Source organism: Argopecten irradians, chromosome 3, assembly GCF_041381155.1.
Source record: "Argopecten irradians isolate NY chromosome 3, Ai_NY, whole genome shotgun sequence".
NCBI classification, from domain to species: Eukaryota; Metazoa; Mollusca; class Bivalvia; order Pectinida; family Pectinidae; genus Argopecten; species Argopecten irradians.
In genome coordinates this window covers 19,678,344-19,966,701 of record NC_091136.1, presented here as the reverse complement: position 1 = coordinate 19,966,701, position 288,358 = coordinate 19,678,344, and the positions used below count along the sequence as shown (strand labels likewise).

The 288,358-nt window shown below is 34.7% G+C and overlaps 12 protein-coding genes and 1 long non-coding RNA gene across 18 annotated transcripts in view; 6 read left to right on the top strand and 7 right to left on the bottom strand.

The window, feature by feature from the left end:
• Positions 1-83,120, top strand: part of LOC138317779 (uncharacterized) — a 95,127-nt gene extending 12,007 nt beyond the window's left edge. The window contains exons 2-5 of the mRNA XM_069259669.1: positions 75,864-76,244; positions 76,633-76,965; positions 77,530-77,607; positions 77,981-83,120. Coding sequence (XP_069115770.1) covers positions 75,864-76,244; positions 76,633-76,965; positions 77,530-77,607; positions 77,981-78,069 — 881 coding nt within the window. The 3' untranslated portion in view covers positions 78,070-83,120. The remainder of the gene's footprint in view (positions 1-75,863; positions 76,245-76,632; positions 76,966-77,529; positions 77,608-77,980) is intronic.
• LOC138319958 (uncharacterized) lies at positions 42,014-46,799 on the bottom strand. The gene is made up of 3 exons (XR_011208056.1): positions 46,708-46,799; positions 46,312-46,331; positions 42,014-42,774 (listed from the first exon to the last, which is right to left on the bottom strand). It is a non-coding gene; the product is annotated as an uncharacterized lncRNA (long non-coding RNA).
• Positions 83,121-93,640: 10,520 nt separating the features above from the next.
• On the top strand, positions 93,641-101,205 carry LOC138317778 (L-fucono-1,5-lactonase-like). The gene is made up of 8 exons (XM_069259668.1): positions 93,641-93,798; positions 94,258-94,419; positions 95,859-95,935; positions 96,216-96,373; positions 96,591-96,638; positions 98,729-98,845; positions 99,122-99,188; positions 99,756-101,205. The coding sequence occupies exons 1-8, from the start codon at positions 93,750-93,752 to the stop codon at positions 99,942-99,944; spliced, it is 867 nt and encodes a 288-aa protein (XP_069115769.1). The 5' UTR covers positions 93,641-93,749; the 3' UTR covers positions 99,945-101,205.
• Positions 101,206-103,341: 2,136 nt separating this feature from the next.
• Positions 103,342-104,580, bottom strand: LOC138319540 (acetylcholine receptor subunit beta-type acr-2-like). The gene has a single exon (XM_069262691.1). The coding sequence runs from the start codon at positions 104,578-104,580 to the stop codon at positions 103,342-103,344; it is 1,239 nt and encodes a 412-aa protein (XP_069118792.1).
• Positions 104,581-111,910: 7,330 nt separating this feature from the next.
• Positions 111,911-114,205, bottom strand: LOC138319957 (uncharacterized). The gene is made up of 4 exons (XM_069263064.1): positions 114,157-114,205; positions 113,486-113,713; positions 113,125-113,199; positions 111,911-112,480 (listed from the first exon to the last, which is right to left on the bottom strand). The coding sequence occupies exons 1-4, from the start codon at positions 114,188-114,190 to the stop codon at positions 112,005-112,007; spliced, it is 813 nt and encodes a 270-aa protein (XP_069119165.1). The 5' UTR covers positions 114,191-114,205; the 3' UTR covers positions 111,911-112,004.
• Positions 114,206-118,313: 4,108 nt separating this feature from the next.
• On the top strand, positions 118,314-122,891 carry LOC138317777 (riboflavin transporter 2-like). The gene is made up of 3 exons (XM_069259667.1): positions 118,314-118,387; positions 120,510-121,620; positions 121,886-122,891. The coding sequence occupies exons 2-3, from the start codon at positions 120,526-120,528 to the stop codon at positions 122,084-122,086; spliced, it is 1,296 nt and encodes a 431-aa protein (XP_069115768.1). The 5' UTR covers positions 118,314-118,387; positions 120,510-120,525; the 3' UTR covers positions 122,087-122,891.
• Positions 122,892-139,658: 16,767 nt separating this feature from the next.
• LOC138317775 (uncharacterized protein NKAPD1-like) lies at positions 139,659-148,072 on the top strand. Its single transcript, XM_069259665.1, has 6 exons — positions 139,659-139,732; positions 140,531-140,661; positions 140,866-141,176; positions 141,808-141,876; positions 144,069-144,176; positions 144,403-148,072. The coding sequence occupies exons 2-6, from the start codon at positions 140,596-140,598 to the stop codon at positions 145,064-145,066; spliced, it is 1,218 nt and encodes a 405-aa protein (XP_069115766.1). The 5' UTR covers positions 139,659-139,732; positions 140,531-140,595; the 3' UTR covers positions 145,067-148,072.
• Positions 147,390-155,227, bottom strand: LOC138317776 (radial spoke head 1 homolog). Its single transcript, XM_069259666.1, has 7 exons — positions 155,068-155,227; positions 153,927-154,051; positions 153,143-153,237; positions 152,622-152,848; positions 152,133-152,204; positions 151,505-151,646; positions 147,390-148,652 (listed from the first exon to the last, which is right to left on the bottom strand). Exons 1-7 carry the CDS (start codon positions 155,119-155,121, stop codon positions 148,363-148,365), a joined length of 1,005 nt encoding a protein of 334 aa, XP_069115767.1. The 5' UTR covers positions 155,122-155,227; the 3' UTR covers positions 147,390-148,362.
• Positions 155,228-158,218: 2,991 nt separating this feature from the next.
• LOC138317774 (sialin-like) lies at positions 158,219-207,461 on the bottom strand. Of its 2 annotated transcripts, none has more exons than XM_069259663.1 (13): positions 207,329-207,461; positions 175,649-175,853; positions 174,820-174,908; positions 174,097-174,190; positions 172,150-172,295; positions 171,794-171,881; positions 171,192-171,281; positions 169,251-169,384; positions 167,582-167,731; positions 165,415-165,547; positions 164,820-164,965; positions 164,480-164,572; positions 158,219-164,190 (listed from the first exon to the last, which is right to left on the bottom strand). In XM_069259663.1, the coding sequence occupies exons 2-13, from the start codon at positions 175,806-175,808 to the stop codon at positions 164,029-164,031; spliced, it is 1,485 nt and encodes a 494-aa protein (XP_069115764.1). In that variant the 5' UTR covers positions 175,809-175,853; positions 207,329-207,461; the 3' UTR covers positions 158,219-164,028. The 2 variants fall into 2 exon arrangements, with proteins under 2 accessions (XP_069115764.1, XP_069115765.1); XM_069259664.1 differs by lacking the exon at positions 207,329-207,461 and adding an exon at positions 178,374-178,437.
• On the bottom strand, positions 196,491-198,744 carry LOC138319539 (TATA-binding protein-associated factor 2N-like). Its single transcript, XM_069262689.1, has 2 exons — positions 198,436-198,744; positions 196,491-197,033 (listed from the first exon to the last, which is right to left on the bottom strand). Exons 1-2 carry the CDS (start codon positions 198,742-198,744, stop codon positions 196,491-196,493), a joined length of 852 nt encoding a protein of 283 aa, XP_069118790.1.
• A 286-nt stretch (positions 207,462-207,747) lies between the features above and the next one.
• Positions 207,748-247,392, top strand: LOC138317770 (amyloid-beta precursor-like protein). Of its 3 annotated transcripts, none has more exons than XM_069259655.1 (11): positions 207,748-207,889; positions 214,937-215,131; positions 216,815-216,938; positions 218,969-219,187; positions 235,552-235,763; positions 241,566-241,661; positions 242,190-242,348; positions 242,706-242,934; positions 243,304-243,429; positions 243,781-244,004; positions 244,470-247,392. In XM_069259655.1, exons 1-11 carry the CDS (start codon positions 207,836-207,838, stop codon positions 244,737-244,739), a joined length of 1,908 nt encoding a protein of 635 aa, XP_069115756.1. In that variant the 5' UTR covers positions 207,748-207,835; the 3' UTR covers positions 244,740-247,392. The 3 variants fall into 3 exon arrangements, with proteins under 3 accessions (XP_069115756.1, XP_069115755.1, XP_069115757.1); XM_069259654.1 differs by having other exon boundaries at positions 207,753-207,910; XM_069259656.1 differs by lacking the exons at positions 241,566-241,661; positions 242,190-242,348; positions 242,706-242,934; positions 243,304-243,429 and adding exons at positions 238,436-238,531; positions 239,066-239,224; positions 239,601-239,829; positions 240,201-240,326 and having other exon boundaries at positions 207,753-207,910.
• A 2-nt stretch (positions 247,393-247,394) lies between these two features.
• On the bottom strand, positions 247,395-260,837 carry LOC138317771 (large ribosomal subunit protein mL37-like). The gene is made up of 9 exons (XM_069259657.1): positions 260,685-260,837; positions 259,306-259,453; positions 257,984-258,127; positions 256,377-256,474; positions 254,633-254,769; positions 254,127-254,251; positions 253,262-253,438; positions 252,466-252,605; positions 247,395-250,324 (listed from the first exon to the last, which is right to left on the bottom strand). The coding sequence occupies exons 2-9, from the start codon at positions 259,424-259,426 to the stop codon at positions 250,043-250,045; spliced, it is 1,224 nt and encodes a 407-aa protein (XP_069115758.1). The 5' UTR covers positions 259,427-259,453; positions 260,685-260,837; the 3' UTR covers positions 247,395-250,042.
• LOC138317773 (transcription termination factor 4, mitochondrial-like) lies at positions 260,377-264,977 on the top strand. Of its 3 annotated transcripts, none has more exons than XM_069259660.1 (2): positions 260,377-260,653; positions 263,707-264,977. In XM_069259660.1, the coding sequence occupies exon 2, from the start codon at positions 263,737-263,739 to the stop codon at positions 264,910-264,912; it is 1,176 nt and encodes a 391-aa protein (XP_069115761.1). In that variant the 5' UTR covers positions 260,377-260,653; positions 263,707-263,736; the 3' UTR covers positions 264,913-264,977. The 3 variants fall into 3 exon arrangements, with proteins under 3 accessions (XP_069115761.1, XP_069115760.1, XP_069115762.1); XM_069259659.1 differs by lacking the exon at positions 260,377-260,653 and adding an exon at positions 260,933-261,036; XM_069259661.1 differs by lacking the exon at positions 260,377-260,653 and adding an exon at positions 261,165-261,279.
• Positions 264,978-288,358: the final 23,381 nt, after the last annotated feature.

Sequence of the window (288,358 nt, the reverse complement as noted above, 5' to 3'; positions counted from 1 at the left end):
TGACACAGTCTAGTATCCTATGGTATTTATATAGGAAGGTGATTCAGTTTTACTCTGCTTGATATCCCATTTTATTTGGAGTTAGATCAATGACTAAGGACGAGCAAAAGTCGCATTCTTTCGATTCTTTCGATAACTTAAGGTCCATAGGTGCATTGGTTATTGTGAACACTGTAAATACTGGAATGGGCCAGATATATATTGAATGATAAACCCCAGAGACTGAACAACCCGCCAACACTTTCCATCACTTGTTATAAAAACGCGTAAAATAAATGGGGCTCTTAATTCTAATTGAATCTTGTTATATATGGTAATATGTCTTGAGCTGGCATGATGCACGGACGCTATTACTTCGGGCTATTTATAGTAATGAAATGATTGATTTCAAATCAGCTTATTTCCCTAAACTGCCTGTCATGACAGTAGATGCTTTGTATGTTACGTAATAGGTATACATTGAAACTTGTGGTGTTCAATATATAAAGCAATAAAGGCCAACTCAAACGAAATGAGACCGTTTCAGTAAGCATTGCACGTTTATGTGATTTTAACCTAAATGTGATTGGTACCGTTCTAGTTACCAAATCACATGCTTTTGTTTAAATACGTACGAATTAAAAGTAAATAACGTATATTAGTAGTGCTATTGCTGATTAACTGTTTGCTTGGTCCTGCTGCCACTATTGCAAAATATCGTAAAAGGTGACTAAATTTAGGATATTATCTTTTCTTTCTTCCTTACTTAACGTCTCTCTTGACACCACCTCAGTTTCGGCCCTCGGTTGAGCGCTCTACCATGTGAGAAAGGCTCTGGTTTCTGTCCCCTGGGGTAGTTTCTGATTAGCGCTTAGCAATAAGGGGATGGGACGACTGGTTCGCCCGTTGTCACTAAATAATGTGACAGGGTGGAATGTTGCTTAGTGTCTTCGGTGACATGCTTAAGTGATAAAGCACTATCAAAAGGACAAGAGTTCCACTATACAAGAAGACACAACACGAATATACTGCAGTCTCCCTTAACACACACCACTGGCTATATACCCACTACACACCACATTCATTGGAGTTCGTCCTTAAATTACCCTGACTGTTAATATGACGTTATTCTAATCAAACATTCAGTACCACAAATCACTGGCAATAATAATACACAATTCCTCTTGCTGTTCCGTTACTGTTAATGGTTCCGTGTGACATCTATTTTCGCGATGGTTGGCAAAGACAGAATATTGCATTGTAAAATCACTCACAATAAGTATAGGAAAACAGAATTCCAGATGACGCCAATACTGCTTCTGTCGCCTTTGGCTTTTCTAAATAAACATTTGGTTCGTATTGAAAAACATTTACTTACAAAACAATTGTGAAAAATTCGGCTAGGTGATGGTAGGTGTGAGTTCCATATGTAACATTATTGTACACTGAATCGCCAAAAAGAAGTCATTACTATCTCATCATTCCATGCTGTTCGATAATTGCGATATATTGAGTAGATACGTATAGTATATTTACCAAATACATTACGCGATTGTTTGAATGACCACTTGAATCGAGATAATGCGGCCCATATATTCAAACATATTTTCTATATATCTATTCCTCTTTTTGGCATTATTTTGTTACATGTACTATTATTCTTTTTGGGGTTAATCACTTTTTCTGATGGATGAAAGCCTTCTACATAAAGACGGTTGGTACCGGATCTAGGGCCTGGTTCTGTCTGCCTTCGTGTTAACTATACGGGCACTGTCTCCATACTGAAGCCAATAAGATGCGCTCAGTCGTAAATGCACCAGAAATATAAGGCCGGCGGTTAAGTTACCGGTCATGAGATGGAGACGTAATTGTCCGAGGAGTCCCAAATGACCATTGACTAACAAACCAGAAATGGCTATTTCACCAATTTTATGTCGTCGGTAATTCTGATCGTTAAAGTTTTAAAGCCGGCATGTTAGAAGTTACTTCGTTCATTATGATCTCCGGAACATTTACAAGGCGACCGGTATAAAGGGTTCGATATCGACTGTTAAATCACGTGATTGGCGACCATTCGCAATATGGGGGATTTCATTTGTCATCGGTCATCTGTTTGATTGAACAAGCTATCCATAAACTGTCACTTCGATGCTACGTCGGTATTTCAATCAATGTTAATTTGGCGTTATCATTAAACGTTTTGCATGTCTGTTACATATCTTTGTACGAGGGTTTCGTAGAAATAACCTTACATCTGTAATTATAGTATGGACCTGATGCCAGATACATAACAATTATCGCTTATCGCACGATTTGTTGACACATGGATGCTACGGATATAAGATTAAACTCATGGCTTTCTATGTGAAAATGACATTATGTAAATGACATGTCAACCCTCTACGTTTTCATCCTGTCAAATTACTATAATGTCCATTCTTATCTCACGATAAAAGAAGAAATGACAATTAATACAAAGATAAACTGAAACACTCTTGCGATGTTAGAATGCCGTTTTCTCATGTTTGTTAGAAAAAAAGTGTGGCAAAACAAGTTCCCGTTAATGGCTAGTACATGTAAAATAATTCATTTAGAATCGGTGGCAAAACAAGTTCCCGTTAATGGCTAGTACATGTAAAATAATTCATTTAGAATCGGTTTCCGCCCAGGCATGCGCAATACATAGGTATTGCTACGTGGTTGAGCTTGAATTTTTTCCTTTTCCTCAATTGTGCAGATCTTGTTTATTGAAGCGACAATTTGGCATAAGGTCACAATCAATTTTATTGATATTGCTTTCCATTTAAAGATGCACTGATTATCTATCGTCCATACTAACATGCCAGCCATTATACACACAAGTAGCCAAACACAGAAGCATATTAAGGCAGATACGATGCGTGATATAATCTTTCATGAGATACTTATTAGAGTGGGTGTACGTTTACAGCTTTATGTGTGAGGGAGTGTTTGTTCCGGGAACTACGGACTGATCTCAGCCCTGTAACAGCTGAATCATTCAAGCACATTTTGCAGTACAAGTATATCAAGGATACCTAGAAGAGTACATGTGTGTGAAAGTGTCACACTACTGAAACACAATGCCAGGATAAGAGGTGAGCTAGTCATTTGTTCTAGTCTCAAAGTTCCAAAGAAAACAAACGTTACACTTTGTTATTTAAACAATGTTAATTAACAAAGAGTATCAACAGTATTGTTAAGACAATTTCTCTAAATTTTCATTAAATTCCCATTGAACGAGATGTTTTACATTGGATTAGAATTACGTAAGATGGCCCAGTTTTAAAAGCTAAAAGGATATCCTCATTATATTGTGTTATTGCAGTACGGCAGCAGTGTTAGGCCCGTCGCCATTGAGTGTTGACGGGGAATGGTGCACCGATCGATAAGCCGTTTCTTTTTGAGAAAGGTAATCCACGACTTTTGACGTATACCCACATATCACTAGAGCTTTAAGTCGGTCACATCTTATATATATATATATATATGTACCCTGGCAATTGATGCTAGCTAGAACGTCTAATTTGGATTCAATCGTAACAGCAATAAAGTTCCCTTCATTGGAACCACAAGCACTCTGGTGTAGCTCGTTAGGAAATAAGCACGTGCATCGAAGTTTAATGTCCTTTAATTGCAAATTGCGAGGCGTGTTCAAGTTTAGTCTGTTCTTTCAATATTTTATATATTGTATTGCCTTTTTGCTACCTCTACAGCCAAGCACATTGGATTAGTCAATGTGCTCGCTAGAACTTTATCTTCCTTAAATATATTTACGGTGATCAGATTGACGTACAGAACACCCAGATATAAACTTTATTAGGTGTGGGTAGGGAAACGGGAAATAACGACGGGGAGCTCTGGTTTTTTAATGGTGTATTTCACCATCAACATTACCAGTATGCCATTATAACCATCGATGATTCTAACCAACATTATATTGTCTTTTTTTATTCTTTTGAGTCCTCATATTTCGTTGTAAATGCATTTGGGGTAATACAATGTTTAGTGAATATTATTTATGTATGTATATATACATAAAAGAAACGTAAAGACATAAATCAAGTACAGAGACTAAACACGGTATACCATTATCTTTTTTACACTCTTTAAACGTGATAGTTCATTAATGTGAGCTAGTGACAAGGAAAGGTCACGAATCATATAACATGATGTAATGGGTATGTAGACATAAAAAGAATACCTCTCAATAACTATAGTATCAGAAGTTTGTACTAATCCTTGATGGATACATATGTTAGATGTACAAGTGTTGTGGCAAGCGTCTTTCAGAGACAAGCTAACAAAGATACGTCACTTTTTTTTTTATAAAATTAAAGGAAATATCTACTAATATCAATATCAAATGTTGGTATTTGATAAAACTAAGAGAGGAAATATATCTCCTGATATCAAAATTAAATGTTTGCATTTTATTAAAATAAGATAGTTGGTATTTGATAAAAAAAAATGAGAAAAGAAATAACTACTGATTTCAAAACTTTGGTATCTGCAACAAGTTCTTTTCTCTGATTTCTGTGTCCACTGATTCCAAGTGATTCTACAAACATGACGTTGTGCTCAGTCCTTCTCGTGTCTTCCCGACTGGACGTGAACGAATTATAACCGTAAAAATGAAGATACGACAACAATGATATAATTGCACACAGAGGCATCAAGATAGTGATGAAACATTCTGTGGCTTTCAAGATTTGACAGTTCTACATTGAAATAGATGGCGAGGCAAAGGAGGTGTTCCGGACGTAGAAACAATACTATATAATGCCAGACAGTATCTACGTTAATTCTCAAGGGACACTAGGAAATGCCCTGCTAGTTGTTTCCATTGTTTATTTTGGGTTTAATTCACATGTGTTGGATTCTGTCCAGACACACATCATGATGTATATGTCTATATTTACAGTAATGTACCTACAGAGCGGAATTCGTATCAATAAATTTCAAATCACCTACAGAGATGCTTGAAGGTTTTCCAGTAATAAACTAGTCAGCAATACTTACATTGCTTGTTTCATATGCGTCAAATAGAGATATTACACGAAAAAACTGTGAATAATATACCAACAAAGATCAATGTGCAATATTCAGCTAGTCATTAAAACATATATAGCACTAAACATTTCCCATCAATGTTCTGTGACTGAACATTGTACTCGTGTACAGACGATGATTTCCCTCCCGAGCTCAAGATTGTGTGATAATATATCGGTAATTCACCTCCTGTGATCCACGCGTTTTATATTGCCATGCAAGTAGATGTCGTTTATTTCATAGACTGATCCCAAATTACTAATTTGTAACTCGTGGCATCTGTCATGGAATCGTAAAAAATCTTGCATTCTACGATATCAAACAATTGAACGGCAAAGAACTCTATGAAATAAACAACTTCGTAAATCCTTCAAAGATGATGGCGGTTTTATGTGGGAAGCGTGTTACCGTTATGTGGCTGCTTTTACGATACGAATTACTATTCCTTAATCCTTAAATTCTCTAGATTCATTTTGGGGTAGGGACGTAATATCCTCACGATAAATATACCTGACGTTATTACACTTCAACATTCACACAATTCATATAAATAATGTCAACGACACCTGAGTTAACATTCATCAGCAACCTAGGCGTGACGTTCCTGATGTTTACTTCCTAGTTGTTTCAAGCCAACTAACGATTTAACGACAGCCATGAGATTTAAGTAACGTTCGTAATACAGTCTTTGATAACATAGTATCATCTTAAATTAAGTATTTCTGGCACGGGGAAATGAACGAATCCTCCCTTCCCCGATTAGCTCTTGGTAAAACCTCACTCGCTCACGAATTCCGGACACATGTCAAACGGGAGGTCATCTTTGCTATCTCCTTAGTGATTTATTATAGGATTCAATATCAACTTACAAATATGTTATTGACAAAACATTATTCATATATATATATATAATTGGGCACCAGGCATATCCGAATTTAGTCCTCTTCTTAATTATTAGAATTTATTAAAGGATGGTATTAAAGTGTCATTATTTTCAAAAAGTTAAAAATAATGATATTGTCTGCACAACAATGGAAATGCATCAAATGCCGAAAAAGGAGAAGTTTTATAAGATTAAGGAAATACATTACCTGATTCCAAAGGCAAATATCTTAGATCAGTAATTGCGATCGTGTATACAACAAATCGTACATGATATTGGGAAACTGCAGAAAAATCGATCAAGATGGTCGACAAAATGAAATGAATTCATGAAAAAAACAAAGAAGTAGCTTCAAACAATCGAAATACATTCAATCATTCTTGTATCATTGCTGTTGTAATTGACATTTCGTCGAAACGAAAAAGAAATTGGATTGAAAATTCCAAAAGCACACGAGAATCATAAGTATTGTGGGGCAAGCAGATTATTGGATCACAATAAATGTATACAGCATCGTTATTAGCGAGATTAGCAGTGAATTAGGCCTAAGGCGAAGGTGATGTGTTCAGTAAGCAGTCCACGATAGGTCAATGAGACCATTAAGTTATAATATCTATGAGGATTGAAACAAATACAATGTAGTGCGAGATATCAGATACAGAAGATTTTATCTGGAGTATGATTATTGCTTGTGTTGCAGCTCGTAATACATCAAATGTCAGGACATTTAGTATAATGTGATAGATCCTCTCTGACGGTCTTTGCTGTCGTGTTCATCATTGACGAATGATGACCATATCACAATACATTCTCGCTGTTACTGCTGGAAAAGAATCTCGGTCTGCTCTCTATGGTGTAATATAGGATTGCAGTGATAGCCCAACCAGATACTACAAGTTTTCTATACAAATGCTTGATTTTGTTTTTAGTATCATTATACTCAAGTCGCTGTGTAAGGATTTAGGAGACGGAGCCGAACAAAGTAAAACGTTGTTTAAAACTCTTCCAGAACTCCAAGGTCAGACGTCTTTCAATTTACGGTACGGCAGGGGCCAGTCTAAACCAGTTATTAAAGCACTTCATTGCCCAGAAAGTTGTCTAGCAATACCAGCTAACTAATTTATGGACCACTTATCTACCTTGATTACCTGTCCCTGATTGTCTGCCCTTGACTAAGCTGTCTTCATTGTCTCATATATTGCTGACTTTATGCGCCTGCTGAGATAATAGAGACTAAAGCTAGAGTATCATTTTCCTTGTAAGAGGACAATTAACTCGTGAATCGGATTATCGTTGGGATGGAATCCGAACCTTGAACGCATGGAACATGGAAAACGTCATTTTAGCAATCTTATTTCAGCTTAACGAAATGACGAGTCTAGTTCATAGTCGCTGCCTAAAGGAAGTTAATTACAATACAGAAGTTTATTCGTGCACAGCAAGATGTTGACTTATTTGTGAACTGAGGTATTGACTATTTATTATATTGTTGGCGTTCCAGACACGTACAAATAGGCAAGGCCCGTAATTGCTCATTGGTCATTCACTTCATCATGCTACATCTACATTAATGGGTTTCAAATGGTAACATCATTAGAGAAAACGTCCATTTTATAAGGGAAAATATCGTACAGATTATCTACATGCAATTTGATTTCCCAAAACATTTTTCATAACAACATACATTAATGAATTATTTTGTATCTTGAAAAGAGGGCAACCAACTTTCACAAATCAGACGTTTAGAAAAATTACTCTGTCTTTGTTTGACTAAGTGGCAAAAGCGAATACTTACTTCCGTATTAAAGACCTCCAGAAGCACTGACGCGGAGACATAAAGTCTTGTGTGATGAAGTCAAGCAAAACGACAGTAACATAACCGATACTCTCCGGGGCAAGGAAATATGATAATATAATATTAAATATTAAAATAAAGGTATCGTCTTCTGTAGGGTCGGCACGCTTTGTGTGGTAGATACGCACTACTGTCACCGAGAGCAAGATTCAACCAGTCGTTCTAGACCAACTGTAAATTGAGGAGAGGCATACATGTCTTGTTTTTATAGAAACAAAAAGGCTCCTGGCGATATCAAGGGTAGGCCCAATCAATTACATGGATGTCATGACTTCAGACTAAAACAATGCATTATAGCAGTCATGTCGTTAGTTATTGCAAATGTATCATAATAACCATATTTTACATTACAAGCTACATATTGATACGCATAGGTAATGTTTTCGTATTTCTGCACAAATAAAGGATAAATAATATTTCCTTTCAGAGTAGTCAAACAACTTTCCGCCGTCGACAGTATATGTATTACGTTGTCTTTATGCGATCTCGGAAGGGCATTGAAGACCAACCATATGATTTGTATATGTTTATAGAGACATTATATTCGTCGACATCTTGAGGCCATATCTATTCATATACAGATTTAAACCAGAATATGCAAAGTGTATCGAATGGAATTAACAATATATATAGAGGATGATTAGTCTCGAGATGTTCCGCAATAACGAATGGTGTCTGAGAGATTTCCCGGATGACCATTACAGACAATGACTTGTCTGTCCACTAGTCCCGACAGTCCGAGTCTTATGATTGGTTCTGGTCTATACGCCATGTAAACACGACATCTACATCCACTATGTATGTCCACACTATGTCCTACTGGGACATACTAAGATGTGTCGGCGACGTCGATTGGGTAATGAATGGTATCACGTGATTAGGCTTTCTCCCTTTTGAGATTTGATTACTTAGTAGTTTATATGTAGGGATGATATGATGTTTCTTGTTCTGATGACTTCACAAATAGTAAACCTGCCAGACGACCCAAGGGACCACGAAAATGGTCTTTACACCCGATAGTACACGGGTTATATTGTGTAGAAATTGACCATTTGGTACCTCTTTAAAGTGGCCTTATTAAGCAGGTGATCATTATACAGAGAAGGTCACTAAGGCAGGTTTATTAGACTAACGCCCTACTACCACCAAGAGTCATGTAAGGACAGCCTCCGATGTGTGCAATATGTTGAGGTGTGGGGATGTCTGTTTGTTTTTGACATACGTTTGTATATTCGTATTGTGTTCTAATAATGGAATTCACTGAAGCAAGCCGTCGAAGGCGCCGAACAAACACACCCTACCTATTACATTATACTGACAACGGGCAAAATTGTCGTCCCGTGTATGGAAAGTTTACGTTTCGTCAAATACTGTTATTATGAAATTATTACATAATAAAGCGTATGAAGGAAGTCCCGATTACTATACTTATATAAGAGAAATGCGTGATCATACCGGCTACAGACAAAACAAAACATAACCGGTATAGAAGGAAAGGATCCAGCAGCCTCTTATCGATGTTTGGTGGGTAAAAGTGACAAGATTTAGATATACCTGTAATATTACCTGACTTACGCGTAGGTACAAGTCTTTGATATTTGGTCGGATTACACAATATGCCGTTATAATTTAGAAATTGGTAAGATTTACCAGTGATTTATTCCGTAGTTGTCCTATCATGCTGTTACTGTGTTCACGATGAAGACACAAAGTAATTTCAGGCAGCAAAGATAAGACCGCTGACTTAGGTTTCCGTACCAAATCAAATTTAAAATGACTTTGACAGCTTGTCAAAGACTGAAACTTTCATAATGGCGTGGTTTGCTGGCACTGCGGATTGTTAGAGCGGTATGCACAGCTTCCCGATATAACGCGGATCTGTCGTGTGTAATAAAACGAGTCTTAAAGGCAATCAAACCTGAAAGATAATTTACATCTTCGTGTACTGACTGTACAAGACAGTAACGCCAGGTTTAAAAGTAATGAATATCAATGCATTGTCTTTTGGCCAGAGGTTGGGGATCTATGCGGTATTTAGCTCGACCTGTCTCATAGTCTCTTCTCTGACATCAGATGTCGCGATTCTGAAATGTCCCTCTGCATCCAAAGAATGATAATGTTTCCCTCAACACCATGGTTGTTTCATTGTACGACACGGCGAATAGCAGTCACAACTGTTGCATGTTAAGTATAAAGGCTTTATATCTGTCAGTAAAAGTGAAGATTTTGTATTTAGAGGCATGCGTCATCCTAAATCAAGCAAAATCTTTGTTATTAATCACCTGTTTCTTGAGCTGTCGTGTTCTGATAAAAATTGTCCACAAAAGAAGGAATTGACAGATCGGTTTGATTCCAGATTTAGACTGCATGTATCATTAGATTCTGACTCTTTAATGCTTCACTAAAGTCACCAAGAATTTAATTCAACATATAGTCATCTCGGTCTTAGTATTGGAATCCTTCCGTACCGCTTGTCGTTGAATATTTCGGTAAATGTTTGATATCACTGTGGCATTAACCATGTACTGTTTGATAGTTACTGATGTACTGCTCTCTGTGCAAGCAAAAGTCTGCGAAGTCACTAAAAAAACAGAATAAACATGTAAACTGAATTACTTAATTATCTAATCATTTTACAACTCTGTATCACACTACAACGTTTGTAATTAGACGAATTGACAAATTCAACACATTCATTCATTTATTATAAAACTTTATTATAAATAGCTGATTTCGTAATTAAAATCCGAAATTGATTCTGGGCTTTTGCAACCATTTTAAGTAAATGGTTCAATTGGTGTCAGGTTGTTTTGAAAGAAATCATCCGAAAACGTAATAGTATACGTCATTAGTATTGCCTTTTACACAAGCAATCGACTTCTGTTCTTTAAAATAAATATTATTATATATTCCGTTCCTATAAAACACTTTTAAATGGATTTGTGATTGTAAACCGTAAAACTAAATCACCGTGATCAGCGGAATTGTAAGATTAAAAATAGACCATTTTATCGAACTGACATTTTAATTGGTGCATTGACCATTCTGTTGTCCCAATTTACCACTGGATCATCCTACGTAGAAGTTTATGGGGAAGTTGGTAATATCAAAGATGTCAAATTACTTTCATCAAGTTCTCAACGTATTCATTTATGGGATTTTTATGGTCATTTTCTTCTGAAGGTGTTTTATGACAGCTTTCTCCAAACATAAATTTTCACAAAATGCTATTTTTTCTGGGACTACTGCGTTTTAAAAATAAAAGAAGAATATGAGTTTTCCCCTTTTATCAAGTTCATCGTCATAGAAACGACCTTACTTTTATTAATTTTGTTTTGTTTATGTTTAATGAACGTTCTACATGTGATAGTTTTATACAAAAATGTATACCCAAAATGCTTAAGTCTCCTTGTGATAGGGGCTGCGGTGGCCGAGTGGTTAAGATGTCCCGACATATTACCATTAGCCCTCCACCTCTGGGTCGCAAGTTCGAATCCCATGTTAATCAAATACAAAGTACTGACTGCTGGGGCGTTCTAAAATGACACTGAGTGATAAAAACGACGTTTAATTAATCAAACCATGCTCTTTGTGATCAGCTTGTAAACTTCATAGTGCTGCCTCACTGAAACTACTGATCCTTGTATGACAGGTCCCTCGGTCACGTGATACTGTTTTATATGTGGATTCATCAACATATTTTCTTTTTTTTTAAATCGAGATTCCGCCCTGACTTTTATTCCATGAATGCAACATGCTTAATTCTAGGACCTCTGCATGATCTGTTAAAAGTGAAAGACGTCGCAATTTATTTCGTTCAGCGTCTTTAAGTCATGCATCTGTTGATCTAATGGAACTAGTCCATATCCCTTCTGTTCTTCTTTTTTTATTACGGCATTTGAGTTTGAAACCTATATGTTGGCAATGTTAATTCAGCGACGCTGTATATCAGGAATAATTAAATATGGTCACTGGTTCATTAAATTAAAATGAAAACAAAATATTGCGTAATTTCTAGTATTTAATTGTTAACGATGTAGATCGCCTCCTGTTAATCAGGAGCATACGCCCCGACAAAAATAAAGATAAAACTGATCAATACTTAAACGAACATGGAACACTAAACCCATAGGTTCCAGTTTGCATGTTGCTTTGAGTGAAATTTGTTTCCAGAACAAATCAGTTTGGATAGCTCCACTTTCAGCATTGTTGCAAACATTTATCATTACGGTCTGCTGAGGGTAAATGACAAAAGTTCTGAGGAAGCAACAGCGCGTGTAATTGGTTTCAAAATCAATATCAAGTTTATCACGTTTAACTAGCCTCACAAACAAAGAAAACTTAATGCAAAACTGTCTGTTGTCATGTCACTTGTTTGCTAATGACCTTGAACTTATACTTCATGAACTTATACTATGAAATGTGTGCTTGTAATCCATACGGATACGTTTTGGAAGATTGTTGTAGGTAAAATTGTTTTACAAAACAAAACAATTTTGACCAAACCAGATCACTCCCCGCACGCCTATAGTATACTGACTACGGATAAAGCAGTCCTTCAGACCCCTTTGTGCAATTCAGCAGAGACAGCACGTTAGAGAATATGATGTGTATCGGGATCAGAATCAAGAGCCTTCCTCACAGTGGTAAACGCTCTCCCAAAACCACTATTGTAGTAATTTCATGGGAGACATTACGAAGAAGAAAGTCATTAAGTAATAATTAAATAGAAAAGATAATATCATAAATTTAGTCTCCATTTCCGATCATGCAGTGGTGCAGCAAGTACAATTCTAACCCCCTATTTTGCAGAATGTAGTTTATTATATACACGTAGTTAAATACTGGGACATATCTTTGATATGTTTAAAAACGACAATATCATAATACACATATAAACTATTTTGATGGGAAATGTGTCTTAACTAAACTATTTACATGTATATGAATAAAGTTAGCATTTAACATTCAAAATGGTTTTGACATTGCAGCGAGGTTTTCATTTAACTTAACTAATAAAGGGTGTTTCTTCGTTATTCGACAGATTCCATCTGGGATTGTGAGGTCATATTCAAACAATCAAATAGGACATTAAAACATCATTGATAATCGAATCTAAATTTAACTTGTGTTTTAATTAAATCAAGATTTCTTTATATAGAACAATGTATTATTTGCTTTGAAAACAGTAATTAGACTTTAATACGATTTCATGGTGAGAGTTCCGCTAATTCGCAATTAAAAATACAATAGAATCTGTTAATAATACAAACTAAACAAAGTCTGACATTCTATCACTCCGTTAAAGGATTTAAATCTTCAATGGTTTTTGCTCGAAATATTTAAATTTCCATGAGAATCCGTATATTACTCGCCGTGATTGTTACTGTGGAATCCATGCCTACTTCCACTGGGAAACGATTCTTCACTTTCTTACACGCATATGTCACAGAAGCTGTGAGAGATAGAAAGGATTCTGTTCGGAAATTTTGATTTAATGGTAGTTTTGAAATAATCGATGGTTTGATAATTGCAAGGTATGTATGATGATATCCATCTGTTGACTTAAATTGCTAGCTTTACATCACGTGACGGTGACATGAGGGCAATTTAGGGACTCGGAGGTTCTGCGTGTGAAGGGAGATAGGGAACACTTAAAAGCTGGGATTCTCATTTAAAGTCAACACCGAGGGCGTGTAAAAATCTCCTAATATTCCATCACTAAATTTTACGGTTAATATAATTCAATTATTCGGACTACTAAAAATGGTCTGGATCTAAAACTATGATGAATATTATCCCCATTGGGCCTTTCAATGAGCCACGGAAAGAGAGATATTGCTATGTAACATAGCATTAAATTGCATCGATCTCTTTCCGTCACTAGCTTAGAGATTAGAATACGTATGTTAATTTTTTTTCATCTCAGGAAGGATATTATATCTTAGTTTTATATCAAATCCGGGATGTTATAATGACTATTCTGCAAAGATTATCCTATATTATTATTGAATATTTTGTGGGAACTGCTTTGTGCTCAATGTCAATCAGAACATTTATTATGTGCTGTTAAAATTGTTACCATGGAAGACTAGTACGACTTCACGAGATTACGTGACCACCTAGCTCATTATCTCTGAACCGTAGTCGACACTACCCGTATTTTTTCTGTTTATTGAAAAGTTTATATCACTTAAAATAAATTTCGATAATGTTGAAGATAATTGATCTAGGGTAAATTGGGACACTGAATTTGGACGACTTTCATTTAACTTGTTAGCCATTATACCTCTTTGTAATGAACTTTTCTATAGACTTACGTTATCGATAGTGTACAGCACAAGTATATCATGTTGTCATAAACGCCATTAATAGTATATTTGAGATTCTCTAACTATGACATTGTAGCGTCTGGTCATGGTACACGAGTACTACCTATACACAGTATGGGGCCTGGCTGTTGTATTTCACGGATAGGAGAATGTCAATATTATTGTAATTTACCACCTCAATAACGATACAGACATTTTATTGACTTGACCGATAAGTTTGTCGGGTCGATAAGTATTACCGATATCCTCTTATCAATTTTTCTTTTGGTCACTATGTTATACATTAACGTTAGACGCGTATCGAGGTCTCACCACACTAACCTTAGACTTACTTAGTAATGTATGGCTTGTTATCAACAAGACAATATTTTTCCGACTTTTATTGGACGGATTAGATAAGTAGTCATTGTAAATTTATTATTAGCTATTGCCTTAAAGTTATATCGTCAACTTGACTTAAAATGATCTGTAACCTTTCTTAATTTGGAACCGCAACATTTCTTTCTTTTACCTAGTTTATCGTATAACTGAATATGTCAAATTACAGCACAAAAACACCAGGTGGTTTTCTTTAAATGGTCTCCCGCATCTAGCTAGAACTCCTCGACATGTAACCAATACGAAGCGTTCTCTCAGAGGATTTAAAACAGTAAAGTATTGCAATATGGTGCCAGACAGATATAGAAAATGACGATTATCAATGCTTATAAATAATTTTAATGAGTTCTTCTTAATGTTATTGCTCATACGTACGTATTTCAAAGTTTCATTTTAAGATGATGACCAAGTATTCAATTCTGAATTAATGTTGAAGTTTAACAGCCGACCTTCTGTATTATCGATTCTAATTTTAATGACATAATGACATGGAGTGCAACCATCATTTCTGATAGACTCGTTTTCTTTTGGAAATTACATTGTATGTCATTAATGCTTAGCGCTTTTTGTTATGACTATTCGAGCAACGCCACTTTAATTCAAATATTTTCATTGAAATAACGTCTGCAGCTACCGATTAAGAGTTTCCATAAAATAATGTTTATAATATGAAATATAAACAAAATAAATTATCCTGTGTGGAAATCTATGTTTATTTTATTGTTAATCTGGGTTGTTAGTACAGCGGTGACAGTAGTTTAAATAAGTTCTTATATAGGACGCTGGCTGACAATAGAGATATTACAGAAGAATTATGAGGACATTTTGATTACAAATAAAGATAACACAAATTAAAGGTTTTAAAATGACACGCAGCTATTTACTATATACCCTGAAGGATGACGAATCACACTAGAACAATAACAGAATGTCAACGGTTGTCTAAGAGGCCTAGTGAAATAACATACTAAATAGATGTCATTTATATTCACAGATAATTCTCCATATTTAAAGTTAAAAACATTAAAAAAAACTAGGATTCAAACACAAAAAATGTGAATTTTCAGCTTTTTCCGTTTAATTGACAAGACATGCCAACACACTCTCCAACGTTAACTTCAACATGCCTTATCACATCAAACTTTTGACCTTTTAAAAATACATTTTCTCCAAAAACAATTTGATTAATTTGTATAGTTAATTCAAACATTCTAAAATGAGTCCACAACTTTGTAAAGCCGTCTAGACCGGAAAGCTTGATGTACAGTAATACTATTTGCTCTTGGCAGGTAAGCAGGTAACATATCTAACAAAGTGAATGGACATTTCACTTATCCAATGTGTTGGCTTAAGTGTATGAACGCCAAGACTAATTCATCAATGTACGTGTCTAATTCAAATATGAGGAACAGAAAAAGAACTTTTCTACAGTGTACATGATTATGCAAAGTTTGTATCGGGTCAGTGGTCTGTACCGAACCGGATATGCACTTCTGTTACGTGGTATGAATTACACAGACAAAGCAGAACCGAACTTCAGCTGATATACTGGCAGAAAAAAACCTGCACAAGATTCTGTAAATCGGTTTTCTCTATGAATAATGTTCTGCACGAAATATGAATTTGTGCCACTGCGGGATGATATCCTGTTATTGTGAACCAAACGAATTATGTAAAATGTTATAAATGTCAGAAATAGCACATACCAATAAATAGAAATGGTGTTGCTAAGTAATCGTAACCTATGACCTTTCTGGTTACCTTTGACCCCTCACATTATATCATCTAGTGCCCTATGTATCACACAGTAACCCCTGGTCGTTATTCTTCTAACAGAAAGTACAGTTCAGTTTCATGCAAACTCACAAAGTCGTCATGATATTATACTTGTGTAATATTTTTCATTATAAATCATATATAAATGCCTTATAAATTAGTCTAAGTCTGTAATATTTCATAAACGTTATTAGGTATATGTGCGATCGATGCATGGTTTTACGCAGCACTAAATTACTTCGATATTTGATTGATCTTTAAATGATATCAGGACGAGTTTAATTTTTTAATGACTACACACACGTACAATGTACCTCTTGGAATGTGTTTTTACAATGTAAAGATGAAATAAAACGAAAGCCCTGACACCAATCGTTGTGAAGGTAGTATATAGTGGAAATTAGTAGATTGTTTGTTTGTTTGTTTGATTTATTAACGTCCTATTAACAGCTATGGTCATATAAGGACGGCCTCCCATGCATGCGGTGTGCTGCGTGCATGTTGTGCGAGGTGAGTGGACTGGGAGACTGCGGTATGTTCGTGTTGTGTCTTCTTGTATAGTGGAACTGTTGCCCTTTTTATAGTGCTATATCACTGAAGCATGCCGCCGAAGACACCAAGCAACACACCCCACCCGGTCACATTATACTGACAACGGGCGAACCAGTCGTCCCACTCCCTGTATGCTGAACGCCAAGCAGGAGCAGAAACTACCACTTTTGTAGACTTTGGTGTGTCTCGGCCAGGGGACAGAACCCAGAGCCTTCCTCACAGGGGCGAACGCTCAACTCAAGGCCAAAAGTGAGGCGGTGCCAAGGTAGGCATTAGGAAAGATAAAGTCAGTTAGGAAGAAGAGAAAAGATAAGATCCTAAATTTAGTCGCCTTTTACGATCATGCAATAGGGGCAGCAGGTACAATTCTAACGCCCTACCTGCAGATTGTCGAATTGTGATATGCTACAACTTACGTAAAACGAAATGCATGTTTTTCATCAAGTAATAATGCAATGTTATTGAAAAGCTTAATCTTCATTGTATTGTCTCTAATGATACCTTGTCCGTTTGCAAGTCCGTGTAAGAAGCGTCGAAGTCTATCAAAACAAAGATAGATTCATTGTGGATAACTCACCAACATGAAATAATAGTAACTGTTTAAAGCGGCATACTCATCCGAGGAATGCAGTGACAAGGCCTGTATGATGTATGTTTTCTACCTACACATACCATAAAACAAACCTCAAGTCAGAGCATAAAGCTAAAAATACCGGGGAATATTGTGCTAAAGTGTCAATATCGTGTATTAGTGTACATACCTCAGTGTATCAAATCTCGTCTGTGATTTATAGATAGGAAGCAGGAAGTACTGGTGAATATTTAACACTGTAAAAAGTACTAAGTACATATTTTTCGGCCTCTGAGGTGTTAAACAAGATTGCTGTATCTGCAAGAAATTGGTATTCGCATGCGTTGTTCTTTTCCGTATAAGGATTGATTTCTTACGAGGGTGGCAAAGAGCAATGGAATACTTTATGTCTATATCTCTTCTTATGTAGGCTTGTCATGTAAAGTAAAGTTACTGAAAAAAAAAGATTTCTAATAACAAGCCGACACATTGTTACTTGTGCAATTATGTAATTTTATTTCGATGTACCACCATATTGAAATGACCGATAATTCATAGCTGATAAATATTATATGCGTTACCCGTATGATATAATATTACATCGTAGATATCATGTTACAGTACTGTAGCTATCGCTAATGGTTTCTGATACAATGTACCTTCTTGTGACATTAACACATATGATATCTATGTAAAGACAATCGTTCCATTATATCCACGACGATTGTTTCTTTCTGTATTTTGGTGATATTCCCTGGAAGTTTATGACTAAATGTAATATCCTTAAGTGGTAAAATGGTAAAATCCCGCGATAGCAACACGCATTCCGTATCTGATGACCTTGATGACATCGTCTGAGCACCACCAGGCTTCCTTTCTCTCCCGTCTCTCTGTAATACTCTCCTAACAGGGATTACCTTGATAAAAACATGATCTAATCATCGAGATGTCAAGGTATGCTTACCAATGAGTTTAATGCTACAGGATATAATTTATTGGATTTCGATATTAGATGTCTTGGACACGTGAAGATGTTTTGAGACCAGGGTTTACCATGCTGTGTTACATTTATTTGAAAAATCCCGCAGGCATAGAAAGACCCTACTTGTATCTATCTTTATGTGGATTTTATTTCGCTATAACGCCAACCATATAGTACACATATGCTTTCTTAATAATAAAGTAAAATAGCCTTTAGTGCTATTTTTTCTATAGTTCTCATATCGAAATAAAACTCTTTGCTAATTTCCATAGCTTTTTAGTTTCACTTGATACAATGTTCGAAAAAATATGCGCCTTATTGGAACTTTTATACACTGGTGATAAGAGTATTATGGTATTTTACAGAACCAAAAAAATCGCAAAAATTTCATAACCGCTAAAATAATCAGCTACAAAGTATTTATTTTAGAAAAGTATTACAAGATTGATAACAGTGTGTGACTCAGCCCCGAGTTTAAGTCAATTCGAAACTGGTTTTTAATATAGTGCGAACTAATTTACCACAGTTATCGGAAGACGCATTGAATATCCCATAATCACTTTCAAATGCACGCGGGGCATGAAATGTGCAGTGAGGATAACACGTGCTGAAATCTATTTCCCCTGTGATTACGTAATAGATAAGATACCAGTGATAGATATACATGTGATAATGGTTTAAAGGCTTTCGTCAGTTGATAATTATCTCCGTAAGAAAGTTGTAAACCTAATCGTCAGCCCCTGTATCGAGATTTTTATACAGTCTAAATGTTGATACAAATGTAAAAGACATTAAATACACGCTTGTGGAATGTTCATTATAGAGGTTGTTTCTGCTGACTTAGTCATTTTCAAGATCAACTGAACACTGTACACTTTCCGTACTTTATATATTTTTTATTGATCGCAAAGTTGTGCAAAATTGAAATTCAACATATATGCGCCATGCTAAGTAATCCTGTAGATATATAAACGACATTCGCAACAAAATTCAATACAGGAACCTTTCATGAAAAGCGAAAAAAAATATTAAAAATAATTGCTACTTAAATAGATACATTTAAAACATCGATGTTCGTCACATGAAAAGTAAGTGGTGAATGTTTTTGAGTACCAGTAAGTACATTCAGTGCAATATATTAAACATTTGCATGAAAACATTTTTCTCTTCTACAGAAATGTGAGGACGACATCTTCCTCTGGGGACAAGTAATTTAGTTTTAATTTATTTTACTTTTACTTAACATTATGTCAAATGCTAAGGTATTTCGGTAGAATAAGTAACGTAGACCGACGGGTTCAATCGGTGTGTGTACTTTATGAGGTAAATTGTGATATATTGGTGACGTGTCTCCTTGCCTCCTTGAAACAGAAGGTACCTTTCTACTTTAAAGTGCTAACTTACTTTCCGATGATACCAAGCAGTAGTTTCCATTTAACCGTCGCATTACCAGTACATTCATGTATACATCTTTTAATGATGCTAGTGTTTTGTCTTGTCTAGTGGATGGAACCCAAAGCCTTCCCTAGAAGAGCGACAGTTTATTTAAATGGTAGAGGAGTAACCGTGCGTTCCATTTGATTCGTATCAGTTGAATTGTATCGATACGAATCTGCTGTATCTCAAATGGAACAAGCCGTACCAGCAGAACTGTACCACTTGGCGGAATCGAGATTTTTCGTTTGTCATCGAAATATTTTCTTTTTTGAAAACGAGAGAGAGAGAGAGAGAGTATTTATATCCGATAACATTACGTGGAATATTTGCTCCACTGTATGCAAGAACTATTTAGGTATTACCTTTATATTCTATTCATTATTAACACAGAAAATACTTGGCTTTTATATTCGATGCGTATCTTTCATATGGGTTCCGCCATCATGGAAAAGTCCAAACGCGCAGTACCGTATCACTTCAGTATAACTGGTACGAATCCGCAAATGGAACGCACTGGTTACTGGATTGTCGTCTACATGACTCTGCCTATTACTAGGCTCGTTAGGGGAGACAGTTGAGTGTAATACGTGTATGTTCTTACATTATCTTATCCTTAGATTCGGATATACAGATTCAGTAAATACTAACTACGCAAGATCTTTTGTAGTGGTTATGTTTGTCCAATGGGATCACATCGTCTTAAATACATAAATCACAGCAGTTTTAAACAAGTATTCGAATCAGTAAATAATTAATAATGAAACACAACTAGAATGACAATAAGAAGTATATAATACAACAGAATGTTTGCCCATACCTTTGTTTGAAGGTTAGAGTGTTGATGGTTGTGTAGTGATTGGTATTGGATGATGCGGGCCTTTACTGCAGTGTTATTGACATCTACTTTAGGTATAATAGACTGTCATTAGGGGAGTAATCGGAAACTTCTCGTGTGAGAAATGTTGCTTCCGAAAATAGGTAGTGTTAACAACGGTCCACAATAAGATATCAAATGTATAGAGATTGAACAATTGTCATTTATTGTTATTATTATCACATTGGGATTTTGTTAGTGTCGTACATGTTACTAGTATATATAGGAAAAAAAAGTGAAATTTGTGGATCAAACTATCATAACTAAAATCCGTTTTAAATCTCCCAGTAACCTGTTTTAACCTTCATTAAGATAGGACAGAGATGTGAATACCATCGGTCGTATATTCTATTGATAAATGTACCACAGAGGGATGCGACTTTTACCTCGTTCTACATACAGTACTGTAATTTGTTTTGTCCGTTTGATATGAAATTACCTCATACAGACTAAGAGTTTACTTCAGTACATATAAAAAGCTAGGGTTATTTAAACGGTCGACGTGCATCTAGAAAGACATTGCAAGGATTGCTGAACCGCAGTCTAAAATACACGATATTCAAACACAGTCTTGCTGTTTACTGTTGTGAACCCATTTTTACTGCCTGATCACTTACTATAAACGAGACCAATATGCAAACTACCGTGTCCTTCCGTTTTTGTTAGCAATATCATTCATCCTCGAATGAAAATAATCAACACACAGTAAAATATGGTTAATGTCACTTCCACAAAAGGAGGCTGTGTTTGACTTATAACTGACAATCACCCATCATATAAAATATTGGGATTCACCGACACCACGGACTATCAAACCGCTTTATATTGTAGACAATTTCGGCTTATATTCACATCATATGTGATCTTGAACACGAATGACTCTTTCAGTGTTGCCATTCCATAATGGTGTCTGTCTCACCCAAGGTTACAAGCACAGTGGGATGGCTAGCTCACGGCTAACACATTATAACAGGCAATAATGTTCCTCAAGAAAAATAAAATAAAGGTTGGAAGTGGCATGTTGAACGATAGAATGGTGGAAAATGACATGCATTAATTTAAATAAAAATGAAATAGGGATAAAATTGGTATTGAGGGTGAAATTTTGTTGCATGACATTTTATTTTATATACCATTTCGGGAGAAAATCTAATCATGGAAATTCGATTTAAACTCAATGTAAACATTGTTAAATCAAGCAAGCTGTCGTGAAATGTAATTTAACAGACTGTCTGAATTACATGTTTTCACACATTTTGGTGAATAAGATGAGATATCAAAAGAAATTATTTGAATCATTGTGTGGCGTGCTACTGTAAATACATTACAAAGAAGGACACTGGGACCCACTTTTTACTCAAGGCTACTGTAATACACATGTGTATATACGATATAAACCATGAATTCTTCATTCAAACTCCTATAAAACAATGTCTATATTCACGCGAGGTGATGAAATGCTCGCTAGGTGTGATACTAGGGCCAGAATCGAGTTTGTGATGCTTTTTTTACGACAAATGTCTGCGTATTTTTTCTATAGCCGGATTATTACCTCGTAATGATCACGTGGATCTTCTGTAACATACACAAAACAGTCGTTATGGCTGTAATGTCGCTCAAAACAAATACGGACAGGGCACGATCGATTATTTTGAAAGAAATGATAGAGATGTAGACAAGTTCTAAAATGAGTTATTTTTGCAATCTTTATTGTTTCGGTTCTTAAATGATATGTGTTATTTTGAAATATTGTTTCCAATATGCATTTTTCCAATAAAAGGATATATCCTCGCTTCAACAACAATTCTCCAGTTCACGGGAATTATACCAGTAGTTAAAACGGGTAAGAAAGTTAATTCTTCAATTCTGCAAGGCGTTTCTTTAGGAAGGGAAAGTAAATACCTGGGGCTCACACCAGGAGGTGGTATGTAATACCAATTGATTGCTATAGAAGAGTCATAAACATGTATATGAGTTTGCCATCATTGTGTTTCTGTAAAAACTTAGTGCATGAAGTAGTACCTACGACAAAACGATTGATCATAAATACAGTCACTCCAGAGAGGTGTTTCACGAACATAAATATATTAAAGTGACAAAATACCCATGATATATCATATAGTAATTTTTTTTTTAATGTGTCTACTTCATAAATCTGTTTGAGTTTTCTATCGATTAGAGTTGGTTGTTACGGGTGAGCGACCACGTCAGACAAATTTTATCTTAACAGCACTGATGCATGGTTAAACCATTAAAATTTAATCTAGTAATATTGATTCTTGACAATTATTTCAGCCATGATATCTGTTTTACAGCTGGTACAAATAAATACGCATACCAAAAAAATGTCAGATGATCCTTGTATTAGCGTGGCCAGCTAGTAATCGTCAAAAGAGTTCTAAATTTAGCGGCGAAATAAAAACTAAATAATGTAAGATAATTGATGTCAGCAGTCTGTCGACATAGATGACATATATACACACATACATAAATACAGCCCCAATAGCGAACAGCAGTTGTCTTTGACGATATTATTTAGAAAGATATTAAACATGGATGATTCACCGAAAACTGTACGTCGACATTTTGGAATTTGGCTTCATACTGCGGAGACCATCTTCCATTATAACCATCTTCCAAAATCATCTTACAAAGACAATCTTCCATAATCATTTTGCGGAGACTATCTTCCATAATCTTTTTGCGGAGACCATCTTCCATAATCTTTTTGTGAAGACTATCTTCCATAATCTTTTTGTGGAGACCATCTTCCATAATCTTTTTGTGGGACCATCTTCCATAATCTTTTTGTGTGAACCATCTTCCATAATCTTTTTGCGGAGACCACCTTCCATTATCATTTTGTGAAGACAATCATCCACCATCACTTTCCGGAGACCACCTTCCATCATCTTTTTGCGGAGACCATCTTCCATAATCTAATCAGAAGACAGCCACACAACAATTGTCTACCAAAGTTATGCGAGGTGATCATGTAAACATCACCTAAGTTTGATTTGATACTAATTGTGCTGTAACAGAGTATCATTCATATATTTAGTAGCATTAATGGTCTTATTTTTTTTAAATCAGCTGTTGTAGCACAGTCGCAAGCCATCTGACAACCCTGTTTACTATGGTAAATACTATTTACGGAAAGACTGCAATGTCGTCATTGTCAAACCTAAATGAATTATGGGTTTAACGGAGAAGTGTACTAATTACCGAGGAAGGATTTGTTCCATTATCGCATCATCACATATCACTGCTAAAGCGGTAGATTCTCCTCGAATTTGACTGTAAATAATCCATAGAACCATAGTACAATTGGCTCGCAATCAATCCTATTTTAGCTGATTTGGTGGGTAGTTCGATTGCTCTTAAAGCAACTGAACAGTTTATATGTTGTTCTCAGAATATCAGGTACTTATGTCGTCTGCAAGTCGGTTACGTCAGGTGGAGCATGGACACGATGCATTTTTGGTTTCATAATTTCTGAAATTTAATTAACTGTGTAGTCTTTGCTGTTGTGTTTGTTATGAGTGAATGTCTCTGTAAAGCATTTACTCGCTGCTGGAAGGATAAACTGCCTAGAATTGCTATAAACATATAGACAAACTGATGACGTGTCTACAAATGATGCTGAATCCAATGGCGTTGATGATTTTAACGAAATTGCGTTTTCCTGGCTTCCATCTTAATTCTACCGAAAATGTCATTCTTGTTGAAGGTTTTAATTGCTTCCTACGTCACGTTATTTCCGCACCAATTTCACTTGCCTTATAATCCCCCATGCTTTCAAACTTTAATTGTTACTGACAGCATACCAATTTTACGTTACATATCCTTTGCCAAGGGAGATGTTTTCGGTATATTAGAATCTTATCATCCCCAAACCGAATACGCTGCTTCATCATTTGCCGCCTTTATGCCGAGGAAGGTAATTTTAGTCGTTGCCGCTCTCTCATTTGTCACTCAAACAGATCGACCATGCTATATGGTATTGTAATGTAACGGCAACAATGCGACATGGGCGGCGAAATCCCCTTTCCAATGCGACAATGGGGCAGAAGGGGTAACGGTCTGTGGTGTCGCATCACCTCGTACGTATAATCAGTATATACAAAGACAAATAGAAATTGACAGCGCGACCGTCATACCTATAGGGAAAGTTATTCCTGTGTCCAGAAACTATAAGGATATGTTATTGTAGTGTAAGATCTGGCATCGAGGGACTGACGAGTGCCGTGGAAGACAGAAGTGTAGACGAATTGATAATAAAACTCAACAGAATACAGCTGGCTCTCACTCTGGTAACACCAGAGGAGGGTACTAACAAATATCACAAACTATAAAATGGCAGCATCTAGATATACAGTATTATTTAAAAGTGAGCAAAAATTGTATTTGATTTCTTTCAATATTTACTATTTCAACTGTTTGAAATATCACAAATGAATATTCTTTAATGCTATCACAAATGAATATTCTTTAATGCTACGCAGTGCGGAAGTTGAAGCAGTATTTCATATTTCCACACATTGCTTTATGGTTTTATATAAAAGATGGTTTTGATGTAATATATGGTTACAATTTTCCCCTCTGGTACGACATGCTGCAGTTACTTTTACAGCACATGATATTTTAGATTTACACAAATCGTGATTTCTCTTATGAAATAAACTCAGGGAAATAGATAGCGATTACAATAGTCGGAGACATTTACCGGATAACAGCCACGTGCAGACCTGTTGGTCTGAGAGTCGGGAAACACGAGATATGACATTTGGTCAATTATAATCTGATTGGCTGGAGACAATATCGGGCCACATTCCGTATAATCATCTGGTATTACACAGATCTCGTTTCATCTTCGATCGCCGAGTCAGCCACTAAACATTCCTTATGTAACCCATACTTGTCAGGGTTTCTGGATAATTCTATAATGAGTGCGGCACCAAAAGTAGTAGTAATGTAATTGTGTACATGCGTGTAATCTGTTCAAGTTTGTCTGAATGTCAGAACATTATAACAGCCCAGTAATAATCTTTATGATTGGCCATTTTAGAGATTGGCGAGTCTGTCTACCTGCAAGCTAAATATCACCTCCATCGTTATATCTTCCAGTAAATCGTTTTCTTAATATTCATAAATTTCACCTGTGTCAGAAAATCAGTTTTAAACATATTTGATTCAAATTCTTGTTCAATCCCGTTTTTATTGGAAATTCTTTAACGTTTAACTTATTATTTTATATAACATTTATTTCGGTCAAAAACCGTTAAAATTTGTGTCTTTTTGTCTGTTATCAAATCTGAACCTGACCAATATCCCGCTTTTCCCTGATTAAAAAAGCAAACTGTGACATACGAATCTTATCTGATAATACATAGGTCCATATGGTCTTGTTCGATATGTATAGTACGTAGTAATAGTATTCATAATGAAATGAATCGGGCGGGAAAACGTCTCCGTGTGACACGTCATTTATCTGTTCAAATGAATTCATTTATTGTAAACGTGTGGATACTCCACAAATTACTGGTTTGGTGGTGTGAGGAATGTCTGTGACACAATGTCGTCTAGCTGTGCTTATGTTGGAGGTGTTACGTACGATAGATAGTCATTTGTTAAGATTTCACGTCCATGAATGCTGCTATCGGAGTCGCGCCATTTAACCACACATCTAGATTTCCTCGACGCTTCACAGCAGAGTACACAGGACCTATAAGGCCCAAGCGTCATTGTGACGTAATTTTATCAATCGTGACAGGACATTAGAGCATTATCAGAAATACACAAATTACTAACCTTGGTCATAATTGGCAGACAATGATAAAGTGACCCCCTGACTTTGGCAGTTATCACACCCCACTATTGAAATATATTAGCCGTTACTCATTTAATCTATTTATTTGTTTATAGTGCCGTGAACAACATGTTGGAGACCCACTACACCCGCTTTATGGGATGTTAAGGGTTCTTCACACCCCCTTGGTGACCATTTGTGACGCGTTAAGTGGTGATTTATAGCCCATTCGCTGTGTAACTCTGACAGTTGATGGTCAACACACTCCAAAATGACCCGGATTTATCACAGGTTTATGAAAACCAATGTTGTATATCGCGTTCACAGATTTTCAGTTCTCGAGAAAAGATCAAATATGTTTTGATAAAGTGATATACGTCCATGATAATTGACTTGTTTATCCTCAACGGTTAGATCATGTTTGAGGAAGTGTACATTATTATCCAAGTTTCCTTTATCGTTTCTTGTTTTAAGTTTTATATATTGCATCATAAATTAAAAAGAAACATATTTAATTAATCAATTTAAAATAGATTTGGAAATGAATTGGAAATTCACAGTACATGTATTTACATGTATGAATAGGCTTGATGATATTGAGATAAGTTCTATAGACTTTCATATTAAACGATGGTAAGTTATACAAATATATTTTTTGAAAATGTTGTACAATTAAATTATACATATCATGTTGGTATTACATGTAGATACATAACTAATACACCATTATAAGCCAAAGAACGGCGATTTTCACTCGTACATAGCTAGTCTTCCCATACTGTTGTAAATGGACTGTGGGATGTCGAAGCCTTTTGTGAACTGTGGACACTTTTGTGCTGGAATTGTCGTAATTACGTCTAGGGGAAACATCCCGGGGGTAAAGATGTCACCTTCCTTAGTCTGGTCATTAGTGGAACCCTCGGGCGAAATCACGGTTGATCAACGGGACGGCATCAATTCTTGGTAATTCATTTGTATGAACTTCGATCTGCCATAACCCCTATCGAGCGGAAACAGTCACGTGAAATATTTCCGGTTGCTTGCTGACAGCTACTACTACTTACCCGAGTGTATACTAGACTCATTGGTTACTAAGCAGATCTATAGTTGCTCAACAAAATCTCCATATCTAAAGCATGTCTTCCACTCCAAAAACACAAACATGGCCAAATGTATCATTAATACGTTACCCTTTAGATTTGACTTCTTGTTACACACGTACAGTAAGTGTGTCAGGTTGTAATAATTAAAAGAGATGTGAAAAACTGAAGATCGATTTCAACTGAATATTGAGTCGTTACTGTTAACTATATTTAAAAAATGTCGACACCATGTGAACGAACCGTTGTGGACAGCATTTCAGAAACTACATGTTTATTGTAGCTGATACTTTAAAACATGTTTGTGTCAGTAAGGGTAAAACTAAATCAAGGTAGAATCATTTTGTCTGATCGTAGTCATCAAGAATCATTTTGTCTGATCGAAGTCAAACTATTTGTCCATATTTATGTTATAAAGTTTACACTGGCGTTATAATTTAAAACTCAGAACCAACACTGTTTGTTTTTTATGTACGGCATGTTAGGCAAAATCCACGTTGTATGATTAAAGGGGGTTAATCTCTTCGAAAACTGTTCAAACGACATGGTGGTAAAGGAAACCCTTGACGCAGTACTATCTCAGAGGAAAAATGGACAATGTAATATATCACTATAGTATTATATATCGTGCATCATGTCGAAGAGAAAAATGTTTTCCGTTGCATTATGAAGTTAGGGACATTGTGTTTTTAGTATATGCCAATTATAGATGTTGACGGATGTCAGAATTCGTATAGTGACTACCATAATACCTCAGACGTGCTATCCTGTCACGTGACTTTTACTGCTGATACTAGGAAGATCCCTGATTAACATTTGGGATTTTTTTCCCAATGAAAAGTAGTTGTTCAAATCTCGATTATTAATATAGTAAAATGTAATGTCATTAGACTTATATGACAATTTTAGCAACTAGTATGGGACAGTATCAGTTACCATATAACATTACATACATTGACTACATATCACTGTGAAATAACCGTCCTCTCAATAACCAATTCTGTGTTGGTATCATCATTAATCGTCATCTGGATGTAAACTCGTGTATTGTTCCACAACATATCGAATCTCACGCGTAGGCACAACATATTCTGTAAATAAGTATCATCATCCATGCCAATGAAATCAACGGATACATTTGTTTCAATTATTTGTAAAAATACAAGTTGTAAGTTTGACATTCGTTTACATTGAATTGCTTCGTCGGCCGCACGTAATTCAAATAGAGCAGCTAGCAATGGGATTTTGTGCAGAAAACTATCTATTTTGTCTGTGATTAGTAATTATATCTGACATGCGGGAAACCCAGTAATTATCCGTATACATTACGTACTGTCGGCTTAAAAGAAATGCTCCATCTTATTTATGTCTCCATTTTTTCATCTGACAATTTATTCACAAAATCGCATGAAAAAAGGATTGCTCAATATTCTTATAAATCAGGCTAGAGATAGAAATACTAGAGAAAAAACTTTCTGCTAGGGAAGTTCAAGAGAATCTTCAACTTCAACAGTCAGGGGCATATATGAGGACGTGTTTCCACAGTCATGAGAACAGTTGTCAAAGGAACACCAACGGATGGGGGTTATATGGGGATTAGTGCAAAGGGACACCAACAGTCAGGGTAATATGGGGAAAGGTGTCAAGGAAACACCAACAGTCAAGGTCATACGGTGATGGGTGTCAAGGGTCAAGGTGACACCAACAGTCAAGGTCATACGGTGATGGGTTTCAAGGGGACACCAACAGTCAAGGTCATACGGTGATGGGTGTCAAGGGTCAAGGTGACACCAACAGTCAAGGTCATACGGTGATGGGTGTCAAGGGTCAAGGTGACACCAACAGTCAAGGTCACACGGTGATGAGTGTCAAGGGTCAAGGTGACACCAACAGTCAAGGTCATACGGCGATGGGTGTCAAGGGTCGAGGGGACATCAACAGTCAAGGTCATACGGTGATTGGTTTCAAGGTGACACCAACAGTCAAGGTCATATGGGGATGAGTTTCAAGGGGACACCAACTGTATATTTGCGGTAGAAAAAAGATAGAGTTCGATTCTCAGTGAATTTCATCATTATTTTTAGTGTTGAATTTAATCAAAATTGCGTCATTTAAAGTCTGACCTAGGTATAGAATAATTTGAGTATCATCTACCATTTTTATGATAAAGGATGAATGACATTTTTTAACATTAATCCTATCCTATTGTATATATATTTTCATATGAAATATCCTGTTTAAAATCATTACCATTGACATACTGTCAGTCCCTTGTAAACTATCTAATGAGTATTTTAAACATAGATAATGCAGAGGTTGTGTACTACGCAAATTCGTATACCCTTCAGACACAGTGACCAAGAGTCGGATGGTGGTGGTGATGCGTCGGATTATTTTTTGTGTTTAATACTAAAAAGTAATTGAAAAAGTACTTATAGACAATGCAACACTACATATTGAAAGCATAAGGAATGTGCATCATATATCCATTGATTTAGGATTTCAAACAGCAGTTATATAAACGTCTGTTCGTGCAAACAGACATGAAAGAATACAGTATGGCAATGGTGGTAAAGTCTCGGCGCGTGGCTATAGCCAGATCGTTATCAATGGACCTCGTTTACCTATTTCCAAGTCTCGAGGGACTGTATGGCCTTGAATGGGATTGAATAAGATATTTTCGCCAAAAGCTTATACATCTTGGAGGGTATAAGCTGATTTTCTACAAATCATCCGAGTGCCGATCACACCTCAAGTAGGTCTCAGACAGTGAAGGGTGATCAGTCATACAGATGGTGGGAGGTAGTTACAGTGAAATCCCTTTCTCTGTGAATAATGGGATCGGGAATGTTTATTTTTACAAAATTCTTCATTAGAATTGATGGCAGTTGCTTTGAGAAATGACCTATGATCATTCCGTGTTATCCACGTCATTGAGTAATCCAGAAAGTTTAAAATTTCGATTCCTCAGTTCGATCTACAGGGATCTAGGAATTTGTTACAGTTTATATCAGTATGGATCCACCAGATTGCCCATATATCATTTCAGACGTTTTAGGGGACCAGATAAAAAACGGTAAAATTTGTATTCCACATAGTAATATACACGCAATAGATTATAAAAATCTAGACCCCTAAAACGTCAAAAAAGTCTATGATCACTCTGGTGGGTCCATATTGATATAAACTGTAACTTATTCTCAGATCCCTGTGGGTTGACCCTGTCGTACCGGCCCTGGTGATTGGCACACCACCACATGGGAATATCTTGATGATATTTACTCCTACGCAGTTTGTGACGAAGAGAACCATTATAACCATTATGCGGAAGCGTAAAATTTCCATTTCCTGTTTTTGAAACAGGGAATTCTGGGTAATTGTAGTGCTTTGTTTTAGCAAGTCGTTGATTTAGTTGGCCCCAGAAGGCAATCATAATGTTACGGCAGGCGATTGCATTTCTCAAATCGAAAATAAATTTTGCTCCGAGTTATTGAATTTCTTTGTTATTAAGAAGTCGTAATACAAAACTTACAACTAATTGCTTTTAATGTGGTATGAGGATTTCACTACAGTAAAACAGCTGCATTGCGAGCATTCATCAAAACTGCACTAAAAAACTTTAGCAGTGGATCTTGTGGATACTTCATGAATTTTGTTATGGGTGCAGTTTGAAGAGTTATTATTTAAATAATCTTGCAAAGCTTTCACTGTGGCACAGGCTTGTGAGTATTGAAGTCTAATATCTAACGAAGAACTGACGAAACATATCCTGTAAGATAGAGCTTCACGGCCTCCCTCACTCACCGAAAAATAACAAGCACTAGAAACAGGGGCGTAGTCAGGGTGGAAACAATGTGGATGCAATGTTATTCCCTGCCGAATCCCCTCCAAAGCAAAATGTCCCGAAACAGTTCAAACAATCCAGGAAACCGAATCAAACTTCTACGACTCAGCTTATACATTGTATTTTACAATGAAGCAGTATAAAATCCAAATAAATACTGAAAATCAGGGATTCCCGTCCCTGCGTTTCTGGACACCTTTGATTTAATTCGTGTCATTTGTAAGTATCCAATAACAATGATGAAAAATACAGTCATATTTTCAAAATAGTCTATACATGTAGATACATTACACATCGTACGATTGCATTTTTCTATTAATTTTATTTACCCTTCCTTCTCTCGTCCGTTTAACTGTCACCATTAGACAGCCTTTCGCTGGCTCATTCCATACCATTATACTCCCTAGCTCACTTACCGATTCTGCATTATCTATCATATTTCGAGCTCACTCGTCAGCTCACCGCCGAGTTGTTACTCATACCACTGCAAAAACGGGACAATCGCTGTTAGATGAATCCTATGAGAAGTCATCCACCCAACAACAAAGGAAATAAACAAATGTAAATGTATGTGTAATATTAGTACACGTAACACTCTACATTCATATGGGAAGGCCAATCAGGGTTTAGGGGGAGCTTTGATTACACCTTGGTACATTATGTACCTGTGTTTGAAAGAAGAAATAAACATACCAACAGGATTGGACTTCATAATATATAGCAACTAAAATCGATCTTTCTAAATATAAATATTTTTAATACATACATATTTGCATCTCTGACCAACCTTAAGGTTTAACTATTTAACAGAACACTTTTAAGTAAGTTTAGAATATTCATAAATTAACTTGGATTTACATCATCATTTACAAAGTGGAATTGGGATTTTTTTCATTTAATATAATATCTCTGTGAAGGCAATCCCGGTAACTCTGATTTCTTTCTATTATACCTGTATACCCTTGTGATACTAGTGATTACTACTACTAACCCCGGTAATTATCGCCGCCGATAGCGGTGACAGTGGATTAAACAGGTCCAGGATAGTTTGGCTTGTTATAATGATAACTTATGAAAACATTTTCTTGTACTTATATATGATGCATTGAGTGTTAATTCAAAAGTTTGATTCGCGTATAACATAAACTGTTTCAAGAGAAGAAAGCATCGAGGAGATAAATGTAGATCAAAAGCATTACATCTACCCTGTACAAACATGTAAAATCACACAGTAGTCTTTTAGTGAAAAATAAATCAGTGGAAGTCAAGATGATAAAACAATTAAATAATACACCAAAGACACCATTATACACCAGCAACAGGCATGACGAATGTGGTTGGTGTAATTTCTGGAGCGGTTTGTCAGAATCGGTCTTGAACGCAAAAACCACCAAAGACTTCGTTATCCGGCTAGAAAACCATCTAAAAGGCAATATGTATATAGTAATTACTGATACTAATACTTTTTAAACCTCAAGTGTACTTAACCATTCGCAACACATAATCTGCGTAATATGTCTTATGATATGGGCATTTTCAAGTAGATTAAATTAAATGTACAGTCGGTACCATATCGTATTCTTCTGCCGATTCCCTGTCGAACCCAGGTACCCCCTCCTGCAAATTATGAATAGTATTAATCCTTTCTCTATCGATTTCCTGGTATTCCGAGAGCGAAATCACTTGCTTTCGTATTTAAAACGTAAACTGTATAAATTTGGATTATTACAATTCCATTGCTTGATAATTTTAATTCACATTTCTATGGTTATCATGCATTAGGCCTTTATATATAAATCCACGAATCTCGAATGTTATAATACCAAATGTTGCAAAAAGGTTGCTTACAGTTGATTACTACATGTAGTTATTTTCATACACTACAGTTGGCTATACAGCTATAGAATGTCATCATAACGCTAACGTATACTATGCAACATTGAGCATTTTGGCATATCTATAATGAAGTCCAGAAATGAATCAGCGGGGAGTTATACACCTTGTACTCATCCTTTTGAGTCATTTTTACGATGTTATATAACATTTAGCGGATGAATTCAATTTGTTCTGTATGACTGCCTTTGATTTGATATACTTATAGTATATAACGAATTCTCAATACAATGGCACTGTAACTTGCAATGCAGGTAAACATTTAGTTCTCATAGATTTTGTGCATAAAGGTTATCTGATTAAGTTTTAACATGAAAAATATATGAATATTATGGCAACTATGATGTGGATGAATATTTGGATGGCTATGGTAGTTACAATGTACGCGCAGGCTGATAAAACGTGACATTTTTAAAAACTTAGTCAATAAAATACACATATTAGTTTATTATGTCAATCATGTCACAAATAAGCAGAAATCTTGTTCTATATCGGGTCATATAGTGGTAAATACATGTACAATTTTTTTTTCATCAAGCACTCATTGGAAAGAAAATTTATTTCTATCTAAGGTAAGATATGAGTCACGGATATATAAAAACTGTTTATTAAAAAAAACTCCCATTAAAAAAATATGTCAGGTTTTCATTAATGTAGAGTTCATACACTTGATAATGTACTATTGGTTAGAAATTCGTGCCAGGTCCCTGTGTTCTATATGTAGACAGTTGTGTTGTTTGAAGGACTTGGTATCGAATTTAAGTGTTTCAATTAAACCAATGTATCCATCCTCACTAACTGTAATCTGGAAAGGGAAGTTGGTTATGTGATTCGGAAAACCAAATTACTCTTTGATAATGCCTATACAAGTTTGGTCAGTCCACCAGATCATTGCTTGTACATGTACATGTATGGCATGACCTTTGATTACCAGGTACTTTGTGAGAGCTCTTCTGTCGGGTATGACCTCTACTGTTTTAATAACAAACATCCCATGAGAATTAAATTCGATTTCTGTTGTTGTTTTTATTCTTCAAAATGAATTATTTGTGTGTTCCAGCAACACGAACCCGTTATACATAGCTAGCATTTTGAGTCGGATCACTAGACTACCGTTGTGTAACCTTGAATCCGGATTTATTGCTATTTATTCATTCATTCGGACCCCATGTGGCCGACACGAACAGGACCAGAAACCTTTTATTATTTGTGTGCACGTGTACAGCTATTTATAATGCACAGTAGCGTGCACATGATATTCGTAAAATAGACGTTTCGGTTTTAGTCTATTAATCATTTAGTAAAATCTGAATAAAGGGAGAAAAATATCTAAGATATAAAAAAATGATCTTTGCTTCACGACAATATCAAATTACGACATAGATAAATCAAAGTTTTGTATACAAAATACACAATTACATATCCGAGAATAAGTACAATGTACTAGCCATAATCTATATACGGTTTCCACAAATCCTGATATGGTAGTTAATACTATAAGACTCTTTCATATGTGGATATGAAGGATAGGGATATTCTACCCGAGGGTCACAAAATGTAGTAAAATCCGAGGCTTGCAGAGGGTTTTGCAACATTTTGTGATCCCGAGGGTAGAATATCCTATCCTTCTTATCCACTTATGAAAGAGTATTTTTCTTTCATACCTTGACGTTTTATAGCAATTTTACAACTATAATATCCTGCCATTTTGAAATAAATTCGAAGAAATCCACGGCTGAAAGTCAATTTTTCATACATGGAAAATGACGTGATATTTTCAACAAAAATTCCATTGTTTGCATCTTTTATTATAAAACCAGTTGAGTTTGTGCAAAAAATGTTAAAAATTTTACCGAGGAAATTTTGTTGATGCCGTGACATCACGAGGCTTTATTGCATGGGTAGCAGTGCAATACAGCCTCAGGCGGCATGAGTGTGTTGCTCTAGACCAGCAGTGTTACACCCGTATGTATGACAGAAATAGGGCTCTGCAATTATGTCAACTCAAGTACTGGCTTCTTATGACAAATCTACAAAACATCCATTGAACTATCAAGCATTTGAATTCTCAGTACTATAAAACACAGCGAAAGTAACATATTATTCAGTTTTTGGAACACTTTGCATTGACTATCAATGCCTACTGGTCCTAATGGAGAATACGTCCTATGCACAGGGACCTGGCACGATTTTTTAAACTAACAGTATACATATATATATATATTATAGTATCAAGGGTATGAACTCGGCAGTAGAGAAAAACGGACCTATTTTTTTTAAACCGTGATTATTTTAATAAATGGTTAATATACAACATTGACTGATATCTTACCTTAAAGAGAAATAATTCATCTTTCCATTGAGTGCTTGATGAACAAAATTGGCCAAGTATTGACGAAGTTATGGCTTGATGAATCGGGAAATTTATGAAAAATATGCCAGGTAGACATATCCCTGTCCGGTCTAAATGTCGTCTCGGCTCTAATGGGCACCTCAAAAACCAAGCCAAAATCACAAAATCTACGCTTGTGGTGGTAAACAGTACCCATAACTGTGTTCATCCACAATCTCCTTTGGAGGTGTCATGACCTGTACTTTGTAGAAACTCCATTTAAACATCATGTAGCTCACTTACTTTAACCGTCACCGCCATGTTCATTTGTTTTTCGGAACGCTTCTCGAGTTTACCCACTAGCACAACATTACATAATTTGCATAATGTAGTCACGATATGTAAAGTCGAGAAGCGTCCCGAGAGAAAAAAGAACATGGCGGTGACGGTTAAAGTAAGTGAGCTACACGATGTTTAAATGGAGTTTCTACAAAGTACGGGTCATGACACCTCCAAAGGAGATTGTGGATGAACACAGTTATGGGTACTGTTTACCACCACAAGCGTAGATTTTGTGATTTTGGCTTGGTTTTTGAGGTACCCATTAGAGCCGAGACGACATTTCGACCGGACAGGGAAATGTCTACCTAGCATATTTTTCGTAAATTTCCCGATTCATCAAGCCATAACTTCGTCAATACTTGGCCAATTTTGTTCATCAAGCACTCACTGGAAAGATAAATTATTTCTCTTTAAGGTAAGATATGTGTCAATGATGTATATAGCCCATTTATTTAAATATCCACGGTTTTAAAAAAATAGGTCCGTTTTTCTCGACCGCCGAGTTCATACCCTCGATACTATAATACATATATGTATACTATTGAGTTAAAATTTTCGTGCCAGGTCCCTGTGGTCCTATGTTATATATCAGGACCAATCAACATTCAGAGAAATATCAACGTTTGGAACCAGGCTATTAAAGTGAATAGTCGGTAAAGGAAACCAGTCTAAATGCGTTCTTTGACCTTCCAAAAGTCATTGCATACCATAATGATAGTTAAGTTCTGTTTACGGTGTCCAGTTTTGACCATTGAAATTTTGGAGAAGCCCAATGTAGATTTAATGATATATAATTTTACAATTTAGGTATATCAGTCATTCATTGCATACGAGATTGATATTTTCTTTCTGCCTATCTACTTGTGGTAAAACAGAAGTGAGCGATTAAGTCATGGCCTGGAATCGTCTCTTTGGACAGGAGTTGACCATTAGGTGACTGGTCACCGATTTTAATTTACACCACAATTATTGATTACTCATTATGATGTTATATACTTCAACACGAATATATATAGATACAGTGAGACAGCCAACGACAGGCAGATAAGACAATTTAACATTGTGGAAAATCAATGAGAATGCGAGGAGGTATAAAAAGGTCAAAAAGTCCGAGAAAATAATTTTTTTTTAAAGTTTGTTTTTTGTTTCTCTTCTTTAATCGATAAAGTAATTGCTTAGTTATATCATGACGTCATGATTGAAAAGATGACTCATATGAACACATTATGTATATGTAATATGCCATTATCTATACACCGTTTCCATAGAAATATAACAGAGACGTATGCCCATATGTACGACAAGGCCAAAATAGTCACGCGATTTACCTGTTAACAAACTAAGTGTGCGCAAATAGTAAGACACATATCGACAATAAACGAATTAAGATGTCTGCATTGTGTTGCAAATGGCCATTTTATCATGACCATTCGAGAGTTATGTTACAAAATGAAGTTTTATACGTGCAGTAATTACATCGACAAATTTTACAGTTCTATCGAAGTTACCGATATCGGGAATTATGTCCTGCTAACAATGCTATCTTCAAAATAAAAGTAAACTTGCCGCCGAGGTTATCTTTGATAAGTGAAATAGGTCGGTTACAAGAGACGGACCAAGGGCACACTGGCCTTTATAATACCATATCATCATAATCATCTAATACGTTTGTTTGGGTTTTTTCATCTCGAAATTAAATTACGTTTAGTGATAATGAAACTTTTATTGTCAAAAGACTTTGTACAATCCAATAGATTGTCTGTACAAGCACGTGACAAAGTTTCACGCCAAGCGCCTTGCTACGTCTGAATAAACATTCTGAGTATAGATATGGTTAGCTTCAAAGATAGTTTGGATTTCATTCATAGCATGTACGTATAATGTTTAATAATCAATAACAATTGCCAGAAACACTCTGATTTATTATTAGAAGAAAAGAATGAAATAGAGGAAGGTATGTAAGAGGGAAAGAAACAAGTAAAGAAAGAAAAGAAGAAAGGTAGGAAAACAAGAGAGGGACAAAGTTTATGTACAATAAATATAAATGTAGTTTAACATTTGAACGGATGTAGTTCCCCCGTTTATGGTCGATATTCCATGAAAATCGTTTATTTTACTTTATATATGACCCCGATACCGTTGGCTAGTGTCTGACTCGGACCACAATCCACATTTCACCGACAAACCCAGAAATTGATTTTTGGTGTATTGTATAACTTCTTTTACTTTGAGATCTACACAGCTTGGCCATTTTTCCCCTGAGGGTGTTATATTCAATTAAGACACATGTCACGACTTAGTCCGCTAAACCTGCCTATATTATAGGGCTTTTCTTGCCTAATATAGGCAGGTTTGGCTGTCTAGTCACCATTAACACCATGAAGTGCTATAGGTATCCTGGTGATCGGCAGTTTGAGGCCGATTCTGGACAGATGACAGTACACACGTTTGACACAAGTTACTTCTACTATACAGTGTACAATGGTCTGAATCGTCCTTGGATGATTCCTTTAATTCAAACTACAAATGACTGAACGAACAACTCAGTAGTAAACAAATTCTGTAAAATAAAATGGGCCCAACCCACCTCCTTATTTTCTGCTTCACGCTACTCTAGTGTAATTATAACCCGATATATCAGCCCCCTCTCAACAATGCACTTTATCTTATAGAATTGTCTTAATTGGTTGTCCAATTCCTCGATCGAAATGCAAAAACCTGAACCATTTTATTACAATGCACCGTGTTTTGTATGCGTATATCGCCATTCCCGTAAAGGCAATTCGTAATCCTAACTCAACTATTTCTCCTGGCTTTATTTTCTGAAGGAAATAAGATACCACCTACTTCCAGCACCGTTCTTAATTGCATGTAATTTCCCTCTACAAATGTCTTGCAGAACTTCCCGTTGAGAATAAATTCCGTAAAAAAAGGTCCGCATCTGTACCGGTTTTTACAATAACCTGTCCGATTCAAGAATATTTTGTATGATGTCGGTTCTTAAATTATTCAACGGATTTTCTTCGTGTAACGTGTTATAGTCGATATAGATCCGGCTCCTGTCCATTAAAACAACACCGTTTCCTGCATTATTTATTAGCCTGTACCTCACTGTCACTACCAATGCTTTTATTCTCCCCATTTTCTCCAAATTCTCCTGTCTCGCTTCATTTAATTTGCTCCTTAGATTCAATTTTCAGACAAATTATTTAAATTTACTACCAAATTATGCGCTCTCGTGCGTAGTATATGTCTCTAAGATCTTCGATAACATCCTTATCAAATACGCTCCATATCAACTGTCAAATCGCGTGTACTAGTTCTGACTAAATCACAGTCCCTGCCCGTCTAACGCGTACGGAAAATCTACATGTGTTTGAGAAAATCTCCTCACAATTTGGCGTTATCATACCCGCGATAGTATAAATACCGCAAGATAGCTTAGAACAGCACACACAGCGACAGTAAAACATCGATTATGGGCAAATTCCAAATTAGATAAAAACTCTTTTATTTTACATGGTTTCAAACAGTGACTAGATAAGGCTTTTTGTCCACAATATTGAATGAAATGTCTGATCTGGGATTCAAAAGTAGAAAAAAACGTCGTAAATCTGAAACGTGGAACGTCCATGTTTTATCCGCTTTTCAAGTTTGAATGCTGATTTTAGCAGTCAGCTTTCCATTGCTACATTGGGACAACACTATTCAAAGGTGGACAATGGTCAGTTATGTCATAAAAGTTCAAGTGTCCAGTTCTACAGAGCAATGACCATAACAATAATGTCTTCATATTTTTTTCTATGCTGTATTTTTCTTGCAATTTAAATTGTTTTATACATAAAGATAATCCACAAACTTTCAAGGCTGTTCACCTACTTTCAGTTCCACAAAAGAGATTCTGAACCTGAACAGCGAACTGTAGCCAAATAACATTGTAGAACTTTTGACTGTGATGTTGATAATTTGTGTTGTTACCGACGTAGTGTGTTTATGATATCCATTTGCAGGTATTTGACGTACTAATATCCTTTTCAAATAAATGGTGCAATCGTGCCCCTTATCCTTGTATATAATGTGTCAGTAATTTGACAGTAGATCGGGAATACATCGCACAGCAACACGCACATCGCCATTATACTACCAAAATCACACAGGGTGTCTGAATAGAGAAGGAGATTTAAGGTAATGTTAGCATATTTCTTCAGTGTTCTCCATTATCTACACATAGACCTTGCCTTAAATCGACAATGCTGCTATCCCAGAGCTCTCAGACTGGTAGTAAAACTTCGATTATGGTTCAATCGGAATTAGATAAAGGAAGAAATATCGGTATATAATCGACTGCATTTTACTGCAGACACCCTCAATATAAAAGGTACTAATGACACCGAAGGGGTTCGAATGGTCCTCAAGAGATTCCAGAAGTTTGTGACTAAAACGACAGCCTCGTTCTCATTCATGTATATCAGAAACCGCAGATGGGAGAGATTGGCACCTGACGGGATTCGTGTCGTGCGCAAATCGGAAATTATGAACATTTGAATAGTTGTAGTTCCATAACAGCCAGTGGTTTATACAATAGTTCTTAACTTTCTGTAATCTCCGAAAAGATATCGGTTGGAATCAAAGCATCATACAAAGGGAGATAGGGCTTGTATATATTGCATGCAGTCGACAATCTAAACGTGATAACAATTCAATTGGTACAATATACCGAATGGCAATATGATGATTGTACATTTTAAAAACTTGATTTCTTTCCTTAGTTCTTGATACAATAAAAGTTTCAATAAAATATTTTTTTTCCTATTCCAGATACTTTAAAAACACCTCTCATCAACGCTTAAATCTTTGTTACTCTCTTAATGAAATGAACGATTTTATCTTGTATTGCTACAAAGAGTTATTTAGCCTGAATATGTAGAGTTATCTCCCCTGAATATGTAGAGTTATCTCCCAGATTTTATCACCTGCATTGTTTTCTCCCTTGAGTAAATTAATGATGTTACCACCCTTATACGTGTTGTTCCATTTTAACCAATACAGTGTTATCTCCCTTAATTACATTTTATATTATCTCCCTTGAATCGGCGTGTTATCTCCCTTGTCGACTTTCCTTTTCCAATAATGAAAATGAATGTGCGGGAAATATCGATTGCAAATTTTGCTTGTTCGACGTGAAAGCTACGCCAGCAACACAAAGCGCAATATTGATATTTCAGTAGGTTTTTTTTCATTTCAGAAAGCATTGGTATAAGATGCCATCAGCGACATGTAATGATGCGGTAAAAGTGACCGGTCAGATACCATTAAATTATATCTCTAACCTATCAGCTACAGACTATACGTCTTGTCCTACGATGGCGCGTTTACCGCCTAGGTCTAAACTGCCTCACTTCTGACAAAGGTGACATCATAAGTGCTCCCAAATCTGATATCATTCCCATGGTTTCACGTGACCGATTGTGATATCGGGCGCCTCATTATTTCACTGAGTAAAAAGTAGCCACATAATCTAAAGAAGGCTTTTTATTTAACACTTGTGTTTGTATATAATCAATAAAGTTGGCCTGAGTAGGTGGTATTCTACCCTATTTATTATGTGTACTTTATCTGTGAATATAGACGGTATGTATATTCCCACAGACGATTTACTAACTCTGTTTCAAAACACACTGATACGAAACATATTCAGATAAAAAACAATCTATCATAAAAACGTGTCAGACATATGAGTTGTGGAATTCAGCCGTTCATCTGTTGAATGTGTATTGTATCTGTTATTTTATAACAATACATGCGTAGTGCTTCACTGTAACAGACGTTGACATTGAACCTTCTTTTCCATGTCCATATTTATCAAGTTTGTCCATCTAGTAATTATTACTGTTGCAAGAAGGAAATGTCACAAATGCAATACTAATGCAATGCTTTGACGACGGAACGAAGATACGAGCACGTGCTATGTGTTTTACAAATATGTTTTTCATGTTCTAAAACTCTAAACAAATGAAAGACACCTCAGAGTCAGGTTCGTACGTCGTCCTACAGCAGGCAGGAAGACAATGTGGGACTGTGCTATGTATTAGCAGAGAGCATGTGTTGATGTTTACATATTGTAATAGCATGCCATCGATCTCTGGTATTTTTCTTTCTTTCTTTCTCCACCAATGTTTTAAACCAATAATATTTAAAACAAATTTCGATGCTGCTGTTTTTACCAAATTCAGATGATGAAGTTGGTGTTGATACCTATCATAAACACCGCCTTCCGAAGTATCTTTGAAAAGTCGAGCGTACATTTTTCTGTACTTAATTTTGTAAAAAGATTTCTGGTACATTAAATTGTAAATTAATTAATGGTAATATTTATTAAGAATGCTCGTATACAAACTTCAACTATGTGCCAATTCGTCGGAATCTGGTTCCGGTTTTGAAGTCTACGCACTACATAAGAAATTTTGGCGTTAATATAGAATTCAGGAAGTTATCAAGTCCAAATTGTGGTGTCTGTCGGAATGCAATACGTCTGTATAGAGTGTCATATCCTTGCTTGTGTCCAGACTTTGAACGTCAAAGACTTCACATGTTCCCATGACTATGTCTAACTGATATAAACTGTCGTCTGCTGGAAAGTTTGGTACATTATAGTCAGGTTCGTACATCGTGGTCGGCGTCCCTTCCGGTAACTACTTGTACCAATAGAATGGCAAGGATGAAGGACGTTCCCGGAATCTGCGATAGTTGTAACCATGGTAACCCCTGTAACAAAATACCAATACACTGTGTTACGGCAGTTTTCTAATATACATAAATTAGTTCAATAAAAAAAAAAGACTGTCAACCAGCCACTTTGGAAGAAGTGTATTAATGGCTATCAATGCGAGATTTTTCATTAATTTTAACACAGATAAGAAGTTATTAAAATTCTTACGGTAAATACATTATACAATATGAAACCGAAGAATTAAAGTTGTCAAAATTCACATACATGGTGGATTTGTATTGTTTCTGGTCGTCAATGATTTTAAACACAAATTATTAATAAATCATGTCCATATATTGTATTGATTGGTAAAACCACAATAACAGATAAAAATGAAATCTCGATTTAATTATTAATAAGTTGTGATCCGACACGACCCTGACTGATACAGAAACCTTTGTCCTGTACGAGGGCTCAGCTCGTGACCGACCATGACGGAACAACGTCACGTGCTTGACTGGATGACACTAGCTCGCCCGGGGGTCGAGCATGACGACGAATGTAAACACGTGGTATCAGAATCCCATAATTAATTGATTATAATATGAGTAAGGATTATCATCGAATCACGGGGGAGAACTTAAACGTCTAAAAGATTTACTGTTATATTTCCGAAGATTACCGGAAATTTCTTCAAGGGGATCCGATTGAAAATCATACGTGTAGCTGTAACACGGATGGACAGGCTCTATTGGCGCTGTGTGGTTTCTACATCAGTTGTAGTCACACGGAAGGACCCGTGAAGATGATTCATTTACTGTCAAACTAAATTAGGAACCCGCTTGTAAAAGTTTTCAAAAATGAGTGTAAAAAACAGGTAATTTCGGTTCATTTATTGCGAGAAAACTGTGTGTGGTTTTGAGGTCACACTGAATCAACAGCTATAGTGATTAGTGATAGGAGTAATGATTTTATCTGCACAACAAACATTTCTCAAAATTTAAATTAGGTTTCTGACTGGGACTGAAATGAAAACATGCTCCTGGTAGTTGTTATCAAAAACATTTTGCACGCTATCACTCCCTTGTTGTTATTTTTGGAACTCGAAACGATATTTTAGAATTTTGTTTCGTTAATTTGATTGGATTTAAATCGAGAGCGAAAATATGAGCTGAGCACGAGTGCTGAGAGAGTATCATTGTAAATAATACCCTTCAATTACATGTAGTGCATTGTTTTCAAATGCGATGTTGCTTTCATAATATGATGTTTTGAGTATGCAATCTTCTATCATCTGAATTATGAACTTTCTGGGAAAATGATTTCTAAAATAGTACTTTTTTAAATATAATGTATTTACTAAGATATAATCTTACTTCCCCTCACAAATGCCAAAATGCATCGGGCAAAAACAAAAGTTCCGCTGCAAGCCTGCAATCGTTACTTATTGTGTCGAAGCATTACTCCATAAAACATCGGAACTCCTCGTCATTTATCTTTATTGTCGTCGCCTTTCATGTATTCGATTGCCTATCTTTTTATACTGAAACACTTGATCATTCGTGTACTTTCGGATCGAGTGATTTAGTAGTGCACTGGAGTGGGGACTGTACATTCGAAAAAAAAACGATACAAAAATTAGGATTTTTCGTCAGTTTTAATGATTGTTTATTCACGTAAAATGCGCCACGTCTTTGTCCAAATGTCCATGGTATCATCCATGCAACTGTTGAAAAGTTGTTTTAACTTCATAATAAGAGAAAGCAGTTTAACATATAAAACAACGAAGGGATATAATTCATCTAAATACATCATTTTTTTCCAGTAAAAAAAAGAAACAGACAATCTGACGCATATGATATCCTAGGATTTTAAGCAATTTTAAAAAAAGAAACATTTGGAAGCACTGTATACTCCTGAACATTTATATCAATACCAATCCAGTTTGTATCTTTAATCAGAATAACTTGTGATCCCCTTGTGGATACATTGAACTTATCCGAACCCGACTGACTGTTTCGACTGATATGTTTTGATTTTAAAGTGCAGTGCCGGTATGGAGTATGACATGTCTGTATAAGAAACTAGGCTTCAATTGAAATGCATCAAATATATAGACATTAACGGAGGCCCTAACAACGCTCCCGAGGCTACGTGTGTAATTTAAACGAAAAGTAGCTGTCCCAATGACCTTATGTAATGAGACCTAGCCACTGGAAAAGAATTCCAAAACATGTCGATTTTACGTCTACCGTCCAAACAGATTTAATTTAGAAGTTTGAGAAACCTTAAGATCGTACGCCAGCCGCCTTGTCAGCCGTGTAGATTAGTCTAATACGGGCTAGTGACTATAGAAATGTTTGTTTCCTGGACGGGAAAATACACGTGTACATAATTGGTGTAAGGTGGTATTTTATTGACCAGCATAATGCATTATAGCGGTGTCTCCCTAAATTAGATAAAACAGATTGAATTGTCAGTCCTATGTTTAAAACATTAAGGGACTATTGTCTAATGTTTGAGGTTCATGTTTTCTGACATTTATTCTAAATATCCAAATTAAAAAAAAAAAAAGATGAGAAGATAGAAAATAAACTGAATAAAAAGATGTGTTTTATCGTACACATTAATGTAAATGGTTAACCTATGGTATCATGAAATGTATTTATATAATTTAGTGATTAAGTCACTCGCCTTTTTCTCCGGGCACCCAGGTTTCCTCCTACTGTTAGACCCCTCGCGCGCTTACTAAATGTACATATGGACCATCGAAACTGTTTTGCATAATCTGTATAACTTGTTTCGCAATCGATGAAAAATAAATAGTTTTTTCTTGCACTTAACATCAATACCAACATTAATCCTTTCATAATTTTAGCGGGAATTAATCTTTTCGGAGACTTCATTTATTCAATCTGCAAAATTTGTATTAGGTTGAATGAAATCTGTAAATTATAACGTCTTCGGATTCTATTATTGAAAGCATTCAAATCACTTAGTGCCTACACATTGAATGTCTTGAATGTCATGCCTTAAGCTAAAAACTTCGAAATACTTTTGAGACGGAAACATCATACACAATGCCTATATTAGGATAACATACTTCATATTATCAGGCCTTCCGCGTCGTAATTCGATTTTCAATATATATTCTTTAGTAAGGATTCCACAGAGTACAGCAGACCGTCTATAATTAAAGCAGGCTATGTAGATATGTTCCCAGACGTTTACGGAATTAATCTGACAGTACGGATACTTTATCACGTCGACAAGTTCAACAACGAAGGCAGATCGTTAAATAAGAATACTTCAGCACTGCGTTAGAAAGTTAATGTAAAGTCACGTGTACCCCTAAATCTATTTAACACCCCCTATACTGGCAGCTCTACTTTTGACATTATAAATAAGCAATTTCATACACAGGCACAAGTATTTACCTTCCGTCGTAAGAAGCTCCAATTTGCACGCGGAAGAATATTACCAAGGCGCATTGATCGATGTGTGCATTTATGCGTCCGCGTGCATTAAAATACTATTTGAAGCGAATGGAGGTAATGTAAATGTTGGTGCAATGTTTATATACATGTACTTACTCTCTGTTGCCCAAGTATACCTACAAACAAAGTGATAGACGTACATAATTGACGTCATACTAAGTATTGGTGATGTAAACTCCGTAACTCATTCTTATTTCATTTTGCCGGATCAGAGGTTGTTATTTTATATCGATCACCGTCGGGCAATTTAATGCTACATGTATCATTGTCATCGTCGGCTTCGGCGGAGTAAAACAAGGGGAAGTACCTCTGATAGAATATTTGATGACAAGGCGACAACGAAATGTTTTCATCTATAAATAATTCAATAATTTCTACATTCATTCAAATGAAATCTCATGATTTACATTGCTGCATTGCACAAATAATTATAATCTTAGAAAATAGTAATGCTGACATTCTTGGAGATTAAGACCACACATTAGAACTTACATGTTTACCGGGAGCTTCCAGACATTTTCTAAAATAACGCACGCCATGCGATACTGTCGAATCACATTACAGCATGTAAAACAACATGAGATAATTTACTGTCCTACATGCTCTTTACGATGTTTTACTTTCTGTACTTGTATCTACTTCATGCTAAATTAAATTCCGGACACGTAAGTCTTCTCCGCTTCTGACATTATATCATCCCTCGTGCCGGGACACGAAAATCCCTTACTTATTTCTTACATAGAAGTGATGATCTAAAACGTTAGTTCCGGAAAATAAATAGATCTATTTACATAACTCTCAAACCTGGAACTTTAAAGTCCAATTAGGTGTATCCACCGCCTGGCAGAGATTGAACGAAAGTAAATGCCATCCGGAAAATTTGTGTTCCGTAGATTTCTCTCTGTGGACAGATTTATGTTGTTTTTCCAATGTCTTTCTGGTTTATAACAGGGTTGTAGCGGATTTATTATCAGCAGACGTACGTTTTAAGAATACAGTTTTATTTGGCAAATTACCTTTGACGTTATTTTCCTGACTCACTACATCACGTGGTATAAATGGCGTTTTATCTATGTCGTTCTGCGAGATTTAATGTGATTGATTTAGTACCAAATTGGGATTCCACTGGCAAACTGTTGCTGCATGAAAAAACTTAAAGAAAAAAGCAATGGTAAAAATAAATAAAAGCATATAATCTCAAATTTGCTTCGGTAAATAGAAGAAATACTATTTTATTTTTTAGATAACGATTGATTAATTAAATATACATTAATCTATTTATAATAAATAAGTTAATGATATAATTGCTTAATTACGTGCGATACGTTAAAGAAGATTCCTTTTGTCACGGAGACACAGTTCAATCGCCTTTTACATTTTTTAATTAAGATTCGAAAAAAAACTTCGTAAGGCCGGAAGTAATTTATCTGCACATGCAGGTGACAAAAATCAAATTATGAAAATGTCAAAGTAGCTGGTAATCTCCTTCGGCAAATATTTCCTTTGAGTTTTAAAGTTCACTTCAAGGACAGATGCCTTAAGGAGTCTCGTTTTGACAACAACAATCATGATCGAGCGTCTACGTACTGTTCCTGGCCAGTCCAAGTAAAATTTTATTGGAATTTCGGAATCACAATACCATGATAGGATCTGGCTCTAGGTGATACCGCTGTAACATCCTCGTTTTTTTTGTTTTTGTTTTTGTTTTCTCATTTTTTTATGAAGACATATTATGATCGGTGCTAATTCTATTTTACTCACTATCCTGTTTCGTTTAAAACTATGCTATGGTTATGTTGTAGCATATCTACTGAATTAACATTCGGACTGTACACCATCTTTACACTACACTTACATAAAATAACACTATCATAAGTTTTGAATTCTTAATACATTGTATGTAAATTTTGTCTTTATCGAATACTTCTGTCATTGTAAAGATATGCCTAAGTTAAATCATTTAGCTTTCCCTATCTATGCAATAATTTACACACAAAAATTGTAGGCCTATAATGTTTAAATCAAAACAAATGTACTACGATTGGCGTAAGTTCGATTATGTCTGGATGCTTTGTGACCTATACATCTTCTTCACGTACGACCAACATCCCCATACCTAACACAGGGTTAAAGCGTCGTCCCCCGACACGCAGAAACGGCTCTCCATTACACCATTATTTAGTCCCATACCCGGTCCTACAACTTATTGTTCTGTCTGTATGGTTGGGATGATAAAGACTTAGATTGATGGACATCATGATGATAGTGATTCGTTTATTGTTTGATTCCGCTATCCTCTGTTACCTTCGCGTTATGTCCATAGATACCCTTGCTCCTATCTCACGGTCTGTGGTTGCCACGATAGCCAAAATGGATTTGCGTTCAACATTCTACCACTTATATCTTGTGCACAGCGGCCACGCTTGCCACGAAGCAAAGCCTTCCGATATTTTACCACCGATTCCTCAACCCTTGTGCCAAGATGACCAAGAAACAATACTTTCTGACATTGTACCACTTGTCCTCCATTTCTGGATCGCGACAGCCAAGTAGCAATGACGTCCAAATATTCTAGATGTACTCAACCTCTAGACCACGAATGTACAGATGCAACGACAAGCGATATAATACCACCTCTGGGCTGTGATGGCGATACAATCGGCATGTATTATCTTCATTTCTTTTGCATCATGCAGTCACCTTTTCTTACGTTTTAACTCCCGATTCTGTAATATAACTGTACGCGTACCAAACCACTGGGGAATATTTTTCAGCGGTAGTTTTGTCGCAAATGTACTGTTAAAGTTTCGCAAATGTACTGTTAAAGTTTCAAAAGTCAGGCGTTTCAAGCTTATCTCAACGCCAATTGTATAGAGAAGACACTTAAAAATTAAATATAAAAATAAAAAATAAAGTAAACTGTTTAATATATAGGCCTATTGACTGTCTCACTGCAGAAATTTATTTGATTGTGTTTAGATTGAGGAAATTATTACGATTTAAAGTGAAGAAATGGCTCATTGGTATCCATGCATTCGTATACATTTTCTTAGCTTTTCGACCATACTCTCAGACCTGTAATGTTTTCCTTGCTCTGTGTTATTTTCTTTGTTTTGTGTTGTTTTCCTTGCTTTGTGTAGTTTTCCTTGCTTTCTGTTGTTTTCCTTGCTTTGTGTTGTTTTCCTTGCTTTCTGTTGTTCTTTTTGTTTCATACTTTATGTTGTTTTTTTGCTTTGCTTTTGTTGTTTCCATACTTTATGTTGTTTTCGTTGCTTTGTTTTGTTTTCTTTTCTTAATTTGTGTTGTTTCCTTCCCTTATGTTGTTTTCCTTGCTTTGTGTTGTTTTCTTAATTTTTGTTGTTTTCCTTGCTTTGTGTTGTTTTCCTTGCTTTGTGTTGTTTTCTTTGCTTTGTGTTGTTTTCCTTGCTTTGTGTTGTTTTCCTTGCTTTGTGTTGTTTTCCTTGATTTGTGTTGTTTTCTTTGCTTTGTGTTTTGTTTTCCTTGCTTTGTGTGTTGTTTTCTTGATTTGTGTTGTTTTCCTTGCTTTGTGTTGTTTTTCTTGATTTGTGTTGTTTCCTTCCATTATGTTGTTTTCCTTGATTTGTGTTGTTTTACTTAATATGTGTTGTTTTCTTGTTTTGTGATGTTTTCCTTGCTTTGTGTTGTTTTCCTTAATTTGTGTTGTTTCCTTCCCTTATGTTGTTTTCCTTGCTTTGTGTTGTTTTCCTTGCTTTGTGTTGTTTTCTTTGCTTTTTGTAGTTTACTTTCTTTGTGTTTCTTGCTTTGCTTTGTTTCCTTGCTTTGTGTTGTTTCCCTTACTTTGTGTTTTGTCCCTTGCGTACCAGACTAATAAACCTAATAAATACCAAACCTACAATAATCATAGGGACCTTAAAGTTTTGTTCCCTTTCGACAAGGTAATGGTCTGACGTTATCCAGTGTTTATAACACAGTCATTGTTTTAAGTAGGAAACTACAGACGTTTTACCCATAAAGCTATGGCTTAGTAGATTGTCCAAGACAATTCATTAGCCGCAGTACAAAGGACACCGTGTCGAGTAGCATCAACAATATAAATACGGCGCGGACTCTGCCTTAATATACGATAAAACAAAGGGGGATGAAACCCGACGTTCGTTTACTGTGTCATAAATGTGGACTAATCCCACTGTTAAAAGGTCTGAGAATCCATCATGACGTTCAAAGTCACAAGGACGCTTAATTAATGCTGTGGCCTTGTAGAATGTAGTAATGCTGAACTTCACTGGGTCTGGAGGCAAAAACCCACGTGGAATGGTTGGCACGTGCTGACTTTAGGTAGGGAGATTTCGCTAAGTTCCGCGGCAATGTCACCTAGTTGTCTTTATAGGCAAACCGTATTACACATGTCGTTTATTACTTCACTTAGAACTCATCATCTATCCGATATGAAAATTCTCTGACGGTGATATGATTTTGTTGAGGGCACACTACTTATATACTGTTCTTGCGTTTGCAAAAGCTACAAGCAAATCAAGTTGCGGTCCTTTGACGAAACTTATATTTCCCCTAGCTTGGAGCATGGTACTTGAAGTATGAAGATGATGTAATGAAACTTAAGTTTGGTTTTACGGCTTAACGCCCCTCCGATAGCTGGGGTAATTTAAGATCAGTAAAAGAAAGATAAAGTTGATACCAGTGCCTTTCAGAGACAAATGTATCACTTACATGTATGGTTGGCAGTATTGCATGACACCACCCACATGGTATATTCTGGGAATGGACGGGTAATGCGAAGCGTTAACGGATTGTGCTGATGGTAGTTGCTCAATTAAACGTGTCAAATATATATGCATGACGAGAAGGTCAATTCATGCAGTTGTTGTTTCTATGAATTTGTAAATATTTACTGTTTGTTTGTTTCCTGGAAATGAAATCTATGAATACTTCTATTCGCTGCTTTTTTGTCAAGCGTCATATAATATTCAGGATTGTTTGAATATGTGACAAGATTAAAAAGTGGAGAAAAACCTACAGATCTAAAGTTAGTAACTTGTAAATGTCCCACATGTGAGGACCAGTAATAGACTATCAATACATGTTGACCACCATGTCACCCTCTGATTGTTTTATATAAATCAGTACCAATCTCCTGAGTAAAAAGACATACCGATGACCCATCTGCTTTGATGGAGGAGTAACGTTTTCTCATTACGATAAACAAGGTAATAGTCTGACTTTATAATACCACATAACAACTTGATTACGACAATCTCAACACGCTTCATAGGCTAATGGCCCGGTGTCTGTGCTTGAGGAAACGCAATTTTACGCTTAAAGAATTTCATTTTCAGCTGCACAACGGCAATTCAACTGCAGGCAGTTTATCTATATAGAACGACCGAAGCACACTCGAGTCGACAAATCTTATTTGGTTTATGATAAAAGATGATTCATCAAACTTCACCATATACAGAAAAATGATTTGTTTCGCAGAACAATAAACGCCGTCACCCCTCAGAAATATCTCTGAATTTCCATAGTCCGAGATGATGAGATAATAGAATGGTCTTATTTATATGATGTATGCCATCATGAGCTGCACCGACACAAGCTGAAGAATAATGGCATGATCGCAACCTGATAGCTCATTCATCACCAAGACGCATTACAACTCCAGTTTGTGGCAATACCATCGAGGACGCCATTTCTAAAACCCAGCAGGCTTTTAAGATCAAACAATGCTTTGACTGTTTAGGCCGCAACATGATATGCTTATGTTAAATGCATGGTTAGGACTATATAAGGTATCGATAATTCACCACGGGGAACGGAAATGCTAGTCATGGTAGTTGACATTGTTTAGAGGTTTTAGAGGTTTATTAGATAAACCTATCTGTTCGAGTCAATCTTTGAAAATGGTTTTCCTGTACATCGTTTCGTATTTGCCGTATCTCCCTGTGGACATTTCCCGTCAGGAGGCAAAGCCATTTAGGACCATTATTAGGCCATAAAATGGTATATACGTGAAGGTTTAAATTGTTTGCCCTGTATAGAGGAACTTTATGTATGTATCTAAAGAGACGCTGGATAATCAAAAATAGTTCCTCATCCTTAATAGTTCCTCATCCTTAAACAAAAACTTTCCACATATCGTGAAAGCATTGCTTGCATCTGCGTTCTTTTTATAGTCTTATTTATGCATTCTTTGCAATAGAAAAACATCTTGAAAGTTGATGGCGTATGTAGGAAAGCAAATACATCATACTACTTACCGTGATGATTTAAAACAAAAACAGAATTTCGATTTTGCATGTGTAGATAGCATTATATCTGTAATATTTACACTTTCCGAACCTCTGTGACGCCAGTCAATATGTTTTTAAACCTTAATTTCTTAAAACACGTGTTACAAATTTTACTAGTCAGGTTAAGGAAAAACCCATTATATGTTTTAATGTCAGGCGTATTATAATAATCTCTGTGACGCTGAAATTCGATTAACTTTTCTACCTATCTCTTTGAGTGAAATGACGACCACTCTCTTCTGTGGAAGATGTTTTTAGAATATTGGGTTGTCTTTCTAAGTAGATAAACAATCGCCAGGTTACTGTTACATTATATGTAACACACATGTTGATCATGATAGTCAGATACTAGTAAGCACATCTCCATGTGAAAGTGCTGGAACAACACAGCTCTATGTACAATTTAATACCATGTAATACTGGCTAATAATAGACCACATGCATCATAAAAAAATATAAAAAGTCTTCGAGATTATATTGCCATTGTTATTTTATTGGTTGTAATTCATTCATAGGAATCAAGTTGCTTAGAAATATTGACTAATTCGACATTTATATATTTACTCATGTTTGTTTTTCATTTTGTATCATTGCAGGTGAGTGATATTTTCTTCTACACTGATGTTGGAGTTGAACTTTGATCAGTCTGTCTGTAATGGTTGCCAACTGATACTGAGGTTGAACCTGATCAGTGTGTACAATGTATGTATTGTCCATCCCTGGAGTTTATGCCCACAGGTCAAGTTAGATTTTATACCAATTGTTCTGGATATTTTTTGACGTTTCTTGATATGATTTATTAGACAGGAAATGTATAGAATTTGAGCTGTAGCTATATTTAGAGGTCTATATGTGTATTTGATCTTGAGTATAAGGTTAGGGGTCATATAGGGATATTTTATTTTGGCCTTTTATTTCGGATTATTCATATACTAACTTTATACCGTTTTTACCTCATTATCATGTAGGCATATGTTTCACCAATGGCTAATTGTTTCAATATTTCAAAGACTAACTTGAAATATCAAAGTGAGATATTTTTAACTCACTAATCTCTAATGACAACGTTATTTGTAGATCAATGTGGCTGTTATATATCCGGGATCACTAACTAACCTTATTACAGCACTAGGTTACTGCTATAACATTACAGAAAGCATCGGGTAATAATCGAACCAACTGCAGCTACAAATAGGGTTACATTGGCAAAAAATAGGATCGCTAGGTAGGGATGTTTTTAGAGTATTTCACTCCAAAGTAATGGCCGTATCTGAAGTAGAAAAGTGGAAAAATAGGGTCGGGTGTATAAGAAATAGGGTCGGTCGGGTAACCCTAAACAGACATATTTTTTGGCCTAATCAAACTAAAATACTGACTGCAGCTTCGGGTAGTTATACAGTAGTATAAGTATGCATGTGTTCACATGACAGGTGTCCATATTTGGTGATATGTGTTGACTTTTCAGATAACTATATATATTTTAATGTCAAAAGCTAATTTACCTTCGCTAACAGTGGTTAGTTTGACATACATTTCAATCCTACGATACTTGTACACGTTAAAATTAATCGTAACAGAACCTGACCATTAATAATGAACTTGATTTCATTAATATAAACTCTAGGTATGGAAGTAAAATTAAGAATTATAAGAAAAATGTTACAAGGCTCAAAAAACGTGTTGTTCATGTTTAATTTCCTCGTTTTATTTCCAAGTCTTGGATCTATAAATTATATCTTTATAATCTTTTGTTTTGTTTGAAACCGAAATTTAAAAAAATATATATTCGAAAACTACAGCTTATCTATGAAGGCAATCTTTTGATGTGTTTTATTGAGGTTTCCTAAATTAGGTCGACGTACTTATTTCAATGGTAATTTTATTTTAACGGTAGTTTTGTTTTAGCGCCTTTTGTTCTGTCTTTATAACGCCAATTCATTACAGCGTATTTGTAAAAGAACATTTTTCGAATTGAATCACCGAGTTGCGCTAATTCATATCCCCAATAATAAATCATGATTTAAAGCTTTCCGCATCTACTCTAAAATTTGACTGCGCTAAAATATAAATACATGTTTAACAATAAATAATCTTATACTAATACTATAACACTTGTCCACCTTGTACTTAGATATATCCTGTCCATGACGAGTTTGTCTGACAGACTCTTTCCCGTCTACTGAACATTCCGTATTTGGAGACAGCAATGTGACATAACCACACACATCGCTTACTGAAGCAGTAGCACAGCGATCAAATGGATGTTTACACCGGCATCATACATGTACCACCATCATATCCAAACTAGATCAAAATACTTTTTATCATTAGTGGAAGAAACAATTGCTCTCGGAATGGTTCTACTTTTCAATTGTCTTTAGGTTTAATGTGAAGTGCTGAGAATTTCTCTTTCTGTAAGAAAGTACTTTTAAGTCAAAAGATCCTTTAGATCGCCTACGCTCACAATACCATGTCCTATTGTGTCTGATCTCCATAGTAGAGAAATTGCAACTGATAAATGTGCCACAGATGTCATTCTAGAAGACATGTACTGTCAAAATGCTATACAGACATTTGTCTTATCGCGAAAGAAATAGGGTAAGCATTGCCATCGTTCTGCCAAAGTAGAGGAAAACATATCAAAATAATTCTTTCAAACTGTCACCATGGAAATCTCGTATAAGTGTCTAATCGACAACTGATTTAATAATCCATGGATCCAATCATGACATTTACAAGCCCTCGTATGTAAGTGTGATAAAACAATCAACGTAAAGACAGACTTTTATGTGCGTGATGCCGATTGCCTGATCGCTGTCAAATGATACACAGGCCGATGACTGTCTGGGCTGTAACTTTGTATACCGAGAAAGGCACTCGTCTATAGGGATAGGTCCACCAACAAATAACTATTAGCCAATGACTTTATCATTATTTATTTACCAGCTGGGGGATGTCAACGGGTCGAACTACACGCTGTAAAACTGATGCTAATGACCATGTAGGATTTAACATCACCACGCACAACTCGGGACACATCAAATCGCACTCTACGCCAAACCTCACATTAACTCAGTCATCGAAACAAATAACGCCTTTTCAATATTGGGGCATGTGTATTCTTGGATCTCTGAAATCTGAATATGAATATGATACACACAAAAATTAGGATATCAATTAATATAGTTAAGATATGCTTTAAACTTATTTCCAAATATTTGACGCGGCTTATGTAAACAATTTTATATCATTATATATATGATGCATGTACATACTCATGATCATCCCACTTGATAATGAGTATTTGAACTGTCCTTTTGTTTTATACATCATTAAAGGGGGCATACGATACAGGACACATTTCGATTAACTTGACCATCTATAAACGTAATATCATCTATAACAAGTCGGTTTTAATGTGACTCGATGGTGAGGTATACATATGTTCCAAATATTAAGGATGTATTCTTTTGAGGTTTCAGTCCTGTTGAAGTCTCGTTTCGACAAAGATCAAAGAACCTATGAGATTTTCAAATACAATTTATCAATACCTGTAGCAAAAAAATTACATTTCTTTTTAGTAGATTTTTTTTATATTGGGATTTTAAGAAATGGCCATTTTGAAATTGTGTCTTTTTCGCTTTGAGTAGAGCCTCAGTTTTACCATTTTTTACTGAAATTGTTTTTACTTAAATCATCACTGCGCAAGCATTTTTATCTGTATCGAGCTAATTTTTGCTGTAAATCTTTATTAGGTTCGTGGCAATTAAAATATTGAGCATTAATGTGTAAAATGATACACTTTTGTTACTTTATTTTTACATTTAATGGTAATTTGAGCACTTTTATTTTTATGTTAAAATACTGAAAAATAACAAATATTCAAATAGGGCAAAATAGTAAGCACGCGGGCCCCCATTTGTCTGTCTGATTTAGAAAGAACAACCCTTTGCTTATTGATATACAAAATATTAAAAAAAGTTAATACCAGAACTTTTTCTGTAAAGTGTTAAATTTGGCAAAAATGGCTAAATATGGTGCATTCTGTAGCAAAAAAATTAAGGGGTAGGGGTAGTATATGTTGTTATTATCAGAAAAAAATATTAGTCTTATTAATCAAAACTGGTATATTTTTAAAGAAGACTACTGGAAAATAAATTCTACAAACATTCATACATATTAAACACCTCATTAGGAAATTATGGGTTTAATATCTTGTGTATATGGTCGAAACGGCAAAATTCTCATAAATTCCCAATATTTTGTCAACTAGGTATCTTTGAGTGACAATAGCTCAAAAACGAGCACACAGACATGTTTTTTCTTTCATTTCCTTTCTTGGTATGAACTCCTATTTCCAAAAATTCTAAAAATGTTTAATACAAGAAAATTTTGACTTCTCAGAGGAGTACATCCTTAATTATTCTCACAGAGGAGGAATAGTCACGTCCTGTCTGGATGTTCCCTCGGGTATTGTGTTCAGATAGAACGGATATATAATAACCTTCATCAATACTAATACAGTACTATTGTTGCTATTGATGTAATGAATGTCTAGGACAGGCCACATTGTCCAGTGTTCACTTATAACAGCCCATTCATTGTAAATATAGTAGACCAAATTGATAGATGATAATAGATACCGACACAACAAATGTTCTTTTTCTCTCTCGCTTAAACGACATTGACGAGATGCTATATTATTATGATTCATGAACAGCTACTTCACAGCAGAACTAACTTTCCATAATAACATTAATTTATATTAGTACATCACGTGACAGAGTGCTGAATTCTGATTGGCTGCGCACATGGCTACTATTTGCAATAATCCCCGGTCAAGCGGGCACTATTGAAGTGGCGCGAAATTGAACATGGGATCGGCTCGGGCACTATTTCATCCCTCGACAATACTATGAATGCAATAGCGCCCTCTCAACCAGGCCATACTAGATAATTATCATTGTTCCCTATATACGTTATCAAAATTCTGATACAAATCGCTGGTACCTTATTAAAGGGTATTGTGATCAGGCAAAACGCTGTGAATGTCAAATTGTCAGTCTTACAATATTTTTCTCGTCAAATGAGCTGCATCACTTAACCCACCAAAGCCTGTTTCACTAAAGGTTCTATCATAAGCATTTAAACTTTTACAGAATTCCTCTAGATGCAGCAAGCTTTATGAAATAGAAAGAGACGGATTCTCTCGCAGGAACGGAATATCGCTTACGGACGGCTCTAGTATCGCCGTTTACGAAAGGGTGTCTTCGATTGAACACAAGTTTAGTTTCGTATCTAATTTCCTCTGACATTTTGAGAAGTTGCAGATTTCGTTGCTACTCCATCTTGTTACGGTGATATGACGTGATCGATAATGGGAGGTGATTTAGAGGGGTTTACTGTTTGATTCCTGTGTGATGAATGAGGATCCCGTTTATAAACCCTCTCTATATAAACCATGGGGAATCGTGAGCTGGCCATTATTTAACGAGATCAGCCTGTCACCATAGGAATTACATTGACTTTATCGAGATAGATACGTCTGAAGTGAATGAACTATCAATCACTTTGGTTTGTACTTATTCCTTTTTCAAAAAAAGAATCGAGCAAATTGTTAATAAGGATGCAAGTTATTGATTACTTGTAAGTTACATACAGAACCTATTGTGAAAAGGAGGACTATTTCTAATAGATCACAAAAACGCCAACACGACCAGATAAACGGTTCGTATACACTACTATTCGATACTTCCTTTAATTCATCTCCAATTCAGGTGTTTAACACCAGTACATACAAAATCTAGGGATGATAATGAACATACGGGTACGGCAAACCATTGAATATGTAAGTTATCCTTACGTAATTGGATATTCGAGGTTGTACATTGATCTTAATTGTGTCCCTAAACAGGAGAACAACAGGGTTCATCAATAAAAGCGAGAGTTGATACTCCCGCTAGTATTCCGGATTCGGCGTGCAAATCCAAATGTGTTTGAGATTTACTTGTCTAATCGATTTTCGGCCTGCTAAATTGAGATTTTGTAATTGTCGGTATTTCTTATGTTTTTGTTTTCGTGTTTTCAAATAAAAGCGGACACTTATTACGATTTCATAGATTAATACTGTAAATTTCTCTACTGGTATCTTAATATAATCTGATGTTTTGTATTTGTCTGATAAAACTGAAAAGTTTTTTGTGGTGATTACGATTTCCTTTACCAGCAATCCGTTTGCTTCTTATCTAAAAACTGGAATTCTGTAGTTATTCACTGAATACCAAACGTCCTAGTCTAGCCAAACCGCCATGCAAACTTTACCTCGATACATGTACATTGATTTGTACTTTATAAACAATATTTTATTGTTTAACACTCGAGCTTTCGTTATCTTCATAACATAATTTTTATCTTATATAAAGACAATGTTATGTCGTCTGTATTCGTTAATCTTTATTTCCATGCATTCTCTCGTGGGATTGTGGACGTCTGCTCCGTCGCAGTTACGGCGAACCCTTCAGCCATCTTGTAAACAGGCTTTACGTAGGAGGCTATTGATGGATTGTGAATTAAGAACGAACGCACAATGTATAATAAAACGAAAATAATTCACCCCCATAATCAATAAATAGCTAATTACTAACGTCTTTATTGAGTTTTATCTTGTTTAGAGATGTTAAGTTAGTTAGAAATTTTGGCAGTGTTGTTTGTAGCAGTTAACGGGAGATATGTTAGATTTATTGTATTTTATAGCAATAGGAAGGTCATTGTGTTTTCTGGAACTGCTATGTAGTCATGGCGACGTCAACTTAAAGGAGGGAATCCAGAGAAGTAGATATCACATCATGTCGTGTAATGGTACTCTTTTTAATTTTCCGTATGACTTGTACTGCAGTTTATAGTCCGCCGACGTCCATTAGGCAAAATATTAAAATAACCAAACTCATTCTGAAACACCACTATGTGTGTCTTTTTTCTAAATTAACGTTCTTCTAACCTGATGGGAAACCTGAAAACCTGTAATATAATATTTTACTAGACTAAAGAAGATATTTTCGAGACCGTGTAACGTCATTTAATCAATATGAACCCTAGAATCTTGCCTAAAATGCGAAAACGTGATTCGCACATAAATTCATCTAAATAGTACATCTTTACCATACACTCGGTCCAGTTAACGAACAAGTCATCAGCCACCATGCCAATTTGTTTCCGGTCTGGCCAAGAGAACATCTCGGCTGTTCGATCCACTTCCACTTTCAGTATACAAAGCTCTAAACATTATCAAGTATGCACACCCCAAACCCTACATTATTATCTTAATGACCTCATTATTTTGTGATTAAACATTACTTCGTTATAACAATGACGTTACAATAATACATAATGACGTAACAATCAATACCATCTGCAGTGACAGATAACTTTAATATGCAAATACAGAATAATCGAGTCACTGTTAAAACCCATTCAAGAGGATCGTAATGTCATCTTACTAACCGACAAATTGTTTTTCAGTTGCAATCATGCACATCATTCTAGACTATTATCCACTTACTCTAACGTATTAGGTTATATTATTACATGTATACTTCCCCCTAAACAATTAGTGATGTAATCATTGTGTAAGGATTTAGAGTCTGAGTGGGTGGTTAGAGGTGGAATACGATAGTGTGCAGAATATCGTCCTGTTGGGCGTACTGATTGTTACTGGGCGGAGCCAGATGACCTTTACCTTCAATAATTGTGTTATCTTAATTACATTCCAGACAGGGCGAGATTCACGCAGAGTCCATGTCAAACCCATACCTTTAGTTCCCATACAAGTACAAATATCTAGTTAACTAGGGAAATTGAAATATATAAACCATGAAAGAAGACCACTCTTCCATACGGAATAACAGTATTGGTCAGTAGCGCATTACATCTCTCCCGGTAATGACAATTTTGCGAATAATCATACTTATCAGCCATCCAATGTACCAAATAATGCTTTATTTTGACGTGTGTATGCTTGAAACAGTTAAATTCCAGTAAAATCACAATTTACGTCAAATAGCTATCTTTGATGATTCATAATAGCTCAAAATCAAGCTCGCCACCAATTTATTGTTATTCCATTTTCATTTTAGTATGAATTCCTATTTCCAAAAATGTATGTTAGAAAAAGGTTAGTTATCAGAAAAAAGGACTTTTCATCAGAGCAGATCCTTTAGAATGCACTTTGGTTGATTTTGCTTTTTCGTGGTTGTTCTTACCATGTACTATGCTTTCAAGTACGTTTATAGATGACAATTGGATGACGGAAGCGAATGGCAATGAAAAGTTATGAATTAATGTACAGCGAAGTGGGCATCATATGATTATTTTGAAGGATGTGGGGAGAGAATAAATGGGGGAATGATCTATAATGGTATGGGTGATTAATGTAAAATGGTACGATTGAATTGAAAATATGATGAATAGAGAAGAAGATTAAATGTGAATGTGATCGATAAGCATTTTCGGGATAATTTAGTATCAGGTTGATCTTGAAAAAGAAATGTTTCTCTCTACCTCCGAGTATTTTATCAAAGTACAGCAGACACGAGGAGATGTGCAGACAGTAAATATATATCCATCTGTAGATGACGTAACACTTGCATTGGCAGCTTACCTTACCCATTAGGACACAACTTGTTGTTACCAATCTTCATTCCTGACTTAGGTGAAGTCGACTTTGATAAGATAAATACATCTACCAATATCATACAACACGGAACCACTACCACAGAAACGAAACAATGCATTTTACATTATTTCATCCATCTGTTTTGATACATTTGTTTGCGTATGTGTGGGCTTTGACACTTAACTTATGTTTTAGAGTGAAAAACAAATGTATTTGTTTCCAACAATTATAATTTGAGATGAATTTTGAAAGGTTTTTTTGCGAAGCTGACTAAGCTTATAACAATAGTAACTCCGATCCTTGAAATCTTCCAAAAAATGGTTTATTTCCTTTTCAATCAATAGTGTTAATGCCCTTATGTTTATAACAGGTTCTAGAGAAACTGCGGGTTTACTTGTATTTTATCAGAGGGTATATAAAACCAGCAAGCACTATTGGAAACAATCGCTTCAGTACTCGATTACAAAAGAAGTGTGATGCCACAAGTTTGATCGGCTTCTCAGATAAAAACCGATGATTGATTCACTTGTAAAATTGAACAAAGACAAATGCAATAAACCCCAAAATATAAATGATTGCAACGTAGAAGTGATGTACATCTAAAAACAAACTACAATAGAATTCAATAACTTTTACCTCTGGTAGAATGTGTGGCACCATTACGACGGGTCTGAACGCGGCACCGCTGATTCTGATATGGAGCTAAACTAAGAAACTGATTTTCTAAAACGAAATCTCATGTTTGTTTTTCAAAGTTGAATTTTACATAAAGTTAATACTTGACATTGATAGTCAGATGGATATTTTTAGAGGAAAATTTCTATTACGATAAATCCAGTGTACTAATGCATTGTTAAAGATGATTCACCGCTGACGAATGTTATTTTTTCTCTATCAAAACACGAGCAGACGAATTTGTATCTTTCTTCAGTTACAAAAGTTACTTACTTTACACAATTACCATCATTAGAAAGATTGGGCTTTTCATTGTACGTCAAGATAAGAATATCAAAAATCCACAGCAATATGCCCATATGGAACGAAGTACTGATTGCGCATGTACGAAAAGAAAAAAATTTTTTATATGTATTTTTATGTTAATTAGACACATACTTGTATATATCTGATTAAACATCAGTTATTGTTGAAATGATGGGTATCGTTTATGCTCTGTCAGTGGTGGAGCATCTTTTACATTCAGATAAATTTCGTTACTTCGTCTACAAAATTGAACTACATTTGTTATGGACAGTTTTGTTGCGGAAGGTAGTGAATCTTATATCTAAAATGATTTGAACAAGTGCATTGTATCAGTTTACAAATGGGTGCATTTGCTTGTAGAAGATAATCCCGACCTAATTGTTGTTACATGTCCTTCAGACAATCGAATATAATGGTCTTTCCCCGAGCCGGTTTGTCCACTGACGGTCATCGGTCAAGCATCTGTGACCCTGACCTGGCTACTTAAGTATATACATTCCTCTACAAAACAAATTGTAGCTCACCCGAAACCCTAATAGTCGTCTTCAGGATTTACGACATTACGAGTATTTTCACTTTATTTAATGATGAAAACTATTGAATTTATTCCCTTCTGAATTGAATTCTACTTCCTTGGAATTGCTTTATCAATCACATTAGATCTTTTTTTTCATTTAATTTGACCTTGAATGCTTCGACAACAGGAACACGTGGAAATGCATTATGGCGGTTTTAACACGCGCTATTGTATTCTAAATTACAAAATAAAAACCCACTTTTAAAATATGGTTTCAAACTTGTCTAATATTCTACATTAATAGACGACATTTGATGTATTGGTTTCTCTTATATGGATATTAAAATTCTAAAAATCGACATTTTAGCAGAATTTCTTGTCATTGCCATTTTGTTTATACACTGCCCTACTAAAATATTGGTTTTGATATGTCGGAAATAGAAATTTTAATGGATGTCTGCAATTGGCATGTCTTTATCTCTCCAGTGTTTTCACATTTATCATGAATGTGTGAAATGTTTATGAATTCATTTATCATTTGAACGTGTGAAGAAGAAAATCGTACAAGCACCAAAGGGACCGGAGCACGTTTCCGTTTTGAATTTAAAAGTTGTGACGTCATTCATGAGGTGTTTGATTTGCCCTGTTACTCTGATTCCGGTCAATTAGTCGGCCCATTGTACATAGTCAGCCGACAGCGCCAGGGATAAAATTTGTTCATGTTTCATCACACATAATGCAAATTTGATCCCAATTTTTGTATAAGGAATCTAATATATACAAAACAAACAAGTCTTTATGATAAGTAAAGATTATTGCTAGTATTTCTTTCATTAATTGTAATCATAAATGATATCATTCATTTCAAATGAGATAAAAAAAGGTATAAAGCTAGTATATTAATAATCCGAAATAAAAGAACAAGAAAAATTCAAAGTAAAATAAAAAATAATTTCTATGGAATGTATATTCAGCCACTATAGGGCCTTCTGCAGTCCAAAATAACACTAACACAACATGCTCGTCTACATGTTTGGAGTTTTTATTTGTGTTTTCCAATTATACAAACAAAGCACATCCACGGTATTTAATGAAGCAGAGCTAAATTATATTCTGGAACAAAGTACATAATGTCAGCTGAAATGCATCCTATTTTTGTCCACTGTTCTGTAGTAGCGTCACAGTGCAAATGACAAATTAGTAAATCCTAATATGTAATTGTTAGTAACTCATTTATTTCCGAACTTCACCACTGGTTCTTGAACAGTTTTCACGTAATTTGAATACTAGTAAGTCTTTTGAATATCTCTCATATAAGACCATAAACCATTTTGTGTCTTGCCCACACTAAGTCACGAATATCGACATTATGCAGGTGTGATCCGTTAATTGATCATTACGTGTCCTATCTTTGTATATCGCCCTATCTCGAAAACTGTGCAATAATAATAATTAATGAAACGAAAAATAAAAGAAATACTTTCCGTAGTACCCTTGATAAGGGACCTGCATATCAAGGATAACGAATGAATCATTACATTGTTCTGTTGCACACTTAAGCATACATTGGCTCATGTCTGTGTAGAGATAAAATATAGGCTGCGATGGAATTAATTATTTGACTGAGATAGATATAGTCAGTATCAGCTAGCTACGAATCTTTAGAGGACATTTGCACCAATTGGTCAAGTGCCTATCAGCAATAGATTAAATGTCCAACACTAAATGGTAACTTTCTAAATCCCCCTATATACACGGAACATTTATTCGATCTTTCCATAATTAATGATCTTCAGATTTCTTTTAAAGTTTTTTAAAGTCAATTGAAGCATTTCAAATATTTCGCTAATTGTAAGAACTATAGGGAGGATGAATTGTACACTTGCGAAATTGATTGCAGAAACACCCGTTACATTTTACTTAGATATTAAAGGACGACGATGCTACCGTAGAACGGATATAACATTAACGCAAAACTTCAAATCCATGTTGAGTCAGGATCCATGCTCTTTTAACGAGAACCTGAGTTTTGAAATAGAATCGCTAGGTAAATAAACATGTGTCGAATAATATTAGAATTAAAATAACCAGAATTCAGACACCAGAGACTTCTCTATACAACTACTTCCCACATAATGTTTGACGGGTCCCTCGATCGATACCTAGTTCACAGCAAACAAGGATTATAACGCATTTACGAAATATAAAAGAGGAAAATCTAATAGTTTGGCTAAAGCAATATTTAACAATAATCAAGAAAACACCAGCGAATGTTATGAGCATTTGCCTCTTATTATTACAAAAGCAAATAATTAATATCTAACAAAGCATTTGTCTTAAATATCTTTTTTAAATCTTTAATACTCTTGTTAATGTAAGCTAATAGTAATCATTTGCACATTTTCTAATGAAAGAATCACGTACTGCATATTGCAAAATGCTTATTAAGGTAATGTTAGTCAACACGTTTGCTTTATGGAGGTTAATTGAAACAAATGACAAAGCAAGGGTATAAGACAAATGTTTGTGATTATCATATATGATGGTTGAAAATGTGAAGTCGATTGTTTTCATTCCATCACCCAATTTCGAATGTTAGAACTTTTAAATGTCGTAAATAAACTAACTTTACGCGTTGGTTTAAATGACTTTGTAGCGGTATATACCACAGACCTTTACTTTATCAGGAAAATTCATGTTGATTAACACTATTACGGTACTGTTCTTCCATGCTGGAAAGTGGTTTAGAGTATTAGAAGTACTTCAACAGAACAACCCAATTATAAAATGAACTTTGAACAGTTAAAACAATAGTTCTTTGATTGTCAATTTAAATATCATTTCGGATGTAATTTGATTCAGTTAATCATCTCCTATGAATAGTTTGACCATGGTACCAGCGTATCTTTAGTTTGTATCAGAAATGGTTTAGACACTTATGAAGTACAAGTATGGTAACTGGCGCTTTATTCGATAATTTACTTGTAGGATCATGAGGGACCCTTATCGCCTTCCGTATTTCCGGGATACTGTTACCGGATTTTGATTTTGGATTTATTTTTGTAATTTGATAAACACGATAGTCTTCGAAACATCAAAATTTTTAAATCTGTCGAATGTGCTGATTTTAACATCATGAAATGAAATTAAAATGGGTTAAAGTTGTCAAGTTTGAAGTCGATGCGTAAAATGATTAATAGATGTATTATCAGTTTATTTATTGAATTACGCGTTATGCTGTTTATGGTGATATTAATGACACTAGACGTTATTATTCTTTCCACTGGGGACACATTTCATTCGTTCCATTTAAAGTTCAATAATCTTTTAGAATTATTACGCACACCATTAACCTTAGCGACAACTTGTTAATCCTTTCATCAAATGGAAGAACTCCAAAGTGTTGATACGACTACGCAACGTGGACAATTTTAGGATGTGAAACTAATCGGCCTCTATTATGGTTAACCATTTCACCTTTTGGGAATTCCAACTTTCATTTTGATTTATTGAGATTCATTTGGATACAGCTATACCGTATTGGCTCATTAAAGCAGTAGTTCCTTTAAAGACTCGGTACTTGGAAATACTCTTTATATCAAAATGTGTAATACTTCATGATTTATTCCTTGTTGTAACTTTTACATGTATGATATGCGTTGTTTGTTTTTATTGCTGAAATATCTTTACTTTAAATTTCATTCGGTGTTTTGTTTTGTCATTTTATTCTGTAATCTGACTCCATACATTGGTTTGATTAAAACCCATTATCTCGTTAGGTTAGTAAAACACAAGCCCATCGAGCCGGGTATACATGCTAGTACACCTTTCAATATATATCACAGCGTTATGTTACATCCACTGTAGGTAGCTATAAATTTTGACGTCAGTAATTTGTGAGCGAAACCCGTATAAATTTCCCAAACACGTGACGTCACAATCAGCACCTACCAAAAAGGATAGATATCCCTGTAAAATGCACATCAAGTTGTATATGTTTGGGCTATAGGCTAGTGATTAGATTTCACCCACAGTCTTCAATGGCTCTTTACGATATTGAACTTATTTCAAATCAAAATCAAAGGAGGTAAAATTTAAAAATCAAACTATATTAACTGTATCCATGTTAAATCTAATACATTTTAAGCTTTCTGTTCGACTTTTTTTCGAGTGCCAATATATATCTTAGTCATCCATAGCTGTTGTCGATTGTATATTAATCTATGTATATTTGTTTATTCTGTATTGTCACGCATTTATAATCCTTAATATGTTCTCTACATAACTATACCATTTCTTAGAAGCTTAAGCCTCTTTAACGTAAAATAAACAGATTAACAATACACAGCAATCCTCCTAGTAATTTTAAAGCAAATCCCTTCAGTTAAAAAGCTAATGTGATGTGTTACGAGATTAACTCTGTACTGATTGGAGCAGTATGCGTCGCTTTAATCTGTGATAATACCAAATGTCTTCGTAAATTAAGGTAACTCTATCGTTAGGAAGAATTGGAAGCTGCATAAATAAATATTGAGTTTCGCTCCATTTTGTCCTTTAAATGTCCACAGACCTGTTGGTGTAAAGTTTCAGTCCATCAGTTAATGGATTACTGCAGTGTGTCTTCCAGCCGTTCCGTTCTGGCCATCGTCGGCCTAATCAAACTATTTATACAATTGCCTGCTGTTACAATAACAAATTCAGAATCTCCTTGCTTTATCGAATCCATACCGATCAAATCCATTATAATAAAAATGACATTCTTCCAACTCTACGTTACAATAACGAATTCAGAACCACATTAGTTTATCCAATCAAAACCATCATAACAAACAATGATATTCTTCCATCACTTCTTTTTATGATAAAATCGAGTGATCACTGTGATGTCTAGACAATTAAGTTTAAGTGGTATTAATGCAGTGAAATTGGACACACAGCTACCCATTGTGACATGTTGATCTGCGTTCTACACCTGACAAATGCCAAGTAGGACTCTGGCGTTCATGGACATAATGAAGTAGGATTCCGGTGTTCATGGACATAATGACCAGGGTTATATCTCTTTCCCATCAATACATCGGATAATCTGATATTGTACTGTGATGGTTGTATCGGTTCATCATTAATCTTCTGACTTAACGACAGGCTGCTGGATATGTTTGGGGGACAGAATAGAAAAAAATGTTATAGTTATGTATTATTAATGTTTTTAAAGGACGAGTGGAATAAATTAGCATACAAAAAGCGGGCGAAATACTAAAACGGATATATGACTATTTTCATCATACTTTTCATTAATGACGGAATAATGCCAAAGAAGAAAACTATCATAGTTTACTTTTAAGTAAGGAATGTGTTATTTTTCAAATCGAGGTTGCGGTAACGAGCTCTAAACGCTATGTCAACCTATAAACTTAAAATTAAAAACAAATTGCATTTATGTCGTATGCATTTCCTGGGATGTATCTTTCCGTACTTGGATTGGAAAAATCAAATTAGATTAGAGGAGTTAATTCTCCACTGCCTAAACAGCTCATTAAAACAATCCCATTATAACAAGGTCACTTAAACACATGACAACTTATGTCAACAATGTTAAAGTAATTATTTTGTAGCCTCTCACTAAATTTTGGAATATCGGAAGGACAGAAATCTCACCTTATTATGTATTTTGTTATCTTTTCGTGTATTGAAGCTGTCAGTGGGAATCTACTAAACAATACAATTAACATTACTGACAGGTTCTGCAATAAAATAACACAAAGTCATGAAGGATTTGAGTCCCATTTGAAATAAGACTTATGCGACATTGATTGTGGTTATGATGACAGGACAGATATGTGAAAATGTTTTAATGTCTTCTTGGAGATAAACATTGCATCCGAGTTGGATGTGGTCTGGTAATACCGATCCTGAACCAGTTTGCCATTAATGCTATAGCTTTATGATGTATTAAATTGTGAGCTCCTTGCTTCTTTTTAAATAATCAAATCGTCCAATAATTCGGTATGCCCCTTTCCTACAGGCCGATGTGAGGCCTTACCTACTGAAGACTGTATAACAAAAATATTAATGTATGATGCTCTCTATAAGATGCCACACCTATAATTGTATTTTAGATAGTAATTGAATTAGTATTCGCATTTACCGGCATTAACGCCTCGCTACCTACGTTATTGGTCGCACGAGACTCATTTACTGGTTTATCTCTCTCATCAATACAGGCACCTGTCGTGACAAAAAAAATGATGGTATTACTATATACGAGTGTTATATAGGCTCGTAAAGCAGGATAACTCAGTTTAGATACATATCAGAGGTATAAAACAACAGTTAGATTTCACAGACTTCTCTCTCTACAATGCTTGTGTACACAGACATAGATAGCACCATAGAAAGGGAATCACAATCCTGATGGATGGTATTTTGATAAAGACATTCCGTTTATCACCGAGTATGGTTTAGTATCGGTATGGTGACGTGACAATGTATATGGCCATGTGCTTTGTAGTAAATGGATTAAACGGGCATTGTTGGTTATGTAGTAGGTGGGTAGAAGTACTATACCAAGATTCGTTGAAGGACAATGGATACCAACAACGAAAAACAAAAGGAACAAATGGAATCTGAAAAAAATAAATATAGCCAAAACTGTTTACATATTTGCATGAATTCATAAGAAGTAAAATGATAGTTATTTTAGTTCTATGACGAAGTACTGCTGCGGAAGCGTCCTTTGCTGGAGTAGAAGAATATAAAGTATGTTTAGAGTAAATGTCATCCACTATCTTTTGTGTATGATAGGAATAATATAATTACATTTTTCGTGAAGATTGCATATTATTCCTGTGATGCAAAATAGTTTTACCCGGAACAGATTAGAAATTGACCACTATTTCGCCTGAGTTCAGAAGAAAAAATAACAGTCCTCACTCGATGCCACCATCACTTCTATCACAAATCAAATCTAGGCGACCTGCAAATACATTGTACATGTTGATCTTGGCGACCTACAAACATATATATCCGACCAACAATTATTATAAATCATTAGTCATATATCTACTGCTGGTTTAATGATTCAATTTCAAGACACTCGTTTTACTTTGATATTTTGAATGACTTTGGAAGGTCGTTAATGCCTTTAATCATATAAATAAGTAGTTACACTATTTTATAATGCAATTACCTAACTTTCTTCTAACTGAATTACTATTGTATTATTCGTATACGTAAGACAATATTTTATAATATAATTACCCTATTTTCTAACTGAATTATTATTTCAATACTCGTATATGTAAGACACCCTTAAGCAAGTCAAGAGCCAGGTCTGTGTGTTGTGTATAATGTTGCAGTGTTGTAATTTATAGAATTTGTTTGGTGTGTTACAAAAGAAGGTAAATTTACTATAGTCGACTTCGAAAACAAGTACTCACAACTTATATTTTATCTTTCGTTATCTTCTCTAGTGATAGCATGTAAGCGAAAACCCATCTGCATGTATGTTTCAAGTATCTGTTTTGTTACATCCTAGCATGTCAATAACCTTTAGCTTACGCGAACAATTTATACCGTATGGAAATATCTTACAAAAGCATGTACCATTAATTAGACTTCTAGGTACAATTTATTTGCATTATGTGCTAATTGCACTACAATAAAATTGATTATCCTTTGTTTTTAGTCACGATGAAACATGGTTAAAAGACACTATTTATTAATCACCTTTCTAGAAGTCCATTATCGCGATGTAAGAGATGCTGAAATACGACTACCTCGGGGATATCGAAATAATTTGATTGAATTTAAAGACAATGTAGATAGTTCATCCCTTTTCCGTAAGTTCGTACAGTGTATTGACAATAGAGTTTAACAACCTGTCGGGGTCCGTATGTTCACCAGTTACTTTATCTTAATTCGGATATCGTGTACCACATCACTCATGGCTGTGTTTCGATTCATTTTGTCGATGCATTCGTCAGGGTATTTCAAAATGGCAATATATAATTCCTGTAATGCCATGTCGTTGCTGCATAATACGAAGGAAAACAAATTTTGACTGCAAAACTAGAATTAATCTAAATAATGCTTACGTATGTACATCTAACTGAAGAGCATGCGTGCAACCTTTAAACGTGCATTGGAAATCACATGGTTTTCTGAGACAGATGCCTTTTTTAACTGGACAAGCATTTTACACATTTTAATCAATCTTTATATACTCATATAATAAATTATGAATTACTTTCGACACAGGAAGAGTAAGTTTGTCTGATTGAACGTCATCGAAAACACGGAAGTTATTGGGTAAAGCAGCTAGATACTACAGTGTATATTTTGAAAACGAGGCGGATTATTCTGAGTGTTTAAGTCGGTAGCAAGAAACGCGGGCTTCTTCCTAGACATATACCCATAGCCTTCCAAAGCGTGCATTTTACAGTATTGGGCACACCCCTGTCCACTACATCTACAACGTCATACGTGGGTACATTTTTGAAGGTCGTTCTTAAATGACATTTACTCTCAAAGGAATGTTAAACAAAATACTAATCTAAATGCTCACGTTCAAGGCATGGTGTCTCTACACATCTGAGGATAGCATTAAAACTTTACAGCATTATAAATATAAAAACTGTGACGTGTTGAAGCCATATAACTCTATCTGTAGTATCATTATTGTATTTCCCCAATGTATCGTCTTCATTAAATGTAAATCATTTTAAGTTTTAATCGATATCACCAAAGATAATTTGTCACTTGGATTAAAACAAATCCGTTATTACGCTTCTGTTAGATTTATGGAATGGTTATTTGATACTTGGATTTATGCTGTAACTGAAGCTGTTTCCTTCACTAATTGTGTATTTATCCTTGAAATGTAACTTTATAGCTATGTCAAAGTTTATACACACTTCCATAAGACGGGGCCTGGTGCCCCTTTATCAGAGGGAGGCAAATGAAACAGCCTGGTACACCTATATTAAAGGGAGGCTAATGAAACAGCCTGTGACCCCTATATCAGAGGGATGCTTATGAAATAGCCGTGTGCAGATCCATCTAAGGAAGGCTAATTAAACAGCCGTGTACATATTTATCAAAGGGAAGCTAAATAAATAGTTCGGTAATAAATTGTAATTGCTTTCCTTACTAGTTCTGACATGTAAAGACTGTTATAGGAGAATGAAACGCACAGGGTGATAACTCTAAGTGTTTATATTCGTTGGATATCGATGTATTTAATACTGAATGTCGTTTGCTTTCTTATATAATTCTCTGATATAGGTATACATACTAGTTTAAAACAATAAAAGACATATTTAAAGAAAAAAGGCAACATTGCCGACAGGCAGTCATCTTAGATTTTGATATATGAAGTTTGTCATCAGAAAGTAGTGAAGGAATTTTTCTGCAACTTCATATCACTATTTTCAGAAAATACCGAGGGCCTTTTGAACTTTGAAATATAGTTTCACTCACACCATATTCAGTTAACCCTGTCTACATAGACCCACCAAGAGTACAAGGGAAAGTATTCTTTCTCGCCAAGTCGTCTATATATCAATGTCAAAATGTTTCAAAAGATATGTGTTGACTTTGTAAATATCTGTAGTAAATGATTCAAAGGGAAAAACTGAAACAGAGAATCTCTCTTCCCTTGGGGTTGTTTTTCTAGGGTCTTTTTCCCATACATTTTGCATGTCCATCCTAAAACAGGCACACGCTCTGACGAAAACAAACGCAGTCATCTTCGTCAAAGTCCCCTTTCTTCTGCGCGGAGTGAAAAAAGGGTTTTATATGAATGTTCTCCTAACCATAAATGGAATTGGTGAATTTCTAATTTGATATGCAGGCGCCATTCATAATAGATTTGCGTGTCATAATTGCAACTCTAAGCCATCGGAACCTTTAGTAGACGCCATTACAGATTCCGAGAAAGATCACGGTGTCTGAATGGCTCCTCAGAACGAGGAAATAAATCTCGGAAATGATGGCCAATCATCCCGAAAAGTCATGATATTTAAAATCTAAGTCCATGTTAATGACTCCTTGTAGGATGATAACTCGGTTTATTACCAAACTGTTGATCATTGTACTCCTATTATCGATCCTTACATTGTCAGGTCTCTCCCCTTTATTACAAGTCGTCTCTGTAATGTAACTAATATAATATTAAGTCGCTGCTGACGCGTCAAAGGTATGGAAGGAAGTTCCTTATCTTTTAATACTTTAAATGAGAGTTTCTGTGGAGATTTTTCAATTGGAATAAATGTCATGTCGATATGAATTCATAGTTAGTCAAATTAGGGCCATTGATGATTTTATCTTTTCTATATAGTTTTTTATATACAGTGAAATTATGGGGTTGAGGGATATAGCAAGTTTCTGGTTTGATGGAAACCGGAAACTTGCTACATCACTCAAGTCCATACTTTAACTGTTTTACCGATACCTACAAAAGCTATGGTTTGACTAAAAGATGTATTTTGTTAAAAATATTATCAGTAATTCGTATGTCCTCCTAATTCCATAGCCATTAGATATTTAATAAAACAGTAATTTCCATTAACACAGAATCTTTGATTCGACATTTCAAATTATTCCGAGATGAAAATTGTTATTCCGTGTCTAGTATGTTTTACTTCTATTCAAACCGCAGGTTAGAATTTTATTCCACAATGATTTCTCAACCTTTCAAGATTTTGTACCACTAGATATAATCCCGAAATTATATATATACATGTACTGGTGAAATTCAGAGACATTAACCACTTACAGGTAGCCTGCATTACAAATGTTCGTACATGTAAGATATTGTCCACTGGCCCCATACATTATCCAATTACTCTCACTTAATTACAAGTTAAACGACGTGTTCTATAACAATTTCTGACTGATTCTAACGTCGTTTGGTTACGTCAACGGAGATGGCGTGATCGGACACTAGCTCCGCCCAATTTTTACGTCGCCTGTGAACTGATATGGCATTTAATTGGTTCGACGGAAATACCCGAGTGTGGGTGTGTTCAAGCTTCCAGGGATGTGTTGGTTCGAAAAACTAACACACAGCTGAGCGAGGTGTTTGGGGAAAAACTAGGGAGCTAGTTTTAACCAAGTAACTTTGATATAGTGTATAGGGGTGGCCGGATGGTGTAGTGGTTAAGCCGCTCGCCTAACCCCGGCACGGACGTGAAAAGGTTAGGAGTCACCTGCCCGATCACGTGGGTTTTCCCCGGTCACTCCGGTTTCCTCACACACTATGACCCCTTGCGCGCTTACATCCGGACCATCAAGAGTGATTTACATAAGTTGTATAACTAGTTCCTCAATAGATGTAAAATAAATAAAGTTTACATTTTATATAGTGTAAATAAAGTCGAGGTATATTAAATGCATCGTATCTACTATAAATGATTGCAGAATAAAGATGGCGTCATATGTATCAGTGGTGTAGCGAGGGACTCATTGTGTTTTTGGATTAACGTTTCAATGCTGGTAAAGTGAGATCGAGTGGAACATCAAATGTTTAATACTGTATATTGCGATACATGATTCTATTGATTAATCACAATTATGAAGTAAAGGAGCTTAACTAGATATATATTCTGCAAGATTTGAATGTAGAATTCTGTCAAACAAACCCTAACACTCGAAAATATTCGCAAAGTCTCCATAATGAACTTGATATTTTCAAAGGTTTTTAAATGCCATTCAGTATTTTCTAGAATGTTTCAAGGACAAAAGATGAATGCGGATCGAAAATGTTAAAACCAGAACCTAAGATTCTAATAAACGCCCAATTGATGTTTGTCGTAATAGAACTATGATATCTAAATGAGTTTAGTAAATGATGCATTTTGTTTTTGTTTCGTGTTTGTTATGAAATGTTTTATGTTATTAGTATTTGAAATTTTAGATTATTGTTTAATGTTTTAAAAGATTAACATTTCAAATTGAAATTCGGTAGAAATAAAGATGATGTTGGGACCGGAACACAACCTGTCTCCTAAAACATCTATACTAATAGATTTCTTGTTATCTGTATCCCAATAAACAATTACAAGTTTTAGTCCATATGTCCTTGTCAGAATTCATTGGGCTAAACATGTAGATCATTTAAAATTGGAAAGAAATCTTTAATATGTTATTATAGTCTTCTGTCTCTCTTCAGAGAATTGATATTACAATTAAATATCCATGATCATTATTATAGTTGAATTTGCATGATTCTGCAGCAAATGAATAAGTTGAAAATATTAAAGCGATTCAATAATTAACTCGGCCTGGTTTACACATGTACTAGTCAGAAGAGGAAGAATTTTGTGAGGCAGAAAAAAAAAGATGTCATTTTATACCGTTGGTACCGATAAGATAATTCAATTACGAACTACGTTTAGGTGTAACATGACGCGCGATACAAGCTAAGGAGGTTTTCGACAAGCTGCAACGTTTCCCAACCATAGATAATTAGATATGGTCAACCGCATTACAAGGAAAATAACACGATTTTACGTGAGAGAAGGCACTGTAACAGTCTATTAAATCATTGACCTCTAAAGACACATTTGATCTCCTCTAAAACTAGACCTGGAACAGCTGATTATAAAATTTCAGGCATGAATGAGTAAAGCAGTTCCATTCCCGTCTAGGTTTTCCCGATACTTATAGTTTATCAGATTTTCATCATTTAAGTTGTTAAAATGTAAACAAATAAAACTTATATATTTTGCAATACACGTCGGTGTACATATGATTTAGGCGATAAATATTTAACATAAGAGAATGACTTGAAAAGCGATATTTTTACCCCGTGAAAAAAATAGTCTATGCGGTATTGTTGCTTTTTCTGTAAACTGTCTGATTACAGCTCTATTCTTATACTTGTCCTGTTAATATCGATTTCGAGTTTTGCTGCCATGTTGGTCATTTTCATATCCTGCTTTACCCCAGTACTGTATTCGTGTACAGTATTGATCACGATCGCATCTTAGTGATACTTCTCACCTATCTTACATATTGTGTTATTTTCTATGTTTACTTCCATTTATATACCATGGTGCGAAACTTTCCTGATATTTAAACAAACATTATTTTATTCAATAAGGATTTAGTACAACGTACATATCATAGAATGTTGGATTCAGAAACCAGTACAATGTTCTTATTTAATCCGTCTCCTGTTTTTCTGTAGGTACCCTTTTTACCAAACCGAATGTCAAGGGGATGTTAGGCGAGACAGTTGACCTCGAATGCACCTTCCAGCCAACGGGGACATGGTACGTCATGCAGTGGAGGAAGCGCTACCCTAACATGACCGAGGTTAATCTGGTGAGCCTCCCGCCCAAATCTGAGAGCATGAACCAGGGACTATTCCCGTCTGAGGTTGTTCTAAAGCCGTTATGGGTAGATAGTGACATGAAATCGCGAGGCCGAACGCATATCGGTCATAACGACACGTCAATCAAATTCAACATCAAACTTTACGATTTCGAGTGTACCGATGTGGGCACATATGTCTGTGTGGTTACCGGTTCCAGCATCATCTCTAAAACAACGGAAGTAGGCATTGTGGGTAAGTGAATAAACCATGCAACACCTATGCTCAAAATTTTGTTAACATACACTGTATTTCTATATTTAATTACATATAATTACTAATTAATTTCACAATATGTTTTTATTTCTCATTATAACTAAATAATTTTCAGTCGCTATAATTTGATTAAGCAATAATTTGAATTGTTGATATTTAAGTGTGATTATTATTTTGGAAACTGCCTGGGTCATGTATTGTGAACCAAACAGCAATGATAGAAAGAAAAAAAACCAAAGAAACATCCACATGTATCTTCCAACTACCTGTCCATTCAGGATCTGGCAGTAGATGTTATATAATAAGGCCTTAATGTTTAACATGGTTTTAAGCGAAGTGCACTATACTGATATTGTCTTTTAAACAGCGGCTCCTGGAAAACCGTCCATCAACTCCGAATTATTGAGGGTCGAGGAGAATTTTAACTTCACTTTGGAATGTGTTGTAAGTCTGGGAATCCCGCCAGCGGAGGTCACGTGGTATGTCAAGCATCCAAATGACCAGGATTACAGGTTAATAACAGATATGGCTGACCCAGAGAACCAGAAGAGCGATACCTGTGTACCTGTTATCAACCAGCAGATAATGACCTCGATCACTGAGGAAACCAGCGGCAGTGTATTCCAGTGTCGGGTAGAGGGACCGCTGATTGAGAACGAAAGCCATCAATACAATGATGAGATCATTGTTGAAACACCGGGTACTGTATGCCAATATTTGTCCTTTAATGTATCCTTTGGAATTAAAACAAAATTTTCTGTAAATATTTTTCCTGCTTAATTCTGTTGACTTTCTGCTTGCTATTTTTGTTTCCTTTACATTTAATTTATTTCTTTTTCCATTTAGCTTTGATTTATATAATTTGGTAATTACCTTTAGTTTTTTTCACCCTTTCCTTGTATTGTTTTACTTTTCGTTTTGCATGTTCTTAGTTCTTATTTCTAATTGCTTGTTACTTGCACTCTCGGCAAAACAAGTTTTTATCAGATGATCTTCCCTGTAGTATTACCAGTGGCTTATTTGATGGCATTCGTTGAACTTTTCTGTGCTCTAGTCATTATGAATTGATTTTAATATCATTTTTAAAGTTGATACCAGGATACAAAAGCAAGGATATTACATTTATTGAATGCATGCCAATCTCTAATGTCATCTTCAGCGATTAGAATTTAGATATGCTGTATGGACCAGTGTTTTCTATCTTATGTAGCAGGTTTGATTAATTGACATGATCAGATCTTAATTATTGTTTTGTGTAATTTAGAACCAATAGTGACTGAGGCCCCTTACGAGGTACCATGTACTGGAAAAAACTGCAACGTCAACAAAACAGCTGCACTAGGTAAAAATATTATCAAATTAATGTAGAGAAAGAAACAATATGTTGGACATTTTCTTGAAATTAACAACATTGTATTGATAGTTTTTTAATTCTACTGGTGTTTAAATAATTTTAAAGTTTAATTTTCTATTCAAACGCAATCGACCAATTTTGACCAATCTTGATATTTTCACTTTTAATTTTTTTAAGTCGTCCGTATTTTGTCATGTCATTTAATTTTGTTTCGCTCGGTTGTATTTAGATTTTATGCTTGTATATTAGCCTTTTAATGGTTTAGTTGATATTGTATGGTGTTTTTCAAACATTATTTCCCACATATTTCGTATCATTGATATACACCTTTATACTTTAACATTGCTTTCATCTGTTGCAGAATTCAATGGCGCCCAGTCGAAATCAAGCGCCATGATAACAGTGTTAGTTTCCGTGTTCACGGTCGTCAGCACGCTTACACTACGGTAGCAAACTGGCAGCTTAGTCTACAATATCAAAGAACCATCAGCATACATGCGGCGACATTGACAGCACGGGCAAAAAAGTTAAAATTAGAAATCATTTTTCATTGACTAATATAGTATATGTTGTATTAAACAAAGGAACCACATAAACGATGTGATTGTCTGGTTAATCTTGAATTGTTGGCATTTGAAGATCACTGTTGCTTATATGACTCGTATTACTTCGTGCAGGTCATAAAAGAGATATACATTTGTAATGATGCTTCTGGAAACTATAGGCATGGGTATTATACCATTTGTCTTGGTCCCACAACTCTCATCATATAAAACCAACCGTCCAGAAATGGGATAATTAATGGATCAACAAATATAAATGATATTTCAAATATATTTTAGACAGTATTCTTAGTATATGGAACTGATGTAGTCTCTATTGAGATATTGAGATAAATTCGCCCAAAAGAGAAGTATAATGAAGTGTATACATTTTACACGAATGATAAAGTTACTAATTAATTGTAACAGACAAAGATATTGTAATAATTTTGGTGATGTAAGATATGAAACAGAGCAAAGGCTTTCACAGGACGTGCCATGATATGCATAATATAGGAAGTATTATTCTCATGTAAAGGGGAACAACTCAGATATTTCTTTTCACTTTTTTGTATGAATGCTTCACATATATGAAGGGCTTTGCCTTTTCTCGGAATCCAAATAAGGATGTTGATTTGATGACATTTTACACATTAGTATGTTAAGCAGTTGCTTTTACAACATTTTTTTTTCTAAATCACAATGATTTTTTTCCTTAAATTTTAAGGTTTTAAAAAGGCTAAACCTGAAATGAGATAATGAATACATTAACCCATTCTGTGAGTGTGAATTATATTTTTCTGTTCAGAGGGCTTTATTACAGTTACATAAGTGCATAAAATAGTTTTTATATCATGATCTTGGATGCAATTCAATATCTGATATCATTTATACAAATAGATAATTTGCCTAAGGAGAATAATTATATTGAAGCAGTCGAACTTTAAAAGGCAATGAGATGTGAACAACACTGGGAGATTGCTATATCCATTAGGGCCTTATGGGGTAAAATATAGGTATCGAGTATGGATAATCGTCTATCAGTGCTTCGTGTGTAAACGAAATTTGTTGATTAGCAGATGAAACTCGAATGTCGCATGAAATGAACGAGTGTAAATGTATGGTAGTATAAACGTAAGTTTATGTTCAAATGTGAATTTGAATTATTGCGGATAATGTGCAATGTTTAATACTGTCAACATTCTTGTTCCAGCATAACCAGATTTAAGACCACACTCGAGTATCATGAATGAAATTCTTTCATCATTTAAGGATTCGTTTGATTAATTACAACTCTTGTTCATAGAACACTTTAGATCTACGACTTGCGTCACTAAATGCTTGAGGATATTACAAATAAACAGTACTCACTCAAGATTAATATATATATATGTATTGATGCCCTAAGCGAGTACGTTGCTGAAATTGACTATTTATATCATATCAATGTAACATCATGGGTTACTGCTAACGAGTGTGGGCATACAGTATAAACGTTTATTAGTTGTCTCAATGAGTGTATTTTCTAGTTTTATTCCTGATTCAAACTATACGTCTATTTATATTCCATTATAGGTTATCTCTCGTGTCGTGTCCATTTTTTATGTTTGATGAATTATTATTGCATCCTTGTTGCCATCACTTTAAGTTACTTATGTACTCTTTCACACGAAGCCTCCTTTAACCTTGTAATCGAATTCATGGAGACATTTATGGATAAGCATGCGAGGGTGAAAAAGACGTGCATATCATTATGGTTTAATTCTTAAAATTGCACCTAATAATATGACTTTAGTTGTCATTTGGATGTATGTTTATGTACTTCAGAGTTTGTATGCTGACCACGTAACCTCGCGTCAATCACGTGCTTATTTTCTTTTTGATATTCAATGATTATTTTGATAAATTGCAGCTTCATGTTCATATCTACAGTGAACTGTATATATATATATATGATTTGTGTTACTAAATACTCAGACATTCTATATTTACATATTAAATCTGTTATCTGCACTTGCGGTTAGGTATTGATTGTGACGTCATTTCTTTGCGAGCAAAACGTCATATTTTTCGGAGAAATCGACGTGAATTGTGCTCACAAAATAAAGACGTCACAATGGATACCTACCCGCAAGGGAGCTAACTCTGTAATATGCAAAGATGGAATATTTATTCACTTTGAGACATTTGAATGTGGATGTGTGAGTGAATGTAACACTCAGGGGCGAACAAGAATTAAGTTATTATTTTTTGCTGTATTTAAAGATGATAAGATATATAGTATGACTAGATTAATGGTGAGTGAATTGTTATTGGTTCATGCAAATATCTATACAATCGTACTGGAAACCATGTTCATGATTAAGGTTATTATTTAGGAGAGCCTATTGTAATTAATTTTAAATGGACTAAATCATCAACTCATTTTTCTGTCTCATATATTGTTTACGTTTGCTTCTGAAATCAAATATCAATAATCATACTTGCACACTGTATATATTGTAACGCATTGTTTGAGTAATATTCATAATTGTGTGTCGGAAATACCTGATTATTTTTATACATTAAGTATTAACATTTAGGTATTGTTTTCATTGATTGCAGAAATATATGTGCGGTAATAGTTTAACTCTCTTCGCACGTATCAGTCAAAACTGCTTCCGCTTTCCCAATACCTGAAACTTTTAAACAAATCACGAAAATTATAAGCTACATCTTTGTTTGAACTACGCCGTAATGTATAAAGCAATCTCCACACTATGATGGATTTTAAACTTGCATTTTTATCACTTTAAACATGTAACCAGATAATGTCGAACCTGACCGTATACACCCTGACCACTGTCGAGGGCGTGTGAGGGCATAGTTGTAATCGTTCATTGAGTTCAAACATCAATGCTATATGTCTTCTTAATACTAGAATAAGAGTCACATACGTGTCCCATTACTTTCATTATAAAAGTCACAATGCGAATGAGTTTAGTCACAATCTTTCCCAGATAGCATACATTAATATCATATAGTATTATTTATTTGTTGCGTGATACACAAATTATATTTTGAGCTATGCTGGACACATAAGCACACATGCCTATGCAGACTTATTTTTGTTATTTGTTATTTAGCGTCTGGTGCTTCAGTATTGTGTTTGTGATTTTCTCTGCGAAATTGCAATTCGTCTACGACAAGAATGATTCTTTTGTTAAAACTCTATAATACTTATTAAAGTCAGTGGCGTTGAGTTTTCGTCTGTATCATTCTACTACATTCCTATTCTCATTTCAAAACTTTCGCTAGTGATTAATGTTTCGTCATTAGAACATTCTATTTTGCTGTTTTAAATATTGATAAAACTCTTTTAAATACAAATAATGAGTATATCGCAATATGGAGACTTCTGTTAATTATGTTAATCATCAGTCCTAGATGTGTCTATATTTTAGTGTCACCTAATATCTGACAATATGATATTGTGACGTCATACGACCTGAAAATGGTTATATATGTCTTAATTTCAATTTGAATTAGCATTTATTGAATTGAAGATAAGCGAATATATATTAACTTTATTCAAAAAGTATTTCCGGGGTGTGCTTTACATAACCCCAGTTTTATAATCAAATAAGCTCTGAATAAATTCTTTGAAGTCCAAGGTTTCAAAGTGCTGTTGACATATAGATGATAACTATGTGGATATATTGTTGCTATAGGTAAAACTGATAGGAAAGGCAGTTGTGCTGTGGGTTGATGTTCTAATAGTTTGTATTTTCATTCATAAATTCGTATATTACTCATCAGTATTATATTATTTATATCACAGAAGTTACTTCCAAGCAATTGCATGAGGAATATGCATTAACACTACATTTAAAACGATTTTGTTAAAATCACAATAACAGCGACATATTCCCTTATATAATAAGAGTTACTTCCCATTCACCTTCAACATTAAGCAAGCAGTACTTGAGGGATACGGATGGGGTATTTGAGCAGAGAAACACAAATGGCCTCAAGAACTTATTCTCATTCTCTACTTGAGACACAGTGGCCTTGTATTTGCGAACACATTCATGTTTGTCTTTTATTTTGACCTATTATGTTAAAAAAGCTATTTGACAAACGTTAATCTAAAACAAAAAATCAGTAAGAAGCAAAGGATGCTTGATTTTTTACACCATTTACTTAATGTATTTGCATAACATATAATGTCCGATTTGATATCTTTTTAAGGAGTCAATCACTGAACCTCTAAGATAATACTCATTAAGTCTATAGTATAACCAATCTATTGTACTCTGTCTCTGTAATCTCCTCAGTTATACCACTAGATAATGCTAGTCTTATAGTATATTGTTTTCATGTTTAAGCAGTGGCTACAATCGTGATTGTTATTTGTCATTATTTTACACCATGTGTAACTTTGCAATGTTTCTAGCGATATGTCGTGGTATTTCCCTTCCTTTGTATATTCAGTAAACCAAATGTTGATTCTTACCAACCAGAACCAGTTCTCCGTGTAGGGCGGGGAAGTTATTATCCCATACTGTTATTTCGTATATAAAGTAGCTTTAGACTTATATTTATGAATGATGTGATTGTGATTAGAGAAGTGTCATATGATGTGTTTAAAAGTGTAATCATGAACAAATGTCTTTATATAAACGCAAATGGCATGTTTTATGTAAAGGACTGTCATTGTTGAAAGTGCAAGAATGTTTAAATTTATGTTAAATGTGCGAAAGGGAGATTATTTATCTGTCTTATATTACTGATCAATGTGTACAATAGTTGTTTGCCTGTGTCTGTATGCACCTCACGGTACTTAGTCTGTTCGTTGTAAGCAGTTTGTATTCTCTTTTTCATTTTCAGTGTTTTACTCGTAGACAATGTGTAGTAGATGTTTCGTGTACTTCATACAGTGTCTGTTGTAAGAGTTTCTTATAAAAGACAGCAAATCAATGACATGGTGTTGTTTTAGATATCATCAACAACAAGATACAGATAAGGGTAGATGTTGTTTTATAGTATCATCAACAACAAGATACAGATAAGGGTAGATGTTGTTTTATAGTATCAACAACAAGATACAGATAAGGGTAGATGTTGTTTTATAGTATCATCAACAACAAGATACAGATAAGGGTAGATGTTGTTTTATAGTATCAACAACAAGAATCATCAACAACAAGATACAGATAAGGGTAGACGTTGTTTTATAGTATCATCAACAACAAGATACAGATAAGGGTAGATGTTGTTTTATAGTATCATCAACAACAAGATACAGATAAGGGTAGATGTTGTTTTATAGTATCATCAACAACAAGATACAGATAAGGGTAGATGTTGTTTTATAGTATCATCAACAACAAGATACAGATAAGGGTAGATGTTGTTTTATAGTATCATCAACAACAAGATACAGATAAGGGTAGATGTTGTTTTATAGTATCAACAACAACAACAAGATACAGATAAGGGTAGATGTTGTTTTATAGTATCATCATCAAACAACAGATACAGATAAGGGTAGATGTTGTTTTATAGTATCATCAACAACAAGATACAGATAAGGGTAGATGTTGTTTTATAGTATCATCAACAACAAGAAATACAGATAAGGGTAGATGTTGTTTTATAGTATCATCACAACAAGATACAGATAAGGGTAGATGTTTTTTTTTTATAGTATCATCAACAACAAGATACAGATAAGGGTAGATGTTGTTTTATAGTATCATCAACAAGATACAGATAAGGGTAGATGTTGTTTTATAGTATCATCACAACAAGATACAGATAAGGGTAGATGTTGTTTTATAGTATCATCAACAAGATACAGATAAGGGTAGATGTTGTTTTATAGTATCAACAAGATACAGAATAAGGTAGATGTTGTTTATAGTATCATCAACAAGAAACAAAAGGAGATTGTTTTATGATACATAAAGATACAGATAAGGGTAGATGTTGTTTTATAGTATCATCAACAACAAGATACAGATAAGGAGATAATGTTTTTATAGTATCATACAACAAGATACAGATAAGGGTAGATGTTGTTTTATAGTATCATCAAACAAGATACAGATAAGGGTAGATGTTGTTTTATAGTATCATCAACAACAAGATACAGATAAGTAGATGTTTTTATAGTATCATCACAACAAGATACAGATAAGGGTAGATGTTGTTTTATAGTATCAAACAAGATACAGATAAGGTAGATGTTGTTTTATAGTATCATCAACAACAAGATACAGATAAGGGTAGATGTTTTTTTTATAGTTATCAACAACAAGATACAGATAAGGGTAGATGTTGTTTTATAGTAGTATCAACAACAAGATACAGATAAGGGTAGATGTTGTTTTTATAGTATCATCAACAAGATACAGATAAGGGTAGATGTTGTTTTATATAGTATCAACAACAAGATACAGATAAGGGTAGATGTTGTTTTATAGTATCAACAACAAGATACAGATAAGGGTAGATGTTGTTTTATAGTATCATCACAACAAGATACAGATAAGGGTAGATGTTGTTTTATAGTATCATCAACAACAAGATACAGATAAGGGTAGATTGTTGTTTTATAGTATCAACAACAACAGATACAGATAAGGGTAGATGTTGTTTTATAGTATCATCATCAACAAGATACAGATAAGGGTAGATGTTGTTTTATAGTATCATCAACAACAAGATACAGATAAGGGTAGATGTTGTTTTTATAGTATCATCAACAACAAGATACAGATAAGGGTAGATGTTGTTTTATAGTATCATCACAACAAGATACAGATAAGGGTAGATGTTGTTTTATAGTATCATCAACAACAAGATACAGATAAGGGTAGATGTTGTTTTATAGTATCATCAACAACAAGATACAGATAAGGGTAGATGTTGTTTTATAGTATCATCAACACAGATACAGATAAGGGTAGATGTTGTTTTATAGTATCATCAACAACAAGATACAGATAAGGGTAGATGTTGTTTTATAGTATCATCAACACAAGATACAGATAAGGGTAGATGTTGTTTTATAGTATCATCAACAACAAGATACAGATAAGGGTAGATGTTGTTTTATAGTATCATCAACAACAAGATACAGATAAGGGTAGATGTTGTTTTATAGTATCAACAACAAGATACAGATAAGGGTAGATGTTGTTTTATAGTATCATCACAACAAATACAGATACAGATAAGTTGTTTAACAATACAGATAAGGTAGATGTTGTTTTATAGTATCATCAACAACAAGATACAGATAAGGGTAGATGTTGTTTTATAGTATCATCAACAACAAGATACAGATAAGGGTAGATGTTGTTTTATAGTATCATCATCAACAAAGATACAGATAAGGGTAGATGTTGTTTTATAGTATCATCACAACAAGATACAGATAAGGGTAGATGTTGTTTTATAGTATCATCAACAACAAGATACAGATAAGGGTAGATGTTGTTTTATAGTATCATCACAACAAGATACAGATAAGGGTAGATGTTGTTTTATAGTATCATCAACAACAAGATACAGATAAGGGTAGATGTTGTTTTATAGTATTCAACAACAAGATACAGATAAGGGTAGATGTTGTTTTATAGTATCATCACAACAAGATACAGATAAGGGTAGATGTTGTTTTTATAGTATCATCAACAACAAGATACAGATAAGGGTAGATGTTGTTTTTAGTATATAGATACAACAACAAGATACAGATAAGGGTAGATGTTGTTTTATAGTATCAACAACAAGATACAGATAAGGTAGATGTTGTTTTTTATATATATCATCAACAAGATACAGATAAGGGTAGATGTTGTTTTATAGTATCATACAACAAGAGTTTTATTACAGATACAGATAAGGGTAGATGTTGTTTTATAGTATCATCAACAACAAGTACAGATAAGGGTAGATGTTGTTTTATAGTATCACAACAAGATACAGATAAGGGTAGATGTTGTTTTATAGTATCAACAACAACAAGATACAGATAAGGGTAGATGTTGTTTTATAGTATCATCAAACAAGATACAGATAAGGGTAGATGTTGTTTTATAGTATCAACAACAAGATACAGATAAGGGTAGATGTTGTTTTATAGTATCAACAACAAGATACAGATAAGGGTAGATGTTGTTTTATAGTATCATCAACAAGATACAGATAAGGGTAGATGTTGTTTTATAGTATCATCAACAACAAGATACAGATAAGGGTAGATGTTGTTTTATAGTATCAACAACAAGATACAGATAAGGGTAGATGTTGTTTTATAGTATCATCATCAACAAGATACAGATAAGGGTAGATGTTGTTTTATAGTATCATCACAACAAGATACAGATAAGGGTAGATGTTGTTTTATAGTATCAACAACAAGATACAGATAAGGGTAGATGTTGTTTTTATAGTATCATCAACAAGATACAGATAAGGGTAGATGTTGTTTTATAGTATCATCACAACAAGATACAGATAAGGGTAGATGTTGTTTTATAGTATCATCAACAACAAGATACAGATAAGGGTAGATGTTGTTTTATATATCATCAACAAGATAGATAAGGTTTAAGATACAGATAAGGGTAGATGTTGTTTTATAGTATCATCAACAAGATACAGATAAGGGTAGATGTTGTTTTATAGTATCATCACAACAAGATACAGATAAGGGTAGATGTTGTTTTTATAGTATCATCAACAACAAGATACAGATAAGGGTAGATGTTGTTTTATAGTATCAACAACAAGATACAGATAAGGGTAGATGTTGTTTTATAGTATTCATCAACAAGATACAGATAAGGGTAGATGTTGTTTTATAGTATCATCAACAACAAGATACAGATAAGGGTAGATGTTGTTTTATAGTATCATCAACAACAAGATACAGATAAGGGTAGATGTTGTTTTATAGTATCATCAAACAAGATACAGATAAGGGTAGATGTTGTTTTATAGATCATCAACAACAAGATACAGATAAGGGTAGATGTTGTTTTATAGTATCATCAACAAGATACAGATAAGGGTAGATGTTGTTTTATAGTATCAACAACAAGATACAGATAAGGGTAGATGTTGTTTTATAGTATCATCAACAACAAGATACAGATAAGGGTAGATGTTGTTTTATAGTATCAACAACAAGATACAGATAAGGGTAGATGTTGTTTTATAGTATCATCAACAAGATACAGATAAGGGTAGATGTTGTTTTATAGTATCATCAACAACAAGATACAGATAAGGGTAGATGTTGTTTTATAGTATCATCAACAACAAGATACAGATAAGGGTAGATGTTGTTTTATAGTATCAACAACAACAAGATACAGATAAGGGTAGATGTTGTTTTATAGTATCATCAACAACAAGATACAGATAAGGGTAGATGTTTTTATAGTATCATCAAACAAGATACAGATAAGGGTAGATGTTGTTTTATAGTATCATCAACAACAAGATACAGATAAGGGTAGATGTTGTTTTATATAGTATCATCAACAACAAGATACAGATAAGGGTAGATGTTGTTTTTATAGTATCAACAACAAGATACAGATAAGGGTAGATGTTGTTTTATAGTATCAACAAGATACAGATAAGGGTAGATGTTGTTTTATAGTATCATCAACAAGATACAGATAAGGGTAGATGTTGTTTTATAGTATCATCAACAACAAGATACAGATAAGGGTAGATGTTGTTTTATAGTATCAACAACAAGATACAGATAAGGGTAGATGTTGTTTTATAGTATCATCAACAACAAGATACAGATAAGGGTAGATGTTGTTTTATAGTATCAACAACAAGATACAGATAAGGTAGATGTTGTTTTATAGTATCAACAACAAGATACAGATAAGGGTAGATGTTGTTTTATAGTATCATCAACAACAAGATACAGATAAGGGTAGATGTTGTTTTATAGTATCATCAACAAGATACAGATAAGGGTAGATGTTGTTTTATAGTATCATCAACAACAAGATACAGATAAGGGTAGATGTTGTTTTATAGTATCACAACAAGATACAGATAAGGGTAGATGTTGTTTTATAGTATCATCAACAACAGATACAGATAAGGGTAGATGTTGTTTTATAGTATCAACAACAAGATACAGATAAGGGTAGATGTTGTTTTATAGTATCATCAACAAGATACAGATAAGGGTAGATGTTGTTTTTATAGTATCATCAACAACAAGATACAGATAAGGGTAGATGTTGTTTTATAGTATCATCAACAACAAGATACAGATAAGGGTAGATGTTGTTTTATAGTATCATCATCAACAAGATACAGATAAGGGTAGATGCTGTTTTATAGTTTCAACAAGATACAGATAAGGGTAGATGTTGTTTTATAGTATCATCAACAACAAGATACAGATAAGGGTAGATGTTGTTTTATAGTATCAATCAACAAGATACAGATAAGGGTAGATGTTGTTTTTATAGTATCAACAACAAGATACAGATAAGGGTAGATGTTGTTTTATAGTATCATCACAACAAGATACAGATAAGGGTAGATGTTGTTTTATAGTATCATCAACAACAAGATACAGATAAGGGTAGATGTTGTTTTATAGTATCATCAACAACAAGATACAGATAAGGGTAGATGTTGTTTTATAGTATCAACAACAAGATACAGATAAGGGTAGATGTTGTTTTATAGTATCATCACAACAAGATACAGATAAGGGTAGATGTTGTTTTATAGTATCAATACAGATAAGGGTAGATGTTGTTTTATAGTATCATCAACAACAAGATACAGATAAGGGTAGATGTTGTTTTATAGTATCATCAACAACAAGATACAGATAAGGGTAGATGTTGTTTTATAGTATCATCAACAACAAGATACAGATAAGGGTAGATGTTGTTTTATAGTATCAACAACAAGATACAGATAAGGGTAGATGTTGTTTTATAGTATCATCAACAACAAGATACAGATAAGGGTAGATGTTGTTTTATAGTATCAACAACAAGATACAGATAAGGGTAGATGTTGTTTTATAGTATCAACAACAAGATACAGATAAGGGTAGATGTTGTTTTATAGTATCATCAACAACAAGATACAGATAAGGGTAGATGTTGTTTTATAGTATCATCAACAAGATACAGATAAGGGTAGATGTTGTTTTATAGTATCATCAACAACAAGATACAGATAAGGGTAGATGTTGTTTTATAGTATCATCAACAAGATACAGATAAGGGTAGATGTTGTTTTATAGTATCATCAACAAGATACAGATAAGGGTAGATGTTGTTTTATAGTATCATCAACAACAAGATACAGATAAGGGTAGATGTTGTTTTATAGTATCATCAACAACAAGATACAGATAAGGGTAGATGTTGTTTTATAGTATCATCAACAACAAGATACAGATAAGGGTAGATGTTGTTTTATAGTATCAAACAACATAGATACAGATAAGGGTAGATGTTGTTTTATAGTATCAACAACAACAAGATACAGATAAGGGTAGATGTTGTTTTATAGTATCAACAACAAGATACAGATAAGGGTAGATGTTGTTTTATAGTATCATCAACAACAAGATACAGATAAGGGTAGATGTTGTTTTATAGTATCATCAACAACAAGATACAGATAAGGGTAGATGTTGTTTTATAGTATCAACAACAAGATACAGATAAGGGTAGATGTTGTTTTATAGTATCAACAACAAGATACAGATAAGGGTAGATGTTGTTTTATAGTATCATCAACAACAAGATACAGATAAGGGTAGATGTTGTTTTATAGTATCATCATCAACAAGATACAGATAAGGGTAGATGTTGTTTTATAGTATCATCAACAAGATACAGATAAGGGTAGATGTTGTTTTATAGTATCAACAACAAGATACAGATAAGGGTAGATGTTGTTTTATAGTATCATCAACAACAAGATACAGATAAGGGTAGATGTTGTTTTATAGTATCATCAACAACAAGATACAGATAAGGGTAGATGTTGTTTTATAGTATCATCATCAACAAGATACAGATAAGGGTAGATGTTGTTTTATAGTATCATCAACAACAAGATACAGATAAGGGTAGATGTTGTTTTATAGTATCATCAACAAAATACAGATAAGGGTAGATGTTGTTTTATAGTATCAACAACAAGATACAGATAAGGGTAGATGTTGTTTTATAGTATCAACAACAAGATACAGATAAGGGTAGATGTTGTTTTATAGTATCAACAACAAGATACAGATAAGGGTAGATGTTGTTTTATAGTATCAACAACAAGATACAGATACAGATAAGATGTTGTTTTATAGTATCAAAACAACAGATACAGATAAGGGTAGATGTTGTTTTATAGTATCATCAACAACAAGATACAGATAAGGGTAGATGTTGTTTTATAGTATCATCAACAACAAGATACAGATAAGGGTAGATGTTGTTTTATAGTATCATCAACAACAAGATACAGATAAGGGTAGATGTTGTTTTATAGTATCAACAACAAGATACAGATAAGGGTAGATGTTGTTTTATAGTATCATCATCAACAAGATACAGATAAGGGTAGATGTTGTTTTATAGTATCATCACAACAAGATACAGATAAGGGTAGATGTTGTTTTATAGTATCATCAACAACAAGATACAGATAAGGGTAGATGTTGTTTTATAGTCATCAACAACAACAAGATACAGATAAGGGTAGATGTTGTTTTATAGTATCATCATCAACAACAAGATACAGATAAGGGTAGATGTTGTTTTATAGTATCATCAACAACAAGATACAGATAAGGGTAGATGTTGTTTTATAGTATCATCAACAACAAGATACAGATAAGGGTAGATGTTGTTTTATAGTATCAACAACAAGATACAGATAAGGGTAGATGTTGTTTTATAGTATCATCAACAACAAGATACAGATAAGGGTAGATGTTGTTTTATAGTATCATCAACAACAAGATACAGATAAGGGTAGATGTTGTTTTATAGTATCAACAACAAGATACAGATAAGGGTAGATGTTGTTTTATAGTATCATCACAACAAGATACAGATAAGGGTAGATGTTGTTTTATAGTATCAACAACAAGATACAGATAAGGGTAGATGTTGTTTTATAGTATCATCATCAACAAGATACAGATAAGGGTAGATAAGTATCATCATAGATCGATAGTAGATGTTGTTTTATAGTATCATCATCAACAAGATACAGATAAGGGTAGATGTTGTTTTATAGTATCACACAAATACAAACAACAAGATACAGATAAGGGTAGATGTTGTTTTATAGTATCATCAACAAGATACAGATAAGGGTAGATGTTGTTTTTATAGTATCATCAACAACAGATAAGGGTAGATACAGATAAGGGGTAGATGTTGTTTTATAGTATCAACAACAAGATACAGATAGGGTAGATGTTGTTTTTATAGTATCATCAACAACAAGATACAGATAAGGGTAGATGTTGTTTTATAGTATCAACAACAAGATACAGATAAGGGTAGATGTTGTTTTATAGTATCAAACAACAAGATACAGATAAGGGTAGATGTTGTTTTATAGTATCAACAACAAGATACAGATAAGGGTAGATGTTGTTTTATAGTATCATCAACAACAAGATACAGATAAGGGTAGATGTTGTTTTATAGTATCAACAACAAGATACAGATAAGGGTAGATGTTGTTTTATAGTATCATCAACAACAAGATACAGATAAGGGTAGAAAAGTGGTAGATGTTGTTTTATAGTATCATCATCAACAAGATACAGATAAGGGTAGATGTTGTTTTATAGTATCATAACAACAAGATACAGATAAGGGTAGATGTTGTTTTATAGTATCATCAACAACAAGATACAGATAAGGGTAGATGTTGTTTTATAGTATCATCAACAACAAGATACAGATAAGGGTAGATGTTGTTTTTATAGTAACAACTACAGAGGTAATGTTGTTTTTGTATCATCACAACAACAAGATACAGATAAGGGTAGATGTTGTTTTATAGTATCATCAACAACAAGATACAGATAAGGGTAGATGTTGTTTTATAGTATCATCAACAACAAGATACAGATAAGGGTAGATGTTGTTTTATAGTATCATCAACAACAAGATACAGATAAGGGTAGACGTTGTTTTACTTCAAACTTTATTATTAGTCTCTTTACAAAATACATTGTGTAGAGAATCATATTAACAACAACATTTAACAAATGCAACATACATGTAGACGGAGGACGAATTATATATTTTTTAAACATAAATTTTCATAAATCTCGTAATATTTTATTTTCGTATATTCGTAGATTTCATAAGCTGTAAAAACTTAATCATATTTGTTTTCGTGTAATAGTACTCAATAACATAAATTTCTTGCTAAGGTCAAAAACGGGCACTCTTATAAATTTTAAAATTCGTCACCATTGGTATCACTTTGAGTACAAATTCTATTTTGATAATTCATATTAATCTCCCATCTACCAGTTATCAACAAGAAAATACAGATAATGCGTACCCCGCATGCTTATCACACCACTACTACCAAATCAATTAAAAGGTGCTGCTTCGAATTCATTTCAACGACACCAGAATGTTTTCTCCATTCACATTTACATATTATACATTTATCTGTTCTTATGGTAGATATTTATCCATAACATTTATTGTTTTATGAAAACGTCCTTGCCAATTACAATAGCATACATACTTAAATTCTCAGCATACCTAGATATATAAGTTCTGAAACCAAAGTGGACCAGCATGTGTATGGTTTACACACCAAGCATTGTATGTGAGCTGTTTATATCAGGTAAAGAAGTGACGTGTTTGCTACAGCTTTCATGCAGTCTTTCTTTTGTTGCTTTTAAATATAGATCTAGACCAAGCAGGAAAAAATATGTGAAAAAATCTAGAAATTCAGGAGCAGCATTTCAGTATCATACGTTAGCGAATTGCTAGCATTAACAAAGGAAACTTGTGGGATTGGACACATGTGCAGTGGACTGTGAAAAATAAACATTATGCTATAGTTTTATGTGGCATATCAACCCATAAATCTAACTTTACATTAGTATACATATCAAATCCATGGATATAGGATTACTACAGCTGTTTCAAACTCAAACCAATATCTGATTTCTGTGTCCTTTATTTTGACTACATTTCGGAACATTTAAGATATTTGTGAACCTTAGCCTATGTCATTTTTTGTCTTTGTTTACCTCCTTTGATTATTGTGTTATTTACAAATGTTGAATAGTCACTCCATACCTTTCATGACATAACAATATTAAAATGAAAAATTAAATGAAGGGAAAACAAAACAAAAACTCCTTAAACAGAACAAAATCCTTGGGAAATATCCAGTGAATCATTATTAAACAGTCGCTGGCCTCAGATGGATGGCTTTTCTTAAATGTACACACAAGTATGTAGCTATCTGACACTCCACTGCACTATCATTCTCTTATCGCAGCGAGCGTTAAAGATATGACAACTATATATAGACGGCATGGCGGATGGAACAAGTGTTCACGAGGATTATGTAGACACCCATTTCCGTAAGTAGGAATAATGGCATGGTCTTTAGAGTATCTGATATGTAGTCTGGGATGGTGGGTGTATTCTGATAACTTTATACTAGGAATGATCAGTCATATGTAATGCATTAGCCATGTGTGTCTGAAAGTATATTTATTTGAAAATAAACAAGTTGACAGTGGCGTAAGGGAAGTAACTCTGACAGATTATAAAATGTTACCTGAGGTCAGAATACAGTTTTAACTTTAGCGAAATTAAACTGAAATATATTTTGAAATGATCTACCATAAGGTTTTCATTTTGAAGTTTTTTTCGCAACATTTTTCAATAAGTTAGATATTATTTCTATGATTAGAGGCATAATATTTCTTATCTTAATGTTGATATGTACATACACTATTTAGACTCGTATTTAGCCAAATCTAATTCAGATATAATTTTTTATGGTGTTGAACAAAATATGTAACTGGTTTCCTTAGATATTTGGGACCTGGACCATTTTAAATACCCATGGCCAACTTCGAATGAAGGACCTATATTTCGCACAGTTACTGCGGCTGAATATGTAGACAACCTGCGAAAAACGCCAGTCAAATACGGAGTTTTTGTACAGTGTCTGAACGGACATCCCGATGAATCAAGTAAGCTAGTAGTGACTAGTGGCGAAAGAGGGGGGCACATTTCGGTCAACACCGATTTTTTAGCAATACTTTGTTGTTTGGTAGTTAAGATATGACAAGAAACTGAGGTCGGATCATCCTCGATACTACAGGGGTTACTTTCAATGTCGTTATACATCCTCCTCTGGACAATCTTATGGTAAAACAGAAGACAGGTAAGGAGAAAATAAAACGCTTGTCAATCACAGGCCAGCAGAAATATCTTTTTCAGATTAAGGAGAACGACGCCTCACTTCAAAGCCACAATGTACCGCTTTTCGATTATTTTTATGTACACCAAAGGAAAAAAATTGTCTGCTTATCTGTTGTCGCAGACAGCACATGGGGCCAACTCAATGAAAATCGATGTTTTCATACTTTTTTTGTATTTTGTGGATGGACTGATAAATGAACCTAACAGTTACATGATCTTTTTAAGAAAATACGAGATTTATCAAAAAATCGGGATCTTTACTTGTTAGGTATTTGGTGGATGGACTGATGAATATACATGTAGTAAATATCTTGATTTTTTAATAATTTTTCAAATCTTGTGTTTTTCTGAAAAAAATCACATGACTTTTATTCATCAGTCCATCCACCAAAATGAATAAAAAAACCATGTATGACAACATCCATTTTCATTGAGTGGGCCCCATGTTGCAGACAGAACATTTCTATGTGCTATTAAGGAATAGTAACTAACCCCTGGAGTATTGAGGACGAGGTCGGCTTGGAGACCATTTTGAATTATAAGAGGATAAAGTGAAAGATCAAATCACCATTGTTCTATTGAAATAAAACTAAATGATATTTTATGAATATCTTTTCTTTGTATTAAGGCATTAGAACTGCATACACTTAAAACAACTGAAAACGATCACCCTTAACCAGAAGGTAACACACTATTGCTCATTATGTTTCAGATATTCTATTACTACCAGTCGTAATAATTCTACAAACGAAAAATACATGTTTGATACAATAGATTTTACGCCAAAAAATGTTACGTGTGCAATGGTGGTCGGTAATGGGGAGGGGGAGGCAATTCACTTATCATAGTCCAATTAACAAGGTGTTGTTTAAAGTTTTGTTAGTCAACTTCAGCGGGTGTAAGGATAGTCCTCGCTTATAATTAGGGAAGGAACTGGAATCAAACAGTCACTGCAGTTAAACAACTGCTAACCACTGCGCATGCTTACGAATTGCGGACTATTTTCACACAAATGTAGTTCAGAAATCAAAGGAATTCAATGGCTGCACTTCTGTCAACAAAGCATATTCATTTTAACCCCTTGTTTCTATGGACTGTATTTACCTACAAAATAAATCAAATGTAGTTAGTAATCAAACCTATTGGCCGTAAATCCAGTCTTAACAAATCTATAAATGTTGCCCGTTTTGCAAACTATTTTCCTCAGAATGGGTTATGCAGCAGGCGAAGTCATGGCCGGAAATTAAAGGTGTTGTCGGCGGAGTTGACCTTACGGATCCAAACGTAACTTTTGTTATTTTGTACCATTTTACATTGCAGTTTATTGTCATTTTAAATATGATGACAGCATTTTTATGAATTATAAGATGTTTTCACCAGAAGCACTTAAAATCATGTAGATTATGATTTATCTCTGGCGTCAAAAACATGCCTTAAATATTCTTCATTAATGTTAACTTCAAAGATATCTTGCGGAGTTATCCTCTAAACGGTACATTGCTGTTTCTTCCTTTATATGTCCAAGAAAATTTTCTAACATATGAATCGATTCCATGGTATCCAGATCCGCGGGACGCTGGCAGACCTGTGTAAGGATCCCTTATTTAAGGGAGTCCGGCACATCCTCGACATGGAGGACCCCACATGGATCACGCGTGAAGACGTGCACAAGGGCATGGCAGTCCTTGAAGAGCTCGGCATGACCTTTGACCTTCTGCTCAGGTAGATCTACATGCCATTTGCAATAATTATTTTTTTTCCACAAAATATATGCTTCCGGATATTTTCATAGTTGAAATGATTTGTTTTCCCTTTTTGTTCATTTGCTTTCAATTCTCATTTTAATAGGTTGTGTATCCCTAACGAGGGTTTCATACTCTCGCGGTACAGAGACAATCCCTAACGAGGGTTTCATCCTTTCCATTGTTTTCTATTTTAGGCCACATCTTCTCTCTCACATCCCAAGAGTGGTTGCCAAGTTCCCAAGGTAAGTGACGTCATCGTCCCGCAATCTAATACATTATACATGTATGAATACCTATGGACTTAGCAGTATTTTCCCAGTTGTATTACATGTTGTACTCCCATAAGACGAATTAGATATAAAGTAGTGACTGTTAGTTCTTCAATTTTAATGAAGGCATCCATTCTTATTTCTCTATTTCTTCCAATAACACAAAATGCGCATTAATGTACATTGAAGTTATTAATTTACTACATCCATAAAAAGTGTAAATTAATCAACGTCTTTGAAAGTGCAGATACCAGCAGTTTGGAAACTATGTCCTATATGGAAAACTCTGCCAATTTCGCAGACAACATTTTATATGCACGTTTTTGTTGTTATTGTTGTTGTTTTAAATTAGATTAGATATCGTTGAAATGACAAATATTGTTTATGCTCTGTCGGCGACGGAGCATATTTAATTATTGTACACATGAAACTGCGTACAAGTGTACTGGGATTCACAGTAAAGAGGTCAGTGTAGGAATACATTTTAAAACAGGGCGGTGATAAGTCCAGCGTGGTGGTACTCAATGGCACAATAAGATACATTAGAAATGGATAGCTTACAGCCATGATATGAAAATGCCAATTGGACATTCTTCCGAAATTGAGTAATTGACATCTATTTGGTGGCTAGAAACATGACAATCACTATGGAAAGACGCTTGTCATCTTAACCTCGTCTCATCTATTACATTTTCATAAATTATCAATCATTGCACGTTAACGACGTTTATACAAAATAATTAGAGAGGGAAAAAGGAAGAAGAAAAAAAATGATAACTCATACCCAAAGATGTTTAAAAAAGAGGTGTCATGATTATTGCTTTGAGGATCCTAAAGACAGCTGTCCTGTTTGGTTTGTTTTAAAATGTCTAATTATACTTACGGGACGGAATAGTAGGGTACAACCGTATTGTTGATGTTTAGTGTTGTTGGTTTGTTTTAACATGTCTAATTGTACTTACGGGACGGAATAGTATAGTCCGAATGATTCTGACTATCTATCCGCTTTTTATATACTGACGTGGGCGGATGATAGTCAGAAGTCCGTGCTCTTTCAAAACGCCAAAAGTCCAGCGACCCTCACCAGGGTCGCTAGTTTTTCAATGTTTTCTCTTTTCAGGTTTCATGTGATTTTTTGACAATTGCATAGTTCGATAGAAAAATTATTTTTACACTACCTTGACATGTTGAAAAAAGTAAATTATATCTCTCAGCGTGCAACTTGTGGTATTTCTTTGAGACTTCTCAAATTTCCCGGCTAGATCGTTCATATTGGTTGAAGTTATCACGTGATTAAAATCTCGCCGGAAGTCAAGGGAAATCCTTTTCATCAACGCATTTTTAACCTTCATTTTCTGACGTCACTCAAATTCTCGCGAGATTGGTTTTGGCAGCCATATACAAACAACGTGCCTGAAAATGACGAAGTCCGAAGAAACTGGAGGAAATGCATTTGTTAACAGTCGTTTACACATATAATTGATATGGAAGGTAGTGTAAAAATAATTTTTCTATCGAACTATGCAATTGTCAAAAAATCACATGAAACCTGAAAAGAGAAAACATTGAAAAACTAGCGACCCTGGTGAGGGTCGCTGGACTTTTGGCGTTTTGAAAGAGCACGGACTTCTGACTATCATCCGCCCACGTCAGTATATAAAAAGCGGATAGATAGTCAGAATCATTCGGACTAGGAATAGTAGGGTACAACCGTATTGTTGATGTCTAGTGTTATTGGTGTGTTTTAACATGTCTAATTGTACTTACGGGGCGGAATAGTAGGGTACAACCGTATTGTTGATGTCTAGTGTCATTGGTGTGTTTTAACATGTCTAATTGTACTTACGGGACGGGATAGTAGGGTACAACCGTATTGTTGATGTGTAGTGTTTTTGGTGTGTTTTAACATGTCTAATTGTACTTACGGGACGGATAGTAGGGTACAACCGTATTGTTGATGTCTAGTGTTATTGGTGTGTTTTAACATGTCTAATTGTACTTACGGGACGGGATAGTAGGGTACAACCGTATTGTTGATGTGTAGTGTTTTTGGTGTGTTTCAGATTGAAAATGGTTGTCGACCATATAGCTAAACCATATATCAAAGCAAAGGAAATTGAACAATGGAAAAAAGACATGACAGAAATCGCACATCAAAGTAAAAATATATACTGTAAAATGTAAGTATTTATTTCACCTATCGAACAATGGATGATTTTACATCGTATGTGATATTAGCCCTATAAACTCAGTTGTGGTAAATCATTATACATTAAGTTCAAATTATTTTGTGCTTATATGTAAGAATTCATTTGGTTGCTGTAACAGCCAATCAGAGGCAGCATTTACGTTATCATATCTTTCTGCCAATATAAATTGTCGTTAAAAGCGAAATTGAATTATTCCGAAAAAAATCCCGTTATTTGAAGATTCTACTTCTATATTTGCCCTGTCAGTTCCGGTATGGTCACTGAGGCAGACTGGGATAGCTGGACACCAGAGGACTTCATGCCATACGTAGAGGTAAAAGTTAAGATAGAAATGTTGAAACCTATTTTTATAGTTATCACACTAACTATGTTATATAACTGCAATATGATACATATATGTTTTAAAGTTAAAGCTATAACATGTTATGAAATGAGATTTTGAATTTATTTCTCTAAACGCCCTTTTTATCTTTGGAGTATGCCGTTTAACATTATAACGATTATTTGAAGTTTTGAGATCTTGTAATGAACAGCAGTAAGTAATCATAAACTAATATCGAATGCTCCGAGACCAGCTGACACAATGGCACACGTTAAAGGCGAAAAATGCATTGAACTTCACTCTCAAAAACACATGAACAACACGATATGGAACTTATTGCAGATGGGTATCTAGCAGTTGTATACGTTCTTGGGATGTTTTGAACAATCCGATTTTCGATTAAATAATTACGTTAATCGTGCTAATTACGTTTACCCGTTTTTATTATGTAATCTGGTTACGGATGATTTAAAGTTAAATCTTAGATCGCCCTAATTTGAACAGCGTTGTATTTCGCCATTTGTCAGTTGTAATTGAACAAGTGCGTTCTTTTTACAGCACATCATCTCGTCATTCGGCGTTGATAGGGTGATGTTTGGATCCGACTGGCCAGTATGCACACTAGCGAAGGCCTCTTTGAATGACGTTTTCGAGTTATTTACCAAACTTACCTCATCTTATTCATCCGAAGACAGGAGGAAAATGCTGCGTGATAACGCTAAGGAGTTCCACTCTCTGGATATATAGGCCTGGAGATTAATGACCAGTAATCTATGTACAGTAAAATTGTATTGATACCAATTGAAAAGGGATTAATATGAGACATCAATGGAATCCGCGAGTCAGCGCAATTATATTGATACCATTGGGGAAAGGGAGTATATATGTGACGTGAATGGAAGCTATGTGACGTGAATGGAAGCCTCTAGTCAGCGCAATGGTATTGATACCATTGGGGAAATGGATTTTATATGTGACGTGAATGGAAGCTATGTGACGTGAATGGAAGACTCTAGTCAGCGCAATGGTATTGATACCATTGGGGAAAAGGGAGTATATATGTGACGTGAATGGAAGACGAGAGTTAGCGCAATTGTATTGATACCATTGGAGAAAAGGGAGTATACATGTAGCATCAATAGAAGACGCGAATCAGCGAGTACTAAGAGAATCCAACTTCGCTAGCCAATGGTATTCAGTGCGGTACTCCCCCGGAAACCCTTGGCTAGGTCCATCCGACCAATGAAAACGCGTTTTCTTTATGTTAACAACACTGAACAGAAGTGATGGCAGTGACCACACTGAGGCATGCTATGTCTATCAACAACAGCTTCCAGCGAAGTCATATTAAAAAAATTACTACTTCGTCAACTTTATTTTTTTTAGATTAGGTAAATGAAGTAATTGGATACACGTACGGTTCTCTCTAAACAGATAGGAAAAGCAAATACATGTGTGGTTTCTGTTTTCCTAAGTTAAAAAAATTATGCAAAGATATAGACGTCTATCTCGAGATATATTTGGCCTCTGAAGTACGAAATACAAAAAATGATTTCCGAACACATTAACAAATAAGTCACAATTTTTTTTATCTGTGATAGTTTGAATCTATCCCATAAAAACATGTTTTTAAAGTGCGCTGCAAAATTGATGTCCGAAAAAAATACAATGTACGTAAATGGAAGGGACGCAACAGCGGTAATCCAGGTGGCGCAGTGCGGAAACTTCAATTTTGAGGTCAAATCTGACAAGGGTTTCGGGGAGAGTATCGTCCTGAATACCATTGGCTAGCGAAATCGACGAAAATCATACATCGAAATAAAAAGTTTGAATGTTTGTTTGGTATTAATGATAGTTAACGGGTCCCATTGTTCACTTTGATCCCTTCATACGTTATCATATACTTCTGGTTATTGACATTCGAGATGTTTTGTTTATGATATAATTATGTAAATGATATTTCATTTCAACATTACAATATCTGTATTTAAATAAAGAATTAATTTACCCATATCGTTACTATTTATTTGCAGTTTAGTCTGCCTCTATGACATTAATTAATCTGCTGAATTAAGTTTTAACGCCTTACCTCAAGATTAATAGAAGCTGAACATTGCCTTAATTAATAATATGATGGCGTTTTCAAATCTTTAGAAAGAGTTGGCTTTCTTTTAACTTAAAATGTACTTTTTCTTCATATCAAAATTTATGTGTTTGCAATTGTCATTTACACACAATTTAGAATAAAAACGTACACAACATGAGCATCATATATTTAAGAATATACGGAGAGCGATCGGGATCTGTGAGTAAAAATAAAATTATTTACACTGCATCATTTTAACATGCAAAAAATCTTTGACATATTTTACATTATCATAATTGATATATAAAAAGTTTTTAAGTATCAAGAGGAATATAAATAATTACACTTCAATGAATTATTTTCCTTTGACTGTTCGACATGTATTTGCAGGAAGCATGTTTTAATGCTAACATTTAGTTAAAAGTTTCCATGTCCATCGGTCTATATAACCATCTTAATCATCGTACGATGTACATCTAGCTTCAAATATCCATAAAATAAAATTATTTATTTTCTTCGGAACGCTATGAATTTCATCAGACGGTTTTCTGGTAAGAACGGTGAAATATTGGAGTTAAGTTTTCTTTTATTCGTTATAAACTTTTTATTGGTTCATTTTAAACTTTAACTATTATATTTTACACATTACTCTTTGTATTTTACATCTTGCGTGCTTAGACGATCCATTGCTTTACAGTTAATGAACAATAAAACACTTCTCGAAAGACTGTAAATTTTACAAATTAAAGTTATATGTTCCGTTATTGTCATGTTCACGAATCAAGAAGAGCTTTTAATATGTTATTAACCACCAACAGTTTGAGAATTATAATACCTGCAATGCATATATTTTAATTTTACAAAGTTAAATAAGAGCTCAAAATCAATTTTGCCAAAAGTCTTGATATTTACGTCTGCAATGCAGTGAAATAAGTACACATAGTAATAGAAATAGTAAGATATAAGAAATTGTGAAGTGGCTAATCAGATGTGTTTTCGGCTAAACATACAGTATAAGTATAACAGTGAATGAAGTCTGTGTTGTTGCAAATGCTTATAAAGCATCATACATGTTTGTCTGTGCCTTTGAATGATTTCACAGCTCAATTCATCAAATCTCATATTTTCAAAAGATTACTGAATAAAAATACAATGTCATTTTTTCGACCACTTATGGCACATGCAACGTTATTAGTCAATTTACAGACTAGGTGCAAAATCTATTGGATAATGGATACTATACTATAGAGTGTAAAGTGCAGTTTATGGAAATTAATATTGTGCTCGATATTTACATTGAAAGTTCAACAAAATTTATAGTAAATGCATAACATATGTCTTTATCTATTTGTGTCCTATTTATTTGTAAATATGTTATATGCAAAAATGGAGAGAGAAAATATGTATGTTAACTGGATATATGAAGTATATGTTGAGATGATAATAAAAGTGATAGTGAGACATTTCAGTTAAAGCAGGAAGTATATCAGATATCGATAGACGTAGGGGATTCATTAGTAGGTCCAGAGTTCCCTCTAATACCTTATACACCTATTTCAAGATATTTTTCAAGTTGCAGAAGATGCCCACGTACTTAAAGAGCTTCCAAGGGGGTAATTTTCTCTACTTCCTTTCGGGGTTATTTCCTCATTCCCGACCACCTCCTCATCTCCACTCCCAATATTCCGCTCAAATGTCTAACTTTTTTCAATGCCATGTGTAGTTATTAATGAGGTCATTCTAAGTGAGGTATAATTATTTATTTTATTTGATGCTAATAAATGAATAACACTCTTTACACAAATGTTGGAATATTAAACATATAATTTCTATGGTGTAATTACACAAACGTCACAGATATACAAAGGGTACATATTTTTTTTAGTAACTTAAATATAAATCCTACAATAGATATATGTATACATTCTGAAGAGTCAGATGGAATTGTTTTCGTCTGTAAGGTTATTTGCCCGATAAAAATATATACATAAATAGAACCTTTGTTACATATTAGTTTACATGTTTACACTGTGCACGTGATGTTGTACACGTAGTTTATTATTGACTCTGTTTGCTTCCTATAGCAAACAATAGGATTGTCGATAAAATAACCGCAATCATCACTACCCAGAAACACAAAAAATCAATCGCTGACGTCACGTCTGGCCACGTCATATCCTGCAGATCTGGTATAGGAGATGCCATTTCATGTCGGGAACACGTACTTAAATCATCTATGGTGTTTTCGCAGTTTTGAATCTTTCTTGTTGATTTACGACATTGCAACGCCCTACAGAGTCTCACGAGACACTTCACACATTTCGGTATTTGATGTGAATCCTGTCTGTAGTGCAGGCGTAGTTGTAACGCAGTGATTATGATAGTAGTCGTTCCAACGCTGAGAAGAACAACAAGGTATACCGACAATAACGACATTGTTGCACTTGCAGGAAGAGATCCGCTGACGATAGTTAGAAACACAGCAAACGCCAGATATAGAGTGATTGAATAGCCCATCTTTTCTCCACTCTCTATAGGGATCAGAAAGGTACAGACGGACATAATCGACAGCATGGTTATCGGTAATACTATCGTAACCATTATGTGGTGGGATTTCCTCTTGATAGTTATAGAAAATGTAACAACAGACTCAAAATCTTCGGAAAATGAAGCTATCGCAGAAGACTTTACAAAATCCCACTTGCCACTTTCCTTATACTCATCCATCTCTATATCGAATGCGTGAAGGCGAACTTCATTAGCGCCACTAGACCATACACGGAACCGAATATCACATGTTTGCTTGTCAAAAGGGAAGTATTCGATATCAACAGAACATTGGGTTTCAAACACTTCATACGGAAACCAGCCAACCAAGCCGTTATTGTCCACTAATACTCTTATAAAGTCGCTACCCAATGTATCAAGCTTAGTAAATCCATTCACAAGGGCGATGTGTGGTTTCCAGATGGCGGTCTGCGGCAACTGAATATTATCTACATCGTTAAACATGGCTTTGTCCCACATCAGGCGGGAATCCTGCCAATTTATTATAAGATAAGCTATAGTTGAAAGTCTTTCTTGTACTTCGTCTATATCTGTGATTCCTAGGAGACGCATATGTAGGTCTACAATCGTAGTCTCATCCTGGTCATCCATCGGTCTTATGTTCTTATTGTATGTATTATCGGCGAACAGAAACCTGTGTAGCTCCCTAGTGTCATTGTATGAGGCTGCCGAAACTGAAACTGGTAACAAGAATACAAATACTAGAAACACGTTTAGCGAAGCAGCCATAATGTTCGCTGTTCAACCTTTAATCTGAGATGAAGTCAGAATCGTGATGATTTGTCGAAGTTTAGGCCGTGTTTGCTTGTCACAACAGTAGACTGTCGTTATTCAGCCGTTAGGTCTCTGGACCATAGCTACTCGAACAAATCACAGGACATGTATCCATGAATTTAAAGTAGTGTATATATTATTCATTCACCAGAATCTATGTATATGTACCAATTATATTTAGAACATGCAGTTACACTTCCCATGGGGGGTATAAGCCTTAAAGCTATAGAATCAGAAACTAATGACGCTATGAATCGTAAAACCGACGACTAAACCATGATTTTAAATTTGAATTAAGATATAAATAATTAACGACGCCTTGTGAATACCGCCCCATCAGAGACATACAACGTAATAGTTCTAATAACACTTTAGGGAAACTCTGGATGTTATTTAGGTCAGAAGTTATTGTGGTAACTATCAATTATGTATCCTTGTAGTTTTATATTTATCGCGTCCGAGTTTGGGTCGGGACCGTTGAGATAAAATAAAAGTTCGTTCCCAGCCTAGCACTGTGACCAAAAGAAAATACAATTTTACAGTTTGTTATAAAACCACCATTCACGAAATTCACAATCCTTACAAGTTCTAGCTCATAGTCCATATGGATTCAGAGATGGAGAATGCTGTCATAGAGAAATTTGAGATGTTCTTTGTTGTTATATAATTGTATATTTTACCTATAGATGTGTTGACAAGTTTAAAATCTACCCTAAGGCATTGTGGTCTTATTTTTGTGGAGTGACCGACAATTACATATAGTATTCACGTGTCAAAGTGTTTATAACCTTCCTTGAGGCAATGGTGTCATTGATAAGTTTAAGTAGATATATTTCATATCAAACTACCGATATATTGTCAAGTCGTTTGATTGTGATAATATCTTTATGCTATTGATCTTGATTACATCCGGGTTTACCTATCGGACAATGATCATTTTATTATAAAAACCCATGCCTGATTTATGAACATGAGTTGGATCCCCAAACCTTCAAGGCGGTCACTACGGATATTTCTTGGATTACCAGATAGTGAACTGTGTGTGAACATTATTCAAATTGTGGACTTTTATATGTTGGATCGCCATCTACGGACAAATAATTCAGTGTCTACGTTGGATTACCAATACGAGTGAACTTTCATTTTATTTCTATGTAATGTGCCACATATGTTTGATATATGGGAAAGAAATACAATACAAGAGAAAATCAAATTCCACTTGAATTCTTCGTTTTGTGTCCTGTGATTTATATCATTACCAACGGTCCGAACTGAACTTGAAAACAACACACATTTTCTTTATTAAAATTGGTGAGAGAATTCGGAGTAACTTGCCACAGGTAAGCCAAGTTACGCACAAGATCCCCGGGAACCTCAGCGAGACCCCAACCTTGGAGCACCAAGACTAGTACTGTTGCCACAAATCTGCTCCGCATTTCAACAATGGATACCACATACCGAAACGAAATGTCGTACCAAAGAGCATTCCCCTCAACGACACGAACAACGTTTCTACCAAATCTACCTTTCAACCGAAGATGGACACGTTCATCCGACGACGCCTGCCAAACAACGGCTACAAGACACCAGGAACCCCCGATGTCATCTATCAGGCCAAAATCGTCGCCTCGGAATCAGTGTTTTAGATGTGGTAAGCGGGTATTCCGTTGTTTTCAAGAGCACGTTAATATCACCTGTCAGGCAAAATCAGCCCAATGTTTCAAATGTGGCAAATTAGGACATTTTTCACGTGCTTGTTTTTCAAAGCGCCCAATTTCGGACCAATCAAACCAAAATTATAAATCAGAAAGTAAATTTCACAAAAGCAGGGACGCAAAACGCATGTCAGAGTTCATCTTACGAAAATCAATCGTATGTGCATTTCCATTTTCGGACCTTTCTGACTCAGAATTCACCAAAATAAACAAAAGAAATCAAATTCAAGTGCAAATTGTAACACCGATCAAAAGCAACAATGGCACAAATGAAAACGAGCTGGAAATTAAAGAGCTCAAAATCACCAATGACAATCTTGAAGCTGAAAATGAACGCTTGAAATTAGAACTAAACGAGAATCAAACTTATACCAATGAGTTAAGAGTCAGCTTTGCAGAAACTTTTAATTTGTACCAGAGTGAACATGAGCGTTTAAAACGGGAGAATGCATTTTTTGAAAAAAGAAACGACGATAAATCTGGTCAAATAGTTCGTCTTGAAAAAGACATCACAAAATACAAGGAAACAATCGCTAATCTTGAAAGCAAGATTCAGAATTTCGAAAGAGAAACTTCGCTTGTAAATTCTCAAATCTCTCGACAAAATTGTCAAAATTACGCACCTCCCAATCATAACCAACCATTTCGGCCAAATCGAAGACGAGGAAATTTTGGAAATCAATTCGGCTATTATTAAATTTTTAGCGGTTTTGCTTAACCCATGCTTAAGCTAATTTTACTTCTAGATTTGAAGAAGTAAATGAAATTCAATGACAGTCTCTTGAAAACAACAGTATCCACTTTTATTACATGTGTGTTAATTTGATGGACAATCTACTGAATGAACGTTATAAAGTTGTGAAAAGCCTCTAGGTGTATTTAGATTATCAACACTGACTTGTTTAACAAATAATTTAGACTCTGGGACAGAGTCTTCCTGAGCGAGAAGGAAGTTGTCATAGAGAAATTTGAGATGTTCTTTGTTGTTATATAATTGTATATTTTACCTATAGATGTGTTGACAAGTTTAAAATCTACCCTAAGGCATTGTGGTCTTATTTTTGTGGAGTGACCGACAATTACATATAGTATTCACGTGTCAAAGCGTTTATAACCTTCCTTGAGGCAATGGTGTCATTGATAAGCTAAGTAGATATATTTCATATCAAACTGTCGATATATTGTCAAGTCGTTTGATTGTGATAATATCTTTATGCTATTGATCTTGATTACATCCGGGTTTACCTATCAGACAATGATCATTTTATTATAAAAACCCATGCCTGATTTATGAACATGAGTTGGATCCCCAAACCTTCAAGGCGGTCACTACGGATATTTCTTGGATTACCAGATAGTGAACTGTGTGTGAACATTATTCAAATTGTGGACTTTTATATGTTGGATCGCCATCTACGGACAAATAATTCAGTGTCTACGTTGGATTACCAATACGAGTGAACTTTCATTTTATTTCTATGTAATGTGCCACATATGTTTGATATATGGGAAAGAAATACAATACAAGAGAAAATCAAATACCAATTGAATTCTTCGTTTTGTGTCCTGTGATTTATATCATTACCAACGGTCCGAACTGAACTTGAAAACAACACACATTTTCTTTATTAAAATGCTATGCTATGTACAATAGTGTACAATTTGGTCAATGAACTTTAATCTATATTTTGGTAAGGCACTTTATTCTTTTTGGATAATATAATTTATCGCTTACAAAGTAACTGATATATATTAACCCAGACATAATAAGTGTTGCATTACTTTTACAAAATTACATTACTAAAACATTTCCAGAATTTCCTTACATTTTAACTTGCAAAGAGTCAAACACGATGTCAAAATATACGTATCCTGATAAAATCAATAGAGTGGATATAAATTCAGTTTTGGTTTAAAGTATCCTATTTTGTATTAACATTATCCTGTTTTGGGTAAAACGTTAATTTGGAACAATGTCCCCAAAACTTACCAAAATCATGCTGGACTTTGGTCAACGTTAGCCGAAAGTTGGTATAAGCAGACGATGACAGCAAATGAAATGAGCGGCGAACTCGCCTTTTATACATACCCTTGCGGAACATTAGTTGCACGCGACATCTCGAACCAAATTCTGAAATCCTGATTTATATTTGGTCCGTATCCTTTTACGGGTCAACACAATGCTAAAGACATTTCCCCTCCAACACTAAAGAGTTCCAAAGCTTCATAGTCATGGTCGGTTCTGAAGTTGTCCGGTTAAACTGACAGTTTAGTGACGAAAAATTCGATGTATGATGTGCCAAGACTGTGGTAACTATGTATAACATCAATATTCCTGGTTATTCCTTATCTCGTATCATTATAGCATGCCGAGTCATTTAAGGTCAATTTTCACCAGGCATGATACTATATGGCGAACGCCTTCAACATAAAAATGTCGCTAAATTATCTACTGTCTTTTCTATAGAACATATGTTCATCTCCTGTTGGTTAATCATACGGTTTTATTGTAAATTCGGACATTCATGAATTGTAACAATAAAAACATAAATTACAGATTTTGGACTTTATCGTAACGACAGCTTCTCAATATGTTCTTCTCAGACAAATAGCTATCTATACGCGTGAAGTTTGATGATTTTCTTTTAATTATTTTGATAACGTACAACTTGCGATGATTATAGTTGCAAAACCTATTTCACAAGAAAACAACACAGGCCAGGAATGTATAGAAGCGAAACATATTTTTTTCTGCAAGGTTACCATTGACATTCGAGAGGAAGGGTCCAGATAAATAGTCAATGTAAATCATCTTTATTTCTAACCTCAAAGTTCTTAGATTTCAAAACAATAGTTAGAATCTACCAAAAGAAGTAATACATAGAAAGAAAAAAATAAGACATAGTGCTCCTGATGTACCTTCTGAAGGTAAACGACAACTGTATAGTTGTATGCGCCAGGCAGATAACCTGTTACTACATCAATGCCAGCTCAGCAGGACAACTCTAATCTCTGGACTATTTATGTGCTTCGTCCCATCCCACGGACTGTGTATGGCCGTCTTGGTACAAGCGCACGACTCTGTCGTAGAGGCATCCGTTTACGATGAGGAACTCCTTGATGAACCTTGTCCTCACCACTCCACAAAGAGGTACAGTCCCTCACCTTCAATCACTATGTTATGGAAAACATCGTTTTCTAATCTATGAATGTAGGAAAATTTGTAGAGGCTGCTGTGTAGACTGCCTGGCAGAATCACATTGGCCTACGCGTTAAAATACCCCAGAAGACTGATGAACTAGCGCACAGTAATCTGCCACATGTTCATTAAGGCTAGAATAAGTCTTGAGCGCTATGGAGTGTGTCTTCTGCCGGTAAAACAATTCGAAGAGCCGCATTGAAACGGTTGCCCAAGAAGACAAAGTCCTGAGACGGAGTGAACTCCGACTTCTCTCTGGAATGAAACTTATCTACAGCAAACGGTTGAGGACCAAGCAAGTATTCTGCACCATCCATTATCAGACCATTAGCAGCATGAAAAATTGTCGAAGCATATGCAAAAATATACTGAACAAAAACATTGTAAAAAGAAGAGAATCTATGGTGCACCCTAAAATGTATACATCGCAAATTAAAAGGAGGTACTTCCTTGTCGAGTTTTGAATGGGATATAAATAAAATGTATATAAATATTCTTCAGATCCCTTTCAGGTCGATGATGGGACGTCAAGCGCCAGACGAGAAAAAATCTATAGTTGAAACAGCATTAGGCATATCCCAGCAGTTCAAAGCTTAAGATTAGCTCAAATCTTCAACGCATCACGCTTAACATCCTGTGAATAATCAGGACCAATAAACATGGAGTTTTTGAAATGACGACCCGCTTGGTGCGCCAATTCTTTGTGACAGGAAAACAAACCCCTCAATTTCAGCCTGCCTGGATGCGGGACTTACGTCCTGTACTAAATGCAGGTGGTACACAATAGTACTCTCAACTAGGGTTCTATCACTACGTGTAGAAGGCTTAGGCCGGACCCAGTGCTCAGCAGTGTGGTGGCCTCCAGGACCGATGACACAGGAGGCAATTTTTCTTAATGAGGACAAGGGAAACATCTAAAAGCATCTGCAAATTGTCAAATTGCCATTCAAACTCTAACCATTCCAACTCACATTCGTATCACGTCCTTCGACAAAAAAAAGACGTACATTGTTTTACTGAATACCATAAAGGACCTCTTTAACGAACATTCTAAACTGTGATTATAAACAAATGAAGGTGTTCGTACCTACAGATCAATCTTCACTCTACAATCAATTTTTCGGCATACCTTTTAAGTGATTTCCTCAGCGAGAATGCACAGATAATCAAGGAGATTGTGCTTAAAATGTTAGATGGATGTTTGTGTTGCTTTCAATATACAGACGGTCTGGTGTCATATTATGGTAGGCCTACTCGGTACTGTTCACATAGGAATGTCGAAATTATTGTTGATTAATGAATTATTCAGTATTATTCTGCAGGTTCCTTATACAGTATATTTGAAAATTCTTGACAGAAATACATAAATAAATACATGTATGTAGCCTAGGCCATTTTACCGGTATTTCAAAAGTGGCGATTGTTTGTTATCATTCACCAATATGATGTTTTTCAGATTATTGACGAAACAAATAGGACACAAAGAATTAATGATACAAATAATCGGTCCTCGATGCGATAAATTCGTTTTATAGTCAGTTATTGACCCCCTATAAAGGCATAGAGGGTCAGTACGAAGTAAAGGAGGCTCGGGCTACGCCCTCGCCCCCTTTAAATCTTACTGACCCTCTATGCCTTTATAGGGGGTCAGTAACTGACTATATAACTAATAATAGAATAGTATTGCTAAATTGGACCTTGCCTAACAAAGACCCTTAAACGACAAATTTACCGGCCCAGAATTTTTCTGAAACTTCAGGTTATGAGCCAACTTTTTAGAAAATATTTTTGGTGCACTCAAACTGGAAGTGGGTTAATCACCATTGTTAATAATTGACATGACCGAAAATAACACCCAAAATTCAACATTTTCTGTCTTAAAAATGTAGCCGAAATTGTATTTGTTACATTTTGCCTACATATTTGTGATCATGACATATAATTATTTAACCTCTTCAGAAAATAATACAGTTTGATGACATAAAACATTATTTTGATACCTTTCTGGGTCAAAAAGGGAACCCTGTCATACACCTCTACATGACAACTTTAATTTGACCATAGCACAGTCCCCTAGGACCGTTTCAATTTTTAAACGTATTTCAAGGGTTTGCATTAATGTTTCTACGTATAACATTTAATTTCGATAAAATTGGTTCGTGGGCAAATTTTCATTGTTCGTGAAAGAGGTCTTTTTTGTAATTAATTATGTTCCACAGTGAAGATTTTTAGGTGTTTTTTATATATCAGTTAGTTTCGTTTCTGTTGCAATTTTGTGTAAGGCAAAAATTCTGATAAATGCCCTAGCCTAACCCCGAGCATAGACACATCAGTAATCCCAAATGTAAATAAATCAAAAATGTCAAAAGTGTTTTAGAATAAGCTATCTATACTTCCAAATAAGGTATTGATACTGAAATTGGAAATCAAATACTAACGTCTTTTAGGTTACGTGTTTTATTGTGTTAGATCACACAGACAACACAAGGGACGAGTTTGCCCTCCTCATACGGTGGACAAGGCAGAGACTCACACCTTGTTACAGCAGGACGGAAAAGTACCCCATTATCATCTTGCTGTCCCCCAGGAATTGCCTGGATTTTGCTGTCCATACAGATATAATCGGTGCTAGCGGTAGCATTACTCCATCCAGCGACTATAAATCCGCCATACGCCTGTTCCCAGCCGGGGTAGCACTCAGTCCTTCCTGGGACCATTATCGAGGCCGTGTGTAGAGTGTCTCTACACACAGAACACGTGATATCCTCGTCATTCTGAGGAAGACCAAACACATAATAGCCTTGCTGAAGTTCTGCACCGTATATATTACTTGGGCTATAATTGGTGTCAAACGTACTATGGCCAGCCGTGGGATCATCAGGCATACACAAAGAGTTTGAAGCGTCTCCGGGGTTATTAAAATACCCACCACCAATGTATCCTTGATGATAAAAAGGTAAAATAAGACACGCAATAAAATGTGATTTGACAGATTTTTCTGATTTGTCAGAATTGGGTCACGTGTAGGCCTATAAACAATGATATTGACTCGGGACACATGCAAGTGTATCATGGCGTCTTATTAGAACGCGTTTTTAATGTCTACAATGTGACGCCTTTTTCACGACGATTTATTTTTTGCGTTTTCTTGCCCACGCAAAATGCGCGAAATTTTGTAGGAATTATGATTTTTTTCAAGTATACAGTGTAAGATACAAACATATTATAAATCAAAAGCATAAAAGTTGAGGTTCCGAGGGCGAGGTTGCGAAATCCCGAGACTGCCTCGCAATCTCGTCCTCGCAACCTCATGATCTCACCTCTCAATTTCGCGATCTCGACTTGAGGTCAAGATTGTGAGGTCGTGAGGTGGTTTATATAACCGGATATGATGAATTGAAGTAAGCTTTGGAATATAAAAATCAACTAAAACAAGTTCAAACTGTATTTCATATGTAGGGATGGCCTGACCTCACCATGATAGAAATAAAATATAAGCAGTAGGAACTTAAAGTGTACAGCCTTACACATCTGGTTACAGATGGACATCGGGATAGGCTGGTATTGTATTAATTAAACACTGACCTGAGTAGACAGTTTGGCTCCCGTTCAGCAGTGGACAGTCCTGCCGTCCCCACCTTGTGTAAACTACGCCAGTGTCTAGAGAGAGTGAAAGCAATTGGGTACTTGTTATGTGGTGACTCATCGAGTAAAGCAAGACCATGCAATGAAATTATATTAAAATATTGTTTAGTAAACAAGATCTTTGTTTACATGTGAGCATTAAAATGACTCAATGGCTTCTGGGCATATTATTTCAATTTTGAAATAAAGTTCTGAGCACATCAATCAACATTTACGATATACCTTTTATGCAGTGTATATACGAATAGATAATGCATAGTGTGTCATAATACATGTTCTAAAACATTTTATGGTCGTTTACCTTCATTTGAAAGCTTCTGAATAGCTGCCTGTTGACTATTAGTGAGACCCTGTAAGTCAATTATTGTCAGCTGTTGGGTGTCTATAGTCCGTTTCTGGGATTCCACCTGAACTTTGAGATCCTGTAGTTCGGACTGTAGATGGTTCAGCTGCTGCGCCACGTAATTTGGATCACTCATAAGAATTCTTTTGTCAGTGGCTGAGGCTAACACAATCAGAAAGCAAGTTCCTATAAACAGAAGAAGCATATTGTGGATTGTCAAGTCTGCCCCACTTCCTGGTAGTAAAACTGTATTGAGAAAGGATTGATAAGTGATAGCTTACATGGAATTCACACCCACGTTAAACGTCAAACATCTTATCAAAATAACTGTACTATGGAGTTTTATGTTGATCATGTATTGCCATGAAATTTACCTCGGATTTCCCGATCCAAGTAAATTCGCGAAAATTGATCGATGCAAAGTAATATCTTCCTCCCCATTTAATATATTGATAGGAATATTCAATCCATTTAAATCCGCGAATACTAATCTTCGTGAACTTGCATGTATATTAAAATTGAAATCGCGAATATGAGTAGCCTTGAAAAAAACTTTGTTTACAGTAGTCGTAGGTGGACTGATTCGGGTGTGCTGGGTTGAATTTGAGGATAATCCATCTCGAACATACCTAGGTCAAAACGTATTTTAAAGGTTTTAATCATGTTCCTCGCATTGTGTTAAACGTTTGTCTTCTGTAGTGCTACTTCGCATATATAATCTGTCTGAACGAAAGTGTAATACCATTAGATAAACTAGTAGTAGAGTATATGAAAGGTCGTACTGAATGAAGAAACAACAATAACTGCAAAATCGGATGTTAAGAAAACACAAAACAAAAACAAACAAAAAACAGAGAGTTATATGATGGCTGCAGACAACCATTGTTTTAACATGCAACCCTCTGAATCAGTAAATAAGGTAAATAATAGTACACGCGTACTTCATGTGAGACTATAACATTAATGACTGTCAATACATGTTTAAATATAGGCCAGAGCTGAATGTGTACATGACCATGAAAGGAAGCAGCACCAATGTGGCACCGAATAGGTATGTAAAGGAACGTTACTAGTATCTTTGTTGGACTTAATCGCCATACAAGTTCAAGTACAGGGTATATATAGGTACATGCAGTGTAAAAACACTAAGACATATAAGACAATAGTTAAATCCTTACGTGAGACTCATTTCGCATCCGTTCAGCTATTTGTGTTTTTCGTCATACTTAAAACATGTTGTTATAGTTACGTAGCGTAACTGAAACACATAGACAGTTTACATCACATCTAACCTTTAGCAATATTGTTGAGTGGTAGATACATAGACACTATTTATCAACTAAGTTATGTTAAAGTACGCAGATGAAATATATAGACATACAAATATTCACTAGTTTAAACAGGGTCTAAAAAGGTTGAAATAAATGAGTATGCTACCGCACTTTTGACTCAGAAATCGGTCGGCGTTTTTTATTCGTAAAAAGAGACGAATTTGAAATACAGTTGTCAGGGTTATGTGTCTCCTTAATCTGGCACCTCCTTAAATGACTTTAATCATTAATATACCTTTTAACAAAGTAAACCATTAGTCACAACATCTTTCTCTATAACAGATCTCTGTTCTCCGTTCAATAAAAAATGTAGTACCGAAATTATAAGTGGGAAAAAGGTGTAACAGTATGGTGTATCATCACCATAAAGTCATTTGTTCTGCTATGAAAAACGACTTGTTGTTCTGAAAGGGTATCTGCCTATACTGATTGACTTATTTGTGAAACTCTGAGTATTTGTGGAAGGCAGAGTATTGGACGCAATACATTTTCACATTCAATGATAGTTTTTTAAACACATTGTTAAATGAAATCATATTTGCGTTCCGTAAAACACATACTAATGTACATGCCACTTTAAGATGGGTCGTCTTTAAACCACCCCAGATGTTGGTAGGATGTTAGGTAGGGGAGGCTGTCCTTCTGTGATTTTGGTTATCAATAAGACGCTGTAAAGATTCGGCGATCTACTTCCTTGTCGATATGTCATCAATCTAAATAAAACCAAACTATCGTTCATCAACCTTTATTTAACACTAACTTAAATCACTACCAAATGGTACAGTAGTGCATTAAAATATCTAATCGTGTTTTATTATTGTAACTATGTAAAATAATACTCCAACACTTCATAATATATAGAAATCGTTACAATTGTTGGTATATATATGGTAGTATAGCGTGTGGGGGTAATTTTGTCGCGTTCTCGTATTCCAGTACGTATACTAATTAGTTCTTTAATGTTAACAATCGAGAGATAAATGATGTTAGTATTGTTTTAGTTAAGGCACCTGACTGTAGATAATGTAGACGTTAAAATATATCGCACTTCATCTCAACAAAGAAGATAAAATCGAACACGATCAATAACAGAGACAATTTTAAATAAAAATATGATAAAATATATATTGATTATCACGTGTGTCGCTGTACATTCGTGTATAGACATACAGGAATCGTAAATACACTGCCGTCAAATGAAGCGGCACAATTCCAAGACATGTTTATAAAGAAAACCTTATCAATATCTACTTCGTGAATATCAAGTTCAAGTTCAAGATATTATATCATTTGAATTGTACATATTGAAAATAGCAACTTAAAAAATGAACCACTTAAAGCTTTGCCACGTTTCAGTAAAATTAGCATCCAGCCGCAAGCCATTGATAGGTGATAAAACGACATACATTTTAAGTTATCTTTGGAATCTATTAAACACTGTCGGGATTCACGTGGCCACAATTTTATATGAATTTTCTATTAATTAAATATGATTGAATAAATTACAAACCATGAACATTTAGAACGTTCCACTTTTTTATTGAACCAGTTATGTTTCATAATTACAATAACTGTTTGAAATGTAAAATTAAAGAGGCTATCCATCGATCATGACCAATCATAGTATCCATGAAATGACTCAAACTGGTCTTTGTCAGTCAACATCAATCAATGTACTTTATTTATACTCTAAATCTACTTCTACTGTTTCATGCTAATGTTTCTGTTTCGTTCAGGCAAGGAAAAGGGTCTTGATAAATTGTGTGTTTCTACAGTTTGTTTGTTTGTGTCAGTTGTATGGCCCATCGGCAACTATATAAGGTCATTTAGGGCCAAGTATGTGTGTATCCAAAGACTACTATTTGCACAGACTACACGGTGAATAGTGTGTGATTACGTAAAAAGACGTTATTTTATTGTTATTCAATCACTTTACAATGAGCGGAGTTATATGTAGTCTGGTTACTGATAGAACTGATCAGTAGCATTTATAGATTTCGCTGCTAACACTAATATAATCCATATTGATTTTCCACACCTATCGATAACATGATTGCAGATGGTACCAACTCATAAATGAACTTCACTTTGAAATAAAATACCCTTGAAACAATATAAAACAACAGAGGCAATAAAAGGGAGAACTATATACAGGGTATATCTATCATGAATATTTATAATCAGGATGCTGAGGTGTGCTCGTGTATAGATAAGAGGCAGCCGTGAATGACACTCGTGATATAAGGATGTACCGATATAAGGAACGGTACTACTAACATTTTCAAGTTCAAGTTCAGATTTTCTTGTATCACGTGTAAATATTCAAATCACTAAAGGTCACTGTCTTATAAGGAAATACATATTTCAATAACAAATTATACAATTATTAAATATTATGATATACATATAGTAATACACTGTATATATACATGTTTATATTTCGTTGTTTGTTCCTGTATTTCTTAATTACATTGTACATTTCATTATTTTGACAAAAAACCTCGGAAATTAAACAGATATGAATATGCTTGTATTACAACAGATTTAAGTACAGTATAGAAATAAAAGGAGTCAATATGATCACAAAAGAATCACAGCCAGGAGGTTTGGTTCTGGGTTGTAAATATTAAACTGCAACACGTCCATTTGTCGTGTAATTTAATAACTTAAGAATGAATGAAAATCGTGGGCAAGGACGTATATGAGACTAACTTATAAATCCTTGTCGTAGGCAATAAGCAACTTTGTGAGATCTTCAGCCACCTTAATGTATTACATTATGTACAGAAAAGAAACAAATGAAGGCAATATCTACTTGTCAAATCTAAATGTAGCTTAGGGTTTAATGGTGATTGCTGATATCATGACGTTCCTCGCATTGTTATAACACCAATGAATTGAAAGATAATCTATATTGGGGATGTCCTAAACTCACCAATGAATACCGTTCAATTTGAAATGGCTATAAACCAGTTTTGTCATATCCTCATATTCAAACATTTGTAAATTATTGTTAATCTCTAATTTATTATTGTTACTTAATTCCTGTTAAGGTCGCAAAGCACCAAACGTTTAAATTCTTGATTCCCAATAGCACATAGATGATGTATATTTCTATTATGAATATTAAGATACCTGCAGGTTTATTTGCTTAATATCAATATTTACGTACGGAGATTATATAAAATCTTCCCAGAAAGTAGATGTTATATTGAGTGCCACAGAACACATTTTTCTTGACAAATGTACATGTATAACAAAACTATATTCAAAATATTGTTTGTGAACCATCTGATCACAAAATATGACAAAATAGTGTTGCAATTTTATGGACATGCACATTTATGATGCACTCTTTTTATTAACCAAGATTAAAATAATTTACGCAATAAAGGGAGATTGTTGTATAAAGGTGATACTGACCGTGCATATCAATGACCAATGTACCTGTATAGGTACACCTATATAAAGGTAACTAGGTTTGTATATGACTCAGAGAAAGGAAGCGGACAGATATAACAGACAGCAGGTATGTAAGCTGCAGTTATAACGTTAATATATAATATTGTAGACTTATAATCCAATTCGAATTCCGTATTCATTTATCGAAATATCACTTATCAAATAAAATCAAAACAATTAATTGAAACAATAAATGATATGTTGACATTTATCCAGACTTATCTTATGATACATCTTTATTTGTTTTAATAACACATTTGACGAAAAGTTACATTAAAGTTCCACAACCTTTCCGAAACAATTTTTTTCTGAACAACAAAACTATCGTAAGAAAATATACATGATATTAATGGCCTAAGATGAGGTTATAACACCAATCATAGCATGATGTCCTGTGTAAGCTATGTTATCAGTGTAGATTTAGTGTCTGGCGCAGTGTTAGTCAACTAACGCGAGGTAATTAGGACGAAGGTTGGGAGTATAAGACGACCGGCGTTATGAAATTTTACATTCGTTTTATTTTAATTACATTGTTCAGAAGGTGATGATCAGTGTTGTAATAACGGTAGCTGATAACCTTTGTGACTACAAAATTGTCAATCTCGTTTTAAATTCCAATTTGAAAATTGAATTAAAATCGGTTTCGGAAAGGTAGTGTGCCTTTAAGTTCTCCTTTCTTCTTCACTAAACAAAAGATCACTGTGTGATTTTATTGGTTTGGTTAACGGGGTTTTTTTTACTCCTTTTTCGTGTATTATACTATATCCTCTATTGTTAACAGCAAGAGGTACATACATGTAGTAACGGCGATTTCCTGAAATATTGCGTTGGATACAAGGATGCTTATATAATCTCTTGATTAATGAGTGTTATCAAAGCAAAGACATTAAACTCGTCTAGAACATTCACAATTCTAGTATTAGCAGAAAGGGTTTAAATAACGAATTACGTTCTATTTTTAAAACCAGTCAGAGAAATAAAATATCAGTGAAAAGTCAATGCATGTCAATAATTTGAGCCAGCAAATGTCTTATGCATGGACAGAATATTCTTTAAGCGTTATAATGAATATCATCTCTGGTGTGGCCAAAGTTGTGTCTAGATTGTATACTCCAAATCACCTTAAGACTTGTATCGAGAATAAACGGTTTCATGTAAAACTGATCATCAACTACGCATTAATCTGCATGCCATTGTCTAGTTACATGTACTAATAAAGAGTAAGTAAACGTACACGAGTCTGTCAAGTTACAAGCCAAAGTGGTGCGAAAACTTTCTTTCTCTGACACCAGACAGAGATATCCGAAATTTCACCGGTACAGTCTCGTGTTTACCTCATGTTTAACATCTTAATCTTACCACTGCTGTTGGGATTCTCCTGTCTGATTCCAAAAGGGGATGAAAAGTTATATAAATCTCACTCAAGAGTAAAGAAACGAAACACCAGATCATTGCTTGTTCTCAACAATTCTACGTGATGTTGAGGCAACAGAAGCATTACGTCGCGATAACAGTTGCTTGACGTCACGACAACAATGTAATGATAACCGATAACAATTCATTCAGGTCATGTCATCCTTGCTTGTATTTTGTCATGTCATTATTAAAGACACAGACTGATCACAGGATAAGAGTAAAAAGGAATCTTCCACCTCCTTTGGAGTGAGATAGGAGATCCCAATTAAAGGGATAAGGTTTTTTAAGTTGTCAAACACTTCAGCACAATTTCATATTTGGGATAACTAAATCATCTTACCCAAAGCCTCGTGTTTGATAACATCACAATCTTATCTCTAGGGTTAGGATTCTCCACTCTCACCCTAGGTAGTGTATTGTTATTTCCTCTAGCGACGCTGGATAATCCTGTCAAGTATGGAGAATATGAACTTCCTCGTAGCCTTACCCATTATCACTTATATTATTGGGTCGATGTGTTGTTCAACGTAAATCTGGCAACATGCTGTCGTCAGGTACATGCAGGACTCACAAAGTAGTGCAGAGTCTTCGCTATGACATGGTAACAAAAAAAAACCATACTCTAACCGAATGTATGTGCGGGGCTTTAAATAGGTCATACTCTAACATTTACTGATCATTCGACATTATGAAAAATATCTCTTCATTCTTATCATTCTATTTGGATCTGAATGATGTATATGTAAACATTGTTTTTCTTCATTTTTTTCCAGATACTTACATTCCAGAATGAACAGTGCTGGTGTGTATATCCTAGTAGTGTTATTTGGAACCGGTTCATGGCTAACTCTGAACGGTATTTGGGTAGAACTACCCCTTATGGTGCCCAGTTTACCCGAGGGATGGGCACTCCCATCCTACCTAAACGTCATCATCCAGGTAGCTAATATAGGTCCGATAGGATTAGCTATTCTTTTCCATTTCGCCAAGGACAAAATTAGCGATAAGTTCATCATTTACGCCCTGGTGACAGTCGGCTGTGCGTCAGTCTTATGCCTATTGTTTTTCTGGGACACGACATCTTTTATCGCCGGTCAGTGCCACAGTACTGGATTGTTGACGCTCGTTTTCGTTCTAGCAACCGTCTGCTGCTCAACCTCCGTTGTGTTCCTTCCTTTTATGACAATGTTTAAGAAGCATTATATAACAGCGTTTTTCATTGGTCAGGGATTGAGCGGGCTGTTGCCAAGTGTTGCAGCTATAGCACAGGGAGTTGGCAGCATGACCTGTGAGAATGTGACGTCATTTGTTGATAACATCACTAACTATGCACTAATGCCTGTTTACCAAAAGCCGATATTTTCTGTGGAACATTTTATGCTTTTCTTGTTTTTAGTAATGTTGCTTTGTTTGATATCATTTGTACTACTTAACACGCTGCCTTGTTGTAAACAAGAGTATTCACCCATTAGCACTGACCCACACGATAATGATAATACCATAGACAATGAGAACCAAGTAGGCTTACATGTAAAGGATATGTACAAACCGGAAGAAGAAGTAAAGGAGATGACACATATTTCATTGGCTGGATTTCTCATCTTAAACTTGCTGATCAATACAGTAACTAATGGCTGCCTTCCACCTGTGCAAACCTACTCCTGTCTGCCATACGGTAACGACGTCTACCATTGGTCAGTGACGCTGTCTAATATCGCCAATCCGATTGCTTGTTTCTTGGCGTTTCTGTTCCCCGTTGTGCCTCAAAGAATCATATGCTGCGTTGCTGCTGGTGGTTTTGCAACTACCGCCTTCATTATGTATACCGCATCAGCAAGCCCTGACGCTATACTATTGGACAGTGGTGCCGGTCCCATTCTTGTGGTACGGTTCGCTGCTTTACTTATAGACAGTGTTATAGTATCTAATTTACGTTTGTCGTGTCAAATTCTGAACATCAAACTTTTCAGCTCATTTTTGATACCATTATATAATATATCGATATTGACAATTACAAATGATGAGATGCCGAAACAGACGAAGATAGTTATCAAATATGTCCAAAGCATTTCATATGACCTAGGTTTGACCTACGTCGATTAGAAACAAATACAAGCATTATTGTTTAATGTGTATTTTATAATTTCAGGTGTTAGCTTGGATCATCACCATGGCACTATTAACGTTTGCTAAGGTTACCATAGCAACGCTGTTTCGAAGTGAGGGAAAGGAGTCGCTGAGGGTGTACGGTATCGGTTCACAGGCGGGGTCCACCCTAGGAGCAATCATCATGTATATCTTAATCAATGTCAGTGGGAAATTTGAAAATGCTGCAACGTGTCCTTCTTAAAACACATTTTATGTCTGCAACAAAACCACAGATAACATCGAATGAGACAATTATGACAGGAAACGAGTCGATTATGGCTAAATATCCAGGCTGAAGACAATATAGTCTGTGTTGATACTTATTTCTTCTAATCATGATGATATAACATAACCTATATTTTTTTCCTTTTTACTTACAATATGAACTTTTACATGTATCTAATGAACTAACAGGAGTTGAGCAATCAAACATTTGATCATATTTCTAATCAGTAATGCTTTGACATATCTATATATCTTGTTAGTTTTAGTTTCATAATATCATTCCAATCTAACAACAAACACCCCCTAACATTGTATGGCAGGTTACAACTGTATGTGTAGAGAAGAACACTGTTGTTGAGTTGTTAATTGGTTATAGCACCTTAGTTTTTGTTAATAATGCCCCTTGTGTATGTTCCATGTAACACGGGATCCCTGCAAACGTATGTCTGTAGGATAAACAAAATACTTCAAATATTAAATATTGGACAAAGAAGTAATCTTCGCCATATATTATTTTTCAAACATTTTTTTTCAAGTCTGTTGACCGAGGATCTATTTTTTTACCATTTTCGTTCAAATAGTTTTGCATTTTTAGCAGATCTATGTCATTTGTCGAGCTAGAATAATTGATGGGGCTAAGAATGACAAAGTAAGGGAGGATAGTGTTTCGCCTTCATACCCCGTAACATGGATCTCACATCATTAACGGACCATTCGACCATTGCTTATTATCATTTCACCGAATGTATGGTACACAAATAAAGTCTATGATTTCTATTCCATCATTTTTATGGTTATTTTATCAATCAATTATCATTCATAATTGAAAATGATGTTATCATTACAAATATATTCAACATGTGTGAAATCACATCCCCGATACTCCAGGGGTTACTATCGCTGACGTCATATCCACCCTGGACTACATGTATCAACTCATAGTAAAACTGGTTGCAGTTCATGAGAGAAAAAACCCAACCTAACTAATCACCGGCCTGCAGACACTTCCTTTGAAGATTATAGAGAGAGCGACACACGACTTTAACGCAACACAGTCAACCACAGTGTACTGTTATACAATTCCTTTGATGTGCATCAAAAGATCGAATTACTTGTGTCTTCTGATGCCTACGGATTTACTATGAGATAATCCAGAGGTGGATATAACGTCAATGATAGCAACCCCTTGAGTATCCGGATGCTGAAGTCATACATTAAACATTTCTCTCGAATATCCACATAGATGTGGTTCTGTGTGTTTAGAAACACAGATATATATAGAGTTTCTCGCTATCCACAACACGCCTCGGATAATAGTGCCAAAACAAATGCACGAGAGACCACCATATCGAGTGCGGCTCGAGCACCCGCTGCCTCACATGATTGATTGTTAGTTGATTATCGCTTTCGATTTAATTTTGCGTATTTCCGAAAGAAAAAGTTTGTGTGAAAAGAAATCGTGCAAATAAAATCCCCACAAAAAAAACTCCTGAGGTATGATAACGCGAAACTCAGTTGGTTTACAGTATACATAATATAATATTTACTGGGGCAGATATATGTAAGAAAAAATGATTAAGATGGTTGCATCCGGCAGGTATTTGCATACTACGCTGGCTGTGAAAGGACATGTAAAATAAAGTTATTGCGTGCGAACGAACGCAAAAGTATTGCGTTCGCACGCAATAATATATCATTGAGTAATTGGCAGTTAAAGGCCCACTACCTTTCCGGAGCAAAACATAAAGTTTTTTTTTTTGAAAAACATTAATAATATCAGAAAATGTATACCGATGGCCTAAGATGACACCAAACATTTGCCAGATTTCCTGCGTAATATATGATTACAGTGGAGGGTCATTTCGCCGTTTTGCCGTCTGGCGCAGAGATAATCAACTACCACGCGGTATTTAGGACGACGGCGGGAAACATAAAACGACCCGCGTTATGAAAATTAACATTTTATATTTTTTTATAAAATTTTTCAGAAGGTGATCATACGTGTAGCATTATCGGTAAGTTAATAACTTTTGTGACTCTACAAAATTATCGATCTCGTTTTTCATTCCCATTTTAAAAATTAAAAGCCGTTTCAGAAAGGTAGTGGGCCTTTAATTGCCAGGTTTGTTATTGCGTTCGCACACAATAACTTTTTATTTTCATGGTCCTTTCACAGCTACCGTAGCATACATGTACAGGTGTTTTTTTTGTGTCACTTAAAAAAAAATCGTCAGATCCAAAACTAAAACTTATCGGTTATGGCTACCAGAGGGCGCAAATTGATATCTTGTCTTAAGTCATATTCTCCTTTTCCCCGGGAATAATACTCATACTTGTTTACATTATTTCAATGACACTGTCCAATCAACATATAAACAAATTCCATTGAAGACCAACACAGACAGGGCATTAGTGCAGAGATATCTATCTGACTTTGTGATATTCCCTAAGGATGTTAGGTGTTTCCCGATATGATTTTGTGATATCCCCTATGGTTGATTGGCGTTAATTCCTCCATTTAGTTTTGTGATATCCCCTAATGTTGATTGGCGTTAATTCCTCCATTTAGCTTTGTGATATGCCCAAATGTTGATTTGTGTTGACTCCCCCATTTAGTTTTTCAATATTCCCTAATGTTGATTGGCGTTAATTCCCCTATTTAGTTTTGTGATATACCCTAATGTTGATTGGCGTTAATTACCCCATTTAGTTTTGTGATATACCCTAATGTTGATTGGCGTTAATTCCCCCATTAATGTTGATTTGTGTTAATTCCTCCATTTAGTTTTTCAATATTCCCTAATGTTGATTGGCGTTAATTCCCCCATTGAGTTTGTAATATTTCCTGTTGATTGGCGTTAATCCTCCCATTTAGTTTTGCAATACTCCCTAATGTTATTTGGCGTTAATTTCCCCATTAATGTTGATTTGTGTTAATTCCTCCATTTAGTTTTTCAATATTCCCTAATGTTGATTGGCGTTAATTCCCCCATTGAGTTTGTAATATTCCCTGTTGATTGGCGTTAATCCTCCCATTTAGTTTTGTGATATACCCTAATGTTATTTGGCGTTAATTCCCCCATTTAGTTTTTCAATATTCCCTAATGTTGATTGGCGTTAATTTCCCCATTTAGTTTTGTAATATTCCCTGTTGATTGGCGTTAATTTCCCTATTTAGTTTTGTGATATACCCTAATGTTGATTGGCGTTAATTCCCCCATTTAGTTTTGTGATATACCCTAATGTTGATTGGCGTTAATTCCCCCATTTAGTTTTTCAATATTCCCTAATGTTGATTGGCGTTAATTTCCCTATTTAGTTTTGTGATATACCCTAATGTTGATTGGCGTTAATTCCCCCATTTAGTTTTGTGATATACCCTAATGTTGATTGGCGTTAATTCCCCCATTTAGTTTTGTGATATACCCTAATGTTGATTGGCGTTAATTCCCCCATTTAGTTTTTCAATATTCCCTAATGTTGATTGGCGTTAATTTCCCTATTTAGTTTTGTGATATACCCTAATGTTGATTGGCGTTAATTCCCCCATTTAGTTTTGTGATATACCCTAATGTTGATTGGCGTTAATTCCCCCATTTAGTTTTTCAATATTTCCTAATGTTGATTGGCGTTAATTCCCCCATTTAGTTTTGTGATATACCCTAATGTTGATTGGCGTTAATTCCCCCATTTAGTTTTTCAATATTCCCTAATGTTGATTGGCGTTAATTCCCCCATTTAGTTTTGTGATATACCCTAATGTTATTTGGCGTTAATTCCCCCATTAATGTTGATTTGTGTTAATTCCTCCATTTAGTTTTTCAATATTCCCTAATGTTGATTGGCGTTAATTCCCCCATTGAGTTTGTAATATTCCCTGTTGATTGGCGATAATCCTCCCATTTAGTTTTGCAATATTCCCTAATGTTATTTGGCGTTAATTCCCCCATTAATGTTAATATTTGTTAATTCCTCCATTTAGTTTTTCAATATTCCCTAATGTTGATTGCCGTTAATTCCCCATTGAGTTTGTAATATTCCCTGTTGATTGGCGTTAATTCTCCCATTTAGTTTTGTGATATACCCTAATGTTATTTGGCGTTAATTCCCCCATTTAGTTTTTCAATATTCCCTAATGTTGATTGGCGTTAATTTCCCCATATAGTTTTGTAATATTCCCTGTTGATTGGCGTTAATTTCCCTATTTAGTTTTGTGATATACCCTAATGTTGATTGGCGTTAATCCCCCTATTTAGTTTTGTGATATACCCTAATGTTGATTGGCGTTAATTCCCCCATTTAGTTTTTCAATATTCCCTAATGTTGATTGGCGTTAATTCCCCGATTTAGTTTTGTGATATACCCTAATGTTATTTGGCGTTAATTCCCCCATTAATGTTGATTTGTGTTAATTCCTCCATTTAGTTTTTCAATATTCCCTAATGTCGATTGGCGTTTATTCCCCCATTGAGTTTGTAATATTCCCTGTTGATTGGCGTTAATTAACCAATTTAGTTTTGCAATATTCCCTAATGTTGATTGGCGTTAATTCCCCCATTGAGTTTGTAATATTCCCTGTTGATTGGCGTTAATTAACCAATTTAGTTTTGCAATATTCCCTAATGTTGATTGGCGTTAATTTCCCCATATAGTTTTGTAATATTCCCTGTTGATTGGCGTTAATTTCCCTATTTAGTTTTGTGATATACCCTAATGTTGATTGGCGTTAATTCCCCCATTTAGTTTTGTGATATACCCTAATGTTGATTGGCGTTAATTCCCCCATTTAGTTTTTCAATATTCCCTAATGTTGATTGGCGTTAATTTCCCTATTTAGTTTTGTGATATACCCTAATGTTGATTGGCGTTAATTCCCCCATTTAGTTTTGTGATATACCCTAATGTTGATTGGCGTTAATTCCCCCATTTAGTTTTTCAATATTCCCTAATGTTGATTGGCGTTAATTTCCCTATTTAGTTTTGTGATATACCCTAATGTTGATTGGCGTTAATTCCCCCATTTAGTTTTGTGATATACCCTAATGTTGCTTGGCGTTTATTCCCCCATTTAGTTTTGTGATATACCCTAATGTTGATTTGCGTTAATTCCCCCATTTAGTTTTTCAATATTCCCTAATGTTGATTGGCGTTAATTTCCCTATTTAGTTTTGTGATATACCCTAATGTTGATTGGCGTTAATTACCCCATTTAGTTTTGTAATATTCCCTGTTGATTGGCGTTAATTCCCCCATTTAGTTTTGTGATATACCCTAATGTTGATTGGCGTTAATTCCCCCATTTAGTTTTTCAATATTCCCTAATGTTGATTGGCGTTAATTTCCCTATTTAGTTTTGTGATATACCCTAATGTTGATTGGCGTTAATTCCCCCATTTAGTTTTGTGATATACCCTAATGTTGATTGGCGTTAATTTCCCTATTTAGTTTTGTGATATACCCTAATGTTGATTGGCGTTAATTCCCCCATTTAGTTTTGTGATATACCCTAATGTTGATTGGCGTTAATTCCCCCATTTAGTTTTGTGATATACCCTAATGTTGATTGGCGTTAATTCCCCCATTTAGTTTTGTGATATACCCTAATGTTGATTGGCGTTAATTCCCCCATTTAGTTTTGTGATATACCCTAATGTTGATTGGCGTTAATTCCCCCATTTAGTTTTGTGATATACCCTAATGTTGATTGGCGTTAATTACCCCATTTAGTTTTGTGATATTCCCTAATGTTGATAGGCGTTAATTCCCCCTATTTAGTTTTGTGATATACCCTAATGTTGATTGGCGTTAATTCCCCCATTTAGTTTTGTGATATACCCTAATGTTGATTGGCGTTAATTCCCCCATTTAGTTTTGTGATATACCCTAATGTTGATTGGCGTTAATTCCCCCATTTAGTTTTGTGATATACCCTAATGTTGATTGGCGTTAATTCCCCCATTTAGTTTTGTGATATACCCTAATGTTGATTGGCGTTAATTCTCCTATTTTGTTTTGTGATATACCCTAATGTTGATTGGCGTTAATTCCCCCATTTAGTTTTGTGATATACCCTAATGTTGATTGGCGTTAATTCCCCCATTTAGTTTTTCAATATTCCCTAATGTTGATTGGCGTTAATTCCCCCATTTAGTTTTGTGATATACCCTAATGTTATTTGGCGTTAATTACCCCATTAATGTTGATTTTTGTTAATTCCTCCATTATTTAGTTTTTCAATATTCCCTAATGTTGATTGGCGTTAATTCCCCCATTGAGTTTTGTAATATTCCCTGTTGATTGGCGTTAATCCTCCCATTTAGTTTTGTGATATACCCTAATGTTATTTGGCGTTAATTCCCCCATTTAGTTTTTCAATATTCCCTAATGTTGATTGGCGTTAATTTCCCCATATAGTTTTGTAATATTCCCTGTTGATTGGCGTTAATCCCCCTATTTAGTTTTGTGATATACCCTAATGTTGATTGGCGTTAATTCCCCCATTTAGTTTTTCAATATTCCCTAATGTTGATTGGCGTTAATTTCCCTATTTAGTTTTGTGATATACCCTAATGTTGATTGGCGTTAATTCCCCCATTTAGTTTTGTAATATTCCCTGTTGATTGGCGTTAATTCCCCCATTTAGTTTTGTGATATACCCTAATGTTATTTGGCGTTAATTCCCCCATTTAGTTTTTCAATATTCCCTAATGTTGATTGGCGTTAATTTCCCCATTTAGTTTTGTAATATTCCCTGTTGATTGGCGTTAATTTCCCTATTTAGTTTTGTGATATACCCTAATGTTGATTGGCGTTAATTCCCCCATTTAGTTTTTCAATATTCCCTAATGTTGATTGGCGTTAATTTCCCTATTTAGTTTTGTGATATACCCTAATGTTGATTGGCGTGAATTCCCCCATTTAGTTTTGTAATATTCCCTGTTGATTGGCGTTAATTCCCCCATTTAGTTTTGTGATATACCCTAATGTTGATTGGCGTTAATTCCCCCATTTAGTTTTGTGATATTCCTTAATGTTGATTGGTGTTAATTCCCCCATTTAGTTTTGTGATATACCCTAATGTTGATTGGCGTTAATTCCCCCATTTAGTTTTGTGATATTCCTTAATGTTGATTTGGTGTTAATTCCCCCATTTAGTTTTGTGATATACCCTAATGTTGATTGGCGTTAATTCCCCCATTTAGTTTTGTAATATTCCCTGTTGATTGGCGTTAATTCCCCCATTTAGTTTTGTGATATACCCTAATGTTGATTGGCGTTAATTCCCCCATTTAGTTTTGTGATATACCCTAATGTTGATTGGCGTTAATTCCCCCATTTAGTTTTGTGATATTCCTTAATGTTGATTGGTGTTAATTCCCCCATTTAGTTTTGTGATATACCCTAATGTTGATTGGCGTTAATTTCACTATTTAGTTTTGTGATATACCCTAATGTTGATTGGCGTTAATTTCACTATTTAGTTTTGTGATATACCCTAATGTTGATTGGCGTTAATTCCCCCATTTAGTTTTTTGATATACCCTAATGTTGATTGGCGTTAATTCCCCCATTTAGTTTTGTGATATACCCTAATGTTGATTGGCGTTAATTACCCCATTTAGTTTTGTAATATTCCCTGTTGATTGGCGTTAATCCCCCTATTTAGTTTTGTGATATACCCTAATGTTGATTGGCGTTAATTCCCCCATTTAGTTTTGTGATATACCCTAATGTTGATTGGCGTTAATTCCCCCATTTAGTTTTTTGATATACCCTAATGTTGATTGGCGTTAATTCCCCCATTTAGTTTTGTGATATACCCTAATGTTGATTGGCGTTAATTCCTCCATTTAGTCTTGTGATATACCCTAATGTTGATTGGCGTTAATTCTCCTATTTTGTTTTGTGATATACCCTAATGTTGATTGGCGTTAATTCCCCCATTTAGTTTTGTGATATACCCTAATGTTGATTGGCGTTAATTCCCCCATTTAGTTTTTCAATATTCCCTAATGTTGATTGGCGTTAATTCCCCCATTTAGTTTTGTGATATACCCTAATGTTATTTGGCGTTAATTACCCCATTAATGTTGATTTTTGTTAATTCCTCCATTATTTAGTTTTTCAATATTCCCTAATGTTGATTGGCGTTAATTCCCCATTGAGTTTGTAATATTCCCTGTTGATTGGCGTTAATCCTCCCATTTAGTTTTGTGATATACCCTAATGTTATTTGGCGTTAATTCCCCCATTTAGTTTTTCAATATTCCCTAATGTTGATTGGCGTTAATTTCCCCATATAGTTTTGTAATATTCCCTGTTGATTGGCGTTAATTTCCCTATTTAGTTTTGTGATATACCCTAATGTTGATTGGCGTTAATTCCCTCATTTAGTTTTTCAATATTCCCTAATGTTGATTGGCGTTAATTTCCCTATTTAGTTTTGTGATATACCCTAATGTTGATTGGCGTTAATTCCCCCATTTAGTTTTGTAATATTCCCTGTTGATTGGCGTTAATCCCCCCATTTAGTTTTGTGATATACCCTAATGTTATTTGGCGTTAATTCCCCCATTTAGTTTTTCAATATTCCCTAATGTTGATTGGCGTTAATTTCCCCATATAGTTTTGTAATATTCCCTGTTGATTGGCGTTAATTTCCCTATTTAGTTTTGTGATATACCCTAATGTTGATTGGCGTTAATTCCCTCATTTAGTTTTTCAATATTCCCTAATGTTGATTGGCGTTAATTTTCCCTATTTAGTTTTGTGATATACCCTAATGTTGATTGGCGTGAATTCCCCCATTTAGTTTTGTAATATTCCCTGTTGATTGGCGTTAATTCCCCCATTTAGTTTTGTGATATACCCTAATGTTGATTGGCGTTAATTCCCCCATTTAGTTTTGTGATATTCCTTAATGTTGATTGGTGTTAATTCCCCCATTTAGTTTTGTGATATACCCTAATGTTGATTGGCGTTAATTCCCCCATTTAGTTTTGTGATATTCCTTAATGTTGATTGGTGTTAATTCCCCCATTTAGTTTTGTGATATACCCTAATGTTGATTGGCGTTAATTCCCCCATTTAGTTTGTAATATTCCCTGTTGATTGGCGTTAATTCCCCCATTTAGTTTTGTGATATACCCTAATGTTGATTGGCGTTAATTCCCCCATTTAGTTTTGTGATATACCCTAATGTTGATTGGCGTTAATTCCCCCATTTAGTTTTGTGATATTCCTTAATGTTGATTGGTGTTAATTCCCCCATTTAGTTTTGTGATATACCCTAATGTTGATTGGCGTTAATTCCCCCATTTAGTTTTGTGATATTCCTTAAAAGCCCACTACCTTTCCGGAGCAAAACATAAAGGTTTCTTAAAAAACATTAATAATATCAGAAAATATATACCGATGGCCTAAGATGAGATTACAACAACAAACATTTGCCAGATTTCCTGCGTAATATATGATTACAGTGGAGGGTCATTTCGCCGTTTTGCCGTCTGGCGCAGAGATAATTAACTACCCCGCGGTATTTAGGACGACGGCGGGAAACATAAAACGACCCCCAATATGAAAATCAAAATCTAGCCTAAATAGGGTTACATTTAACAAGGATTGTAAACTTGCCAGGAACTCTTTTAATAAATATGAAATAAGGAACAAATTTAACAAATTAACATAAACTAAGCACACGATGAATATTAAAAAGGGAGAGAATACAGAAAACAACTGAGAAAGAACTACAAAAAATATCAAGCGAAACGAAACCCAAAAGAGTTTTGGAAAACGCTTAATAAGTTTTCACAAAAGAAGAAAACAGAAACAAACATACCAATAGACGTTTTACATTATTATTTCAAAAAACTTAAAACATCTGAAGAAGAAAATAATAATGTTATAAATGAAATTGACAACCTTGATTTTAACAATAATGACGTCAATAATACACTGAATCAACCGATTAACGAGATAGAAATAAAGAAAGCTATTCGATTACTGAAAAAATAACAAAGCGTCCGGCCCGGATCGTATTTTGAATGAATATTTGAAAAATTCTCCTCCGGGATGCTCTCTGTTTATGGTAAATTGTTCAATATTTTAGACACGGGGATTATTCCGGATAGTTGGAATGTCGGTATCATCAAACCTATATACAAAATTAAAGGTAGTCCGGAAGACCCAGATTATTATAGAGCTATCACATTGATAAGTTGTCTTGGCAAATTATTTACTTCAATAATAAATAATCGACTTAATGAATATGAAAAACAAATTAACTTAATATCTCGAAACCAGGCAGGCTTTAGGAAAGGTCATTCAACTATTGATAACGTTTTCGTTTTGCATATTCTCATATCTATATATCTTTCAAGTGGGGAAAAAACTATACAGTACCTTTATAGACTTCAAAAAGGCAGTTGATACCGTATGGAGAGCAGGCCTTTGGCAAAAATTACATAAGAGTTTGCTTCGCAGGCTAAAAAATGACCTGCAATAGAGCTTTGTTATCAAAATTCAAAGGACAACAGTGCTTTAGGCCCCTCATCAAATAAACAAATTAGAAACAAAATATTTAACAACAACATAAAACAAAACAACAAACCACAGCACAATGTCCCAGACGAAGTCCTTCGAATCTTAGCAGCTGTATGTAATGGTAGTAATGTACATTCGGAGTATTCAGCATGTTGGGCACGCTCTTCCAAACGTCATGTTATACAGTGACGAACAAATAGCTGACATGAAGTCAAACTGTTGTGGGGATGGGGGTAGTGTGATAGGGATTGATAAGACCTTTAACTTAGGCAAATGCTTTGTAACAGCTATGAGTTATAAAAATCAAGGGGTAGTTCGTATAGAAACTAGGAATCATCCGATAATGCTTGGACCAATACTTTTGCACTGGGATGGGGAGAGTACCACTTATCATTCTTTTTTTTGCCCATGTTAAGTGTATGTTAGGTACAGATGATTTAGTTATAGGGTCAGATGAGGAACGCGCAATGATGTCGGCGCTGCACTCATGTTTCCACCCTGCAACTTTTTTGCTTTGTACAAAGCACTTGCGCGAGAATGTCGGTAGATATTTAGAAACGTCCAGGAACCCTTTGCATTGGAGGAAACGTATTCTCAACATCATCTTCGCTGAAGATGGCATTGTGTTCAGCAAAAATGATAGCGAGTACATCGTGCGGTTAGACGACTTGAGAACTCATTTAGACAACAACGAAAAATTCAAAACCTATTGGGATAGATATTTGGAACCAAAACTAAAAACCTATGTAATAAAGCCACTGAGAGAGAAGGTCATTTCGGCACTTTGGACAAACAACAACTCGGAATCAATTAACAATAGGCTAAAACAAGCTGCAGAGTGGAAACAACACAGCTTACCTGTTCTCATTGACAAGTTGCCGCTAGTTTCGAAAATTCAAATGCTAGACTTAAGACGTGCCTTGTATGATACTGGAAACTTCAAATTAACCAGTCATTTGAATTCACTATTGGTAGCGTCAGGCAAATGGTTAGAAAAAACTGCTTTAGAAAAAGACAGACATTTTCGGAAACTTCTAAATACAAAAATAGAATAGTCGAGAAAGAAATTATTTCCAAGCAGTTGGTACCAATTACAGATGTCCAAAACCAAAACAAACCTGCGGGAAAAAAAACAGGACAAAGAAAACTTTCACCACCAGAAAAGACAACAACTTTGAAAAAAAGTAGTATCCCACAGCATCATACAAGGAACTTGTATACGTAATCTGTTGATAGAATTGCAGTTGTTAGAGGGGGATATTGACACAAGCACATACAAATATATCTTAGGTTCACAGCTTCACTACCTTTGCGGGTGCAATTTTTAGTGATGATCTGTGATATTATTATGCATTCTTTGAAGCCCCATACGTCAGTTTCTATTTTCCTTAGTTAAAAAGCGGGTATTTTTAATTGTGCATCTCAATTAGTTCACAGCTTCACCACCTTGACGGGTGAACTTTTTAGTGATGATCTGTGATATTATTTGTTATATGCATTCGTCGAAGCCCCATACGTCAGTTTCTATTTTCCTTAGTTAAAAAGCGGGTATTTTTAATTGTGCATCTCAATTAGTTCACAGCTTCACCACCTTGACGGGTGAACTTTTTAGTGATGATCTGTGATATTATTTGTTAGTTATGTCCTTTCTATGTGAAATGGCGAGGTCGATTCTGCGCCCTATTTGTTTTGTATATTTGATTGTGTATCTTTGTACTAACTCTATCAGAAGAATATATTTTCCATGAACACCGGACTCTTACACGTTTATCTTATAATATAGTCTTGTAATCTTTGCATGTTTTGGTGAGTGTTTGTTGATATTATTCAGATTATCATATAGTTCACAAACAATAAAGGTAAAATTCATAACATATATTTGTGGTTTTCACTTACACCTTTTCATTTTCATTTGTCTTCTGTTAAATTTGTACACGATTTAGATTTGCTCCAAATGTATTACTATTGAGAAAAATAATGACAAACTGTGATATGCTTTGACACTCTTTTTTATCATTTTCAGAAGGTTTGAGATAACAAGGCAAAAAATGAACACTTGGATTTCCAATCATTATCACTGATATCAGAGTTTTATATTCACATTTTTATCTCCAGTTAATAAGCATATTTTACAAATTGTTTAGTGATATATTTATTTATCTTTATGAAATTTAAATATGAAAATAAATTCTATTCCCTATCATCTTGAGCGATCTTCAGTAAAATTAAAGTGTAAATTACAGCATTTGAATTGTATTACCTACTTTAAAATCACATAGTATATGGTGAACTATTTGTTATCATATTTGTTTTGTTTATAACTTTTCATATCTTTTTATCCATATATCAAGCTTTTATAACTTCAATCAAAAAGTAATATTTATTGTTTTTAGTAATATAAAAAATGATATATAAATGGTTGTTATTCTGGCTGTGTATGATGGCATGGTTTAGATTTTTTGAAGAAATAAAAAGTAAATATGAGAGAAATAACTATATTTTGCTCCGGAAAGGTAATGGGCCTTTAAGGCAAAATATAATTTAGGCTTTAAAACGCACATTTTTACACAAAACTCATTTTATAAAACAAACTTTATTTTGATTATAAATTAAAAAAAAAATATGTCACAATAATAGGAATGGTTAATAAATTATTTACATGTAGTATTGGGTAATTTCCGGGCGATTAGACTTTTAAGCACACATTTTTACACAAAACTCATTTTATAATACATACTGTATTTTAATTTAACATAAATAAATAGATTATGTCATTAAAGCGTGGTTAATAAGTTATTTACATATATAGTATTGGAAAGTATTGGGTATTTAGTCGTTTCGTTGGCCAGTATAGCGATATTTGGCTTCAAAACACACATTTTTGCACAAAAGTCATTTTTAAAAACAAAATATAGTTTGATTTAACATAAATAAATAGATTATGTCATAAAAGCGTGGTAAATAAGTGTTTTACATGTAGTATTGGGTATTTTGTCGTTTCATTAGCCAGTATTGGGTAATTTCTGGGCGATATTTGGCTTTAAAACACACATTTTTACACAAAAGTCATTTTATAAGACAAATTTTGCTTTAATTTAACATAAATAAATAGATTATGTCATAAAAGCGTGGTAAATAAGTTTTTTACATGTAGTCCTAGTATTGGGTAGTATTGGGTATTTTGTCGTTTCATTAGCCAGTATTGGGTAATTTCTGGGCGATATTTGGCTTTAAAACACACATTTTTACACAAAAGTCATTTTATAAGACAAATTTTATTTTAATTAAACATAAATAAATAGATTATGTCATTAAAGCGTAGTTAATAAGTTATTTACATATAGTATTGGGTAGTATTGGGTATTTAGTCGTTTCGTTGGCCAGTATTTGGCGATATTTGGCTTTAAAACACACATTTTTGCACAAAAGTCATTTTTAAAAACAAAATATAGTTTGATTTAACATAAATAAATAGATTATGTCATAAAAGCGTGGTAAATAAGTTTTTTACATGTAGTATTGGGTATTTTGTCGTTTCATTAGCCAGTATTGGGTAATTTCTGGGCGATATTTGGCTTTAAAACACACATTTTTACACAAAAGTCATTTTATAAGACAAATTTTGCTTTAATTTAACATAAATAAATAGATTATGTCATAAAAGCGTGGTAAATAAGTTTTTTACATGTAGTATTGGGTATTTTGTCGTTTCATTAGCCAGTATTGGGTAATTTCTGGGCGATATTTGGCTTTAAAACACACATTTTTACACAAAAGTCATTTTATAAGACAAATTTTGCTTTAATTTAACATAAATAAATAGATTATGTCATAAAAGCGTGGTAAATAAGTTTTTTACATGTAGTATTGGGTATTTTGTCGTTTCATTAGCCAGTATTGGGTAATTTCTGGGCGATATTTGGCTTTAAAACACACATTTTTACACAAAAGTCATTTTATAAGACAAATTTTATTTTAATTAAACATAAATAAATAGATTATGTCATTAAAGCGTAGTTAATAAGTTATTTACATATAGTATTGGGTAGTATTGGGTATTTAGTCGTTTCGTTGGCCAGTATTTGGCGATATTTGGCTTTAAAACACACATTTTTGCACAAAACTAATTTTTAAAGACAAAATATAGTTTAATTTAATAGTATTAATTAGGTTAAGTCCCAAAACAGTGGTTTATTAGATATTTACATGTAGTATTGGGTAGTCTTGGGTGGCATTGGCCAATGGGGACAACCTACGTCACCGGAAGTGATATCGGACACACAAAAACAATGAAAAAACGCCCGCTTCAAGATGAAAATCGGCTGAAATTATGACATAAAAGCAATGCATCTTCTAAACCTATCGCGCGTCAAAGACAGTGTATTGTTAGAGACTCTGTGAAATTATTAGATGTCGTCAAACTAGCTCAGATAATGCAAACACCTCGACACAATATTTTTTGACAGCAGGGATATCGGTCACATTATATTCACTAAAACGTTATAAATTGCAAATAAATAAATTTTGCTACCACAAAACTGTCCCGTTTACTATATGGCTGTTGGAAGAAAATATTTCATTCATATTATCTGCTAGTGGAGAATCATATACAGTGCTTAATTAGAAGTTATAAAAGTGATATCGGTCACACTTTGAACTTTAGGGATGACGGTCACATCCAAAGTTACGAAAACTGTGGATAAGACGCCAAAATACTTTTATTGAATTTATCTGATCTTGAAAGACGACTTTTGAACCCCATATCAACAAATGGTTAACGAGCTATTGAAATCGCTTTTCGTCTATTGCTCATCATCCGTGTCTTTTTTTTTCACAGCGTGGCTATTGGTCACATTTTATTCACCGAAAATATGTCAAGTGTAATTTTTTTAACTTTACTGTTATTTATTGATATAAAATACCTTATTTTTCAATTATTAGCTATAGCTCATTTTATCCGCTACAAAAGTGACAATACATGTATAACCTAGTTGGCGTTTTTAAAAAAGGATGTCGTTCACAGGGTAACGGTCACATCCAAATATTTTGAAATGCTTTGTCGCTTCGTAAAGATTGCTGAAATATTGCAGCGTTGTTTTCCCTAACTAATCATTCAGGTAAAGAGGAAATACTACCGCGATACATGATACATCATGAACTATTATCGTAACTATTTTTGCTGAATACTTTGGTTATTCGTATACCACATATATTGTTTAGTTTTTGTCTATACATGTATTTGTACACACCCTTTGTTCTTGCATTGTCTTTGCGTATAATTAAAAAAACTTCGCAGTGACAATATAGAAGACACTACATAAAACTTAAAGATGTAAAGGCATCCGATGTAAACAAAAGGAAAACCACACTGATCTATAAGCTACAGAAATACGTGAATACATGATAGACAGGATCACTGAGGGTTTTTAGCTGATAGCGTTAGTACAGTTCTACATGTCAGTTCACTAACAATTTCTCCACAGATTTAACACACAATAACGATTGAAAAGGTACTTAGAATATATCTTAACAACAATAGCACAAATGATCATATGCAAACAAATTATGAAAGCAAATCAGTTGATAACGAGAGGGCCAAGAGATATCGTGACGTTTACCATTGGATTTACAAATCGGTCAATTTAACATGTTGGTCCAATATCTTTAGCGCTTCATCTTCAATTAACAGATGTCCAGTTGGCATTCATACTCCCCTAATTGTCAACTGAATGCAATTCAATGAATATATTTTCATTTGATAACACTTGTATGATAACATCCCAAGATATTTGTATCTATAATGAAAAAAAATCAATATCGTCAAGGACGAAACAGCCATTTTCTGTGATCGATGGCACAAAAATTATGACATCACATAAAAATAAGCTAATAGCAGATCATGCACCCCTGAATGTCAAATGCGTCTGGTAGGTATACATATTAGGGTTGCAGTGAAAAAGTAAATATATGTATATGAATGCTATAAAGCACCGTGGTAGTCAAATAATTTCAAGATAGCCAAATATTCATTATTTTGTAATCTTATCTGTCTCAAAAATGAGCATTAATAAATACAATCCTATGTTAAAAATGATTATCAAAATATCTTTATCGAACAAAATATTTGATAATTGTATGTCTACATGGTAACGAACTTCAAGTTGTCGATTACCGCGTTTTCCCTTTGGTGCATTATGCACAACAAGAGTAAAGAGAGAGATACATGTAGTAGTACTTATAAAAATTCCAGAAAGGTTCATTAATTATTAAGCTCACATGTTGAATTTGAACCATAGCAACAAATCCATCTAGTAGAATCAAGAAAGATGACTTTCTAAACATGAAATTAAAAAAAGATCCTGAATACTCTCTGGTAAATACATGTAGCGGTATCGAAATAAATCGATTTCAGTACTTTCAGAGAAATAACAGAAATTAAAGACGGACGGATGACGAGCAATGGGGGAAGGCTATTTTCATAGCTCGCCAACCATTTGCTGATGGTGGGTTAAAAAGATCAATTCAATAAAAGTATTTTGACGGGGTATCCACTGGAGTTGCACGAATGCGTAAATAACGACTACATGTACAATGCTGTAATATTCAGTTTTCGTAACTTTGGATGTGGACCATTATTGGGTAATTTCTGGGCGATATTTGGCTTTAAAACACACATTTTTACACAAAAGTCATTTTATAAGACAAATTTTATTTTAATTAAACATAAATAAATAGATTATGTCATTAAAGCGTAGTTAATCAGTTATTTACATATAGTATTGGGTAGTATTGGGTATTTAGTCGTTTCGTTGGCCAGTATTTGGCGATATTTGGCTTTAAAAACACACACATTTTTGCACAAAACTAATTTTTAAAGACAAAATATAGTTTAATTTAATAGTATTAATTAGGTTAAGTCCCAAAACAGTGGTTTATTAGATATTTACCGATGTAGTATTGGGTAGTATTGGGTGGCATTGGCTAGTATTGGGTAATTAGTGTTACTAAAATCATTCAAGGGAGATCACTCCCATTTTTAAAAATGTACGCGTCCGCTCCGTTGCATGATTGATCTAAATGTGTGAGTATGAAGTTTGTATTTCATAAACGTATTGTTCTTCTTTGCTAGGCTTAAAACGTTTCACTCCTTCATATGTACTGTAGACCTAGTCATCACACGTTAAAGTACATTCGATTCAGTACAGCAGTTTTGAAAAATAATTAGTCTAGTTACTGGACAGTACAGTACAAATGTGAAGTTGACGTTCTCTCCTATCGTTAGGCCTGCTGGTAAGCTGGTTACTGTATCCATGATCGAGTTTGGTGATCTGTCATTATTGTACAGTCAGTAGGCTTAGGCTGTAACATAAACATAGAAAGAATATCCATTTGCTATAAAAATATTATAAAATGTGTTATTTCATTACTGTATAGCTTCATCACCGAACAGAACATAACGTTAATTAATAATTTCCAGCTGATCCAAAATTAAAGGTCTTGCATACAACTTTTTTTTTTACAAATTGATTAGCTGATTGATGAACTTTTGGTTACAAAATGTATTTCGTCCCCTGAACACATACAACAGTGTACTGATTATGAGTAGCTGTTGATATATATATCAGCAATTTATGCAGGGTTTTTTAAGACAAGTCTAGAACACTTATTTTAAATTTTAGTGAGTTCCAGTACAAAGAAATATTAGAGGGTTCTCAAAATTTGGTGAGTCCCACAGGAAACTCATGAGTCTAGGACTCGTGTAGGCGATCAGTCCTGTAAATTACTCTGCATTGTATAAATGTAACCAAATAATTCACAAACAAATATTACATATATAAGTCAGATGGAGATGCTGTTAATCATGCCTTCTTTATTTCAGGATTGAATATGATGCCAGTTATACATGGACTGTTGACGTAGGTGTTGTGAGGTTATAGGGGAGAGATGTTTACTGCTACAGCTAAAACTCTGCTGAAAAATCACATACGCCATGCAGACACACATAACAGGGTAAAGTATAGAAATTTACAAGTTATATATATATATATATATTGATATAATTCAACCTTGCCAGGCTTGTAAATTATACAGTGTTACCTGTTTAAACTGAATGTCACTCCAGGGACCAGTATATTTGGCCGGTATAGACAGGTTTCCTGATTATGCTGGTTTATAAACTAAGCATCTGTATAAATTAAATTTGATTTCTTTTAGATGGTGGAGGAGTCTGAGATGTGGGCATGTCATCGTAAACTTTCCAAGATTGAAAGTGAAAGTAGAGATGACCGATCACGAGATAAACGAAGGAAAGAAGAACATAAATCCTCGAGGTATGGGCAGTCTAGACACTCCAATCCGTTTGTAGGCAGGAATGACAGTCAAGCTTCTTTCCTTTATGATCAGCGTGATGAATCAGAATCACCTGAAGACAGGGGTGGTGCCTACATGGACAGGCTAGAGTCTGAGAAACTGGTGTCTAAAAAAGAATGGAAAGCAGCTGGTCAGGCCCAGAATACAAGTGACCGGTAGGTATATGATAATTCAAATGTTTATTTCATTCATTGACTTTGTAAATATTCTGTCAACTACTATGAATGATCTATATCTGGTTTGGTTATGTAGTGTAAAAGAAATACAGGGAATCAGGATAGGTATAACTAAGGTAAAAACACACATACCATATTTGACCCGATAGGCACCTAGGGTGCATAAAAATTGAAAAAATAAGGGGACACTTAATAGAACCTTTCATAAAATTATTGCACAAAATTTAAGCCGTCGATCGATACGCAAAATATATCAAATAAACCAAGTCTTTGTTTTTCATATTTTCAATATGCATTTAATTTGTGGTCAGTGAAAATGATTGAGGTCTCAAAAAGGGGAGGAGTGGCTTATATGGATAGGGGCGCTTATTGAGTGTGAATCCATATAAAACTAATTAAAATACCATAGGTATGAACACACACATCTACATTTGTGCAACAAGACATACTCTTAGGTATATAGACAGAATGATTCATAATCTTTGGTTAGGGACTGTCAAATTTTCTTCCTTTGTGGAAAGTAAGAATTTTTCTTAATCTTTCCCTTGTTCACTTTTAGCAAGTTGCAACAGTAAGTAAAATTTTATTGGTAATGACTTGTATGTTATAGATGGGATCACAGTGGATTTGAGAAACAGAATCATGATAGTTTGGCTGGGAAGGCAGATGGTGAAGGAAGGTAACAGTCAAGTTATCATTATACAGTAAATTATGGTTATTCTTTTATACCTACAGGTGTAATAGATGCTGATCTCGTTCAACACACAATTAAGTCGGCTGATCTCGTTCAACACACAATTAAGTCGGCTGCGGCTTTCTCTCATACCGACAGGTGTAATAGTGGCTGATCTCGTACACCACACAAATATGTCGGCTGAGGCTTTCTCTCATACCTACAGTTGTAATAGAGGCTGATCTCGTACAACACACAAATATGTTGGCTGAGGCTTTTTCTCATACCTACAGGTGTAATAGTGGCTGATCTCGTACACCACACAAATATGTTGGCTGAGGCTTTCTCTCATACCTACAGTTGTAATAGAGGCTGATCTCGTACAACACACAAATATGTAGGCTGAGGCTTTTTCTCATACCTACAGGTGTAACGGAGATTGATCTCGTACAACACACAAATATGTTGGCTGAGGCTTTTTCTCATACCTACAGGTGTAACAGAGGCTGATCTCGTACAACACACAAATATGTTGGCTGAGGCTTTTTTTCATACCTACAGTTGTAATAGTGGCTGATCTCGTACACCACACAAATATGTTGGCTGAGGCTTTTTCTCATACCTACAGGTGTAATAGTGGCTGATCTCGTACACCACACAAATATGTCGGCTGAGGCTTTCTCTCATACCTACAGGTGTAATAGAGGCTGATCTCGTACAACACACAAATATGTTGGCTGAGGCTTTCTCTCATACCTACAGGTGTATAGTGGCTGATCTTGTACGCCACACAAATATGTCGGCTGAGGCTTACTCTCATACTAACAGGTGTAATAGTGGCTGATCTCGTACACAACACAAATATGTTGGCTGAGGCTTTCTCTCATACCTACATGTGTTTTCATAATATTTTTATTAAATCATTTGATTTAATAGGGATTGGGCAGCAGGCTATGCCTATATAAGCCCTCTCCCTGTGGATACATACATGTACATCTCAAAATCATATAATTACGAATATATGTAATTTTACAGACAATTTTGAAATTAAATGTAATTATATTAAAATGTAATTCTGGCTGGTCTAGGGCAATATACTCATGTCGCCTGAGGCTGTATTGCATGGCTACCCATGCAATAAAGCCTTGTGCCATCACATCGTCAACAAAATTACTATTTTCCATGTACAATTTTAACTTTTTTTTTCAGAAGCTAGGGTGGATTAACTTTAAAAGATACAAACAACGGAATTTGCATTGAAAATATCATGCAATTTTCATGTATGGAGAATTGACTTGCAGTTGCGTTTTTTTCAAATTTATTTCAAAATGGCAGAGAAAAATAGTAGTAAAATTGCAACAAAATGTCGAGGTATGAGAGAAAAATACTCTTTCATACGTGGATAGGAAGGATAGGGATATTCTACCCTCGGGATCACAAAATGTTGTAAAACCCCAGGCTTGCCGAAGGTTATCTTTCATATCCACATATGAAAGAGTGTTATATTATGCAATACACTCATGTTGGCTGAGGCTGTATTATAAGGCTACCCATGCAATACAACATTGTGACATCACTAGGTCAACAAAATTACTATTGTCTCAGCAATTGTATTCACTTATCAATGCTGGCTTTACTTTAAAGAACGCAAAAACGGAGTTTGTATTTATTTTTTTTTTATTTCATACAATTTCTTTTTATAGAGAATTGACTTTTAGTCATGGTTTCCTCCAAATTGGGCGGCATATCATAATTTTTAAAAATGTAAGGAATTCATTAAGGTATGAGAGAAAAATACTCATTGATAGGGATATTCTACCCTAGGGATCACAAAATGTTGAAAAACACTCAGCAAGCCTTGGATTTTACAACAGTTTGTGACCCTCGGTAGAATATCCCTATTCTTCACATCCACATATGAAAGAGATATATATTACAAAAACACTGACAATTACAGTATAGTATTTTCATTCCATGTGAAGGTGCCTATAAGTTGTTTGTAGTATGTATATAACAAACTACGCTGAAAACTTTTGTTTTCAAATCATCTGGAACAATATCACAAAAACAATTGATTTCTACACATAAGAGCAGACAACTCTATGGAATGTACAAAATTATGAATTAAAACACCATATGTTGTGTTGCTGTTCCAACTTCTATACACAACTTGAATGTCATTTATTTTTGCTGACTAGATGGGGTCACAGTGGCTACAAGATGATGTATCCAGGTGATTTTGACAGTGACAGTTCAGATGGCAGGCAGAAAAAACGAAAACAAGAAAATTACCCAAAGAACTTGAGGTATGATTACTGAAGTATAGCTAATCTTGAAGTTGTTGAATTGAAGGGATATCTTGAAAATAAAGAAAATAAATCCCACCTTGGTCTTTTTATACATATAATAGGTTTCATTTCAAGGCATGTTTCATTTAACAATAATAAATAACCACAAAACAGTAGCATTTGGTATGAGTTATCATAAGTTTTCTTCAGCTGAATTGTAATATATGGCCTTTTATCATTGCAGAAAGATCAAAAAGTATAAAAAGCAAAAGAAGAAGAGAAAGAAAAAGAAGGACAGTGAAGACAAAAATAAAAGAACAGAGAAAGAACAAAGCAATGAAAAGAAATCTGACACAGTTGCTCATAAAGGCAACTCTGATTTATTACTGATGCAAAAATTTAATCAAGAGACACGTCCAAAGAAGCCATCAAAACCAAGGATGAAAATGAGGACTTGGGATAGTGATAGTTGTGCAGATTCCGAAACCGACGATCGAGACAGGAGAAAACGCAAAGCACGGAGAAACAGATCTGATGATAGTTCTTATGATTCTAGTTCTGATAGTGACAGCTACAGTGAAGGAGAAAGAAGCAGGCACAGGAAACGAGGGAAAGTGAAAACAAGGAGAAAAAGGAAGCAAAAACATACAAGTTCTGAAACTTCCGATTCTGATGAACACTATGTATCAAGTCGGAAAAGAGCTCGCTCCAGTCGGACTGAATCGTCTGGTGACTCAGAGGAAGAATACTCAGGAAAATCTCAGTTGAAAAAACATTACTCTTCAAGGAGGTACACTGAAAGTTCTGATTTAACAGGTGATTCAGATACCTATAGGAAAATAAAGACAGACAGAAATTCAGGTGATTCTACTACGAAAAAACATAAAAAGAAGAAAAAGAAACATTAATATGAAGATATTAGCCAATATTTATTTTAGATATGTGAATGTTCTTAATAGGAAGATGGCTTTGTAATATAACTTAACACAATTTTATTAAATCTGATCTTATCAAAAGATTTGCTTTAATGAGAGCGAAGCTCTTTAGACGCGTCGAAAATCGAAGCTCTGTTCCGGTAACATGTTCATAAGAGAAAGTACATACTGAGACCAAACTCATGCAAATGCATTAACAGGAATAATTAAACATTTTTTATTTCTTTTTAAATATTAATAATAACATTTTAAAAATTAAAAGCTATGGAATACAGTCAAAATATCCACCAAGCGAAAGATGAGCACAAGGAATCATGACGTCACATCACGTATCTTTGATTTCTGTTTAAATTAAAAGTTTTATTATGCTTAACAATCATTATGTTACATACTACTATATGTCTACTTTAAAGTACCGTACATCCTTTTATTTTTAAATTGTGTCTCCTGATATATTGAAATAAGAAAAAAACAATAAACAAGGAGAGCTTCGCTCTTCACATGCCTTGCATGATTCATATTACTGCTTTACAGATCCCCTATAATTTACAGACTTCAATTAAAAGGAGAATGTTTTTTTATATCACAAGTTTATATGCTTTAACACACTTTCAAAAATATTTAGCTAAAGACAATATCAAGAAAAAAAGCCTACTAAGCTATCAGAATGTTGATTTATAGAAACCTTGTCACTCAAGAGATACAATAACATGTACTGGTAGAGTGTACTGCAGTTATCACATTATAGAAATCTTTATATTCTTCAATGTTTTAGCTCACCTGGACAGAGGGTTTGCTTTTTAGCTCTCTTGGGCAAGGGTTGGTGAACTTTTGCCATTGTGCGACTCTTGTGGTGCATTCTTCTGTCTGTCAATTTTTCCTTTGAATTGCTACTTTGCATGATTACAGTAGGATTTTAGGGGAATAAGAATAAATTTTGGGCTAAAGTATACTTATATGGCCTCCGAGCTAAGGAGACTTGGGGGGAAAGGGTCAATATTTGAACATTCTCTAATTCTTTCATATCATGTTCTATATAACTGTTGGAATAGAAAGAACCCAGCAACTGAAATACCCCTGTAGCTGATCAAGGAAATATTGTGTGTAGTCTAATATAATTAATCTTTCAACATTAGCTTTACAGAAAATATTTTATTTGACCTTGTTAACACAATTTTATAAAATACATTGATACTGTTCATGTACATATACTTTATTTATTTGATATTGATTGTGAAAATAATTTCTAATGGCTTTTGGATAATAGCCTGTTTGGAGTGTTATTGGCTTGATAATTCAGATACCAGGTCTGTGTTGGGAAACAAATTTCAGCTGTCAAGATGAAATGCTAATTTGAGCTTATACAGATGAGGACGAGCTCAAAAATATAAATTGGTATGTACTGTCGTCCAAAATCTTGTATCACAAGGGTTACACTTTCCTGTAATCGAAGAATTTTAGATGTCATTTTAGTGAAATTAACCACCCAGGAGCTTGCACAAAAACAGCATAATAAAAACAGGATTATATTTGCTTCAGTTTCTGATGCTGTAAACCAACAGGTTTTTGCAGAGACTTAATTTGTCATTTTCAGGTCTAACTACCTTTTTGCAACAAATTAATTTTGTGATTTATCATTTATAAGCTTAGTAGGGGCCGGGTTGGCCGAGTGGCCGAAGATATCCTGGGCCCAGTTTCACAAACATTCCAAGGAGTTCCTTAACTTAAAATTTCCGATAGGAAATCATTATATATTTTAAGGAAGGATATGTAACTTAAGGGTTTTTCCTTAACTTCTGTAATGCTTTCCTATGGGCAATTTTAAGTTAGGAATTCTTTAAAGTTAAGGAATGTTCATGAAACTGGGCTCCGACGTATTACTGCAAGTCTTCCACGTATGGGTTGCAAGTTTGAAACCCATGTTGGGCATTTGCCACATACCAAGGTACTGACACTAGTTGATGGTTTTTCTGGAAGTACTCTGGCTTTCCTCCACCAACAAATCTGGCACGTCCTACTTATACATATACATCTTAATGCACTTGGCTGATCAGCAGCATTCTTGTGAAAAGTGGAACCAGTTTTGTATAAGCCTTGGGTTTTGGTACTTACAGAAATTCTTTCTTCAATTGGTTTATGCCTGTGGTAACCTTTTGTAAAGGAGAAGGAATTTTTAATAAACTTGCGAGTCGTGCCGCCTAGAATGTTATTAAAAGACATATTAATCCTCGATTAATCTTTGATTTTATCAGTAAGTATCGCTATTTATATTAAGTATAACTCAACAACAACAAAGTCGGTTGGTAAACAAAATATTTAATGATGTACAAAATTTACATGTTATAAGATAGCGATAATTTAATGTATGTACAGGATGTGAATAAAATTATAAATAAATCCATTATCTTGTTCAGAACACCCACATTGACTTTGCATTCAAATTTATATATCACAGTATTTTGTTTATCCAATACACAATCCCAAAAAGTCCCGTCTTCCAAGTCTTTCTCAAACTAAATAGTTATAACAATGAAGTTGCACACTTTCTGATGAGTTAGAACGTCTGTATTATACTTTTGGCATCTCCTGTAGGGGAGCTCACTCAGTCTTGTAAAGGGGTTAATAAATTTTCCAAACAAATAACCTATTGTGCATTGAGAATGATTATGCAGGTTACTGGTGTTTAGAACATTTTTAGGAAAGATGGATATTAATTTCACATGTTTGCTGATCAAACGTAATTTGATAGATGATGTGAAACAAGGCAGAAGAACCAAGGGAGACAATTTCCTTTTTACACATATTGGAAGAAAATGGCAGTCTTATCGCACAATTTCAGGGCTATACAGTGTGTAATATGAATATTTTAACAAGGTTGTTGTCATTTTCCTTTCAGGACTGCTTTATGTACAGGTAGAGCCTTACCCAATTTTTTTTTGTAAACTTTAGCTTTTTTCAATATAAATGAGCACAATTGAGTATCTTTGTTTTTTTTCCCATTTTAAAAAAGAAAATATGGCTTGGACATAGCATATACATGCTGTATTAAATTGTGCCAGTATTAAAGAACATTGCATTCTGTTTTTCATTACACATACTGCTAACCACATTAATATATCTCGGTGATCCACTTTTTCTCTATACTTTCACACAGTTTGCAGTCAATTTGTTACTATTGTGCTTTGTTTTTAAAATTCCAGTCACAATATTTGGTATTCCTGGTCTGGTTATTTAAGTCCACCCTACCCAACCCAACCCGTCGAATGCTGTTACTCTGCAGAGGCTTCCTGTTCAGTTTGCTCCGTGGGTGCTTCCTCTTGTTGAGCTGCCTCCTCTGAGACTTGCTCAGTAGCTTCACCTTCTGTAGGAGCCTCTGGGGCTTCAGTGGCCTCCTGTGTCTCAGCTGGTGTCTCCTCTTTTACTTCCTCGCCTTCCGGCTTAGCCTCGCCTTCTGCCTCTCCCTCCTGTTGAGCCTCCTCTGGTTTAGTCTCCTCTTGTTGTCCACCCTCCGTGGCCTCCTGTTGTTGAGCTTCTCCCTCGGTAGCCTCAGCTGGTTGTTCTGTAAAGGTGGAGAAGTTTCATTAGAAGGAAGTTACATATGTAGAACTTACAAAGATAAGCCATGCAACAATGATAATATTACAAGGTTGACAATATTTTATCAGAGAACAGAACTCTTAGTGGCATGAATATTAATGTTAACAGATAGTCAATTCAGATGGAAGTGACCTACCTTGGTAGTTTTGGTATAGGTCAGGGGTTACCGCCCTTGATGAACCCATGACTACCAAGTTCCAGTGATAATTAAGATGCTGTTAAGGGCCAAGAAAATCTATAGGGTCAAAGGCCGAAATGTAAGTTACAATGACCTGCTACGTTTGTTTAGCAACATCCTTAGGTTATCTGCTTCACCTAAGGAGCTGCGTTTGTTTAGCAACATCCTTAAGTTATCTGCTTCACCTAAGGAGCTGCGTTTGTTTAGCAACATCCTTAAGTTATCTGCTTCACCTAAGGAGCTGCGTTTGTTTAGCAACATCCCTAGGTTATCTGCTTCACCTAAGGATTTACATATGAATCTCCTGTTCCATGGAAAATTGTATCAAGAGATCAGAAGGTATGCAGATAGATGGATGGAATGGTACAAAACACCATACATATACATACTGTAGCAGGAGGCATATCGGTTTTAGATTCAAATTCAAATAATATACTTTGGTCTTTTCTATATTAAGAAACATTAAAGTTTGAAAAAATGGAGAGAAAAAAAAAACACATTTAAATTTAACTGTGATGTACATTGAACAGGAAATGATTTTCCTTATGATAACATTAGACTGATGTATTAGAGATAGACAACATGTTTATTTTAAAACATCACTAACATTACTTTTCCTAATGCATCCATGGTCACAAAACCCCCATATTAAGGCCGGGTAACATAATATAAATTGTACAGTAAAAACAGCATCATCACAAAATTTAGTAACATCTTAAAACAACATTTGCTGATTATTTGTACATAATTGTATAATTAGTTTTCCATTTCTGATGATCAGTTGTGTGCATGCTTGTGAACATTGAATGGATGGTACTGGTACTTTTATCAAGGCTTGTGATGGTTTCTACAAGGATTGTATACATGCAAATTAAAAAGGTGATTTTAAAGTGTCACATTTTACAATGCATAAGCAATCTGTATCATTAATCATAGCTGTAAACTTTGTTTTACTTTAATGTTTTGCATTTATTTTTGTCCCACATTCTGTGCATGCTGCTTAGTTATGGCAATATCCATGCAGTGCATCTCATACATATTAACATACATTTATATCTAATTGTTATCTCTGTAAATTATTGTAAAAAATAGAAATAATTTCTGATCAAATTCAATATGGAGATTCAAGCAAGGAATTGCCGAACTTAATACTGTATAAAAGTTCCCTTTTTCCCCTTTATTCAATTCTATATAGATATTATGCTATTTTCTTTTACATATTTACACTGGTATATCTTTCATAAAATCTAGAAAATCAGTCTTTTAAATTGATAGACAAAAGTTACCAAGGCTTTACAACATAAAAAGAAGAAATCCAACAAGAAATAAGACACAAAAAATTCTGGATCAGCATTCTCCAGTCCTACAATTAAACTGAAGGAAAAACAACAAAACAGTGGACATGCTAAAACAGGAACAAAACGGGCAAGCTACAACGTCAACTTGGATACAATATTAAAGCATCAAATCTGGCTCCACAACAATACTCAAAATTTATGATATATCTATTATTTTCCAAATGTTATTGAAAATGAAGTAGTTGTCCTTTATTGATTGATGAACGTAATTCTATTTTTCATTCTGTATTTTAGTTACCAGCTCTACAGCATGTGATTGTTATATGACTGAACTGTGTGAAGAAAATCCATCTACAGGATACACATAATTTAATATCTTTTTGGTAAATTTTCTTCTCACATACAAATAACAAAAGCATGCGACAAACTAGAGCAAGTAACTCTAGGCAGGACAGTACAGAATTGACTGATAGTTACACTGTTACCAGTATAGGTCTTCCTTGTCAAAGTTAAGTTGTAGAAACAGCCCTTTTTTTTTTTTTTTGAAATTATGATATGACTGATCCTTTAGATAGAACATCATTTGTGATTATTATAGAATGATTACAGAACATGCTGGCACATTGTGGAACTAGGTAGAAATGCTGCGTGTTGGTCACTGACTGTGACCATTGAGCGATCATTCCTCTTTACCTGAACGTGATAGGATGGGTTAGTGATGTCATGTTAGATTTTAGCCTGGAAAAACACAAGGAGATGGCTTCAAATATCCACAGAAAAAACACATATCCAAGAAGATGGGTTTCCTATCTGATGTAATCAATTATCCAAGGAGCTGTCTTCCCCAAATTAAACATCACTAAATTAATTCAGGCAATGTTGTCAGACAAATGTTTATAATGAGTAACATCAAATCAATTTTTTTCAATTAAATACTTTGTATTTATTTCATTATCCAAAGTAGTTTCCTCCTTCATTTCTCTAGATCTACCTTTTCTTGTTCAAATTTATAATCATAAGAATAATTCTGCTAGAACTCTTTATATATTTATATGTTTTTTAATTAACCAAAACAAAGTCTATGTGATGTATCCATGAGTATATTCTATCTTTGCACATTACAGAATTACCACCCTTGTGGATAGGTACAAAGTCATTGTGACGTCATTATCTTATGAGCGAAATTTTACATCATTTTCTCTGAAAAGAATGAAGTCACACTCGCAACTACATGACATCACAATCAATACCTGCTAGTAAGGGCAGATAACTCTGTAAAATGAAATACAGAATACACTTGACTTATCATCATACAGTTCACCAGGATAGCCTCCTCACCTTGATTTGAGGCCTCCTCCTTGGCAGCCTCCTCGTCTTCCTCCTCTGTCTGTAGATGAATAGCCGTCACCTGGCCAGCCTTCCACTTAGGAATTATGTTTGCTGATGCCTCTTCATCTTCTGCTCCCTTATCTTCCTTCTCCTATAATTACAAGTTCACACCAATATTTCAGCAATTTTTAACACAGTGTACAGACTTATCAATCAACAAATTTATAATCAATATTATTGACTGGTACAGGATATCATCTTTATCTTTTCATGCTAAAAAGTATTACTAAATTACAAAGTAGATACATCATTTTCTGTATATTGCCAGATGTATCCTCAATATTCCAGTGGTTACTATCACTGTTGTTATATCCACCCCGGGAATATGTTGTAAACCTGAAGGCAGTTCAGGAGGAACAACTGATTAATCACAAAATCACAGGCATACAGAGAATTCCTTTGAAGAATACAGTCAACCACAATGTATTGTACAGTAACATTATTCAAATCGTTTAATGTATATCTTAAAACCAAATCAGGTGGTACCGCCTATTATTGAAACTCCTGAATACTGATTATTTCATTTATTTGACCTGTATATGACGACCTTTATTATCCTTTGATGGTCAGTACTTACCTGTTCTACTGGAATGTATTCTCCATGCTGTTCACATCCAATATCAAACACATATTTTCCTTTTCCCATTGGCTGAAACATAATCAATTTACACGTTTACAAGTTTTGTTGATTAACATCGATGATTTTTAATTTTCTTCCTTTTAAATGTATGTATGTATACATGTACATTAGTGACCTCTTACCTAACCTTCGGGTGATTGTGATGTCATGTTTTATACGTAAGACTGTTTAAAGCCACCGAAAAGTTGGACTAATTAAACTCAAATGATGTTTCTATCATATTAAATAGTAAATTCCTATTTATTCTAATGAGTAATAATTTCTACTAGATTCTGCATAGAACAATTTTGATATTGTAGATTGATCAGCAATTTTATTAGCCCATTATACAAGTTGATTATCATTAACTTTACCTACTGGTATAGTACATATAATACTGGGAAAGTGGGAATAGTTTTATATCATATATATAATATGTCCACTCACTTTATCATCACGGAATACTCCAACGTATTTATGATTTGTGTGCACCAGCTCGCCGTGGCCTTCCCGTTTGCCATTCTGCCATCGGCCAACGTATTTTGTGCCTGTAGCAGCGTATGTGTAGGTGCCCTGTCCGTGTCTTACATGGTTCTGCCAGTCTCCCTCATAAATATCTCCGTTAACATAATAGTATTTACCAAAACCGCACCTCTGGTCATCTACCCATCCACCTAGGAATTTAAAAAAAAATATTTGTAAATCAAAGAATCATTTATCTTAGATGAGACTAGTCAACAGAAGTTAAAATACATATATGTACATGTAATGATTGATTTCCCTGTATAAAAATGACCATAATGGGATTCCATGGACATTTTAGTAATCTAGAGAGTGGTGTCCATACTATACTTCAATTAATTATTAAGCTAAAATGTTTAATTTAATGAAATTGCTGGTCATAAAATTTTGCCATTTATTATCAAATTGATTGTTAGATGGAAATTAAAACTTAACTGGGCAATTACCTTCATATTTTGAACCATCTGGGTATATAAATGTTCCTTGTCCATGCTTTTTGTTCTTTATGTATTCACCAATATATCTGGCACCATTTTTAAACCTGTTTGTGGAAAAGACAAAACATTTTACCTATAAACCAAACAGTAGGCAGTTTTCAGCAGCTTTAACCCTTTCCAATCTTTTGTGAATTTATGACTCTAAATAGTAACATCTTGTTTTTCTTGGTGAAACTAACGGAAACTTTTGATCCAAAGAGTAAATTTTTCAATTGCCACTTTGATTTTGATCAATTTAAACATTAGCTTCAGTTAAACTAGAAATAACTGACAAGCCACAAACAGGTGACTTTATAGTTCAAGAGAGTAGACACCAGAGGCCTCTATAATTACCTATAGTCTAAGAGAGCAGGCCCATATAGGCCTCTATAATTACCTATAGTCTAAGAGAGCAGGCCCCTATAGGCCTCTATAATTACCTATAGTCTAAGAGAGCAGGCCCCTATAGGCCTCTATAATTACCATTAGTCTAAGAGAGCAGGCCCCTATAGGCCTCTATAATTACCATTAGTCTAAGAGAGCAGGCCCCTATAGGCCTCTATAATTACCTATCTATAGTCTAAAAGAGCAGTCCTCTATAATGACCTATATAATAATCTAAGAGAGCAGTCCCCTATAGGTCTATAATAATCTATAGTCTAAGAGAGCAGGCCCATACAGGCCTCTATAATTACCTATAGTCTAAGAGAGTAAGTTTATTTAGTAGAAGTGACAAGTAAATGTAAATATTTACCTATAAACTCCCTGTCCGTGTCTTTTACCACAGTCGTACATGCCTTCATATGTGTCACCGTTTGGCAATGTAGCTTTTCCTTGGCCATGTCTTTCTTCATTTTCATTACGTCCACCTTCATATTCCTGTAATTTTATATAATATAACAACATCCAGATCTAAAATCATTTAAACATGTACACCTATGACACTAGGGAGATACAGGTCACCCCGTTTAAATGTTCTTCCATTATAATAATTCGGAGTTGTGGGTGATTGTACCGAAACCTATGATATGAAATCACCATTTTCTTCTGTCTTTGTAAAATGGATTCATAAAAATTTCTTGCCAACAATCAAGATTGATTTATCATTAAATATTGGATATTGATCACTTACAATAATACTTATGTGGGAGACAAAAATACAAAGTTCTTAGGCAGTAAGTAAAATATTTTTCTATTCCTTTTTTTAATATATATTTTTCATTGCATTCACGTTATTTTATTCACAGATGCATTCTAAAACAAATGGCATATTACGAGCAGGGACCGGTGACAATTTACTTTTCTATCTTTTAGGGCCTACTGTCACCTAAATTACAGGAGTCTGATGTTCTGTCAATAATCATTTTTAATATATAGTATGGATATATAAAAAATACCCCTATATATTATATAAAAACAAATAGAATAGATATTGACAGAACTGTGCCTAAATTAAGTTACGTTTTTGATTCAAATCCGCCATTAGTCAATAAATAAGGTACGGAGCTAGATTCAATGAAAAACACAAAACGTAAATAAAAATAGACAGTCTGTGGGAACATTAACAACGTGGAAATAATTTTAACACACATTCGAAACGCCTAACTACTGAGAGGATGTAGTCTGCTGTCGAAACTAAGCGCTACATTTGTAAAATGAACCTTTTTTCTGACCAACTCCCTGTCAACGCTATGTTCTATATGATTTAATACAAATAACTTTATATGAGATCCGATTTATACACAAAAAATCATTGATTTCATTCAATCAGACAGGTTACATCGTTATGCCTCCACTTGCTATTTATCAAACAAACAGGTTCCGATCGTAACATGCCGAATATAATGATACAATGTGAAAAATGCTTTCAAACCTTCGTGCGAGATTAAACTTACGCCTAAATATGGCCCCTGATCCTCTTCCATTTCCTCTGACCCGATATCAGACATTTTGTGGATTTAAAAGTTCTAAAAGTACAGACAAATTTGTTCTTATTTCCCTGTCTACTGCTGTCTGCTACCAACAGTAATGGCGGACGACATCAACAACCGTTGCTGGGATACACGCCACCTGGCGACAATATACAGTCGTTCATTAGACTAGAGTTACTGCCCTTGCACTAAACGCGCCGAAACTTGCAAATGCCTTCTAGAGTAACAGTTATATCATGTTCATTTCCGTTTTTTGGAAAATAGGCTTACATTGTACCTCCACGAATAAATATATGTACATTGTATTCAATATTCTCTTCAATGAACATTAAATTTAAGTTTCATCTTTGAAAAAATGTTTTAACATTTGGCCATTCGATACGTAGATCTACATCAAACATATTGTATTGAATGCCGTTCACATGAAACGACATAACGTGTTAAGAATTAGTCAATCCTGTAGTATATGTATATATAATAATTACAGTATCACGCGTTCAAATAATTTAAAAACAAAACCAAAAAACACCCTTTTAGACATATTTATGACGTGTTAAATAAATAATTTCATTTCATACATGTATGTTACTCTCATTTCAAACACAAAGAAGAGCAATGCAGAACTGTGCAAATTGATTATATGTATAATTGACATTTTTATCTCTACAGAATTAATGCTGAAAAGGCATCTCCGAGAAGCTCTGCGATGTTAGATGTGTACGAACCCACAGACATATTGTAGCGTAAGAGAATTGAATAGATTCTACCCGATTTTAATCAGAATGTAATACAATAATGTACAAGAATTCCACGAACGTGGATGTGTCATCTGCACAGCTTTACGATTTTCAAACCAATAAAGCAATTTACAGTACATAATTTGGTTGAAATCAGCTAATAAATACAAAAGGTATTGAACGGAAACCAAGAAATTATCTGTTATGACGATTTTAAAGTCACGTTTCTCTTGGAAATATTGACGGATTTTGACCAGTATCAAGCAATACACCAACTTTGGTTGAAATCAGACAATAAATACTAAAGGTTATCGAACGGAAACCTTTTCCCGGCCGCGGCCGACAAAGACACAGACGCCGACATAGCGATACCTATAGGTCGCCCTTGCGTTGCAGGCGGCACAAAGAACTAAATATCGGGTCTGTTTCTTGACTTCTTTTGTAAATCGATGGAAATATTGCAGATTTGTTACATTTGGTAGCTACCTTATCCATAGATGTTTAGCACGCTGGTAAGTCAAAGACCCACTATAGACTAATACAGAGATATATTATTCTATAGTGAGTCCTTAACTTACCAGCGTGCTAAAAACCTATGCCTTATACATGACTTTGATAATATCTCAATATAAAGTCTCTAGTTCTTTGTCTCATGAAATCTTAAGCACATAGGACCCCTGTGTCCTTGAACAAATGTCAAATTGTATCGTTTGAACGATCTTTTTTTGCTTGAATTGATACTTTCCTTTAGATACCGCATTCAGCTAATATATATTATATGTGAAAAGTGTCATATTATAATGTATAACACGATTTGTTAACTAGCCTTCATTTGACATGGGTACGGTTTTGATGAGCAAGACAGTGAAACGTTTTGTTTTGTACTGTGGACAATGGATATTGATCTTCTGAAGACTGAATTGTATCAATTTATGCACAATTTCATATAGGACTTCATCTGTGGTAACTTGAAAGAAACAATGGACCAAAGTTTAGTTTCATTGCAACATTTAATATAATTAGATTAATATGACACATACATGTAACCAATAATAACAAAATATATATTTCAGAAGTATTGATTAATTGTATTAACAGGTGTACATAACAACAATTATTATATAAATATATACCACAACATAACTTCTACCCCCACAACAAAAATCCTAAATTAATTTGACACAATATCACTTTACATGATGCACAAGATTGTACAAAAATTGTTAATTATGGGATGGAGTTAGGGCAAAACGTTTGTTTTGACAGTCTGTTATTAGTAGATTTTCTAAGAAAGATTCGAAAGCTGAACTGATCAAAAGTTGATAATTGACTTCGGTATGCACAAGAATATACCAACACGTTAGTGAAACTAGATTGGACACCTTTAACAGTCGGATGTAAACGAGGTCTAAAACTTAGTATAGTAACTAAACTTTAGGATAGAGAGGATACAGTCGCTGGCTTTTCAGTGGAATGTTGTTTCACAAGTCGCTGGCTTTTCAGTGGAATGTTATTTCACAATCAAACTTTTCTAGTGTTAACCTGGTTTCATGGTATATATCTAGTGTGGGATTTCTTTCTCCATTTCGGGTTAGTGAAATAAGAATAAACAAGAGATCATTTCAGTCCATTTGGGTTAGTGAAATAAGTAATTAAACAAGAGATCCCGGTGATATTTCAGTCCATTTGGGTTAGTGAAATAAGTAATTAAACAAGAGATCCCTGTGATATTTCAGTCCATTTGGGTTAGTGAAATAAGTAATTAAACAAGAGATCCCGGTGATATTTCAGTCCATTTGGGTTAGTGAAATAAGTAATTAAACAAGAGATCCCTGTGATATTTCAGTCCATTTGGGTTAGTGAAATAAGTAATTAAACAAGAGATCCCTGTGATATTTCAGTCCATTTGGGTTAGTGAAATAAGTAATTAAACAAGAGATCCCTGTGATATTTCAGTCCATTTGGGTTAGTGAAATAAGTAATTAAACAAGAGATCCCTGTGATATTTCAGTCCATTTGGGTTAGTGAAATAAGTAATTAAACAAGAGATCCCTGTGATATTTCAGTCCATTTGGGTTAGTGAAATAAGTAATTAAACAAGAGATCCCTGTGATATTTCAGTCCATTTGGGTTAGTGAAATAAGTAATTAAACAAGAGATCCCTGTGATATTTCAGTCCATTTGGGTTAGTGAAATAAGTAATTAAACAAGAGATCCCTGTGATATTTCAGTCCATTTGGGTTAGTGAAATAAGTAAAAACATAAGTAATTAAACAAGAGATCCCTGTGATATTTCAGTCCATTTGGGTTAGTGAATAAGTAATTAAAAGAGATCCCTGTGATATTTCAGTCCATTTGGTTAGTGAAATATAAATTAAACAAGAGATCCCTGTGATATATCAGTCCATTTGGGTTAGTGAAATAAGTAATTAAACAAGAGATCCCAGTGAAATTAATAGAATCTTTCATGCCACTTACGGGAGAGACAGGGAAATGAATGACTAATTTTCTCTTATCCTCTGTGAGCATGTGCAGCATGTCTTAGCCCTAGGGTGAGATAGAATAATCTCACACTGGTACAATTGCGGATATCCCTGTCTGGGCTAAGAGAAATTGGTATCCACTGTAAAATGATGTATGTCAGAAAGAACGATTTTTCTTCGCTTTTCTATGTCATACAGTATGTATAACAGGATTTTCAGAAAGACCAATTGGTTCTTACTGAGAAGTAGCAATAACACTGTCAAATTGTCAGAAAAAATGTTAAAATTATCTGTCAAATAGGTTTTGGAACAGTTAAAAGTACAATATGCGCAACATGAGGAAGCTATAATGAAATTTCAGGAAAATCTCTTCAGTATTTTCTCTTGTTTTCAGAGTAGACTGAAAATGCCATAGCCACATCTAAGAACTATGGGGAACATACACATGAAGTTTCATGAGGACTTCTTGAGAAATAGATATAACAAGAATTTAAAGCAACAACAAAATATTTTTTGGCATACCTGATTGGCCTATATCAAAATAATTACTTTTTGAAATTATTGTAATCACAGAGCATTGCTGTACTACTGACTAAAAACCAGAAATGCATGTATATGTAACACTAGCACCCCCATCTATTAGAACAGGGGTCGTCAGGAGGGGACGGCATGAGGATGGACAATGCACAAGGATGGACAAAAGTGTGTACCCACAATGAAAGTTAAGGTAATTATCAGTAAATCCTGTATAATGAGAAAAATAAATGCAAATGGAATGTTAAACAATAAAAGCAATGGACATATCTATCATTGACAATGCTAGCATAATGAACAAAAATAACAAAGTAGAAATCTGGTGGTGAAGATACGTTTGACCTGAAACATACACTAAGAAGCTATATATATCCACCAAAAAATAAAAGACAAAACAAAATCCAATAAAACAATCCATGAATTTCACATGGTAAAAAACCTAACTTAAGTAAAGGTTGAATATCGTCAATGCAAGCAGTGTGATAATACCCTGAAAAATGTGAATAATTGTGTATATGTCATTGCTCTTGAATTGATTGAATTATGTAACAAAATCGCACCTTATTAATTAATGTATAATCAAACAGACAACAAACAATTAACTAAATAATTATTGACAACAAACACATTTTATCTGCATGAAAACAGTACTTGAGGATAAGCTAATCAGATGAGCAGTGGTGGAATGACGTACACGTAGACCTCAACTACACCAACCAAGAGGTAGACGGCTAGCTGTTAAGACACCTGCACCTCAATCACTCAGCCATTACAGATCATCCAACCATGACATGTCAATAACAGAACTTACAACAAGTACAACATTTATATCGCAAAACAACACTGATAAAAACAATGGTATATATTATACAAAATAAAATAGTTGTTATGTCATGAAGGCCTCCCATATCTACAGTATTCTTACTGATATCTCCCTTCCCATTCTGCTGTTAAAGCCCACAGAAATAGATCCACAGTTGTGACAGATATATAAGGCTATGTTATTCGACAAGGATGAAAGGAGAGAAAGAATCAAGCTTACTATACTTACAATACATATGGGAATACAATTCTATATCTGAAATGATTTAACAGTATACTGATAGTGGTTTTACAGAACACACAACCTTATAAATATGTGTACAAGAAGTCTGATATTATTCATATTTCGAATTAATACATGTATATGAAAAAAAGATGAGATCTGCAACCTTGGTTTTTCTTCAATATGAAGTAGCAAAACAAGAATAATTCATACTGACATAAAAACAATATGGTAAGAGCAACTCTGGAGTTATCTAAAAAAAAAATTAAAATTGATTTTTTGATTTAAAAAAAAAAGTTTATTATAATACAATAAATCACAATTGTTTTTGATTTTCATTTTTAATATAAGCATTATCTTTAAATTTAAGCTTTTTATTTTAACTTGAATATTCTGTAGATACTTAAAGCTTTAATACAAAAAATATCAGTGTTTTGCAAGAAAAATAATTTGAAAAATAATACATGTATTTGTTGAGAAAATCTGTCATTTAAACACATTCTTGAGGTAAACAGGAGAAACACAGTCAGATAGATCATATTGTATTGATATATAACTTTGTATTAGTAAAATCTTACCAATGTATAGCTGTAAAAGTCTTTGACTTGTGATTAATATGATTATTGTAGAACACAAGTCTACAGGGACCATAAAGCCAATTATTTTTGGCGACAAAAGTTTTTGCGATTTGATCTAAAAACAAGAAAATCATATGTAAGTGATTTTAAATTTTTGCGATACGGATTTAGGGGTAGATATCATTCAACCATTTTTCATTATTTTGCAGATCAAATTTTCGGGATCCTAGCAATGTCCCACAAAAACTGAGTTCTTACTGAGAAGTAGCAATAACACTCTTCAATTGTCAGAAAAAATGTTAAAATTATCTGTCAAATAGGTTTTGGAACAGTTAAAAGTACATTATGCGCAACATGAGGAAGCTATAATGAAATTTCAGGAAAATCTCTTCAGTATTTTCTCTTGTTTTCAGAGTAGACTGAAAATGCCATAGCCACATCTAAGAACTATGGGGAACATACACATGAAGTTTCATGAGGACTTCTTGAGAAATAGATATAACAAGAATTTAAAGCAACAACAAAATATTTTTTTGGCATACCTGATTGGCCTATATCAAAATAATTACTTTTTGAAATTATTGTAATCACAGAGCATTGCTGTACTACTGACTAAAAACCAGAAATGCATGTATATGTAACACTAGCACCCCCATCTATTAGAACAGGGGTCGTCAGGAGGGGACGGCATGAGGATGGACAATGCACAAGGATGGACAAAAGTGTGTACCCACAATGAAAGTTAAGGTAATTATCAGTAAATCCTGTATAATGAGAAAAATAAATGCAAATGGAATGTAAAACAATAAAAGCAATGGACGTATCTATCATTGACAATGCTAGCATAATGAACAAAAAATAACAAAGTAGAAATCTGGTGGTGAAGATACGTTTGACCTGGTGAAACATACACTAAGAAGCTATATATATATCCACCAAAAAATAAAAGACAAAACAAAATCCAATAAAACAATCCATGAATTTCACATGGTAAAAAACCTAACTTAAATAAAGGTTGAATATCGTCAATGCAAGCAGTGTGATAATACCCTGAATAATGTGAATAATTGTGTATATATCATTGCTCTTGAATTGATTGAATTATGTAACAAAATCGCACCTTATTAATTAATGTATAATCAAACAGACAACAAACAATTAACTAAATAATTATTGACAACAAACACATTTTATCTGCATGAAAACAGTACTTGAGGATAAGCTAATCAGATGAGCAGTGGTGGAATGACGTACACGAAGACCTCAACTACACCAACCAAGAGGTAGACGGCTAGCTGTTAAGACACCTGCACCTCAATCACTCAGCCATTACAGATCATCCAACCATGACATGTCAATAACAGAACTTACAACAAGTACAACATTTATATCGCAAAACAACACTGATAAAAACAATGGTATATATTATACAAAATAAAATAGTTGTTATGTCATGAAGGCCTCCCATATCTACAGTATTCTTACTGATATCTCCCTTCCCATTCTGCTGTTAAAGCCCACAGAAATAGATCCACAGTTGTGACAGATATATAAGGCTATGTTATTCGACAAGGATGAAAGGAGAGAAAGAATCAAGCTTACTATACTTACAATACATATGGGAATACAATTCTATATCTGAAATGATTTAACAGTATACTGATAGTGGTTTTACAGAACACACAACCTTATAAATATGTGTACAAGAAGTCTGATATTATTCATATTTCGAATTAATACATGTATATGAAAAAAAGATGAGATCTGCAACCTTGGTTTTTCTTCAATATGAAGTAGCAAAACAAGAATAATTCATACTGACATAAAAACAATATGGTAAGAGCAACTCTGGAGTTATCTAAAAAAAAAATTAAAATTGATTTTTTGATTTAAAAAAAAAAGTTTATTATAATACAATAAATCACAATTGTTTTTGATTTTCATTTTTAATATAAGCATTATCTTTAAATTTAAGCTTTTTATTTTAACTTGAATATTCTGTAGATACTTAAAGCTTTAATACAAAAAATATCAGTGTTTTGCAAGAAAAATAATTTGAAAAATAATACATGTATTTGTTGAGAAAATCTGTCATTTAAACACATTTTTGAGGTAAACAGGAGAAACACAGTCAGATAGATCATATTGTATTGATATATAACTTTGTATTAGTAAAATCTTACCAATGTAGCTGTAAAAGTCTTTGACTTGTGATTAATATGATTATTGTAGAACACAAGTCTACAGGGACCATAAAGCCAATTATTTTTGGCGACAAAAGTTTTTGCGATTTGATCTAAAAACAAGAAAATCATATGTAAGTGATTTTAAATTTTTGCGATACGGATTTAGGGGTAGATATCATTCAACCATTTTTCATTATTTTGCAGATCAAATTTTCGGGATCCTAGCAATGTCCCACAAAAACACGAAAATATCTCTACGAAAATAACTGGTTATACAGTATTTTTGGCAAGCACTTCCTACAATTGTTACCATCCATTATGTCTTATTGCCCTAGTGGCCGAAAACAGCTGTAAACCCCCTCTCAACATAAATATCAGCAGACTTTGTAAATTTATGCAAATTGATCATTTCATTTGGCATACATAGACTTATGCTCAGTCAATAAATGCCTATTTTGTATCACAAAAAAAGTGTTTTAAAGTCAAAATATGGTAAAATATTAAAATAAAAGCAGTAACTCTATTCTGCTGTCTTCTAGGCTGATCATTATTCATATCAGGATATCACAATAGATACACAGATCATAAAATAAATAGAACACTCTGGACAAAACTATACAAATATAATAAATTAATTACTAGATAAAATTTAAAAACAAAACCAACATGAATATGGACTTGACTAGATAGAATGTAGATCATTTATTACTTAAAATCGTCTATTAATAATAATTTTTCTTCATTTGTTTTCATATGAAGATAATTTTCTGATTCACTGATTGGCCAATTTTTTTTTAGAGAGATATTCCAAGAATGGAGCGAAAAACCAACATTATTGTGACGTCACAATGGAGACGCTGACATTGCCTATTTAATTATAAAAAATAATTTCATTAATAAAACAAATACAAATATGTACAGTGTCTGATTTAAGTGTGTCTTGATAAAGGGACAGACTGCCTTGAAAATTTGACATTTGTTTTTGTCTACATGTTTTAGCTGGGATTACGTCATTGTCTTAAAATATTTTTCCTATTGACTGCGTTATAATACTGATGTCATATATAAATATGATATATCTGTATAGAATAGGATATGTATGAAGACAGTGTAGCAGTGTGGGGAAGTCCTCGTATTTTTATTTTCATAAAACAGAAATTGCACTTTCATTATACAGGAATTGCACTTTCAAATTACAAGAATTTCCCATAATATAAAGATTTTTGAAATATTGAATATTGCACCAGCTTTATGAGGACAAGGTTAAAGTGTTTATTAATAACTGAGACAGTCCAATGAATAGATTAAATTTCAAAATATACCCATTCAACCTCTGCGATAAGTCTGTGAAAAGGTCAAAGATCAGAGGTCATCCCTTTCTATATCCTGCTGAGAGAGGTAGCCTGTGGGTACCTCGGCCCATCGTTGTCGCTCTCCAGACGCCAGAAGACCAAACAAAAGACCACCCAGCAGATAAATACCAGCGGCAAGGTAAAACACGATCTGCCATAGTCCAGCGTCTCTCTGGAAATCCAAATAAAGAAACTCCTCACAGACAAGTACAAACTAAAATTTACAGAGCTCTATTTTATTATGGTTTTGATATATAACATCAACAAATAACTGATAATTGGAATCATTTTCATAAAGGAAACATTTGAAAGATCACCTATTAAGATAGTTTTTAACGTTTCTTTATTTTGACAAATTTCCTTACATGAAGACCAAGATATCAAATGCTGATGTCAGATTAAAAACCCTTCCCCTAATGATGGTCTTATTAGAAATCTTCCCCTAATATGCGTAAACCAACCTTGTCCTCGACGATGACACTAGTCAATAGTGGACTAACAATGCCAGGGATGGTAGCAAACGTATTAGATATTCCCATCAGGATACTCGCATACTGCAAACATAATCCAAATTAATGTTAGTAATCATGTATTTTCTCTGTATGACAAACGCTGAAATTCAATGGTCTATACTGCACCACACTTATACCTCATTTTGGCCTTGAAGTTTAGACCCCATTATAGAGGTGTACTGCTATTAGAAATAGTGGTAGAACATCATATACTTTTACTGCACTCCACCCCACCCCTAAACGATCAAGGACAAAAGGGTAAAGGTTAAGGGACATGATGAGTCATTACCTGAGGTGCTATGTCCAAATGATTAACGCTAAATCCTGCCCATGCGAATCCGCCGAGTCCGACGGCCAGTATAAGACAGGTGACCGCCCCTGTGGAGGAGGTGGAGTAGCCAGCACTGACCATAAACACCACCTGGAATCCAAAGGCTGCAATGACAAAGCTTAGTATGAGAACAATTGTTCTATAGCTTGTAACAACACACAGTATATACAATGGATACCATGAGACAACTACCAGGTAAACAGTCAAAAGACATTTATATACATGTAGTGTGATTTAGACAACAAATTACACAATGTCACAACAGAAATTATCTCAATAAACACAGTTGTTTTGGAGGTAGTTTGTACTTGTACTTGAATTTCAACAAACAAAAACACTACAAAACCTTCGAAAATATAAAATAACATTTTAATAACATTTTCAGCAAATTTCCTGCAAAAGTTCTTCCAATATTCCTACAATATTAAGTTTTTAAAATTATATATGGCCTTTCGTTTCTTTTCAATAATAACATTAACATATATACAATTTTGAAAAGTCTGTTCTATAAAAAAAAATCAGCTTAAAACAGCAATGAAGTGAATTTTTATACCTCCAGATGTGAAGAGTTTCCGGACAAGACCAGTGTTGAGCTGGAATCGTGATCGTAGGTGATCTGCTAGAAATCCTGCCGCGATCACCACAGATCCCATGACGAGGTAGGGTAGAGCAGACAGGAAGCCAGCCTGTTAATATTGGTATAATAGGATGTAATATAATAAGAGTTACCTCCCTTATGTTTCTATATGACTCCTATCTCAATAACAATACAGGATATATATTAAATCAATGTTTTATTTGTTGGCTTTATCTGTGTACATTGATAAATGATTTGATAGTGCTTCTGTCTATGTAGCTATAATGATTTAGCCCCAGAAGGAACTAAACTAATACAGTGTACATACATGCCATATTTTTCAGGGGTGGTGAGGGAGACTGATAAGGCCAAACAAAATTAATTTCTTGTTTCTCAGGCACATTTTTCAAAAAAAGGAGGGTCACATAATAATATACATGAATCATGTGATTTGAAATTGTGGTTTAAATGAGGAAATCTTAATTTTAAACTATTGTCTTTATTTTCTGAGAAATACAACTTTATGTTCAATAGTTAACCAAGATGTACATAAGCAAGTGATCAGGACTCCCTGTGTTTAAGATTTGGTCTTTTTACTCCCCTTTCGTTTCTCCCCACACATTTCTCTTTCTTTTAAGAGCTTGTTTGTCTCTGGTGTCACAGATTTTACATATTGGATATTGGCTCTCCTTTATTACAAGGTCTGTGTCAGAGCCACAATGGAAGCACACAGGGGGAAAGCACTTCGAGCTGAATAGGATACTTCAATAGGATCCTTTATAACAAGGTCTGTGTCAGAGCCACAATGAAAGCACACAGGGGAAAGCACTTCGAGCTGAAATAGACTTCAATGGAGTAAATCACTATGTGATTAAAAGAACACTCCTAAGTATCACTATAAATTAAAAAAAAAGAGCATTGGAAATGATTTGTCCAGGTGCAATAAAAACACTCCTAGAAAAAGATATTTTGAAGCGAAATCATTATTGCTGCCACCAAGTGTACCAAGCTGTGCACCATCACAAGCTTCTAAAAGACCTAAACAAACAGTTCTCGTACATATGAAATGACTTTTTCTGCACATCAGCGGCATTTCTTGATTCTGATTTAAAGGTCTCAAATTAGGCAGGTATACGTGCGACATATATGAATAAATTCAATATCTGCTTTTTTATGATGAAATTCTTTGCAAAATAAACACAAACACATAATTTAATGTTCTGTAACAATTTTGCTGGGCTTTTTAATATATCTTTCACAATAACAGATAATTAACTTAAATTAAGTTCTTAAATTTACAAGCACTAAATTGAAAATATACGAGAATTGTTACAGTAGTATTCAAAATGTATTTTAACCTGAGAGAGAAAAAAAGTAAATTTCTTTTTAATTTGATTTATTTAAATTCAGTTAATAATCATAATTTTTTTATTATTAATCTATTTTTTCTAAATAAAATTCACACCGAAATTCTAAAAAAATAATACCTTTTCCATTTTTTAAAAACGTGATTATTATGAAATCCAGAAATTCTATAAAATCCAGATCATCTATTACAATTACCCAAAATGGCGGCCATTACGATTGTAAAGCTTTGACATACATCAGATATAGATAGGCCTATATAACATTAAAAACGTGAGTAAATCATTTACAGTTGTAAGCAGTATTTGTTTTGTAGTAATGCTCACTAACTGTAGTCATAAAATTTATTGAAAGGCCAGCTGATTGTTTTCCAGGCGGCCGATCGGCTGCTTGACTTCAGTTTATGTAATACACAGACGTGAGTGAAAGTGACACCACAAGTCAAGGTGGAAATAGCCCAAGGCTGCTAATTAGGGCCACTGGGGTGTTGGTCAGGGGGTCAGGGAGTGGTTACTCTCGTGCTAAAATTAACTTAGCATGTATACAAATATGGTGGCGAAAATAAAATGGAGGGGTTTACGGAATACGGGAATTTAGACTCTCCTGCCGGGAGACAATAAAAGGCTTTAAAATACGTGAGGTTTTGTCTCACGCCGTGAGGTATGGCATGTATGAGTGTAGTATAAACTTGATCCTAGAAGAAATCAAGCTCTCAAGTTTAAATTTACTTATCTTTTCCTTTGAGGCAATAATAATTTCAAATACTCTCGGTACCTACATTTTGCAGATTAAAGTTGAGTGCAAATTTCATAAAGGAGGGCAGCTCTGTAAGCCAGGTGTAGAATCCCCAGTTCTCAGCAAAGTGGGCAATTACAATGGCCCAGACAGCACGAGACGAAATAATTTGTATCCACGGCGGCTGCATATCCTAAATAAATATTAAAAATATATAACAAAATCATTTAAAACATCAATATCTAGTGATGAATATTCATGAGATATTTTACTTTCAAAAGGGAAAAGAAATATATGATACATATAATTCAGTCTTTTTGATTCATTTAATTCTCTCTTTTAACAACAATTTTTTTTTTATTATCCCAATAAGTAAATTAAAAAAAAAAAAATTAAATAAATAAAAAAAAATACAGAATGGTTATCATTGGAGGTGGTGCATTGTCTGCTAAACAAGTTTATGAAGGAATTGATACCTTTTTTTTCCATAATCACTCACTTATGTTTCAGTTATTCAGTAATAATATACAGATTAAATACAAGAAGCTCAAATTAAAATCAGACAGCAATTACCATAATTGTGTAATAATGATGCATAGTCCCTATAAAGTGTTTTTTGTACCTTTATCACTTAAATAGTGGAAACATCAATCATTAGGCTCCATGCATTAGGCCAAACAAAATTAATTAGTTGGTTCTCAGGCCACTTTTTCTGAAAATAGATGAGGGAGGGAGGGCTTTTTTTCTTCTTTTTTATTGTAGAGAAAAGAGACGAGGGATTTTTTTTTTTTTTTTTTTTTTGAATTTCCCAACACAATAGGAGGTAAAATTCATCAAAGTTTCAATTCAAAAGGATTTCGTAACAGCAAATTATCAACACCTGTTAAATACAACACGTTTGTTGTGTAGGGCTCTGGTAATGACAGTTTCCGAGCAGCCGCGAAAAGCACATCAAAAGCATTTCGTTTACGGTTCCCACTATCACTCGTTTGTCATGATCACGGTATTCAGGTTTCGTTTGGGTTCATGCACCATCAATAATGTCATATCGGATGTAACGGTGGAATGCTGTGACAGTCTCCCAACCTTCATGTTCATCATTACTTGATCTAATCCAGACACTTTGCTCTGAGCGATTGACGCCGCCATTTTGTTCAGCATCAGTTTCTTGGGAAAAGTCCAATCTTGGGGTCCTTATGTGCCCTCCTTCAATGATTGGAACAGTTCGGTCAAAGAACAAGCATCGGAGAATTAACCGATAATGTTCCATGGCAATAAGACCGTGGAACCGTGCCAAATGTGGACAGATACCAGCGACATTACCACACGACCGTATCACAATGTCGTGTTTTGCATATCACTTTGGCGCTTGGAACATTCATTCACTAGTATTGCAGACAAACGTTTAAAAGATGTGCCGTCTAAAACTGCTAAAAAAGCCGGAGACGGACACTTTTTTAAGAGAGCGTTTGCCAATCAAGATCACGTTGGCGCTTGGAATACTTGAAGTGTGAATGCAGACAAGCGTTTTTAAGATGTGCTGTCTAAAATCGTACAAAAAGACGGATACGGACATTTTTTGGTCCACGCAAATAATTTTTTTCTTTTTACTTTTACAATAAAATCAGCAATGCGGGGCTTAAAGATTATATGCGCGCGGGCCAGAGAACCAACTAATTAATTTTTTTGGCCTTACCTGATTTGAGACTTACATGGGATTGTTCCTCTGTGTATCCAATCTTAGACTGGATGTAGTCCAGTTCTGAGTTGGAGATAGTTGTATGTTTAGCTGGACTCTCCACAACAATGTAACACCAGAGAAGGAACCAGATCACAGCTAAAGTACCTGTAAACATTGCGAAATGTAAACAATGACGTTGGACCAGAGGAGGTACCAGATCACAGCTAAAGTACCTGTAAACAACAGGAACATTACAGAAATTTAAACAATGACGTTGGACCAGAGGAGGTACCAGATCACAGCTAAAGTACCTGTAAACATTGCAAATATTACAGAAATGTAAACAATGACGTTGGACCAGAGGAGGCACCAGATCACAGCTAAAGTACCTGTAAACAACAGGAACATTACAGAAATGTAAACAATGACGTTGGACCAGAGGAGGTACCAGATCACAGCTAAAGTACCTGTAAACATCGCGAATATTACAGAAATGTAAACAATGACGTTAGACCAGAGGAGGAACCAGATCACAGCTAAAGTACCTGTAAACAACAGGAACATTACAGAAATTTAAACAATGACGTTGGACCAGAGGAGGTACCAGATCACAGCTAAAGTACCTGTAAACATCGCGAATATTACAGAAATGTAAACAATGACGTTAGACCAGAATTATGTACATTGATTATACTTTTATGTTCATTGATTATCTATTTATGTTCGTTGCTTATACATTTATGTACAGTGGAACTTGCTTGATATGATCTCGGATAATTCATCAACTGGGCTTCATACGATTCAAAGTACTTTGGCGGTCCCGGCCGAATTCCTTCTTTATCTTTGTTTATAAAACTCGGAAAATTTGAATTCAGAAAACTCGAAAACCTCGGATAATACGAAGTAAATTTTTGGTCCAAATGACAAAAATCATACATAAAATGTTCGTATAACTCAAATTGAGATTTTCCGGGACAACAAGATTGCCGAAAATGCCGATTTTCTCTCTCTCTCGTAAATATGGCATTTCAAAAGCCGCTTACAATTACAAAAACAATGAAAAACTGTTTAATGTTTAGCAATGAACTTAAGTTATACCGATATTGTATCAACAATCATCAGCGATAATCAATTGTAAAACTGCAGTACATGTTCATTACTTACATAAACATTACCTCGACCACAATGGCGACACGAAAAAAAACCCAGGTGCTCTCGCAATCGGGCGCCTCTCACATGCATGATGTGATCACTCGAGCGGAACTAATCTCTAGCCACCTGGAATTGTGTTCCAAATTATGCAATTACGACTTGGAGCCATACACAATCACTGTTTTTATAGAGCGATGCTATAATTATTTAGGTCTGAATAATGTTAGTGCTTTGAGGTTTTTACTCAACAAAATAGGCTTTACACCGTTTACCAGCCACCATCGTTTGATCATTAGTTGACATGCGCAGAATTACTTTCTACATAACTAAATATAAAAACATTTGTCTCAGTTACGTAAGTTATGTCTGTCATTTCTATGTGCACGAAAAAATTGTTGTGACTGCAGTTGATGAATCGATGTTTTGGATTTATTTCGGTTTTATTGTTATAATTTTTCAACCACAATCGACGATTATGATATCTTTCTTGCTCACATTGTTTTATGACACATAACAAGTAGATCTATTACCATGTAAAGAGATCATCAGTAGACTTAATTGAGAACTTGCTTAATTCAAACACTCAGATAACTCGAAGTTTTATCTCGGTCCCTTAGAGTTCGTATTAACCGAATTCCACTGTACATTGATTATACATTTATGTTCATTGGTTATATAACTATGTACATTGATTATACATTATGTACGTTGATTATACATTATGTACGTTGATTATACATTATGTACGTTGATTATACATTAGGTACGTTGATTATACATTATGTACATTGATTATACATTAGGTACGTTGATTGCTTACCAAACACATAGAAGATGGAAGGCCAACCAGCAGCACTTTGTGCCAAGGCACCAGATATTGGCATGGATATTACAGTGCCAAAATAAGAACCTAAAATAGAGAAACAATACAAATAGATAAGCTTTTGGTTAAAGTTTTTCAGGAAATGCTTATATAGGTCATGAAAGGATGCCTTACCCTTGAATTCTGTAAACAATATGGATGTACATGCATGAAGCGGGTATGTATGTGCTTGGAAACCAAAGATATATTAGTTATCTTTCTCTTTAAGAAAACAGGAAATCTTGCCAAATCTATCTGCTTTTAACTAAGATAGTTAGACAGGCCCAACTCAACTGATGGACAAAATTGAAGAAACATTGTGACAAAAATCGAAAACAGTAGATCAAAACCTAGTGGTCTTCTTATACAACTGCTAGCTCAGCACAATTCTTACCTGGTTTATCCTGCCTAGAACGATCACTTTCACTTAAATATTAGCCATATCTATTGATCTACAAAAGTATGATGATGGTTACATGAAATAAAACTTGAGATATGTATTGAATGACATAGCTACTAGGAGGCAAATCCATATTCATTTATGAATGAAAAATGTTTACCTGCAAATGCAAATGTAGCAAGCTTTGTCTTTTCCATGGGAGGTGCCCAGTTAGCCCATATAGCGTGGATAGATGGATAAGTTACACCCTGTAAAATATACAACAACGATAGATGAATATATTACACCTTGCAAAAGATACAGCTGTAAAATACAGCATTGTCCTTTTGTATGGAAGAATGAAGTGGAACTATCACAAATCCGACAAAATTCAGAATACATCAAAAGATTCAGTACCTTTTAATAACATAGCCTAATCGGATTTACCATATTTTGTATGAAAAGTTTTTATTGACTTGTACATTCATAAGTTCATAACTAGACAGTAAACTTTCAATGACATTGCCGATACTGTACCTCGAACAGTCCCTCTATGACACGAATGGCGATGAGAAGATATAGATTCCAGCGTGCACAAACAGGGGTCAGCAGGGTCAATATGGCCGTCACTAAGATACCACCCCCAAACAAATGTTTTCCACCAATACGACTGGCTAAAAATCCTGCAATTTTCCACAATGAAAGTATTCAGTTAAATGATGAGGTTAATTATAGAGTGACATAAAAGAGGTAACAAACTACATACCGGTATTTTCATTGTTTAAGAACAAATAGTTAAAGGGACATGAACCTAAATAAACCATGTAAATTTGAGTAAAATACATATTTAAAACATGTCAGATACCTTACTAAGTAATATATATCAGTTATTGTGCAAATGTGTCAAATGAAATAATTATAATGGAAATTCCAACTTTCTGTATTTTTAACAGGCCCGGTCAAATTTTGTAACGATAGTATAGTAGTGTTGAACTTTAGTGACCTCCCACAATGCACTGCACAAATTAAACGGATGTAAACAAAATGGTGGGTCAGAAACGTGGGTGAAGCGAACACAAACGAATTCCGAAAACAGTGTACGTCAAGAGTCAGTAACGTGCGTGATTGGGAAAGTAGGTAAATATAAATGGATCACTGAAATGCAAGAGACAGGAGCAACTCCCCACTTTATACTTGCGTGATGTACATATGTGCAATAAGTCAGGAACCTCCCTTCGCGGTGCCCTGTCGAATGAAAAGTCTTGTTTGACTTTTGACTTATCATTCTTACGCTAAATACAAATTGTTTTATAACAAATATGGCTTAAACTTCATTTGTAAACAATTGTTAACTAGAAAATAATCTTAAAATGTGGAAAAATAATATTCCTTGTCATGTCAGCAAGTTTGTTGTTCATTATAACCTCGCTTTTGGCCAGCTTTCGTTTTGTGTTCCAAAAATATAATATGACAGTCAAGATCTATTTTTATCATTTTTGAGGTAGGTATTCCCCACGTTTTCCTGTTGTTTTCGATAACCAATCATTGTAATAAAATATTCAATAAACATCTGAAAACCATATCTGAGCAAACAGAACAAAATATTTAAGGTTCATGTCCCTTTAAACTATAAGCACAGAAAGCAGAACTCTACTGTATATCATATGTACTGTGTTGTTAAATTTTTTTCCTACCACATCAACAAATTTTCCTACTTAATCTGTATGCATATTCTTAAACATCTTTTGGGGGAATCAACAAAATGTTTCTTAAAAACCGTTAAAATATAAAGTTGTTAGAAACCATTATGATTATATTAATGGTACATTCCAAATATTACAGTTAAAGTAAATTAGTCTCTAAAACACTGCAAAATGTGTCCTCAATATTCCAGGGGAAGTAATTAATACTACCACAATCTCATTATATCCACCCCTGGAATATTTTTTTTAGGAAAAAACCACATTCATTATTCCCCAGACATGTCTTTTTTTGTTGAAGGTTGCAAGGTTGAGGCCTTGGGGTCAGCTTTCATATATAAATAATGTCCCCTTACTCTTTTTTTCATTCATTCATTCATAATTTTTCCGTATTTGATTAATGCGGTAAGCCTTACATCAATCGAAATTAATTTATATTAGATCTAGAGTAAGAGGGACCCTCCCATGTGAGCAGTAGAGCGTTTACACTCCTCCCACACCCAAAGCTAATAAATATACCCCTGAAATATATGTTATAGCAAAACTGAAGGTTCAGTGTACCACAACAGATGAGACAAGTAGTTTGGTTCTTTGATGTATATCACAGGAATCAAATAACAGTACTTTATTGTATGGCTTTAAAGTGGGATATCATTCTCTGTTAATCTTCAAAGGATATTCAAAATTATATCTCTGGAACATTAAATTTTAGTTGTTTACTGATGTACACCACACATCAGCTAACTTACCTTTTAAGTAGGTGAACTAAAAATAGAAAACCTACCCCCGGGCAGCTGTGTTATTATGTAACCATAGAAGAAAGCTCCTAGTATCAATCCCTCTTGTTGCCGTGTCCACTGGAATTCAGGGCCTACCATCTAGGTCACAAAAAATGACTCATATTAGTAAACATTGAAACAGTTGAAAATGCAAACAGTTTAGAAATTTGACAGACATATTAATTAATCATCTAATGTCTCATTAAATTATTCATTATGTTATCAATAGGTATAACAAGAATGACAAATAATTTTTTATCTCAACTATCCAGATTTGGATATATAATAAAAAAATAAAAAGTCAATTTGACAAAAGACAAAGGGAAAATATATTTCTCCATCAGTTATATTGTTTAATTAAATCAACATCCTATTGACAGCCAGGATCAGTTAAGGATGGCCTCCCATGTATATGGTGTGTTACATGTATAGTGTAGTACACTTTTGGGAGGCTGTGGTATATTTGTGTTGTGTCTTCATGAAATAGAGAAACTCCGGCCCTTTTTTTAACACATATTCTCAAAATCCACAAAATTATCATTTTTGCCACCCCAAAACTACAAAAATCAGGTGAAGTGTTTGCTCAATCATTGTCTATATTTTTTTTATATGCATTCCTATGGAACTATTCAACTGATATAAAAACATCTATTAATACATTGATTAATTTATTTATAAAACATGGTGAATTTATTCTAAATCTGAATATATTAACTATATAGGTTTACCTGCTGTGTCCCGTTGATGAAAAACGAGTAATTAGTAGTCATGGCAACCAGAGCAACACTGAGATTCACACGCAATGCATATACATTACCTGCAAATGAGAAAAACAAAGTCTAATGTTACTTCTGGTAGAAAAAAACAAATTAAAGTAGCAAAAGTGTTAACACTGTTCAATAACAGAATTACCAAAAACCTCAAAAGAATCTTAAAGCTTAGACTACATTTAATTTTTTATTTATCAAATGAAAGATTGATTCTTTTTCTCCTTTTTTTTACTTCCCGGCCCTCTTCATAAAAATAATTTACATGTAATAATATATAGTAAGACATAGAAAGCTGTTTAGAGTTCAGATTTTCGAATTTCAGGATGGCCATATCTTCATTCCATTACATGTATTATAAATCAGTCTAAAACTGAAAATAAATGCATAAAAATCTATTATATGAAACAATTAATTATGATACTGACAAAAAGAGACTGAACATTTTTCGTAAATGAATAAACTTCAACCGCAAAATCCAAGAAGGTTTTTATCAGTCATCTTAGTTGATTGGACCAAAAATGCAATTTAATTTTTATACACAATTTGTATAGGTTCCTAGGTAAATGTGCATATTAAATTTAAAGAAAAATCCATTTTTAGTTCTTTTTCAGAAATCATGGTAACAATTTTCAATTGCCAAACTGTACATGATGGGTAATGTATATGCAAGAGTAATGGTAATAGTGGTCAAAATTAGAGAAAGATTACATCAGCGCTATATTTGAGAAATAGTACATAAATTATATTAATATCAGTTATTTGATGATGACCTCAAATCAATACTTACAGAATCCGAAAAAGGCCATGATTGCAACAATATATCTTTTTGGAAATTTTCGTAGTGTCCATATTTTATCACAGCCCTCATGATTTTCGTCGGCAGGTTTTATTGGTTGTTTCTCATTGTAGGCCTCGTCTAGTCCGGTGTAACGATTTAAGTCTGTCATCTTGTTACTGTGATTGTGGTGTCGAGATTATATATATATATATAGCTGTAAATGAAATGGGATTAAATTGAATAAGTTTATATGCCAGCATATTATCATTTTCAAACTATAGTATCTATATTTATAGAGAAGTATAAAAAAGGTCAGCATGCACCCTCTGAATTCAGTGTCAAAACTCCATTACACTTTGTTTTCCCCTCAGTGAGTAGACAACGATGAATCGGTGGTATCTTGTCATGACCCAGGTAGTATCAATTTAGATTTATTATCCTTTCTGATATAGAAACCAGGGCTTTTTGGGGGTAAAATTCCCAAAATTTTCAGTTCACTCCAAAGAATTTCAGCCAGGAAATACTCTGGAAATATAACAGATAATGCTCAACAATGTGGTTTCCCAACCAAGAGGGGAAATCTGACACCAAAGAGCCATCAACTTAATTAAGTTTCATCAAAACCCATTCAGTTGTTAAGGAGAAGCCATTTTAATAGTTTAATAAAATAAAGTAATAAAGGGGCATAATTCTGAAAAAAGTGGATTCACAATCTACTCTTTATTATAGGATGATTGCCACAATCAGTTGTTAAAATGTCTCCAGTTGTTTAGGAGGAATAGTCAGTCAATCATTTTGTAACAAAGGGGTGTGTTAAGTCGAAAAATGTGGAGCTATCTTTTTCCGATCTGAATTATGTACATCTACAATGTATAAGGATTATCAATTGCAATGAGAACATGAATTGTTTATATGGACAGATGGATGAAGCCAAGGGATGGTGTGGGCTAAAATAAAAATCCATAAATATGAACCTTGGCGAATAAAATAACTTCAGTGTCAAGAAAATAAAACAAGACCAAATGTATGTTTGTCATCTTATTGTTTAATGTGAATAGTCAGGCAAATAAAACAAGTCTAAATGTGTTTATTGGCCTTCCAAAAGTCCTTATATACTTTGATCACTGAGATTATGGAAAAGCCCCGTGTAAATTTAACAGTTCTAAAAATAAATTTGTATTATGTCCACTGGGCTCATACTACCCATTTGCATTTTAGTTATTAACAAATCAATCTAGCTAATTGCTAAAATAAATTCATCCTAATTCACAAAAAATGCTAAAGTTTTTCTTCACAAACCCGATATCCAATCATGCGGACACGAGCTTCAAACATTGTTTTTTCAGTCGCATTACATTCATAGCAAGTCTAAAACAGTTGATAAATTTATATATATATATAATCAGTTACAGTACCATACATATTTTAATGTTGAAAGGATGTAAAGTAACAATTTGCACGAAGGAGTATGGTTTAATGAATGATTAGGAGATTTTTAAGTGTGTATACTTTTCAATTGATGCATAAAATACATTATTTGATGCTTCTTTGTAATTTAATGTTTTTCATTATGAAATGCTGCGCTCTCTCTCACCCGCCGCAAAATTACCAGTCTTGGGATATAGCGGCGTAAGAGATACAGATACAGATGCACAATTTGCTAAATGAAATTCTTATTTGCTTAAGAGAAAAAAATCACTTTCGCAACTTTTGCTAAGCAAACTGGAAAGTTAGAGTGAGCCCAGGTCCAACTCTTTGAAAAGGAGATACATCGATCATTATCATGAAATTATAATTCTGTTATAATTATGTTAAATTTAAATTTGTCTTAAAAAGTTTTACTCTGATTGACCTTTAGAAGCCAGCGAAATATTAGGCCTATGTGTGTATTTTTAAACCCATTCATCAGTTTATAATCAGGGCTCGAATTTCAGGCTGCTTTACTTGCTTTTTGCAAGTAGATACATGTATACCAGAATAGCAAGTGGAAAAAATATGCACTTGCTTATTTTAGCAAGTGGTTTTGATCAGGGACAACTGTAAAAATGGCATAATGATTGTGAAAAATTGTTTAAATGGAAAATATGGGGACCCAGTTCTAACAATTATGTTGTTGATATACATTATGTTCCTATACACCTCACATCATCATGCAAAAATAAAGGATTTTATATATAACATAACTGTAATTTGAATACGGATATTAATTGTAAGTAAAAATAAATTTTAGTAAATAAAAATTTAGGGCACTTGCTATTTTTAGCAAGTTACAAAAAATGTAAAATTTGAGCCCTGATAATTTAAATCGTAGGTACTTATGTATAATATATTATAAGCTGCTTTGATACACAATGATAATTCTTATCAAATATCATTCATTATCATTTTCTTGGGGCATGTCATAATTATTTGGAATTAATCAAAATACATTGTAATTTATATAGATATCTTATCTTAGGTTTCGATAAATTAAGTTGTTGGGTTTTTTTTGTCCCAACGAAATGAGAAATAATACCTACATGTATACTTAAATCAGATGACTATAGTCTGCTAAATCTTCCTATAAATTAAGAATATTTCTTCTTCTTTTTTCCCCTCATATGAATTATCTAAATGAATAAGGAGAAATAACTGAAGTATGTTATTCTAAAAGGCCTAAACAGTACAATATGCATGGCAGTCGTCGTTCGCAGATTGTTTGTATGGAATTATAATATAAACTGTCTTTTATCACCTTGATGTGTAGCCACAGGGCAGGTATTACACAAACAAAATGTATCTCTGATATGACGATCCGATGAAATAATAAATTATAAACATTTTTCTTATATATTTATCCCATACTGTGAATTCCATATAGAAGCTGATTATTACAAAACCCAAGTATGTACATCTACACGTACGGCGACTCTCCAACGTCTCATGATTACGATTGTCTTTCAACTTAGGACTATTTTTTTCATGGCGCATTTTCTTTTAAAAGATGCTTCACCGCTGACAATTTTTTTTTTTCTTTTAAAAACAGGAACAGACGAATTAGTATTCTTCTTCAGTTACAAAAGTTATTACTTTACACCATTACCACGGAATGGAATGAAGTACAAATTATAATATATGATTTTTTTGGGTGTAATTTAGACATATATAAACACGATTAAACACCAATTATTGTTCAAATGATGAGTATCATTTTTGCTCTGTCGGCGGTGGAGCATCTTTCAATAGCATGCATATGTTCAAATTATTAAACAAAAGTACTAACTAAAATAATATGTAAAGGTTGTCTTAAATACCAGATAATCCTTAAAAAATCGTATACAAACATAGATCCAACTCATATTAAACGCATGACATTTTTCCTAAATACCGAGAATTAAAAAAAAAAAAAAAAAAAAACAACACCCAGTATACAAAGACGAACCCAGTTGGCGACAATTTGAATCAGGAAATGTGATGCGATGCAATATTATAATATCTTCAGTATACACACAGAATTGAATATCAAACCGATAACAAGATATTAAAGATATCGCAATTTTCCCAAAAACGACCCGGATACGAAGACTGACCTAGTCGGGTACATTTTGAATCAGGATATGTGATGCGATACAATATTGATAACATCCGCATTATTAATGCATATATACTTAATAACAAATATTTTATTTATAGTGAAACACATAACATTATTTTTTTTTTAAATATCGCCATTTTCCCAATAAACCCTGTATACTAAAATGTAACCCATGTGGGGGGACATATTGATTGCAAGAACATTGAGATGCGATGCAATATTGATTACATCTGCATTATGGATGCATATAAACTTATAGAAATCGTAATAACAAATATTTTAGGAAATGTGATGCGATGCATTATTATAATAGTCTACAATATACACACACATATACATATACAACATGTGTGTTAGAGTAAAGAATTGATATAAAACGGATAACAATATATTAGAATACCGCAATTATCCCATAAACGACCCCTATACTAATAGACGGACCCAGTGGGGGACAAGTTGAATCAGGAAAACAGGAAATGTGATGCAATGCATTATATATAATATCTACATTATGCACATCCAAATAATGACATAATACAGCATGTGTGTTAGAGTAAAGAATTGATAAAATAAAACGGATAACAATATATTAGAATACCGCAATTATCCCATAAACGACCCCTATACTAAGACGGACCCAGTGGGGGACAACTTGAATCAGGAAATGTGATGCGATGCATTATTATAATATTTACATTATACACACACACATACATATACAGCATGTGTGTTAGAGTAAAGAATTGATATAAAACGGATAACAATATATTTGAATACCGCAATTATCCCATAAACGACCCCTATACTAAGACGGACCCAGTGGGGGACAACTTCAATCAGGAAATGTGATGCGATGCAGTATTGATAATATGCATTAATCTACATATAACACAATATACATATACAACATTGTTTAGAGTAAAGAATTGATATAAAACATAACAATATATTTGAATACCGCAATTTTCCCAAAACGATACCCTCATACTACTTAGACGGACCCAGTGGGGGACAAGTTGAATCAGGAAATGTAGATGCGATGCATTATTATATTAATCTACATTATATGCACAAAAATATACCTATACAGCAATAGTGTGAGTTAGAGTACAGAATTGATATAAAACGGATAACAATATATTTGAATACCGCAATTTATCCCCATAAAACGACCTCCTAATATCTAAGACGGGAAACCCCCGTGGGGGACACACATCAGTTGAATCCCAGGAAATGTGATGCCATATTAGTCTATTATAACATATGCATATATATATGTGCATATAAAAAGAGTATATAGAATATTTTACCGCAATGAAGAAATTCATACTAATGGGGGACAGTATAACAGGAAAATGTGATGCATATGCATATTACATCAAATTATGCCGCACATTTTTCCAAGTAAAGAGTTGACAACAATATACTAAACGGCAATCAGACGGACCCAGATGGGGGAAATCAAGAAATGTGATGCGATGCATTATTATAATATCTACAATATACACACACATATACATATACAACATGTGTGTTAGAGTAAAGAATTGATATAAAAAACGGATAACAATATATTTGAATACCGCAATTATCCCATAAACGACCCCTATACTTAGACGGACCCAGTGGGGGGACAAGTTGAATCAGGAAATGTGATGCAATGCATTATTATAATATCTACATTATGCACACAAATATACATATACAGCATGTGTGTTAGAGTAAAGATTTGATATAAAACGGAAAAAACAATATATTAGAATACTGCAATTATCCCATAAACGACCCCTATACAAAGACGGACCCAGTGGGGGGACAACTTGAATCTGGAAATGAAAAGTGATGAGATGCCTTAATATATTATCTACATTATACACACACACAAACATAATACAGCATGTGTGTTAGAGTAAAGAATTGATATAAAACGGATAACAATATATTTGAATACCGCAATTATCCCATAAAACGACCTCTAAACTAAGACGGACCCAGTGGGGGACAACTTCAGTCAGGAAATGTGATTGCGATACAGTATTGATAACATATGCATTATGAATGCATATAAAATTGATAACAAATATTTTACAGTGAAGAATTCATACTAATCACATGACAATATTCTTAAATGCCGCGATTTTTTTCCAAAAAATACCCTATAAACTTAGACGGACCCAGTGGGGGACAAGTTGAATCAGGAAATGTGATGCGATACATTATATATAATATCTACGTTATGCATACAAATACATATACAGCATGTGCGTTAGAGTAAAGAGTTTGATTAAAAACGGATAACAATATATTTGAATACCGCAATTATCCCATAAACGACCCCTATACTAAGACGACGGACCCAGTGGGGGACAAGTTGAATCAGGAAATGTGATGTGATGCATTATTATAATATCTACATTATGCACACAAATATACATATACAGCATGTGTGTTAGAGTAAAGAGTTGATATAAAAAACGGAAAACAATATATTAGAATACCGCAATTATCCCATAAACGACCCCTATACTAAGACGGACCCAGTGGGGGACAAGTTGAATCAGGAAATGTGATGCGATGCATTATTATAATATCTACATTATGCACACAAATATACATATACAGCATGTGTGTTAGAGTAAAGAGTTGATATAAAACGGAAAACAATATATTAGAATACCGCAATTATCCCATAAACGACCCCATACTAAGACGGACCCAGTGGGGGACAAGTTGAATCAGGAAATGTGATGTGATTGCATTATTATAATATCTACATTATGCACACAAATATACATATACAGCATGTGTGTTAGAGTAAAGAGTTGATATAAAACGGAAAACAATATATTAGAATACCGCAATTATCCCATAAACGACCCCTATACTAAGACGGACCCAGTGGGGGACAAGTTGAAACAGGAAATGTGATGCGATGCATTATTATAATATCTACATTATGCACACAAATATACATATACAGCATCTGTGTTAGAGTAAAGAGTTGATATAAAACGGAAAACAATATATTTGAATACCGCAATTATCCCATAAATGACCCCTATACTAAGACGGACCCAGTGGGGGACAACTTCAGTCAGGAAATGTGATGCAATACAATATTGATAACAATATTAATTGAAACTTGTATAATTATTTGTTCTCATTTGTATACCTAAAGTTAAATCTACCATTACTGTGCGAAGAAATTTGAGATGCTGTTTTTTCTTCGGGTATCTATGGAAAACCATAGGGTTTAATGAATTAATCTGTGAAAACCAATGAAATGGTCAGACAAACGTGTATGATGATTTGTAAAACTTTAATTACAAAACATTTATGCACCAAGCGATTTCTTGTTTTCATGCTTTGTGCCGTTTAGATGATATCTTACTTGCAGAAGTCACCTTACAATAACACTAGAAATGTATGATAATTTGTAAATTAAAATCGGACTTTATAGTTTGGCCGTTAGTATACATTTCACTGCACTCTAGACGTAAATGTGATGATTTTGGCAAAACAGTGTACTACCAAAATTCATTTTGTGCTCTGATTTGTACAAAAAAATTAAAAGCTTTGTATTGTAAGTATTGTAATTCTCAAAATGTTGTTTACATTTAGTCGTGAATAACATATTAAAAGTTTTTCTTCATATAACTTAAATGATCTTCACTGCTGAGAAACCAAACATTAATATGACTAACTTTTTCTCTAAAATAGAAATATAGATTTTTGGAAAAAGAAGTGTTTGAAAATGGAAGAAAAATTATATATTTGTTTTATTAAAAATATCTAGTTGGTATTAAAATCAAAGCCCGTTCCCACGAAATAAAACTATTAAGTAACCTAGCCAATATAGTTCATATACAATTACTTAAATAAAAGAAATTTTCAAATTTCGAGAGGTGAAGGGAAAAAGCGAGAAGGTAAGTGCTATATTCCAAGCAATGTTTTTAGTTAACTGTTTTATCTTTGAACAATCTCTAAATTAGCGATATATTTGTTTAGGGGGATAATTCATGTTTCATGAAGAACGAGGAAGAGTAGAAGGATCAGAAAACCATTTCAATTAATTAGTTTGATAAGAGCGGGTGTCAGTCGCTGTCATCTGACTGCAACTGGAGTGAGGTGGTATAGTGTGTCCAGTTAGTAAGATGAATGGTTATTGTTTTATGATAAAAGAGAGAGTTCATTTGGAAGAAATGCGAGTTGATTTCACGGATGTTGACAATTAATTAAAAGGTAATGATTGAGACTAAACAGGGTCCGTTTAGGTAAGGTATGATAAAACAAGTACGATTGGATCTTGGTGGGAGCTGCTTGTAAATAGTTGAACTGTATTGTAAATAGAACTCCATGGATAACGTCATCCTTACATCAGGTAGAAATCAATGACAAAGTTGGGACTCTGTCAAAAATCCTCCCAATTAAGATGGCAGAAGCTAATGCTAAACAACTTTTCAAACCTTTCTACTTATTATTTTTTCATATAATCCTGTCTTCTCCATGTCACTCGAGTACGATGATTTCAGCTTTTGTGGTGCATAGGAGAAACAATTGATTAATTACATCTACAGATATGTTGTTAAGCTCGAGTTGAAAAGATTTCGGTGGCAGTAACATGATTGATTAGGAAAACAACAACTTTGTCTGTTACTAATTATAGACACTACACATACTAAAATTCAAATTCTTTATTTGCATTAAGTTTTTCAACTTATTTGCTTTTTACAAATAATATCCAAATACAATTAGCATACATACAGGATAAGTGGAGAATGGACAAAGCATTACATTAATGACTTTCTCAAAATAGTTGCATTATAAATATATTTACTAAGTAGATTTAATTCTTTTATATTTGCAGTACTCAAAAGTTTGGTTAATTTAAATACAGATGGTTTTTCCCAATAATGTCTTTTTATAAATTCCTTTCTAATATATCTTGGTAAATTGTACAAATAAGAATAAAATGATATTTGTCCTCAATATCACGATAAGGGTCACAAAACTTACAAACACGCTCACTTCTATCTAAATTTGAAAAACGTCCAGATTCAATACACAAGTTATGTGCAGATGACCTTATTTTTTGTCAATACAATACGATTTTTGTTTGGGATATACTTTGTCAAATAAGTTTGTAAAACAACTTGATTCACCAGAGGTGACGATATAAATAGCACTTAGAAGAGTTTTCTAATAAAGATGACAACTCTTGAAAAGCTATATCATTAATTCTTTGTTTGATTATTGGTAAAATATTTGAAGGAACAACTTTATGCTAGTTTACCCAAACATCACCAAAACCAAGAGTGTACAATATATCTTCTACCCAATTAAAGTTGTATGGTCTATAACTTTCGCTCTTTTTGTCATAGTGAAAACTGTTTAAGTGTTATACATATTTTTCTCCGTCTGCCTGAGTTTTAAACTTTCTAATTTTACCATTTTTATAAAGTTGCAGCACTGGAAGTATCTTTAATTATAAAAAGAAAAAATCTTTTTAACGTGTACACGTGAAAAATAGGCTCGAAAGATGCCGAATCATTCCGAACTCTTCCGAACATCGTCGCGACAATCTCGAAGTAAAACGAGAGTTGTGAAGCCAAGAGAAAATGTCAACAATTTTTCATAAACAAAACATGTGGTCGACCTCATCAGACTCTATCTACAAAGATAATAATGCTCGCACATTACAATATTTGATACACTCAATATTTTACGGTAATGTGTAAATTGGATGTTTCAAATACTCAATCTGTGGACATATACCAGCATGATTTGCTCATATAAGCCAGAAGGAAAACGTAAACAAACACATGTGCGCTTACGCTAGTTACCTGGCTCACCACGTGCAGGTCGTGTCGAACGTCAGTCACGTGATACGATTCAGAATCCGACAAAACCCGAAGTCACTGAACATGGCGGTGATTGAAGGCGCTTTATTCAAAACCAGGAATATATGATTCCTAGATTTCGGCTCTCTTATAGGCCGACATATGCTTTTGGGGAGCTAAATCATCAAGTTACATGTCAATGTTTAAATATCAAATGTTTAAGTTACATATCGTTACAGTGAAATTAGCAGCAATACAACTTTAAATACATTGTTCGATTTTCATACGTGTATACACTCATCAGTGTATAAGCCCTATGAACGTAAAGTTTATATTTCGTCAACGATTTCAGCTTTTGTGATGCATGCAAGATACAAATGATTAAATATACGTCAAAAGTTGATATGCTAAGCTCGAATAGAAAATATTCTGATAACATTACCTGGATTCATTAGCGGGTAATAAGGTAAACTTAAATTTGTGGTACTAGGCTATAAATAGACCATATTCATTACATCTACATCTCATTACGATAGCGGAACGTACAAAAAAAGTCAACCACCCTTTGGTTTTGGTACCTATGTTCAGTGTTGTTTCTGTAAGACAAAAATTGCTGTCAAAAACTATTCTTTGTCGAAAAAATGAAGTTCTGTTTCAAGTAAAAAAAAAGCCATGAGTAACAGTTTTTTGTACATTAAGGAAAAAAACCTCGAGTTACATATACATATAGGTCACTGTCAACAAGTGCATTTAAAAATAATTGCATTTGATAATCTAGTAATCAGTAGACGGTCGCGCGTCCGCAATATGTTTTCATTCAGTATTTAGATAAAAACACGGATAGAAGGAACACGTTAACAAGTAAGTTGTTAATTTTCTATGCTTCAGAAATCAGAAACAATTACTTTTATTCACAGTTTTTGCATGCTAATAATCATAATTGTTTTGAAGTAATTATGAAAAAGTTACTTTTTAAAAATCACTACTATCTTTTATATAAGAATCTTAGTTTAATAGCATTACTGTAAATATTATTATCTATTTGCTGTTTTGTTGATTGTTTTCATGTTACATGTCATTGTTTATGTAATCTTCAGTTTGGAGGAAAAAAGATGATAATAGTTTAATGGCATTACTGTAAATATTAGTTTATGATTTCTGAAGTATTTAAAATTAACAATCTACCTGGTACCCTACTTTGTTCCATCTGTAATACTTAAATAAAGCATATTGCGGCTACGCAACCTCTGCATTCCTTTGCGGGGTGATTCACCTGCAATCATATTTAAATGTACTTGTTAGTAACATGACCTTGAAGGGACATAAATATATACATGTCACTTAAGTTAAGTATTTCAATGTACAAAAAAAAACTGTTACTCATCGCTTTATTTGTACTTAAAATACAGTTTTCCTTATTGACACAAAAAATGATTATTACAACACTTTTTGCCGAATTGAAACAACGCTGAATATAGGTAGAAAAAAAATAGTTATTGCATTTTGTGTACATTCCGCTATCGGTCATCGTAATTTATAGTCTATTGTGATATTAACCGGTACATGTACAGGTGTTAGCTATGATGGGGTTCCCCATTAATTCGTGTACGCCGCACTAGACCAACTCCTTCGTACCAGGACTATAAACACATTTCCGTCTCAACAACGATTCAGCGACAAAACGCTTACAAACGTGCATTTACATAATGATCAGTACTGCTTATACATGTTCTCATAGTTTGTAAGGTGTAAAGTAATGATAGAGTGTTTTTAAATAAGGGTTTTCTACTTTAATTACGTAAGTATAAAAAAACTTGGTGTGCTAGATTTTATAATATTGTGAATCAAAGGTAGACATTTGTCACGCTGTTGATTATACAAGAAATTTAACCTAATATCTTCCAAATTACCTGTCTGATAAGTATCACTGTTTGCAGAATAGAGAAAACCCGTGTTTTATACACAATCAACCCAGTCTTTTAAATGGACCATTTAAACTATAAATGTCTAAATTTCTTAAGCCTTCTTCATATGGAAGTTTGCCAAAAAAAAGTTAGTTATTGTTTTCAAAATAAGAAAAAAATAGTTGATTAAGGTTGATAAAAGATGTCAGTAAAATGAAACGTAATTTAATTACATATATCAAGTACAAAAATTAGGTGGTCAAGTAAACTGGCGAGAAAGATGTTCAAAACGTAATCAATTGATCAAAATACACATATGTATGTACCAATGACTTACTACATATATAATACTGTAAAACAACTTTCTTTCGCGTGCAATTTACCTTCATAAATAACGCGATCCATGCACATTCGCGAATTGTTTTCTCCGCGAATTAGCATCTTCATAATTTATATTGATATGAATTTCCATTCTAATTTTAGATTCGCGAATATTCATCTTCGCGAACTTGTTTTGAAATGGAAATTTAGTAACTTAGTAGCCGTGAAAGAAAATTGGTTTACAGTAATAATCCAAAATGAATGTCAAGCGTTACATGTCCCTTTATAGCTTTACTACTGGTAATTAGCAGGTGTTGTGATGAAATTTGTTCATAATGAATCCTGAAATCTACAAAATATTAATGATACATTAGATAGACTTTAGAACAAATGTAAAAGACGATATTGTGGACGCATTTAGTGGAAGGTAACTTTGGGATATCTGCAAATGTAGAATCCAACAACAACAATCTTTTGTTCAATAGAAAGAGCAAAATAAAATTAAAACCTGATCAGTTATCATAAGTTAATGGACTCTTGTTGTCAACAAAACCAGAACAATTGGTTCCGGTTACTTAAATGTACAATTACAATACACATAACACGTAGGAGAACTATAAGCAACAAATAAATGTACATGTTGACCGTATGTAATATAGATGTGGACACTGGCAGATCTCACAGACTGATGTAGCCATTTGTTATAGATAATGGGGATGAGAGGGTACGATGAATACCTCTCAGAATGGGGGGGGGGGGGGGCATAAAACTGAACGATTAGTGCCACAGGCATGGATAATTAATTACTCTACGGATTAAGGGCCCGGCGATTCTCCCGTAATACCAGCTGCCAACAGATGAGATATTCTGTATGCTTAACTATATATCACTTTATTAGTTGCATTGGGACTCTCACGAAATAACGCTGTTGTCTCGTAAGTTGTTGTGTTGCTTGTATGAGAAAACATGACAAAATTTACATTTTATAAATAAACAAGCTCACAAATAAGCATGCCGTTATATTAACTAGTGTCTATAGCAGGTACAAAAACGATTGATAGACCGAAATCGACTTATTTTTTTTTTAATTAACAAAAACTCATATTTTGGTTATGTACGTTTTGTCTAATTTAAACATTGAACCATAGATGAAATATAGTATAACAATCGTCTATTCTTATGCTCATAATTCAAACCAATTATTGGCAAAATATAATACATCCACAAATAAACATAGTTCGGTGTCATCAAGGTCCACTACCTTTCCGGAGGAAAATTTAAAGTTTACTTGAAAACATGAATAACATAAGAAGATACATATCGATGGCCTAAGATGAGGTAACATTATGAAACAAATGCAGGAATTCATGCGTTATATATAAAAACAGTCGAGATTTATTTCGCTGTTTTGCCGTCCGGCGTAGTGATAGTCAAAGATTTAGTTCAATTTAATGCTTAGCGTATGCATTTCTGAATTAATTGAGTCAAGTTGATCTACAAATGTAGTATAGTCATATAAAATATGTTTCTTTTATCTAAGCAAAATGCTACTAATTTGTTATTTGCTTTTGTTGAACTTAACATCAAAGAAGCTCTTAGGAAAGCATACTTTTCAATTTGATGTCCCTATCATCATGTGAATATCTCTAAAATAAGGAAGAACGTTATTGTGAACAATTAAAACAGACCCATTCACATTGAGAAGTAAGCGGATCGTTTTTGAAAAGTGTTTAGAACATTAATAATATTTAAACTTTTAAAACAAAGTGTTACTGCACATTCAGAAAATCGCATTCGATCAGATCACAGATTTTTTTTTTAAATGTGTGATTTACCGAGTAATTTGTCTAGTTAGATTATTATTAAGTATACAGTGTATCCTAAATAACAAGCAGTTAAATTTGTTTATGTTTGTGATATCATTTTGACAATTGACTTTTGTATATTACCTATATGTTATCTACATGCTTACATTTTCAATGTTATTTGTCTTAAGATGTAAAGTTTGTATTAAAACTTTGTTTTAAAATCCCCCTTAAATGGGTATTTGCGTTAACCAATACTCTAACTAATACATAACAAATGATAGATGTTTGTAACAGATGTTTGCCTAATTATATGAATAAAATGAGATAATGCTGTAAAACCTCATTGCAGATTTTTTATTACAATTGATTATGTTTGCAGTTTATAGCTGAAAAATTGTATTTCGAAATAAACGACAACCATGCAATACATAGAGCAAAATTCTTATGCTTTATGTCTATTTAATCATGTATAGATATAGATGTTATCGGCGTCGCTCAGACTCCGTTTCTTTAAAAAAAAAATAATGAATCCATCAGCTTTCTCCACTAGATTAACGGATAAATGTATTAATATGAAAATAACAGAAGGGCAAGCTAAACTTAAATAAAAACCAGATATATTACAAATTTAATATAACGTTTATATACCCGATATATACCCGATTTCGGTCTATATTAAGCAAACTTCTTGACCACCTATACGGGATACATCAAAAACGATGTTGACCGATCAACATTTCACAGGCGCAAACATCTGAAATATTGGACTCGTTTTACTATAAAATAGTTATAGGGAATACAACGTAATTGTTATACCTTAACCTGGTAGTCCCTATACCTATTCTATAGTAAAACGAATCAATTCAGATGTTTGCGCCATTGAAATGTTGACTGGTAAACATCAAAACATCTTAAAATTAAGTTTAACATATATACAAAAACATGTTGACCTCAAACTGAGTCAACAAATGTATACCATTACATTTTGTTCAAAATCATCTGCTGGAAATTATAAATGACTGCACAAATCAAAATACATGACAATTTACTTCCAAAGCCAAGTTTCCAAAGGAACATATATTTGGTGAATCAGGGAGATTCCCTCACTATATAGAGGTTACTTGTAAAGCAGAATAATTATGTTCTGGCACAAATTGATCACTACTGATAATCTTTCTAGCAACATCTAAATATATCATAGCTTTCTGATTGGCCAATAATTTATTTGCATACCACTATGAAAAAAATCCGAGAATGGCGTGAAATTAATTATAAGCATTGATGTCACTATGTTTTAATTTAATCAGGTTATGAAAAATTGTTTGCAAAGTCTTGTGAGATTTACACAGTTTTCAACCATTTTTGTTTTCATTCCCCGATAAAATTAAAAAAAAAAACTTGTGACGGTCATATTTAAATATTAGAGAATACTTAAAATTTATCGTAAAACAAAGACAACAAGATCAATTTGTATAAAAATGGTTCAGTGGTAGCGAGAAATCATCAAGAGGTCATACTTATTGTATTTTAAAAGTAATTTTGAAATAAAAAAAAAACATATCTTAATTAAAGTCATCAGATAGACAAATCATGCACTTACTTATAGAAACTGGAAGATGGACTGGGACATCTGAAGTAAATATAACTTGTAATATAAGTTTTACTGATATTGGAATCGAATACCATTATTTGTTTTAATGCAGTAATGAAATGCTGAAAGGTTTAAGAAAAATAATACATATACACCTACTATTATAAAAACCATACTGTTATCAAAATGAAAGGCCTATTTACTGTCACACATTGTAATGCACTGTTACGCTATGTGCCCTTTATACATATGTGACTATAATAAATGTATAGTGACCTCCTGATACAAACTTACATGTCTGAGAGTAAAATAAAATCTGAAATCCGGTATTTATAAACTGGCCCCAATATGGCATGTGCACAATCTTACAAAACTTAAACATATGCCGGTGACTTGAATAGATCGCGACTGACACGCTTTACAAAGACATATATCTAACGCCACTTTAAAATGAAAATACGTCAAGCTCTTCTTTCTTAGCACAACCAAAGAGCAATTGTAACAACGGTTTCAAGAAAAAAAATCTAAATCAGAATGATATAAACACTACCTCAGTTTTATTAGTATTAAAAAAATGAAGTCAATCAAGTGTTTGCCAATCGATTTACCGGTAATATTTCTAAATCTCTGTTTAAACTACTTCTATTTCATGACGATGAGGATGATTACTTCTGAAGAGAAGTGTCATCAGCAAATAAACGTGTTGTTGATTCAAGTTCATTAGCTATATCATTTGTAAAAATAATAGAAAGTATGGATTATGACGGGAATCTTGCATTTGTTATGTGTTGAAATCTTATATTAGGCATATAAAGATACATTTTCTTGTGTTATTATATTATTATTATTTTTTAATTAATTCACATGTTTTGTTTGGAAAAGATAGCGGGTCTTTTATACATTTGCTTTTTATAAGTATTTCAGTATTAATTAATGCAAATAATATCAATACTATATATTTTCACATTTCCTGATTCAAATTATCCCTCACTGGGACAGTCTCAATAATTGCGAACCTTTCAAATGCGTTTATGATAGTTTTAGTCTTGGTATCAGAAACATATATATAATTATATATTTACGTTTCTGTTGGTATACAGGGTATATTTTAACCCTTGGAAGCCACAGCTATACATATCTAGTGTCTAAACTTCATTATGTTCCGTTTATATTATACCGCAGCATATATGTATATAACTACAAGTACACAATTATTACGATGACTGCGACATTTAAAATATAGTTTGAAATATAAGCATTTAAGCATTGGGAATAATGTATAAGTAATGCATATGGTTTCAATTACTTTAATGCATAAGAGTGAATACGTCTGAGATATATATGAACGATCAAAGGGAGGCAAATGCTGTCAAAAAATCAAGAATAAATAAAAATTAAAAATTGTAATAAAAAAAATATCAAAATTCTCAGTTATTTTGGTTTATAATTAGGTAAACCACCTAGCATGGCATATATCTCAGGCAAATATTGCTACAATGTTAAGATATAATGTTGAAGAAAATTGTTTTAAGCGAAATACAGCACCACGGTCCTAGCCAGCACCGGGCCCAGTCAGCCCCGGTCCTGGTGTAGCGCCAGCTCAGCTGTTTGACACTGTTGAAAGAGGGGAAGGAAGGAAAAGAAGGAAGAAAGAAAAAAAAGAGGGAGAAAGGAAATGGGAAAAAAATTAAGGAATTAGATAAAGAGTGAGAATTAGACAGAAAGCTCCATTTCCTACCTTTACCGTTTGATGTTATCATTTTAAAATCTAAATGTATTCGACTTTGTGGTACATACATGCATGAACATACTTGTATCCAGGCGCAATGGAATAATTCGTGTAAGTTAAGGTTTTATCTCCATCGCTTAAAAGGTACAATGTAAATCCCTTCAAGTATTTACTTTTTCCAAAAAAACCCCCATAAAATCCAATATATTAGATAATTTATTGTCATTAATATTCAATATTGACAGGTTATATCTCGATATCCTTAGCAATAAAAGAAAACGGGGAAGGGGTGGGTGGAAGGAATTGTAGCTGGCCATGAGTCTTCGCTGGTTGACTATATGTCATGCCCTTCGTTTTCCAGGTTGTAAATGATATACACATGTATTACACATTTTTGAATCAGCATTAAAGTCCTGTATTAAATCCGACTATCAATTCACAAATGTGTGCGTACTTTCAAAACGCCAGTTACAAGATCACTACTGACGCCGAATGCTTCTACAAGCCTTTTATTTGTCCTAAGAAAATGTGTGTAAAGAAAAACGTGGAATGCGACAGAAAATGAGAACTTCTAGGGTCTGGGTGCACCCCGTGGCCGGATGCCTTCCTTTTTTGTTTCAATAAAAACATATCTTAACGATAATGTTATAAGATAGGCAAACGATGTTAAAAAATTAATGCACATGGCAAAAGGCTCCCTATTAGAAAACAGGATGATAGCAATGGTTCCTGGCAGCCGTATGGCCATAGACAAGAAGCCACTAGCCTTCTTTTCTTTCATTGTCCAATACACGAATTATCAAGATTGTGTAAGTTAGGGAAAATGAATGATCTAATCTGACAGATAATGTATAAAAGTAATAGCTTATATCGTTAAAAAAGTTCACATACACTTTCATTAATCCTATAAAAACCTTCAATAGCGACCCCTAGCTGCAATATTGTAGCTCAAAAGACTTTAAGACTGAAAATGGTGTCTTCTTTAGAGCTACAATTGTCCCCTATTTCCAAACCTTCAATAAAGTATGAAAAAAACTGTGCCCGAGTGATTTTCGGAGGCAGTGCTCCACTACGATAAATAGGGACCAATTCGTACCCGGCCTAAAGGCATAGTAGGCCGGGTACGTATATTCGTTCTAGGCGGCCCCCAGACCCCCACCCTTTTCTTTGCTTCGTGCCTCTTTGAATTGATATTCAGATTTTAGGCAGTGCAATTCTGTAACTTTATATTCAAAATATGACATTAGACGTCAAAAATAATAAACGAACAATTTTACATAGCTTCAATTATTTTTTGGAAAAAGTGTACATTTATTCGAGGGCTTCTGGGGGCCTAGGCGGCCCCCAGACCCCCGCCTTTCTTCGCTTTATGTCCATATAATTATTAAGATTTTGATATTGCAATTCTGTAAGTAAAAAAATAAATAAAAATTTCAAATAAAAAATATGACACTTGACACACAAAACCATAAATAAACATCCTTAAATGGCTTCAATTATTTTCTGGAAAATGTGTTCATGAAATCCTCAGAATGCAGGATTCTGCACCATTTGTTCGAGAGCTTCTGGGGGCCTAGGCGGCCCCCAGACCCCTCGCCTGATTTGCTTTGTCCCACGCCCCCCCTAACCTCAAAACCTTAATCCGCCCCTGAAAGTGGTCTCTAAGACAGGGGTAAACACTTTCTCAAATTACTCTTTCCTGTTTTTGTTGGATTTGTTTTTTAATAACGCCTTCCAGCTCCTGGATTACAAAATGATATGACTTAAAGTTACATGTGCCATAACTGACCCAAAATTTTGACATGCTATTTTTCTTCATAATTTATTGAAAACCATAAGATGTAATGAACTAAGATGTGAAAATGTTTCAAAGCCACGGATAAATATGCGTGATCCGTGAATGGTATTTGCATTAACGCAGATTTTTGCACTGCAATAGTTCACATTTTATGCTTTATGAAAGATGAAAATTTTTCTGAAGAAGTCACCTTCTAATTACTTATATTACAGTGAAAATGTGAAATAAAATTGTAGACCATAACTTGACGCCTTGGATTGGCGATGTTTTCTAATTTTACTGTGCTGTAGACACAATTGATACATGATTTTTGGCAGTATTGGCAAAATTCATTTTGGACTCTGATTTCACTTCTAAAATGTTTTAACGTATTAAAAGCTCTTCATGATTCGTGAGTATGAAATTATGGCACATATAACTTTAATTTTTGCGTAACTAATCATACATATACTGATTTGGACTATTTTATTATCGCTGTGTCCAGACATGGAAGGATATAATTTACCAGGTTTGAGTGTTTTAAGAAATCTGTAGATTGCTAATATACAAAATGACAGTTTGTGGAGCTGATATTTTGATTATTATTAGATAATTTAATTTCTTATGTTACATCCGTTTCTATTGGTAACATCTTTGAGGTTATTTTTCTATAGACAAAAATAATTGTACTTCACGTATTATGACGTCATCAATACAAAACGTTTTCGCGGAGGATTAGCCAAACTGAATTATTGGATAAGATATCAATGCGACACAACTCAGTTTGTTTGATTGTAAAAGTAAGTAAAATTACGGAAATGTATGCCTAATTAGTACCTGATTGAGTTATCTGAATTAAATTATAAGCATCATTCTCACTATCTTTTTGGGTTATGAAGTCATAGACAAAATAAAAAAGGACGGTCATTCTTTTTCATAGACGCGAAGAATGTCCTTCCGTTTTTTGTCTATGACCCCAAAAGATATTGAGAATAATGCTTAATTATTTGTTAAGACATTTTCGCCAGCATAATTTGATGTTATCTTTATGGTGAAATTCTATATTGTTATATTGTTGTATACCAGGGTTTGTATTATACTTACCATGTTTCACACAGGTGGAGTCAGAGGAAGCTCCCACACACATCTCATCTATCCCGCACGCATGCGTGGTACAAGACCGAACAGCTATCGCCTGTTTCATAATAGATTACAACAATATTTAACAAAATTGTTTTCTTGGGTTTTTTCCCTCAAAATTTCATTTTGCTTGAAACAAACATTTTTATTCGCTTAAAATATGATATCAGCTTACTGCCTTTCCGAAACAGCTTTTGATTTTTAAAATGGGATTGTAAAACGGTATTTATATTGAGTCGCAAAAGTTATTATCTTAAGGTTAATACTACACTTACAGTTATTATCAATTCCTAAACAATTTGATTTAAATAAATCAAATGTCATTTTTTATAACGCGGGTCGTATTATGTTTCCCGCCGTCGTCCTAAAAACCGCTCGTTAGTTTGTCTATCATTGCGGCAGACTTCAAAACAGCGAAATGAATTTTCACTGTTAACATAGATTACACAGGAAATCTTGCATTTGTTTGGTGTCGTAACCTTATCTTAGGCCATCGATGTAAATGTTCTTTTGTTAGTGTTGTTTTTAAGTAACATTTATTTTTTGTTTCGAAAAAGGGGTGGGCCTCAAACGTAAAAAAAAAATCTCGTCGTTTAGAGTAGCATAATCATTTTTCAGAGGAAAAAGGTCCACCAATAAAGAGGAATTGCAGATAAAAAGATTAAACCATAAGCATTAACTAAAAAATTTTTTTAGAGTACACTGAGATTTTTATATTATATCTCTATAACATAACAAATATATTAAAGTTAATCGTCAAGAAAATAAAGTAATCCATTACTTACCAGCGTGCAATGTAATGGGTAATATAACTATTTCAGTTTAAAATTTTAGTTATGATACACAATAGACAATATATTTTTTTAAATATGTGAACTGTCAATTACATCACGTGCAATCAACGAATTAATGAAAACAACAATATTTTAACAAAAATTAAAAATTAAATAGCAGAAGGATGGGGCCCACGTTGTAACAGCGACATGTAATCAATAATAAAAATAAAATGTATAAAAGGAACTGACTGGTAATTGATAAATTAAATATGACTAGTAGTATTTATATCCACTTGTTATCTACAATCATTATATGTAAATGACCTCCAAGACGTGACCATTATGACATCAGTAATGTCAACTGATCACTGTCACGTTTCCTATTACATCACTAATTAATCATCGTTGTTAACCTCGACATCAGACCCCCTTTCTCCTCCTCCACTGACCCCCTCTCTCCTCCTCCACTGACCCCTCTCTCCTCTCCACTGACACCCTCTCTCCTCCTCCACAGACCTCCCCCTCCTTCCCAGACCCCCTCTCTCCTCCTCCACTGACCCCCTCTCTCCTCCTCCACAGACCCCCCCCTCCTTCCCAGACCCCCTCTCTCCTCCTCCACAGACCTCCCCTCCTTCCCAGACCCCCTCTCTCTTCCTCCACTGACCCCCTCTCTCCTCCTCCACAGACCTCCCCTCCTTCCCAGACCCCCTCTCTCCTCCTCCACTGACCCCCTCTCTCCTCCTCCACTGACCCCTCTCTCCTCCTCCACAGACCCCCCCCTCCTCCCAGACCCCCTCTCTCCTCCTCCACAGACGTCCTCCTCCTTCCCAGACCCCCTCTCCTCCTTCCCAGACTCCCAGACCCCCTCTCTCCTCCTCCCCAGATCCCCTCTCTCCTCCTTCCCAAGTCCCCCTCCTCCCTCAAATAGGAGGGCCTGTCTTATTCACCAATTTGAGCTATTAATGACATCATTATAAATAATAGATTCTGTAGTAAGAAAGTATGCTTAAACATATAGTTAACTTAGGGTCTTCAGGGTGATCGGGTGGTGTAGTGATTAAGCCGCTCGCCTTTCACCTGCCGCTCGCCTTTCACCTAGCCGGCCGGGGTTCGATCCCCGACACGGACGTGAAAAGGTCATGGGTCACCTGCCCGATCACGTGGGTTTTCTCCAGGCACTCCGGTTTCCTCCCACACTAAGACCCCTCGCGCGCTTACATCCGGGCCATCGAGAGTAATTTACATAAGCTGTATAACTTGTTTCTCATCGATGTAAAATAAATAAAGTTTGTATATTATATAGTTGACTTGACATGAACTTGACATGAACAGAAAAACAACAGAGATAACCAACTATTATTTATTTGTGTTAACAAATTAAGTGTAAAATATGACTGTAAAACACCAACATTTACATGTAAATAACTAAATATGCTCCACCGCTGACAAATGGTATTTTTTCACTATCAAAAACAGAAGCAGACGATTTAGTAAGTTTGAGCTTCTAATTTTACTTCAAGTTAAAAATATGAAAAATAATTAGTTGCATCCCGAAAAAAATCCGTGGTACGATATCCTTTATGGAATGAAGTACTAATTGCGAACGCACCAAAGGCGAATAAATTTATTTTATATGTTTTTTTTTTTTGTTAAAGAGACAATTCAGTCTAAGAAAACATTAAAGTTTGTACATATATCGAAAAAAAACCCAGTTCTAATGAAAATTAGATCAGTCGGTTTTACTGTGATATGCATGAAAAGTCCGTGGTTGTGACATGTGTGTAGGTGTTCAAACTCGCTCGCTGTCCGCCATTACACATTGTGGTCGAACTTCTTGTATGCCGAACCCTGTCCCTTGCTCGTAGAGTAATGCAACTTTTGTCTAGAACTGCTCAAATCGCTCTGACAGTAGTGTGTTTACCTTATTAGGTGAATTGTCTTGCCTAAAAATTATTTTATCACCTTCTCAGTGGTTATGTAGTTTATTTGTTTAACGTGCGTGACTTTGGCTCGGGTATGGGTACATCGTCCATATTGTACCTGCTTAATCGTATTGATCAACGATTTGATATTTCAACGATATTGATTAAAATACTTAACAATGTCGTGGAATTTATCAATGTTTTACATTATATGTTTCATAAGAAATGTAGAACAATACATTTATGTTATATTTTGCTTCTTGTTTATTTAAAAGAATTAGCCTGAGTGAATTGTCCCTTTAATTAGGCATAAATAGACACGATTAAAAAACAACTATTTTTCAAATGATGAATATCATTTATGCTCTGGCTCTGTCGGCGGTAGATCATCTTTAACCGTAACTAAAGTGTTACCTGTGGAACGTCTGTCCTGGACGGAGAATCGAAAGCGTAGCCAGATCTAACCTGTCTATCCTTGCTATCCGAATTGATACCACATTCACCCTTTCCATTGTAGTAGATAGAGCGACATAAAGCAAACGCCACGCATAGCTCCATACATTGGTATTTCGTGGGCAGGTCCAGTTTGAGGAAATGATGTTTGAATACCACATTTTTTTTTATTAGTGGAACCCTAAGTGTGGTGTCGACATCAAACACTAGGGTTATCAACGCTGTCACCAATAGGGTTACTTCAGACCAAGCGAGATCTCTCCGCCACATGTTGGCGGATAGCTTCAATATTGTATAGCTCTGAAGACTTGTCCACGGATGTTGTTGTCGTCCGACCGAAAGTTATAGTAGGCAGGGTACTAGTTGTTGCCACAGTTACCATCTTCAAAGTTTGTAACTTAATGAGGCGGAAAACATGGTTTGTAAGGCATTAGTAAACTTTTCTCACATAAAATATGCATGCCTTCTCATAATCGTTCTTAAGTAATTACTGTGTATGAAGATACTATCTTTCGCAATATTGAACGCAGACGATGTCTGTTGTTTATGTTCTAAATTAAGGTCACCATATTATGGCGGTCTCTTGTAGATTTATGTCAAATTTATTCAATCTGTATATCTAGTCACACATCAACATTAAATATGTATTATCTCGAATGCTTTGGTACTGACATTACAGATAACATAAATTGATACATATAGTTATTCTAAAATACGTTTATTAAGACAGTGATAGTGGGTAATTTAGTGTAAAATTACCACAGCTATAAACAGTGTGCTGGTTCTTCCTTTAAGACCTTGTGGTGTCAATTACGATCTAAGGGCAGGATAATATCTTCCCTGATTTATTTATTGAGTATGCGTTATTAACACACCTGAAGTATTTTTATGTAGGATTCTAATGACATGGTGATGTCTTTATGACTTGGGAAAGCAAGGTTCTGTGTGAAAGCCTTACAAATAGTCTATAAATCTAACCAAAACGATTACTGAAGTGAGTTTGATACGCACCCTAACGTACGTACAGTGGTCGGTTGGTTGGGCAGCTCAGGTGCCTATTTATCGAAACAAAAATGCAGAGACTTAAGTCAAACCTTACAGATGTTCCACCGTCGACAGAGCATACACGATAATTAGTGTTTAATTATATCTAATTAATAGAAAATTATTTATTTTGCTTCTGGTGCATGCGCAATCATTACTTCATTCCATATAGGAGATAGTCTTGTGGAATTTTTTTTCGGGACGCTGTTAATTATTTTTGACATTTTTATCTTGAAATAAAATGAGAAGCTCAAACTTAATGGTAGTAATGATGTAAAGTAAGAAAATTTTGTAACTGAAGAAAAATACTATTAATCAGCGATGGAGCATCTTTAGCTTTTCTTCGTTTTATGGAAATCTATGACTTTTTTTCTCAGTTCGTTTCCAGCAATCGGGACAGGGTCAAGTACATCGTAGTGTCTGTACCATTTTTGGGTCATCTTGATGATGGATCGATCAATATATATGCAATATGTACAACTAGGACTTTGTGAAGCCTATCGTAATTGCTATAACACATAAATATGGCGGTCATATTTGAAAATGGCCGCCATGGCGTCATAGACTATTTTTGGAAGAGGCCCGGGTCCTATTTTTTTTTGTCTTTTGTTATGTTCTTGCTGTGTGCCAAGTTTCATGCTTTTATCAAAGTGCATAATTTGGCCAAATTTCTGCACGAATCTGCTGGACTATATGTATATTTTGAAAAAATTAATGATCCCTTCATGGCTTTCTAAGAAATAGCAGTAACAATAATCCAAAGACAAAATGGCTTTCTGTCAGCAATCTTGTTGACTGATCAATCCCAAAATGCAATATGCACACCTAGGGCCGTAAGAAACATATGGAATTTAAGACGAATCCCTTCAGTGTTTTCTGAGAAATAGCGGGAACAAGAATTAATGATCAAAATCCAAGATGGCTGCCTGTTGGCCATCCTGTTGACCGATCGGTCCCAAAATGCAATATACACAACTATGGACCTACATATAATATATATGAGACAGATCCCTGTGGTACTTTCCGAGAAATGGCGGTAACAAGAATTGTTGACGGACGGATGGACTGACAACGGACTATGGACCTAGACCTTATAGTAAAGCAAACCTGAATGCATTGTGTGCGAGGTCGGATAAACAGGCTGTGATTTGTCTCTCCTGAACTGCCTTCAGTTTTGCTTAAGTATTCCAGAGGCGTAGAGATCGTAAGCGATGGTAACCCCTGGAAATCGAGGATGTTACCAAGTCTACGAACATAAGAAAGTATACAAATTTTAAACATAAAATGAAAGTTACAATGTTGAACATACGTGTTTTAACAGTTGCAGCGTCATTACCGAATGATTCTGAAAGTGGGCGAAAGAACAGCGGCATTGTTGGTTCTCGTTTTGGATAGTAACTTATTAGGACTTATAAAGTTTCAAAATACAAATAGTAAAATACACTACTGTATCAGGTTCTTGGCAACATAGATATTGCAAAGAAGTTCAATAATTTTAACAAACCTGACCACAGTGACATTCACTGACGGTAAAGGTTATGTACATGTTCGATATTATATATCATGATACTTTCCTTTTGATTTGTTGTAGTCATTACCGGGAAAACATGACGAAGTACGCCGCCACAGGACATAAGCTGATCAATTGCTGCTCGAACAAGTGATGCATGAAAGAAACCTTTTGGTCTCGTATTCGAAACATTTCATATGAGAACAAGGGCCAAGTCTATCTGGTAATCATGCAAAGTTCATACTTAACAAATAGGAGAGTGAATAAGAATTTATATCATACCCAGCAAGTAAGTCGTTTAAAGATTTTAGCCTATTAGACCCCTATGACTTTGAATGAAGGTCAAGGCCATTCATTTGAACAAAATCTGTAGCCCTTCATCCCAGCATAAGACAAGTCAAGTATAGGCCTCTTGGTTATCAAGAAGTCGTTTAAAGATTTTAGTCTATTAGACCACTATGACTTTGGATGAAGTGACGGTCATTCATTTGAACAAACTTTGTAGCCCTTAGTCTGAGCATGTCATAGGCCCAATATTATGTTCCTGGACCTCTTGGTAATTAAGAAGTTCATATCGGGACCATATAATTCAATATATGTAGTGATTTCTAGGTAGGAAATGAAACAATCGGATTTTAAGCTCAAAAATGATAATTTTTTAGTAAATTTTTCATATTTGGCTTGACGCAGCTAATATGTTTACCAACAGCAAACTGTTATTCGTAAACAGTTATTTGACCTCTAATCGCTCAGTAAAACAATAAAATATATAGAGATACAAAAAAGAATTATTGTTATACCATCATTAAGTTTACAAAACATCACCGGGTTCGTATACTGGGTATATGCTATTTTTCTAACTCCAAACCGCTGACACTACAGTTTCCTGGTGTATCATAAGTTCCTTAAATAAGTTTGACTATTGGCGATTTATAAGTAGAAAACATGAATGTAAAGTTGACAGAATATCTAGGTAGGAAAAGTCACAGTTTTGTATATTTCCTATGCATAGTATAAGCAAAATGTCAGATGGTTACCACAATGTCACATATTTCTTTCACTGGTTCTCAATTATAACCATTATCATTGTGCGTGCTTTCCCACCTCACTGCACTATCCTCTGACTTAACTCGGCATGTCTGGTAGCTGGGACATGCAGTCCGAATCAGAGTAATCGAGATATCAGTATCCAATTTGTCGAAAGCCAGAGCGTAGTCTTCGATGTCGATGAGCTGATGTGACACTACATTACCAGTGGTGTTCTAGCCTGTCATCTTTTATGACCCATCCATGGCCAAAGTTTATATCAGGAACAACAGGTTCAGGGATGTGGGATCTCCTTCAGATTCTAACATATCGGATTTCAGACTTCTCAGGAAATTCATCAGATCCAGATTCTTCGAATGGTGGAATGATTCCATAACTCCTTGATTCGTATAAAGCACCATTCATCAACCTTGTGGACACTCGTGCGATTATAGATGGCACAGGTGATATCCTCGAGGTCTTTAATGAGGTCATAAATATTAAATGTTTTCATTGGTCAGACTTTACCCAGTCCCTTGAAGATACTGCTTGTGTCGCATCTGGTGTATGCGTGGAGACACCATTGAAGACTCTCCACAAAAAAAAGTTTTCTACAGTACTCTCCAGACTTGGCACTGTAGACCTCATTTATGACCTCAAATAATTCACCTGTGCCATCTATAGTCACTGAGGGTTCACAAGAATGAGGAATTGTGCTTCATACGTATTAAGGAGAAGCAACTCAACCCTTCACAGAATGTGGCTCTGGTGTCTTTTCAATCCTACCGGAGAGGCCTGGAACATCATATACGATATGTGAATCACTAGGTTGAAAACAGGATGAGCTCCCACATCCGTGAACCCGATGTTCTTGATGTTATCTCTGGCCATGGACGGTTGACAAGTTAGAACCATGATGGTAAACTGGTAATGTAATGTCACATCAGCTCATCAGCTCATCGACACACTGGCGAGAAAGCACGCACAACGATAATGCTTATCATTAAGAACTATTGAAAGAAATATGTGATACTGTAGTAACCATCTGACATTTCCTTATCTTATACACAGAAAAATAAAGTTAACAGTAGATGTGCTATTTCTAAAAGAAACAAATTTCGGAAAGTGTCGTGGTACTAACGGAAACAAATGCTTTCTTCAGTTTTAATTTGATACCCTATTAGTTGGCGTTGTGCTGTAAAAATTATTTTGAGACGCTACTAGTCTACAAACTTTCGAACATGAAAATGGATTATGTTAGGAAATTGTCCCACTTAGATATTAAGCCAACTTAACATTAAAATTGGTTAAGATATGAATCGTCAATTGCCAATGTTATCTTCGGGAAGTTCTAAGATATCCGGAAACTGTAGTGTCAGCGGTTTGGAAAAAACAGCAATCATATACCCTGTATACGCACCCGGTGATGTTTTGTAAACCAAATGATGGTATAACAATAATTCTCTTTTGCATTTCTATATATTTTTGTTGTTGTTTTTACTAATTGATAAGAGGTCAAATAACTGATTACGAATAATAGTTTCTTGTTGGGAAACAATTATAGCTGCGTCAAGCCAAATATGAAAAATTTGCTAAAATATTACCATTTTTGAGCTTAAAATCTTATTTTTTTCATTTTCTGCGTACACATCACTATTTATATAGGATTATTTGGTCCTTATATGTATTTGTTGTTCGATTGTGGTAATTTTGATACCTCTTTTGTCTACTTCGGTTGAAAAATGTCTATGTGTTGTGACTATTTTTAACTTTTCCGTGAAATTCGAGTTAGCGGCCATTTTGATGACGTCATAACCGGATTTTATACAATGTAAACATTGTTTTTTGTTGGTGTTGTTTTTACTGATTGATAAGAGGTCAAATAACTGATTAGAAAAAATAAATTGCTGTTGGCAAACATTTATGCTGCGTCAAGCCAAATATGCAAAATTTGCTTAAAAATTACCATTTTTTAGTTTAAAATCCGATTTTTTCATTTCCTGCATGGTCCTGATATGTATTTTTTTGTTCTATTGTGATCATTTTGATGCCTCATTTGTCTTCTTCGGTTGAAAAATGCCAATGCTATGATTATTTTTCAATCTTTAGTGAAATTCGAGATGGCGGCCATCTTGATGACGTCTTAACCGGAAGTTCATCCCAGTTTATACAATGTTACCTCTCGATTTCGTTATCAGTGGGTCATAGGGCTTCAGAAAAATATTGGTTCGTTAAGTTGTCGGGGGGGGGGGGGGGGGGGGGGGGTTGCACGTGGACCTCCTAGATCCCGACCTAACAGATTTTAGCCTATTTGACTCATGTGACCTGGAATGAAGGTCACGGTCATTCATTTGAACAAACTTGGTAGCCCTTTATCCCAGCATAACACATGCCAAATACATGTATCTGGTCCCTATGCCTCAGGGTTATTAAGAAGTCGTTTAAAGATTTCAGCCTATTTGACCACTGCGACTTTGAACAAACTTTGTAGCCCTTCATCCCAGCATGTGATATCCGACGGCGAAACCGTCGATGTAGCTTGTGGGCGCAAGGCCCACCTTCTTAATTTCTGAAGTGAGCCGTCCTTTCATGAACTGTCGTATATTTTAATGAAAATTTAAGGCATTTAAATCAAGGACTAGATATCGTGAGCTTTACATTGATGTTTCTTTTGATTCGATAATTCAAGGATTTGTTGAGAAAAACGGTTCACAGGCGTCTCGCGTGGTGTTTAGTAGTGTAAAGAAACAGACAAATCCTTCTAATTTATAAATCCTTGTCTACACCAAGTACTTCATCAAACCTAAAGTTTGGTTTGGGGTTTGTTTCCTTTTAACCACTATAGTAAATGCAACCAAAGATCGTTGTTTTGAACAAAGTTGAAATGTTTTGGGGAAAACCTGTAGTTTGTGTTTATTTAAAGTGTTGAAAGGGAAAAGTCGATGCGATACGGATCAACGGATGTTACACCATGGTCAAAACTCACAATAAGACATTTGAGTTAGCAAAGGTTGATCCTTGACCACCAGAAAAAAGTGGAACAATCGCTGCTGCAACACACAAAACAAACATGTCGTTACCATAGAATTGAACTTTTTTTATTTTTACTTGCAAGAAAAAACACAAGTTTCATCTGATACAATGGATACCACCACTGTTGTTTGGACTTTATACAAACATTTACAGAAGCTCCAATAATACAATGATTTTACTACATAAATCTACATCTTACTTACAGGGGCACGATAGCTACGAGAAAAGTCATCTCGTATCAATTTGACGGCAGTTTTTTTCCAAAGTAAGCAATAAGAAACCACAGTTGTCATGGTAACAAAATGTAATTCAATGATTTTCTGACTACAAAAACAATTACTTGATCCAGTTTACCTACATATCGGTGGTCATAACATGATTAACCTAGTATCCGAAATATGTGATCATGATCAATTCAATGCGATTTGACTTTCCTTATTTAATTTATTTACATACATGTGCAGCATTGTAGTCATATAATGTGAACTAGCATATTACTATACAAGTAATAACACTTTCGAAATTATATAATTGTTAAAAGACCGTTCTCAAATCAATCAATTTTCAGCATTCACTTACATTGAAAAATTTATATTATATTGATAAAAGTTTTATTGGACTAAGAAAATAGTGTAAAATGCTTTTTAAACAAAGTGTGACTCATAAACTTATTGTGTCATCAATTCTATTCTACATAACCCTGTTCATTTTGTAATGTGTTCCACTTACCCGAAGTGGAAAATCACATTATACAATATCATCGACATCTCCTTAAGAATTACACGTTGTCATTGTGGTTTACACAAGTTGTGTTCTAACGTTCCTCTCTCTTCACATTTCAAGCAGTAAAAGAAAATAATTCGATTATCAGAGATAAGATTCTTTTTTCGCGACTGGAAGCAGTTTCAAAGATTTACCAAAGTTTTAATTAATATCAGCAGTTTCGGAAAAAATTTTGGCAAGATGAATTTACTCTATAACTTCACTCAATGGACTATTTCTCCTTTATTTCACATATGTCCCCATATCTCTTACCGTCAATTCAATTTTCCCCAGGAAAAATCTTCCCATTCCACAATGCATCTTAAATATCAATATTCAACTCTTTCAAACTTGATATTGCATCAAAGAAAACTAGCTTAACTCTTAATGAAAAGGCGATACATTGTATTTCTATATTTCAATGTTAAAATAGCTGATTTTTGCTAAATAGATAAAAATATCTTGTCTGCTTCTCTGACGATGAATCTCCACTCTATTTCTATATTGTATCCTTCCAATGATACACCACTAACCTACATATCTCATACCAGATAGTGTCACCATCCCGATAAGGTGTTACGCTATCTCCTCCCTCCCTATAGTTTATATACAAATGATAAACAACCTGAATATACAAATTTTATACTATTATACATACCTATGCAATAGTTCCATTGCCTGTACAAACTTTGTACAAAGTGGGATTCATAGTTGACTAATGCTGATATCTTACAAATGAAAGACTATATTTTGTTACCATGACAACCGATAGTCTCTAAATTTTTACATAATACACCTCTCACTCACAAAAAAAGGTTTATTTACGTATGTTCAGGAAAATTATGATACAAACTATTCACAATGTTGGTGAATTTACAATCGTGGTAATTTTGGGGTTACTGAATATTTTTACATTTTTACTAGATTGAAAGAAAGAAAACAATCTCATTTCCTTCTTCTTTGCTATATTACAAATCTGTGGAGAGGTTATACGAATGTGAACACATGTTTCTATCTGTGAGTAGTCGAAATATATATATACATATGTAGTAATAGCCACACACCCTGTTTGTATCTATACAGATGTATGCTCAACATATACAAGTGATAAATGTATTAAATATACAACAAGTAAAGTCATTGTTTTCAACAACATTTCTTAAAATACTCCTTTAAACCACGTTATCAGAATCAATTCTAATAAATGTTGCCGAAAGTTTTTCAGTGAAGGCGTTCGCAGATTGTTTGTATGGAATTATAATATAAACTGTCTTTTATCACCTTGATGTGTAGCCACAGGGCAGGTATTACACAAACAAAATGTATCTCTGATATGACGATCCGATGATAGTTAACTAGATCCGATTAGACCCGAGGGCACCACCGCCGGAGGGCTTATCCGTCTGCAAGAAGATCGAGTAACACAAAAAACCAAAACCCAATTTTCTTAGCATGCAGTTGCGTATACTTAGAAACAACCTTGATTTAAATGTCCTGCTACGATGGGATTGATGAAGAGACGTGTGCTCGCGGCACCAGTTTCCTTTCCTTCAAAAACACCGGCATATGGTCGCTGAACACAAATTTATGATCGCCGCCATCATCTGTTTATTTACAATCGTGTCTTCCCTTCGAGTGTTGTAAAGTCAACGCTGATTGGTCAGTATATTTTCGTCTGATATCGCAAATATTGTTATTTTCTTATTTACTGACAATTTCTTTTCGATTATTAATAGTGGGGATAAATTAAAAATGATAAGTGGATATAATTAGGATTAAAATGTTTTTGTGCAAACTCACTGAATTTTAATTTTATCATAAAATATTAATGACATTTCTCATGGATGGAAACTGAGAGGACCAATCAAATCATCCGTCAGTAACCGCATAATATATAGTGACGTCACTTGCAGTGTGTATTCAGAACCAGTGCCCGACATTAGTCGAAGAGGAATCATCTAACTTGGATTGCTAAGATTCTTCAAAATGGGACCTAAAAACGGCCCATTGGTGCTTTTAGTTGTGTTAGCCACACTGAAGGTCAGTTTTGGGTATATAGAGGTAATTTATTTTCCTTTGTCTTTTGTTGAGTGATCGTGTTTTGAGTGGATGAATGGGACGATGGTGAGATTTCACATGTTCTCCAGGGCGACGTTGTCTGTGATCGGGTGGTTTATTTTGACATTTCATAAACGTAATTCATGCTTCGTAAGTGTAAAACTATGGTTTTCCGAATATGCTTTACAATATGTAGTTAAACGTGTAAATATCAGTGCGCTGAATAAGTAGCACCATTCCACTAAAGACTGTGAAAGATGAGGCTAGTGCGGCCCACACACTATGTGTGACCTACATTCATTCATTTATCACGTAGGGGAGACAGCAGGGTGGTTATTGAGTATCAGATCTCCTCTGACATCACATGTAGGAATGTATTGGTGACAGAAAAATGTAATTTTTTATTACACACTTATATTTTTGTATGCTTCCGGGAATTATTACACAGACAACTAGTAATTAATTCTGTGTGACGTCATCCTGATGTAAGGCTCACTGAAGTGACAGCTCAAGCCAAGTAATTGACATTCTTGCAATAATTTACCTTGTAAATTGTTCTTTAAATTGTCTGTTACAATGAGCTATCGGAAGTAAATAACTTCATTTGTGTCATTTTGATAACATTTAATGACTGAGGACTGTTGTTATGAACGGTAGTATGATATTGGATATTTAGCCAATTATAAGACAAATATAAAGATAAATTATTAGATAAATAGTTACATTTGATTTGTTTCTAAAGGCAAAATGATATTTTGCAGGAACAAAATAGATGTATGTTTGATAATCAAATAGTTACAAAAAGAATACACTTTACCACTAATTTCCAGTTATTATAAGCACATACACGCTTGCACAACGCAGATGGTTGCATGATCAGTTTGACTTTCAGTTGGTTAAAATATTGCAGATGTGTGTAGGGTTTGAGCTGGGTGTTCAAGATTAGAAATATGTGATACTTAATTATGTATTCAGATAAAATGGGGGTCACTATAGATCTGTATAATTGGAATAAACGTTCAGAAAAAAATGTTTATAAAAAGACTATTATAATATACACTCAAACTGCAGTGTTTTAACTTTTCCTGAAAATCTTCAAAAGCATTTAATCTATATTTTTTTTATTAAGTTTATCAATTTACTCCATTCAAGCGAAGTCCATAGGTATTTGAGAAGCCAGGTACATAGTAGATTGCACATACAATATAGGTGTGTCCGAGATCTGTCAAATCCAGCGTAAACATAGAACTCTATGTTAATAACACAAAGCCTCTGGCAATGATCTTAAGGAGCTATCTAGTCTTGTATGGACATATATGTTAGTAGAAAATAATGATTTTGTCAATTCTTTACGACCACCTATGACAATAAAGTGCAAAATATGATGTAAAGTTTTATTTTGAAGTAGTTTTTTTTAACATCTTTTAACAGCTTAAGTATATTTAAATTTGCATTAATAATTAAGTATAGATATACTGTGTTCAACCAAATGCAGTGGGCAGTTAAAAATTTGAAAAATGGCCCAACATTTTACAAAATTATTGCACAGAGTATATGTCATTAATCAATTTACAAAAGAAATTAAACATACAAGGTTTTCAGATAGTTCATATATGTAAGTGAAATTGAGGCCTCAAAAAGGTGGAGGGGTGCTTATTTGGTCGTAAATGGTGAGTCGAATATATATATATATATATATATATAGAAGATGTAAAAGATAAAAAAACATCAGCCATGTATCTAGAGATCATCTTAATTTTGTTTCCACCAAATGGTGGAGTTAAAAATATGTTTTACTTTGCTGATTCACACCTAAATTGAATGGTGGGAGAAAAGTGTAATTAAACCGGGCGAGACAAAAAAAGGAATGTCTGCATAGCTTATGTAGCTTTTGCTGTGGATGGAACTATAAAGAAATCAATTTGTGTATTGTGAGGTCTGCTCTATAATGATGTATGCTCACGGTTATTGATTGGATAAAAGATTCTGACTGGTAGCTGTTAGCTATAGGCCATACATAGTGATGAAACTTTAAATTGTCTCGAAATCAACAGATTCTATGAAATATATCATTGATGATTACAATGTAGAAACACAGAGATGTGTCATCATGTGTGATTCAGGGCAGGACAAGTATAGTCACGCCTGCTGTAGAAGCTGCACCACTAGGGTATTAATTCAGCATAGACTTATTATTGACTTTGTGACAAATTTGATTGGAAGGTTTGCTGTGGTTCCTAAATGGCTGATTAAAGAGGAATAATGGAACTAGTACTCAATCAATTTCAAACTGACATATATATATGCTGTACAGCAGGAAATTTTAGTAAGGATTTAATGTGGCAATTTAGTGGACCGATCCGTGCTTACAGATTGCCAAAATTAGACTCACAAAATTTTAATATCACTCTAACTAAAAAGATGCTAATAATTTCATTTCAAGTGATATTTTTGCATTTACATAAGATAAATTTTGTTGCTCAGGTATGGAAAAAAACAAATGTATAGAGGTTGTTGCTTGGACACGGAACCATATAACATGCAAACTCCTGTAAAACATTTGTAGCTATTCCGAAATATTTACAGCGCCGTTACAACAAGTGTTCCTGTTTACATTCATTCACTCGATAGACACGTAGGCTGGTAACTGATGCAGTAGATTAGATTTTAGGTGGCATGTAACGAAGGCACTGATTGGCTGAAGCATCGGCAGCCCAGCTGATTGCCTCCTGACTGACAAAATTGCTGACAACATTGAGAAGTAGGCGGAGCCAGCGGATCTTTAATGTTCATACCCGACTCTGTTGTACAATGTGTTTCATCACGTTGTGTACTATTTAATTTTTTACAATGTATACATTCAATCACTGTATTAAAAATTCGTAATTGTTTTGTTTCACTTAAGTATTACGCGAATGTTTTGAGGATGTTTTGTTCATAAGTTATTGGCCATTTCTCTCGACTTCGGGGAGTAGTCATACTGTACCGTAACGTTATGTATCTACCAACGTTCCAATGGATAAAACTTTTCATCGTGTTTATTATGTGTTGGGTTTAGATCAATTGTATCCATTCTAATGTTACATGTAATGCCACAGCCGAATCTAACGTTAGCTACTGTTGTACCTTCTGACTGACTTTTCCGCCGCAAGGTCCGTTTGGTGTGGAAAAACAAATCAGGTACGACTGACAATAGATTATGTCTTATCAGAATATATTCCGATCAAACACGGTTTTGATACATACCTGGATCATACATTAGTAGGGGATGTTATTCTAGTTGTAGACTTTGAGTTTGAATGCATAGCCTAAATATTTATAATTTAATTTGATTCATATTCGAGGTAATGTTCTTGGACGTTGGCGCATGCACGGCGGTAGTTTACAAAATAGAGGTTGATTTTAGCAGAGAAATTGTCAACACTAGATTCAAATGCATCTCTCTGATTAAATACTGGTGACAAAGATAAAAAAAAATCTACGCCTACAGCTGGAACAGCATCCCCTTCTAACATCCAGGTATGTGTCAAATCCGTGTTTTATCTGAGTATATTTTGACAAGGCACGATGGTCGGTTGTACATTGTACCCGATTTGGTTTCACACATATAATTATAGTCAGAAGCAGGTAATTTCTTTTCCGTACAATTTCTGACTGACTTTTCCGCTACAACTAGCTCTTTCCATACATACTTCACTGATTAGCGCTGATTTAGAGTCTATACATGAGGTAATTAAAATGTATTTTTGTAACCTTTTTACATTATGAAGCTTACGATGCCGATCATTTTATGCAGTAATCGGTGACAGACATTTCCAACTGTCCAACTGTTTTAGCTCCGCCCCTACATTGAAGCGACAGCCAATGAGAGCCGTGCTTACATAGCTTTTTGAATGTCGTTGGCAAACTGACTAGCTACCATGCAGCCTGACTAGCTACCAATCAAGCTAACCACCTACTAAACTGACCGTCACACGTACGCTTATTGTAACGGCGCTGTAGGGGACGTGGCATTTAGTAGCTAATTTCTGGTTAAAATAATACACAATAAAATGCATCAGAATTTAAAGATTTTACAGGATAATCATAATGCCAATTCAAAACCTAATAAGCTGATGGCAAATTGCTGAATTGTACATAACCCGCCAAAATATGATTTCCAATTTTCATGGCAAAATATACACTGTAATAAATAAATAAAATAAAAAATCTGTTATATATACACAAGTCAAATTAGTGAAATGAGGCTTCTTTTTTAATCTGCATTAATGTTTAAAGTGAACTTTGAAATTTTAGTCTATTGGATGCTGATTTTAATTTAGAGCAAGGGGGAGATAATCTAATAAGTACTTCAGAATAAAGGAAGTTTCTTATATTAGTATCAAAAAAACATTTTAGCCAGAGTGTAAAACATACATGTCCTAGTAACTGTGTTGATTCCTTCTGATTTTGTAAACTTAAAGTCTTGAAAAAGTCAAAAGTGTCTTAATTATATAGTTAAGCTCTTATTAGTTTAAAGATGCTCAACCGCCGACAGAGCATGAATGATGTTAATCATTTCAACAATAATTGGTGTTTAATCGTGTATATATATGCCTAATTAACACAAAAAATAATATAAAATAATTTATTTTGCCTTTGGTGCATGCGCAATCAGTACTTCATTCCATATAGGATATAGTGTCACGGAATTTTTTCGGGATGCAATTAATTATTTTTCATATTTTTAACTTGAAGTAAAATTATAAGCTCAAACTTTTCAATGGTGGTAATGGTGTAAAGTAAGTAACTTTTGTAACTGGAGAAAAATACTTAATCGTCTGCTCCTGTTTTTTATAGTGAAAAAATACCATTTGTCAGCGATGGAGCATCTTTAATAGTCTAATGGCAAATGCAGGCGTTTACGAAGTAGAACACCTTCAATTTACTAGGAGGGGCACAGAATACAGTAGTTTGTTAAGTTTTAAGACTGTGTAGGACGTTTGTGTGTCACTGGTGTCTGTCTGTTCTGTATTAGGATAGGCTTGAATCCCTTCATCTTTGTTATAAAGTCTTGTTAGCTTTACATAGATAGGTATAGAAATATTTTAAGGGTCAATTTTGAATCTTTTTAAAAACATAAAGACAAACTAAACATATTTATAATTCCTTTTATAAAAAATGAAAATAAAAGAAAAATATTCAAAAAACAGTTATGTAACAAATCTTTATTCTGTGTGTCTAAGCTAGATGATGCTAACACAGAATGAACAGTTATCTATCAGATACAGGTGTTGGTGAAGTAACATTGTGCAGGTCTACAGGCTATTCACAAACTGTTTAAAGAAACTATAAGCTTATTATCATGTGGTGTAAATACGACTAAGGTGATCTATCAGGAAGAAATTTCATTTAATGTAATTTATTAAACTTTCAGCAATGCTGATTATAGCAGACAGAAAATAAGGTCTTGATGGTCATAATTAACTTAAATTGTGGTGAATGATCAGTCAGCATATATTGACAGGACAGAGCAAAAAGACTGTTGACATTTTATACCATGGAACTGAATGTGTCCGTCCTATGTTGTCCAGGGTTGTATACACATAGAGTTCAAAATTATAGCCCAAGGATTGATGTTTATTGGGGGGCATTAAATGAACCAAGTCACTGATTATTTATTGTTTACTGGTATCTTCTCAAATACAACACAATTAGCTGTATAAACAAAAAGGTCCTTTAACTTCATTGTCTCAGATAAAATTTAACTAAAGTCTAGGTCAAATAATTGCACGGATTTGCATATATTTTTGGACTCACTGATTTGTCTGGGACTTGCTGATTTTGTCTGGGACTCACCATTTTCAAAAGTGGTGAGTCCAGAACTCACAAGAAAAAATCCTTCAGGAATTGTTGACAATGACCCAAATTCAATTAATTTAGAACTTTAAAACAATTGAGCGAAATACAGCTGAAGCGAAATTAATTATTGGCAGTAGTGTGCTTCCACTACGGTAACCACTGAAGCAGAAAGCTGAAATACTAGAATGTTTGAGTAGGTTCTGCCTGAATCCCAGCCACCATCCTGATGCAAATTGTTCTGCTACGGATAAAATCAATAAACAAGAGAGAGAGAGAGTATATCCTATTCATGAGAGAGAGGCTAAACGTTATTGATTGGCTACCTTGTTTTTGCCTTGACTGTAAGTTACTGGAGGCTTGTACTTTATTTAACATATACAGTGATTTTATTGTTTTGTAACCATACAGTAGAAATAATTTAATTTCTTCATAGAGAAATGATATTTATTGTCTGAGTTATGTGTGCAAAGTGTGCATACAGCAAATAGTTCATAAATTAGTCTTGATGGTATATATTGAACACATTGTGAAATTCCAAGATTTATTTTGAGATGAAATAGTCAAATGGAAATTTTTGTATTAAAATTCTGTTCATTTGCACAACCAACAATATGTTATTGTAAAATCCTATAGTCTTGCATGGATTTAATAGTAAAAATGTGTTTGTGGAAGTACGTATTTGTTCTATATTTTTCAAGTTCAGGCCATTGGCTTGCAACAGCAAGGGTCAAGACGTGTGTACTACACTTGTAAAAAACATAAACAAAATACATTTCATAGAAAATCGCTGATTCACAAGGGAACTATATGTATAGTATACCTTTGATTTTATCAGAAAAAGCAGTAGATTTGTTGACTCTTTATTAATACATTGTATGAAATAGTTGTAATGAATTATAAATGAATTGGTTAAATGTACAGTACTGTAGACTAAAGTCGGAACAAACATAGAGTCTACAATATTACTAAATGTTGATGGTGTTTATAATTTAAGTATAAAATACTGGTATTGTTGCCTTTCCTGTCCAGTCCTGTCCATAATGTCTGGTCTCAGTTAAAATTCTGATTTTCACATAGCCATAGCATCATCACTTGTAAGCTTGAGTATTTAAATTGTCGACAGAACAGTTATGTATAGTATAGATATTTTGATGAATCTCCTGTTAAGAATGTGATGTTTGTTTCTAGGCTCTTGCTGCCAATGTGGATGCTGTATCACAGAACACCAAGGAGAAGGTGAGCTACATGGTAGCCTACTCTTGTGATCAGGAAGATGCTCCACTCATGTACAAACGTGCTGACCAGAAGTGGGAGGCAGCTGTTACTGAACGAACCACAACTTGTCTTGACAGTCGACGAAGCATTTTCGATTTCTGCAAGGAGGTGAGTAGAAATCATGAACCTTATTACATCAGTGGCAAAAAAAAATTAAAAATTTCTCCAGCTCAAGTTTCACGATTATTCAGTCAAAGATATCTTATGGAAGAGGTATAAGGTGTGAAGTCGGTTGAGTCTATCTCAAACCCCACTGTTCATTTGAAACCTTTTATGTAGATCCTTGTCTTTATATCAACTGAGGTGAGTTTATCTATTCTGGAAAAGGTGACTTTGACCCAAAGTTTGACCTTTATACCTAGCTGATTGCCCTGCTTCATTGTCACTGGAGCTTTGGGCATGGGTTCTCCTCGGGCATGGGTTTTCCTTATAAAGTTGCATGTTTGTGTGTCATTGTATAAGTAACTTAGTGGTTTACCTGCTTTCACGTCAGCCAACTCGCCCACCTGTAACTTGTCTCTGTTATTGAATACTGTAGGTTTATATTACATGTCACCGGAAAGTGTTTATTTATTCATTCCATATAAAAGCTCTTTACAAAGTGATATATTATTGCATATTTCCCTAGATGATTAGATTAAAAAGGTCTCGAGTTTCATTAGATATAGCCATTGTAAATATTCACAATCACTATAAATTAATTAGGGAACTTCGTTATCTAATACAACGTTTGGATACAAAGTCAACATTTTATATTTGCCTGAAGTAGTGAAAGTTATTCTATTCTTAAAATTGCAGAAATTTACAAATAAATCTGAAGTACGGTAAAATGAAATTTTCTACAAAATATGATATTACAATTAATAGTAAACTTATACTGTCCATGTAAATTTAAAAAAAATTAACATACATTCTGAAAAAAAGTTGTTTTTGATGACAATCATTCATTTACTACAGTGCTACCATTTGTATCGCAAGGTTTGCAATGATTGATTGTAAATAGATCACATTTTCAAACCTGAGTCTTATCCTGTAAAAACAACCCATGTGTGTTGTAGTATTTATATAGTAAAGTGACACTGCTATAAGTAAGGCTTGGATAAACGAAGGGTTGGTAGTAGACAGGTAGAATGTGAAAGTTTGAGGTCAAGTCTCTAGTTATAATAGGGTGGAGATAATGACCATAGTTATAGACTATCTGAGGTGTACTTTGTGGATTTGTAGGATACCGATGACCTAGCTGTATATGACCATTATAATTTTACACTAGGTTGATATTCTACCGTAACTAATTAAGGTATATATGGACCATATAATAATAATACTATGTGTGTTTTAACAGATTGTCATCAAGTTCTGTCACTAATATTGTACACTGTAATGAATGAATTGACATATCGATAGCACAGTCATGGTACATATACTACAGTTTGTGATATATATATACATGTAATTAAGAAGGTAGAAGACAAGAGTGCATATTGATTACATTTAGTAAGTGAAATAAAATTATAAACTTTATGAAGAAATCTTTGTCTGATTATTGAAAAAAATATCTTTTTTGTTTCCTGGCTAATTAATAAGCCAATCACAAATCAATGAAAATCAGTTGTGCCATTCTTTTATTGCCAAAGACTGTTATATTTTGCATAAAATTCTCTGGTCTCAGTTTTTCCTTCTTTATCTTTGTGTTACAACATGAGGGTTTTGGTATGAATTTTACATCTCCTCTGCTTATTTGCTTATATAAACCTTTTGCTCAGCTCTTATATCTGGTCTCTTTCTCTTTAGGTCTACAAATCCAACGGTGTTGAGATCACGAACATTGTTCCTGTTGAAGATGTGGAAATCACATGGCCAGACAAGTACGGACATCTTCACACAGATCGTAACTTCCAGGTGTACAGCTGCCTGAGTAAGTCATAATAGATTTACTAATATAGGATTCATGTATGGCTGCATAGGGGGGAGGGGGGAGAGGGGAGGGGGGGGGGAGATTGTAAGGAACTAGTTATGGTTATTATATATGTCAAATTGTTTAAAAAAAACCCAATTTCAATTACACAACAACACTGTTTATGTCCAGGGTTTTTAAACATAATCAATGAATCACAACTGTCCATTAATGTACAAATTAATACCTTGAGATCTTAACATAAATCGAAAATGTTTTGTCAATTGCATTGTATTATCACTTGACTTTGTATCTTGGTGGCAGGCTATAGGTAAGAGAGAGTGGAACTTAAAAAAAATATAAAACATACTTAAAGAACATCTACTTATTTAAAAGTTCCTCTTTGGATTATTTTTATCTCAGTAATTGTATAATACATCACCTAACCTAAGTCAGATATTTAGATAGGAGCAAGCGAAGCAGGCATTAGGCGGTCAACTATTACATTTCAAAGTGGAAAGACTGAAAATTTATTACCCTAAGGAACACTACAGCTTTGTTAGTTACATCAAATATTTCTAAAGGAATAGGTTAGTGTCTTGTTACTTAAACGCACGACTGAGCTGCTTCATCAGCAAAGTGGACGCCTGGTGACTTACCTGGTATTGCAGGATACTTTAGTCACGAGTAAAGAGCTATGAAGTGGGGATGCTAGTTTTTTCAGAAATTAATTGATTAGGTTTAAACATATTTTGTTACCTTGTATTTGAGTTTTGAATAAAGAAATAGTTGCTTCATCTTCATAAAACTTTGGTACGCTTTGAAAGATTTGAAGGTACGATTTGAAAGATTAGAACATGACAAACTGATCTATAAAAATATAAATAATTGGAAAAAAAAATGTGTAATGCTAAATCACCAATGCATGTTAATGTCAATGCTGTAGTTACGCATTACAGGTATCCTGTCATGTGCCTGTTAAGGGTTTGTGTTGAAAATATATCAAGGTTAACACTTCCTTCAGTATTAGACTGTAGAGACTAGGATGAAATCTGAACTAGAATTGGATTTATCGCCTTCGAATCATCCACAACACACTTCCTTTAACAGCTATCTTTAAGCATTAAGATGATTTCTTTTTCCAAAATAAAAGATTTTGATGGAAGTTACAGTTTGTATTGCTAGTTCAGCAGGGCCCAGTTTCTCAAACATTCCTTGCGTTTAAGGAATTCCTTAACTTAAAATTCTCCATAGGAAAGCATTACAAATTTTAAGGATCCTGAACTTTTGTCATGTATTCCTATAGAGAATTTTAAGTTAAGGAATTCCTTAATGTGGCCCAGAACTCATTCATTAAGCACCTGCTTGGAGTGGTAACCCAAATAAGTTACAATTACAAGGGGAGTTTTGTATTTAAACATATCACTCGATCGAAAGCACCTGGTAATTTTCATTACACAAATATTTTAGGAAATATAAATTATGTATGATGCCTATTGCCTAATATAGAAATTATGTATGAGGCCTAATCTATTTTTAGTAGCATTAGTTCATGACATTGCTGTGGTAATTTAATCGTTAGATTACTGGTGTTCCTTGATGTTCTTCCTTGTGAACTCATTAAAATGAACTTACAAAGACTTCACAAAATTCTACTTCAGATACTCTAGCTTCCTGTTGGGACTTTTTGACTTGTATTCAATTTAAGTCTGGTTATCAACCTGTTGAACTACATATGATATAGAGAGTCAATCAACTATATACTCCATACTGCTGTGGAAATTATAAAACGATGATGACATCAAATGTTTTTGAAAGGATTTCTATTCCTTAGATTTGTCTGATGACAATTAATGCCATATTTGGGGAAAGATATTTGTGGTGTGGATCGAAGTTTGTGGTAGAAGACAATCTCAAAGCAGGAGGTCATAGTCCAAGGACAGCCACACTAATTATAACAGAATTTGATAGACAGCATATAAAATTTATTTTATATAAGATGAAGGCAACACAGAATCATTGTTTTATTCTCTTTTCACTACTTTGTGCAGCTGGAGTCTTCACCAGCGAAGCCCTTCTTGTGCCCCAGGGATGTGAGTTTGAGCATCTGAAGGATGAAGATTGTCGTCCGTTCAAGTTCTGGAAGGAACAAGCCAACATGACCTGTAGAGACAAGAACATGTACATAGAGGACTTCTCTATGCTACTTCCCTGTAATATCGGCCTGTTCTCTGGTGTCGAGTATGTCTGCTGCAAACGCTCCAACACAGGTAGGTCATGTTTCTTTTTTTTTTTTTCCAAACAATGTTTCAACAAAAAATACTCTTATCACATATACATGTAAATTACTCCTATTTCCTTCCATTCTGGTACTTTCCTCTCTCATACACTAGAAATTACATTGTTTTAAATTATCATTAATGAGAAGGGGCAGGGGGGAAGATAAGAAAAAGAAAGAATAATGAGAAAAGGGGAAAGGAGGTAAAAGAGGTTAAGGGTATGAAGAGGGATGTTAACTTAAAAGGAATAAATGCTGTCTAAAATATTCAAGTGAGTCCAATATGAAAAATAAATATTTTATAAACTGATAAATTGAAAGTTTCTTATTTTTTATAGTATGCGTTGTTTTCGTGGTTGGTTTGTTACAAAAAATGTCTGTCTAAATTGAACAAATGTTGAATGTATTAATGAGTATTATATTAGGTTTTCTGACAAGTGTATCTTTTTCAGTCCTTTTAGAAAGTGTTCACCTGACTAAGCTATGAATTGATGTAAGATTGGATAATTTATCTAATTTTAATAACCAAAATATTTTTTGGGTTTATTGAGAAGAAAATAGGACAATTAAGATTTAAAAAAAAAATCAGAAAAGATAAACTACATAAAGCTCCAATCAACCACCCCCCCAATTACTTAAAATGCTTTTCATATTTCTGTTTTTGGGATTCAGTTTAGACTATAACCTGAATTGAGTTTAACCAAGTATCATTACTTTTAATTCGGTAGAACAAGGAATCTTGATTGTTTTCATTACAACTATCGTGTACATAATTTAAGTTTGTGCCTCAATGGCTGATTATAGATTAACATCCTATTAACAGCCAGGGTTGTAGTATATTCAACTTGACAGATGATGTTAAGACTGTTTCTGTATGTGTAAGGGGATATTCCTGAACACTATACATTGTATTGTACAAGAAGGCATTACATCACAGCACTGAGTTTACCTCTGACACAGGTAAAAATCTTACAGGTAAATTCCTATCAGTCTGGTCGCAGGATGGGAACATCTTTAAAATCACTGGAGCATGATTTATTAGGGAGAGTGTTTTATATCATCGGTTATAGGCTTCAATGATATTCTGTTTGTTAATGTTAGTTGTTTTGACGGAAGTATGTAATCTATTTCATAAGTGGATTTTCATGTTGATGGCTCTTACTGTGTTTATGAAAGACCATGGTTTATAAACTTCATATATCATTTCTTTTAATAACTATACCATTATTTGCATGTTTTTGCCGTAGTTAGTGTAAATACAGGAACAAGAGATACTAAACTATCTCTATAAACATGTGTGGTTTATCATTAGAATATTTATCATAGAATTTTAATTTTCATTGTTGATGTTCCAGACACCAAACACTTTGCCAATATAAATGACATTGTAGATATGTGAAATCATTTTTATGCCTCGGCCATAGAGAGACATTATGTTATCCACATTCCTTGTGTCCTGTCCCACCCTGTGCTTTCCCATAGAATCACATCACATCCCTGTATATGGATCCCGGTATATATATAAATGTCTTTACAAAGTATTCCTGTTTACTTGTTAAAATCTAATCGATAGTGTTACATCTCTGTCTCCAGCTCTCTGTATTGGACCACTCCACATCTCTACTTTGCTACCAAATTTTACTTCTAAAGCTAGCTAGATTTCCATGTGACCTACATATAGTATCAAGGTATTTGTTACTGTGGTGCTGGCATCATCATCCTCATCACAGTAATGTAACTGTTACTATCTTTGTCTACCAAAAGTGCTTGCTTTAGGTTGCCTGTTAGATGCAAATGTACATCAAGGTCACATACATGTTATTTATGAGAAATATGTATCCTTTATATCAATTTGTTTACCCAATTAAGTTGCATATGACACAGCATCTTTAATGAAACTTTTATTGTATTCGACTTACATATGGATAGCACCACAAGTTTAGCATTCCAAATGTGATGTTCAGAACTCATGATGGAGATGTATATTTTTTATACCCGTAGCAAGAGGTTTAGATATAAATAGATCACGTAAAAGTTATTGATTGCCTGCAATATTTCAACATGGTGGGAAATCATGTGCTACTGTGAAAAAAAAGGTTCAGCTTTGTGTTGAGAAGAATCTGGTTTTGGCAGGCGTATTTCTATTCGCTTCGAAGTCTCCATGTTTGGAAGTTCATGGATTTCCACTGATGCAGTGTGGTATTGATTCAGGCAACGCTGATACAGCCATGTTAATACATCTGTGTGTCATCACAGCCGGGGTGAATCACGGGTTATGTAATGCGTCAATGCCGGCTCTTTTTATATTTATTTCGGATGCTGATGTTTGCGATACATCAATAAAGGGTATGAAGACTGGTGTCTTCACTCAGAATGGTTCTTAGATCTCCTTAAACTGAAAGGATGACTTGTCCTAACCAACATCTGTTTATTTGAAATTTTCAGTCCAGGTCTACTAGCTTATCAATCAGGTTAAATTTTGGTCTTAAGATACTATTCCAATGCTTCACCTTTAAGTAGATATATTGTCTGTGCTTTTGTCCTGTCATTCCTGTTACTGTTCCAGAAAGGACAAAGTGAGTAAGATATCTTTACATTTTTCCATTGGCCGTCTTCTGGGTCAAGCTTCCTTAAATGACCCTGGCTGTAATAGGACATCAAACTAATCAAACCAACATTGGACTGCTACTATAGAACACCCAGGGATATGGTCACCTTCATCTTGACCACCCAGGGATATGGTGGCCTTCACATTGACCACCCAGAATTATGTTGGCTTTCACCTTGACCACCCAGAATTATGGTGGCTTTCACCTTGACCACCCAGAATTATGGTGGCTTTCACCTTGACCACCCAGAATCAGGTGGCTTTCACCTTGATCACCCCGAATTATGGTGGCCTTTACCTTGACCATCCCAAATTATGGTGACCTACACCTTGACCACCCAGAATTATGGTGGCTTTCACCTTGACCACCCAGAATTATGATGGCTTTCACCATGACCACCCAGGGATATGGTGGCCTTCACTTTTACTACCCAGACTTATGGTGGCCTTCACCATGCATGGCCACCCTAGGGTATGATGGCCTTCACTTTGAGTACCCAGAGCCATGGTGACCTACACTTTGAGTACCCAGAGCCATTGACCACCCAGAACTATGATGGCCTTCACCTCGACCACTCTGGGGTAAGGTGGCCGTTGCCTTGACCACCTTGGGGTATGATGTCCGTAGCCTTGACTACTCTGGGTAAGGTGGCCGTAGCCTTGACCACCTTGGGGTATGATGTCTGTAGCCTTGACTACCCTGGGGTATGATGGATGTAGCCTTAACTACCCTGGGTAAGGTGGCCGTAGCCTTGCTTGACTACCTATGGGTATGATGTCCATAGCCTTGACTACCCTGGGGTACGTATGATGGCTATAGCCTTGACTACCCTTGGTAAGGTGGTAGTAGTCTTGACCACCCTGGGGTACGTATGATGGCTATAGCCTTGACTACCCTGGGTAAGGTGGTAGTAGCCTTGACCACCCTGGGGTACGTCTGATTGCTATAGCCTTGACTACGTATACCCTGGGTAAGGTGGTAGTAGCCTTGACTACCCTGGGGTACGTATGATGGCTGTAGCCTTGACCACCTTCGGAATATGATGGCTGTAGCCTTGACTACCCTGGGGTACATATGATGGCTATAGCCTTGACTACCCTGGGTAAGATGGTAGTAGCCTTGACCACCCTGGGGTACGTATGATGGCTGTAGCCTTGACTACCCTGGGTAAGATGGTAGTAGCCTTGACCACCCTGGGGTACGTATGATGGCTGTAGCCTTGACCACCTTCGGAATATGATGGCTGTAGCCTTGACTACCCAGGGGTACATATGATGGCTATAGCCTTGACTACCCTGGGTAAGGTGGTAGTAGCCTTGACTACCCTTGGGTACGTATGATGGCTGTAGCCTTGACCACCTTCGGAATATGATGGCTGTAGCCTTGACTACCCTGGGGTACATATGATGGCTATAGCCTTGACTACCCTGGGTAAGATGGTAGTAGCCTTGACCACCCTGGGGTATAGTGTAGACTTGTTAAGCTACTTATTTTCCTTTAGCCTTCTTTCTCTGGGTCAGACTATGAAATGGGCAAGATGCATCAGATGAATTGTGGTGATCACATATTGATTAGCATTTCCAGCATTCTACAACAATGATTAGATAATCCAGTCATCATCTGGCCACACATATTTTTATTAATACAAGCTTCCTTGATTCTCAGGCTTTCCTTTACCACCCAAACCTGGCACATTACATATACCTATAACTACTATTTATCTACAGCCCCGACATCACAGAAATTATATATTATGTTATATTTGTGGATGGCTGTGATATTTATACTATAAAATACATAATTGTTAAAAAATAGAATAAAAAACAGAAACAAAAATGTTGATCATTATGTCAGTTGATCTTGTACCATAACACGGCTAGGACATCACTCAGTTATACGGCTGTACAGGCCGAGCTGAGAGCTTCACGTCTCTGAGAATGTACGGGTATCACTCAGTTATACGCTGTACAGGCCGAGTCTGAGAATGTACAGGTATCACTTAGTTATACTGCTGTACAGGCCGAGTCTGAGAATGTACGGGTATCACTTAGTTATACCGCTGTACAGGCCGAGTCTGAGAATGTACGGGTATCACTTAGTTATACCGCTGTACAGGCCGAGTCTGAGAATGTACGGGTATCACTTAGTTATACGCTGTACAGGCCGAGTCTGAGAATGTACGTGTATCACTAGTTATACCGCTGTACAGCCGAGTCTGAATGTACGTATCACTACGCTGTACAGGCCGAGTCTGAGAATGTACGTGTATCACTTAGTTATACCGCTGTACAGGCCGAGTCTGAGAATGTACAGTTATCACTCAGTTATACCTCTCTACAGGCCGAGTCTGAGAATGTACGAGTATCACTCAGTTATACGACTGTACAGGCCGAGTCTGAGAATGTACGGGTATCACTTAGTTATACGGCTGTACAGGCTGAGTCTGAGAATGTACGAGTATCACTCAGTTATACTGTGTACAGGATGAGTCTGAGAATGTACGAGTATCACTCAGTTATACTGTGTACAGGATGAGTCTGAGAATGTACGAGTATCACTCAGTTATACGGCTGTACAGGCCAAGTCTGAGAATGTACGGGTATCATTTAGTTATACTTCTGTACAGGGCGAGTCTGAGAATGTACGGGTATCACTTAGTTATACCTCTGTACAGACTGAGTCTGAGAATGTACGGGTATCACTTAGTTATACCGCTGTACAGGCTGAGTCTGAGAATGTACGAGTATCACTTAATTATACCTCTGTACAGGCTGAGTCTGAGAATGTAAGAGTATAACTTGGTTATACTTCTGTACAGGGCGAGTCTGAGAATGTACGTGTATCACTTAGTTATACCGCTGTACAGGCCGAGTCTGAGAATGTACGAGTATCACTTAGTTATACCGCTGTACAGGCTGAGTCTGAGAATGTACGGGTATCACTCAGTTATACGGCTGTACAGGGGGAGTCTGAGATGGTACGAGTATCACTTAGTTATACCGCTGTACAGGCCAAGTCTGAGAATGTACGGGTATCACTTAGTTATACTGTGTACAGGCCGAGTCTGAGAATGTACGAGTATCACACAGTTATATGGCTGTACAGGCTGAGTCTGAGAATGTACGAGTATCAATCAGTTATATGGCTGTACAGGCCGAGTCTGAGAATGTATGGGTATCACTCAGTTATACGGCTGTACAGGCCGAGTCTGAGAATGTACGAGTATCACTCTGTTATACGGCTGTACAGGCTGAGTCTGAGAATGTACGAGTATCACTTAGTTATACCACTGTACAGGCCGAGTCTGAGAATATACGAGTATCACTCAGTTATACGGCTGTACAGGGGGAGTCTGAGATGGTACGAGTATCACTTAGTTATACTGCTGAACAGGCCGAGTCTGAGAATGTATGGGTATCACTCAGTTATACTGCTGTACAGGCCGAGTCTGAGAATGTACGAGTCCTGTCACATGGTATAGAATTTAGAAGCCATAAAGTTCCACTCACTGACGATCAATATATTGAACGATGTTCCAACAGGAACTGAGTCACGAGACACACACACTGTGTCGCCATGACTACACTTACATCATTTAAACATATACAGAGAACAAAAAACATCATTGATGATGCCTGCAGTTATACGGTTAGCTGTTAGGTTTGGGACAGGAAGAATCGATGGGTAGAGCAAGAGAACTAGTGCCTTCATCTTTTACGTTGACACAAATGCTATACCAATCTGCATACGATATATATTGTGAAAATGTAAATATGTTGTGGAATTTTCTCCACATTGAACCTGCAGTCTTTTTGTCTTTTTTGGTTACAGATGCTGAGTGTTGGTCATTGCAAATAAAAAAAAAATAGTTGCGTTAAATCAACACTCCATGTATTCACAGCTAGATGAAAATATATTTGTAGTCTAAATATGGATGTTAAAAACCAGTTTTTGTTTCTGCGTTTACAGAAGATTATAAAGTTGTACTGAGGATGGCTATAATTACGTTCAGTTTTCTTTTTAGGTTCATTACTTTGGATGTGTTAAGTATTGATGTGATCTAGTAGATAGGATTTTATATGGAGGCTGAAACTAATGCCAACTCAAGCTCCCTTCATATTAAACATATATAAAAGAGAATTATTCTGAATCAAATTATTTCCGTTTGAGATGGATGATGTCAAGTGAACATTATTGATTTCTTTTTGTCGACTCTGTCAAGCTAATATTTGTTTGGGAGTGTCAGTAATCCCACCTGACAATAGTACCAGACTATAGATGACCCCAGCCACAGCAGCTCATATACATTATTGGTATAAAGGTACTGGTTGTGAATCACTCTGTCTGCATATGGTGTTTGATCAGGGACTTCAATAATTCTTATCAGGATTTGGACCAATAATTACCTATTTACAATTTCTTTGAGGAAATAAGTGCAAATGTTGAGCTTTCAATGTCAAACTTGGGGCAGTGATTCATCTGAGAAAGTTTTGACCTAATTAGTCTGGGTTAACAATTTAGTTGATTACAACTAAACAGGACATTTTGTACCTGAGAGATGGCATTCTACAACTTTATGGAAACTGAAGTGTATTGTTGCTATGTAAGTCATTATACAGGTAAAACACTAATTTGAAATTCATGCAAATTTCTGATATCCTCTGTATATGGTCCGTATCTGATGAATCAGGGAGCCGCAGTGGCCAAGTGGTTAAGATATCCCGACATATTATCGCAAGCCACAAGCTCTTCAACTCTGGGATGCAGGTTCAAGTCCCATGTGGGGCAGTTGCCAGGTACTGACTGATGGTCAGTGACTTTCCTCCACTAACAAACCTGGCACGTCCTTACATGACTTTTGCTGTTAATAGGACGTAAAACTAATAAAACCAAATGATGAATCTATATATATATTTACACACACATATATTTAGTATATATTTGTCATAATATAGATTTAATAAAAAAAAATCATGTTTCAAAACAAATGATTTTTTTTTATGTATGTGGTACCAGGTATTATATCCAAACCTGATCTGACCAAGTTATCCACAAATCACATCAACGAACTAACATTTGATCAGGTGAAGCAATATTATATGATTTTCCTTTAGAATACTCAAACTATTCCATGGATTAAATGTTTGTTAATTAAACGGATAATAAGACTGTAAAACAACACTATAAAGTGCCTGTTTCCAATCAGGATATGGAGTGTACCTGTGTCGTACGAGGACACCTGTGTAGTTTTTACCTGCTGATCTACCTGTCTGTGTGATCAAGTATGGTATGATGACACCTGAGTAGATCTACGCCTTCCTATGTGATCTGTTGTAGGCCGCCATCAGTCTGCCGTGCTGAATAATTTAACAGAGTTGTACAGAGCTAGTGCCACTTTGTGGTTGAAATCCTAGTACACATCTCAAACATAAAGATTAGTTAACTTACACCACCTTTATACAGAGCAAATCCTCAATGTGTATAGACTAATGGAGAACAACTGTGGTGGTGGTGGTAGTGAATTTTATAAGTTTGATGCTGAAATCGCAAGAATTTTATAAACCGAAGTGGCGAGGGTTGGGGGGGGGGGATGTAATCATGTACATGTAGATCAGAAATACCAATTGTTCTTATTACATTCAGATGGGCGGAGGCCTTTTCCTTATCTGTTGGGCAAATGTTAATTTGATTAAATTATAGATTTTATTAACTTGATGGGAAACAGAAAATTATCAAGGAAACAGAAAACTATCAAGGAAACAGAAAACTATCAAGGAAACAGAAAACTGCATCACTTTTTCTTTTGTACTACAGTGTAAAGGGAGGGCGAGTTCATAGTAGATAGTTAGACCTGGCTCCCTACTATCTGTTCTGTGTCAGCTAGTCTGTTATCCTTTCGTTGGATTTATCTCGGAAGCTTTTATTCTCTGTGAAGCAGAAAGGTTAAAAGGAAATAATGTACATGTGTAATATGTTAATAGTTTCCATTAAGTCTCCACATACAATATATGTATAAAACTGGTTTGGAATGATTAAAATATTTTGAAATTTACTGTTTTGTGCAGTCGAAATTAAAATGATCTCCACTAATGATAATAGAAAATGTCATACTGATAAACAAACTCATGCACTGCCTCTAAATGGAATCAAACTCGGGACCACTGGCTTCAATCAGTCACGCAAAAGGAAAGTTGTCTCTGCTAGCCTTGAGGCATATGTTGTGGCTAGTATTATCAGAGTAAGATTGAAATTGATATTTTTTTTATATTATAAGACTGCCTGTTCCATTGTGGTGTCTCTATTTATAAAACCTAGATGAAGTATTGCTATGACCTATGGATGAGAGTTTCTATTTGTGATAAACCCTATCTTTGTATTCTTTGAATCTTTGATATAGACAATCAGCTGCCCCACTTATAAATGTGCTGACGAAGCTAAATCAGCCACTGCTGCAACGCTCGACTCTATCCTGTATTATGTAAATATCTTGATACACAGAGATAGTGCATTAATGGGAAGAAAGAAACATAAGGACTCCATATAGGCCTGGCAGGGCAAATTAAAGTCATATACAGTTTCAGCAAATTTCTTGATTTACACATATAATGCTGTGTCATGTTTTTGCCAATTTTGTGTATTAAATGTATTTTAGAAAATATGAAACTTTATTTAGATAATGATTGGTATAATCCCTTGCTTGACTTGAAATGTCATTATTTCCAATTGATAACATAGTAATATTTTATGTTTTATGAAGAATTGGATCAGACCTGAATTAATATTGTATCTGGTAGAATTGGTAGTGGGTTATAGTTAACATATAAACATAATTTTAGGTGAACATTTAATAGTACTAGGCATTTGTTTTACAACACATTGAAAATCTTGAGTATTTGGTGGTGTGATTGATTGTTAGGTAAGATTCCAGGAGACCCTACACCATTATATGTCTGACAGACATAAAGAGCATCTTCAAACCAGACAAGTAGATTGTCTTTCTTGATTACAGAGTCTCTGCATGCACACAGCTGAATTAATCATCTCATCGACTGATTTGACCATGTCTCTGCCCTGCACCACTCTTTGATGCATATTCACGTGGTTACCCAGCTCTATAGACATCAGCAATGACCAGATTGAATGTTTCATGTTCATAATCAGTGTTACAAGAAACAATATTGGCTTTCTTACTTCACCTCACCTAAAAAAAAAAAAAAAGTTTTTATGCTGCAGTTGATCAAACTGCTTTATTGATGCATGTATTCCATCAGCAAAAATGAAGATCAATCCAGAGTCTCGCAGTAGATTTCTCAAGCAAGGGGAGATCATTTGTTTCTGGTGAATCCCAATCATTCTTTTATTCAATTTGCCTGGTATATATAAGCAAGTCGTTGGAATCTCCACAAGTTATTATTGTGAAATATCCAATTAAGTGTTGTTTAGCCCCTATGGCCGCCTTGCTTCATTTCCTCAGAAGCCTTCAGAGAGGTACAACAAATGAAGAAAACACAGCTAGACTATATGTTATATTATAATGGGCTAAATATCTTACCATTAGTAATGTATTAAAAGTCCAGTACATTTATATTCAACTGCCTGTCTGACACAGTCAGATATAACAGCCTGTCTGAGTCAGAAAGTCTAGGTGATCACTGCTTAGATGGTCAGTCCTGTTACCATGGATATTAGTTACCAACAAAATGTTATAGATACAGAAGAAGCAAATGGTCTGGAATAGCTGGTTTTATTTTGGCACAAGGGAACATTACTGCATCAACTATTTACCTCATAAACTTGATGAATAAGTTGGAAGAAAAAGGGAGATGACTCTAGATGATAAGGAAAGATAATTTACCATAACTCCATGTAATGATAAAGAACTGAAAGGAAAAAGTTGGAAGAAAAAGGGAGATGACTCTAAAATGTTCTAGATGATAAGGAAAGATAATTTAACTTCATTTAATGAAAAAGAACTGAAAGGACAATTTTTTCTTTTGATTCTGTGAATGAAAAGGTTGAAATTGGACAAAATCAATGAATGTTTTCAGTAATAAGGGGACATAACTCTATGAATGTACAAGACTTTAGGACTCTAATTTGTGTATAAGGCAGGCTTTTATTTCCAACTGATGACTTTATTAAAATACATGTTAAAGATAACTAAGCACCCTAGGTAGGTTCATAATGTATATATCACAGGAAAGTCTACTCCTTTTTAAATCATATTAATACCTAGTATGTATATGCTTATAAAAACTATCTTCACATTACATTCTTCATTGAAAAGAATTAAATTGATCCTCCAAATCAATTTGTGTAAACCAAGTGTATTTAAGTAGAATACCCTAATGAAATTGTACAAATTGGACGTGTTTATGATCAAGAGGGACGGCTAAATGTCTGTATTTTCTCTGTGTTACCGAGTGGGGATGTACCTAAGGCCTATTGATTTTCCTTACAATACTCTTCAGATCCCATACACAGCTCTATATAAGGCAGCTGGCCGTCTATCGTCAGAATGTAGATAGAATTGTTAACTTACATCGATTCAATGACCATCCTGCTCAGTACAACAGAAAAGTTACAACATCTAAAAAATATTTCTAAGATAATACTATAGTTCTGTACAAGTGTTTTTAGGGAGGACTGTGTACATTCTGAGTGTAATAGAATGGTGCACAGTCTCCGGGTTAATGAGATATCGACCAGTTAAGCCCGAACTACATAGAGAACTATTCAGATTCTTCAAATTGGCAATTTGCCAGGAAAAAACTAAAGCGGCTCTATGATGTAGGACGATAGATGATTGGTTATTTATTCTCCGTCTTTTCCTTGCCATGTACATGAATTATAGATGATTTTTACTCACAATATACTGTCTATATTGTCATTCTTTCTACTCTTACGTTTCAGAGAATTACTAAGATACGAAGCCATTGCAGATATGGATATAAAAGCAATTATTATAGTCTGCACATGATAATAGCTGTGTTCATATTTATACCCCCTGCAACGAAGTTTAGTAGTTAGGGGGGGGGGGGGGGTTATGTATACTAGAATAAGGTTTTCCGGTAAAATCAGGTACACAGAATCCTGACATATAGGAGAAGTGAGTAAACTACGTATATAGGGTTCTGCAATGGCTCCTATTCATTGACTTATTACTATATTTTTGCAGCAGGGGGTATTAATTGGCCACTCTGGCGACAGTTTTAGTTTACTCATCTTGAACTGTCCTAATCCTAACGAGGTAATTGGACGACTGCATGGGTGCCTGACTTGTCAGTATAATGTGACTTGTGGGGTGTGCTGTTTGGTGTCTTAGGCTGTATATGCTTTATTGAGATAGTACTATAAATTGTGTTTGCGTTACTTCAAATAGAAACAATTGGAACATACTGCAGTCTTCCAAAATACACTTACATTTCACACTTGCAACATAATAAGTCAACTTTGTTGACGTTATACATGTACCATTAGTCTGTGACTACCATTGGAAGTGAATAGGAGCTTGGTTAAGCCCAATCAGTCCCCTAAAATTTACCAGTTCAGTATCTCGGGGTTACCTTTTGCTTTTGAACAGTGACCATAACTGTACAAATTACTGAAGTATGTTTATGTGGTACGCAGTGTGCCTTGACTTAAATCATTTGAGTCACCACTGGAATCATTCGTACCGAGAGAGAGAAATAACAGTTCGACCCTGTGTCCGCCAGTCTCTAGGCTAATTGAGTGTAAAGGACAGTATGGATTACCATATGTGAGTTGATGCACTCAGTCTCCATGGTCCTGTCACACTCGTGCTGCTCATGCAACCATATTGATTTTTTTTCTGCAGAGAAAAATTGTATAACAAATTATACAAGTATGTTAGCGAAATCTGTGAAAATTCTTTCTTCTATTTCCCTTTACCTGTTGTACTGATTAATGTAAATTAGATTTTCCAATTCCTGAACTAACGGTTTTGTAATGAAATACTGTTGAATTGATGTGAATTGTTGGTCGCATCCCTCGAGACAGTAAGGCTAAAATAAAGCAATATTAATGCTGTTCCATCAGCGGCTCTCATAGATCAGAATGTCTACCTGACCCTCCTGTAATTGATCGAGAGTGTTTGCTGATGTCACTGCCAGTACTGGAGCTGCTTTTATGTATAAGGATGGGTTATTAGGCGCAGGTATAAAGCAGGAGACAGACTCTGAGTCTGCGACGGATGTGTCTATCGAATTCTTCAGAGAAATACAGTTTACATTGATTTTCTTCACTGTCTAACGTTATCATGGACCTGTGGTGCGGTATTGTGGAGAATGCTCTATAAAGAAGAAATTTCACCAAACATTCTATCTCAATTTCAGATAAAACCCTATCTTATTGAGTTTTAAAACTGTTTCATTTAATATCTGAATAGTGATAGTAGAAATTCAATATTGTGTTTCATTCAATTTGCTAGTAGGATCATATTTCAATATGACAAAACATTTTACCGTATTCAGTCCATGGTGCATCTCATATTTTGTATTTGCTCTATAGCTCTATAGATACCTTATTGGTGCAAAAACATTATATATATATAGATCACTGTGAAGACATACAAATCCATAAAATTTAGACATTGTCCCAATTGTGCTAGATATAAGATGTATAAATATCTTAAATAGAATTATGAATTACATTTATGATAATTACCATAGGAACAAAAAAAAGTCATATAATTATTAATACTAAATGATCATTACAATTACTGATGAGGAAGTTGATAAAATTCATCAGCACCATCAGACAACGACAGTGTAAATATTTAAGGTTGATGATCATGAAATGATATTGGGCCTCAAAATAAATAAGGCTGTCATTATTATCAATTCTGTGTATAACAAAATACATCAAGTCATACAACAGAACATGGCTTCATAAGGGAGTAAATTTGAGTCTATAATGATTACTTCAAGGTCACCAAGCTTCCATTAATTCTTAGGAGGTTTGAAAATGTAAATGCAGAATGTAATTTTGCTAAATGTTAAATGAATGGTATAATCATCATATATATAATAATCATGTTGAATGGTCAGCCAGTCCTGGATACTTTTGCTATTTAATGTACAGTTTGTCAGGGACCAGTAAAATCCTTTTGATTTCTGTCCTTACGAGGTATGAAGTAAAAAGTTGAGTGTAAAGAGGTTCTACTATAGGACGGTGTGTTTACTATAAACAGAAGTAGAACTTTTGAGGGATGTTTAAGTTACTAGTAGATTTGTTTCAATAATTGGCAAAGTTCTCCCCCACTAATTTCAACTGCTGTCAGAGTAAATGCTCTCCTGAAGAATGGAATTTACTATTATTTTACTGGCTCCATACACCACAGTAATGTTTCTATATAGTAGTGACCATATACTATCATGGTAGTAATTCTGATGTGTACGGGGCACTGTTCCAGCTGCTGACGTTTTGTCTTGGGACATTACTTGGCAGACTGAGTATAGAATATGTATATCCCTGGTGTATGATTGACTTGTCTATACTGCTGTAGGTATATACCCCCTGTGATCTTACACAATTGGTTATTTTATTGTCACAACTACACATGGCCCTTGATGGGGCTAAATGGGTTTTTCAGGACAGTACTAAAAAACCTACCAAACATTGTCATGCTGATGCAAGCAAAATTTGCGACAGGAAGCTGTTGAAATTCTCAGGCTCCCATTAATATTTATATGAATGCAATAAATAGTTTTCAAAAATGTACAGTAATTATCCAGACATCTTTACAGCTGAACACATTTCTTTTTTCATGAGTGTGTTATATGTTATCAATAAGGACAAATTCATTCCTCAGCTGATATTTGATTAAATGTAGATATGTAGAAGTCATAATTTGTCATTTGGGAGTGTGCATGGTCATATTTCACTGATATTCAGTCATAAAAAACTGTGATAGACTGTCATCTGATGAAATGACTGAGAAACAATGCGTTTGTCTGGACACAGTATTTTCCTGTATGGAGCCTCCAAGTGATACAGATCAGTTACTTTATCATTCCAGTCTCCAAAGTGCTTGTGTGCTTTGAGTGAGACATATTGATCGCTAACATGCAAGCATACAGTTACCAAAAACTTACTAGACCATCACTGGCAGAGAGCCTACCTCATTCTCAAGGGAGTTGATCATGAGTTCTCTATAATGCATACCACTAAAAAAGATGTTTACCCAAAATATATTCAGCAAATTAACCAGGGTTTTTTGGTGGCCTGTTTGTCCATATATAATAATGCTACCTGATTTGATTGATTTACTGATGGTGGTTACTAATATGAACCATATATTGGCATTCCCTCTTTGAAACCCTCGGCAGAAACTGAACTTGTTTCATTGGCATTCCCTTTCTGAAACCCTCGACAGAAGCTGAACTTGTTGTTTCATCGCCATTCCCTCTTTGAAACCCTCGGCAGAAACTGAACTTGTTTCATTGGCATTCCCTTTCTGAAACCCTCGACAGAAGCTGAACTTGTTGTTTCATCGCCATTCCCTCTCTGAAACCCTCGGCAGAAACTGAACTTATTGTTTCATTGGCATTCCCTTCTCCGAAACCCTTGGCAGAAACTGAACGTGTTGTTTCTTTGGCATCCCCTCTCAGAAATTTTGGCAGAAACTGAACTTGTTGTTTTATTGGCATTCCCTTTAAAATTCCTTAGCAGAAATCGAACAGGTTGTATCCACAAGATGATTATTTCTAGTTCAGTTCACAGTGTCTTAGGCTTCCTGAATCAAAGAATCCCCACTAGGAGATGATTTCTTTTGATTTGTTTACAAGCCTTATCCTTTGATATATGTTGGTATTGAAATAGATGATGTTATACTGATGGAGTAGTATCAGGCTATAAAAGTGTGGAGAGTTTGGGTGATAATCAAGGAGCTATCCATAAGTCTTTGTCCATTACCTTTTGGTATAATCTTGTTAGCTAGTGGTCACTCTCAGTTACTTGACCATTCTTATCCTAGTAACGCTATTATACCAACATATATGACTGACCATGACTACTTGAAAGTCTCTAGACAAAACCAATGTGGATCAGAGAAATAACAAACTGATGTTGTATTATTTTTATTGAGCTTCATTTTTGTTGACAAGCAGTAGAACCGTGCTGCTGCTGACTACTACATGTAGACCTTGTGTAGATATTGTACCTGTGGATAACACAAAACAAGCAGTTTATCTTTGGTGATGTCTTATTGTTTGACAATAAATGTTTCCTAACTTGGAGTAAAAATTCTAAATCATCACCTTTACCTGTATTGATAAAGTGTACATGTTGGTATAAAGGTCTTGTATGTCACAAAATATCTAGAAAGAAAACAACCCATCCCCTCCTCCTCCTTATTCTCCCCAATACACTCGCACACTTGTCAGATTCTCCTGTCTGACTGATCTTTTATCTTGTGTGTTGTCTTTTATCTGTAAGCCATAGATGTATTTCTATAGTTCTTTATCAGAACGTTTTAAAAATCAATAATTAGAAGGGAAAAAAATCAAAATAGGAATTTCAGAATTACAGAAAGTTTCAATTTCCTACAATAAATAAAAATGAAAAAAATAAAAACAGGAATTTTAGAATCCCAGAAAGCTTCAATGTTCCTACAATACATCAACTACCTGAAATCAAAGCTGAAGCATCATTTGTATTGTTTATTATATCAGTAGAAATAGGACAAATATAACAAAATATTTATAAATACATTGTGTATTTACAGAGAAGCCCATTGACCGACCTGGAGTTGTGAACCTTCCCAAAGCTGACAAAGCTAAGACACTGGTGGTAGACAAAGAGGACCAAGTTGACGATGCCTATCAGGCCTATCTTAGAAACGATGAGGAATACCTGTCCAGATACAGAAACGAACACGAAAGGTTTAAGAACTCCGAACTGGCCCTCAACAAACGTCATCAGGACCGTATCAACAAGGTACTGCTTCCTTTTCATGCGAAATCATTTTCTTATTAACTGGATAAAAATTCTTTTGGCTCTTACAGCTGATGATTCAGTGAGATAGCACTACAAAACACTACCTAGTATATATCAGAGAACACCACTAACACAATGGAACCCATGATCACACCACTGTCACAAGGACATACATGATCACACAACTATAACAAGGAGACACATGATCACACTGCTGTCACAATGAGACACATAATCACACAGCTATCACAAGGAGACACATGATCACACTGCTATCACAAGGAGAAACATGATCACAATGCTATTACAAGGAGACACATGATCACACTGCTATCACAAGGAGTCACATGATCACAATGCTATTACGAGGAGTCACATGATCACAATGCTATCACAAGAAGTCACATGATCATACTGCTATCACAAGGAGTCACATGATCATACTGCTATTACAAGGAGACAAGATCACACAGCTATTACAAGGAGACACATGATCACACCACTGTCACAAGGAGACAAATGATCACAATGCTATTACAAGGAAACACATGATATTACAAGGAAACACATCACACCACTATCACAAGGAGACACATGATCATACTGCTATCACAAGGAGTCACATGATCATACTGCTATTACGAGGAGACACGATCACACAGCTATCACAAGGAGACACATGATCACACTGCTATCATAAGGAGTCACATGATCACAATGCTATTAAGAGGAGACACGATCACACAGCTATTACAAGGAAACACATTATCTCACCACTGTCATAAGGAGACATGATCAAATCTTTGTCAAAAGGAGACATATGATCACACTGCTACTGTCCCTTATAATATATTTACACATTACACTTATAAACTCCATCCATCATTTGATAAATTAAAGCTTAAATGTTCTCCAAACTATTTCTATGATAATCAATTTATTGATTATCAACTGATACCCTTCTACAAAAATGAGCAATGTTCTATTTTTGAAAACAAAAGATTTATTTAAATTGCATAATATATGCATTGTGTCATTAACAGACGACTGAAAGCAAATTTTAAGGAATGAAGCTATCTGTTAAATAAATGGAACATTGGGATATCTGCTGCAGCCCGTATCTTCCAATTAGCCACATACTAACTAAGCTGTCTCCCTGTGAATAAATTTTAGTGTTTGCAGTAATTTGATTGATGATGTCACTATTGCTGCTAGGTTTAAAACAAAGCGTGTATTTGTATTGAATATGCAAATGAGTTTGTCTTTGATGTTTTGTAGTGAATCATAGTAGTCTCTGAGGAAAACTGATGTCTCTTATTATCGTAATGAACACAAAAACACACAAGGTCGTTTTAAATTACTGCATCCAATGAACGCCCAATCAGAGATTTTCTGTAGAGACTAACAACTCAAGTGTTATCCATTACACCCATTGGGACAGCATTGCGCTGGAATGTGTCTGCTGCTGCTCTCTGCTGCAGTTCACTTCATGTATATTATGGCGTCGTTTGTAAGAAGTTCTGTCGCATGATGTTGGAGCCATATATAATATTAAATATTTGTAAGAAGTTCTGTCACATGAATATGGTGGAGCCACATGTTGGAGCCACATACAATATTAAATATTTGTAAGAAGTTCTGTCACATGAATATGGTGGAGCCACATGTTGGAGCCACATACAATATTAAATATTTGTAAGAAGTTCTGCCACATGAATATGGTGGAGCCACATGTTGGAGCCACATACAATATTAAATATTTGTAAGCAAAAGGCAGGATACAATTTCTTTACTTAAATTAACGTCCTTTAAATGACATTGAACAAAAATCTTTATTTAATGACCTTGCCATATAGCCACGTTAATGGAATCTAATGTTAATCACTGCCAGAATTTCTGTTCAAATAGCTCATCAGCTTAGATTTTTGTTTCTACATTTAAATAGCAGTTTCAAACACTCCAGCATTAATGAGAATTCAAAAATGATTCTAATGATTGAAAATCTCAGAAGTGATATCTAATTGAGGCGGGGAAAATTTCAATAAAAATGAACTTGTAAACTCATAGTTTATTCAAATTATACTGTGTATCATTTCTGAGATAAATCCAAAATATTCTAAATAAATGTAAGAAATAAATTCATTCATCAATGGAAATTTTCAGAAAGTAGAGCTGAAATGTTTTAAAATGGCTATAGAGTGTGTAATTTGAATCGTCTGATGGGCACAAGCTGACATTTAAGCTAGCATGGAATTAGTGGTATTTAACATTATAAGTAGAGACGTTACCCAACCATCATCAAATCTTTAAAATGTCATATTGATGCTGTACTTCAGACCTGTTACTTTCATTTCAATAGAAATCAAATTAGGAAATAGACTTATTTGAAAACTGTTAATATTCAAAATGATAAAATAGAACAAAAATTCACCATTATTCCACTTGACACAGCTATATTGTTCAACATAACAACTAAATGGACAAAATTACCCAAATTATATCTAGCTACCAACTCACAAGACAAGTGATGTAAAATGCAAAAACAATACATGTATCTATATTATCTGGATTCATAAAACAACAATCACAAAACATGAACATTTATATGTACTTTCCTGGATAAAACAGTACATGAAGATGACAATAAGATGAAATGTTTGATGTATTTTTAGATGATGAAAGAGTGGGAGGAGGCTAGAGAGCAGATCAATGAGATGAAGAAAACTGATGTGAAAGGTGCTGAAGCTCTAAACGCTGATGTGATGAAGGTGTGTAACTATGGTAACTGGTTACCTGACATTGTCTTGTTGTCTGGCCATCCTGTTAGGGGATATTTTAGATATTGCTTTGTCAGCATTTTTGTTGATGATGATGAATTCTTCACAGAGATTTTCTTACATGTATAGGCTTTATTTAAAACATGGAAATATTAGAACATTTATTTACTGAGCAATAAGCTTAAGTATGAAGGGTCAGAGTGTTTAATATATAACAGACAAATTAATAGTTGATTTCAGGATATATTCAAGCATTTGGGCTTTTTTGGTCCCGGACACGGAAATATGATACAGTCAAACTGGTCTAGAAATAGTCTTCCTTACTAAGTTGTCTTTTTACAGGTCAAATAGTGAATCATAAGAAAATTTAATCAAACAGGTAATCAATATACAGAGGTTATTACATCACTTTTAGTCTGAAATCACATCAAAATTATAATCTATTTATTTAATAATCTTCATTAAAATATATTCGCTCTGCCATCTCTGCTATCCCTTGATAACACTTTGTTGTTATGGTTACAGAGATTCCAGCTTCTGTACACTGGCTATGAGCAGGCTGACGCCGCTGAGAAAAGACAACTTGTCGCTCTCCATCTCCAGAGAAGGCAGGCCGAACTCAACAAGAGGAAGAGAATCAATCTGGAGAAGTACATGACTGAATTACAGAAGCCACATGTGGATGTAAGTATACCCAACTGGACCTCCTATCTATAGCCTGGGTAACATAATTATATTGGTCAGGTGTCGGAGATTCAATAATGATACTGATTAAAATATACAGGGTTCATTGTTCTTTTTGGTTTGAAACTTCAAAATTATTTTGTAGGTGGAAATTCCCCTGGATATATAGCTAATGAATTAGTGTGTATTGTAGTTTTGGTTTCATAATTGCTACAAAAACAACTACTAGTATTTCATGTTATATAATAGACCTTGATCATTGCTGCCAGTAAAGAGAGACCCAGGTTAGATAGTTTAATATGTGGTATAATTACTGGTTCACTTGCAAGCTATCCCGGTATACTAGATGTTTATCACTGAGGAATTTTGTTGTTAGGTCCAGAGAGTGTACAAATTCCTGAAGGAGTACATTAAAGTTGAAGAGAAAGACCGATCTCACACCCTCAATCATTTCGTACATGTTCGAAACACCGACATCGAGCAGGCCAAGCGTATCCAGAAGTCATCCTTGGATCATCTTAATGTTCTGGACCAGCGCATTAACCAGGCTCTTGACATGCTCAACCACTTCGAAAAAGTTAAACTGGAAGTCAAGCCCCAAATCGGTAAGTCATTTTGTAGATTGGAAAATGAAATTAGATAATCCACCACAGATCACAAAAGTTGTGAGAAGGAAGCCATATGGTTATTATTTTTCTAGGCCAAGGGAGATAACTACATGTAGAATGGTTTAACTATTGTGTAAACAGGTAATTTGGAACTCTTGTAAAGATTTAGTAATAGTCTGTTCTTTCATGAGAGTATATGGTGGTACACACTAGCAGCAATATATTTCTAATTAACTTTTTTATCAACTTGTTTTATTGAGGATGCTAACTATGGTAAGCCAGAATTTCTAGGTCCTATCCTTAGCTACTGATGTGATTTTACATAAGTCCCATCCTTAATACATTTATTCTGATGGTTATTTTGGTAGATAACTTCCTTCATGAATACGAGGGCTTGGCTGAGTCTGCAAGAGAGGTTGTGTCACGACCTTTCACCCCAGAAGTGGACTCTGAGGAAGAAGACGACTCTTCTGAAAGTGAGGAAGATGCACCAGGTATCTATAACTTTTAACAAAAGAAATTCAATGGACTTCATCAACTTGAAAAGTTTTAAACTATATATTCTTGTATAAATCTTGTCTTATCAAGATCATGTAATTCCCAGTTAAAGAAAGCTAAAGAAACACTTGGCGTTTTGTAAGAAGTTCTGTCGCATGATGTTGGAGCCATATATAATATTAAATATTTGTAAGAAGTTCTGTCACATGAATATGGTGGAGCCACATGTTGGAGCCACATACAATATTAAATATTTGTAAGAAGTTCTGCCACATGAATATGGTGGAGCCACATGTTGGAGCCACATACAATATTAAATATTTGTAAGCAAAAGGCAGGATACAATTTCTTTACTTAAATTAACGTCCTTTAAATGACAATGAACATAAACCTTTATTTAATGACCTTGCCATATAGCACGTTAATGAAATCTGTTAATGTTAATCACTGCCAGAATTTCTGTTCAAATAGCTCATCAGCTTAGATTTTTGTTTCTACATTTAAATAGCAGTTTCAAACACTCCAGCATTAATGAGAATTCAAAAATGATTCTAATGATTGAAAATCTCAGAAGTGATATCTAATTGAGGCGGGGAAAATTTCAATAAAAATGAACTTGTAAACTCATAGTTTATTCAAATTATACTGTGTATCATTTCTGAGATGAATCCAAAATATTCTAAATAAATGTAAGAAATAAATTCATTCATCAATGGAAATTATTCAGAAAGTAGAGCTGAAATGTTTTAAAATGGCTATAGAGTGTGTAATTTGAATCGTCTGATGGGCACAAGCTGACATTTAAGCTGGCATGGAATTAGTGGTATTTAACATTATAAGTAGAGACATTACCCAACCATCATCAAATCTTTAAAATGTCACATTGATGTTGTACTTCAGACCTGTTACTTCATTTCAATAGAAATCAAATTAGGAAATAGACTTATTTGAAAACTGTTAATATTCAAAATGATAAAATAGAACAAAAATTCACCATTATTCCACTTGACACAGCTATATTGTTCAACATAACAACTAAATGGACAAAATTACCCAAATTATATCTAGCTACCAACTCACAAGACAAGTGATGTAAAATGCAAAAACAATACATGTATCTATATTATTTGGATTCATAAAACAACAATCACAAAACATGAACATTTATATGTACTTTCCTGGATAAAACAGTACATGAAGATGACAATAAGATGAAATGTTTGATGTATTTTTAGATGATGAAAGAGTGGGAGGAGGCTAGAGAGCAGATCAATGAGATGAAGAAAACTGATGTGAAAGGTGCCGAAGCTCTAAACGCTGATGTGATGAAGGTGTGTAACTTTGGTAACTGGTTACCTGACATTGTCTTGTTGTCTGGCCATCCTGTAAGGGGATATTTTAGATATTGCTTTGTCAGCATTGTTGTTGATGATGAATTCTTCACAGAGATTTTCTTACATGTATAGCTTTATTTAAAACATGGAAATATTGGAACATTTATTGACTGAGCAATAAGCTTAAGTATGAAGGGTCAGAGTGTTTAATATAATGGACAAATTAATAGTTGATTTCTGGATATATTCAAGCATTTGGGCTTTTTTGGTCCCGGACACGGTAATATGATACAGTCAAACTGGTCTAGAAATAGTCTTCCTTACTAAGTTGTCTTTTTACAGGTCAAATAGCGAATCATAAGAAAGTTTAATCGAACAGGTAATCAATATACAGAGGTTATTACATCACTTTTAGTCTGAAATCACATCAAGATTATAATCTATTTATTTAATAATCTTCATTAAAATATATTCGCTCTGCCATCTCTGCTATCCCTTGATAACACTTTGTTGTTATGGCTACAGAGATTCCAGCTTCTGTACACTGGCTATGAGCAGGCTGACGCCGCTGAGAAAAGACAACTTGTCGCTCTCCATCTCCAGAGAAGGCAGGCCGAACTCAACAAGAGGAAGAGAATCAATCTGGAGAAGTACATGACTGAATTACAGAAGCCACATGTGGATGTAAGTATACCCAACAGGACCTCCTATCTATAGCCTGGGTAACATAATTATATTGGTCAGGTGTCGGAGATACAGGGTTCATTGTTCTTTTTGGTTTGAAACTTCAAAATTATTTTGTAGGTGGAAATTCCCCTGGATATATAGCTAATGAATTAGTGTGTATTGTAGTTTTGGTTTCATAATTGCTACAAAAACAACTACTAGTATTTCATGTTATATAATAGACCTTGATCATTGCTGCCAGTAAAGAGAGACCCAGGTTAGATAGTTTAATAATATTATGTGCTATAATTACTGGTTCACTTGCAAGCTATCCCGGTATACTAGATGTTTATCACTGAGGAATTTTGTTGTTAGGTCCAGAGAGTGTACAAATTCCTGAAGGAGTACATTAAAGTTGAAGAGAAAGACCGATCTCACACCCTCAATCATTTCGTACATGTTCGTAACACCGACATCGAGCAGGCCAAGCGTATCCAGAAGTCATCCTTGGATCATCTTAATGTTCTGGACCAGCGCATTAACCAGGCTCTTGACATGCTCAACCACTTCGAAAAAGTTAAACTGGAAGTCAAGCCCCAAATCGGTAAGTCATTTTGTAGATTGGAAAATGAAATTAGATAATCCACCACAGATCACAAAAGTTGTGAGAAGGAAGCCATATGGTTATTATTTTTCTGGGCCAAGGGAGATAACTACATGTAGAATGGTTTAACTATTGTGTAAACAGGTAATTTGGAACTCTTGTAAAGATTTAGTAATAGTCTGTTCTTTCATGAGAGTATATGGTGGTACACACTAGCAGCAATATATTTCTAATTAACTTTTTTATCAACTTGTTTTATTGAGTGCTAACTATGGTAAGCAAGAATTTCTAGGTCCTATCCTTAGCTACTGATGTGATTTTACATAAGTCCCATCCTTAATACATTTATTCTGATGGTTATTTTGGTAGATAACTTCCTTCATGAATACGAGGGCTTGGCTGAGTCTGCAAGAGAGGTTGTGTCACGACCTTTCACCCCAGAAGTGGACTCTGAGGAAGAAGACGACTCTTCTGAAAGTGAGGAAGATGCACCAGGTATCTATAACTTTTAACAAAAGAAATTCAATGGACTTCATCAACTTGAAAAGTTTTAAACTATATATTCTTGTATAAATCTTGTCTTATCAAGATCATGTAATTCCCAGTTAAAGAAAGCTAAAGAAACACTTGCAATTATAAAATAATAAAAAGTTTTTTTTCTGAACCATCCTCTCAACATGCCTCTGTGCTCTGCTATACTGACTATGGAAATTGTACTGGGAATTTACTCGCATCAGCAAAAATGAAATGTCATGCATTTCATATTGTAGTTCTTGATGACTATTTATAAGTATAGCATATGACTTATCTAAATATAGCATATGACTTATCTGTGTTAACTTGTAGCCATGGACAACAATGTAAACCTTGGACCAAAGGACACTGTCATCCCAATTCACAAGGTCGCAGAAGTTGTACCTCTCCCATCGAACAACGTTGACAATGACATCCTCGATGACGGTCTGAGGGAGGATGACGGTATGAACAGTTTGGATGAAGAAATAATCGAAAATGAGCATGACACCAACTTTATAGCACATCATATGGAGGACAAGCACACTTTTTCACAGGTATGAATATTTTTAAACTTATGTGTTGGTCATGGAATCCAACAAAAGTTTATTATGAAACGGTTTGTTTTTGACTAATTTCTGTAAGTCCAGAACATTCATGAACTAACTTTTAAATCTGCAAAATGATGAGACTGATCTTAGTCCCTATAGTGATAAGTGTTTCAGATATGGGAAATATTTAATCAAGATATACCTCCATGATTAACTTTTCACATCATTTGCAGCCATTTTCCTGCAATAACTGAAGCAAATGTAGTCAAATTTCCTTAAAACCAAATTAAATGCAATACATAAGGGTGAAAGTTTCCAAAATTGAGTTTTAGTTTGACCCCAAACTAATGTATACTGTTTCAGTAGTTTGACCCCAAACAAGTTATATTGTTTCACTGGTATTGCCCCAAACTAATATATATTGTTTCACTGGTTTGACCCCAAACTAATGTGTATTGTTTTGCACTTCAGAGTATTGGTGGAGCTAGCGGAGTCCAGGTTAGCACTGCTACTGGCAGTATTTTCGGGATCGCCATCGGGAGCGTTGCAGTGTTTGTCATCATTGTTGTCGCAGTGATCATGCTGCGTAAGCACTCACATCGTCGCCCTGTAACCCACGGCTTCGTCGAGGTCGACCCTGCAGCATCGCCCGAGGAGAGGCATGTTGCCAACATGCAAATGAATGGATACGAAAACCCAACATACCAGTATTTTGAACTGAATCAGAACCAAAATGTATAGAAAACCTATTCATTCCAAATTGAAAAGACATAAGACAGATGAAAATCATTTGAAATAGCTACAGAATACCATCTGTGTTGGGAAAAGTCTCCAACTGTCCGCTTATAGCTTTATAAAAATTTGAGTACCATAATGTTTTTTGAACAGAAAAAAACCTTTTATGGATTTTGACCATTGACATGTTGGATTTACAGTTTTGACCATCCAGATATTGGAATTGAAAAGTTGTTGTGAATTTTGGTCATTATTCTGGAAGTTTTCTGAAGTTTTAGTCACTACATCATAAGCTATTAGATTCTCATTAAGTTATTACTGTTTTGATAAGAAGTGAACTGACTGTGTGATTTATTTAAAGCCCCTAAGAGGATTTCTTCATTTAGAAAATTCGCCTTTGACAGTCTATATAAGCTAAAGATCTGATGTTGACTGTAGCAATTGTAACACATTTGATACACACAGCTTTAGACAGTATACATCATAGATATTTCTCAGGCTTGAGCAGAACGTAAGCAGAGTCACTGTGACAAGTTAGAACAATGCATGATTTGGGACTCATTTCTTGAATGCCGTGCTATTTTCGGTTGTCTTTTATTTTCAGATACAAAACGAATCATTCCAATATCTTGTGTGTTTGTGTCAGATACATATGTATGTACCTGACTTGGAGAAAGGAAGATATAGATATTTGTGATATTTTTTAAGTTGCAGGAGTCAGAATTTGGACATGTGTGATGAGACATGGATTGAATTTTGGTTTTCAACATTTTTTAATCTGTTCTCCTTTATATTGCATTGTGCTGGACCACAACACTAAATGGGTCAGTCCATTATCATTTTTTGGGGATACTCAGAATGATATACTTCCTGTAACAACACACATATTCAAATTCTTTCTGGGAACAGAGCTTGTTTCTGACCAAGTGTGAATTGTGTTTTAGCTAATGTACATACTTTTATGTTAGTAGATTCCTATCAACTTACAGGAAACAGTAATCATTGTACATAATATTCTTGCTTGGAGTCCATTACAACTTCGCCTAATGTTCTTCCTCTTTTCCCCCAAAATGTACTATAATAATGTTACATTTTTTTGTATTTCAGTGTTACCTTTACATAATCAATATTATTAATTTCATGTTTATTTTACCAAAACCATACCTTGTGAGATACATAATATCTTGTAGTCATATTTATCTTGTTTATGTATATATTATATGATAGAGCTGCTTTTTAACTTTGTTGCAATTCATGTGGTTGATACATAATGAAATGTATTCCTTTATTGAAAGGAATTTAAATATTTATTTCATTAAAAAAGAAAGCTAGAAATAAGGAAAAAGGGAAGTTTTATTTACATCTATGAATATAAGATTCATACAAGAGTTGTGTGATTTTTTAAGGAAATCTTTGATTTTTTTTTTCGAGATATATTTTAGTGACACAAATTTATGGACATAATTTACTTTATTTGATAATTTTTTATTTGTACATTGAAACCTGAATATTTACAAAAAAAATATATACCATATTAAATTGAGGTTGTATATATTAGTTGTTGACGTAAACAGTGATTTTCATCATCATACAATTAAAGTTGAATACCATCAGGAGACAACGTAGATAGGTTGTGGTTGTTATGGTGATCGTTGCGATTTCACGTAGAAGTAATCATTTTCGATGTGTTTCCCTTTATTTTTTGTGCCAGTAAACTATCACCTTATCTAATGCTTCATTCCTTTGACATAAACAGAAGAAAACCTTGATCTGAAGAATATATATATAAATTCAAATTTTATGGAATATGATGGTTTTCAAGGGGATAAAACAGCATTATTATCCTTGTGTAATTTTTTGATACCAGGTTAAGGAAATATTTGCCCATTTTATTGAAAAAATCAAGAAAAAAAAGTAAAATTTGGACAACAATGAAAAAAATTAATCTATGACTTGAAAAATAAAGAAAATTGCAATTTTAGAAAGAGAACTAATATCAGCCTTTTTGAAGTAAAGGGAGGGGAGACAACTCTGGATCGTTGTGGTGCCACCTGTTTAACATCAAGTTTTAGTTGAGTGTACAAGATTTGGACTTTGATGTTCCTAGTTTGTTTCACCGAAAGATGTCTTGACAGCTATAGCTCAATGTTGGTACTGAAACAGGCCTGAATACTTTACCCCTACCTTATACTACATCCTGGTCAAATTCTATTAATAGATAATTATATCTGTTAGAATATCTAGTGATTGAATGTATTAAAATTTGGTTTTGTGATCAATAAGAATGAGAAATAATTTATTTTGTGATGGAGAAATCTATTACATGAAATCCCCTACATCTCGGAATAATATTACACTCAGAACAATGCCTGTTTTTGATCCAACATTGAGTACTATTATATCACTTGAGCAACAAAATCCATCTAGTGAAAAAATACATGGTAACAATTGATAAATTGGATCATTTAATTGGTGTAAATAATGAAAGCTTTAATCCCTGAGGTGAAACAAACTACTAGAACAGTATCTTTTAAGTTTTCTGGTAGTCTTCAGTGTTGTTCTAGCTTCGAGTTGTCTACAATGTTTTTACAGGGAAAATGTGTACCTATGTATGTATAAAACACATGTATGATTTTGTTAATAAAACTTGTACACTCAGTGTCAGTTGTACTGTTTTTTATTTAGGTCTGGGACTGGTAACATCCGAAACATAAATCTAAGAGCAACATGCTTATACGGACTTTACAGATGCTCAACCGCCGATAGAGCATAAATGATATTCATCATTTGAACAATAATTGATGTTTAATCGTGTATATATATGTCTAATTAACACAAACAATATTAGTGTAAAATAATTTGCCTTTGGTGCATGTGCAATCTGTACTTAATTCCATATAGTGCCACGGAATTTTTTCGGGATGGAATTAATTATTTTTCATATTTTTATCTTGAAGTAAACTTAGAAGCTCAAACTTTTCAATGGTGTAAAGTAAGTAACTTTTGTAACTGAAGAAAAATACATGTTCTAAATTGTCTGCTCCTGTTTTTGATAGTGAAAAAAAAAAACATCAGTCAGCGGTGGAGCATCTTTAACAGTCATTTGAGTTATGATACATGTATATCTTATTTGAACAGATTTGACCCACGTGGCCTTGAAATCACACCAACATGCTTGTGATCAAATATTGGTTCAATCCTCTTACTGTATCTTTATTTGTACACATGAGCCCGCTACCTTGGCAACTCTTCACTCCAGAGCCTTTTGGTAACCATGAGTATTAACCTAAAGGAAGGTCAAGGTCATTTTGAAAGTCCATCACTCCAGCTTGATGTAGATCCAATACCAGAGATTGGTACTATTAAACATTCTTATTCTGGAATCTGAATTCTATGAATTTATTAACACGCCTGTCTTCTTTGGGAAGGTCTTCTGAACCTTTCCTGTAAGAGATAATGATAAAAATTCCTGGATGACTGAGAAGAGTGACCGCAATCTAACAATATATATCGCAAATGACAATAATTCAGAAACAGTACATAACATAAGTTACTTGGTCCATATGGTTTCAATAATATCGAAATAAAAGAAGAACCACTTCTGTAGTATGTATCCCCTCTTCTATCTTCTAGAGAAGTAGTTAAAGTTATAGAAATGTCTCGTCTCATGGATATAACAATGTTTTACAAATGTGTGATACATGATTTTGGCATTGTATCCCATATTACATGAATTGAAGTAATAATGCATCTCAAAAGAAAGAAGGCTTATGCATATTTACTGTAAAAGATTAATGTGGCATGAGTATGAAAAGAGTTAAAAAATGGCTGACTTTTGTTAAAAGTTTTTTCATCCAGAACTTACAATTCGGTTCCCTTGATAATAATTTTAAAATGCCCAGCTGGGCACTAATCACAGCCAATATGGTACCATTAGTATATTTAGCATCATATCCCTATTATTTTTGGAAACACAAAATATGTATAAAAATTGTTACTTTTAAAGAATTACAGTAATAAGTATATCTTTCAGTTACCTCCCCTGATTGTACAATCTGTGTAAGGAGAGAACTAGGCTGATGTCATAACATGTTAACATCATTTTGTCAAGGAAGTCTTGAAATTGAAAGTAGAATCCTACCAACTATTATTACTGCTCTCTGTCAAAACAAGTCTGTAGTCTGCCAAATTTGTTTACATCAACTTATTTTCTTAAATCACTTTTAAGTAAGCATAAAGGTATTTAACTGTTTTAAGAACATCTTTCACTTCCAGAAGAGTTATGGTCAAGTTTACCTTTGATCTCTGAGCCTTGTGATTACAAGCAGAGAGTTATGTAAAGAACTAGTGAAAATTTTATATGTGGCATTTCTAGAATGTGCACTGTAACTTTCATCAGTCAAATGACCAGGTATTACAAGTACACAAACGTGTAGAAGTGTAGGATTGTCTTCGAAATGAAAGTCATATATCAAAGCTGAAAGTAACATCTTCATTGTTTGTGTAACAATATCTTTAATACATACACTTGAAGAAATGGACAGATTGAAAATGCATTTTTTTAAACAAACAAAAAGATAAAATGCAGTGTTATTAAATTGGTCACTGGAGTTGGACTTGTAGACAAAACAGATCTTTGTCTCTCAATCCTGTATCAGGTGAGCACCATGTAAACTGATTCTTCCATTAGCTCTCAAATTTTTGGTTGTAAGTACTAACAAAAGCTTGGGGGTTTTCTCCAGGTTCTCTAGATTTCCCACACCTCCAATCCTCGATACTCCAGAGGTTCCGATCACTTACGATCTCTACACCCCTGGACTATCTCATCGTAAAACTGGAGGCAACAGAACAGAACAGAACAGAACAGATAATTTAGTCCTTTGATGTACATCAAAAGAGCCGTATAACGGTACACTGTGGTTGACTATGTGGCTTTGAAGTTGGGCGTCGCTCTCTCTGTAGTCTTCAAAGGAAATCTTTGCTGGTCTGTGATTGGTCAAATATTTTCAGCTGAGCTGCCTTCAATTTCACTATGAGATAGTCCAGGGGTGTAGAGATCGTAAGTGATCGGAAGCCCTGGAGTATCGAGCATGCACACCTCCTAACTCTGACACATCCTTAAAATACCAAGTGTTTGATTGGTAAGGACAGACCTGTTCACTTTTGTCTTAATTGGTTCAAATTCTAGCTTAGTCCTTCCAACTTCATCATAGATTCAACTGTATCCATGACTTGTAAAGAATAAGATATAAGACAGCTTTTGTTTATTATTTATTCTATAGCTCCCTCTGATGACACACACACACACACTATGATGTCTGTAGACCATACTGCATCACAGCCAACAGCTTACTGAATGGAGTACCCACAAAGTCTGTGTATTGATGTTTGGTAAACTCCTTGCCTTTCCAGGGTTGTGACAGAATCTTATTGTACAGGCTGTTTCCTGTATCCAACCAGGCTTGATTTTTAACTCCGTCTTTGGAAGAGAAGTCCAAAGTATTTAGTTGGAAAAACACAAAATTGAGGCCAGTTTCTCCAACACTGACACTTTGTATACATATAGGCTTGGGTAGTATCTGTACATCCTCCTGTGTAGTAAAGAATAAAACCACTATTAATCAGTCTTGTTTTAATTCACACAAAACATAGAGAATGTAGCATATAGGTGTACTGATCTACACATAAAACATCATGTAACCCTGTTTTTATAACCTACCCTATACGTTTCTACAAACAAAACATCATGTAACCCTGTTTTGATAACCAACCCTATAAGTTTCTACACACTAAACATCATGTAACCCTGTTTTGATAACCTACCCTATACAAGACACAAAAAAATCATGTAACCCTGTTTTGATAACCTACCCTATACGTTTCTACACACTAAACAATATGTAACCCTGTTTTGATAACCTACTCTATACATTTCTATACAAAAAACATTATGTAACCCTATTTTGATAACCTACCCTATACGTTTCTAGACAGAAAACATCATGTAACCCTGTTTTTATAACCTACCCTATACGTTTCTAGACACAAAACATCATGTAACCCTGTTTTGATAACCAACCCTATACGTTTCTAGACACAAAACATCATGTAACCCTGTTTTGATAACCAACCCTATAAGTTTCTACACACTAAACCATATGTAACCCTGTTTTGGTAACCTTCCCTATATGTTTTTACAAACAAAACATCATGTAACCCTGTTTTGATAACCTACCCTATACGTTTCTAGACACAAAACATCATGTAACCCTGTTTTGATAACCAACCCTATAAGTTTCTACACACTAAACAATATGTAACCCTGTTTTGATAACCTTCCCTATATGTTTTTACAAACAAAACATCATGTAACCCTGTTTTTATAACCTACCCTATACGTTTCTAGACACAAAACATCATGTAACCCTGTTTTGATAACCAACCCTATAAGTTTCTACACACTAAACAATATGTAACCCTGTTTTGATAACCTTCCCTATATGTTTTTATAATTCAATTTTGCTTGTTTCGAGCATTTTCATTGGCTTAAAAATTTACTTTATCAGCCCATAAAGGAAAAAATGGCGTCGCCGTTTATAACGTTGCTTCTGATTGGCTGAGATGACGGTGTAATGATTTCATAGACAAAAGAGTCCCATAATGAATTTTGAATATTGAAGAGATTATCTTTAGTAAATTGAATTATAAGGATTAATTTGAATATATTTTTTATGTTATGGAGATATAACACAAAAATCTTGTGTGTACTCTCATCATAAACCGCTTCGCAGTTTATTTAGAGTACACTCAGATTTTTGTGTTATATCTCCATAACATAAAAAATCTATTCAAGTTAATCCTTAAACAAACAAAACATCATGTAACCCTGTTTTTATAACCTACTCTATACGTTTCTAGACTTAAAACATCATGTAACCCCGTTTTTATAACCTACCCTATACGTTTTTACAAACAAAACATCATGTAACCCTGTCTTGATAACCTACTCTATACGTTTCTATACAAAAAACATTATGTAACCCTATTTTGATAACCTACCCTATAAGTTTCTACACACTAAACAATATGTAACCCTGTTTTGATAACCTTCCCTATATGTTTTTACAAACAAAACATCATGTAACCCTGTTTTTATAACCTACTCTATACGTTTCTACAAACAAAACATCATGTAACCCTGTTTTGATAACCTACTCTATACGTTTCTATACAAAAAACATTATGTAACCCTATTTTGATAACCTACCCTATACGTTTCTAGACAGAAAACATCATGTAACCCTGTTTTTATAACCTACCCTATATGTTTCTAGACACAAACATCATGTAACCCTGTTTTGATAACCAACCCTATACATTTCTAGACACAAAAAATCATGTAACCCTGTTTTGATAACCAACCCTATACATTTCTAGACACAAAACATCATGTAACCCCATTTTTATAACCTACGCTATACGTTTCTACAAACAAAACATCATGTAACCCTGATTTGATAACCTACTCTATATGTTTCTATACAAAAAACATTATGTAACCCTGTTTTGATAACCTACCCTATACGTTTCTATACAAAAAACCATTATGTAACCCTGTTTTGATAACCTACACTATACGTTTCTACACAGAAAACATCATGTAACTGTTTTGATAATCTACCCATACATTTCTACACAGAAAACATCATGTAACCCTGTTTTAATAACTTACCCCATACTTAAGCTGTGCCTGTGCTATTGTGTAACCCAGACAAAACATCATGGACCTGGCCTGTCGTTGTTCATCTCTCCAGAGATCACAGTTTCCTGTTATTAATGTGTGAGGATGAAAAGCTGTGTTGTTCTTGAAGCCTGAAATAAACAGAAAAAATTTAAAATTTAGAACTGTGAGCCATTGGCTATCAAAAAAATACGAGATAATGATTATTTAAAAAAAATACCTGTATACAATGACGTGGTTACCAGGGCAACCAAAACTTTGGCAAAAGAAATCCTGCATGCACATCTACAAAATTAAATGGTCTAAAACATTGCTGCCAATTCCATTAAAACTGACCCAGTAGTTCAGGAGTTGTCCGGTCTAATGTTTTTTAACAAAATTTATGTACACATAGTGACCTGGTTACCATGGCAACCAGATGTTTGACAACAGCAAACCTGCATGCACATTTATATATACACATGGTGACTAAAAATGCTACAAAGTTTCACTGAAATTCACCCGGTTGTGCTGGTTATAATCACATTACCATAATACCTGTTCACATTGCTTACTTAGTTTTTTAATATATAGCTTCACCCCTAAAAAATCATTTAGATTCTTCTTAATCAAAGACTACACGAGTCTATTACGACATTTCAGGGGTGAATGCCGAGTTAAATGATTTGCTATTCCAATCATCCATAGGCATTCGATATACAAAATTACCGAATTTGGTACAATAAATTTCATATTTCATTGGTGTTTTTTGTAACTAGATCCTATGTCACATGAAGTTACTACTTACCTATGCTGTTGGTTAAGCTGTAATGGTGGGTAGAGTTGAGATCTATTGTTGGCAAGACCGGAAACATGTCAGGTAAGACCTCATCAGCTGTGTTATCAACTTTATCAGAAAACGGAGGCAGGGCATGGTTACCCGTAAGCAAGAAGTTCGGAGTGGTCTTTATATTGATCTGCTCACCTATAAGTAAACAAGAAAGATGCATGGAGTTAATAATCCTATTTTCATCCTGCAAAGGTCTTCATCGTGGTATGGCTTGAAGACAAGAACACTATCTGTACACCACAGCCCATAAATACCAAAGTCATTTCATTATACACAGTGTATTCCATTTAGCAGAACATTCTAGTTATTCTGGTATGATCCCAATGTTCCACTAAAATGGAACACAATGTTCAGCTAGAACAAGCCGGTTTGTATGGCTTGTCATGTTTAAGGTTTTAAAGTCTGAGTTTATGAGTATACCTGGCTGTATACCTACCCATGTAAGTGTAGCGAGTGTCCAAGGCCGGCTGTATACCTACCCATGTAAGTGTAGTGAGCGCCCAAGGCTGGATGTATACCTACCCATGTAAGTGTAGTGAGTGTCCGAGGCCAGCTGTCTACCTACCCATGTAAGTGTAGTGAGTGTCCAAGGCCGGCTGTATACCTACCCATGTAAGTGTAGCGAGTGTCCAAGGCCAGCTGTATACCTACCAATGTAACTGTAGTGAGTGTCCAAGGCCGGCTGTATACCTATCCATGTAAGTGTAGTGAGTGTCCAAGGCCGGCTGTATACCTACCCATTTAAGTGTAGCGAGTGTCCAAGGCCGGCTGTATACCTACCCATGTAAGTGTAGTGAGTGTCCAAGGCTGGCTGTATACCTACCCATGTAAGTGTAGTGAGCGTCCAATGCTGGCTGTATATGAAGCTGTGTGTCTGTTACAGACGCTGGGTAATGTAAATGGATTATACTGCTGGCCAAACGTATGAGGTTAGTATTAAGTATCCGGCTACAAAATAAGAAAATTCAGACTCTCATCACTTTGTCTACATATATATCCAGGAATGAAGATTTCATTTAACCAAAAATTACTGTCTACAGCACGTAAACAAAGGGGAACAATGTGTCCTTTGTTTACAATGGCTATACAACAACACTCGAAAACCATCTTAAAGTGTACACTTATTGTATGTACCTTTAAAGCATTAAATAATGGACTAACTTGGAAATTTTGATTCCAAAAGAGGTAAAGGGTATATAGTGTTATACTCCTGTAGGCAGATAAAGGTATACTTAAGCAATTACCTGTTACCAGATTGGGTATATAGTTGATATGAACCTAATCCAGATGGAAGATAATTATAAATAAGACTAGAAGTAGAATACTTACATACTCCTGTTGGTAGGGATGCCATATTCTCGGTTGAACTTCCACTTAATACATGACTTGTCAATCCTTTTAGGCAGTTTTTCCTTAGCCGGGTCCCAAACCTGGCTCTGTAGGATCAACCTCTTCAGGAGCTCATTCTGAAACAATCACTTGAATTAAGATCTTAACGGTCCAAGGATCACTGCCTAACTTTTAACTACAGGTATATGCAGGTCTGCAACTAGCTGTAAAGTTTATACAGCTTCTTGTAGGTCAGCTCAAACTAGTTTTCTGAACAAAAAAGAAATCACTTCCCATGATATTGTATACGTTTTTGCCAAAGTCCATCAACATAAAACTCCAGAGGCTTAAGTTTGACATAAGCTTGATCCGTTGCAGAGGATAGTTTGCACATTAATGTTACATTTTCACATTACCATACATGCTATATTTTTCTAGGGGTGGTAAGGGAGATTGATAACCATTTTAAGGGATTTTGGTCTCAAATAAGGGAGGTTTATGTGCGACATATATAAATAAATTCTATATCGGCCTTTTTATGATGAAATTCTTTGCAAAATAAACACCAACACATAATTTGATGTTCTGTAACAATTTTGCTTCATTTAGGTATCATTTTTCACATTGCATTTGCTTTCTTTTCTTTTTGGAATACAGCATTAGTTGGAGTGTAGCTGAAATAATCTGCATTCATATTGAATTTTACCGACATAAATGCATGGTTTTGCAAAAGTAGTCACATCCCTTTACGTATATACATATACACCCAGTTCTGGAGCGATTTTATTGTTTAAAATATCACACTGGGCTTTTCCATATATCTTTCACAATAATGGATAATGAACTTAAATAATAATCTTAATTTACAAGCACTAAATTAAGAAAATACTGATAATTGTTATAGTACTAGAAAATCCTGAAATTTATACAAATCCGGACCGACTATTACAATTACCCAAAATGGTGGCCATTACGATAGCAAAGCTTGTGACATCTATCAGATATAGATAGGCCTATTTAAGATTAAAAATGTGAGTAAATCATTTACAGTAATCTGTTGTAAACAGTATTTGTTTTGTTGTAATGCTCACTAGCTGTAGTGCTAAAATTTATTGAAAGGCCAGCTGATTGTTTTCTAGCCAGCTGATCGGCTGCTTGACTTCAGTTTACGTAATACACAAACATGAGTTATCGTAACACCACAAGGCTGAAGCCAAGGTGGAAATACCCCAAGGCTGCAAATTAGGGCCAATGGGGTGTTGGTCAGGGGGTCAGAGAGTGGTTACTCTAGTGCTTAAGTTAACCTATCATGTGCACAAATATGTCGGCAAAAATAAAACGGAGAGGTTTACAGAGTACAGGAATTTAGACTCTCCTCTCTGGGAGGTAAGAGTGTAGCAATTCTGACTTGGGTTGATCACAGGCAACCAAGCAGTTCAATAAGAGATCCCATTGGGATCTCGAAGCAACTGTATTGCTAAAGCATCCAGCAAGTGTTCAGCATGTCACTGCTTTGAATCCTGGAACCTTGGTCTGGCCATGTATTTTTCTCCTTCTATTACATAATGTTAAAATTAGGTAAAGATGGCAACTGTTACCTAAAGTTACCAATTCCAATTTACTCTGCTTCAATCTTAAAATAAGTCATAATTTCCTTATCAGCACACCATGAACTTGACCTTATTGATTTTCCAAATATGATTTTGCCTTGATAATTGACCTTGATAATTGACCTTGGCCTCACCTGTTGAGGATGTTGAACTTTATCTATAAGACTAAATACACCATCTGGCATTCCACTGTAGATTACACACTTGGTAAGATTCTGTGCTTGTTTTAATCCTGAAATAAATTAAAAGACATGGTACCATTGAAAAGAAACCTGTAATTATAATTCATGATTATTAACAAAATTATGGACTGATATACTTTTTGTTTAAAATATCAATCAAACTAGAAACATGTCTGTTAGACATTAAGTGCTTGCTAAATACTTTCTTAAACCTTAATTTCCAGTACAACATGCACCTACTGTGAAATCATTTATTTTCGTTGGGCTCAATTTTCGTGGATTCTAAAATTTCACAATTTCGATGGCACTTAAATTCGTGGAGAAGACCTTACACATTACTGTTAAAATACACAGTCGACACTGTCACCTGTATAGTTTTATCTCTCAAGCGGAACTAAGCTCTACAACACAACACAGTTACAATCACAATCTAGAATCGGTACTCAGCCAGTGTTTTTACAGATGTGTCCAACATACAATTATCGTGTCACATTGATAGAGTCATGATATACTCAATCAATTATTTGTTAGTACATGTATATGTGTCTATGAAATTCTGAACACTATCTTTGTTTGAACAATATTTTCCAACCTTGAACTTGTCATGCTTGTCCCTGAAATAGACCTTATTTAGTGAGGTAATAATCATCCTACAATGTTTGAGCGCATAAAGTTACATGACATTGGTATATATATTTTCGTGGGGATGTAAATTCGTTGATTTTGGTCAAAAAACGAAATCCACGAAAATTAAACCCCCACGAAAATTAATGATTTCACAGTATAAGCCTTGCTGGGAGATATTTCGCATGTAAAAAATGTAACATATTTAATAAATAGATGTATACCCACAAGCCTTTATGAAATCCTCCTCGGTAACAGGTGTACGTAGCACTATCTATCGCTCATTACCCCACCTGTCCTGAGAACAATTGAATACCTTCCAAACCTGTCCTAAGAAGAATTAATACCCTCCAAACCTGTCCTGAGAACAATTAATACCCTCCCCATCTGTCCTGAGAACAACTGAATCCTCTCTCCACCTGCCATAAGAACAATTGAATCTCCTTCCCACCTATCCTAAGAACAATTGAATCTCCTTCCCACCTGTCCTAAGAACAATTGAATCTCCTTCCCACCTGTCCTAAGAACAATTGAATCCCCACCCCACCTGTCCTAAGAACAATTGAAACTCCTTCCCACCTGTCCTAAGAACAATTGAATCTCCTACCCACCTGTCCTAAGAACAATTGAATCTCCTTCCCACCTGTCCTAAGAACAATTGAATCCCCTTCCCAACTGTCCAAAGAACAATTGAATCCCCTTCCCACATGTCCTAAGAACAATTGAATCTCCTTCCCACCTGCCATAAGAACAATTGAATCCCCCTTCCCAATTGCCTAAGAACAGTTGAATCTCCTCCCCATCTCTTCTGAGAACAATTAAATTTTCTCACAACCTGCCCTGAGAACAACTTAAACACAAAATGTACCGTGCATGCTTAGTGAAGCTTTTCACACCATGACCAGAAGACAATAGTTTCTGTAATAGAGAATTACCTTCAATAAAGCGATTATTATCTGTGAATTCCCACACGGGCTCTACATTATACCCTGGCCTCTGCTCTGTATTATCAGATACTTCTGGTTCCAGCTGCTGTGTGACAATTCTCTCAGTCCTGAACGGGTCTGTGATTCCTATACCTGTAATTAATGTGGATATATTTGTATATATTAAATACAGTTTACTTTATACATTAAAACAGAAATATTAGCTTTTCTATTTCTAATATTGTTGCTCAAAATGTTATTCAAAACTGTTCATCTCTGAACTATGTTTTAGTTATGGTATTTCAGGAGAAAAAAACCGGACTCATCACAGGCATGTACAGAGATTTTTTAATTATTAACTTAATTTGACATTCTGACAACAAACTAATCATTTGTCTTTTGTATTATTAATTACCTAAATTTAACAGATTCATCCCAACAACCCATCAATATATATTATGCTGACATCAATTTGCAACTTTACAGTATGTTTTATAAGTATAATATTTGTTTTTGAGGATGGGCATTTTGAAGAAAGGGTTAATAGCTTTCATGTAATTTTAAGTACATTAGAATATTCTTCAATATTTAACCTTCAAATTCCAAGTGTAAACCTCTTTTTCAGGTATGATCCTGTATGTCAATACAGTTTCATTTCTAGGCATGATATATTTATAAGATTATAGAAAATGCATAAAATATATCCATTAATCCTTTAAATAAAATGCTAAGCTATAAACTTAGGATAATGTTTGAATAAATTGCTTACATTTGAAAGACATGTGCACCAATCTTATATACTGTAAGACTCTTTCATATGAATATGAAGGATATAGGGATATTCTACCCGATGGTCACAAAATGTTGTAAAACCCCAGGCTTGCCGAGGGTTTTAGAACATTTTGTGATCCCGTGGGTAGAATATCCCTATCCTTCTGTTTATATCCACATATGAAAGAGTATTTTTCTCTCATACCTCAACGTTTTATTGCAATTTTACTACTACAATTTGTTCCGCCATTTTGAAATCATTTCGAAAAAAACGCGACTGCAAGCAATACTGCATACATGAAAATTGCGTGATATTTCTATTGTATGTATCTTTTAAAGTAAATCCAGCTTAAGTTCTGAAAAAAATGTTGAAACTGTACCGAAAAAATCGTAATATTGTTGACGCTGTGACGTCATGAGGCTTTATTGCATGGGTAGCCATGCAATACAGCCTCAGGCGACATGGGTGTATTGCCCTAGACCAGCCAGTATTACACGTGTAGGTATGAGAGAAGTGTATATATATATAATGTTGTTTTAACATTCAAACTTCGTCTTACCTTTTTTCACCAATCCTTCGGGTATATCAGCCACATTAAAAGGTTTACTTGGGTACTTTCTAGCCCATACTTTTTTAAAAGGTCTGGCAATTTGCTTCAAAAGTGGTGGTGTTAACTTCATCTTGGATTACGTATATATATACCTTGTCTGAAAAAATGAATGTAGAATAAACTAACTGTTTGTCTGTGCCTTAAAATCACAAACAGATAGTCAAAATATGAAATATAAAATTAGGAATTCTTTTACAGAGGAAATAGCACAAAATGAGACCTGCTGAAGGTTTTACAACATTTTATAATGCTGACTCTCATACAATTTATACAACTATTACATGATTGTATGTACATGTATGATTATCAAGTATTCAAGTTCACTCTAAAATACATCAACTTGCCTCTGAATTACTTCTGTGCAGCGTACTGACTCAGACAGTGAGACAGTATTAATATTTATGTCAAGGATTTATAAGTGAGAAGGATTTGTCACAGTCTCTTTACACTTATACATCATGCGAGACGCCTATGAACCAGAAATAAAAACCATTTTTCTGCATCAGTAGCGATCTCAACAAATACCATGTACTTGTCTTATTGTGTCAAAAGAAACACTCATGTAAGGCTTATTAAATTTCACCATAGCTAGTCCTTGGTTTAAGAACGAAAGATTTAGAAGAAAAGTCTTAAATTTTCATTAAAATAATATGATAGCTCATGAAATGACAGCCCACTTCAGAAAGTAAGACGGTAAGCCTAGCACCCGCAAGCTACATCAAAAGTTGAACCGGCGGATATCAAAGGAACCCCAACATCACGGTCAGTGCAGAAACACAAAAGCGCTCGTGACATATATTCGTCCAAAACCCTGAGTGACAAATCATTCTCACTTATAAATCCTTGTGTGTGTTTTACTGAAATGACAGTGTCATTAGACAAAAATTAACATTTTTGTTTACGAATGTATCATACAAAATTCAATGAAAATGCCATTTTGCCAGGTTCTGTTTGTAGACAATGTACCATGTTTCTGGCCTACCTTTTCTGATCTATTAGAGTTATTTCCCTTCTTTTCACTCCGTCAGACGTCCGGAGTGAAAACAAATGATTAAATCCAGTGCTGACGGAGTAAAACGAAGAAAAGTAACTGTGGTAGATATGAATTTAACTTCCTTACACAAATGCATATGAAATTCAGAGAACAGAAGACAATAGTCCTCTGAATACGGGGACGTGTTGGATTTCAATATGACAGAAGGCCTATATGCCTGCTCGACACTACCAGTATAAAAATATTCGTTTACTTTTCCCGTTTCGTAGATAGCCTATTAACGTCGATACATCTGAATGAAAGGTACGTTGAAAAACGATCAAAAGATACTTACAATATGCGTCTAGACGAGCGATTTGTCGAGCTCGATTGTCAATATGACCCCATGCTTCCGGACTGGGGATCAGCTAGTTATCCGACATGCTTAAAACAAAAGTTATGCATCATTCAAGCTCATTTGTTCTTAAAAGGAATATAAATAATTCATTTAATTTTCACTTTAATTTTGTAATGTAAAAGAGTAAATGATAATAATAATCCATGGGATAAATTTATTCTGAAATAATCAATATCTCCCTAAACGACCAATATTTGTACCTCCATTCCAAAAGAGTTAGCCGGTGCGCGGTGCGAGCTTGTCGATGCTGACCTGATGCGTCTGATACTTACCTAAAATCTTTGTAAAGGTAATTCAAATCATTGCTAGCCTGTTATCGGTTCCGTACCGATAATCCAAAAATATTGTAGAAAATAGAGTACGTCGTTTGAAAACATTCACGGGACAATTCGTCCCAAGTATCTCCCTTTTATAAAGTGGTTTCATCGTAGACGAGACATTTCGTCCCATATTTACATGATTTCTGACTCTTTGTGGATCAAAGATTTAGGATAATCTAGATCTGTAACAACATGCTTCGACTCCCGTTGCGGTTTGTAAACTTCTCATTCTATACGACATTTTGTCAATAACTAAAAGGCCCGGGTACTGATATTGAGCCTGTAACGTGCTGAAGAGCTACATTGTACCAAGTTTGTTCAAATGAATGACCTTGACCTTTATCCAAGGTCGCAGGAAAGAAGTAGGCTAAAATCTTTACACAACTGCTTGTCAATAACTAACAGGCTCGGAGACCCGATTTTGGGCATGTAACATGCTGGAATGAAGGGTTATGCCGCTACAGATCAACAACTTAGTTATCTCCCTTTGTATATAAATCTAATATGAATTTAAGACAAAGCCTCAGAAGAGCGCAGCTACATGTAAAAGATTATAACATCATAACTTCATATTGTCTACATTTTTCTACAAGATTAACAATGAAATATATTTCATTGACATGCACATAATCTCAATAGTTAGAAAGAATTCGAAATAATCCAAATAGAATTGTTCAATATAATTCAATCTTGTTTTATCAGATGCATAGAAAACTTGGCAATATGCCATGTTATCAAAAATACGCGCAGATCTGTGCCGTCATCTTTGGTGTCAGGTTTTGTGACGTCACTGCTGACACTGTGCCGTGCGGTTGAGAACATACACAGTATATACTGAACCAGTACATGTAAATTAAATCTACTTACAGTAATTTTAAAGCATATCCTGATGACACAATTCGTCTAGTAAAGAAAATTTCCAATCTTGTGCTGATAACGAGAATTAAAACATAACTGACTGCATGAAGGCACAAGACTTTTCCCGCGGGACATGATTTCAAAGTCCAAGGAGTACTGGAATGTATTGGATTCTATATATGCTCACATACGTGTTATGGTTAGTAGAGCTTCACTCTACGCGGCCTTCGGCTGCGCAGAGAGCTGCGCTCTTATTATACCATTCTGGTTTAGAAATAATAGACAGAATAAAAAATGTTCATCTTGATGTATCTTTTTAGAAGAAATATTGTCAGATGATTATTTATAGTGTTATCTCATTGAAGCATGCAGTCCGAAACACAGAGCGTGCACACCCAAGCCAGTCACATTATACAAAGGACGTATATGAGAAGGATAAGTCACACTGGGTTTTGGGCAAGTACCACGCTGTAGCTTCTGTCCTTAAAGCAAGTACTAAACGTTGTGTAATTTAATTAACTCTATAATGTACATTGGTGTTTCGTTTGACTCGATAAGACAAGTATTTGTTGAGAAAAATGTTTTTTATTGCCGGTTCATAGGCGTCTCGCGTGGTGTTTAGTGTAAATTTTAAAGAGACAGTGACACATCCTTCTCATTTATAAATCCTTACATTATACTGACAACAAGCAACCCACTGTCTTTAGGCTGAACACTAAGCAGGAGTGGAATGTACCACGTTTAGCAGTAAATTTAACTCTAACCTATGCTAAAAGGGAAGCAATATCAAGGTACACATTATACAAAGGAAAAAGAAAGTCACTTGGAAACAAAAGAAAAGATAAGATCCCAAATTTAATCGCCTTTTACGATCATACAATTAATGGGGATAGCATGCATAATTCTTACACCCTGATTGCAGGAATGAAATGTATTTACAAATAGGCATAGAAGCATATTTTAACCTGATCTGTGATCAATTCTAGGCATCTTGTGCTTCTGAACACCATTATCCTCTTAATACATATGTACATGTATTATGTATAACATCATCTGATCATGTATAATAATCACTTGATTGAATGTTCTTTTTAAAAGCACAAAAATGTCACAAAAGAGGACGGTGATAGATCATCTTACCCAATAGGTCTGGTATTATTTGTCCATAAATTTGGCATAAACCAAGTTCACATTTTAAATTGAGATTGGACTGAGACTTGTATTGCCTGGAATGAATCCTAGTTATTTAGTTAGTTATAGGTTTTCACCCTACATGGCATTACTTCATACTGGGTCTCACTGTCTAAAGTCTGTGCTCTCACATATTTCTGCATCAGTTTTTGGGCTGGTCTGAAATCCAAGATGGCCATCACAGCTGCTACCCTGGGAAAAAAACAATTTAGAAACTTTTCCATTTCCAGTTGTGTGATTGATCTGAAAATTTCTAAGTTTAAAAATAGCAGTCCACAAAGTGATACTATTATGAAAACTCCTATGGCTGCTTCATTGGCCATGCATTCTGTAGCCAGAGTGCAAGTTTTCAAATAAAAGACCTACATTGTGTAGTTCAAACTTTCAGAATGATTTAACCTTGATTTGGTTATTCTTTAGGTAAAATCTTTTGCGGCATTTGTGGTTTTCATCAGTGTCAAGCGGAAACAATGACAAATTATTTAAAAACATGCCACTCCTTAATTGTAGAAATCTTTACTATATTTAACAGGTAAATTTAATTTGTCTTCCATAACAATTGTTTTTCACCACATGTCTTTTGTTTACAGAATGAAATTTGATCAACAACACTGGCGAAGATGAATGCTCTACGGACATACCATCCTCTGTCGAAATGGAGGTTTACTTCTGTAATTGGGAGTTATTGGAGAAGAGTAAATACAGTCAGCGGGAATGGTTGCTGCAGAAATTTGTCCTTTTACAGTAAAACCTCCTTGTCAAACATAGACATAACAAGTCCTATGTTGAGGATGGTGTCTAAGCGCGGAACTGTTAGGCCAGAAATTCAACAATCTCTTTGTGGCAGATTTCTTCACATGAATCACGGTGGGACGGAGAAATGGAACGATGCATCTGATTCAGGCAATGATGATAAAGACGGTGATAAACGTGCTGCTTTGATGGAGAAGATCGAGGGACAGATTTGTGAGATCATTGAAAGTGTCTTGGAAAAAACACAGGAAAATGAAGTAGTTGGGGGAAATTTGGCAGATGTTTTGGATTATTTAGTTCGACATTTATACAGTATGCGTATTTCCCCATTACAGATTCATCAAATGTTGATCGATAATAAGGAAATATCCAGACATCAACATTTCATACCAATCACACAATTTTTATACAAAAATGGTTTGAATGGGAGAAGGACGTGCAGACTTGTAGCAAAGTATCCAGAGATTTTAGACATACCCAAGGATGTGATTCGGGAAAAGATTGAAAATCTACGTGAACTTGGGTTTATAACCTCAGACATTTTATTAGTTCTTGAAGGTTTTCCTGCTGTGCTACAAATACCTGAGAAAAACTTAAAGAGGCGCATCTCGGATCTTGAGCTCTTGTTTAAGTCTAAAGATGTGTTAGATCTGATTGTTAAGTCACCTACTGTTCTTACTGATGACCCGGAAACGATCCAGGAAAAATTTGATTACGTTTTTCATGAGATGGGCATCACTCAGAGACAGATGATGTACAGTAGTCTGTTCAGACACAGTCTCCGTTACATAAGACAGCGCCATGTCTTCTTAGTTCGTGCAGGTTACTTTAAAAAGGTCTTAAAAAAGGGGCAGATCAACCCTAATCCTATACTGGAAGATATAATTGATATTTCAACCAGGGCCTTCTTAAAGAAATATGGCAACATGACCATGTCTGACTATATGGCATTTTGTGAGTTGTTTGAACGTGAATGTAATGAAATTCAGGACAATATGAAGGAGTATTCTGATGATGAAGAAACACATGTATGGAAGAGATAAATAAAACCATGCAAGAACAGAATATATTTTATGTAAGAGACTGCACAAATAAATTTCAACTGCTACCAGATGTGATTTTCTATTTGCACCGTGGTTGGTTGGCTTTAAATTGATTTTGTTTCTGGTTCTTATGATATGGGTCCAGGGGGTTTCGAGATCCCAAAATGACATTGGTAAAGTACAATTTACTGTCCATGAGTGTACAGTGATTATGACATCACAAAAGTAACATGTACATCAAAATATGACTTCACAATCATCGGAATTGGGACAAATCGACAGGAAATTTTACATTAACCATATCATTTTGAGATCTTGAAACCTTGCAACCTCCATATTGGATTTATTTTGTGGAAAAAATGAACAGGATAGTATGACTTTGGCAGTGTTTTCTTTATTCCTAGTTAAATTATGCTTTAGAAATACTGTAATGAGGAAAACAATGTGGCAAACCTGTAAAGATATAGATTATGATAACAAAAGGTGAGACTTTTACAAAGGAAGGCTGTTCTGTGGCCTCTCTGATAGAATGTAAGCTCAGTGTTTTTCATGAAGTTAACTTTAAAACAATCATATGTAGCTGCATAATTTATGCTAATCAAAACATTTGTCTCTGGACTCCTGGTAGTGTGAGGATTAAAGGTCAATAAGTGATATTAAAGTAAAAAAAAAAATCCTAACATAGAATTCTACCAAATGAAGCATTGATACCTATGATACTTTTTACACTTTCTGATTATACGAAGTGTGTTTGTGAACTTCAACATCAGCTTAAATAACAGCTAAAACATTGGAGTACACAAAATACAATCTGCAGCTGACCCTAAGGTACCTTCATAGAAAATAATTACATTATCACTGAACAGTGTAAATTTATACCCAGATGAATGTTGACCATTCCTGTTGGTCTACATGCAACTCTTGAACAAATCAGAAAACAATGTGGCTGAAGTTTGTCTGTCTAGGTTCCCACATTGGATGTGTAGTTTTAAGGTAACCTGAGACAATCTAAAGTGACCTATATATTCTAATCACCATTTGTCTATCATTGTCCTTTTTTGCATCTAAAACAATATTCTGAATTCATGGAAATTTCGTAGAAACCATCAATGACAAAAGACCAAGAATCTTGGCCATTGAAAATGATGACCTTGCATTTGGACATTCGCCTTTTGAATATTTTTCCAAAGAAAGATCGATAGATCGAGCTAGTCGACTGGGACGAGTCATTGGGAAAGTGTTTGTCGAGCGTTGGATTATGTAATGATAACCCAACGTAATGCGTTCTTATGGGGCCACTTTTCAACGGGGTCCATTTTCAACGGATCGGTGTGAAAAGTGCGCTTAAAGTTCAATTTTCAACGGCATTCGGGGTCTTTTTTCAACCCGAGGTCAGTTTTCAATGGAGGTCCATTTTCAATGTTACATTTGTACATGTACACTGGCCTATGGGAATTTTAACACTAGGCTAATAATGTCCAACATGATCCGACTGAACCCTCGCGGAACCTCTCAGTGGGATATGTCAACTTGCCTGAAGGGACAAAAAAAATTCTCTGAATCTAGGCAAAATGTATCTCATATTGATTGAAACTACAACTTCAAATAGTCTTGGCGTCAGTTTTGATATTCAAGGTAAATAAAAATCGCTTGATCTGGTTTGAAACTTCATTTGAATGCAATAGCTTTTGGTTTGTTGAGTGCATACCTGTATTTGTTATAGTTCTGAAACAGAAGGTTGAGTTTCCGTCATAGTCTGTTTTCACCAGTTAAGCGATTCACTAGCTGCAATATTGTAGCTCAAAAGACTTTTAGACAGATAATGATGTCGTCTTTAGAGCTTCAATTGGTGCCTATTACTGCTAATGGAGCAAAGTAATGGTTATGCAAACCATTATTAAAACGTTTGCATGCATTTTATCTTATTTGTTTTATATCGCTCACCTACTAGACAATAAAACTGAACCGTATAAAATATCAAATTATAAATATGAAAGCCTTTCTGAAGAGAATTTATACCAGAAGTCTTCAAACTATGAATTTGACGTCTTGTGAGCGGTACGGTAGATATAAAGAATGGTAGTTATGTTTGTTTAGGATAACAACATTTTGTAATTGCTTGTATACGCATAAATTAATCGGAAACCTACAAAAAAGTATAGAAAATTGTGCCCGGGTGATTTTCGGAGGCGCTGCTCCACTACGACACATATAGGGACCAATTCGTACCCGGCCGAAAGGTATAGTAGGCCGGGTACGTATATTCGTTCTAATTCACTTACTCTAAACTCTAATTGTAAACATTCTGCCTGAATAACTGACACGTCTGTCCACTGATGAACCTTGTAATTCATAGAATTTGAACGGAAACAGCTGAAAATGCCGTTTTCATTAACCAAAGGGCCATAACTCCGCCATATAGGGTCCGATGAAAGTGCCAAGCGAACTCATAAGAGCCCTTGGCACATTTAACCATGTGACTAAGTAACAAAGAAATCGCTTAGGGTTTGTGGCAGTTATTGCACAGAAACCAAGCGTTACAGACAGACAGACGGACTGACAAACCCTATAGGTAAGGATAAAGATTCCTCATCAGAGTGTTATATATATGTATATGATATGGGTGTGCTGGAGATGCTGAGATATCGGTCTAAGGGAGATAACCTTAATTATTATGTTATGCAATATATTATGTAACTCTCCTCTCAGGAGGAGAGAAAAATGAGTTGTGAATAAAAAATGGAAGCCGACATGCTGTGTTCATCATCGCTCATCAAAAACCATCATCTAACAAAACACATTCCATGACATGGTGGAGAATCCGTGGTTCCAGTGTAAGCAAACGTACCTCTCACTGCATTATTGACATTTTTGATGAACTATGCCTATAAATACATTTGATTGCCTTGTGAATTGAACTGATGCCATATCACGATGAATGTGACCATGTGCTTTTTGGCGCGAAATTACACAAACGCGCACCTGTCGTTGAATTCATGACACTCTTCACCTGTTATTTGACATGTCTTCTGTGGATACATCTGATTTATCATCAACAATTTTATACTCTGATGACGAGGATATCCTACCTGATTCCTTTTTAAATGAACATTATTTTAGAGATGAGTTTGATAATTTGACTTCGAAAAATTTGTCTCGTCCGTCCAATACTAGCGAGGCCACTGTTTTCAAAATGGATATTTCTAAATGCAAGAAATTTTCAGGACTGTCGCATGAAAATGGTTTAAAGTTTCTCCATGAATTTGAGTCGTATTCTCAACTGTACTCTTTGCATGGGGATGGATCATCACCCGATAAACGAGTGCCACTATTCCACCTACTACTACAAGGCCCAGCAAGAACTTGGTTCAATTCTTTAAATCTACATGACAAGTCATGGTTGGAAGTAAGTGAACTCTTTCAAACTGAATACACACAGTTGTCAGCCTGTAGTCCTGCGCTCCTCCTTGAAAATCAGAACTTTATCAGCATGTCACTATCAATCCATGAATCATTAGAGGACTTCTATGCCAGATTGGTAGAAAGAGGAAAAAATGGAAGCCGACATGCTGTGTTCATCATCGCTCATCAAAAACCATCATCTAACAAAACATATTCCATGACAAGAGGTTACTTTTAATGACATTAGACAAAATGCTAGCCATGTGTAGAACTGTAGTGGGCTAACATGCAACGTGGATATAGCGAAAATGATGCGGTACCCGCGATGTTCGTGTTTATTTTGAATGTTTGACAAATTGCCGCGTATGTCGACCATGATTCCACCATAACAGCTACAGTATGAGTGGCTAGTATTTTGTTTATCTCTCAACTACACGTGTTTTTTTTAAAAATAAAACCGGAAACGATGGTGATTGGTTGCCGTTTACTCAACCAAATGTATAGTCGGCGGCCATTACAAATGTGTGAAATAGAAGGGTATCGGAAGTATTTCATTGTGCAAAATTGTATATTTACACTTGCTAGGCTTGGTCACTATACGCTAATACTAGCCGATTTTGTTTACCATAACTGCATGGTAACATTGAACTTTGAACTTGCGTATGAAAATGTTCTGTGCAACGTAAAGGACTACTATTTTTAAAAGAAACACATGTCTTTGTTTACATTTTGACGCAACATTACGTGTATATTGTTGTTTTTCATAGAATTTTGGAAAAATGTAAACAATATATACATGTTTTATATAGGGATTGGATTGCGCTTTTATGTTAACCATGCTTGTATGGAGCAATTCCTCTAGGAATATATTCTATGGGGCGCGTTAGCGCCCCATATTGAATATATTCTTAGAGGAATTGCTCCATACAAGCATGGTTAACATAAAAGCGCAATCCAATCCCTATATTTACACTCACACGACTTTTTATTTATATTTTATGCAATAAAATCGTCATTTGAAAGTGACGTAATTATTCAATAAAAGTCGGTCAAAAGTGGGAGGAGCTTACTCAATTGAACAGCGAATGATGACGCTTCACGTAAGATAGAATTATTCATCCGCGACGACAAAAAAGTTCAATATTTTAGTGTTAAATAAACATAACAAACAAAGTAAATTTATGAGATAATTTTATTTAATCAGATCAGATTTTTAAATATATATTCAATTTTGCTTAAAGTTAATATATAGCGTAATAACATAAAGTATTTGTACTCGGCCACATACATGTGTGAACTCGGTGACCGTTATTGTGCAGCGAGGCGAACCTGACGCACGCTTACACACTTTAGTTTGCCCAAGTTGTCAAAACACCGATTTTCAAGTAGCTCAATGTGTTTGAGATGTCGTCTGACTTGACGGTATTACATCATTGGGAGCCATGTGATTATATAATCTACGCTTAGATCCATATCGCCATCGATAGATGAAACAAATTCACTTGTGTTCGATGGATACAATGTATTTGTGGTGACGCGGAACTGTCAACACGTGGATTATTAGCGGTGCATGTTTTATAATACACATGATTAAATACTCAAAGAACAAAGACAAGAGGATATGTTTATAACTGACCTCTATCAGAGGGTCTCACACCCGTCCACCCCAAAGGCTCGATCGTAGGACGAACATAGGCACAGAGGTAATGTTTACATTTGACACCCATCATTTTTAACAAAAATGAAAGCACGTCGCCCCGGTCGGGATATTTTTCCGTTTCTTTATACAATTGTTAATTTAAAAATTGTTTGAATCATATATAAATATAAAACATGTATATATTGTTTACATTTTTCCAAAATTCTATGAAAAACAACAATATACACGTAATGTTTCGTCAAAATGTAAACAAAGCCATGTGTTTCTTTAAAAAAAAAGTAGTCCTTTTACGTTGCACAGAACATTTCCTTACGCAAGTTCAAAGTTCAATGTTACCATGCAGTTATGGTAAACAAAATCGGCTAGTATTAGCGTATAGTGACCAAGCCTAGCAAGTGTAAATATATTTATATATGATTCAAACAATTTTTGAATTAACAATTGTATAAAGAAACGTAAAAATATCCCGACCTGGGCGACGTGCTTTCATTTTTGTTAAAGGCCCACTACCTTTCCGGAGCAAAATATAAGGTTAAAAAACATTAATAACATCAGAAAATGCATGCCGATGACCTAAAATAAGGTTACGACACCAAACATATGCAAGATTTCCTGCGTAATATATGAAAACAGTGGAGAATCAATTCGCTGTTTTGCCGTCTGGCGCAGTGATAGTCAACGACGACGGCGGGAAACATAAGACGACCCGCGTTATGAAAATAAACATTTTACTTATTTTAATCAAATCGTTCAGAAGGTGATGATAAATGTAGTATTAACGGTAAGTTAATAAGTTTTAAGACTCTACAAAATTATCGATCTTGTTTTACATTCCCATTTTAAAAATTAAAAGCCGTTTCGGAAAGGTAGTGGGCCTTTAAAAATGATGGGTGTGAAATGTAAACATTACCTCTGTGCCTATTATCCTACGATCGAGCCTTTGAGGTGGACGGGCGTGAGACCCTCTGATAGAGGTCAGTTATAAACATATCCTCTTGTCTTTGTTCTTTGAGAATTTAATCATGTATTATAAAACATGCACCGCTAATAATTCACGTGTTGACAGTTACGCGTCACCACAAATTCATTGTATCCATCGAACACAGATGAATTTGTTTCATCTATCGATGGCGATATGGATCTAAGCGTAGTTTATATAATCACATGGCTCACAAGGATGTGATATCGTCAAGTCAGACGACATCTCAAACACATTGAGCTACTTGAAAATCGGTGTTTTGACAACTTCGGCAAACTCAAGTGTGTAAGCGTGCATCAGCTTCGCCTCGCTGCACAATAGCCTAACGGTCTCCGAGTTCACACACGTGGCCGTGTACAAATTCTTTATGTTATTACGCTATATATTAACTTTTAGCAAAATTGAATATATATTTAAAGTTCTGATCTGATTAAATAAAATTATCTCTGAAATTTACTTTGTTTGTAATGTTTATTTTACACTAAAATAATGAACTTTTTTGTCGTCGCGGAAGAATAATTCTACCTTACGTGAAGCGTCATCATTCGCTGTTCAATTGAGTAAACTTCGCCCACTTTTGACCGACTTTTATTGAATAATTACGTCACTTTCAAATGACGATTTTATTGCATAAAATTTAAATAAAAAGTCGTGTGAGTGTAAATATAGGGATTGGATTTCGTTTTTATGTTTACCATGCTTGTATGGATCAATTCCTCTAAGAATATATTCAATATGGGGCGCCCCATAGAATATATTCTTAGAGGAATTGCTCCATACAAGCATGGTAAACATAAAAACGAAATCCAATCCCTATTTAATTTCACAAATGGGATGTAACATGGGGCACATTTTTTAAGAGGTACTAGTCTAGACATCCTACGCAAAATTAAGCCGAACCTTAAACAAATTTCAAAAGAAACTTTTTATTTATTATCATAATTAATAGTGTATATGGTTAAAACATAGAACGAATATACGTACACGGCCTACATTTCGGCCGGGTACGAATTGGTCCCTATGTATCGTAGTTGAGCACTGCCTCCGAAAATCACTCGGGCATAATTTCCTATACTTTATTGTATGTTTCCCATTAATTTATGCATATATAAGCATTTACAAGACGTCAAATTCATAATTTGAAGACTTCCGGTATAAATTCTCTTCAGAAAGGCCTTGATATGTATATGTAAAAAATAATGTCTAGCTGAGAATTTGGTATTTTATACGGTTCAGTTTTATTGTCTAGTAGGTAAGCGATATAAAACAAATAAGATAAAATGCATGCAAACGTTTTGATAATGGTTTGCATAATCATTACTTTGCTCCATTAGCAGTAATAGGCACCAATTGTAGCTCTCAAGACGACACCATTTTCTGTCTAAAAGTCTTTTTTGAGCTACAATATTGCAGCTAGGTTAAATACATATACAAATTCGAAAACACAGAGATATTGGGAATGGTCAAATTTAGAAGGTCATATGTCAAACTAGTTATTTGTATCAGTAATACATGTATCACATACACTATAGCAATAAGTAATATCATGAAATATATGTTATATGACCACCCCTACAGTTTGTCAGAATCAATGAGGAAATCATTCTTGCAATATCTACAACTTTCAGAAAATATCAGGAAATTTAAATAATGTTTACACGATACGAGAGTAATATGACATAATAAAAACGGCGCCGAAGATCAGAGTCCTGACTGAACAACACATTAATATATCTTTATGGAACACCCATGAAACATCAGTAATTGGAAATAAAGAAAAAAAGTAGTTGTAAGTATTATTACGTCTTACGATTGTTCATGTTAATGGATCATACTAAGCCTCATCTTCCATATGTCTGAATGAGTTGGAACAACTTTTCCCTTTACATTCACTACAGACAACAGAACACTAGTCCGTGTTTCCTACAACTACAGCGTCTTGAGTCACAGTTCATTTTGCAATGAGAGCTGATGACCTGAAGAAAGCATTCAGGAGCCACGGCTTTATTTGTCTTGGTAGGTAATAACAGTACATTGCCAACTGACCAACCCCAATCACAAGGGTTCATATTGACATCATTTGCCCATGATTGCACTTGAAGGTATGTTCTCATGCTATGAAACTAGCGGCAGCTGGGATAGCTGGCGGTATCGTATGAATTTGGACACAAGTTTTGTTCGTTAAAACGCGGTGTGAAAATTTCCGATATCTCAGAAGGTCTAGACCTTCATGAATAACTCCGTCGTATAAAGCAGTAACTAGATATTCTCCAGATTGAATCACTTGTTCTTTTGTACTTTTTGTAAGAAAGACACGTGATTGTGATTTCAAGAATTCATCATTGCTTTTTTTTTTTTTTTTTTTTTTTTTAGAATACCAGAAGATCGGTGTCTTCTCCCAGCAAGACAGTTGGTGTTGAAAGTGCCGAAGGTACAGCAGTTTGTGCAATTAACACATCAGTGTCAGATGTTGCCCTTTTAGTTGCAATTCCGTTTTCAGACATCTTTCTGCTCAAAAGATTGATGAAGCTATCTTTATTGGCATTATTGGCTAAAGCATATCTTTCTTCGTTCTAAACGGAGTGTTTCTGTAAAGTTCACCTGAGCACCAATGACTCTTCGTGACCGTCTCAGATGAATTGCGTCTTTCGTATCTGGACCTAATGAATAACCGTCAAATACCACGGTGCAATCATCATGGGCGTTCTTGATGCAGTCAATCTATCTTTGGCAGATACCACGAGCTTCTACTGGCAAATAGAACTATTACTATTGTATATGTCCATATAATTCAATTTTGCTTGTTACGAGCATTTTCATTGGCTTAAAAATTTACTTTATCAGCCCATAAAGGAAAAAATGGCGTCGCCGTTTGTAACGTTGCTTCTGATTGGCTTAGATGACGGCGTAATGATTTCATAGACAAAAGAGTCCCAAAATTAATTTTGAATATTGAAGAGATTATCTTTAGTAAATTAAATTATAAGGATTAATTTGAATAGATTTTTTATGTTATGGAGATATAACACAAAAATCTGAGTGTACTCTCATCATAAACCGCTTCGCGGTTTATCTAGAGTACACTCAGATTTTTTGTTAAATATCTCCATAACATAAAAAAATCTATTCAAGTTAATCCTTAAATAAATCGTCTACGGCAACACTCTTTTAAAATACGATAAAAGAATAAAACAACATCTTTAGCCCCATATAGACTTATTATTGTCATGTTAATGTTGGTACTGTCTCGTTGATGTTATTTGCCAAATACTATTATTATTATTATTAGAAGTACATCGTAACATTAGTATAACAAACATTTTAACAATATCTGGCTATAAAATGTATTTGAATAAGTCGATGTAACACTATTTTTTTATTAGTTTTACACTAAATATTAGAGTTAACAGTACATCTTTCATCAAACAGATACGTGATCTTTTATACCAGATACGTTACTATTTTGATATGTGATTTATAATTTAACAATTAACTATATACCTAATAGCTTAATCAATACAGCTAACTAGTGTAATAAATCACGTAATTATTATCAGAAATGTATATATATGTTACTATGTACAGGTATATACTAAAGGAAAGTAAAGGCTTTTCTTATTTCGAGTTTCCCAACACTGGCAACACAACGAATCTTCCCGCTTGTAAACTGTTGACAAACTCTTTGGTTAAGCTAATATCGAATGTTTTATGACAAGCGTGAGAATTTCTGTCGATATAGGTATTTTTCGATTACGTATCTGTCGGTAACGTACTGACCGACACTAACCCCTCTCATCATTTAAATGACACCGTGTGACTTTTCAACCAAACCACAAACATTGTAACACTTAATATCATATACTTTTCAAACTGTGATGTGAATTTATCTCTGTGGGAAGTGGAATATTATGTTATCAAGTACATAGTAGTAACGTATCAGTTGATGTTGTTGCGTAACATGTATATTTTCAAGATTAGATCGCACCTGTCCATTTAATTGTTAATGGATGTGTCCTTGTCATAAAGGTAAAAGTTAGTATACAAATTAGAGTTCATTATCACGAAAAAACGTGGACATTTGATAATATATCAATTGTGTACATGATTTTATTTGTTGGTAACGTATCTGCCAGGATAGTTTGTGACAATGATAAAATGAGTCATATAAAAAATATCTAAGCATTTTATGTGTCAATACTTGTGTACTCTCATTGCGTATGCTAATATCTATGATATGATAGAAAAGAAATGTAACATTTACCCATTTACTTAAAGAGACAATTCACTCAGGTTAATTCTTTTACAATCAAGAAGCAAACTATGGCATAAATGTATTGTTCTACATTTTTTATGAAACATGTAACATTATATATTGACAAATTCCACGTCAATGTTTAGCATTTTAATTGATACCGTTGTAATTACAAATCGTTGATCAATACGATTAAGCAGGTACAATTTGCAAGCTGTACTCATACCCGAGCCAAAGTCACGCACGTTAAACAAATGAAGTACATAACCACTGAGGAGGTGATAAAATAATTTTGAGGCAAGATAATTCACCTAATAAGGTAAACACACTGCTGTCAGAGCGATTTGAGCAGTTTTAGACAAAAGTTGCATTACTCTACGCGCAAGGGACAGGGTTCGGCATACAAGATGTTCGACCACAATGTGTAATGGCGGACAGCGAGCGAGTTTGAACATTTCTTTTCTGGCATATCACAGTAAAACCGACTGATCTAATTTCCATTAGAACTGGGGTTTTTTTCCGATATATATGCACAAATTTTAATGTTCTCATGGACTGAATTGTCCCTTTAATCACAGATGATTTATGAAATATAGTATAGCTTAAGAGGACAGTCGAAATTCGTCACGAGAGCCATATTTAATGTGATGATGAGAAAAATCTTTATTGGTCCGAGGAACCACACTTGATTATTTTCGAAGATCAATCAATACATTTCACGTGTGAAACAAACATGATATACAAACATGATTTTTAAGTCCCGATATTGATAGAGGACACTTAATAATGGAATTTGTACATTTAGTGGAGAATGAACGACCTAACAACTGCTTCCACGTGGGATTCGCCACAAAGACGTAGAGGGGTAGTGGTAGATGTCGGAATGCTCTATATACTCCGCCACCACGGCCCCATAGTAACGGTAACGAAATGATAACTTGAGAGAAAACTTAGTAAACTTACAGATGATAGAAGTGCTTACTTCCTATTCCTATATCTGTCCTCTGCAGACACAATGTACTTGATTGCACGATTATCACATTTACTATTTTAACAGAAAATTCACTGGAGTGATTTATTGATTGGTTCATTCATTATCTGATCGATCGATTGACAATTCATTCCAAGAATTAACTTATTTGGTAAAAACCAATGAAATGTACAAAAATGAGTCTTGGTCATTGAAAATAATGACCTTGCATTTTGACATTCGCCTTTTGAGTATTTTCCCAAAGAAAGATCGATAGATCGAGCTAGTCGACGACTGGGACGAGTCATTGGGAAAGTGTTTGTCGAGCGTTGGATTATGTAATGATAACCCAACGTAATGCGTTCTTATGGGGCCACTTTTCAACGGGGTCCATTTTCAACGGATCGGTGTGAAAAGTGCGCTTAAAGTTCAATTTTCAACGGCATTCTGGGTCTTTTTTCAACCCGAGGTCAGTTTTCAATGGAGGTCCATTTTCAATGTTACATTTGTACATGTACACTGGCCTATGGAAATTTTAACACTGGGCTATGTAATAATGTCCAACATGATCCGACTGAACCCTCGCGGAACCTCTCAGTGGGATATGTCAACTTGCCTGAAGGGACAAAAAAAATTTCTCTGAATCTACGCAAAATATATCTCATATTGATTGAAACTACAACTTCAAATAGTCTTGGCGTCAGTTTTGATATTCAAGGTAAATAAAAATCGCTTGATCTGGTTTGAAACTTCATTTGAATGCAATAGCTTTTGGTTTGTTGAGTGCATACCTGTATTTGTTATAGTTCTGAAACAGAAGGTTGAGTTTCCGTCATAATCTGTTTTCACCAGTTTAGCGATTCACTAGCTGCAATATTGTAGCTCAAAAGACTTTTAGACAGATAATGATGTCGTCTTTAGAGCTTCAATTGGTGCCTATTACTGCTAATGGAGCAAAGTAATGGTTATGCAAACCATTATTAAAACGTTTGCATGCATTTTATCTTAGGTTAAACACACATACAAATTCGAAAACACAGGGATATTGGGAATGATCAAATTTAGAAGGTCATATGTCAAACTAGTTATTTGTATCAGTAATACATGTATCACCTACACTATAGCAATAAGTAATATCATGAAATATATGTTATATGACCACCCCTACAGTTTGTCAGAATCATACAACTTTCAGAAAATATCAGTGAATTTAAATAAGGTTTACACGATACGAGAGTAAACTATGGGACGAATCGTCCCATAATTATGACATGATAAAAACGGCGCCGAATAGTCCTGACTGACCTCTACATTAATATATCTTTATGGAACACTCATGAAACATCTTTTAACCATCTGAATATATTGCAATGGTTACTAGTTCAAGAAAAATATCTTATGGGCGAGATGACTGTTTCTTATTCCAAGTAATTGTCAGTAATTGGAAATAAAGAAAAAAAGTAGTTGTAAGTATTATTACGTCTTTTGATTGTTCGTGTTAATGGATCATACTAAGCCTCATCTTCAATATGTCTGAATGAGTTGGAACAACTTTTCCCTTTACATTCCCTACAGACAACAGAACACTAGTCCGTGTTTCCTACAACTACAGCGTCTTGAGTCACAGTTTATTTTGCAATGGGAGCTGATGACCTGAAGAAAGCATTCAGGAGCCGCGGTTTTAATTGTCTTTGTAGGTAATAACAGTCCATTGCCAACTGACCAACCCCAATCACAAGGCTTCATATTGACATCATTTGCCCATGATTGCACTTGAAGGTATGTTCTCATGCTATGGAAACTAGCGGCAGCTGGGATAGCTGGCGGTATCGTATGAATTTGGACACAAGATTTGTTCGTTAAAACGCGGTGTGAAAATTTCCGATATCTCAGAAGGTCTAGACCTTCATGAATAACTCCGTCGTATAAAGCAGTAACTAGATATTCTCCAGATTGAATCACTTATTCTTTTGTACTTTTTGTAAGAAAGACACGTGATTGTGATTTCAAGAATTCATCTTTGCTTATATATATATATATATATATTTTGCTGATGCCATACATTCTTGAAGTGGTATCACAACCACTTAATGCGTGTATTACCGACAGAACCTCATAAACAGCGGATCCAAAAACAGTTTCGGTCTTCTGTAAATCTCATACTTTGATTTTTCCTCTGGTGATGTGATTTACAATAAACCAAATTGAGTTGTGGCGCAGTGATATCTTATCCAATAATTCAGTTTGGCCAATGACTGTGCCGCTTTTAAAATTCCCCGCGGAACCGTTTCGTATGTATGACGTCATAATACTTGACGTACAATTCTTTCGGTATATAGAAAAATAACCTCAAAGATCTAACTCATGATAAACAGTTTGTCTGATATTATTGGCCAACGAAACCTCACTTGTCCTTTTTTGATGTTTTTGACATGAAGAAAAGGAATAATTCATTCTCATTTTCCTCACCTTCCTTCACCTGAGAAACGTATCAGTCTCCGTCATACTTGATTGCTACAAACAACCCTAAACTTACATTTTCTGACCGTATCTAGTCTGAAACAAATTGCTACAAATGAAACCAAATTCACTCAAATTGGAGTTAAACGTAAAAAGGTACAGATACTTTACCAAATATGACAGGTACGTTACCAAATAAACAGATACGTTTTTTCATGTTTATATATCACATTACCGTAACATTAGTATTACAAACATTTTAACAATATCTGGCTATAAAATGTATTTGAATAAGTCGATGTAACACTATTTTTTTATTAGTTTTACACTAAATATTAGAGTTAACAGTACATCTTTCATCAAACAGATACGTGATCTTTTATACCAGATACGTTACTATTTTGATATGTGATTTATAATTTAACAATTAACTATATACCTAATAGCTTAATCAATACAGCTAACTAGTGTTATAAATCACGTAATTATTATCAGAAATATATATATATGTTACTATGTACAGGTATATACTAAAGGAAAGTAAAGGATTTTTTTAAATTATTGCGAGTTTCCCAACACTGGCAACACAACGAATCTTCCCGCTTGTAAACTATTGACAAACTCTTTGGTTAAGCTAATATCGAATGTTTTATGACAAGCGTGAGAATTTCTGTCGATATAGGTATTTTTCGATAACGTATCTGTCGGTAACGTACTGACCGACACTAACCCCTCTCATCATTTAAATGACACCGTGTGACTTTTCGACCAAACCACAAACATTGTAACACTTAATATCATATACTTTTCAAACTGTGATGTGAATTTATCTCTGTGGGAAGTGGAACCTTATGTAATCAAGTACATAGTAGTAACGTATCAGTTGATGTAATTGCGTAACATGTATATTTTCAAGATTAGATCGCACCTGTCCATTTAATTGTTAATGGATGTGTCCTTGTCATAAAGGTAAAAGTTAGTATACAGATTAAAGTTCATTATCACGGAGAAAACGTGGACATTTGATAATATATCAATTGTGTACATGATTTTATTTGTTGGTAACGTATCTGCCAGGATAGTTTGTGACAATGATAAAATGAGTCATATAAAAAATATCTAAGCATTTTATGTGTCAATACTTGTGTACTCTCATTGCGTATGCTAATATCTATGATATGATAGAAAAGAAATGTAACATTTACCCATTTACTTAAAGAGACAAGTCACTCAGGTTAATTCTTTTCCAATCAAGAAGCAAACTATGGCATAAATGTATTGTTCTACATTTTTTTATGAAACATATAACATTATATATTGACAAATTCCACGTCAATGTTTAGCATTTTAATTGATACCGTTGTAATTACAAATCGTTGATCAATACGATTAAGCAGGTACAATTTGCAAGCTGTACTCATACCCGAGCTAAAGTCACGCACGTTAAACAAATGAACTACATAACCACTGAAGAGGTGATAAAATAATTTTGAGGCAAGATAATTCACCTAATAAGGTAAACACACTGCTGTCAGAGCGATTTGAGCAGTTTTAGACAAAAGTTGCATTACTCTACGAGCAAGGGACAGGGTTCGGCATACAAGATGTTCGAATGGCGGACAGCGAGCGAGTTTGAACATTTCTTTTCTGGCATATCACAGTAAAACCGACTGATCTAATTTCCATTAGAACTGGGGTTTTTCCGATATATATGCACAAATTTTAATGTTCTCTTGGACTGAATTGTCCCTTTAATCACAGATGATTTATGAAACACAGTATAGCTTAAGAGGACAGTCGAAATTCGTCACGAGAGCCATATTTAATGTGATGATGAGAAAAATCTTTATTGGTCCGATGAACCACACTTGATTATTTTCGAAGATCAATCAATACATTTCACGTGTGAAACAAACATGATATACAAACATGATTTTTAAGTCCCGATATTGATAGAGGACACTTAATAATGGAATTTGTACATTTAGTGGAGAATGAACGACCTAACAACTGCTTCCACGTGGGATTCGCCACAAAGACGTAGAGGGGTAGTGGTAGATGTCGGAATGCTCTATATACTCCGCCACCACGGCCCCACAGTAACGGTAACGAAATGATAACTTGAGAGAAAACTTAGTAAACTTACAGATGATAGAAGTGCTTACTTCCTATTCCTATATCTGTCCTCTGCAGACACAATGTACTTGATTGCACGATTATCACATTTACTATTTTAACAGAAAATTCACTGGAGTGATTGATTGATTGGTTCATTCATTATTTGATCGATCGATTGACAATTCATTCCAAGAATTAACTTATTTGGTAAAAACCAATGAAATGTACAAAAATGAGTCTTGGTCATTGAAAATAATGACCTTGCATTTTGACATTCGCCTTTTGAATATTTTCCCAAAGAAAGATCGATAGATCGAGCTAGTCGACTGGGACGAGTCATTGGGAAAGTGTTTGTCGAGCGCTGGATTATGTAATGATAACCCAACGTAATGCGTTCTTATGGGGCCACTTTTCAACGGGGTCCATTTTCAACGGATCGGTGTGAAAAGTGCGCTTAAAGTTCAATTTTCAACGGCATTCGGGGTCTTTTTTCAACCCGAGGTCAGTTTTCAATGGAGGTCCATTTTCAATGTTACATTTGTACATGTACACTGGCCTATGGAAATTTTAACACTGGGCTATGTAATAATGTCCAACATGATCCGACTGAACCCTCGCGGAACCTCTCAGTGGGATATGTCAACTTGCCTGAAGGGACAAAAAAAATTCTCTGAATCTACGCAAAATATATCTCATATTGATTGAAACTACAACTTCAAATAGTCTTGGCGTCAGTTTTGATATTCAAGGTAAATAAAAATCGCTTGATCTGGTTTGAAACTTCATTTGAATGCAATAGCTTTTGGTTTGTTGAGTGCATACCTGTATTTGTTATAGTTCTGAAACAGAAGGTTGAGTTTCCGTCATAATCTGTTTTCACCAGTTTAGCGATTCACTAGCTGCAATATTGTAGCTCAAAAGACTTTTAGACAGATAATGATGTCGTCTTTAGAGCTTCAATTGGTGCCTATTACTGCTAATGGAGCAAAGTAATGGTTATGCAAACCATTATTAAAACGTTTGCATGCATTTTATCTTAGGTTAAACACACATACAAATTCGAAAACACAGGGATATTGGGAATGATCAAATTTAGAAGGTCATATGTCAAACTAGTTATTTGTATCAGTAATACATGTATCACCTACACTATAGCAATAAGTAATATCATGAAATATATGTTATATGACCACCCCTACAGTTTGTCAGAATCATACAACTTTCAGAAAATATCAGTGAATTTAAATAAGGTTTACACGATACGAGAGTAAACTATGGGACGAATCGTCCCATAATTATGACATGATAAAAACGGCGCCGAATAGTCCTGACTGACCTCTACATTAATATATCTTTATGGAACACTCATGAAACATCTTTTAACCATCTGAATATGTTGCAATGGTTACTAGTTCAAGAAAAATATCATATGGACGAGATGACTGTTTCTTATTCCAAGTAATTGTCAGTAATTGGAAATAAAGAAAAAAAGTAGTTGTAAGTATTATTACGTCTTTTGATTGTTCGTGTTAATGGATCATACTAAGCCTCATCTTCAATATGTCTGAATGAGTTGGAACAACTTTTCCCTTTACATTCCCTACAGACAACAGAACACTAGTCCGTGTTTCCTACAACTACAGCGTCTTGAGTCACAGTTTATTTTGCAATGGGAGCTGATGACCTGAAGAAAGCATTCAGGAGCCGCGGTTTTAATTGTCTTTGTAGGTAATAACAGTCCATTGCCAACTGACCAACCCCAATCACAAGGCTTCATATTGACATCATTTGCCCATGATTGCACTTGAAGGTATGTTCTCATGCTATGGAAACTAGCGGCAGCTGGGATAGCTGGCGGTATCGTATGAATTTGGACACAAGATTTGTTCGTTAAAACGCGGTGTGAAAATTTCCGATATCTCAGAAGGTCTAGACCTTCATGAATAACTCCGTCGTATAAAGCAGTAACTAGATATTCTCCAGATTGAATCACTTATTCTTTTGTACTTTTTGTAAGAAAGACACGTGATTGTGATTTCAAGAATTCATCTTTGCTTATATATATATATATATATATTTTGCTGATGCCATACATTCTTGAAGTGGTATCACAACCACTTAATGCGTGTATTACCGACAGAACCTCATAAACAGCGGATCCAAAAACAGTTTCGGTCTTCTGTAAATCTCATACTTTGATTTTTCCTCTGGTGATGTGATTTACAATAAACCAAATTGAGTTGTGGCGCAGTGATATCTTATCCAATAATTCAGTTTGGCCAATGACTGTGCCGCTTTTAAAATTCCCCGCGGAACCGTTTCGTATGTATGACGTCAAAATACTTGACGTACAATTCTTTCGGTATATAGAAAAATAACCTCAAAGATCTAACTCATGATAAACAGTTTGTCTGATATTATTGGCCAACGAAACCTCACTTGTCCTTTTTTGATGTTTTTGACATGAAGAAAAGGAATAATTCATTCTCATTTTCCTCACCTTCCTTCACCTGAGAAACGTATCAGTCTCCGTCATACTTGATTGCTACAAACAACCCTAAACTTACATTTTCTGACCGTATCTAGTCTGAAACAAATTGCTACAAATGAAACCAAATTCACTCAAATTGGAGTTAAACGTAAAAAGGTACAGATACTTTACCAAATATGACAGGTACGTTACCAAATAAACAGATACGTTTTTTCATGTTTATATATCACATTACCGTAACATTAGTATTACAAACATTTTAACAATATCTGGCTATAAAATGTATTTGAATAAGTCGATGTAACACTATTTTTTTATTAGTTTTACACTAAATATTAGAGTTAACAGTACATCTTTCATCAAACAGATACGTGATCTTTTATACCAGATACGTTACTATTTTGATATGTGATTTATAATTTAACAATTAACTATATACCTAATAGCTTAATCAATACAGCTAACTAGTGTTATAAATCACGTAATTATTATCAGAAATATATATATATGTTACTATGTACAGGTATATACTAAAGGAAAGTAAAGGATTTTTTTAAATTATTGCGAGTTTCCCAACACTGGCAACACAACGAATCTTCCCGCTTGTAAACTATTGACAAACTCTTTGGTTAAGCTAATATCGAATGTTTTATGACAAGCGTGAGAATTTCTGTCGATATAGGTATTTTTCGATAACGTATCTGTCGGTAACGTACTGACCGACACTAACCCCTCTCATCATTTAAATGACACCGTGTGACTTTTCGACCAAACCACAAACATTGTAACACTTAATATCATATACTTTTCAAACTGTGATGTGAATTTATCTCTGTGGGAAGTGGAACCTTATGTAATCAAGTACATAGTAGTAACGTATCAGTTGATGTAATTGCGTAACATGTATATTTTCAAGATTAGATCGCACCTGTCCATTTAATTGTTAATGGATGTGTCCTTGTCATAAAGGTAAAAGTTAGTATACAGATTAAAGTTCATTATCACGGAGAAAACGTGGACATTTGATAATATATCAATTGTGTACATGATTTTATTTGTTGGTAACGTATCTGCCAGGATAGTTTGTGACAATGATAAAATGAGTCATATAAAAAATATCTAAGCATTTTATGTGTCAATACTTGTGTACTCTCATTGCGTATGCTAATATCTATGATATGATAGAAAAGAAATGTAACATTTACCCATTTACTTAAAGAGACAAGTCACTCAGGTTAATTCTTTTCCAATCAAGAAGCAAACTATGGCATAAATGTATTGTTCTACATTTTTTTATGAAACATATAACATTATATATTGACAAATTCCACGTCAATGTTTAGCATTTTAATTGATACCGTTGTAATTACAAATCGTTGATCAATACGATTAAGCAGGTACAATTTGCAAGCTGTACTCATACCCGAGCTAAAGTCACGCACGTTAAACAAATGAACTACATAACCACTGAAGAGGTGATAAAATAATTTTGAGGCAAGATAATTCACCTAATAAGGTAAACACACTGCTGTCAGAGCGATTTGAGCAGTTTTAGACAAAAGTTGCATTACTCTACGAGCAAGGGACAGGGTTCGGCATACAAGATGTTCGAATGGCGGACAGCGAGCGAGTTTGAACATTTCTTTTCTGGCATATCACAGTAAAACCGACTGATCTAATTTCCATTAGAACTGGGGTTTTTCCGATATATATGCACAAATTTTAATGTTCTCTTGGACTGAATTGTCCCTTTAATCACAGATGATTTATGAAACACAGTATAGCTTAAGAGGACAGTCGAAATTCGTCACGAGAGCCATATTTAATGTGATGATGAGAAAAATCTTTATTGGTCCGAGGAACCACACTTGATTATTTTCGAAGATCAATCAATACATTTCACGTGTGAAACAAACATGATATACAAACATGATTTTTAAGTCCCGATATTGATAGAGGACACTTAATAATGGAATTTGTACATTTAGTGGAGAATGAACGACCTAACAACTGCTTCCACGTGGGATTCGCCACAAAGACGTAGAGGGGTAGTGGTAGATGTCGGAATGCTCTATATACTCCGCCACCACGGCCCCACAGTAACGGTAACGGAATGATAACTTGAGAGAAAACTTAGTAAACTTACAGATGATAGAAGTGCTTACTTCCTATTCCTATATCTGTCCTCTGCAGACACAATGTACTTGATTGCACGATTATCACATTTACTATTTTAACAGAAAATTCACTGGAGTGATTGATTGATTGGTTCATTCATTATTTGATCGATCGATTGACAATTCATTCCAAGAATTAACTTATTTGGTAAAAACCAATGAAATGTACAAAAATGAGTCTTGGTCATTGAAAATAATGACCTTGCATTTTGACATTCGCCTTTTGAATATTTTCCCAAAGAAAGATCGATAGATCGAGCTAGTCGACTGGGACGAGTCATTGGGAAAGTGTTTGTCGAGCGCTGGATTATGTAATGATAACCCAACGTAATGCGTTCTTATGGGGCCACTTTTCAACGGGGTCCATTTTCAACGGATCGGTGTGAAAAGTGCGCTTAAAGTTCAATTTTCAACGGCATTCGGGGTCTTTTTTCAACCCGAGGTCAGTTTTCAATGGAGGTCCATTTTCAATGTTACATTTGTACATGTACACTGGCCTATGGAAATTTTAACACTGGGCTATGTAATAATGTCCAACATGATCCGACTGAACCTTCGCGGAACCTCTCAGTGGGATATGTCAACTTGCCTGAAGGGACAAAAAAAATTTCTCTGAATCTACGCAAAATATATCTCATATTGATTGAAACTACAACTTCAAATAGTCTTGGCGTCAGTTTTGATATTCAAGGTAAATAAAAATCGCTTGATCTGGTTTGAAACTTCATTTGAATGCAATAGCTTTTGGTTTGTTGAGTGCATACCTGTATTTGTTATAGTTCTGAAACAGAAGGTTGAGTTTCCGTCATAATCTGTTTTCACCAGTTTATCGATTCACTAGCTGCAATATTGTAGCTCAAAAGACTTTTAGACAGATAATGATGTCGTCTTTAGAGCTTCAATTGGTGCCTATTACTGCTAATGGAGCAAAGTAATGGTTATGCAAACCATTATTAAAACGTTTGCATGCATTTTATCTTAGGTTAAACACACATACAAATTCGAAAACACAGGGATATTGGGAATGATCAAATTTAGAAGGTCATATGTCAAACTAGTTATTTGTATCAGTAATACATGTATCACATACACTATAGCAATAAGTAATATCATGAAATATATGTTATATGACCACCCCTACAGTTTGTCAGAATCAATTAGGAAATAATTCTTTCAAGATCTACAACTTTCAGAAAATATCAGTGAATTTAAATAAGGTTTACACGATACGAGAGTAAACTATGGGACGAATCGTCCCATAATTATGACATGATAAAAACGGCGCCGAATAGTCCTGACTGACCTCTACATTAATATATCTTTATGGAACACTCATGAAACATCTTTTAACCATCTGAATATGTTGCAATGGTTACTAGTTCAAGAAAAATATCATATGGACGAGATGACTGTTTCTTATTCCAAGTAATTGTCAGTAATTGGAAATAAAGAAAAAAAGTAGTTGTAAGTATTATTACGTCTTTTGATTGTTCGTGTTAATGGATCATACTAAGCCTCATCTTCAATATGTCTGAATGAGTTGGAACAACTTTTCCCTTTACATTCCCTACAGACTACAGAACACTAGTCCGTGTTTCCTACAACTACAGCGTCTTGAGTCACAGTTTATTTTGCAATGGGAGCTGATGACCTGAAGAAAGCATTCAGGAGCCGCGGTTTTAATTGTCTTTGTAGGTAATAACAGTCCATTGCCAACTGACCAACCCCAATCACAAGGCTTCATATTGACATCATTTGCCCATGATTGCACTTGAAGGTAAGTTCCTATGCTATGGAAACTAGCGGCAGCTGAGATAGCTGGCGGTATCGTATGAATTTGGACACAAGTTTTGTTCGTTAAAACACGGTGTGAAAATTTTCGATATCTCAGAAGGTCTAGACCTTCATGAATAACTCCGCCGTATAAAGCAGTAACTAGATATTCTCCAGGTTGAATCACTTGTTCTTTTGTACTTTTTGTAAGAAAGACACGTGATTGTGATTTCAAGAATTCATCTTTGCTTATATATATATATATATTTTTTTTGCTGATGCCATACATTCTTGAAGTGGTATCACAACCACTTAATGCGTGTATAACCGACAGAACCTCATAAACATCGGATCCAAAAACAGTTTCGGTCTTCTGTAAATCTCATACTTTGATTTTTCCTCTGGTGAAGTGATTTACAATAAACCAAATTGAGTTGAGGCGCAGTGATATCATATCCAATAATTCAGTTTAGCCAATGACTGTGCCGTTTTTGAAAATCCCCGCAGAACCGTTTTGTATATATGACGTCATAATACTTGACCTACAATTCTTGCGGTCTATAGAATAATAACCAAGATCTAACCAATAGAAATGAGTGTAACATATTAAGTTAGATTATTTAAGCATATCTTGCCCCTGGATATTACGAAGTGTTAACCAACAGAAGCTAGATACACTTACAAAATGAAATGTGTAACCCTAAACTCACCTCATAACTTTTCTACAATCCATAAGTGTATGGTTTAAAAGTGGACGTATCCTATTTATAAGCGGATTTCCTCCAACACAACTCTTCACCCTTACAGAACGGTAAAAATAAAATTAGTATAAAGCTGTATTGAAATTCTGCTGATAGGTTAAGCTGTATAACTACAAGTGGTGACTATATGGCGTTTGTAGATAATCTGATCCTAGGTATAATTTAGGAGGAAAAACGTCATGGCATTACTATACCGTATATATATATGTAGAGTAATACCGGAAAGTCTTATATCTACTATACCGTATATATATACAGATAGTAATACCGGAAAGTCTTATATCTACTACGTGTATGTATGTCAGTTAATGTTTATCGACTTGTGCACATGTATTAAAAAATCTTTTATGTTTTCGTAAAAGCCAACATTCTTTCCAAAAACAAAAACCAAAAGTTAAAAACA

Excerpts from the sequence above, each read along its gene's own strand:
- LOC138317776 (XM_069259666.1), bottom strand. The coding sequence starts at position 155,121 with ATGTCTGATATCGGGTCAGAGGAAATGGAAGAGGATCAGGGGCCATAT. Across the intron at positions 154,052-155,067 it reads ATCAGGGGCCATATTTAGGC|GAATATGAAGGTGGACGTAA; the intron begins GTAAGTTTAATC and ends ATAAAATTACAG. Across the intron at positions 152,205-152,621 it reads GAGTATTCCGTGATGATAAA|CCAATGGGAAAAGGAAAATA; the intron begins GTGAGTGGACAT and ends ATTATGTTTCAG.
- LOC138319540 (XM_069262691.1), bottom strand. The coding sequence starts at position 104,580 with ATGGCTGCTTCGCTAAACGTGTTTCTAGTATTTGTATTCTTGTTACCA.
- LOC138317777 (XM_069259667.1), top strand. The coding sequence starts at position 120,526 with ATGAACAGTGCTGGTGTGTATATCCTAGTAGTGTTATTTGGAACCGGT. Across the intron at positions 121,621-121,885 it reads GTGCCGGTCCCATTCTTGTG|GTGTTAGCTTGGATCATCAC; the intron begins GTACGGTTCGCT and ends TTATAATTTCAG.
- LOC138317771 (XM_069259657.1), bottom strand. The coding sequence starts at position 259,426 with ATGAAGTTAACACCACCACTTTTGAAGCAAATTGCCAGACCTTTTAAA. Across the intron at positions 258,128-259,305 it reads CGAAGGATTGGTGAAAAAAG|GTATAGGAATCACAGACCCG; the intron begins GTAAGACGAAGT and ends CATTAATTACAG. Across the intron at positions 252,606-253,261 it reads CAGCTTAACCAACAGCATAG|GCTTCAAGAACAACACAGCT; the intron begins GTAAGTAGTAAC and ends TGTTTATTTCAG.
- LOC138319957 (XM_069263064.1), bottom strand. The coding sequence starts at position 114,190 with ATGATTAAAACCTTTAAAATACGTTTTGACCTAG. Across the intron at positions 113,714-114,156 it reads TAAAATACGTTTTGACCTAG|GAACTTGCTTTCTGATTGTG; the intron begins GTATGTTCGAGA and ends TTCTGTTTATAG. Across the intron at positions 113,200-113,485 it reads TCAGAAGCTTTCAAATGAAG|ACACTGGCGTAGTTTACACA; the intron begins GTAAACGACCAT and ends CACTCTCTCTAG.
- LOC138317773 (XM_069259660.1), top strand. The coding sequence starts at position 263,737 with ATGAATGCTCTACGGACATACCATCCTCTGTCGAAATGGAGGTTTACT.
- LOC138319539 (XM_069262689.1), bottom strand. The coding sequence starts at position 198,744 with ATGTGGCGGAGAGATCTCGCTTGGTCTGAAGTAACCCTATTGGTGACA. Across the intron at positions 197,034-198,435 it reads CCAGGACAGACGTTCCACAG|GCCCTCCTATTTGAGGGAGG; the intron begins GTAACACTTTAG and ends TGAATAAGACAG.
- LOC138317774 (XM_069259663.1), bottom strand. The coding sequence starts at position 175,808 with ATGACAGACTTAAATCGTTACACCGGACTAGACGAGGCCTACAATGAG. Across the intron at positions 174,909-175,648 it reads CATGGCCTTTTTCGGATTCT|GTAATGTATATGCATTGCGT; the intron begins GTAAGTATTGAT and ends TCTCATTTGCAG. Across the intron at positions 171,282-171,793 it reads TGCTACATTTGCATTTGCAG|GTTCTTATTTTGGCACTGTA; the intron begins GTAAACATTTTT and ends TCTCTATTTTAG.
- LOC138317778 (XM_069259668.1), top strand. The coding sequence starts at position 93,750 with ATGGCGGATGGAACAAGTGTTCACGAGGATTATGTAGACACCCATTTC. Across the intron at positions 94,420-95,858 it reads CGGACATCCCGATGAATCAA|AATGGGTTATGCAGCAGGCG; the intron begins GTAAGCTAGTAG and ends TATTTTCCTCAG. Across the intron at positions 96,639-98,728 it reads GTGGTTGCCAAGTTCCCAAG|ATTGAAAATGGTTGTCGACC; the intron begins GTAAGTGACGTC and ends GGTGTGTTTCAG.
- LOC138317775 (XM_069259665.1), top strand. The coding sequence starts at position 140,596 with ATGTTTACTGCTACAGCTAAAACTCTGCTGAAAAATCACATACGCCAT. Across the intron at positions 140,662-140,865 it reads ATGCAGACACACATAACAGG|ATGGTGGAGGAGTCTGAGAT; the intron begins GTAAAGTATAGA and ends GATTTCTTTTAG. Across the intron at positions 141,177-141,807 it reads GCCCAGAATACAAGTGACCG|ATGGGATCACAGTGGATTTG; the intron begins GTAGGTATATGA and ends TGTATGTTATAG.
- LOC138317770 (XM_069259654.1), top strand. The coding sequence starts at position 207,836 with ATGGGACCTAAAAACGGCCCATTGGTGCTTTTAGTTGTGTTAGCCACA. Across the intron at positions 215,132-216,814 it reads TTTTCGATTTCTGCAAGGAG|GTCTACAAATCCAACGGTGT; the intron begins GTGAGTAGAAAT and ends CTTTCTCTTTAG. Across the intron at positions 242,349-242,705 it reads TACAGAAGCCACATGTGGAT|GTCCAGAGAGTGTACAAATT; the intron begins GTAAGTATACCC and ends TTTTGTTGTTAG.